This window comes from Cetorhinus maximus, chromosome 12 (genome assembly GCF_964194155.1).
Source record: "Cetorhinus maximus chromosome 12, sCetMax3.hap1.1, whole genome shotgun sequence".
In the NCBI taxonomy this organism is placed as follows: domain Eukaryota; kingdom Metazoa; phylum Chordata; class Chondrichthyes; order Lamniformes; family Cetorhinidae; genus Cetorhinus; species Cetorhinus maximus.
The window spans coordinates 107,499,340-107,787,697 of record NC_135890.1 but is presented as its reverse complement, the minus strand read 5'-3'; the positions used below and the strand labels follow the sequence as shown (position 1 = coordinate 107,787,697).

The 288,358-nt window shown below is 43.9% G+C and overlaps 3 protein-coding genes and 1 long non-coding RNA gene across 10 annotated transcripts in view; 3 read left to right on the top strand and 1 right to left on the bottom strand.

The window, feature by feature from the left end:
* Positions 1–127,108, top strand: part of smtnb (smoothelin b) — a 413,005-nt gene extending 285,897 nt beyond the window's left edge. The window contains exons 11-20 of one of the 4 annotated variants that reach the window (XM_078554315.1): positions 51,895–52,065; positions 55,292–55,367; positions 58,341–58,514; positions 71,669–71,731; positions 80,454–80,523; positions 87,978–88,142; positions 91,853–91,976; positions 93,117–93,268; positions 106,400–106,565; positions 126,472–127,108. In XM_078554315.1, coding sequence (XP_078410441.1) covers positions 51,895–52,065; positions 55,292–55,367; positions 58,341–58,514; positions 71,669–71,731; positions 80,454–80,523; positions 87,978–88,142; positions 91,853–91,976; positions 93,117–93,268; positions 106,400–106,547 — 1,143 coding nt within the window. In that variant the 3' untranslated portion in view covers positions 106,548–106,565; positions 126,472–127,108. The remainder of the gene's footprint in view (positions 1–51,894; positions 52,066–55,291; positions 55,368–58,340; positions 58,515–71,668; positions 71,732–80,453; positions 80,524–87,977; positions 88,143–91,852; positions 91,977–93,116; positions 93,269–106,399; positions 106,566–126,471) is intronic. The other 3 variants (XM_078554317.1, XM_078554316.1, XM_078554318.1) reach the window with 3 other exon arrangements.
* Positions 1–134,291, top strand: part of LOC144687829 (uncharacterized) — a 701,476-nt gene extending 567,185 nt beyond the window's left edge. Inside the window, exon 2 of the long non-coding RNA XR_013578217.1 lies at positions 129,618–134,291. This is a non-coding gene — a long non-coding RNA (uncharacterized LOC144687829). The remainder of the gene's footprint in view (positions 1–129,617) is intronic.
* Positions 134,292–164,128: 29,837 nt separating this feature from the next.
* Positions 164,129–176,040, bottom strand: selenom (selenoprotein M). Its single transcript, XM_078554313.1, has 5 exons — positions 175,835–176,040; positions 175,626–175,661; positions 169,964–169,998; positions 169,196–169,274; positions 164,129–165,580 (listed from the first exon to the last, which is right to left on the bottom strand). Exons 1-5 carry the CDS (start codon positions 175,931–175,933, stop codon positions 165,359–165,361), a joined length of 471 nt encoding a protein of 156 aa, XP_078410439.1. The 5' UTR covers positions 175,934–176,040; the 3' UTR covers positions 164,129–165,358.
* A 22,910-nt stretch (positions 176,041–198,950) lies between these two features.
* Positions 198,951–286,471, top strand: inpp5jb (inositol polyphosphate-5-phosphatase Jb). 4 transcript variants are annotated; one of them, XM_078554309.1, is made up of 13 exons: positions 198,951–199,489; positions 199,602–199,703; positions 223,698–223,805; positions 251,822–251,930; positions 257,825–257,941; positions 261,948–262,123; positions 262,755–262,866; positions 269,429–269,538; positions 271,993–272,209; positions 276,550–276,687; positions 278,603–278,686; positions 281,233–281,337; positions 282,918–286,471. In XM_078554309.1, the coding sequence occupies exons 2-13, from the start codon at positions 199,612–199,614 to the stop codon at positions 283,575–283,577; spliced, it is 2,028 nt and encodes a 675-aa protein (XP_078410435.1). In that variant the 5' UTR covers positions 198,951–199,489; positions 199,602–199,611; the 3' UTR covers positions 283,578–286,471. The 4 variants fall into 4 exon arrangements, with proteins under 4 accessions (XP_078410435.1, XP_078410436.1, XP_078410438.1 ...); XM_078554310.1 differs by lacking the exon at positions 223,698–223,805; XM_078554312.1 differs by lacking the exons at positions 198,951–199,489; positions 199,602–199,703; positions 223,698–223,805 and adding an exon at positions 239,021–239,622.
* The last annotated feature ends 1,887 nt before the right edge of the window (positions 286,472–288,358 follow it).

Here is a 288,358-nt window from a genome sequence, read left to right as displayed (position 1 = left end):
TAGTGGGGTACCGCAGGGATCGGTGGATTATATATAAATGATTTAGATGAGGGAATTAAATGTAATATCTCCAAATTTGCAGATGAGACAAAGCTGGGTGGGAGGGTGAGCTGTAAGGAGGATGCAGAGATGCTTCACTGTGATTTGGACAAGCTAAGTGAGTGGGCAAATGCATGGCAGACGCAGTATAAAGTGGATAAATGTGAGGTTATCCATTTTGGTAGCAAAAACAGGAAGGCAGATTATTATCTGAATGGCTATAAATTGAGAGAGGGGAATGTGCAACGAGACCTGGGTGTCCTTGTACACCAGTCGCTGAAGGTAAGCATACAGATGCAGCAGGTGGTAAAGAAGGCAAATGCTATGTTGGCCTTCATAGCCAGAGGATTCGAGTACAGGAACAGGGATGTCTTGCTGCAATTGTACAGGGCCTTGGTGAGACCACACCTGGAAAATTGTGTTCAGTTTTGGTCTCCTTATCTGAGGAAGAATGTACTTGCTATAGAGGGAGTGCAGCGAAGGTTTACCCGACTGATTCCTGGGATGGCAGGACTGACATATGAGGAGAGATTGAGTTGATTCGGATTATTTTCGCTGGAGTTCTGAAGAATGAGAGGGGATCTCAGAAACCTATAAAATTCTAACAGGACTAGACAGGGTCGATGCAGGAAGGATGTTCCCGATGGTGGGGGAGTCCAGAACCAGGGGTCACAGCCTGAGGATATGGGGTAGACCATTTAGGACTGAGATGAGGAGAAATTTCTTCACCCAGAGAGTGGTGAGCCTGTGGAATTTGTTACCACAAAGTAGTTGAGACCAAAACATTGTCTGCTTTCAAAAAGGAGTTTGATATAGCTCTTGGGGCAAAAGGGATCAAAGGGTATGGGGAAGAAAGCGGGAGCAGGCTATTAAGTTGGATGATCAGCCATGAGCGGAGCAGGCTCAAAGGGCCAAATGGCCTACTCCTGCTCCTAGTTTCTATGTTTCTATTAACACTCCCTTTGCCTCATGTCCATGACATCTTTGTCAATCTCTCCTTAGCTCCCACCTATCCTTGACCTTCTATCCTGCTTCCCCTGTTCCACCTCCTCTTAACCAGTATAAAATCCATCACATTTCTACTTCTCTTTAGCTCTGAAGAGTCATACGGATTCGAAACGTTAACTCTGTTTCTCTCTCCACAGATGCTGACAGACCTGCTGAGTTTTTCCAGCATTTTATGGTTTTTATTTTAGAAAGTGCTATATAATTAATTCACTAAAACATTGCAAACCTGTGAGCTAAGTGTTCCCCAGAACTGCACTTTAGAGATGAGGGTTTGACGAGAGATTGAGGCCCAATTTTATTCCTGGATCATGTGCGCAGAGCCAGATGAATTCTAGGCTTTAAAAATGGTTAAAGCCTTTAAAAATGGCTGCCCTTAGATTTTTGGTCTGGGGCGGGGAATGCATGTTAGAATGGGAGTTGGGGCGGGCGACCAGGGAAGAAGGGAGGAGACTGCCAGGTGCAGAGGCAGGCTAGACGGGAGGACTGCCTCTGGGCTCTGGCACTTTATTAAAAATGATTAAAACAAAAACACATCTCTCCAGCCCTCACTCCCACACAGTCCCCATGAACCTATGTTGTTTCATGCTCCTTCCCCACAGCCATCCCCCATGTCACATCATACCCCCTATGCCTCCCCATTTATCTCAGTGGCCCCTTATATTACTTATACCAACCCATGCCCCCACTCAACATCATGTCTCTTTGTAGCCCCTGTGCCAACTTTGTGCCAACCCATGACCCCAACCAACACCATTTGCCCTGACCCTTTCCATGCCAGCTCACCCAGTATCCATCATGGGCAAACCTCAGGAATCGTGCTGGCATAAAGCAAAGTTATGTGCCTATTGATGACCCCACTGTTTAAAAAAAACACTCTTATTTAAAAAAAACATTCAATACATTGAAATTTCTTCAACTAATCTCTTATGAAAATAAACATTTCTACTCTATAACCACTAGGGTCTGTTAATCAAACTGCTCACTGAACAGGCACCGCACTGTGATAATGTTAGGCTGTAAAATCAGTCATTGCAGCACAAATCCTATAATGAAAGCCCTCAGAATGAAATATCAAGCTCGGATTTTTTTTTTTAACTCCACACTTTATTTTAATTATTTTAAATTTAAAGCCCAGCAGTGTTAAGTCCCTTAAGCTTTGACAATGAGTGTTGACGGTTCTTTGCCAGCTTTGACAGTTCTTTGCCAGCTTTGACAGTTCCAATGAGTTCATTTACTTTTTACACACAATCTTGTCTATTTTTAACAATCTCAAAGGGTGCTTTACTTCCCCCAAAGGTGTCCCAGAACCATATCCAAAGCGATACCTTATGCCTCCAAATAAATCCACCAAGTTCAGACCAGCTGTTATATGGTCTAATTTACACATGTCGGGTTTAACATAGCTGACCTACCAAAATACCATTTCAGTGAAGGCGACTGATGATTTAAATAGCCAGCTGCCTACATAAACCACGCATGTGTGAATCCTGTTCAGATTCCATTCCCCCCAAACCTCAGAAATAGTAAAAAGGGTGGGAGTTGCGAATATTTATGATTTTTGGCCATTTCTGCTATTTTCACCACAAGGGAGAACTTCTCCATTGTGACGAAATCCAGGCTTGAATGGTGAAGCTTTTTTTTAAATAACAGCAGTAAAACTGCAAATATTCCTCCCATTGTCATAATTTCTGCCTGAGTAATATCACAGATAATTATGATGCACGTTAAAGGTAAATAGGTTTTAAGTTCTGTAGGTGCTTGTAGTCCAAAATCTGGCTCTTAAGGCTGCTATAAGTTTAATTTTAGTTCAAATTTGAGCCAGTCCTTCTTGCACTCAATCTCTAGTAGATGCTACTGTTGTTTCTTTTACTTTGCAAAAGTGCTTTGCTCCCTTAACTCTGCTCCCACTTTCTCAAGACCAAGACATAGAAATGTGCGTTCAGAAATGGATGAAATTGAATTAAAAGCAGCGGGCAAATTTTCTGCACCCATTGGCGGTGGGTGTGTTTGGCGCTGTGAGCGGACAATATTGCGAGAAGGCCAAAAACCGGTTTCACACTGTCGTGAAATGATCACGCCGGAATCATCCCCCCACGTTGGATCATTCAAACGCGCCAACATGTTTCACACTGTACATACATGCGACGTATACCTGGCGAGCTGCACTTCACTCGGGTCTTTGAGGTTTGTTTACCTACTTTCCTTCAGGCAGCACTTGCATTCATTGAATCATTGAGGCGATGAAGGCCCCTACTCCCATTTCATCTCTTCCTACTAGATGTCAATTCTTCCCATTACTGCTTTTTTATATCTACTTAAGTAGATAGACAGGATCTCATTTTATTGTCTCACCTGAAATGCTGCACCTTTGACAATACAGCACTCTTTCAGTACAGCACTGGATGTCAGCCTAGTAGTCCTGGCGTGTTGCTCAAAACTCACATTCTTCTGACTTAATGGTGAGAGAATGGCCAAGCAAGCCATGTTGATTTTTGTTTCATTTTGTGGGATGTGGATATCGCTACCAAGGCCATCATTTGTTGCCCATCCTTATCCGCCCTTGAAAAGATGGTCATGAACCACTTCCTTGAAGCGTTAAGAGTCCATCTGGTGCAAGTACACCCACAGTGCTTTTAGGAAGGGAGTTCAAAGGTTTTGATACAGCGATATAGTCCCAAGTCAGAATGGTGTGTACCTTGGAGGGGAACTTGCAGGTCATGGTGTTCCCATGCATTTGCTGCCCTTGTCCTTCTAGGCGGGTAGAAGTCAGTGGCTTGGAAGGTGCTGTTGAAGGAGACTTGGCAAGTTTTTGCAGCGCACCTTATATATGGTACACACCGCTGTCACTGTGCTTTGATGGTGGAAGGAGTGAATATTTAAGGTGATGGATGAGCGCTGATCAAGCGGGTTGCTTTGTCCTGAATGATGTTGAGCTTCTTGAGTGTTGTTTGAGCTGTTGCTGTTGTCGTGACCACAACATTGAGGCACAGTCTAGGCTATTTTTGTTTCACTTAAAAGGACTCGAGCAATACCTGGTAGTAGATAAGAAAGAAGCAACAGGCACTTATTTGGGAAATGAAATAAGGATGAAGCAGTACTGAGTATAGTGTCCAAGAGATCAACATTGCAACTCCTGTTGTTTCTAATGTGCACTAAATTCAGAAGCCAAATGCAAGTGGTCAAATTTAGAAATGGTAGCCAAACTAGGAATGAAACCTAGGAACTATAAAATGAATTCGCTAATTTCTGTAAGTGAATGTATCGATGGCAGATGAAATGCAATCATACAACTGTAAAGAATTGCCAATAGAAGAAAAATGATTGGCATAACTTTCCATTAATAGTGTTCCAGTAAGGAAGGTTGAAGTTGAAAGAGATCTTAGAGTATTAATAGTATTGGCGGTCAACATGTCAAATCACTATGGAGCAGCAATCAACAAAGTAAATAGAATGTTTGAGAGCTAAAGGATAATTTTCCAATTGCATTAATCACTACACAGAATAAAAGAACTTTAAATATTGTATTTTCACAGTTACAAATAAAACTCTACCTCTCCTGTGCTGATTATAGGTAACCTCAATTGGGGGGTACTTCAATTGACATTAGTGATTTACCCCCCATCCGCCCCTCCCTCAACAACCTCATAAGGCTTAGAGCCATGCCACACTATCCATCAAGTTACTGAGAGAAGGAACCCTTCTGACTAATGCTGAGATCAGGTTTTCTTATCTAAAATTCAAAACATAGTTGTGAACCAAGAATGTTTTCAGGGCTAAGAAAATGGAAATCTGCCAAGATTCATGTTTTTGATAGCAACTCAGTCCCAGTTTGAAGTGCATATATGTGGTCATGCATTCAGGATAGGATGTTTCATTTATGATGGCTTCCACAGTAAATTAGCTCATCTATTCTCACTGGCAATCTTACTTATGAAAGACATGCACATTGCCTCTGAAACTGGAGCTCAGCATGAATCACCTGTTCTACAAAGGAAGGGGAGAAAAATGGAGGGGAAAAACATTTCAATTTGTTGGATATTAACAGCGTTTGGTAGAATATTTTGCAGTATTGATGAGGTGCAGAAAATTTTCACCTTTTAACTCTGCAGTTCATAGGTGAGAATTTTCTGCACATCATCAGTATATTTAAACGTGATTTTTCTCAAATTAGCAAATAAATATGACACCATTTCTGAACCAGCAGCCGCCTCCCACCCTCAACACACTTTAATTCACATCTACCTAAATATTGGATGATCAGTGGTCAAGTTTGACACTGATGAGTTATTCTGGCAAAGAATGTTGACCTTGTTCTAAACTTTAAATCCCCACCTGTTTGCCTTGTAATTAATAAAATGTTTTGCAGCACCGGTTTCCTGGGGAGTGAAGTAAGGCAGGTGGAAATGTTGAAAGATGCGGGACATTCTGTGATTTCATGCTGAGACACTCACACAGTGACAGGCTGGAAGCCTGGTTTGTCACATTGCACAAGCTGACATTAAAATGTAATCCACAGTCTTTATTACTAGAGAGAACTTCAGCAACCTGAGATCACTTAAACTTCTGACTATACAAAGGTATTGTGGATTTTTTTCTGATTTGTTAGTTTATGGATATAGTTTTGCAGAAATCCTGATTTCTTCTTGTTCATCTAAACTTTGAGTAACGTATTTGTTCAAAATAGCATCGTAAAGTGACAAGTGATTGTCAACACAAAATATTTTTTCCACAACATCACTAAGATGATATTATGTTAAACTGATGTAATATATATATATTACATCAATTTAATATGTATATTTTGATGTAATGTGATTAGGAATTCTTCACTCATTTGTTCAGGTTGGGAATGTTATCAGTAGACTAATATTTGTTGCATTGTGCACTGTTTTGGAACTGAGAAAGTAGGCATCTCATGCAAGAATAATGCATAGGTTTGCATCTCAGATCCCCGAGGTTGTCAGATTTCTGCGTTGCTATCATTAGATTTCTGAATTCTTGTGCATTTTGCTGGGAAGTTCCTCCACTTCCCTTGCTCCACCAGCTTAACTTCGGCTAAGGTTTAGTGTAAGCAAGGTTTCTGTCAAAGATATGGCAGGAGAAGCCCCAAGGAAATTCCTGGGCAAGCTATTCTAAACTCCATTGACTTCAGTGGGAACATAAAATCCCGCTGCCGTAAAATTCTGCCCCGGTATTCGGTTGCTTAGTGGTGCATTATTCCTGTAGATCTGATAATATTTTCTGCACTGATTTCCTTTTAGTAGCTGGCAATGTCTTGTGGAAATTGTGCCAAAGATTTTTGGGAGCTTTTCAGTATTTATAAGGGGTTGATCCCCCGAAGTATTTTAATATATTTAAGTTGATGTAAATGCTACTACCAATAAGCAGGTACTTATTCACAGGACTTGACCTACAGTTTATTTGATGGTAAAAGCAAAACATATGAAGGGATTTTTATTAAATCTCAACCAAGTCAGATCCATAGTAATTTAACCATCAACACTCCCAGTAACCTCCCTTGCTGCTCTGTCAATCTGCAGAGTTCTGTCATTGATTTTGTGTTTGAGGAGGATTTTCCATTATTCAATCACAGATATAATTACACACTGGGAGCTTTTCTTGGCTAATTGGGATTATTAGAATGCAGTGGTACAATGTACTAAAAAAAATGCAATTTTATAATATGACTGCTACAATAAACAGCATACCACTTTTTGATTTTTTTAATGTTAAGTGGATACTTTGTAAGCTGCCTTAGTAACAATAATGAAATAAATCGAAGGAACTGAATTGCATAGATGCACTTTTTTTGCACTAATCTCCCTGAAGTCAATGACTCCATGCTGGGTACATTTCACTCAAATGACCATTATTTGTTTTGAGATTAGATACTAAATTTTACAGGTAATCAACCATGTGCATCATAACCTCCACAATCTTCATCTGAGAGCCAAAATTCAAACTTCTAGTAGGGGATCACAGCATAGGGATCAGGAGCAAAGTTTTTTACTCGATAACCCAGTTTAGATTAACTGTAGTACCCTTCTTGCCTCTTCAGCTGAGATCAGCTAGCTGAGTACAGACTGAACATTGAACTAGATACCTTTCTGTTGCATGGCTCAACTGCTCATTTCTTTAATCAACTGAGCTTTAAGTCCATAATGAAAATGGTGTGTGATGTTTTGAATGCTGCAGAGTACTAGATTCCCAGGGAGGGACATAGGGCTGATTTCTCCTGGTCCCGCAGAGACGGGTTTGGAGGCAGGACTGGGAGGAAAGTTAGAGATTGCCGCATTGGAGTGACACGCCCAGTAGCAGTGGGCAGCTTATTGGGCACAATTAAGTCCGCATTTGGGGTCAAATTGGTGCTGCTGCCGGATCTTCCTGACAGCTAATGGACCCCCTTCTGAGGCTGAAGCTTGACTGTTGATCTGGAGATGACCTCCTGATGGTAGGCCAGAGGGCCAGCGAGTTTTCCTTTAAATCTTTCCCACCCCTACCAGAGCTATGGGTGCTATAGGGCCACAACTGCAGCCGCAGGCTATCCTGTGGAGGGTTTCCTGCTGCAAGTTGATGGCTTGGCACCTTGGCAAAACTCTTTTGTAACATTTACATAACTCCTCAGAAATGTCTGCACATTCTCCTACCTACATCAGCACAGCCCATCATTTTTTGGTGTGGCTGCTATTGGGCCTGCTGGTTCCCTGGTCTGCCCACCATCCTCAATTGGATGGGTCAACCAGAGGTGGCCAGTTAAGATATTGTCTCCAGGAAGATCGTGACCGATGTTCCACCACGGTCAGTTCTGGGTTCCTGACCCAGAATTGAGACTGATGTCGGAGTCCCAGCAATCTCTACCAAATTCAGCCCATAAGTTCTGTCCTCCAACATGTCACATTAACTTGGAAAAACTCAGCAGGTCTGGCAGCATCTGTGGAGAGGAGCACAGTTAACGTTTCGAGTCCGCATAACTCTTCAACAGAACTGTTCTGTTCTGTTGAAGAGTCATGCGGACTCGAAACGTTAACTGTGCTCCTCTCCACAGATGCTGCCAGACCTGCTGAGTTTTTCCAGGTATTTTTGTTTTTGTTTTGGATTTCCAGTATCTGCAGTTTTTTGCTTTTGTCACATTAATCTGTTACAGCAGAGTTAGAGTGGGGGAGATGTATTCCCTGAGAAGAGGTTAGGCTAAATTCAAGTCTGGTGAAGCATATAACATGTTGAGCAATATTTTTCTGGATTATATGTAATATGATAAAATAATAGCACAGGTGACTTTTGCAGAAAGTTGGTGTGTTACAAGGAGGGAGGGGAGTCACATTGGCGGTTTCCCAAATGATGAATTACTCAGCCTAGATTTACTGTCATGAGGAGGCATTGATGAGGAGCTTGAAGAATCAGCTACTCCTGTTCAGTCATACTTTATCATGGAAAGTTATACAGGCATATGAACAAGGAACAGGAGTAGGCCATTCAGCCCCTCGAGCCTGCTCCACCACTTAATAAGATCATGGCTGATCTGAAAGTAACCTGAAATCTGCATCCCACCTACCCCCAATAACCTTGCTTACAAAGAATCTATCCACCTCTACCTTAAAAATATTCGAAGACTCTGCTTCCACCACCTTTTCAGGAAAAGAGTTCTAAAGACTCTGGAGTGAAAACATTTCACCTCATCTCTGTTTTAAATGGATGACCCCTTATTTTTAAACAGTGACCCCTAGTTCTAGATTCTCCCACAAGAGGAAACATCCTCTCTGTCAAGACCCTCAGGATTTTGTTTCAATCAAGTCAAGTTATGGAGCGGCTGTTCGAAGCAATCTGCATGCCACCTGATCACTCTCTTGGTAATGGAAATAATGCTAATACCTGTTTAAAAAGTTGCTGAAATTACACTCTGATGGCACAATTGGTAAGTATACTACCTAATGTGGAACATAGCTGCACAGACCAGGAAGATTTCAGATTGGGTGTGCTGTCTGCACTCTTAATTGGTTTCAGTTAGCATGGTGATAAGTGTGCTACAATAGGTCTAGGATGGGACAGGGTAAAAATCAGCCACGTTATGGAGAACCATACAGTAATCCCTGCTGGAATGTTTGTATGTGTGGCTGCTGGGTGAGAACAGGATGGAGCTGAATCATGATATTGCCCATGGAGGAATTGCTTGCCAATACTTACTGCAATGAAGTATAGCCCATTTGCTGAAATATTGCAGCTACATTCATTCCTTCTAAGAAAGGAAGGAATGAAAGCTGATCTCTTCCTGATTGAATATGGAGGGATATCATCACTTGTAGATTAAAATGTGATTTTTATGTGGTGGTTAGTTTACATTCTCGAGCCAAAGTTATACAGCCATTAAAAGCTTCAAGTCTATTGTAATGCGTTAATGTAAGTCCTGCTCAAACAGTTCAATGTTTTGTATCCAGTTAGAATGGTGATGCAGATAACCAAATGTAATTAAGAGGTTATGATTAGCAATGAACAGTCATTATTAATGAATTAGCAATTAGCAGCAGCCCCACAAGTGGCTGAAGGCAGCGGTACAGTATAAAACCTGCAACATAAAGAACAAATGGTGGTCAAAAGGAGTGCGGGAGATCCAACAACTCGCAGACACCAACAACATGTACGGTTTCTTCAGCGCTGTCGAGATGATCTATGGCCCAAGCACTGAAGGCAGCACAGACATGGGGCGGAATCATCCCAGATTTGCACTAAGTTTTACCCGCTGGCCACGATGGCGGGTTTTCGTGCCATATCCTCCCAAACTCGCCACGTTATTTATGCATTCCCAGGAACCATGCCATTTCGATGGCGGGTGGGCTGTCATTCATCTGCCTGCAATCACCTTGCCGCTTCATCACTCCTGGCGCCATGTGTAAAGTGCAGCCACGTACATCACATCTCAGTGCTTCCAGTCCACCACTGCTGCAGGGAAGATGTCCACGAAAGGCAAGAAGACTGCAGCCCCCAGATTTAGTGAATCATCACTGCAACGCCTTTTGGATGCCGTGAAGGTCTTTTACCCTGCTCTGGCCGCAGGATGGGCAGCGGTGTGACCAACCAGGCTTGGGAGATGGTGACAGTGGTGATCAGTGCCATTGCTGCACAGAAGAGGTTGGCCATCCAATGCAGATTGAGGATGAATGATCTCATCTGTGCAGCCAGGGTATGGCAACCATCTCATCATTCTCAAGCCCATCTCTCACACTCAAGCCCATCACACATTCACTGGCATCTCACTCACTGCAAGCTCAAGGGACATCACCACCCATTCTCACACACATACTTTCGCATGTCTATCTGGATTCATCTCCTCTGGAGGCTGCCTCCTCAGCCCTCACCATCTAGAGGCTGCCTCCTCAGCCCTCACCATCTGGAGGCCACTTGCGCAGATCAGCATGTACCCCCATATACACCCTGCTTCCCCAGCACAGCCCTTGTCCTGCAGCCTCTTCCCTTGCCCGAGGCCACTTCTCTCCCTTCCCCAAGCAAGCCCTAGCCCTGTAGCCATTGAAAAACCACCCACATATGGCTGATCCGGTAGGTAGAGACCTGCCGCGAGCCCCCTTAAAAGTGATGTGGTGCTGTATGTGAAGCCTGAGAGTGCTGACCGAAGCAAGATAGGCAAACAAACCTTGAAGTCAAATGAAGTGCTGTCCCCCAGATGCATGTCGCTTATGTGCTGTTGTGAAACATGTCGGCTGTTTTTCCCGCTGGCGTGGGCGAATGATCCAGCACGTTGGGGGGTGGGGTGACAATTCCAGTGGGCTGGCCTAATAATGATATGCTGATGTATTACAATGAGGTTCCCGATGTCCAGTGCGGGAAACGCAGGGGCTGAGCGGACAATTGCAAACTGGTTTCACACTCGTGAAACCAATCATGCCATACTATCCACTCATACCACCGAACACACCTGACGCCAGCGGGCACAGAAAATCCCGGCCATGATCTTCACTGCACAGCAAATTCAAGAAGAGTGCAAAGAACAACATCAGCCGCACGCCTTTTTGACCTCACAAAAGTCTTTGACTGTCACTGTGAAGACTTGGAGCATCATCTTCAAATTTGACTGCCCTTAGAAATTCTCCCTACTACACAATGACATGCAAGCAGTGATCCTCACCATTGGAACCACCATAAACCCTATCTCAGTGAAGACTGGGGTCAAATAAAGCTGTCATTGCACCAGCTTTCTTCTCCATTTTCCTCCACAATACTGGACCTTGTCTCCAACAAATTACCTCCAGCAAATTACCCACAAGCATGGTTATAATTTACAGAACAGATGGGAAACTCTTCAACTCATGCCACCTTCAATCCAAAATCAAAACAGTTCCAACCTCAATCATAGAGCTTCAGTATATAGATGACACTTGTGTGTACGTTCACTCAGAAACTGAGCTCCATGTCATTCCATGTCATTGTCAACGACTCCTCTGAAGCATATGAGAAAATGGGTCTTTTGCTAAACACCAGAAGACTAAGGTCCTTTTCCAACCAGCTCCTACAGAACAACACCTCAATTAAGACCAACTGTGAGACCCTGGAAAATGTGGACAATTTTCCATATCTTGGGAGCCTTTTCTCGATGAAAGCAGACATAGACGACAAAACGCGTTCCTCCTATGTGCCAGCTCAGCCTTTGGCTGACTTGAGGAAAAATGTATTTGAGGAATAGGATCTCAAACCTGTAACTATGGTCATGGTTTACTGGGCAACAATGATTCCCATGCTCCTATATGCTTCGGAGACGTGGACAACCTACAGCAGGCACCTCAAAGCACTGAAGAAGTATTACCAACAGTGCCTTCCCAAGATCCTCCAAATCTGGTGACAAGAAAAGCAATCCAGCAGCAGTGTCCACTCACAAGCCTATTTGCCTAGCATCAAAGTGCTAATTATTCAAAACCAGCTCTGCTGGGCAGGACATATACCTGACACCAAACTTCAGAAGCAACTGCTCTACTCGGAATTCCGTTGCAGGAGACTCCCAGAAGTACAGTGGAAACATTTTAAGGATGTCCTCAAAGCATCACTAAAGAGGTCCAACATCTCTGCCAACTCATGGGAGTCTTTGGCTTGTGTCTGATCAAAATGGAGAAGGCTCATCTGAGGAGGTACCGAACATATCAGGAGGCTTTGGGAATGGGCAGAGGCAAAGTCAGGCATTGGAGGGAGCACACCTGCCCAACCCTTCAAACAGCACCTGCCCTGCATGTGGCAGAGTCTGCAGATCACAAATTGGACTTGTCAACCATCTCAGGACCCAGTGAACAGGAATGGAAGCAAGCTATCCTCTATCGTGAGGGACTGGCTAAGAAGAGTAGGCTGCTTAATACAAGTGTTTAATTTCAAATGTTACACTTTTCTAAATTCGTCTCATGGAAATCAGGCTGATGATACTGAATTTAAATTTCATCGGAGCAGATAGAATAGCAGGGACTAATGCAAGAGATTGCATGCATTTAGAATGTACAGAACTTGGCATTTCTACAGCCAGTAAAGTGAGGTTGGGGCAAGATTTAAATAAAAAAACTCTCATCCTTTAATTAACTACGAATACAATTCAGGTCAGCTATTGCTACATATTCAGTTGCGATTAAATACTGGAACCTCTCAAGGTGATTATCTTTCCAGCTGGCCAGCTATTAAATTTCATTGCTCCTACACAGTGCAGCTGAAAATTGCCATGCAAGAATAACTATGCTTGCCAGGTAAAATGGGTTTGACTTTAATAAAAGGAGTGCTATTCTTTAACATTCATTTGTTTTAGCTTCTTTAACAAAGTTGTGACTCAGCTAGTAAGATAAAAGCAGTGGTAAAGTTGTGATATTTGTCAGTGTTGAACAGGCAACCTGCCATTCAGGGCCAGGTTACAGTCAGTTCTGCCAGCATACAATGAAGATACCAACCTTAGCTAGGTGGCAGGAATACTGCTCTGCACGAGCAGATATAGCAGACTGTTCATACTGTAATCATGATATTTGCAATTCCAATATTTAAAATGATTCTTAATTGATAAAACATTACATGTACAGAAAATATTGGAAATGCACAACAGCCTGTCAATATCTCAAAAGTAAAAACCAGATGGGAACCTCCACAAAGCTGGCATAGTTAGAAGCACTGAATTGTTTTCTTTCCTTTATCTTTCATCGGTCCCAAAATAGCCTCTTCTGCCAACAGTGCTTAACATATGGCCAAGGTGTATTCTGCCAGTCTGTTTAATTGGAGCTGTGGAACCATATCAGAATGCTGCAGAGCTTCAGTTGAAGAGAACCCAATCCATTACTACATCTGGCATGTCCCAAGATCCAGCCTTACTGTTGCATACTATATAAAAGATCACCTCACGTTTGAATCAGATTCAGCACATTGTCTTTTGGGCCTCCCCCTATTATTCCCCAGTTGCAATCCCAGGTTCTTGGATTTCATCCCAACCATAGCCCGATTGTGTGTCCATGAGGTGACAGTTAAAGGCCCCCTCCCCATCTCTTGTTTAACAGAGTACAGACTCTGGAAACAGCCCAGTCTGAGAAAATAAAATAGTCCCTGAAGCTGAATCAGAATTGTTTTGATATCTGGCTCTGATTCCAGCACGTGAAGATTATTCCCTGCAATTAGCCTCATGCTCCTCATAGTCTTTTACAATCTGACCAATATTCCACACTTAGGCCTGAATTTTACTTTGGCGAGGCCTGAATTTTACTTTGGTGAAGCCTGAAATTTATTTTGATGGGCACGCGCAATCAGCGGGCCTGGGAGTGGTCGGGAAACGGGCCCCCGACCGCGATTTCACACTGGCTGGCCAATTAACGGCCAGCTAGTGTTAAATGCGCACTGAAAATCTCAGCGCTGCTGGGGTGGGGGCGGGGGATGACGTTTCTGTGGCATGGGTGAGCGAGGACTGAAGGCGGACAGCTGCCTCAGAGCTGCAAACCTGAAAAACCTAAAATAAAGGTTTAAAAAGATGTCCATGCATCACAATCAATCACCTGAAAATATAGCTGATAAAAATACTGTCCACAGAAATTTATTTTTATTTTATTTCATAACAGAAATTTCATCCTGTCCTTGGATGAGGTTTGATGAAAAATGCAAAGGCAGCCTGGCTGATTTGCCCGTCTACCAACCATGAGGTTGGATGGGCCACGAAAAATTGGAGACAATTGTGCTGTTAATGGGCTTAATTTCCCTTTTAATTGTCAGTGGGCGCGCTTCCAACTTTTGTGCGCGCCCGCTGAGCAAAATATCGTGCGAGTGCACGATGACTTTGGGACACTCACCCGACATCATCTTGCGTGATTTTACGCTCAATCGGGTCAGGCGCACGCCTGCCCGCGGGACATAATATTCAGCCCTTCAACATATATTACAATATTAGGATCACTAATGGTGCAGCAGAGAATTGTTTCCTTTGAGATCGTATACAGCCTTTTCTTTGGCAAAGTTTTTCTGCTTTCTCTGTCTGATTTTTTCATGTGATGCATTTAAGTGATGACAGTGTGCAGGAGGCGATAAATGCCACGGGCACATTGTGTGAAAGGTACACTATTGCCTCCCTGATCAACGTGTCATCATTTTTAATCTACAGGATTTGCTTCTCTGGTTCTATTTGTGTTTTTTTTTGTCGTCTTAGCTGCAGCACTCTTCATATTAATGGTGTGTTTGTTCTTGGGTGCACAATAGAGTGGACTGCAGCAAAGATAAAGAGAAAAAGACATACACTGCATATTTTTTAACCACAGCAAATGCATCTTTTATTAAAAATTGTGATGTCACCAGTATCTTATGAATTGGCTCAGCAGTCCACTCAGCCTACATGTTGTCGATCTCAGTCACAAAGTCCTTCAAAACTCTGGGTGGGATTCCACTGGGATTGTCTGGTTCCGCCGAAAGTCAATGGGCTTTTGGCTGGGCCGCCAAATCTCCCATGGCAGGTCCCGCCATGACAGGGCTGGAAAATCCCGTCCTCTGTCGCTTTCACGAGGAATTTCAGCTCCTTTTCTCCTAGGATTTAGCCTAATCCACAGCCTAGAGGAGTGCACAACCAATCCAAGTTTCACAGGCATGGTCTTCATCAAAAATGGCATGCATCTACAGATCCCCCTCAACTTGGCCTGGATGCCACAGATCCACCAATGTTATCATCAAGTGACAACAACAACTATATTCTTGCTTATTCTCAGCTTCTGTATCTAGCCCCTGTTGCCTTCAGCTTGCTTGAACTGCACCAGAGGACACATCAACTTCTACCGAGTCCTGATACCTGTGTCCTTTTTTAAATGCTTTCAACCAGGTTCAGTCTCCACAGAAGTTTTGGTTTCCAATCTCAGTTTCAGTCTTATTTTCCTTAGCAACTGGAAGGGTCAGTGTCCCCCTTTTTTTCCTGTCTCCCTTTTTTCAGTTAGGGTCTGTCTCAAAAAATACAAACTCAGAAACCAAAGATTTGTTCACAGCAGGAGTAGACCATACAGCTCTGCCATCCACTATGATCGTGGCTGATCTTGGGCTTCAACTCCACTTTACCACTCAATCCCCATATCCCTTGTTTCATAAGCTTGACAATTTTAATGGATACAGTTTGATGTGTTGCTCTTGCCTTACTAAGTGCATTAATGGCAACATTTTTTAATTCTAAAGAGACGATATTTAAAACTGTCTGAAATGCCTTGAGCAATAGAGAACAGGGGGGGATTGACAGACCAAAAATTTATCTCTTCCAGCCTTAAGTATATTCAATGATGGAGCATTCACAACTCTCTGGGATTGAAAATTCCAAATATCCACATTAATTTAAGTGGAGAAATTTCTCCTCAACACAGTCCTAAATGATCATTTCCTTATATTGGGAGTGTGCCCCTTTATTTTGGATTCCCCAGCCAGCAGAAGCAACCTCTGTGTCTATCTTTTCAAGCCCCTTTAGCATTTTCTCTGTTTTTTTGACATGACAAGTACCTCTTGAAGGAGTTTATTATCCTTCAGCCACTTTTTAAATGTGTTACCAGGGTTTATCCTGAATCCTTTGAGTTTGACTAGTGGCTTTTCATGTGGAACTTTGTCAAATGTCACTTGGATGTCTGGGTACACTATGTCATAAAGCCTCCCATACTCCAATTGGGATGTCAGTTTCTGAAAGAAGTGGAGGACATTGGTTAGGCATAATCTTTCCCTTCCAATTCCTATTGTTTACTATGTTACTATAATATAGATTCTCAAGTTTACCACCTGTGGCTCATCAATGTAAAAGACCAGAGATGGAGAAAGTTTTATTTAAGAAAGCATTTGGATACCCTAATTTTGCAGTAGTATACTATTAATGTATTTTATTAGAAACCATTTTTAAAATGCTTTAGAGCTCCTGTATTGGCAAAGATAGTGTACAACTATGCAATGCAGACTATAGGTTCTAGGTTTATTCTTGAATTTATAATGAGTTTGCTGATTTCAGCCAGGGCAGCAATAGCATCTCAACAATTGGCCCCAATATCCCTGGGCTCCTGAGGGTATAATCATCAGGGTTCTTGCTCATGATTGTTATTGTTGCCTAGTGGAATCTGTGTGCAAGTCTGGTGTCGTCAAAATCATACGTGATAACGCCATACATGTTTACTGTCATAAGTTCCCAAGTGAAAAAAGACAACGTGGGCAAGTTGCCAGGCTGTGCTGGCAACCATGAAGCAGTATCCTCACAATAATCAGTACTTTCAGCAAGAAAGGTAGAAAATTTGAGGGAGAATCTTCTACGTGTTTATCATTTTAGATGAAAATTTTAGGGCATAACCAAAGTAATGGGTGGTGGGTGGTATAAGATTATATCAGGGAATTAATAAAAAATATTTATATGTAAAATCCTAAGATCCTTGTGTTCTCGTGAAAAGCTTTGTGTTTGTCGTAAGAATGCACTGTACAAAATAAAAATACTGAGCATTAGGAAAATGTTACTGTGCAATGATTAACTTTCTCACATGTCACCTGTCCGCTGTCAATTATTTGATTGCTACTTTGCTTCCTGTATGTTTGGAAATACAACAGCTGCTAAATTTGAAAACACTTCTGGGAAATTCTATTTGAGATCTGTGTTGCCTGGGGAGTCAACATGTAAATTGCTTGCCAACAGGGACAAAGCATCATGGATAGGAGAAGGTTATGGAAATAGATATGGGCAACTAAAGACAATGCAATGGAGGAATATACTTGCTTTTATATTGCTGTACCTTATCTTAGAGTAATGACTTATTTTAATAGTGCCTCAACACTCTAAACTATAATGAAGTGTACATGTTCACATTTTGTTAACGTAATCCAACAAATAATGTCTGTCAGATGTTTAAAAGCTATGTAATGCTGGCCCTCCAGTTATCTTTACAAACTTATTTCATATTATAAACATTGATACTCTTGTTGGGCAGGATTTTCCCGTTGGGGAGGGGGGGCGCCCACTCACTGACGCATAAAATACGCGCGGTGACGTTGGGTGGAACTCTCGACTTCACTGCGCCCCATTTAAATTTTCCGGTAGGCGGTGGTGCAGCAAAATCAGCTGTGCACCTGCCGACCTGTCAATGACCAATTGAGGCCATTGACAGAGTCATTTAGCTAATTAATGGGCCTGCCTGTTCAACCGTAAGGTTGGCGGGCAGGCCAGGAGACCCGGCGGAAATTAGAAAAAGCATGAAACCTCATCCATGGATGGGATGAGATTTCTTGTAGGTTTTTAAAAATTTTATCAAAGTTTTAAAAAAAAAATTATGGACATGTACCAACTCATGTGACAGTGTCACATGAGGAGACATGTCAGGATTTTTTTTTTTCTCTATTGTTAATATTTGTGACAGAACAGCCAATCTCCCTGAGGCAGCTCTTAGCCTCAGGGAGATGAGTGCACTCTTTCGTGCACATGCACGAAAGAGCGCACTCTTGGGTTTAGGGATTCTCTCTCTCTCTCTCTCTCTCTCTCTCTCTCTCTCTCTCTCTCTTCCCCCATCCCCCCCCCACTGCCTGCACAGGGAGCGCATAGTGCTTCTGAGCGGACGTTGCGCTGGGCAGGCCTTAATTGGCCCGCAATCGTAAAATGGCACCGCGCCCCCAATTGGGGGTGCCAATTGGAGGCGCGCCTGTGCGCGCCCACAATTCAACTTCGCCTCCGATGGGGGGTAAATCCTGCCCCTTTTTTATACTCTTGTAAAAGTTGAGTTTTTGAGACCAAATTTTTAGGTAAAAGTAGGGGATCAACTTATACACGAGTAATATTTTCAAGGGGTTGAAATCCTTGCATGTTCTTGGGTGCGATGACTGACACACTTAGCTTCGGGGCTTTCACTTTAGCGTTGTTTCACACTGGGGCCAACAGAGTGTGCGTGACCATGTAGGTGCCGTTTTGGTGTGGGCTCTCTTACTCCCCAAGACTCTCTCCCACTTATCACTTCCCTGCCTGACTCACTGCAAACTGCTTCCCTGCCCAACTCACTGCAAGCCACTTTCCTGCGCGACTTGCACCATTCGCCGCTTCCCTGCCTGACTCACACCACCTGCAACTCCTTTTGCTCACTCCCCCACCCTCGCCAACCCTCTCACCACCCCTCTCCTCAGCCCTCGCTCGCAGCGAGGGTTCAGGAGAGAAAGCAGTGAGTGAGAGAGTCAGGCAGGGACGCAGTGGCGAGTGGGTGTTAAGTAGAAGGTTAGGATTTTTTGGCCAAAAGTCAGGGGTCGACCTGTACACGAGATCGACTATTACTTGAGTATATGCAATAATTAAGGATGCAAAGGAGTGAAATACTTGTTTTATCCATTGTGTTCTAATTATTTGCTCTTTCCCATCCCAAATTGTTTCTCCTTTCTTCATGGTGCTTTCTCGGTTGCAGTTCCATGAGTGCTACTTTTCGCTATCGCATTGAAGTGGCCATTCTTCATGGAAAGATGTTCTAATGTTTCATTACAAAAAATTTGTGTGTTAGAATTTCCCTCCTTGCTGAAGGCAATGAATCATACTAATAAACCTCTAATAGACCTCCAACAATTCACCGTGGCATTTTTCCCAGTTTGATCCCCCATTTCTCTTGACAATGCTGGCTCATGCTGGGACACAATTTCTTGAGCACTGGCAGCCCCTTGGTACCTGACCTAAACTAGATATTCTTTGTATGGAAAGCTGGAGTTCCATACGAATATGAGAAACAGAAGCCAGAGTAGGCAATACAACTCCTCAAGCCTGCACCACTATTTAATAACATTGTGGCTGATCCTCAACCTCAACTCCACTTTCCCACCAATCTCCATATCTCTTGATTCCCTTAGAGTCCAAAATCTATTATTGTCAGCCTTGAATATACTCCTTGACTGAGCATCCTCAGCCCTCTGGGGCAGAGAATTCCAAAGATTTACAACCCTCAGAGTGAAGAAATTCTTCCTTCTGTCATTTCAAAATGGCTCTCCTCTTGCCCTGAGGCTATGCCCCTTAGTTTCATACTCTCCAGCCAGGGAAGATAGCTTTTCAAAATCTACCCCCTCAATCTTTCTCAGAATCTTTTATATTTAAATAAGATCATCTCTCATTCATCTAAACTCCAGAAAATATAGGCCTATTCTACTCAAGTTCTCCTCCTGGGACAACCTTCTCATCCCAACAATCAATCTAATGAACCATTGTTGAATCCCTCTAAGGTAAGTATATCCTTCCTTAGGTACTGTACACTTTACCCCAGGTGTGGTCTTATCAAAATCTTGTTCAATCACAGCAAGACTTCCCTGCTCTAGTAGTCCAACTCCCTTGCAATAAAGATCACCATAACCATTTGCCTTTATAATTGCCTGTTGTACCTCCAGGTTAACTTTGGGCTGAATTTTCCCCCCTTCCGGGGGGGTTTGTGTGGGGGCGGGTGGGAGCAAACCTGAACCCAATCGGCGCCCCGATTGGGTCCGCGCTGCCATTTTACGTGGGTGGACCAATTTAGACCCAGTGACACTTGCCTGGAAGCGCTGAGTGCTCCCTGTGCGGGCAGGGAGGAAGTTCCCTGAGTCCGGCCTGCGCTCTTTCGCGAAAGAACACAGAAATCTCCCTGAGGCACAGAGATGCCTCAGGGAGATTTGTTTAACTTTTAAACATCTGAATAAAGTAATTTAAAACTTTTAAAACATGTCTCCTCATATGACAGTGTCACATGAGCTGGGACATGTCAATGAATTTTAAAAATAATTTCTATTGAATTTTTAAACACTTCATGAAACCTCAACCCGCCTGTGGATGAGGTTTCATGAAAAATGCAAAGGCCGCCTGGACATTTCACCTGCCTACCAGCCTTAAGATTGGACGGGCAGCTCATTTAACTATTTTAATTAGTATTTAACAGGCCATAATAGGCCTTTGACAGTTCGGCGGGCGCGCAGCCAAGTCGGCTGCACGCCTGCTGAACTGAAAATCTAACTGATACGCGGTGACATAGGGACACTCGCCCGATGTCACTGCATGTCATTTTACGTGTTGACGAGTGGGCCCCTCCCTTGCTCACCGACCAGAAAATTCTTCCCTTTCTTTCTTGCTTAAGGATCCTGAATACCAGCATTTAATTGTTTCACTCCGTTAAAAAAAAATGTTTTTCTATCTTTCCTAGCAACATGAATAACTACACATTTCCCCATATGATATTCCATCTGCCAGCTTCTTGCCCACTCATGTAACCTGTCTATATTCCTTTAAAGACACTCTATGATCTTCTCACAGATTACTTTCCTATCTAACTTTGGTTCACCAAAAAACTTGGATGTTGTACTCAATCCCTTCATCTAAACCATTAATATAGATTGTAAATAGATGAGGCCTGAACACTGCTCCTTGCCATACCCAACTAATACAGCCTGTCAAACTAAAAATCACCTATTTATACCTACTGTTTTCTGTCCTTTAACCAATCCTCTACTATGCTAATATATTACCCCTAACCCCATGAACCCTTATTTTGCACCAGTTGGCTATTCTGCTGTAGAAGCAGCTTGATCATGTTCTTGCCCTTTGTCCACAGGTGTACTTTGCAGTATGATTCACTGGATAGTGATCACGAACAGAAACCTATGCTAAATTTTTCTTCTCTCTGTTGCTTGGAGTTGTGGAAACCAATTGTAGTGTCTGATTATTGCCAACTTCACTGCAATCACATGACCTGCACAGTCTGTCACAGACTAATAGAGTAATCAAATTTTGAACACTAGTTAATACAGGGCTGGTTGTGTCAATTAGTGAAAAGAAAGTAAACTACCAAGTGCAACAATGGCAGTAAGTAATTTTTGAATAATATTCCCAACATAAGTTGAAATGTTTCAAGTTACTTATTAAAATTGTTCATTGAACTCCTGCATGTGTAAATCGAGCTTGGCACCTGAATGGTTAATATCTGGGTTTGTAGTGGGTTGTAGTTTTTCAATCTGTTATAGATTGAGACTTTTATCAAACTGTCCTGACGTGTCCTTAAGCTAGGTCAGTCACTCCAGCTGTCAGTTTTTTTGTGTCTGCTGATGCTTCAGATACTAATTGGCTTCCAAGGTTGGCAAGCCAGCCAATAGCATTTGTTTGTCCTGCAGAGACCTAAAATTAGACAACTTTCTGTCAAGACAATGTATTTAAATATAGACCTAGCTGGTGGGTTTGTTGCAAAAGTGACCTTAGGAGCCTTTGTGTGCATCCAGACCATGCAGTTGGATTGCTACTGAAACTGAACATTGTTACTTAAGCGGATGTACATAAGTTTAGAGAAGATTAGTGACCGTATCTGGTATTGCATGTCTGGTGTGAACAGAACACGTGTCCACCCTTGTACATAAAGAGAAGCTTAGAAGCTACTCTACATCTGTCAGCATGCCTGGTGTCAACATTGAGAACTTAAAGAACGAAAACCTTCACACCCTCACCACTGTGGTTGGGGACTTCGAAGATACGCTGCGCAATGCAGTGAAGGAGATCCACATTGATCTGCAAGTTTTCAGGAAAGTGGTAAATGGACAGGTGGAAGAAGCCACCAACCAGATTCTGCCTCTGGCCACCACTGTGAATGACTTACGAGAGGAGAATCTGCAGCTCAGAGTGGAACAGCAGAGGTTGGCACAGCAGATCAAGGCACTAACTAAGTTCCTAGGGCTGGAAAAAAATGAAGATTTGGTGGCGCATCCTCCAACTTTTGCAAGCACCCGGAGGTTGTCCTCCTCAGGAACAGTTCATCTCTCCAGAAGCAACAGTTTGGTTAGTATGAAAGCAAATTTCTGTAGTATGATGAGGAAAAGCTCAGCCATTCTTGATGCTGATGTCAAGTACTATCTAGACAATAGAAATTATTATTTTTCACCACAAGATAGAAAGAGCAAAGAAATAAGATAGTAATAAATGTATTTTTGTCAAAAAAATCAAAACCATAATGTATATCCAACCAATGGGGGCAGAAAAGTTTCCATGAAATTGCACTATAAAAAATGCATTGGTATAGCAATAAGCTGAAACTCCACTCCAGGGAAATGAAGGGGAAAAAGTGAATCTAACAACTCTAAATAATTCTCTCAAATATATTTAGTTTCTGGTTTACCTATTTCAAACAACTAGTTCAATGTATGCAGTGGAATCTACTAGTTGCTTCTATCTCAGGAGAATGCATTATGACCAGCCTCCGATTTCCTGAAACAATAGTAAATAAAGTATCCTTACCAGTAAGGTGCCATTTGACCCCATGATCTGTACTGAAATTACGGATCACAGCCTTGATGGTTCAATTGTCATTAGGCTTCCTGAGCTAGGGGAGGGATAAAGTAAGTCTTTGCTTCTACTGCTGATCATTTAATGACACTTGCAGGAAGGCACACATACATGGACATGGTTGAAAATTGGCTTAGGATTGGCTGTGATGTTCCCACTTTTTGAAAAACCCATCCGCATACATTATTGGGTTCACAAATAGTGAATGGGTTTTGGAGGTTGGTAGCACTTGTGAACTGTACCAGAATGAGTTCCATGCCTTCAGGAGGAAAAAGGGTTAAAACTGGAAATAAAAATGTGACTTCATATGGAATGTTGTGGCATTGCACTGATAAATTCTACTTTTCTATATTTTCATTGAAACTTATTGGTTTGATTAAAAACTATGAAGTCAATGGGTGAACAAACCATTGGGAAACTGTTTGATCATTGTGCATATATTATACTTAATGTACAATATAATTTGATCTCATTTCTTGATGATAAGACACCCTTTGAATAATTATTGTTAAGCTCCTGCTTGTCTAAACACTGAGCATTGCTCATGCCTTTATTAGTTAAGCTCTTAACTTTCTTCTTTGCAATATAACAGTTATTTTTCAGGCCACGTACAGATAATCTTTAGTTTCCTCTCAGGAGATTTGGATCAGCACAGTGAGGTACCACAATAGTCAATATATAGACATGTTAGGTCCCTTAGGTCCTTATAAATCACAGTAATGCAAGATTTTTTCTTCCTTAAAAGTTAGTTTAAGAACCAATGTACGTTAGTGTGTACTTATCTAAAAGTTCAGTTGTCATTAGGTAGATAAGAAGGTTTGATTTTTGATCTGGGCACTTCACCACTTAAATAATCCATTTAAGGCTGAGATGAGGAGAAATTTCTTCACTTAAGGGTTGTGAGTCTTTGGAATTCTCTACCTCAGATAGCTGTAGATGCTTAGTCATTGAGATATTAAGATAGAGGTGGATAGATTTTTGGGAATTAGGGACATGAGGATTATGTGGGTAAATTAAGTAGAGTTAGAAGCTCAACTGTGGTCTGGTTGAACTGTAGAACAGACTCAGAGCCAAATGGCCTACTCCAACTCCCATTTCTTTAGGTTCTTATTAGAATATGACTGGGATGCAACAACTGATTTCAACATTTTCTGGGTGAATGAGGAGCACAACCAGACAGAAATTCTACTCTTAAAAACTGTCCAGTGACTCTTGCTGGAATGTTCATGTTTTCAGTGTTGGGAAGAATAAGATCGAACTCAGCTGGCATGTTTCTTCAGTTAAATAGCCTACTGATGCTCACTGTGTAGGTCATACTCATGTGGAGAATGTTTATTTTAGTGAGTTAGCAGTAGCTTTTACTGCTGCTGTAATGCTACATAGTTCCACAAGTAAATCATCATTTCTTCACAACACCATGAAACCATTGTCGATTGTCATAAAAACCCATCTGGTTCACTAATGTGGTTTAGGAAAGGAAAATCTGCCATCCTTATCTGATCTGACCTACATGTGACTCCAGACCCACAGACATGTGGTTGACTCTTAATATGCACTCTAAACAAGGGCAATTAGGGATGGGAAATAAATGCTGGCCTAGCCAGTGACACCCAAATCCCATGAAAGAATTTTTAAAAAATGAGTGAGGGAATTGAAGCTGATTTCAGCATCCCAAATACGGAAAGGAGAAACATCCCTCTTTCCATTCCTAGCTACCATGAGGTAAACTCAGATTGGGAAGTGTATGGATGCCATGACAACAGGCTAGGCTCAATTCTGATTGGGATGATTCCACCCATAGTCTATATTTGAAAGTCAGATTTGCACTAAGTGGGGTAGTGGGTGGGAAAAAGGGTGTTTTACCTGCCGGCCACAATGGCGGCTTCTCACACTGTATTGTCCCAAACCTGCGCATTAATTATGCATTCCTGGGAAACACGCTGTTTCCTTGCCATGTGGGCTGTCATTCGCCCGCCACGCTATCACCTTGCCACTTCATCAGGTTGGGTGTCATATTTAAAGTGCAGCCGCACACACACCTCTCAGTGCTCCCAGCCCAGGACTGCTGCTCAGAAGGCAGGATGACCCTAAAAGGCGAAAAGACTGCAGCCCCCTGGCTTAGTGACATGTCCCTTGAGCACCTTTTGGACGTAGTGGAGGCCCGCCGTGATGTCCTCTACCCCCACTCTGGCCACAGGATGGACAGCTGCATCACCAATCTGGCATGGGAGGCGGTGGGAGCAGTGGTCCACCAGTGCCCTGCAAAAGAGGATAGCCACCCAGTGCCACTATGAATGGTCTCATCCATTCTGCCTGGGTAACTCGCTCTTCTCATCACTCTCAACTCTCGCACTCTCAAACCCATCACACATCCACAGGGATCTCACACCGAGGGACAACACCACTAAATCTCTCACATGCCCTCACATCTCCATCGGGCTCATATTCTCTCGAGCTCGTGTCCTCATCCTGTCCATGGCTCAGCTCACCACACGCACATTCCACGCAGTGCCATGTGTCCTGCTCACACTATTTCTATCTTTTTCCACGCAGGAGAATCCTGCTCAAATCAGCAGGGATAAGTCCCAGACCAGGGGTGGAGTGGTCCACATTAGACCCCTCACTCACTTTGAGGAGTGTGCCATCGCACTGCCTGGTGAGGACATGGACTGTGTCAGCGACAAACACCCTGGTGAGGACCCTGCACCATATCATCCCCCTCTCAACACAGTTGTGAGTGCTGTCTCTCCTGCTGCCATGCACTAATTATCTCTACTTTGGTTCACGGGGAGATCTGCCAAACGACCGACATCCTCAGCCAGTCAGTCCCTTGGCTCCACCCACACCCTCACTTCCAGTCTAGAGGACACCTCCATTGAATAGCTGGAAATAAGCAGCCTGGCAAACCTGCCACAGCACTTACCCACACCCTCCACCTGTGCAGGGACACACAATTCGGTGAGACCAAGATCTAGCACAGGCTCGTGTTCACAATCTGGTGGCCTCCGCAGCAGGAGGAGGCAGGTTGAGCCGAGCTCCCTGGCATCTGAGGACTGCTCGGGAAGAGGCATTTGTGAGGTCAGAGACAGATGATGAGCCTTTGGATTTGGTCTTCCAATTCATCCTGGAGAGTCAGCAGAAGGAGTCACGCACAGCTGTTGGAAGCTCTCGGAGTGGCACTCAATCGGAGGAGTGCGTCTGCTTGCACTCTGATGAAGTGGTGCCCACATGTGCGTGTATGGAGGTCTCCTTGGGGAGGATGGCAGACGCCATGGAGACCCTGGTCCACCAGACAGCAGAGATGAGTGCAGACCTGCACTCCATCACGAGCCATGGGTAAGTTCCTGCAGTGGCAACGCGAGAGGGGAATGGGGCACCTCAATGTCCCTCCAGTGCTCCTTCCCCTCAACAATTCAGGGGCCCCCAGGCACCCAAAGGGAGGAGGAGTGGCAGCTGGATCCAGTAGGTATTTTCAGAGGCTGTCCTCTCCCTCCGATTCCTGTGCGCCCCTCAACCTTGTCCTCTGTCAACCGCAGAGGGAGCAGCTGGCCAACGAGTGGTTCTGGAAGGAGAGGTGTGTGTGTGTAGCAGGGCCTTTCGGAGCCTCGTGCAAGCACTCTCCTACGCATATGGATCCTTCCTGTATCACACTCATCTCACTGTCCTGAGCATTTTGAATGCTGCCCGCTGGGGTTCGCTTTCAGTTGTCCATCTGAGCTGACCTGCATTTCCGCCCACCCAATGATCATACTCCCATGCAGCACCTGCTCTCATCCACCATGGCTCTCGTTCCACTTTCGATTTAGACAGCATAGTCATGATTCAGCTTTTTGTGCGCTCCCCCATCTTTTCTTTCTCCCATCACTGTTGACCCCCCACCCCAGCATCACCTTCCACCTCCCACTGTGATTAACCAGCCACAACCCTTTTCCTTTGGGGATATCCAGGTGAATATGCACGTTCCCTTCCTTCCTGAAAACCCCACCCCCATCCACATTAACCTCCCCGACCACCACCTTCCCACCCCAAGGGTCCGTGTCTGCCTCCGAGTTCCCACCAACCACCCCTGCCGTCCCTTCTACTGCTACAATCGAACCCTCACCCTCCCACCTTACCGCCTCGCTCTGCCTTCAATCATTCTCACCATCCCCTCGTTCCACACCCACCCTCAGTTCGCTCCCCAGGAGGCAGTCATGGACTCAGAGCCCTCCCTTCAACGTTCATCTGGACATTCCCCCAACCCCTTCCCCCTCCTTGGAACTCCTTCCCCCACTTGGTCCTCCCCACACCACTCCACCTCTGCTTAGTCCTTCCCCTTCCTGACTCCTTCAGACACCCTTACTTCTTCCCCCAGCCTTACTCTCCTCTCCGCACTCCTTCCTTCCCCTGGATCCCCCCCCAACCACCACCCCCCCACCCCCATCCCAACCTCACCCCATCTTCCTCTCCTACCCCCTCAACCATTATTCCCTCTGAGCAGACCCTCAACGGTGACTTTCCAACTTCAGTATTCGCAGCAGAGCCATATCTATGAGAATCCACCCAGCATGCCAATGGACGTTGCTGCACTGTGTCGTTGCTGCTGGGCTCCAGCATCTTCTGCTCCTCAGATGCCCACAATGTGAGCAAGGTCCCGGTGGTAAGTCCCAACTTCTGCACATCACATTTGCAAGAGGTGGTCTGCACCGACATGTAATCATGCCGACATGGGCGGATGATCCGGGGGTGGGGGATGATTCCAGTGGGCTGGCCTTATGATGATATGTAGATATATTACAATGAGGTTCCCGATATCCGATGGCAGGGAACACTGCCTATGTTTAGTGATATCTATTATTTTATGTTGTTGGGAGGGGAGTAGAGAAATGTTTAATTCTCTATTTTACATTGTTCACTGGTCATTTAAATGCCTTAAGTAAGCAATTTTTGGGTTTTACATAGGAATTTTCTAGGATTCCCTGTCATTGACCATTCAAATTTTCTAGAACCTTTTACTGCCCAATATTTAGGTAAATGATAATGAGCCCCAAAGATCTTAAGAGAATTATCACTCTACACTGGGCACGACTGAAAATGTCACATTCCACCACTTGACTCTCCTTTCTTTGAAAAATCACCTAAATATGCACACTTACTACATTTAGAGTGAGGCTTTGAGTGAACAAATTATTTTGTTTTTGTAAGGCATTTAAATGAACAGTACACAGTGTAAAACACTGAATTATACATCTATTTATTCTTCTCCAAACAACATAAAATAATGAAGATACCTCTTCACTACAAACATCGATTTCTGAAATATTCCGCATTATCTAACTGGCCAAGCGCCTTTGCTTGTTAACACAACTAAACAGACTTTTTTGGCTAGAAAGCTAAAGACTGATTGTTGACTGCCTTTCTCAGGCAAACTTATTCACAAAAATAAGACACATTCATTTTGAAGTCATAATGAAAAAAGGCAATAAAACAACTGTATCTATCATAATACATTAAATCAGCAGATTTTGCTTCAATATGAAAATGGAAATCCAACCTTTTGATTGTAGCAAGGATGCTTGTGATTGAAAGTGATGTTTCTCGTCAGTTAACACCTTAGACAACCCATTGTGCTTTTTAATGATATATAACCAGTGAGTTGACAACTTTTCTGCTGAGAAATATCCTTTATACCTATGAGATTTGTCCCTTGCATTGATTCTAGCCCCTGAAGAATGCAAATTGAAAAGTGCAGTTTTGCTGCCAGTTTCCACAGTCAAATAGCTGATGTACACTTACCCTCTGAGTTACTATAAGGAAAAGCTAGATTCAGAAGTCAAGAAACTCTTATTTCCACTTTAAGGAGAGGAAGAAAATTAGACCAAAAATTGGGGGAACATAAAATAGCAGGACATAAATTAACAACTTAATAAATAAACTTCTGTTGCAAAAAGCAAAATAATGCAAATGGCTGCTAAATGCATTGCTTTTTGACATATTTATTTTGCTCCCTTCCCTCCAACCCTTTACATTAATGTATTTTTTTCCAATTGCTTGCATATACGGAGTGATACCACTCCTAGTATCGCCATATTATTGACATACACTTGGAGGACCCTATGTCCTAAATACTGGAAAATGGCATTCGTTACCTAAATAAAACATCATGATCATTGCAGAAATTATTTTTATGGTAGGTCAGCATTGAAAAAACATGGAGTACAGAATTCTCAAGATGCTGTATTGTTAAAAATATGCCCTAAAACTGAGAACTTAATGACCTTGGGATCTACTAATAATTCACTCTATCTTTCTTGTTTCTCTGTGTTTGTTCATTTCTCATTCTGATTCTTTTTTATTCCTAAATTCTTGGGCTGAATTTTATGTACTTTTATGTACTTGTGTAAATTGATTGTGTCAGCTGTGGCTTTGATGGTAGTACACTCACCTCTTAAGGCTCTAGGCTGATACTTTAGGTTGATACTTCAGTGTACTACTGATAAAACCTCAAACAGCTTGCAAAATGGATGAAAATGTGTTCCTGAGACATAATGGAGCGAAAATTTTGCTCCCCTCTCTTGTTTTTCTCACTACACCTGTTTTTTCAGTGTCTGTCACTCGGAATTCTTCTTGCCTTTTCTTCCTCCATGATTTGAGGTGAAATAATGACCTTGGACACCCTTGGATAGCTTTTGTGGACCCAAAGATTTGCACACCCCTGTTTGAAAGCAAGCTTTAGTCTCCTTTTTCCTTTCCACCCTGCTACAAATGATACCCTTGATTTTACTGCAATTTTTTTTCAATGACAAGAAATTCAAAACCAAATGTATTTCAGCAGCAATGTTTTTGGAAACCCACAATCAGGATTTCAAATGAAATATTAAAAATATTTCTTTTTTTAAAAAGAGCCTAAACTTTTACCTAGCCTCTCATTCAAACTTAATGAAAATAATAAAAAGTAGGGGGATCTGTTTACTAACTGTAGAGAGAAACTTATGTATACAAAGTAGGATTCAAATTCCGTGTTCATCTTTGTTCTCCAATAACTTAGCACTTCATTGAAATTTGCTTGTGGCACATTAGTTGAATGTTGATGGGGAGTTATGACTAACATGTCAGAGTTTTGCTGTATTCAGAGTGCTTAGGAGTTTCTTGGTGTACACCTGACATGTATTGGTTGTACTGTTGTATGGCTGGAGGGAGGTGAGCAATGTCTGATTTTTAAACCCTAACCAGAAAGATAACATCAATCAGTAAGTACAAGAACATAGATGTTTACCACATTCTACCATTGTAGTTTTTGTGCATCATTAATGATAATTGCTACATAAGCATTTCTTTTATCTTAATTAGATGGTAGGAAAGTGAGATTTGAGTTTTGACTTTCCATGCATTTATCCATACTGAAGAGTTGTCACTGGGTGAAGCTACAAGTGGTTGTTTGGCATTTGTTAACTTGGGACGAATGATGTTCTATTCCCTGAGTTATGTATGATATGAGTAATTCAAGAGGTGTATTATTATAATGAAGGCCAGCCAGACAGTAGTTATTTTGAAATTGGGTTACAGTGAACTGAGTATATTGACCTTGAGCATATTTTTTGCTTAGTAAAGCTGGTTCCAAAATAATTTACAGATTTTAATTAGTTTTTATATATTTCTTAATAATTTGAGTTTTAGATAATGTAGCAAAATTGTTGTTTGATGCTAATGTTTGTGTTTTTAATTAAGAAAGGTGCAAATTGGGATGCAACAGCTTTGCAGAGGTTAGTGCTGTCAAAGTAAAACCATTTTTATTCTGAATTATTATCACCATTAATAATACATTACAAATGTCGGCTTTTCATATTTCAGTTAAAAATCATGCTTCTATTTATCTCTAAAGCATGACTGCACAATTTATATTAATATGGATACAAAAATTTGATATAACTTTTTCTTTCTCCTCTAATCAGAGGCCATGCCTCAAGAGAAGTAGAATTCCACCATTGTCAGTAGGAATCCCATACCTCAGTAAAGTGAGGTGTTTTCTTATGTGACCCTTAGAATTTCAGCTGAAATTTTTCAGAAGAGCTGCAGAAATCCAGAATACTATTTTCCACTGATTTCATGGCTTCTCTGTCAAAGTCCCAGTGAATGTGAGCAGGTTATTCAACTTTGGGTGGCATTAGAACAGAGCTCAATCCTGCCACAGCAAACACCCGTACACGTGTATTTTGCAGCAAAGTTTTCTGTGAAGTGGCAAGAAGATAAACCATAAGTTGCTTTTTCTCCCTCCTAAATCCAGCAATAGGAACCAATTGTGACATCCTCACTGCTGCAAAGGCAGAGATCATCTAATTCAGAACATACTAGAGATCAAACCTGGTACTTTTTTTGGTATGTGGCTTATTGTTGCTGCCTTTCTTAGCCTTTATTGTGTGGTTAATATCTACACAGGATCATACTGATCACTTTGGAAGTTTTCTGCATGATAGTGTGGGTGTGGTTTGTTTTGTGAGTTGAAGTTGTTAATTTTCTATAACTTAGACTTTCTAAGCCTGAGGGTGGAATCGTCCAGCCCCATTGGCGGTGGGCATCATGGCGGGCCGGGGGTGGGGGGGGAGGGGGCTAATTTGGTATGAGGGTCAGAAATCAGTTTCATGCTGCCGTGAAATCACAGCGGGATTATCCTATGGTGTCCGCCATGACAGAACGCGAATCCTGCTGGAGGCTGGCATGAAATTGAATTTCATCCTGGTAATGGGATGGAAAGTGAGGCCCAACTGGAATCATCGCCCTATGCTCAATTTACTGTGACACCGGCAGGAAAACACGCCGGCCCAGAACACGTCTGGATAAGCGAGACGTGCAGAAGTCGGGACTCACCTTTAGGGCCTTGCTCAGATCGTGGACATCTGAAGAGAAGATGATGCTGGAGCCCTACAGCTACTGGATACGTACAGGAACACATGCATCGCATGCTGGGTAGATTCTCATGGACATGGCTGCGCTATGAAGCAGCTTTCGGAAAGTGGGAGGTCTCCGTTGATGCTTTGGGTCTGTTTCGGAACTTCACGGTCTTGGCCATAGGCTGCAATGGATGTTTAGTGAAGAGGGGAGGGTGGGGGGGTGGGGGGGTGGGGGGGGAGGTGGAAGAAGTGCGAGGAAGAGGAAGGTCTAGCTGTGAGTGGGAGAGGAAGGTGTACTGGGGGGGGGGTGGTAACAGTGGTGGTAGAGGAAGGTCTAGGTGTGAGTGAGAGGAAGGTGCTCTGAGGGGTGTGGGGTTGGGACAGGGGGATGGGGGACAAAGGTGTTGGGTGGGCTAGGTTGGAATGGGGAGGAGGGTTTATGGGGGAGGAGGTTGTAACGGGAGAATACTGCAAGTGGGGAGGTAGGTGCAAGGGAGGGAGTTCAGAAAGGGGAGGGGAAGGTGTCCGGGGGAGGAGGGAGTTCGAAGGAGGGAAGGTGTCCGGATGCGGGGACGGGGCGGGGGGTGGGGGGGTGCCCAGGCGAACGTGCAAGGGAGGGGTCTGTGGAGTCAATGACTGCCTCCTAGGGAGTGAACTGAGGGTGGGTGTGGTAGGAGGGAATGGTGAGTGTGAGAGGGTTCAGAGGGAGGCAGTAGGGTGGGAGGGTGAGGGCGAGTCAGTAACAGTAGAAGGGACAACAAGGGTGGTTGGTGGGGACTCTGGCACGGACCCTGGGGGTGGGAAGCAGGAGGTCGGGGAGGTCAATGTGGATAGGGGTGGGATTCTCAGGAAGGTAGGGAACATGCACGTTCACCTGGACATCCTGGAATGACACAGGTTTTGGTTGGTAGGTGATGGTGAGGAGTTGTAAGGTAATGCCAGGGGTTCAGAGTGATGTGGGAAAGGACATGGATGACTGGGGGAGGGAAGTACGGGGGAGCTGACGCGATACTTGACCACGACCATGATTGTCAAAATTGAATGTAAGCAGAGCCTTGTGTCAGATGGGCAGAGGTGCTGCATGGGAGTGCGATCAGTGGGTGGGCGGAGATGCAGGTCAGCTCAGATGGACAACTGAAAGAGAACCCCAGCAGGCAGCATTGAAAATGCTCGGGACAGTAAGATGAGTGTGATGGATGAAGGCTCCCCGTGCATGGGAGAGTGCTTGCATGAGGCTCCGAAGGGCCCTGCCACATACATACCTCTCCCTCCAGAATCATCTGTGGTCCAGCTGCGTGCAGTTGAACTGCTGGTAGGGTGGATGCAGTGGGAGGATTTGTAAAACCTGTCAATGAAGCTGAAAGACAACATTACACATATGTTCAGATTGTAAAGTGACATAACATGTTCACCCATACAACTACTTGCGATCAGAATTTCTTAACTTTTCTCAGCCTACCACTTTTTCTAGGTGCTGCCCTGACATCTGCAGCAGGGGTGGAGACAGCCTGTGAAATAGTTAGCTCTGTTGCCTCTGATGAATTTGGCGTGCGTCCTCTAGAGAGCCAAGGCCTTGAGGGCCTCGGCTTGCTTTGGCTGTCCTCATCTGAGCCAGCTGCTCCATCTGTGGTGACGGGAGGAGGTTGAGGGAGTCACAGGCAAAGGGGACTTGGAGGTAGTGCACAGCCTCTTAGATTCTTAAGTAGATGATCCAGAGGTGTCCAACTGCTGCTGCTCCTCCCTCCTGGTGCCTCAGGGCCCAGCCTGACTTCCTGATGGGAAGGAACACCTGGACGGACGTCAAAGTGCCCGTTTCCCTCTTGCGTTGCCACTGCAAGAACTCACCTATGACTGCTGTGATAGAGTACACGTCGGTGCACATCTCCCCATTCTGGTCCTGGTCCAGGATCTCTATGGTGTCAATACATGTACATATGGGCACCTCTTCATCAGAGAGCAGGCAGACGCATTCCTCCAACTCACATGCCACTCTGTTGGGGTCTTCCATCTGCTCTGTGTGGTGATCCTTCGCCTTCTGTTGACTCTAAACAATGAGTTGGAAGGCCAAATCTAGAGGCTCATCATCTGACTCAGACCTGTGCTTATTTCTAGCTCTTCGGTGGAGGCAGTGTCCTCTTGGCTGGAGGTTAGGGACTGACTGGCTGAGGGTGTCGGTCGCTTGGCAAAGCTCTGTGAACCTAAGTAGACATAATTAGTGCATGGCAGCAGAGAACACAGAGAGAGAGCATTCAGTTTTGTTGAGAGAGGGATGATGTGGTACAGGATCCTCACGTGGATGTTTGCCACCGACCTCTCTGTTGCCGTAGGCACGGTCCATGTCCTTACCAGTCAGCACGAAGGCAGAGTGGCCTAATGTGGGCCACTCCAACCCCAGTCTGGGACCTCTCCCTGCTGTTGTGAGCCAGCTTCTCCTGCATGCAAACAGATGGAGAGACTGTGAGCAGGACACATGGCACTGCGTGGAATGTTTGTGTGGTGAGCGGAGCCATGGATGGGATGAGGACGCGAGCTCCACAGGATACGAGTCTGATGGAGATGTGAGGGTGTGTGTGAGTTAGTGGCATTGTCTCTTTGAGATGTGAGATCCCTGTGGATGTGTGATGGGTTTGTGAGTGTGAAAGTTGAAAGTAATGAGATGGTTGGCTTACCCTGGCGGAGCGGATGAGAGCATTCACCCTCTTCCTGCACCGGATGGCTGATCTCCTCTCTGTACTCCGGTGGCACTGACTGTCACTGCCACCACCTCACAGGCTGGATTGGTGACTCTGGTGGAGCTCCTGTGGCCAGAGCGGGGATAGCGGACATCACAGTGGCCTTCCTCTGCACCCCGCAGGTGCCCCAGAGAGGCATCACTAAATTTGGGGGCTGCCGTTTTCTTTGCTTTCAGGGCCATCTCTCACCTAGAGCAGTCCTGGTCTGTAGACATGAAGTCGGCTGCACTCTGGTGTGCTTTAAATATGGGGCCTGGAGCAAAGAAGCGCTGAGGTCACGTCCTGGCCTGACCACCAGTGATCTGGAATGTTTCTCGTAAATGCATTACTAATGAGGGGGGATGCACAGGGAAGGGGACGATACAGTGCGAAAATCTGCCGTGGCGGTCGGTGGGTAAAATGTCGTTTTCCACGCCTGTTGCCACACTTAGTGAAAATCTGGGACGATTCACCCTTAGACCTTTCAGAGAGGTATAGACCTTCTGGAAAATGTTTGTTTGGTATGTCTTAAACACGGAAAATGCTTTTCTATGTCTAAATTTAACAATTTCTTAAATAAATTTTGTTAAATTTTATTTTATAAGAAACCTTATTTTCGTAGCCAGCATTTCAGATAGGAGAGTCCAAGTTGGTGGCTAAAATTGTTTTCTAAAAATGTTTTGAGCAATTTGATTGGTTTGCCTTTCGGTCATTGGAGATTGTTTGGTAGCCATTAACTTTTTTGATTCATCATTTTATCAGCTTAATATTTGATCATGTTCATGCTGACTTATACATTGCCTACTAGTTTAGTTTTCATTGTTTTGTGTATATAAAACCTGAATTAATTGGGTGAAAATGTGACACAGGTTTCTTTAAGCGTAATGGATAAATTGGATCCAAGAGATATTGGAGTTGATTTTAGTTTCAATTGCTTCCCAGAAATAGATGCAGGCACAGCATAAAGGAGGATAAAATGGAACTGAAGAGTTTATGGCCTTGACTGTTTTATAGTTATCCAGTAGTCTGCTCCCACACAAACTTCTGGTTGGAATGATTAATTGCTGGAGCTGACACACATGATGAGTGTTTTTTTTTAGTGCAGTGTCACAACTGTATTACCCAGATACCCTGCTGAAATAACCAGAGATACGTGACACAGCATAAAGGCCCAAGCATCCATGTTACGTGCTCACTGATGCCTTGAGTTGAAGTGTCAGTATCAACATAGAGGTTGATACTGAAACCCTGCAGCTATTCACCAGCTTCATTTCCTTCTTATGTTGGGGGTACAGTTAGGAAGAAAAAAATGCACACCATACATTTTAACTAAGGAGAAACACCTGGATAAAGCACTTTGCCCTTGCATTGTTTTGTGCAGTTGTGTTCAAATAAAATTTGGGTTGACTAATATTGTGGGGGCGAAAATTAACCTTGCTGGGGCACAAAATGGGTATTGGCAGATACAGGTTGCCTTGTAAGAGTCAACAACTTGGAGAAGAGGAGAGGAATGAGATGTATAGTAACATTTCTGTTATCTGGCACTCTACCAACTGGAATTCTCTAACTGGAATTCTGGGGTTGGACCTGCTTTATGATTGGATATATCAAACTCACTGGTAATAGTTATCGACGGCCTGTCCTCACTCAGGTCTCAGCCTTCCACTACCCTGTAGCACCATTCCCCCTTGGCACCGCTCGCTCGATTTGTGTGTTCCTGCATCCCTCGAAACGTCAACACCTACTTGATCATGCTGAAGCTTTCTCGTTGGATGAAAACAGGGAACCCACCCCATATTTCAGCTAACTGGCATATTTGATTAACTGGCACCTCCCATTTCTGGAGCATGCTGAATAACAGAGATGTTCCTGTATTATTTCCCAACATCTGAATAGGAAAGAAGGAATAAAAGAGGAAATTTAATGCCTGTGGCATATTTTTGAATTAAAACAGTGACTAAGATGTACAAGACTATGGGCGCAATCTTCCTAGATTTGTGCAGTAGTGGGTGGGAAAAAAGTTATTTTACCCGCTGGCCGCAATGATGGGTTTTCGCGCTGTATCATCCCATTCCTTCCTCATTAATTATGCAGCCATAGAAGCACATTGTCTTGTTGTTAGGCGGCCTCCAATTTGCCCACCACGCCATTACCTCGCCGCTTCCTCATGCAGGGCACCATATTTAAACTGCAGCCGTGCGCACACTTCTCAATGCTTGCAGCCCAGGACTGCTCCGGTGAAGACATGGCCCCAAAAACCAAAAAGAATGCAGCCCCCTGATTCAGTGATGAATCCCCTGGAACGCCTTCTGGATGCCATGGAGGCCCACTGCAATGTCCTCAACCCCCGCTCTGGCCTCAGGAGGCCCATCAGTCTCCAGCTTGGGAGGTGGTGGCGGAGGTGGTCAGTGCCAATGCTGCACACAAGTGGTCGGCTATCCAGTGCAGAAAATGGATGATTGATCTCATTTGTACTGCCAGGATAAGGCGACCATCTTATCACTCTAAACTCTCACACTCATAAGGCCATCACACATTCACTGGCACCCCACTCACTGCCACCTCAAAGGACATCACCACACACTCGCACACACCCTCACATCTCCAGCTGGCCTCATCTCCTCTGGAGACTGCCTCCTCAGCACTCACCATCTTGAGGCACTTGCACAGATCAACATGTGCCCCCAAACACATCCTGGGATACCCCCTTCCCCAGTACAGCCCTCACCCTGCAGCATCTTCCCTCATCTGAGGCCACTTCTCACCCTTCCCCAAGCAAGCCCTAGCCCTGCAACCATTGAAAAGCCCCCTCCTCACAGCTAGTCTGGTAGATAGAGACCTGCCCGTGAGTTCCCCCTAAAAGTGATATGGTGCTGTCTGCAAACTCTGGTATTGATGACCACAGGTGCTGCCAAAGCAAGTTAGGCAAACAAACTTCAGAGTCCCAAGTGAAGTGCAGCTTGCCAGGTGCACATCGCTTATGTGCAGTTGTGAAATAGACGTACCCGATAATCCAGGGTGGGGTGCTGATTCCAGTGAGCAGGGCTTATAATGAGATGCTAAAGCATTGAAATTAGGTTCCCAAAGTGCGGCGGGCAGGTAACGCGGCCCACCATTGGAGGGTGGAGCGGACGATCGCAAACTGGTTTCACAACGGTATTAAACTGATTTTTGGCCATCTTGCCATAGGGTGTGCCCACCCCTTCCACCCGCCATGATGCCCGATGCCAAAGGGGCCGGAAGATTCTGGCCTATGGATGGAATTTTTCACTCCCACCATCAATGGGAATCATAGCGGGCACTTAATTTGGCAGGAAGAAAATACCTGTTTCCCAACAGCGGAATAAACTGTTGGAATTTTGTTCTCATGACTTTTAAAGGCGGCTCCAGCTTCCTGACAAACAATGTAGGGAACTCCACTTGCATTCATTAGCATCTCACGCATGCTCGTTAAAAGGCCACCTCACCAGAATTAAGTTCCCCATCAGCAAATTCAGAACATTCAATTTTACATCAGCAACATTCAAATGATCTCAAGCTACAAGAATGAGTTTCATTCATTTCATTAACCTGAATTCTGAGAATTTGATCATTCTTAGCTTTTCTGACTACACGTTATTTGTGCATGTAATAATTTTTGCTTGACAGTAGTGCGCTCTTACATTGTGTAAGTAATTTTAGGGTATGGTTCACTGTCTTGCACAAATTAAAATTTATTTTTAATAATTTCCACCAGTAGGACATAATGCATTTCACCTTCTATTGTCATCTGAAAAGATATTCCATGCTGACTTCAGCGCATTCAGCAATCCATTTCCAGAAAATAGTTTTGTTTTTCAGTTTTGTTTATGACTTTGCTTCCAGCCATTTCTGCAGCAAAATAAACCAGACCAAAAATATAATTCACATTTCTCAATTGTACCTGGGGTCGGGATACAATTTTAAACTATTCATTATGATAAAGCTTTATACAAAGACGTAGCTTCCTGTAACCATTTTGAAATTCCTTCTGAAACAGAGGCAGTTCAAAACATCCGATTTGGAAGTACAGTACTAAGCATGGCTGATTGGTGGTTGAATCAGTGCATCTACACATCGTACAACATTGGATGGGCATTCACTATAATGGTCAAAATGGCAGCTGTTGGAAGTGTGACTTTTAACTTCTTGCTTCACAGTTGCCATGCTTAGTGTATAAATGTGCAGTTTGTGCTTCCGGTGATCTCACACCAGTTGTACATTTTTGGAATGATAGCCCTTGCGTTTTATATACATTAGGGCCTGCTACCATGGAGCCTGTATAGCCACATGGGTGCAGTCTATTGCACCCTCCACTCTTGGGAAGCCTGAGATGGCGGCAAAGCCGGTGAATCTCGCAGCTTGGCTATCTCTGTCCAGACCAAATCTGACATAATGATGGGCCTTCCTGTAAAAAGCATTTGTGACCTCCTTTATGCATCGATGTGTTGCGGACTGAGAGATGCCACACAGGTCCCCTTTGATGCTTGGAAAGAACCGGAGGCCAAGAAATTGAGTGCTGCGGTCACCTTCAAAGCCACTGGCAGGGGATACCCCCCAACTCATGGCCAGGTCTTCATGAAGAATGTGGCATATACGATGTACCAGAGCCCGGGACAAGCACAAATGTGCATGGCATTGCCTCTCACTCATTTGTAAATAGGAGACTCTTCTATGATAAGCCCTAGGTCTAGCAAGTCGTGCCCGTTGTCTGGGGGTTTCCTCCCGACCCTCCTTTCATGCTCTGCCTCCACTTGACCATATCCCTCCTGCTGGAGCTGCATGCAGAGTCACTTCTCCCTTCTGCGACAGCTGAGAGTTGCTTATATCTGAGAACAGCAAATGTCAGCTTTTGCCCTTGACAATTAGAAATAAACTTAAATTAAGGGCATTGTTTTAAACAGAAAATTAAAACTGGTTGCTATTGATGCTTTCTGTAATCAGTTGGTTGAAAACGTAACCACTGTGTATGCTAAATATGTCAAGGTTCAGAATGTAGACTATATGTGGAATTTCTAAAGAGGTTTGTGCAGAACTATCTTCTTGTCCAGGGAAAAGTTATACTGACCTGAGTTGAATGAAGTGGTGTTGAAGAAAATTAAAAATATAAGCATGAGTTACGCAAGGCTGTGAAAACCAAACTGCTTAAGAATATGATTGATCAGCTTACAAAACCTTGGACATATCTATCAATTTCAGAGTCATGCTTTTATTGGAAATATTGGGCAGAATCGGCCTAGATTTGCCCTTAAGTGCAGTCGTTGGCAGGTAAAACAACGTATCATCCCAAACCCGCTGCATTAATTATGCATTCCTGGGATACACGCTGTTTTCATGGCGGGCAGGCTCCAATTCACCTGCCTTGCTGCTTCATCACACCAGGAACCACATTTAAACTATAGCCACACTCAGCGTTTCCAGCCCAGGACTGTAGCAAAGAAGACATGGCTCCAAAAGGCAAGAAGACGGCAGCCCTTGAGCACCTTTTGGATCCTACAATCGATTTTTGGCCTTCTCGCCATATTGTCTGCTCATGCCACTGAATATGCCTGATGCTGGTGGGCATGGAAGATTCCGGCCATTGAGTGCAAAAATGAACTCTGCGATCCAGATGCAGCATCATTGAGGTGTAATGAAATATTTCATTATTCTAGAGTACTTTATCTTTCACACTTTAGAATGGAAGAATAATGAACAGAAAAAAAAGTGCATAGGTTATTGTCATGTGACACTAGTGACTTGTTGAAAGTGAGAGTAATGTTGAGGTGCTGTAAAATGGCAGTGAAAATTTGCATCTGCTATATTCCACAATCTGAAATTCTGAGGGCACAAAATTTCAATTGCGTAGCGCCTATACTTTCAGCGCTATGGATGCTGTTTTGGTTGCAAAATGGAGTCCACACCACATGCACACCCTCCAACATGAGATGCCATTTTGGTGAGGATATTGGCAGAGTCGTTAGGAGCGTTTGCCCAAAGCATGCAGAATAGGCAGATTGTGACGTCAGTCAGCGTGCAACAGTGATTTGATGCCAGTGCTGCAAATTTTGAGTCAAATTCAAGCTAACACCTTTTAACTTCACAAAGCTTAACATGTGTTCAACAACAGGAAGAATCCCCCTCCCCACGCTCCACTAATGCTTTTTAACTACTTTCAGATTAGATTCTGATCGATTTCTACTTCCTCTGTCTGAGTTTGTAGAAGGACTATGAATTTTCTACTAATATTTCAATTTGGTGAAGTCAACAGGGGATAGCATTTCATGCGGTGAAGACCTTGGTTCTGACTTAAAGGATCCTGGTCAGACTACTTGCTCCAGTCATGGGTGCTGTAGTTAGCATCTCCCTTGGCCTGCAGCATAACATGCAAATTGGGCAGAGGTATCACAGAGGAGGACAAGCTGCTTGCAGAGGGAGGAGGATAGAGACCTTATCCACCTAGGGTTTTCCTGGAATACATCTCTTAACCTCGATCACACAGAGGAACAGTGTACATGATGTCTCTGTTTTCCGACGAAGATGCTCATTGAAATTTGCCACCTCCTGCAAACATATCTGCAGCCTAAGAGCAGGGCATGGACATCGCTGCCAGTGGCTGTGAAAGTGACTTTACCCATGAACTTCTTTGCATCAAGATCCTTCCAGGCTGGAGCAGGTGACATTTAAAAAAAATTATTTTGTGGGATCTGTGTGTCGCTGGCAAGCCTGGTATTCGTTGCCCATCCCTAAATGCCCTTGAGAAGAAAAAAAATCCTAGCTTGCAGTCCATTGGAGGTGAGGTGAAGGGAGGTGGCCGACACTTTTTATACCAGTTGAGAGGAATACATTGCTTGCTTCTCTCTAGTCAGAGAAAACATTGAGCCAGCATATATCTTTGCCAGGATAGTAGGCTTCCCCATGCTGCAGGATGCCGCTGACTGTACACGTCAGGAATTGTGGATTCTGTATCTAAATCCAGAGATGTACTGCAACTGCAAAGGGTTCCACTCCCTGAATGCTTATTGGGTCTGCAACCATACTCAGCACGTCATGCAGGCAAATGCATGGTATCCTGGCAGCAGTTATAATGCCTTTATTCTGTACCAATCTACTTCACCATCAGTATTTGAACCACCATGTCAAATTAGATGGTGACTGCTAAGTGGAGAGGGCTACCTGCTGACCACCTGGTTCATGACTCTGGTGTGCAACCCAACCATATGTGGACAGCATGCACATGATTGCCATGCTGCCTGGCTCGCACTGGAGGCACCCTGCAGTACTTGCTAGAGTGTGCCATGATTCGTCATGGACTTCTGTATTGTGCACAAACCTTTTATCATGAGGGCACAGCCTTTGCCATCAGGTATGGCAAGCAGTTGAGGGGGAGGAGCAACAGGAGAAGGTAAGGGAAGAAGCAACAACCGCTTTCCAGCCAACCAACTCATATGACTGCAATACCAGGAAACATAATCCCAATTCCCCCTTCTGCTGTAACTTACCTTGCCTCAGTCACAGATACAGCATGTTCTTAGGCACCACAAAACGTCCATTCCAAATGATTTACATCAAACAAACCATCCAATATCCATAAAAAGTTTTCTAATCACCAATATGCATCCCCTTAGTGCCTATTTTGTGGATGCCTTTGGCTGGCATGGAGTGATTGCAGATGGCCTTAGAGGATGACCTTGACCAGCTCTGGTCCTAGAAGGCTCAGGTTTGGACTGTACACCTTGGCTGGGTTTACTGGTTGGCTACAGCAGGGGTGTTGGTGAAATGACAGTGATACAATACTGTCGTTTTGAGGATGATGAATAGTTTAATTTTGTGCCCCATGGAGACACTGCCACTCCCTGTGGCCTCACACCTCAGCAATCCTAGTGACCTGTTGGAGGTAAGATTGCTGTACTGCTGTGAGACCCTGTAGGCCCACTTTTGGACCCTGGTATCCACAGCCATGATGGCAGCTACCTGAATCTGCATGGCAACATTTTGTGATTACATCACAAGAGTCTGAGCTGCCACTGCAGCATTCAGACATTAGATGGTTTCTGCTTATGCTACAGTGGAGCTGAGACATTGGCCATCAGATGCTGCACCATGTCTGCAAATATTCTCATTTAAGTTGCCCACCACTTCCATGCTGGATAGGATGAGCTCCAAACTCTGCACAAGCCCTGTGCCAAGTACGTCCTGGAATCCTCCATCTTTCTTGGTAATGATTATTGTGATATGATGACATGCACCTTTTAAGGGGGCTAACCTAATCTGTCATTACACACCTTGCGGGATGTGTTGTGTTAGTCCCATGACTTGTAGTCAGTCTGCAAAAAGCCAGAGTAGACAGATGTACTGTACGTAGTCTCCCAGTTAACTCTATCTGCATATAATCTTATCTTCAAATAAAGAACTGTTACGGACCATGATAGTTAATTCGAGCCCCACTTCTCCACAGGTGGTAACAATAGTTTAAATGTTTAATACACCCACAAAGCTGGCCAATTGTTACCTTTGATACAGTTATTCCCAACATAAAAACGCCTCAAGCCAGGCTTCTTTCAGCAAACACAGAGAAATAATTGGTTTATTATAAAACAACTACTTTTTAAAAAACAAGTTAATAAACTGGTTAACATACAAGTTATAGTTTAGAAGTGTAACGATTTTCCCCTTTTTTACAAAAAAACAGATATTCAAACCCCCATACACACTCACACAACACAAAACAGGACAAAACAAACACAGTCCCCTGCAGAGGTTGGAATATGGGAAATTTTCTTTTAAAGGGATAAATTCAAAGAGATCTCTATGTTGTTGATCTAACAAAACCCTGGTCACAATAGGTCTGGAAGTTCCTACAAATGGATTTTTTGGTAAAACTGTCCTTGATCATAACTTTGCAGACTTTAAAAAAAATGTTATTCTGATCAGACGTTTCTGAGGAAGGAGAAATACAAAGGTGGGGCAGAGAGGGGGAAGAGTCTTTTTATTGCAGCCTGCTTCTAAGGCACAATCAATGATTGAGAGTTTTAAAGACTAAGATGTTCAAAGAATTCTTCTGTTAGGCCAGGGGTTTTTAACCAATCTGCAAGAGTCTTTAGCCTGGCAACAGTAGTTCTTTGTTAACTTAGGTATACAAAGTGGGCGAATTGTCTGTGTACGCTGGCATCGGGTGTGCTCGACGGCTTGAGTGGTCAATATGGTGAGAAGGCCAAAAATCAGTTTCACGACGTTATGAAACCAGTATGTGGTCGTCCACTTGATGACAGGCTGCGTTCCCCACCAACGGATGTTGGGAACCTCATTGTAATACATCTGCATATCATTATAAGGCCAGCCCACCAGACTCATTTTCCCCCCACCCGCCGCACGTCCCCCTCCTCCCACTGGATCATCTGTCCACATCAGTGTGATTACAAGACAGTGCAGAACATGTCTTGACAACTGTGAAATGCAGAAGTAGGGACTTACCGCCAGGGCCTTGCTCACACCGCCGACATCCGAGGAGCAGAAGATGCTGCAGCCTGACACCAATGGCACACTGGAGGAACGTCCATGGCATGCTGAGTTCATTCTCATGGACATGGCTCTGCTGCAAAGCAGCCCATGGAAGTTGGAAAGTCCAGGTCTGCTCACAACGGATGATGGTTGAGGGGGTGGAGAGGAAGGTCCAGCTGTGTTTGGGAGAGGAGGATGTACTTGGGGGTGAGAGAGGAAGATCTAGGATCAACTAGGAGAGGAAGAGGTATCAGAGTGGGTTGAGGTTGGGAGAGGGGCAATGAGGGTGTCAGGATGTGGTGAAGTTGGTGGAGGGGCAGTGAAGGTGTGAGGGTGGGGGGAATGAAGGTGTCAGGATTGGAGGTAATGGGGAGAAGACGGCAACTGCAGAGGTAAGTGTAAGGGAGATGTAAGGTGTAAGGGAAGGAGTCCGTGGGAAGGAAGGAGTGCAGAGAGGGGAAGGGAGTAATAAGGCTGGAGGAAGGAGTCAGGAAGGGGGAAGGGCCAACGGTGGAGGAAGGAGTCGGGAAGGATCGGTGGGGGGGGACACGACATCCATGTGAACGTGAAAATTAGGGCTCTGGTGAATTCATGACTGCCTCGGTCCACACCTACCCTCTGTTTGCTCCCTAGGAGGCAATGGTGAGAATGACTGAGGGCAGAGTGAGGCAGTAAGGTGGGAGGGTGAGGGTTCGATGGTAGCAATAGAAGGAACGGCAAGTTTTGTTGGTGGGGACTCGGAGGCAGAGACAGACCCTGGGGGGTGGTCAGGGAGGTGAATGGAGATGGGATTTTCGGGAAGGAAGGGAATGTGCACGTTCACCTGGACAGCCTTGAAGGAAATGGGTTGTGGCTGGCAGGTCACAGGGGAAGTGGAAGATGATGCCAGCAGTGATGGGGGAAAGGAAATGGGTGACTGGGGGAGGGGAAAAGACTGGGGAGCTGATGAAAAAGTGAATCCAGACCATGCTGTCTGGGTGCATTCTCATGGACATGGCTCTGCTACAAAGCTTCCCCTGCTGGATTGGAGATGCACTTGCCCATCCTGCGGCCAGAGCAGGGGTAGAGGACATCACGACGGGCCTCCACTGCTTTCAAAAGGTGCTCGAGGGAAGCACCACTGAAGTGGGGGGCCTGCAGTCTTTTTGCCTTTCGGGGCCATCCTGTCTTCCGTGCCGCAGTCCTAGGCTGGAAGCACAGAGGTGTGTGTGCGGCTGCACTTTAAATGTGGCGCCTGCAGTGATAAAGTGGTGAGGTGATGGTGTGGCGGGTGAATGAGAGCCCGCCTGCATGGAAACGGCGGGAATGCATAATTAATGTGGTGGGTTTGGGACGATATGGTGTGAAAGGCTGCCATTGCGGCCAGCAGGTAAATACCAGCCTACTACACACAGTGCAAATTTGGGACGATTCCACCCAGTATCTCTTCCCTCACGAGGTATTCTCCACTGGACATGTATCTTGCCCCGTGGTTCCTTGACGAATGGCATATTCACAGCCCCGAATTAATGTTGCAAACTTTTAAAAATAACTCAGGAGTAAGAATGTCCAAAACTCAATGTCCTCCAAATTTTTCAAAAAACAGATTCCTCACAGAACCCACTTTATTGTTTTGCCAATCCTTCTGCATAATTAGTATGCTTACATCGAAGATAAGAAGAACATAATGGTGACAGCAGACTTTCTGGCAGACATCAAGCTTTTCATTGCGCATGTCCATCAGCCTTTTCTTGTACGGCGCCCCATCTAAGTCCTCATCTGAGTTCTCTGTAGCAGAACTTGTCTGTGACCTTGTCCTCCAGAGTACTGGCATTTATGCTGTCCTTTCCCAGTTCCCTGGCTGCAGGCCAGTCCTACCCATGTGCAGATCCCTCCTCTATGTTACCCTCTAAAGTATGTGCCGGTATCTAAGCTGGTGGCTGTCAGGAAGATACAATCATTTTCATAATATTATTGGAATTTATTGTAGAGTAATAATGGGGCCTGTGTCTATGTGTGTATGGGGCTTAATTGAATTAAAGGCAGCTGGTCTGAAGGCTTTGATCTAACAGAAGATACGCTAGGTTTGAAATGTTGGGCAGGACTCCCTCCCATCGGGGGCAAAGTTGTAGGACGGGGGCGCACAGGCGCAGTTCCGATCACTCCTTCCCAATCGGGGGCATGGCGCCATTTTATGTGGGCGTAATTGGTCATTGACAGTTCGGCGGGCGGACAGCTGATTTCGCTGTCCGCCTGCCTTCCTCAATATTTAAGTGGACCAGGATGATGTCGGGGGTTCCTCCCGACGTCATCCCGCGTCATTTTCCCATCGGCGAGTGGGCCCCACCCTCAAATTGCCAACGGAAAAATTCAGGCCAGTGTATTTATTTTTCCCAAAGGTGACTGGTAAAATTGGTACTTGGATGTATTTTTATTATTAGAGAAGAAAAAGTGCAAAGACTTAGTGAAATAATGAGAATTTGCATTCAAAGGGGAAAATATGTATAAGGGAGAGAAGGCTGTGTGCAAGGGAAAGAATTATAAGATCTGACAAGTGTGAAAAGCCTCCAGCATCTAAACCTCAAGCTGCTATCTACAGGGAACTGAGGCTAAGAAAAACTCACTTTGAATTCAACTGTTCAGGGTTTGTGTGTTACTTTGCCTGGGTCTTTTAAAAACCTATGGGTAGAATCTTCTGTTCAGCAAGCAGGGGCAGGGCCTGCTCGCCAACGCATAAAATGATGTGGGGTGACGTTGGGCGTGCGTCATTTACATTCTTAGGTCGGCAGGTACGCAACCATGTCGGCTGCGCGTCCGCTGACCTGTCAACGGCCTATTAAGGCCATTAAAAAACCAAATGAAACCATTAATGGACCTGCCCGTCCAACCTTAAGGTTGGCGGGCAGGCCGAGAGCCCTGTTGGGCTTCTGGAAAAGCATGAAACTTCTTCCGTGGGTGGGATGAGGTTTCGTGAGGGATTTTAAAATTTCAGTGTGTGTTAAAATAAAAGTTATGGGCATGCCCCAACTCATGTGACAGTGTCACATGAGGGGACATTGGAGCAAAATTTTTTTCCTCATCTTTATTTAAAGTTTGAAGTCTGAGCCGATCTCCCTGAGGCAGCACTTTGCCTCAGGGATCTGTGTGCTCTTTTGTGCTCATGTGTGAAAGAGCACGCTCCCGACTCAGGGAATCCCCCCACCCGCACAGGGAGCGCATAGCGCTTCGTGGCACACATCACATTGGGCAGGCCTTAATTGGCCCACCCACATAAAATGGTGGCGTGCCCCAAACTGGGGGCACCGATCAGGAACCCCCGCTTCCACACATCCCTCCCCCCCCAACGGGGAGAAAATGTTGCCCTATGTGTCTCAGTGTTGCATCAACGGAGGTGTAACTGAGGATTGAGATTAATTAGGGGATTTAGAAGTTATCATAGTAGTAATTTGTAGATCTATGCATGTGCTTAAAATCATTTCTTCTATTAATAAAGGTTTAATTTAGTTTTGTAAGAAACCTATAAGACTTGGTGGCCTTTTTACTGAATTCAAAGCCTGCATCTCGAAATAGGTACAAATTGCAAAAACTTGCAGCAGCTGCTTCAAGTTTCCCTCTGGGATTTGGGCAGCTTGGCATTTATCATCCACCTGCCATAACAGCGGCTGTGAGTGTAAGATCGAGTAATAATATTTTATCATCAGCATCTTGCTCCTCTTGCCCTTCATGCTTCTGCACTTCTACTGGCTAGGTGGGAGTTCTTGGGTGTCTGAAAGGAGAATGGTACAAGGGTAGTAGTGCAGTGAAGAAAGGCGGGACGAGTAAGAGGTTCATGCTTATATCATCTGCAGCTTGTTAATCGGAAGAGATTGAGAGGAAAGTGGGCTGTGATAAAGAGAATTACGTAGGAGCATACAGTTATCTTCACTGGTTTCAACCTGTTCGCTGGTGGTTAGGTGCTGCTGCCTGTAGTTATGCATCACCTTGTCCTGCAAGAGCAAGGGAAGTGTGTCTGTAGTGGTGCAATCTGTTTGGGTAATGTAACTGGCAGTGTGTGCAAGCTGTGAGATGTAGACATGAGGCTTACAGCAGTGTTAAGTATGTAAGGATGAGGTGATGGAATGAATACGAAATGAGTTGTGGTTGATAAGATTGTTGTTAGTGAGTGAAGGTGGAAGGGTGTGAATTGAACAGTGTGAGGTTCCATTGTAAGCATTTGGTGATGTACTCACTGATTGATCACTTGTGTTAAATTCCTTGTTCAATGGATACTCCATCTAGGTATTCGGGCAGGGGGTGGATGAGGGTGGTAGTACGCTGCTGTAGTTCACCACGATGGCTATCTGCTCCCACTGACTGTGCAATATCTATTCTGAGGGCCTCCTGGTTCACTGTGGATAGATAATCTCTCTCTTCCTGACCACCAAAAATAGAGTAGAATTTATTTGGAAGAACAGTAAAATATTCTCACCTGTTTGAAGAGCTTGTTATCTATGTTGGAATGTCATCTGGGAAAAGAGAAACAGTTGCCTCAAGAATCCAGGCTATATCGGGATTCAGTTGATGGATGGGTTTTTATGAAATTTAGAAAACAGTAGATTCAGTTAGAGTAAACAGTCAGCTCAACTTGACTTTGATTCAGAGACCAATTGGAAACCTCTAAACCAAAGAAGGTGCTGTGTTCCTTGCCACTTCGATCTGGTGCCTGACGTGAAACTGTGATATATTTAAGAAGGATTGGGATTGTGAGACTGACTGACTGGTTTTCCTGTAGCAAAATTCAAATTAATGCATTTGATAAAAATGTAATTGCAAGAATATGTGGAAAACAAACAGATGACGATTAAAGACATTTACCGAAGCTACCAGTTTCCATAGATGATTAAGGTACATTCTGTTGCTCCTTATGGGTTCAATAATGAGCCCTTAGATTTTCATTGTAAATTGGTCGTAATTTTATTTCAATAGGATTCAATTCAATTCTGTTTGGTAATTAAATTGGATACTTGGTTTTTCTTTTAGTCTATAAGTAAAGTGGCCCACAATCCAAATTGAGAACATATTGAATAATTGACAACTTGAATTTTTGGGGTTCCTGTATACATCAATAGTGAAGTAACCTATATGCATCTGCTGTTGTCTCCTGGTTGCTAAATGTGTATGATATATCAATCTAGTATATACTTATGAAGTAGATCTGTTATGTTCTGACCAGATAAGAACAATGTCGGTAATGAACAACAATTATATGAGAGAGCACAGGTGATGTGATATTGAAAACAATCACTTTTTCTTCTAAAATCAAATGCATTTAAGGTATGTCTTTTCTTCAGCTCCTTTTCTCATGAGTTTTTTTCTACCTGCCGCCTATTCTGAAGGTGTTGACTATTTCTCTAATAGAGTTCTACAGGCATTGAATGTTTCTAGAATGTTCGGCAAATGGTTTTCTCCATGTTTGTGCCAAGACAATGAATGTGAGAAAGGTATTTTATCACAGGGCTTCAGTGTTCAGCTTAATCTTCTCATCTGAGGTCCATACACAACTCTTTCCAACAGAGGTTGTTGCATAGCAATCTTGAATAAAGAGCCGAGTTATCTAGCTTTTCCTAACCTAGGGATATAAGGACCAATATGTGATGTCCCTACCATAGCTCATGCAAAGCTCAGCTAATTTAGCAAAGACGCATTGCACATTCTGGTAAATGTAGCACAGTTTATTTCAGAAAATGGTGGAAGTTTAAGAAATTTGTCTGTAAAGAGAATAATGGAATACAGCCTTCTAATCAAGTATCTAACTGACTGTTTTAAATTTTGTCATAAACTGAATAGTGGTTTTTAACTTTGATGCTATGATAATTATACTGTTTCAAAATCATGGTAGGTTATTATACAATAATAATTATCTTGTGAAGCCCAATGAGGGATAGTCCTGGTAGAAGTTGACAGCCGGTGTACTCCTTGAGGTTGCTGTAAGACAACACTTTCACTGAAGGATGGGCAATTGTGATGAAACTACTACAAGTATATCTGGTGTAATTACTGAGAAATAATGCTGGTGTTATGAGTTAGTATGGTATTTTTGGTGCCAGTGTTGACACAGATGTGATGTAGAGCAAAGCAGCTGCCTGCATTGCTACAGTGAACTTAAGCCAAAAAAAAGTTCCAGTTTACTAAAAAAAAGTGGTCCTTGTTTTTTGTTGTCTATTTTTAATACTGGCAGCAAGGCTGACAAGCATTGCTAAAGGGTCATGCTGATATTTAAGTGCTCGGATGGGCATAGACTCAAAAGATGCTTTCTGCAGTACTATTATATTAAATATTAAACTTTTAAAATAAGTGTTCTTCTAATGTATAGGTAAAGAATGATAATCAAGTTATCAGTGATTGGATAAAAAGTAAAAATCAAGGGCAGGATCTTCCGGTTGGCAAGCGGGGGCGGGGTCTGCTCACCGCCGCGGGATGACGTCAGGTGGAACTCTCGACGTCACCCAACGTCATTTCCATTTTCAGGTCGGCGGGGGCACAGCCAAGTCAGCTGCGCGCCCGCAGGCCTGTCAATGGCCTATTGGGGCCACTGAAAAAGTAATTAAAATCATTAGTGGACCTGCCTGTCCAACCTTAAGGTTGGCGGGCAGGCCGGGAGCCCTGGCAGGCTTCAGAAAAAACATGAAACCTCATCCACGGGCGGGATGAGGTTTCATGAAGGTATTTAAATTTTTAATAAAGGTTTCAGTTAAAGTTATGGATATGTCCCAACTCATGTGACAGTGTCACATGAGGGAACATGTCAGGGAAATTCTTCTATCATTTTTATTGCAAATTTTAATTCGGAGCTGATCTCCCTGAGGCAGCACTTAGCACTCCTAGCTGAGGGAATCCCCGCCACCCCCCCCCCAACCCGCACAGGGAGCGCATAGTGCTTCCTGGCGGACGTCACGCTGGGCGAGCCTCAATGGCCCACCCATGTAAAATGGCGGCACACCCCCGATTGGAGGCGCACCTGCTCCCGCACTTCCCCGCTGACGGGGGGAAAATTTTTCCCCAAGTGTTCTATAACCAGTCCAAAAAGACCATTTGGATATACTTTAATACGACTATTTCTAATTCTGTACTCATTGGGCATGCTTGCCATTAACTTCAACTTAAAATTAATATTTTTCATTTGTGCTGAGATCAATAAATATAAGTTCCCTGTCAATTTGGCTGAGCATTGCTGCTATATCTTTTTAGAGTGATTATAATGCAATTGGAAATAGTATTTTGAGTTGGAGTAATTGTGGAAATGGAGAGAAAATACAAATTTTAATTTGACCCTGAAGTTTTTATAACTCATGGTGGTTTCACACAGCCCTTATTTTTGACTTGGATATTATTTCCCTGGTAGACATACCCACTTTCACTAACTAAGTTAGCTTTCAGCAATGTGAGAAGATTTGAGCAGGAAATTTCTGTGAGCAATAATATACAAACCAGTTCATATCTAATTTGTCTGTCTGCTATTTCATCTGAAGTATTAACCCACTTAAAGTAATAGGATTAAAGCCTTGTTAACATGACATGAGGGGATTTGATGCAAATGCATTAAGCATTACTATAACATCACTCATAGAAGTGACTTCCAGGCTTTAAGGTTTCATTTATTAACATTACCATGGTTATTGCTGTGATTTGAAAATAAATCTTTTAATTTGCTTCTTATTCATCATGCCAACTAACCCCATAAGAGAATTATAATTCACTAAACATTTTTATACTCCTAATTCTGTTTGGTTTTATTATAATGTTTGATGTGCAAATACTGAATAATTTGCTGTGGGAGTAGGTTGGAATTTTACTGTATACTAACAAAAATCAACAGAAATAAATAAAAGAAACAATGGTTATTAATGATTATTATAATTCTTTGTCAATGCTTGGTTTTCCCAGGGAATTCTGATGATGGAGCTCTCTGTGGAAGGGCCATTTTTTATCCAGGCCATTGAATTTGAAATAAACCAACCTTTAGACCAGACAAATAAAGTAAATGAAACCTGTTTATTTGTCTTTGCAGATGGACACTGAGCCAGTGATGACCGAAGCAGCCCAATCACTACAGCAGTTTGAGGCTATTTTACCCAACAGTGTGGAGGAGAAGGAAAAGGAGAATGTGAAAGAGAAAAAAAACAAATCCAATTTGGAGGATTTGAGTGCTATTGAAGATGAAGAGGTCCTGGATAAAATGGTATGTGTTCATTATAGAAACCAAGGACAGAATTTTATGGTCCCCTGCCAGCAGGGTTACAGGTGGGGACGGCCTGTAAAATTCATCAGGTGGTCTTCCTGTTGCTGTCCACTCATCCTGGAACTATCCGCAATTTTAAGGGGGGCAGGCCAGGTCTATGTGGCCTGCCCACTCTCACCCCATTTAAGGCTCTTAAGAGCTACTTCCCACCGGGCTCAATTTTAAGGCTGATTGAGGGAGCTTGGGGCAGGGGAAACCTGGTAGGTCAGGTCCTGGGCGGGATGATGAAGGGACAACTCCCACAAGGGCCTCCTTTACAGATCAGGTGCCCCCCACCCCTGGCCCCAACACCGCCAAGGCTCTGCCCTCCTGCCCCTGTCCTCTCCATCAGCACTCCCAATGTCTTCTCCACACCTGCCCTGGGCCTTATTTCCCCTCCCTGCTGTGAGCAACCCCCCCCCCCTCCCCCCCCCCCAACCTGATCCTGGACTCTGGGACTCAGAATCTGGGGATTGCTTGTAGTCCTAGTCCTGGCCACTACTGCCACTGGTGCTGCTGGGACTACAGAGCTGCTGGAGAATCTGATTGGTTGGCAACTCACTTGAGGTGGAATCTCCACCCAAGTAAGGGGCTGGAAGCCCCATCTCCAGCCAGTTAATGCTCTCAGTGGAAATTGGCTGCGGGGTTGCTGTGATCGGTGGGCATGCGAGAAACTCCCCCGTCCGAATAATCTTGTCCCATGATGGACAGCACGGAAAAGTTAGGAGTAATTGATTTTAGTTGGTTAATTATATTTTTACCACTGATAGAATAGTCTGAGTGATTTGTTCATAAGTGACCCGCCAGTGAACCAATTCTTTAAGTACACTAAGTAGAAGGAAACAGCTGAAGATCTATCCCTGTGACCTAAAGCAAAATGCTAACCTAAACTTTGGCTTCAGAACCAAACCATTGAGCAAAAAGACTAATATCCCAAATTATTCAAATATTTTTTCAATATTTACCCTTTGAAAAGTTCTACTATACATTTAAAATCTTGAGAGTGATGATTCTGGTGGAAAATTAATTGCTTTGTGGTTTTCTAAGTATATAACTATTTGGGATTATATCGCACAGGAAAACACAATCCTGAGTTGATTTTTTGCTGGAATGTTGCATTCCATTGTGAAATTATTGTTTGACCTACTGATTATTTATATTTTTTTCATTAAAGTTATCAAAAGTTTTTTATGCATTTAAATATGCTTGATCTTGTTTGGCCCTAAAAATGCAGTCGTGTCCCACATTGTACAAGGCATTTGGGACTTTGGTCATATGAAACTTACAGTAAGATCAGGAGAAAACAAAACATAATCTAGTGAGGGTTTTACTGACTTAGTAACCAAATGGTATTGCCAGTCTTTAACAAGCTACAAAACAACTGATACCGGAGTATATGGTGAACAAGGAGAAACTCCAGCTGAAGTTTCTATATTTAATTTTTATTAACCCAGGAAGTGTCAATCACAGTCTTTTAGCTTTTTTTCCACGTTTATTCCCCTTTTATTCCTGCAAATATAATCCCCTTTTCTGTTCCTGAAAGTGTTGGTTCCTTGCTTGGAAATGGTTCCATGGACATTGATCTACTACCTCACCCAAATGTCTATTCTTCACATGTTAGCTGTTTTTTTTATCCATTCATGGGATGTGGGCATCGCTGGCTAGGCCAGCATTTGTTGCCCATCCCTAGTTGCCCTTGAGGTGGCGAGCTGCCTTCTTGAACCGCTGCAGCCCATGTAGTGTAGGTACACCCACAGTGCTGTTAGGGAGAGAGTTCCAGGATTTTGTTCCAGCGACAGTGAAGGAACGGCGATATATTTCCAAGTCCAGATGGTGAGTGGCTTAGAGAGGAACTTACAGGTGGTGGTGTTCCCATGTGTCTGCTGCCCTTGTCCTTCTAGATGGCAGTGGTTATGGGTTTGGAAGGTGCTGTCTGAGGAGCATTAGTGAGTTCTTGCAGTGCATCTTGTAGATGGTACACACTGCTGCCACTGTGCGTCTTTGGTGGAGGGAGTGAATATTTGTGGATGGTGTGCCTATCAAGTGGGCTGCTTTGTCCTGGATGGCATCGAGCTTCTTGAGTATTGTTGGATCTGCACTCATCCAAGCATGTGGGAGAGTATTCCGTTACACTCCTGATTTGTGCCTTGTAGATGGTGGACAGATTGTGAGAAGTCAGAAGTGAGTTACTTGCCACAGGATTCCTAGCCCCTGACCTACTCTTATAGCCACAGTATTTATATGGCTAGTCCAGTTCAGTTCCCCCTGAATGTTGATAGTGGGGGATTCTGCAATGGTAACTCCATTGAATGTCAAGGGGCGATGGTTAGATTCTCTCTCGCTGGAGATGGTCATTGCCTGGCAATTGTGTGGCGAATGTAACTTGCCATTTGTCAGCCCAACCCTGAATATTGTCCAGGTCTTGCTGCCTTTGGACATGGACTGCTTCAGTATCTGAGGAGTTGTGAATGGCCTGAACATTGTGCAGTCATTAGCGAACATTCCCACTTCTGACCTTATGATGAAAGGAAGATAATGATGAAGCAGCTGAAGATGGTTGGGCCAAGGACGCTATCCTGAGGAACTCCTGCAGTGATGTCCTGGAACTGAGATGATTGACCTCCAACAACCACAACCATCTTCCTTCGTGCTAGGTACGACTCCAACCAGTGGAGAGTTTCCCCTCTGATTCCCATTGACTCCAGTTTTGCTAGGGCTCCTTGATGCTGCACTCGGTCAAATGCTACCTTGATACCAAGGGCAATCACTCTAACCTCACCTCTGAGATTATTTAGCAGACATCAGCAAACCTTTTGACTGTGGTGAACATCACAGCCAAGACCTGTTCTTTGAATACCGTGTATCCATATGCATGCATTTCCAGGGTGGTTGCTGAACAGTGATGGCGAGAATGGGAACCTCAACCAATTTTTTTTTTTCCCTGGCCAATTTTCGCTGAAGTCAATTGGAGAACCAGTACTGCCAGCTGGTTGAAATCAACTAACTCAGCACAGGTTGAAAATCAAGCCTATGATTTTCCTTGTTGAGGTAGCACATCGACTTACTGCCATAACCAGTACTATGAGAGTCTAAATCTTGTAGTTTTAGCAGAACAGAAGAACAACAGATCTATTTACAAAAAATATTACAATGTTATAATACTGTTTTCTTCACCTATATTCTAAAGCTTGATGTAACAACAGATTTTGAAAAAAGGAAGATGATTCGAGCTGCAATGAGGGAGCTCCGGAAAAAGAAAAGAGGTAGGTGGCTTAAACAAGAAGGCAGCGTAGCACAACACAACTGATTAGGTATTATTCCTGTGATCTTGCAAATGGGGAGTCACTGGTCTTGGACATTCCACAGTGGGGAAATCCCAAATGGAAGCCAGACAATGTACATTGAAGGATAGTGTAAGACTCCAAATTTCTACTTGTCTCTGATGGACAGGGCAAGAGTTTCATTTGTAAATAAGTAGAGTCCTTACTGGAATGTGAACAGGTAGTCTGAATTAATTTCTCAATGGATATTAGCAACCCAATGTGAAACCCATTTCTTAGTGCAGTTCCCTTTTAAATCTTTGTACAGATGCACACAAGCATTATTTATCCCACAACAAGGCTTGTGCAGTATTTGTCAGGCTGCTGTGTGGCCGCACACCCTCGTAGCTTGGTGAGAACATTGGATGTTAATCCACAGCACATATTTATTTTCACAGTTGGTAAGGCAGTGGAAGGTGGTGACATTCCTTCATACTCAAGATTGTAATCTTGTTTTGAAGAGAACTGGTCATAAGTCTGCTTTTGACTATTAAGGCCAATATGAGAGAGACATATTGATTGTTTTATTAACCTAAACAACCTGAATGGTTTGACAGCTTGCCGTTGTACATGTTTGCATTTTTACTGCTCCTCTTTCAGCAGATCTACATTCTGATGATCCTACCAGTTGACACCACCCTGAATTGCACACCACGAGTTTATTTAGTCAACAGTAAGGTTTTCCCAGCTAACAGCATGGTATTGCATAGCATGATCATCCTTGCATTGGTTTTGCTGCTCATCTGCATCTGCCTGCCTTGTTACAGCTTACAGTACAGAACCTTTTTGGCATTCTTAAATCTTCCATATAGCCAACAGGCCCTGAGTCAGCAGGTCTGGCAACATCTGCGGAGAGAGAAACAGAGTTAATGTTTTGAGTCCGTACGACTCTTCTTCAGAGCTAAAGACAGGTCGAAATGTGATGGATTTTATACTGTTTTCATCACATTTCTATCTCTCTTTAGCCCAGAAGAACAGTCATATGGACTTGGAACATTGACTCTGTTTCTCTGTCCACAAATGCTGCCAGACCTGCTGAGTTTTTCCAGAATTTTCTGTTTTTATTTCAGATTTCCAGCATCTGCAGCATTTTGTTTTATGCCTTGAGTCAGCATAGCTGTGGTCTTACCAATATGACCTCAATACTGATGGAACAAAAACAAAACTTGCTGGAAAAACTCAGCAGGTCTGACAGCATCTGTGGAGAGGAAGACAGAGTCAACGTTTCATGTCTGTATGGCTCTTCGTCAGAACTTTTTTTTTCTCTTTAGTTCTGATGAAGAGTCATACGGACTTGAAACGTTGACTCTGTCTTCCTCTCCACAGATGCTGTCAGACCTGCTGAGTTTTTCCAGCAATTTTTGTTTTTGTTTCAGATTTCCAGCATTCGCAGTATTTTGCTTTTATCTCAATACTGATGGTCTTGGTGTGATCAAAGATCATGCTGTTAGTAACTTTGTCTTGCCACATGATGTATATGATGGACCTCAAGTGTTGTGGTGGATCTTGTCAAACTACTGAACATGATAAGAAGGAAGTAACATGCAATAATGTAATGCCTTTCATGCCCTAAGGATCTTCATGCCCACAGGGTGTTCCTGATACTCTACACTGTCAAGGAATTACTTTTATTGCTGCTAATAAAAGTGCCACAAGATTGTTTATGCCCTTCTGAAAAAGTAGAAAGAGCCTATATTTAGCAAGTTGCCTGAAATATGGCACGTCTGACAATGCTGTGCACTCCTTCAGTACCCTGGCACATGCATGATGGGCTGAATGGCCTCCTTTGGTGCTGAATCATTCTATGTTTCTATGTACTAAAGTGGCAATCTGGATTATGTGCTCATGCCCTGCAGCGGCGACATGTTCAGGATTCCCATCCATTTAGAAGGGTGATTATTGCTGCAGCCCTGTATTCTTTTATCTTTATTATGAGGTTAACCCCTTGCTGTAACAAGTCATTTTATTTTCGCTCAATCATAAAACTGCTTTCTCTGTTACATGAGAGCACTTCATATCTATCAGTATATCATTTGTCAACACACAACCCAAATAAGTGAACTAATAGGTGCAAATGATCTCACTGGATTAGAAATGGCGTTGAACTAGCAAACAGAATAATTTTTTATGTACGCTTTTCTTGTTTCTTGATATCATGCCATCATAGATGCTCTTTTGAATGGGGAGCTTACAAGTGACAAAGAAGGTATGGCTATAGGTGTAAGGGGTCTGATCATTTTCATTTATCCACTAAATTAGACAACTATCCCGTACAATATTCATTATCTGTCAATTCAGGTAGAGTCTGTAAACCATATCACTCTGCACATTCTGAAAGTAAAAACTTTATATTCAGAAAGTTAAAAAAAACATTTTTTTAATAGCCACACAGAAGATTTGAATAAAACATTTTAATTTAGATGAATCATTTTTTTTCTGACAGAGTTAGAATAGGAAAAAACTGAGTTAATTGGCAAGGGTCGTAATCATGAGAGTGGAAGGATTCCTCTGGGAGGGAGAGATACAGGTTATTACTCAAAACCCATGTTAATTTTCAGCTTTTGAAATGTTTATTTTTGAGGAAAGTAAGATTTTATTATGTTACTAAGGTAAAAGATGATAATTATTAACAGCAATAGGATAAGTATGTTGTTCACCTTTTATTGGCAATCTTCATTGCCTTTTTTAGGTTTATGCAGCAGTGTAGAGTATTATGGAGAGCAGAAGTAAGAAGTTCAGCAGAATTTGTTCAGAATTGCAACCAAGGATTAGTGCAGGATGTCAGCAGTAGATGCACCCATGAACTAATCTTTAGACTTGTGCCTAAATGTCCAGCTTTCAATTAGATATTGGGCATTGTCTCTGCGTGCAGTGGTGCTTCAACTCCTTACAATTGTTATGTTTTATTCTCTTCAGATGAGAGAGAGAGAGAGCGTGAAATGAGACTACAGGAACTGAAACAGAAAGCTGAAGAAGAGAAGAAAGCAAAATCTTTAAATGCTTCTGAAATGACTCTATCTAAAACACAAAAATCTGCTGATGGGAAGACTGTCACTTCCATCTCAAAGACTGAGAAAATCACCCAGTCAGGTAATAAATAATGCAAAGTGAAGTTATAGAAGGTAACAGTGATCAATGGTTCATTGAAGAATATGCATTTTATCATGGCTTTGAGCGACTTGTGAAATTTGGCCAAAAGCTACTGCAATTGCAGCCCATGCTAATACTTTTTGACAGAAGGTGTGAAGTTGAAGTCTCTAAGCTGGCAGTCGTGCGTTAGCAAAGTTAACTAAATCGTCATAGAGTCTTCTTTATTTAGCTGAAGACTTTGGATTCAAAAGTTAAGAAGAATTCTAAAGTAGGATGTTGTCCAGAGGGTATAATAAAGAATAACTAAATTGACACTTGGATTAGATACCTCATCCAGGGCAGAGTTTCTACAAAGTAGGAATATTTATGCTAAAGAAAATAAGGCCCAATGAAGATCTCATTGAGACTTCTAAGATTTAAAGAGTATTGATAAACTGAATTAATACCTTTCTTTGTTCACAAACTCTACAAAAATGGGTATATGTAGAAACTTAGGAGAAAGAAAGCAAAATCTTTAGCTTTAACTACTTTACACTGAGGGATTGGCATGTATGGAAGAAAATGCCTTGAGGAGCATTTAGGGTGGACAATATTGGCAAATTCAAGGGGGAATAAGATCTGTATTGCTGAAAAAGTGATTGATGCATATTACAGCCACAGTAGTATAAGATATTTAGGGTTGGCTAGTCGACCAGTCCTATGCATTCCTATGTTCTTGCTGTGCACTAGACTGCCAACTAGACTGAAAAATTCTATGCTACCATTCATCAGTTAGAAAGGGGTTTACTTTCTACATTGCTAAGTACATTATTAACTTGTGTATATATAATGGTTTTACTGTAACAAAACATCCCAAGGATTTTCAGAGGAACATTATAAAGCAAAATTTGACATTTGAGTCCTACCAGGCTATATTATGGCAGTTGGCATAAGCTTGATCAAAGAGGTAGCTATTAAGGAGCTTCTTACAGGAGGAAAGAGAGGTAAAAAGGAATAGGAAGGGAATTCATGAGTTTAGGGGCTAGGCATCTGAAGGCACAGCAACCAATGATGGAGCTATTAAAATCAGGGATGCTCAAGAGGTTATAATTAGATAAGTGCAGATATTTGGAGTGTTTTGGAGCTGGAGGATTTTGCACTGAATGGGACAGGAGAGACTGTAGAGGGATTTAAAAACAAGGGTGAGAATACTAAAATCAAGGCTTGACTGGAAGCCAATGTAGGACAGTGAGCAAGGCGTGGTGGGTGAACAGGACTTGGTGCAAGTAAGGACACAGGCAGCAGAGTTTTGGATGACAGGCAGAGTCAGGAGATGTTACAGAGATGGAAATAGACGGTCTTAGTGATCAGTTTGTAGCTAGGGGAAAGAGCATGTGGTGAGGACAAGATAACAGCTTCGGTCTTCCCAATCTTTAATTGGAGGAAATTTCTGCTCATTCAGTACTGGAAGGCGGACAAGTGGTTTGACAATTGAACAATACTGGACAAGTGAATAGAGGTAGTGGTGAAGTAGAGTATTGTCAGCGTACATGTGAACATAATGCTATGCTTTTGGATGATGTCATTGAGTGCCAGTTTGTGGATGAGAATTACAAGGAGACCAAGGATAGCTCCTTGGGAACACTGGAGGTAATAGTGTGGGACCGAGAAGAGAAGTCATTGTAGGACACATATTCATGTTTTGTTTTTTGTGACCTGCCTGCTGAATTTATACATTGAGGAAAATAAGACAAAGATTCTAATAGTTAGTGTATCTGTGGGTATCCTTCATATTAAGGATAATTGGCCCATCAGAAGTTTCTTAGGTCTTCCAGAGGATCTGGTGAGCCCCAACCCAAAACCACTGATGGCCATGTATTAGCCTTAGTTTAGGATGGTCTGGTTCGAGTCAATTGGAAGCTGGTTGTGGTTTTGGTGTTTCCTCATGTTTCTGGGATTTAATGCTAGGTTAGAGGGGACTGCACACTTGGAGAAGGCAGCTAGGTGTTACTGGGAAACCAACTTTGCACCTCTCAGTGACAACTGAAGATCAATGCAGACAAATGCGTGTTATTAAATACATGAATTAATAATAGCATAAATGTGTATTGCATTGGTGGAACAGAACTCACCAAGGGACATATCAAATGAGACCTAGAGGATTTACTTGACTCTTTGGGGGTAATTTTAAGATAGGTGAGTGCAGGAGTTTGGGTGTGAGTGCGAGCAGTTACGTCATGGAAAAATGGAAGTAGGTCAGGAACTACTTCCAACCACACACACACACACACATACATTTACTTGCATTTCTTTCAATTCATTATATATTTATCACTCATGATGCTCTACACTGGGGCAACCAAATGCGGACCGGGTGATTGCTCAGCAGAACACCTCCATTCAGTCTGCAAGCACAATCCTGCGTTTCTGGTTATCTGGCTTTTTAATTCCTGCTCCACTTCAACTCTGACATCTCTGTCCTCAATCTGCTCTACTGTTGCCACAGAGTTCATTTAAAAATGAGCTGGGAGAGTGGAGAGATTTCATTTAAAGAGAGTGGGGAGTCTTCATTTTAAATAAAAAGCAGGGAGAGTTCATTTATAAAAAGCGGGGAGACTTCAGTGAGACCAGCAGCGGAGTGATGTCACGAACCACAACGTGACGCGAGTGCAAGTAAAGCAGCTGATTGGTGAGTAGGATTGGTGAGTATTTCTAGTCTTTAAAGTAAAAGTAAGGTCTTTAGTTTGTGTTTAGGTCTCTAGTCTTTTTTATCTCTCTCTTTCGTAAAAGTAGCTCATTCAGTATAAGATCGATACTGGTGTGTTAAAATAAAATTACAATGAAGTATAAAGAGAGGTGGACTCTTCAATTGTAAAGAGCAGGGATACTAGAGTAATTAATTAATAAATTAAATTAAATATAATAGTGATGGCAGGACAGGTGACGTGTTGCTGCTGCAGCATGTGGAAGCTGCTGGACACCAAGGTGATCTGTAGTAAGTGTTTGCAGCTAGAGGAACTTCGGATCCAAGTTGAGGAGTTAGAGTCCGAGCTGCAGACATTGCGTCACATCAGGGAGGGGGAAAGTTACCTGGACAATTTGCTCCAGGAGGTAGTCACGCCCCTCAGATTAGGTAATTACAATTTTGTCTGTGATCCGGGACAGGAGGGTGTGACTGCAGGTGAGGTAGGTATGGGGAACCGGGGGTAGAGTTCAAGGAGCCTCGGCCCCTGCAATTGTCCAACAGTTACGAGGTTCTTGGAAGCTGTGTGGATGAGAGTGGGGACTGCAGGGAGGATGAGCAAACTGACCATGGCGCAAGGAGACATTCAAGTGGGGGGAGGAAATAGGAATGTAGTAGGGGAGAGTATAATTCGGGGATAGATGCTGTTCTCTGCAGCTGTGAGCGTGAGTCCTGAAGGCTGTGTTTCCCGCCCAGTGCCAAAGCTAAGGACATTTCCTCAGGGCTGGAGAGGAACTTGAGAGTGGGAGGCAAGGGATCAAGTTGTCGTTGTCCACGTTGGTACCAATGACATTGATAGGACTAGAAAGGAGGTTCTGCTGAAAGAATTTGAACAGCTAGGAGCTAAATTAAAAAGCAGAACCCCAAGGTAATAATCTTAGGATTGCTACCTGAGCCATGGGCAAACTGGCATATGGTAAACAAATTCAAGGAGTTAAATGTGTGTTTCAAAGATTGGTGTTGGAGGAATGGGTTTCAGTTCATTGGGCACTGGCACCAGTACTGGGTTAGAAGGGAGCTATTCCAGTAGGACGGCTTCACTTGAATCATGCTGGGACCAGTGTCTAGGCGAATCAAACAACTAGGGCTGTAGAGAGGGCTTCAAACTAAATAGAGTGGGGGGAGGGTTCTGGAGAGGGGATATGTAGGCTTACAAAGCAAAATGATATGGCAGCATTGCAGGGCAGCTATTTAGGTAATGATACCCAGAGTGTGACAGGAAGGGACAAAGTTTACAAACATAAAAAAAGCAGCAAATACAGTCAAAGGGGGAAAAAATGGTATAAAAAGGCAAAATTAATGGCTCTTTACTTAGAACAAAATAAATGAATTAACGGCACAAATAAAGGTTAATGGGTGTAATCTTATAACCATTACGGAGATATGGTTACAAGGAGATCAAAGCTGGGAACTAAATATTCAGGGATACGTGACTTTTCGAAAAGACAGGCAGGAGGGAAAGGGTGGTGGGGTAGCTTTGTTAGTACGAGGTGGAATAAGTATGATAGCAAGAAATGATCTTGGATTGGAAGATGTAGAACCCATAAGGGTGGAGGTAAGAAACAACAAGGGGAAGATGAAACTGATGGGAGTAGCCTATAGGCCCCCTATCAGTAGCTATACTGTAGGACAGAGAATAAATCAGGAGATAATGAGGGAATCCTGGGATGGTAGGACTGACATATGAGGAGAGATTGAGTCAGTTAGGATTATATTTGCTAGAGTTCAGAAGAATGAGGGGGGGATCTCATTGGGTAGATGCAGGAAGAATGTTTTCGATGGTAGGGGAGTCCAGAACCAGGGGTCACAGTCTGAGGATACAGGGTAGACCATTTAAGACTGAGATGAGCAGAAATTTCTTCACTAAGAGAGTGGTGAGCTTGTGGAATTCGCTACCACAGAAAGTAGTTGAGACCAAAACATTGTATGTTTTCAAGAAGGCGTTAGATATATCTCTTCTGGTGAAAGGGATCAAAGGATATGGAGAGAAAGTGGGAGCAGGCTATTGAGTTGGATGATCAGCCATGATCATAAAGAATGGTGGAGCATGCTCGAAAGGCCGAATGGCCTACTCCTCTTTTCTATGTTTCAATGTAAGAAAAGGCAGTACATTAATCACAGGTGACTTTAATCTTCATGTAGATTGGGAAAATCAAATTGGCAGAGGTAGCCACGAGTGAGAATTAAGAGTGTATTTGGGACAGTTTTCTAGAATTATGTGCTGTGGATCCAACCAGGGGGTCAAGCTATTTTGGATCTGGTAATGTGTAATGAGGCAGGTTTAATAAATGATTTCAGAGTAAAAGATCCCCTAGGAAACAGTGACCATAACATGGTAGAATTTAGCAATCAGATTGAGAGTGGGAAGCTTGGGTTGGAAACAACTGTGTTAAACTTAAATAAGGGTAATTACAAAGGAATGAGGGCAAAGTTGGCTGGAATGGATTGGGAAAGGAGTTTAACAGAAAAGATGGCTGATGAACAATGGCAAACGTTTAAGAAAATAGTTCACAACTCACAAAAAAAAATCCCAGTGAGGAAGAAGGATTGTAGGATGGGAATAAACCAACCATGGTTAACCAAGGAAGTGAAGGGTAGTATTAAATTGAAAGAAAAAAGATACAATGTGGCAAAGATTAGTGGTAAGCCAGAGGATTGGGAAAGTTTTAAAAAACAACAAAAGATGACCAAAAGAAATAAAGAGGGAGAAAATAAACTTTGAGGGTAAATTAGCAAGTAATATTAAAGCAGATAGTAAGAGCTTCTTTAAATATATAAAAAGGAAGAGAGAGGCCAAAGTGAACATAGGCCCTTAGAGAATGAGGCTGGGGAAATAATAATGTGGAACCAGGAAATGGCAGAGGGGTTCAATAAATACCTTCCACCTTAGAAGACACTAATAGCATTCCAAAAATACTAAATAATCAAGGGGCAAAAAGGGTGGAGGAAATAAATACAATAACTATCACTAGAGAAAAAGTACTAGGGAAACTAATGGGGCTAAAGGTATCCTAGGATATTAAAAGAAGTAGCTACAGAGTTAGTGGATGTGCTGGTAGTAATCTTCCAAGAACCCTTAGATTCTGGAAAAGTCCCAGAGGATTGGAAAACTGCCAACGTAACACCCTTATTCAAAAAGGGAGGGAAACAAAAAACATAACTATAGGCCAGTTAGCCTAACATCCATCATTGGTGAAATGTTAGAGTCGATTATAAATGATGTAATAGCAGAGCATTTAGAAATGCATAATATAATCAAGCAGAGTCAGCATGGCTTCATGAAGGGGAAATCATGCCTGATAAATTTATTAGAATTCTTTGAGGAGGTAACAAGCTGGATAGATGAAGGGGAACCAGTAGATGTAATATATTTGGATCTCCAAAACGCATTCAATAAGGTACCGCACATAAGTCTACTTAATAAGGTAAGAGCCCATGGTGTTTGGGTAATATATTAGCATGGATAGAGGATTGGCTAACTAATAGAAGACAGAGAATTGGGATGATGGGGGATCTGTAACTATTGGACTGCCACAGGGATCAGTGCTGGGGCCACAATAATTTACAATATATATTAATGACCTGGATGAGGGAAGTGAATGTACTATCACCAAGTTTGTGGATGACACAAAAAATAGGTGGGAAGTCAAGTGGTAAGGATGACATAGTCTGCAGAGGGATATAGACAGATTAAGTGAGTGGGCAATTACTTGGCAGATGGAATATAATGTGAGGAAATGTGAGGTTATGCACTTTGCGAGGAAGAATAGAGGAGCTGAATACTTGAAAAAGACTGCAGAAAGCTGCAGCACAGAGGGATTTGGGGGTCCTCGTGCATGAATCACAAAAAGCTAGCATACAAGTTCAGCAGGTAATAGAGAAGGCAAATGGAATGTTGGCCTTTGTTTCAAAGGGAATGGAGCATAAAAATAGGAAGTCTTGCCAAAACTATACAAGGCAATAGATGCCACCTAGATTACTGTGAACAGTTTAGGTCCCCTTATCTAAAGAAAGATATATCGGCATTGGAGGCAGTCCAGAGAAGGTTCACTAGGTTGATCCCGGGCATGGAGGGATTTTCTTATGAAGAGTGGTTGAGTAGGTTGGGCCTGTACTCATTGGAGTTTAGAAGAATGAAAGACGACCTTATTGAAACATATAATGTTCTTAGAGGGCTTGACAGGGTAGGTGCTGAGAGGTTGTTTCCCCTTGTGGGAGAGTCTAGTACCAGAAAGTATAATCTCAGAGTAAAGGGTTGCCCATTTAAGACAGAGATGAGGAGGAATTTCTTCTCTGAGGGTAGTGAATCTGTGTAATTCTTTACTGCAGTGGGCTGTAGAGGCTGGATCTTTAAATATATTCAAGGCTGAGATAGACAGATTTTTAATCAGTAAGGGAATCAAGGGTTATGGGGAAAATGCAGGAAAGTGGCTTTGAGAATTATCAGATCAGCCATGATCTCATTGATTGGTGGAGCAGACTCGATGGGCCGAATCTTCTGTTCTGTTCCTATGTCTTATGGTCTAACTAAACATAATCTTGATGAACAGCACTTTGCCTTTCAATTGGGCATTTTACAACCTTACTGACTTAACATTGAATTCAACAATTTCATAACCACTGCTCTCATTTTTTCGGAAGACAGCTGTTCCAAACTGTTATGCCATCCCCATTTACACTTCATCTTTTGTTTTTTAAATTATCCCATTACTCTGTCCTTTTCCTTGCACCGTCATCCCTTTTGTCATTTAATCTCTCCTGCCTTCCCTCTTCTCACCTACTTACCCTTTTATTCTTTCCTCTCCTTCCTCCCTTTTCTCTGTCTCTGTGCTTCTTAAAACTTTTACAGCTCTAACTTTTTCTTCTAGTTTAGCTGGATCCCCCAGTTTCCTGGGTTTCCTGGATCTTGACAGTGAAAACAAGGCAAGAACACAGCAGCAATTGAGGGTGCAAAAGACACTGGGGAAATATGCCAATAAGTGCTGGTACCACATAGCTGCTCTCTTGCCTGTTTGTGTGTAAAGCTTTGTTTACAGTACTTGTGCCGAACGGTTACTTTCATAATTTTAGAGGTTACTTTTACAACTTCAGAGGTGTTATCTGGACTTTGCAGGTTTGTATGTCTGACCTCCACTTTGGAGCTTTGATCTATCAGCTTATGCTTGTGTTTCCTTGGACCTCAGATGAGGACCAAGGTGACCAGCAGGAACAACACTGCCAGGAGCAGCAACAGCCTGCTACCAGAGACCTAAAGCTCCACAGGAGAGAGAGGTCAGTGGAGAGATGCAGCTCTAAGGAAGCCATACTCACGACACAGGATCTGTAGGCAGAAAAAAAACTTCCTCAGAATACCAATGTTTCATGAAGCTTAGTGTGTCACGTCTGATGGTAGCAGATGTTTGCAGCCTGCTGGAACAGGACCTGCCAAGTGGACCTGGTAACATGCTTTACCAGTGGCTGTTGAAGTCACTACCGCCTTCAACTTCTTTTCCTCTGGCTCTTTCCAGGATTGTCTTTGCAGGATATTTCAGTTGGCATGGCCCAAATGCACTAGACTGATGTCTTGTTTGCCAGGGCCAGCAATTATATATTATATTTTCCAGCCAAGATGCTCATCAGAATGAGCAGGCACTTGGAGCCTATGGCTCTGGCTATCTTCCCATAGGTGCAGAATATCATTGATTGCATCTTTGAGGCATTTAAAACATCCTCGGATGACCCAGAAGTATTTATCAACTGCAAGAACTTACACACCATTTACGTGCAACTGGTGCACAACCACAGAGAGGTTTATGTTCAAGATTCCTGGACAACTACCATGATGCTTTTGGCCTACAGCAGTTCACACTCCTTGATCTCTTTGCAATTCGAAGCAGACGTATTGTCTGGCTGCTTAGAGGCAAGGGATACCCACGTAAAATGTTGCTGATAGTACCCATGAAGAACCCAACCAATGAGGCCCAGGAGCATTACAATGACAACGATACAACAACCAGATGTATCATTGAACAAAACACCATCAGGTTGAACAGTGCTTTCGGTGCCTGAACAAATCTGGAGGTACTCTTCAGTATGCACCGACCAAGGTCTCTAGAATGGTCTTGATGTGTTGCATTGTGTACATCATTGCATAGCAGCAAGGTTTAGATGTGCAGGAGGAACAAGACGCAGTACACACAGCCACTTCAGATGATTCCAAGGAGGAAGCGGAATATGATGTGACCAGTTAATGTCCTCATTATTGGTGGTCCACTTAGACTCCACTGGTCCATTTAGGCTTCACTAGTCTACTCATCCGAAAACCACATGCAAAAGCTACTTCCCCATCAACCGCATATCCTCCCAATTATACCAACACAAAGCAGTCCTGCAAACAGCCAAGCCTCCCCTATTGTACATAAAAACAGAAAATGTTGGATAAACTCAGTTGCTTTGGCAGCATCTGTGGAGAGAGAAACAGAATAATGTTTTAATTCCATATGACTCCTTTTCAGAGCGTCCCCTATTGCTCAGCTTCAATTCAAGTCTTACCATTCATCAGTAAAAGACCACTTTCACCAACCAGCAACCAAAAAAGGCAAGACAGGAAAGTGGTGAAAATAAATAATATTACATGGCTCAAAAAGAAAACAAACTTAACATTCTAACATTGTGGAACACACCTATGTGTACATGCAACTACAACTCCTCTTTCTAGCACTTCTACATGGTGGCTTCAATGGAAGTAGGCTGTGCAAATCACTGCTCTAACTGATGAGATGCTCTTGGCTGATGGCCTCTGGGTTTTGGAGCTTGTGAGGGACCTCCCAAGACAGGCTCCACCTGCCCCTGTGCAAGGGGATACTCACCTGTTATGACACATGGCAGAATACAGGGGACTGATTGAGGAATGTAGAAGGCAATGGGTGAGAAGTGCAAAGTTAAAAATACACATGCCTACATAGACATGATCTATGATTAGCGGAGCAACAAGGGTGGGAGGAAACCTGTGAATGGAGGAGTTGGAGCTGGTATCCTGGACAATGAGTCTAACCCGTTCGAACTTCGACATCCTCTGGGAAATTTAGGCGAAGCAGAAAATGATGATGGAGGAGGTGGATAGAAACCCAGTAATGAGGCCAGGATTAGTCTTGGAGGAGCCACCTGTTCCAGGAATGTCTTCAAAGGCAGCAGCCAGCCTAGAGAAGATCCGTCCCACTTAAATTTCCCTGTAATCCTGTAGAGATGGAGTTCCTCTGAGAATTTGAATGGATTGATTGGACTCCATTTTGAAAGTAATACTTCATTCCTTAAAGATGATTTAATAGCTCTCCAATGTTTTTCTGTCACATCTCATAGGTTTTGTTTTTCAAAATAATCTTCTTATAATGGAACTCCTTTTTATTTTGTTTTCCCTGATGAAATGAGTTCTTTATCAGTCACATTTTGGATCCTCCAATAGTTCTGGTGATACCAGTAAATGTATTTCCCAATCTGGTTATTTGTGTCGCGTTGGATGAATGTCATATGACATAATATCAAGCCACAAAGACCACAACAGTCCTAAACTTGATCTCCGTTTCATGCTGGGGTAGCTGATTTCAGTTGAGGTGTTGGCAGGGGATGGTAGAATTATGCTTTGTATCCCTTGGCTAGTGAGACGGAAAAAATCAGCCATGATTCCTACTCCTGTCATTGCCTTGCAAATCGCAGTGGTAAATTTAGGTATTTAATATCTGAGATTGTGAGGCTCACCATTGGAAACTCGAGTAAAGGAAGAGAAGTTACAATCAAGACAGTAAAGACTGTAACAAAATTGTACAGCTGTGTTGTCCCTCTGCATCTCCTCCATTGAGAATGAACTATTGAAGTAAGTGTAGCTGATGCAGGCTGGGGTGGTTGATGTGTCTGTAGACCCCAACATCAAAAAGCTCTCAACAAAATTAAGCTATGCAGTTTTCTCCTCAAAAAGACCCATCAAAAGAAAATTATTTTGACCCCTGGAGAAGTGGAAACGCTTTGAGCTGAGCCCCACTTCCATGTTCTGTTTCACCATGATTTCTCTCATGGTGTACCCACACCACATGGTAGCAATGAGCTGGAGAATGCTTTGCTGTAGATCAGCGGGGCAATGAAAGGCAAAAGCTAGGGTATTGTTCCTCCTATTTAAATTGGCATTCATAGTTTATAAGCCATTAGTGAAAACTTCTATGCATACTTTTTGCAACATTTCAAACTCCATGCAGGCGACCCCTCTTTTCATGGAAGAAGACAGTATTGCAAAGGACTGTGGCATCATGTCAGTTATGCTCGTGATTAACTCTTCCAATCTCTGCAAGCTGGAATGCCTGCCAGAAGGCTGCACATTCTTTGCTACTACTCCAGAGGTAGCCTATTTATTGATGGCCCTGTTGTATAGCATCTGCAGTCAGTAGAGCAGAGCTTGAAGTGTCCTGTGATGTCCGTGGAGTCCCCACCATCTGCTCTTGCTCACTTGAGTCACCAGATGGAAACACAACTATCTGCCCCACTGCTCTCACTAAGTGTGAATATGTGAGCTGGTGCATGGTCTGCATGAGTCCTGTGATGATATACCCTTAGAGGGAGTGACCTCCTGATAAACCATTGCCTCCTTGACCACCTCCTGCAGAACGTTTGAATGCCCAGTGGAAGGTTAGTGACATAAAGTAGAACTGTCAAGGTAAGAATGGTTTAAGTGATCATTATTTGCATTATCATATTTCACTCACTGCTGAAATCATGCTTAATGCAGCATGAGTGTTTTATGCCATGTAGCTATCTGATATTGAACTCTGTCACTAGGTTGCTGGAAAACCCTATTTCTGATGACCAAGCATGCCAAAAATCCACCGATGTCCAGCACCACCTCCTCTGCAGCTGTCAATTGCAAAATGGCTGAGGGGCCACCTCTGTTCTCTGCCTCTCCTTTGGATTCTGTCCTCTCTCCTGCAAGGAGAGAAAGTGACCTATGAGTGAGATTAATGGCAAATGTTAAACAGATGGATGACTATGAGGGTGAGACATAATATTGCATACGAATCAGGGTGAGTGACTGTAGTGGGTGGAGAACAGGGGATGTGAGGAAGTACATAGACAGAGAAGATAAGATATGTTAGTCTAAAGATTGATGTGCTGGATTGGGCTTGAGAAGGGGATTGAAGTAACACGTATATCAGGATGTAGTTGAATTTGCCACTACACTTAGCTTTCCTACCCTGCTTATGTCATTAAATCATTTTTGGCTTTCAATCCATGAGCGTGCCAGCACGCTTCTGCCGTTGACATCGTGAGAAACCTCCAACTGTGCCTTTTCTGTTTCACTTTCTCCTGTCAGCAGGGTAGAGTATCCCCTCGAAGGCCCCCAAAGACTTCACAGGATATCCAGGGAGATCTCATTAAAACAAGGCCCAGCGTTTGAATATCTGAACTCCATAATGCCAATTTCTCTATTATGCTCCCAATTGCAAACTCCAACAAGTTGCATATTTGGAGTGTCCCTTTTAAATACTAGAGTTGAAATCATCCCCACCTTTCCAACATTCCAAGCACATTGCAAAGTTAAAATACAACTCAATGTAAGGTGGAGGAAATGTTACAATGCGAAATTAGTTAAGTTGAATGCCGTGAAGTTAGTATGTAGCTCCTTAATATCCTAGTCAATCTGCACCTGAAGTATTGTGTATAGCTCTGGTCTTTGGAACGTAGGGAATATAAGGACAGTTTATAGGAGAACATTACTGTCTGACAGATTAGCTGTGAGGCAGAAAGGACTCTAGAACATTGAAAAGAAACATTTTATAAGGGAACATGAGGGAAGATGAGGTTCATAATAAGATAGTGAAAGTAAACCCGAAAATATTGTCAGATAGACCAGGGTGAGATTCCAGAATGTGAAGTGCAAATGTAATTTAAACAGAGGATGATTCACAGCTGGAATGAATTGTCAGAACAAATGATTCAGACCATTGGACTCATTTCAGAAGCAGCTAGGCATTGTAATGTATAGAATGTGGAATTTTTCTTCCAGAAGGAGGAAATCAAATGGGCTGACAGATCTTCATCCCCACCTAACAAAAGAAATTTCAACCATTTCTCTTTCCTATCTCTTTACAATATTGGAATCAAAGACTCTGCACTCCATCTCATCTAACACCTTCTTTCTCAATATCTAAAAACGATGGAATGATTTACCTTGTCTTCTGTTCCTCTTACAGGCTGGAGGCTTTTAAAACTGGAACTTGATGTCACCTCACCATCTCTTTAATTATTTTGTCTTCTCTCTTCCTCTTTTTCAAGTTTGATGCACTTTGGACTAGAGCCCTTTATCTACATTACTCAGTTTAAAAAATCTATGCTCAATTATGGTGGTATTGGATCAATACTGATTCCCTTGTAATATTCAGAATTATTGAAAATTATTCTTGTCTTTCAGATGGTGGCAATAGAACTTTACGAACTACCACTGTGGAGTCCAGCATTGTAAAGAAAACTGACGGTAAGGGGAATCAGTTGGACTAATAAAAATTCTTGAATCATGTTCAATTCTGCTATATCTGAAATAGCAGGGTCTTTGAATAGGACATCGCATTCAAATAGAATAAAGTTCTCCCATATCTTAGTTGGTAAGAGATCTGCCTAATATAGTATTCAGTTTCTCAAACAAGGAAGATCCCAGGTTTGATGTTCACTTTCAGTAAAAGCAACTGTTGTGATGCTGCAGTTGACCTCAGAGCCCTTGGTTTGAAGGTGGAAAAATAGCCAGAGTTCTGCCCAGAATGTGCAATTCAATGACCCCTGCTTAAATGTGCTTATGTGAAAGGTGAAGACGTGATCAGGCTTGGCTATGATGCGCACCACAAACGAACGGCCTGACAATCCTCACTGCTTTCAGATTATGTCACTGAAGGTCAGCATGTAGTTCAGAAGTAAGTGGTGGCCAAGGATAGATTTTTGGGGAACACCAGAGGTACAAGTGTGGGAGCATGAAGAGAAGCCATTGCAAGTGATTCTTTGCATACGATTAGATAGATAAGAATGGAATCAGGTAAGAGCAGTCCTACTCAGCTGGATGACAGTAGAGAGACGTTGGAGGAGGATGGCATGGTCAACCTTTCCAATGGCTGCAGACAGGTTGGGAAGTACAAAGGGGGAAAGGTTACCTTTGTGTGAGGGACTAAGACCTCACCCAGCTGGAATGAATTTATCAATTTCTTGGTAAAATATATATAAAGAAATGCTCATTGCTATCTCAAACTTTCAAACTGGACAAAGACCTAAAATGGCTGAATCTATGGGCGGGATTTTCCACTCCCAATTGCGGCTGGTGTCATAGCGGGTGCAAGAGCTAAATCTCACGAGAAGGCCCAAAACTAGTTTTCTGACTGCATAACATGAGGAAGCAATTGTGCACTTCAGCCATCGATGGCGGGCTGTGTTTCCTGCTGCCAAACGTCATTAACATAAATCAGATCTCATTATGACGTCTCCTCACTGGAATCATCCCTTCACACTGGATTAAGAGCCCACATCGGCGTGCAACTATCGATGTATTTCACAAGAAGATTTAAACGACGTGCAGCTGACGACCTGCACTTCACTCAAGACTCCGAGGTTAATTCACATACCTTGCATTGCGCAGCACTCATGGGGGTCAGCACCAGGTTTCACAGGCTGCACCACATCGGTTTCAGGGGGGTCTCACAGGCAAGTCTCTACAGCTACCACACCAGGGCTAAGGTGGAAGTGGCTTTTACTGTGCTGCAGGGCAATGGCTCCATTGGAGAAGAGGCCAGACAGTACTAAGGGAAGAGAAGGGGCTGCAAGGCAATGGCTGCACTGGGGGCAATGAGTGGGGAAGGTTGCACTGAGACACATGACTGTTGGGTGGAGGAGGTGGAGGCACTAAAGGGCCACCCAAATGAAATGTTAGTTCCAGAATGAGGACAGAGGCATAGCTGAGACAGATTAGCAGCTGTTCAATTGACATGTAGGGAGTCAGGAAAGTGAAGCAATAAGGCCCATTAATGCAACACCAATTCCTCAAAGTAGCAATGATTGTTCCCCTAGTTTTAACCCTTTGTTCACAGCCTTCAATCTTTCAGGGGAGCTGCCAGAGGACTGGAGAATTGCAAACATTTACCCTTGCTGACCAGCCAGTTTAACTTTGGTGGTGGGGAAGCTTCTAGAAACAGTTATTCAGGATAGAGTTAATAGTCACATGGAAAAATGTGGGTTGGTTAGGACGAGCCAGCATGGATTTCTTAAAGAATACCTCAATTGAACCTGCCTCCGCCACAGTTCCAGGCAGGGCATGCTGGAGATATTTGAAGAGGTAACAGGGTAATGCTATTGATTTTTAAAAATATATTCATTCATGGGATGGGGGCATTGCTGGCTAAGCCAACCTTTATTGGCCATCCCTAATTTCCCTTGAGGACTGAGTAGCTTGCTAGGCCATTTCAGAAGACATTTAAGGGTCAATCACATTGCTGTGGGTCTGCAGTCACGTGTAGGCCAGACCAGGTAAGGACATTTCCTTCCCTAAAGGGCATTAGTGAACCAGATGGGTTTTTTACAACAATTGACAATGGTTTCATGGTCATCATTAGACTTTTAATTCCAGATTTTTTATTGAATGCAAATTTCACCATCTGCCATGGTGGTGAATCATCACCATCTCCCAGGTTCACAGAATCAGAGTGCAGAAGAGGCCCTTCAGCCCATCGAGTCTGCACCGACACGCAAGAAACACTTCACCTACCTATCTAATCCCATTTACCAGCACTTGGCCCATAGCCTTGAATGTTATGATGTGCCAAGTGCTCATCCAGGTATTTTTTAAAGGATGTGAGGCAAACTGCCTCCACCACTCTCCCAGGCAGCGCATTCAAGACCCTCACCACCCTCTGGGTAAAAAGTTTTTCCTCACACCCCCCCCTAAACCTCCTGCCCCTCACCTTGAACTTATGTCCCCTCGTGACTGACCCTTCAACTAAGGGGAACAGCTGCTCCCTATCCACCCTGTCCATGCCCCTCATCATCTTGTACACCTCAATCAGGTCACCCCTCAGTCTTCTCTGCTTCAAGGAAAACAACCCAAGTCTATCCAACCTCTCTTCATAACTTAAATGTTTCACCCCAGGCAACATCCTGGTGAATCTCCTCTGCACCCCCTCCAGTGCAATCACATCCTTCCTATAATGTGGCAACCAGAACTGCACACAGTACTCCAGCTGTGGCCTCACTAAGGTTCTATACAACTCCAACATGACCTCCCTACTTTTGTAATCTATGCCTCGATTGATAAAGGCAAGTGTCCCGTATGCCTTTTTCACCACCCCACTAACATGCCCCTCTGCCTTCAGAGATCTATGGACACACACGCCAAGGTGCCTTTGTTCCTCCGAACTTCCTAGTGTCATGCTGTTCATTGAATCCTTCCTTGTCAAATTACTCCTTCCAAAGTGTATCACCTCACACTTTTCAGGGTTAAATTCCATCTGTCACTTATCTGCCCATTTGACCATCCCGTCTATATCTTCCTGTAGCCCAAGACACTCAACCTCACTGTTAACTACCTGGCCAATCTTTGTGTCATCCGCAAACTGACTAATCCTACCCCCCACATAGCCATCTATATCGTTTATATAAATGACGAATAATAAGGGACCCAGCACAGATCCCTGTGGTATGCCTCTAGACACTGGATTCTAGTCACTAAAGCATCCTTCTGTCATCACCCTCTGTCTCCTACAACAAAGCCAATTTTGAATCCACCTTATCAAGTTACCCTGTATCCCATGTGCATTTGCCTTCTCCCATGTGGGATCTTGTCAAAGGCTTTGCTGAAATCCATATAAACTACATTAACTGCACTACCCTCATATACACACCTGGTCACCTCCTCAAAAAATTCAATCAAGTTTGTTAGGCATGACCTCCCTCTGACATGATAGCCATGCTGACTATCCCTGATCAAACCTTGCCTCTCCAAGTGGAGATAGATTCTCTCCTTCAGAATTTTCTCCAATAGTTTCCCTACCACTGACGTGAGACTCACTGGCCTGTAGTTCCCTGGCTTATTTCTACAACCCTTCTTAAATAGCGGAACCACATTAGCTGTTCTCCAGTCCTCTGGCACCTCCCCCCTGGCCAGAGAGGAATTAAAAACTTGGGTCAGAGCCCCTGCGATCTCCTCCCTTGCCTCCCTCAGCAGCCTGGGACACAAATCATCCGGACCTGGAGATTTGTCCACTTTTAAGCTTGCCAACACCTCCAATACCTTGTCACTCCCTATATTAATTTGCTCAAGAACCTCGCAGTCTTTCTCCCCGAGTTCAATACTTTCATCCTCATTCTTTTGGGTGAGGACGGATGTGAAATATTCGTTCAACACTCTACCGATGTCCTCTGGCTCCACCCATAGATTGCCCCCTTGGTCCCTAATGGGCCCTACTCTTCCCATTGATATACTTACAGAATATCTTGGGATTTTCCCTACTTTTACCAGCCAGAGCTTTCTCATATCCCCTCTTTGCTCTCCTAATTGCTTTCTTAAGCTCCACCCTGCACTCTCTGTACTCCACTAATGCCTCCGCTGATTTGCTTCCCTTGTACCTGCTAAAGCCTCTCTTTTCCTTCTCATCATATCCTGAATATCTCTGGTCATCCATGGTTCTCTGGGCTTGTTACTCATTCCTATCACCCTAGAGGGAACATGTTGAGCCTGTACTCTCCCCATTTCCTTTTTGAACACCCCCCACTGCTCCTCTGTCGATTTCCCTACAAATCCTGTGTTATTTTACTATAATCCTCTCTCTCCCCAATCCAAAACATTTTTTTGCAACTTGTCTATTTCTTTGTCCATAACAAGCTTAAATTGTACCATGTTGTGGTTGCTATCACTAAAATGCTCCCCCACCACCACCTCAGCCACCTGTCTGGCTTCATTCCCCAGAACTAGGTCCAGCACGACGCTGTCCCTTGTTGGACCCTCTACATATTGACCTAAAAAGTTCTCCTGTACACATTTCAAGAAATCCACTCCATCCAGGCCCTTAACACTATGTCTATCCCAATTAATGTTGGGAAAGTTGAAATCACCTCATATAATTACCCTATTGTTGTTTTTACACACCTCCGCAAATTGTGCACGTATTTGCTCCTCATTTTCCCGCTGACTATCTGGGGCCTATAATAAACACCTAACAATGTGGCTGCCCCTTTTTTATTCCTAAGCTCTACCCACAAAGCTTCATTTGATGCCCCCTCCAAGATATCATCTCTCCTTACTGCAATAACTGACTCCTTAACTAATAATGCAATGCCTCCTCCTCTTTTACCCCCTCCTCTGTCTTGCCTGAAGATTCTATATCCTGGAATGTTGAGCTGCCAATCCTGCCCCTCCTTCAACCATGTCTCAGTGATGGCTACTATATCACAATTCCACGAGTCAATCCTCACCCTTAAGTCATCTGTTTTACTTGCAATACTCCTGGCATTAAAGGAGAGGCCATCCAGCCTTGCCTTACTCCCTTGAAACTTAATGCAGCTGTACTCCCCCTGACTTGATTGTTTTACTGTATTCTGTTAACCTATCCCTATTCTGTTAACATTCTATGTCCCTTCCCCCTGCCGAATTAGTCCTGGGAGACCCTGGGTCTCTGGATTAATAGTCCAGTGCCTTCGCCACCGCCTTCCCCAATGTGGTGCACATGGATTTCCAAAAGGCATTCGATACACTGCCACACAACAGATTTGTGAGAAAAGTTATAGATCATGGAATAAAAAAAGGACAGTAGAAATGTGGACACAAAATTGGCTGAGTAAGAGGAAACAGTAAGTAATGGTTAATAGATACTTTTCGGGCTGGAGGAAGGTTTATAGTGGAGTTCCCCATGTGTTGGTATTAGGACCTTTGTTTTTTCTGATATATATTTATGATCTAGATCTTGGTGTGCAGGGGATAATTTCAAAGTTTGCGGATGATACAAAATTTGGAAGCATTGTAAACTATGTGGAGGACAGTGTAGAACTTCAAAAAGACATAGACAAGTTGGTGGAGTGGGCAGATAGGTGGCAGATGAAGTTCAGTGCAGAGAATGTTCAATGTGAGCTAATTCATTTTGGTAGGTAGAGCGTGGAGAGACAATATAAAATAAGGAGTACAACTATAAAGGGTGTGCAGGAGCAGAGGGACCTGGGTGTATATGTGCATAAGTAATTAAAGGTGGCAGGACAGGTGGAGAGAACAGTTAATAAAGCATACAGTATCCTAGGCTTTATTAATAGGGGCACAGAGTACAAGAGCAAGGAGGTTTTAGCTGAACTTGTATAGGACAGTAGTTGTTTTGTACTAGAGAAGTGGTACTGAGTAAATTGTTGGAGCTGCAGGCTGACAATTGCCTGGGTCCTGAAGGACTTCACCCTAGGGTCTTAAAAGAAGTGGCTAGTGAGATAGTTGATGCGTTTTTTTAAATTTTCCGAAACTCCCTAGATTCAAGGACGGTTCCATTAGATTGGAAGATAGCAAATGTAATTCCATTATTCAAAAAGGGAAGGAGACAGAAAGAAAGGAACTACAGACCAGTTAGATTAACTTCTGTTGTAGGGAAAATGTTAGAAGCTATTAAGGCAATCAGGCAGAGTCAACATGGTTTGGTGAAAGGGGAATCGTGTTTAGCCAACTTATTGGAGCTCTTTGAGGAAGTAACATGTCCTGTGGATGAAGGGGAGCCAGTGAATGTACTATACTTCGATTTCCAGAAAGCATTTGATAAAGTGCCACATAAAAAGTTATTGTGGAAAATAAAAGCTCATGGTGTAGGGAGTAACATATTGGCATGGACAGAAGATTGGTTAGCTAACAGAAAGCAGAGAATTGGTAAAAATGGGTTTTTTTCTGGTTGGCAGGATGTCACAAGTGGTGTGCCACAGGGATCAGTGCTGGGGCCTCAACTTTTTACAATTTACTTACATGACTTGGATGAAGGGACCGAAGGAATAGTGGCTAAATTTGCTGACGACACAAACAAATAGGAAAGTAAATTGTGAAGAGGATGTAAGGAGGCTACAAAGTGACATAGGTTAAGTGAGTGGGCAAAGATCTGGCAAATAGAGTGTAATGTGGGCAGGAAGTATAAGAAGGAAACTTATTATCTAAGTGGTGAGAGATTGCAGAGCTATGAGATTTAGGGAGATCTGGGTATCCTAGTGCATGAATCACAAAAGGTTAGTATGCAGGTACAGCAGGTAATTAGGCAAGCTAATAGAATGTTATCATTTATTGTGAAGGAAATTGATTACAAAAGTAGGGAGGTTATGCTTCAGTTATACTGGGTACTGGTGAGACCACATCTGGAGAACTGTGCACAGTACTGGTCTCCTATTTAAAGAAAGATGTAAATGCTTTGGAAACAGTTCAGAGAAGGTTACCAGACTAATACCTGGAATGGGAGGGTTGCCTTATGACGAAAGGTTGGGCAGGCCTGGCTTGTATCTGCTGGAGTTTAGAAGAGTAAAAGGTGATTTGATTGAAACATATAAGATCCTGAGGGGTCTTGACAGGGTGGATGTGGAGAAGATCTGTTTCCTCTTGTTGGAAAATCTAGAACTAGAGGTCACTGCTTAAAAATAAAGGGTCGCTCATTTAAGACAGAGATGAGGAGAATTTTTTTCTGAGGGTTGAGAGTCTTTGGAACATTCCTTCCACCGCCTTTTGAGGAAGAGAGTCTTTTAATATTTTTAGGGCAGAGGTAGATAGATTCTTGATTAACAAGTGGGTGAAAGGTTATCAGGGGTAGGCAAGAATGTGGGGTTGAGGTATTCAGATCAGCCATGATCTTATTGAATAGCAGAGCAAGCTTGAGGGGCTGAGTGGCCTACTCCTGATCCTAATTTGTATGTTTAGTACAGTGGTAGTGTCACACCGCACGAGAGAGGGTATCCTCAATGTGAAGTCAGGACTTCATCTCCAGAAGGACTGTGAGGTGGTTACTCCTACCAGTACGGTCATGGATAGATGCACCAGTGACAGGTGGATTGGTGAGGATGAGGTCAAGTAGGCTTTTCCCTCTTGTTGGCTCTCTCATCACCTACCGCAGGTCCAGTCAACAGCTATGTCCTATAGGGCTCAGCCGGCTCAGTCAGTCGTGGTGCTACCGAGCCACTCTTGGTGATGGACATTGAAGACACCCATCCAGAGTACATTCTGTGCCCTTGCTACTCTCTGTGCTTCCTCCAATTGGTGTTCAACACAGGATGTGGGCTTCGCTGGCTGGGCCAGCCCATCCCTAGTTGCCCTTGAGAAGGTAGTGGTGAGCTGCCTTCTTGAACCGCTACAGTCCATGTGGTGTAGGTACACCCACAGTGCTGTTAGGAAGGGAGTTCCAAGATGATTCCATGAGTATGACTCTGTCAGGCTGTTGTTTGACTCGTCTGCGGGACAGCTCTCCCAATTTTGGCACAAGCCCCCAGATGTTAGTGAGGAGGACTTTGCAGGGTTAACAGGACTGGGTGTGCTGCTGTTGTTTCCATTGCCTAGGTCAGTTCTGGGTGGACCATCCAGTTTCATTCCTTTTAGGCTTTGTAGCAGTTTGATGCAACTATTTCAGAGGGCAGTTAAGGGTCAATCACATTGATCAGGTAAGGACAGCAGATTTCCTTCCCTAAAGGGCATTAGTGAATCAGATGGTTTTTAACAACAATCGACAATGGTTTCGTGGTCATCATTGGACAGCTTTTAATTCTACCAGCTGCCGCAGAGGAATTTGAACCCTTGTCCCCAGAGCATTAGCCTGGGCCTCTGGTTTACCAGTCTAGTGACATTGCCACTACGCCACCACCTTCCCCCCTTAGTTTTGATTTCGTATTGATTGATTAAAAGCATTGATACTGTAATTTTGCACACCACAAGTTCCATATTTCATCCAGATTGCCAGGGATCTGGCAAACAGAAGAAAATGTCAGACCAGGCACCACAGAGTGTTATCATGTACCCTGTAGCAACTGGCTATCTAGTCACAGGGAAAAAAAACTAAGGATCAACTAATCATGTAATCATGAGTGTTAATGTGAGATTTTGAATTTCATTTCCTGACTCAGACAGCAACAACAAATTGCATTTATATACTGTGTTTAACTTAAAAATCATCCCAAGGCATTTCACATGAAAATCATCAGACAAAATTTGGCATCTTTAATTTTTTCTATCTTAACAGGTGGAACATCTGTTGTCCAGACCAAGTCCTCCTTCAGTTCCAGTCACACTTCATCCAAAAAAGTTGGCAGGTGAGAAGTGACTTTTTATCTTCAGAATGTAGCAGTAAATAAATTGAAACTTTTTGGTCTGTGAAGGAGAGGATCAAGATTGTGCCTCTAAATTGCTACAGGGCAAGCCATGTGCTTCTTTTGATAACCAGTTCAAACTTGGCACTGGCAGATGTCATCCTCGCTTAGCATCCTCAAACACAGAGGGCAGAATTTTGCCGTCGGCGAGCAGGGGGCGGTAGTAGGGCTTTAAAAAGTTTAATAAACTTATTATGTAAATTATGAACATGTCCCATCGCATGTGAGGGGGACATGTTAGGGGATTTCTTTTTCTATTTTTAATCTTTTTCAAAGTGTAAACAATCTCCCTGAGGCTGCACTTAGCCTCAGAGAGATGTGCGCTCTTTTGTGCACATGCGCGAAAGAGCGCACTCTCGCTTTAAAGGAATCCCCCCGCCCGCACAGGGAGCGCATAGCGCTTCCCGCCGGACGTCACGCTGGGCAGGCCTTAATTGGCCCACCTGCAGCGGGGCCCACTTCTCCGGCGGGGGTCAGCTCCCCGCCCGCTGGAGATTGGGTCGGGCCCAACAGGCAGAAAATTCTGCCCAGAGGGCAGAATTTTCCAGTCCTGCCAGCAGTGGGTTTTGTGCAAGGCGGGAGCAGAAAATTCAGAGAGAGGCAAAAAATCAAATTTCCTCCAGCAGAAACCAGTTTGGTATTTTCCCCTCACCACTTTCAAGGCAGGCTGATGGGAGGTGGGGATTCCCACTAATCTATGTCAGGAACGATATTTGCATACATTACCATGTCATGAATGCTCATTAAAAATGCTAATCGCTGGAATCACGATCCATCTCCCAACCTTGCGCCACGCCAACGGGAAATTAGACCATCTAAATCATGTTGTAAATGAATGGTGTGCAGCTGCTCGCCCTCACTTTGCTTGTGGCTTTGAGGTGAGTGCAACATTCAAAACCTATCTGTAACAGCACTGCTCCAGGTTCTCGCCAATGCCAGTGAGACATCACAATGGTGGGGTGTAGGTTTGGTCTGCTCACTGGCTTCCTCTGTACTCCAGAAGGGTGTGTTCTGCAGGTCTCAGGCAGGGCTGCACGCTGAAACAGAGACCAGCACTGTGGTGCTGAGGAGTGGAGGGGGGGTGGGGAAGGAGGACGGAGACATGTGGGAAGATGGGCTATGGTGGGGTTGGGGGTTAAGGAGGATGGAGACATGGGAGACAATGGGCTATGGTGGGGGGAAGGAGAGCAGAGACATGGGGAGCAATGGGCTTTGGTGGGGTTGGAGAAGGGGAAGAAGGGAGGAGACACGGGGTCAATGGGCTATGGTAGGGTTGGGGTGGGGAGGATTATGGCATGCAGAGGGCAGACTGAGGAAGGGGAAACTAGGGCCCGACATGGAAGACCAGAACGCAGACACAGAAGGGGGTTGATGGGAATTGAACTGTATGAATGGGAGGGGATGCACACAGACTCCGGAATATGAGGAAGAGGTGGGAGTTCTGTTAGTGTGGCACAAGAGGGATAGGTTGCACAGAGACTCATGGAATGGGTGTGGGGTGTGGAGGGAGACTGTGTTGTCATCAGTAAAGAAGAAACGGGAAAGCTCATTGAACGACAGTCTGAGGCCAGTGTGAGAGATTAAGGGCAGTCCTGGGGCTTTGTGGGCCAAGCTACAGGGCTATGCATGGCACACAAATCAATGTCCCATTCCAGGGAAGGGGCAAGGCCTGTGTGCTCAATTGTAATAAGGCACAGCTTGGTGTGCAGGGCATCGTCATGGACTTAGAGTCGGTGGCCATGGGGTTGTCTGGCTCGATACTGGACTGCAGATGGGACGGTCATAGTTAGGGAAGACATTTGCAGCCTGTAACTGGGGAAACCATAACAATGAGGCGGGTATTCGAAGCTCTCCTTGGGGACCCTCCTCTGTATGTGACCATGCACACGGCCTTGTGATGGGGAAAGGTGAGATCAACATGGGGCATGGGAACAGTGATGGCTTCGGTGGGGGAGGCTGCAATGTTCGCCACAATTACAATATGATCCATGGTTACTGGGGGAGGCTGGAGAATAACTAGAGGGAGCTCTACTTGCACACCGTGAAGTTCCAGGAAGATTGGAGGGACCTGAGCACTGACAGGGGGAGAGTTGAAGCTGGTCTCAAAATAAAAATGCAGCACCACTATCTTGAAACCCTGAAGTTATTGCGCAGTTTGAAATCTGCATGGGTGGGGTCTGAGGCAGTATGAGAGGAGCCCACAGCCGGACTAAGGGCTCATTTCAGGAGCACCCTCAAACTGCTTAGAGAGACAGCATTGAAATAGAGTCAGAGCTGAGAGAAAAGAAGGAGGCTTTCTTGAGAAGGTACAATTGAAGCCATTGCCTTTTGGTACGCTTTAACGAGAGACTGCAGGAGTCATTAGCTTCACAATACAGTTGCTCCATTTGAGCTTTAACAGAGATAAGTGAGAATGGAAAATACAGGCAACCGTTAAGGAAGCACAGCTGTTGCATACCTGCCAGATCATCAATGAAAGCCTTTAAAGTGCTTTCTCCAATTGGCGTGAATAGCGAGCCAAAGGGCATCCAATCATTTCTGAAGTGCAAGTTGAGATTGATCAGTATACCTGATCAAAGATTACACCTTTGGTAAGGTGGCACATTTCATGAATGTGTCCAAACCTCTCCAACCTGTGGGATTGAGATGTCAAGTATCAGGGTTGGCACCTTGGTCACCTAGATTTGTGAGTGTGTGCCTCAGCTGCAAGGCTGTATCAGCAAAAAGCTAGTAGCGCAGACACAGCTCTAGGGCATGACGTTGGCTTTCTGTTTGCGAGTGGGAGGTCTACTATATTAGCCCAGTGTTCATTAATCTGTTGCATCTATCAGTCCACAGAGAGAAGCCTGCGCTCAGTGCTGCCGCCTTGATGGTAGTGATCTAATTGGGGAGGAGAAGGCCTTGGCGCGACCAAGTAGTGTAGTTTCGAACTGAGACATGGCCTGAGGTGCATGGTCCAGGTGAGCCCCAGCAACATTCAGAGGATGAAGAGGTTAGACCCGTCCCACGGAGGCAACTCGCACAACCAAGGGTCTACCGAAGAAGACTTTCCTATCTGGAGATGAGCAAAGGACAATGCCAGGCACGTCTGCACTTGTCAAGCAATGTGGTGGGTCAAAATGCCATATTCTGTGGAATGATCTAACGTCCCATGGACTGAGAAGGTCACTGCCACACTCACTCTTTTGCCTGTGGATCGTTCCAGAGATCCACAAGGGACCTATGCAGCATCTCGCAATCTTGAGCACATAAATGTATCAAGGAGGTGACACACGCCCTCAAGGTTCATCATTATGTGAAGTTCACACTCACTGAAGCTAGCCAGGCTGCTAGATTTCTGAGGTTTGCAGCTATCTCAGGATTCCCTAGAGTACAGGGTACAATCAATTGCACACATGTGGCTTTGAGCCATGAGAGCAGCCTCTGATGTTCATTAACAGGAAAGGGTTCCGCTCCCTGAACATTCAACTGATGTGCGATCATCAGAAGCACATCATGCACATTTGTGCCAGATACCCTGGGAGTTCCCATGATTCATACATCCTGAGTTACTCCCAGGTGCTTTACATATTCGAAGGGCCTCAGCGATTACAGGGATGGCTGCTTGGGGATAAGGGGAACCCACTTAGACGATGGTTCATGACATCCGTGCGTTGTCCTCAAAGTATCTCGGAGGAGAGATGTAATGTGGCGCATAGGTCAACACGATCCATCATCTAGAAGACCATTGGCATCCTGAAGATACACTTCCGATGTGTGGACCATTCAGGTGGGGCTCTGCAGTACTCTCCACAGAGGGTGTTCTGTATATCTGTGGTTGGCTGCGCCCTTCACAACCTGGTGCTTCAAACGAGAGATCCCTTGATAGAGGGAGACATGGAGGGGGCTGAGAGCTCCTCGGACAATGAAGAGCAGGAAGGGCAGGAATGTGAAGAGGGAGATGAGGGTCAGCTTCCACATGAGGGTGCCATCGAAGAAGCACGATGTGTAAGTTGTGGCCCCTGCCACACTGATAGCCACAAGATTCCAGGAGGAGGAAGGTGTAGGCAATGAAACACATTCCTTCTGTCCTTTAGTGCCATGCCAATGCACTGAAAGGCCTTTACGACCAGTTACATCGAGAGCAAGTTCAGCATTCGGACTTGCACCTTCAACCCTCGTGATTCACCAGGCACTAATCTTTGGAAAGGTCAGCAACAAACCCTGTATCCGTTCGCTCCGGGAAATGAAATCTGCACAACAGCGCAAACACTGCATCAAAGGACTTGATGCAATCATCGCCACCTTAATGAGAATCTTTTAAACAATCATTTGGTAGTACAGAACTTGAGTATTGCTGAAGAAGATTTTGTTGAAGCTTTTCATCTTGCATTCATCAGGACAATCACAAGAATACCAACGTCAGGGGAACCAACAACTTTATACTGTATGAGATGAGACTGCTGATTGGTTGTCAAGTGGACTCTGATTGGTAGAGGCATTGCCATGGAGAATGCACCATTTAATGGTGACTGACAGTTAACTGCCAAGCATGGTTTGAAATTTTAAACTAGGCAGCTTGACTCTGGTTAAGGCAGTGCCCTGAGGAATGAATCAGCAAATGGCTATCACTTATTTTGTTTAGCTGCAGATAGAGTCCACTTGCCAACCAATCAGCACTCTCTTCTCATACAGTATAAATTTGTTGCTTCCCCTGACATTGTTATTCTTGCAATTGCCCTGAAGAGTGCAAGATGAAAAGCTTTGACAAAAGTCTTTTTCCAGCACATGGCTGGAGAGACCATCATGGCTGCAGGTCTTGTGCTTTGGTACTTTAAATGAAGGCAGCCTTCTCATTTTGAGAAACAATTACAGCTATCCCTCCAAGGCTATTGAGCACACCTAACTCCATGTTGTCTTGTAAGGAGTATAGGTTGCTAACACATTTTGCAGACACTTCCAGTAAAGAGTTTGACACGCCTCCCTGACATAACAAAAGGATCCACTAACTATCATGACTCAGCTACACATTACAAGAATGTGAGGCTCACAAAGGGAGGCAATCAATGAGTGATAGCATGGATCACCTTTGCAATAAGAGGGCACATAGATACATTTGCATGACACTTTCAAATGATGAGACCATTCTCATGAACAGCAAATGTATTTACAAAGGTGTCTGACATGAACATGGGTGATTGAACACCCATGACCCAGAAGTGATGTCAAAGTTTCTTAATTTTCCTAACGCTATCGACATCCAGCGTAGAGATGGAGGCAGCCTGCTGACTGCTACACCCTGTTGTTTTTGATGACTTTGGCAGGTGTCCTTTAGAGGGCCAAGACCTAGAACGCCCTGACCTGCTTTGGGTGTCCTGCTGTGGGGCAGGTGCACTCTCCTCAACCTGTACAGCTGTAGTTGATGGGATCAAAGGTAGAGGGGATTGGGATCGGCTGAACACTCTCGGAGTCACCTGGGTGGATGGCTCTGGGGTCTCCAGCTGCTGGTCCTCTTCCTTGTGGATGCTTGAGGGCCCCTGTCTGACTCTGAGGTGAAACCCCCCCCCCCCCACCTCTTGCCTAGCCCCTGATGGATTCCATCAATGCTTATAGCGATGGAGTGCAAGTCTGACTGCAAATCCAGCAGAATCTGTTGGACCAAGGTCTCCATGGCAGCTGCCACCCTTCCCATGGAAACCTCGAGGTGCTTGCATGTTGGAGTCACAACATTAGACAGCACGTGAACAGACTCATCAATCCTTTGCTCCAGTCTGTTGACTGCCTCTCACAACTCTACCTTATTTTCCACCACCTTTCAATGCATTTCTAGCAGGTGTGAGATGCCTGTTTCCAGGCGCTCAATATCTGACTCTGACTCATCAGATGCATGATCTCCAGCAACCCTTCGAGTACCAGAGACCTGGGATGTTACTGCCTCTGACTGCTGTGGAGACATATCTTTGAAGTGTTCGCCAAAATGTTACCCTGAACCTAATATAGAACTATGATCCACCAAGGTGTATGTCTCTGTGCTGGTGGAGGGTGCAGGTGACCACAATCATGTGTGTTCCTCAAATAAATCCTCTTCATCCTCCTCTGAGTTGGGCTGGGGCTTATGTTGGCTGTGCTTGTTGGTGTCTGAACCTGCTGCTGCCTGTGAGGGAGAGAAGATGGATTCAGTTCATAAACAGGCTGAATACAACATTGCATGTCAGTCACTGAGAATGTCAGAATGTGATCAACTCATGGAGGGCTCATCCGTACTGGCTTGCTGGAAGATGCCACCCTAACCTTCCCCAGGGGCGATCTCTGTCCTCCCCTGGCAACTTGGCGTCACCCTCCTCGAATTTGGAGAACTCCTGTATGTCGGCCGTCCCTCCTTCATTCTGGGATTTTTCCCTCTTGTGGGCAAACATGGTCTGCATGAAGACAAATGGATGGAATGTGATGAGAAGGGATGGAGCAGAGGTTGGGAAGCATGCTTGCCTACTGTGCGTACTGAGCCCTCCACAGTAATGGCTGAGGCTGGGGTTTGTGCAGCAAGTTGGTGAGATGCTGGTGATGTTAAAGTGTCTGTGAGATGATCAGTGCTGATGTTGTGTGAGATCCCTGAGCAGTGTAACCCTTTGAGTGCATTATGCCATTATGAGAGTGAGAGATTGGAGTGAGCTAAAGGTTGACCTACCCTGGGGAAACAGATGAGATCATTCATCCTCTTCCTGCACTGGATGTTGTTTCTCGGGCGGGTGCCCAATGAACTGACCTTCCTTGTAGCTACCACCCAGGCTGAAGAGGTGATACTGGTGGGCCTCCTGGAGCCATCCCTCGGGTAGTGGACATCCCAGTGCTGTTGGAGTCCACGGATGAGGGCCTCAAGGGAGTCACTGCTAAACCTTGGTGCAGCTTCTTTCTTGAGCGCAGCCATATTGAAACGTTTCCTCCACATAGCTGGACAGGAGAGAGTGAATGTGTGTTCAGGTGGTGTTTAAATATGGCACCCAGACTTTTGATCCCATTAGGTAATGGCAGGGCAAACAAATCAGTTCCTGCCCCACCATGTTTTATGGAGAGTTACTCGCCAATACATAACTAATGACCTTCGAGCGTGAAATTTGGCATGACCATGCCGCTCAGCAGGCAATGCGCCGTGAAACCTGCCCACCACCACACTTAGTCTCCAAAATAGAAAATTCCTCCCATAGTTCCAGCAGGAAGGTCTGAATTATGATCAGATATAAGAACCTGCCCAGTTTTCCATTCTCTTGCCCTAGTGTACGGACACCAATCATTATCAGTCTGACCAAGATAATTTAAATGAGGAATCGGACCAAGGAAATACTATATAATTAATTTACTCTCTGGGATAATTTGCTGAATCATCTGCATTTGGGAATTCTTTAATTTTATGGCTTCTCCAGTATTTTTGACAGAGAAGATGATGCACGGTCTAGCAGTGTGTCAGCACTTGAGAGGAAACAGGCTGAGAAGCGGAAAGAGGTGATGAGGTCACAAACACTGCCACGCACTTCAGGAACACAGGCACGGAAGGCATTGATTGAGAAATTAGAAAAAGAAGGTGGAAGGTAGGACTCTCAGCAAGAAGTCTTTAAAATAGATTTTTGCTGTATTTAATGTATAATGTTTGTAAAATCAAGGTACTGAAAATCTCGTATCTCGTGCATTTTTATATTCAACACATCATTGCAGTATTATCTGAGAAAATTGCATTAATTTTGGTGCAGAATTGATTTAATGGAGTATACTTTTTAAAATTTGTTTATGGGATGTGGGAATTGCTGGCAAGGCCAGCATTTATTGTTCATCCCTAATTGTCCTTTTGAAGATGGTGGTGAGCTACCCTCTTGAACCACTGCCATCCATCCATAAGTACACCCACAATGCTATTAGTGAGAGAATTCCAGGATTTTGACACAGTGCTGATGAAGGAACGGCAAGATATTTCCAAGTCAGGATGGTTTTTGGCTTGGGGGAACCTTGTAGGTGGCGATGTACCTGGGCATCTGTTGTCCTTGTTTTTCTAGTTGGTCGAGGTCATGGGCTTGGAAGGTGGTGTCAAAAGAACCTGTTGAAGGCAAATTGTTGCAATGCATCATGTAGATGGTACATACTGCTGCCGCCACTTCCAGGTGCTGAAGCAAAAATTCTGATCTAATATAAGGAATAGTTGGTTGGTTATGGGACTATAGATGCTAAGTGGATGAGCTGAAGTGGTTGTAATTCTCTTCAGTTGTCATCTATTTTCCAAACGGTTCAACCATTGTTCTTAATGCTGTGATTTTTTTTTCTCTGTTTTATAGCAATTAATCATGCAAGTTCCATCTCCTGGGGCAGGGCTTTTTGGATGGCAGGGTTTCCCACCCGCCACCCGAGGAGCCAGCGGGGAACGTATACATTTAACAAGGAGCATTCCGAGGTTGGAGGGGTGGGGGTGGCAGTGGATGCAGATGTAGGATGGAGGCAGGCCTGCCCCGTGCGCTTGGATGTGGATCAGAAGCGGCCAGAGGGGCTGCAAAGTACCAAGGCGGGCTGTTTAAAAGGCTTGTCTCAGTTCTCTGGGTCTCCATCCCAGTTGTTTTGTTAAATATTAGGTCCTCTATCCCTCACTGTCACTCCCCATCCCCACCCATGCCAACTCATGCCCCAGCCACCCACATGGCTCTTTATAGCCCCCTGCCAACTATGCCAATCCATTTTCCCTTGCATCCTCGTCCCTTACACCCTCTGTGCCAAATAAAATAAAGATCTAAATATCTTTAACAGCCACTACTATAATAAAAAACACTCACATTCATGGAAGCTCATTCAAAACATTTAAATTACCTTAAGCACTGAATCCCTGATAGAAACAAACAGACTTGTGTTCATTACCCCACATCAAAGAAAGCTGATCCTTTAATAACCTCTTTGAGCTGTCCATCAAACTGTGAACTTGGGATCCTTTTCTGAGATAAAGATAGGCTGTGGAAAGCAGCTGAGCATTAATAGTGACATAATGGTAGCTCTTGGGATAATGTCAACAAACAGCTATGGTAACTGCTAGAACATATTTTATTCCAAGTCTCACTGACACAACTATTTTTAAATCTTTTTTAAAGGGCTGGGGATTTAAATGACTTCACATCTTGACAGTTCTGCAGGCTCTTACCTCCCCTTCAAGAGCATTTACGACCACTCTAAAAATTTGTAATTCCCACACCGTGGCTTAAGGCCCTTGCTACAGTGAAAATGGGGTCTGTTTGTACTCAGCACTGAACTCAAATGGCCCTGCTGAATTTGCATTTCCCTCATGTGTGAATCATGCCATCCCCCTTTTCCCTACCAATACAAAGTTTGACAAGGCAGACAAGGGCAGTTGAGATAGGAATAAATCAGTTCTGGGACAGGAAAAGGCTGAGATGATGGATTCAGCTGGTTTCTTGCATTTGCGCCATACCCCTGATACCCTTGTCTAACAAAACCAACTATCTCAGTCTTGAAAACTCAAATTGTCCTAGCAAAAACAACTTTTTGGGCAAGAAAGTTCCAGATTTCTATGACTCTTTGTATGAAAAAGTGCTTTCTGATTTTGTTTCTGAATAGCCTAGTTTTAATTTTAAGATTGCATTCCCTTATTCTTGATTTGCGCACCAGAGGATTTGGTCCTCCATATCTATCCTGCCAAATTCTTTGCCAACCCCTCAATTTCCTATACTGAAGGAAATAAACAACAAGCTTATGCAACCTTACCTCATAATTTAACCCTCTAAGCTCCGGTATTATTATAGTGAGTCTGTGCTAGACCCCTGCCCATATCCAATGTATCCTTCCTGCAGCTCAATGCCCAGAACTGAATGCAGTACCCCAGATGGGGTGTGATTAAGGCTCTGTACTCCTGAAACATAAATTCCGCCCCTTTGTTTTCTGGCCTCCTTGAGATAACATTAGCCTTTTTGTTTGCCTTTTGTATCTGTTTATTGGCTTTTACTGATTTGTGTACTTGGACTCCCAAACCTTTTTGTTCCTCTAGTACCTAGTTTCTCACCATTTAAAAAATACACTGATTTATCATTCTGGGCTCAAAGTGAATGATATCACACTTGCTTACATTGAACTCTATTTGCCATAGTTTTACCCACTCAGTTACTCTGTCTTTGTCCCTTTGCAATTTCTTGCTCCCATCTGCACTACTTCGTCCTTCTTAGTGTCATCTGCAAACTTGGCTGTACAGCTCTCTATTCCTTCATCTCTGTCATTAGTAAATATGCTGAAAGGTTGAGGACCCAGTTTAGATCCACGGGGAACATTACTTTCCAGATTCAGATACAAATTTGGAATCCAATTTTTCAAATCCCCAAATTTTAACCAATTAAAGTTTATTCTTTCCGGGCTACAAATGAGGAGAGAATTTTCCCTGGTCACTATTGACCTGGTTTGTTTTCGGCCTATTTCAAGATAGTTGCAGGATACGAGAGACCATAAAATGCAGCAGGGAAGAATTCAGCATCTAGTTTTTCTTTATTTTGGATGTATTTCCTCGCATTAATGCGAAATACATTTGTGTGAAATACATTTGATAAAGCAGCAGAAAGACTATTTAAAAAATAATGGGCTATTTGCCTACTGCATTTAGTTACCCATGGAAAAGAAAGGGTGTTTTTTTCCTGCAACCAACATCGTCATTACCCCCACCACCACCACCACCCCCCAACACATGAACATACAAGCGCCAAGAGCTTGCTGTCAACCAAAGAAGATCCATTGATCAGAGTGAGGGATAGGAGATGGAAGTCCTGCACTTCTGACAGAATTCCTGATACAAAGAGAAATCCACACTTATGTATTGATACATTGTAAAGAATTGTAGGATGATGTCCTCTAGTCAGTATTTTTCAGCACATTCATGATCTCACAAGAAAAGTCAGCCAGAGAAAATTGCTTACACTGCTATGTTACATAGCAAATAGAGTAAATCATCCCAACAGGACTTTTGATAAAAGCAAAATACTGCGGATGCTGGAAATCTGAAACAAAAACAGAAAATGCTGGAAAGATTCAGCAGGCCTAACAGCATCTGTAGAGAGAAAAACAAAGTTAACATATGACTCCTCTCCAGAGCTTTTGATCTTTGTTTTAGCGGCTACATCTAAAGTCTGGACCAACCTGTGTGAGTGTGTTGAATCACAGAATCTTTGTGGATGCAATTTTCCTCCAGAAACTGTCTGGGGGAATATCAATTATGTAATTGTTTTAGTCATTTATAACAACCAAATTCATCTCTATTTATATACTTCAGTCCTGGAAATCCAGCCATTGCCAGGGTGAAGGTGCAGAGGTCCTCAAGTTGTGGTGTGCCAAATGCTAACAGTATTAAGCAGATGCTACTTGACTGGTGTAGAGCCAAGACACGTGGTTATGAGGTGAGCGCGCACACATTCTATCTTATCAGGGAAAGAAAATGTAGAAAATATTTTCATGAAAGTGGGAGAGAAATAATTCAATTTCGCCCCTATCAGGAAAGAGATTTTTTTAAATGTATGGGATTACAGGAGTTGGTCATTCAACTCTTCTTGCTTGTTAACAGTGAATCATTTAGATCATGGCTGATCTGCTCCATTTATCCGCTTTAGTCCCATTTCCATTAATACTTTACTTGATCTATCAATCTCTGTCTTCCTATTTTATTCCTAAATTACCTTTCCCTAATTTTACGATTGTGGCCTCTTGTTCTGTATTCCCCCACCAAAGAAAATAGTTCCTCTGTGTCTACTCTATCAGTTCCTTTTATCATTTTGTTTGATTGAAATTGCACGATTCAATGCCAGTAACAAGCTCATTATCTGTTGCTTTAACCTGTCTGAGTTAACATCTTCATTAAAACAGCAAAGGTATGCCATATAAACTCACTAATCCCCAATTACAGAACAAGAGTTTGAAGGTGACACATGTAGTTAATATTTTCAATATTGAATATCTTTTGCACCTTTTTAAAATAGGTAATGACACCAGGTATTTCCTTTATTTTTAATACTAAATATAATGGTGCAGACAGAGAACTGTATTCTTTGATGTTCTTTAGTTCATAACAAGACAGCCTTACTGTTGGTAACACAAATGATAATTCAAAAAAGTATTTGTTACTTTGTATGGTATTTTGTTTAAACGATGAATATTGAGAACGCCTTTGGAGGAAGAGGCTAAGGGGTGGTTTAAAAATCATTGATCTGTGATTTTTCAATAGTTTTATTATTTCAATTTTGTTTTATATAGTTTTCTTTCTTTCAGTCCTTCCCAGCCATTTTGTGTGATTATGTTAATTAGATTTGCTGGATAAGTTATTTTAAAAGAAAATATGAGGGAAAATTTGCTGACGTTTATGTTACCTGTAAGTTGTAACAATTTGATTTTAAAAAGAGCCAAATGGCAAAACTATCTCCTTGAAGGACAATTGCGTTTCTTTGTCAGCTTTGAAAGTGTTACACCATATTACATTATATTATGCATCTCGAAACAACTAACCCTCTGTTCACCTCGCTCTAATGTTTTGCTTTGTCCATCAGCATGTGACCATCCAGAACTTCTCCTCCAGCTGGAGTGATGGAATGGCATTCTGTGCCCTGGTGCATAACTTCTTCCCTGAGGCCTTTGATTACTCAGAACTGAATCCCAGCAACCGCAGGCATAACTTCGAGGTGGCATTTAGAATGGCTGAGTAGGTACCATTTCTAGATCTTTGTGTGCATTGTATTAGCTAAGCATTTATAGAATGGTGCCTCAATCAGCAATTATTGAGCATTTCATTACAGAGTGTTACATTTTAAAAATGTGATAGCAGCATACCTACTCATAAAATAATAAACCACATTGCATTTTGGTTTCTAAAACGTAACTCAACTGGAAAGAAGAGTAATTATTGTGCTTTCCTGAAATAAAGGGTTAACAAAATGCACTGTAAAATGTTAATGTGTGAGGAAATTGCTAATAAATGGACTGTGGAATCAAGAAACTGGGTAATCACCTTCCTGTGCAATATATGTAATCATCTTATTCATTTTAGGAGATGTACAATTCTCAAATATCATTGTCCATATGGTAATACTACAGTGTTTTTATTGTAGAGTGTGGAACAAGCCTTGCAGAGGTCCAATGGACTTTAGGTGTTGGTATCTTAGATATTTAAAAAATGCTTTAAGCTAGAGTCACCTAAAAACTGAAATAAATTTCCTATGAAACTAAGTAACATCTGTCTATATAGCTGCATCCTCATTTACACCTAGGAAAAAGAAGCACCAATGTATAATTTGTTGATTTCTGACCAGTTGATACTCATTACGTGTTCTGTACTCAAGAGTTACCAGCTGTAAAAGAAATTAATAACTGGTATTGGTGTCGATGCAAGCCTGGGCCTGGATTTTCAACCCAGGTCGGGTGTGCAGAGAAATAGGAGGCGGGGCAAATGACCCCAGAGGTGGTGAGGGTTCAGAGGTGGGCCTGGCGCATGTGGGGGACTTGGGCGCATATAAAAAGTGTGTGTTTTTGGAGAGGCCTTGGAGTGTGAGTCCTGGTTAATGCAGCACATGCAGAGCCTTGGAAGAGACGTTGTGGAGTGGTCAGGTGAGTGTAAATGTTGTCCAACTGTCCTAGAATGGATTGCTCATCATGGGCTTTCCCTATGGAAGAACTGCCAGTGATGTTTCCCAGTGAAACATGTGGTGAACTAAACTAATGATTGGATTCCCAAGACACAGCCATAGAGATGGTATTGTCTTGTCACAGCAACTTAATGCAGATAATATGTAGTGATTTAGTAACCTGGTGGCGTAGTGTGGTATTGTCACTGAATTGATAATCCACAGACCCAGGGTAATGCTCTGGGGACCTGGGTTCAAATCCCACCAGATGGTGGAATTTGAATTCAATAAAAATAAAAATTAAACATTAAACCATTGTCGATTGTCGCAAAAATCCATCTGGTTCACTAATATCCTTTAGGGAAGGAAATCTGCTGTCCTCACCTGGTCTGACCTACATGTGACTCCAGATCCACAGTAGTGGTTGACTCTTAAATACCCTCTCAAATTGCCTAACAAGCCACTCAGTTGTATCAAACCACTAAAAAGTTAATAAAAAGGAATGAAACCAGGTGGACCACCCAGCATCAACCTAGGCATGGAAAATGACAACGGCAAACCCCACCCTGTGGACCCTGCAGAGTCCTCCTTACTAACATCTGGGGGCCTGTGCCAAAATTGGGAGAGCTGTTTCACAGACTAGTCAAGCAACAGCCTAACATACTCATACTCATGGAATCATACCTTACAGATCATGTCCCAGACACCACCATCACCATCCCTGGGTATGTCATGTCCCACCGGCAGCACAGACCAAGCAGAGGTGGCGGTGCAGTTGGGAGGGAGTTGCCCTGGGAGTCCTCAACATCAACTTCAGCCCTCATGAAGTCTCATGGCATCAGGTCAAACATGGGCAAGGAAACATCCTGCTGATTACCACTTATGCACCCCCAGCACATCAGGACAAAAGATAAGGCTGAAGCATTCGCAACAATCTTCAGCCAGATGTGCCAAGTGGATCATCCATCTCGGATCTCAAGACTAGCATTTACCCAGCAATGTGGAAAATTGCCCAGGCTATCCTGTACACAAAAAGCAGGACAAATCAAACCCAGCCAATTATCATCCCACAAGTCTACTCTTGATCATCAGTAAAGTAATGGAAGAGGTCATTCACAGTGCTATCAAGTGGCACTTGCTTAGCAATAACCTGCACACTGATGCTCAGTTTGGGTTCTGCCAGACTCATTCAGCATCTGACCTCATTACCGCTTTGGTTCAAACATGGACAAAAAAGCTGAACTCCCGAGGTGATGTGAGGGTGACTGCCCTTGACATCAAGGCCACATTTGACTGAGTGTGGCATTAAGAAGCCCTAGCAAAACTAGAGTCAATGGGAATCAGGGGCAAACTCCCCACCAGTTGGATTCATACCTAGCACAAAGGAAGATGGTTGTGGTTGTTGGAGGTCAATCATCTCAGTTCCAGGACATCATTGAAGGAGTTCCTCAGGGTGGTGTCCTTGGCCCAACCATCTTTAACTGCTTCATCAATGACATTCCTTCCATCATAAGGGCAGAAATGGGGATGTTCACAGATTGTGCAATGTTCAGCACCATTTGCGACCCATCAGACAATACAAACAGTCCATGCCCAAATACAGCAAGACCTGGATAATATCAGGTTTGGGCTAACAAGTGGCAAGTAACATTCGTGCCACACAAGCACCAGGCAATGACTATCTCCAACAAGAGATAATCTAACCATCATTCCTTGATACTCAATGGCATTACCATAGCTGAATCCCTGGCTATCAACATCCTGGGAGTTACCATTGACCAGAAACTGAACAGGACTAGCCACATAAATACTGTAATTACAAGAGCAGGTCAGAGGTTAGGAATCCTGTGGCAAGTAACTCATCTCCTGACTCCCTCAAAGCCTTTCAACCATCTATAAGGCACAAGTCAGGAATCTGATGGACTACTCTCCACTTACCTGGATGAATTCAGCTCCAACAACACTCAAGAAGCTTGACACCATCCAGGCCAAAGCAGCCCACTGTTTGATTCCACAAACATTCACTCCTTCCACCACAGACGAACAGTGACAGCAGTGTGTACCATCTACAAGATGCATTGCAGAAACTCACCAAGGCTTCTCAGGCAGCGCCATTCAAACCTACGACTGCTACCGTATAGAAGGACAAGGGCAGCAGATACATGGGAACACCATCACCTGGAAGTTCCCCTCCAAGCCACCCATGATCCTGACTTGAAAATACTTCATTGTTCCTTCAATGTTGCTGGGTCACAATCCTGGAACTTTGTCTCTAATAGCACTGTAGGTGTACGTACACCACAGGGACTGCAGCTGTTCAAGTAGGCAGTTCACCACCACCTTTCAAGGGCAATTAGGGATGGGCAATAAATGCTGGCCTAGCCAGCGAAGCCCACATCCTTTAAATAAATAAAAATAATTATCCCATCCACATGCCCTATTGTCACTCGTCTCTCTCGATGTGCCCACACTGTGGACCCTTGACCACGTCCCTCACATTTGCAGTGTAGTGGTATAACAGTCTGAATAAGACTGAGTAAGCCTGTTGGTCTATCAGTTGTCCTTGAGCACAGCATGTCACCTTGGTGTGACAGCTGCAACATACCTGGCACCAAGTGTATGTGCAGAACCCTTCTCTCAACCACACCATTAAGGGTATTCATTGTTGAGATGATGTGCGTGGTTAGTGCACGTAAGCACCGAAACGTGAATTAGAGAAATGTATTTTGAGTTGCTCATGACCTTTCACACCTTACATTTACTAAGTCATAGAATGTCGCACAGCATCTCAAGGGATGGGACCAGCTACCCCATATTTTTCCAACCAGGTCCTGATGGAAGAGTTGCAAAGGGTTGCATTTACCCAGTTGGCCGTTGGAAACTGCCTACCATGAGCAAGAAGGCATGGGTGCAGACTGTGGCGGCAGTGAGAGCCGCCAGCAACCACAGAGGATTGTGGAAAGGTAACCCTTTGCGTTCTGGCAAGTTGAGTAGCTTGGCTTATAGACACACAGGTCCAAGGGAAGGTTCACGTCTGTATACTGCAGAAAAGGTGTGAGACATGTTCAATGTTGAAGCAGAGGATTGTATAAGCAGCTCATTTAGCTGTGCGCAAAACAGATGTGTATAGGCAGTATGATGCACAGTCACAGTGAAGAGCAATATCTTAGCAATTGCTATATATATGAGAGTGACATAACTTTTCTATGGTTCTATGGTACGTATTGTATTTGCAGAAGAACAGGGTGGAGAACGTGAGGGAGAGGCCCAGACTTGTTTCCCCTAACTGACGGGTCAATTACCAGGGGACATAGATTTAAGGTGATTGGTAGAAGGATCAGAGGGGACATGAGGAAAAGCTTTTTCACCCAGAGGGTGAATTCTACTGCCTAAGTTGGTGGTTGAGGCTGAAACAATCAACTCATTTAAAAAGTACCTAGATCTGCATCTGAAGTGCAGTAATCTGCAAGGCTATGGACCAGGTGCTGGAAAGCGGGATTAAAATGAGCAGCTAGTTCCTTTTTTCTCTCTCTGTCCGGCGCCAACATGATGGGCTGGATGGCCTCTTTCTGCACCGTAACTTTTCAGTGGTTCTATGGTTCATATTGTATTTACAGCACAACAGGATGTAGACTGTGAGGGAGAGACCCAGATTGGGTGTAGGAGACCCTACCTGAGGCCCATGCGCTCTGTGGAGCAAAAGGCCCTGGAGATCGCCAGGGTGGTGGAGCTGTTGGTGATGGTGAATCTCCAGTAGCAGGTGATAAAGGAGGTGTTGAGATTGCCTTGGCACATGGTGGTAATGTGGAGGCCATGTTCTTTCCTCAATGAGCACAATGGGACTTTGCTGCACTCCCTCTCATGTCAGTGAGGTTAAGTCATGTGGACATGCATCTGAGCGTGCTTTCACTTTGAGAAGGGCTATAGCTAAATATCTAATTTTGTATCTCACACAGGCCCCAGCTCTGCTGGATCTCCACCTCTTCCCGCTCTACACCCCCCCCCCCCCCCACAAACCCCCAGTTCCATAGTTCCATATCATCCCTCAGGCATCAGGAGGAGGAAGAGATGTCCAAGGAAGCAACGTCACATCACACTAGCCCACACCCCACCAATTCAGATACAGGCACTTTGGATTTGGATGGATGTAGCATGCATTTAGAGTCAGCAGCACAGGGTGAAAGTCACCACGCCAGCATGCAGGAGAAGGTGTCAGAATCAGAGACATCTGCGCACAGTCCCCCTTGGAGGAGGGTGGAAAGTCATGATGATGCTCCAGTGGACAGGTACATCGAACCGTGGAAGTCAGCTTTTGGGGCACAATAGTTGGCTAATCAGGAGCAGATGTGTGGTCGTCTGGCAGAGTTCCCTGAGGCAGTGGGAGCTCTTGAATTGCAAATGGAGGAGACCATTGCCATTATGGGCTCCATGTTGTCCCTGGGGCTCAGCTGCATGATTCTGACAATGAGTGATTGGCCAGTCTCATGGAGACACATACAGCAACACTTGGAGTGGATGCAAGAGCAGTGTCTTGGCCAGGGAAGGGTGCAAGCCTTCCTCAGTAGTCTAGAGCAGTGCGCTCAGAGCATGAGCGCTGACGTCCATGGAATACACGAGGAGCTGCATACCCTTAACAGGATGATCGCATTGTTGGCCCAGTGATTGCTAGATTGGATGACTGTTGTGTGCCAGTAGCCAGCCCATCAACCCCACCTGAAAGCCAAACCAGGGCTATGGAGGTAACTGAGGAGGATGAAGTGCTGAGAGCATCTCAGCACCCTCTTACTCTACCAACTCACTGGCCCCTTTGCCCCAGAGTCCTTGTCTGCTCCACATATGCTGCCCATGCAGAGATACAGAGGCCACAGTCTGAAGGAGGTCTCCAACAGGTGCCTGTATGGCAAGGCACGCCACCACGTTCCTCATTGCCTTTTAGACAGATATGTGAGCAGCCTGTGTCCAGCACATCCAAGGCAACACAGGGGACACTTTGTAGAAGTGTGCACAACTGCAGGGTGCCATCCCGCCTAGAGCAATAATGGGTTCACTCTGGTTGCTGTATTCACATTGTATATAGCACATTTGAACCCTTGTTCAATATATTTTTTTTCATTCCCACATGACTCTGTGTTTGTGTGTGTACAATAGAGAGCCCAAAGGAATGATAAAAATGTGAGTTAGCTTCTTACCAGTAATATTGAGCATGGCATGCTGAGTTGCATATCGTCGTGCCTTCACCAGGAGCAATAATGTGGCCTGACTGAGGCATATGAGAACTCATTCCATCTCTGTTGCATCACATAAAGGTCCAGAGGTCAAAGACTCGAGCACGAAGATACTCTTTGTATCTTTCAGTTTCCATCTAAGCGTGACTGAGAGGCTTAATGAACCAACTCCATGATCAGATGCTGGTCAGCAAGTGCATCTGAAGCATGAGTGCTAGGTGCTATACATTCATCCGCACTGTAGTGTTGCACTTGGTGTGAGCAGCGCAACTCAGTAGGCCATGTATTGTCCAGTTATTATGGGTTGTGTACAGTCACTAGTACAGTGGCTTCATTGTCATTTCTGGTGTCACAGGGTGTGGTTTGTGCGGTTTGCAAAGGTATATTTAAGCCAGGACTGATGGTGCCCAGTGCTTAACTAGGACCATTGGCTGGAATGGATGTAGCAGAAATTATTTCAATGATCTGTCATGGCACAGTTGTCTAATCATCACCCAGGAGATGCCATATCTGCATGTATGATGCAACATACACTCGTGTCAGGATGTATAGGGTTTAATGGATTAATTTGTGTCATTATCTGCATTGTGTGGGTATGGCTTGATGATGGTCCATTTGGCAGCATGAGTGCATCATTCATGGTCAATGGCATTTGTGTGAGGGGATCAGGATGAATGGGACTTATTATCATGTGTGTTTGAAAGATGCTCACAACATCATGTTTATGATGGAGAGGATAGCTGCAGTTTGAATGTGACAGAATCTAACTCACTGATGTTGCTTTGCTTCTTCGTGAGGGATGGGCAGTCCCTTGAGAGACTGTCGCGTCAAGGTACAAGGACCTTTATGTGGAGGTATGTCACCAGGGACGGTCTGTTGGTATTTGTTATTTTGGAGTAGCTTATGAAAATCTATTCTGGACAAGGACCAGCCTGGTAAGGACCCCCTCTTGCATGGAAATAACCTTGGATGCATGTCCTTGCCTCCCTGCTGCTCTGCCATTGGTAGGCTCATCATCCTCATCAGTTTCAGAATGACCTGAATATACAAGTGCTTCCTCCTCCTAATCCACACCTCTTCCTCATCTTCTTCCCCAGATGTTGGGCTTTGTCCACATCCTCATTGTTATCAAATTGGAGGTTCCTCCGCTGTGCAGTGTTGTGCAGCATGCAGCATACAACACCTATTCTTGAAACCTGAGCGGTCAAGGCATCGGAATCTCATTTTTAAAATGCCAGCTGTCTGCTCAATGTTGCTCCTGGTGATGACATGGCTCATATTATAGTTTTGCTCTGCCTCCGATTTTGGGTGCCTAAAGGGGGTCATTAAACATGTTCTTATCCCCTGGGAGCCATTCCCAGATTTGCATGGGTGGATGAAATAGATTGGGGAGTTGCAAATTCCTTAGTATGAAGGAATCGTGGCAGCTTCCTGGGAATTTTACACACACTTGAAGAAACAGCTTATTGTGGTCACAAACCACTTGCTCATTGATGGAGTGAAATGACTTGCAGTTCACCAAGATGTCTACATGCTGAGTTGGGGCCTTAATTGCAACATGAATGCAGTCAATGATGCCCTGCACTTGAGGGAAGCCTGTAATTTCAGCAAAGGCCATAGCTTCCTGAGCCTGGGACTCAAGATCCATGGGGAATCTAATGTACTCCCCCACATGAGCAAACAGGGTATTGGTCACTTCCTTAATGCATCTGTTTGCTGCTGACTGGGATATATCATCCAGATTTCCTGCTGAACCCCGGAAAGAGCCTGAGGCATAGAAGTTCAGTGTCACGGCTATCTTCACAGCCACTGGGAGGGCATGGGGGTCGATTGTTTGTGGCCCCAGTTGGCTGCTACACCATGCGATGAATGTCTGTCATAACATCACCACTCAACCTGAATCATCTTTGGCACTGGTTTTCCGTCATGTTGAGGTATGATGTCCCCTGTCTGTACGCCCTGGTTGTCCTCCCCCTGCTCCTCCTCCTGCTCCTTCCTGGTGCTCGTGCCGCTGCCTCTACCTCATGATCTTCGGTCCTCTTTTTGGTCTCCAGCTGCTCACTTTGACTGACTTCTATTGCCTCTATGTGAGAGGGTACCATGCCCATCCTCTATGCTTCTTTGGAAAAAGCACTATGTGTACTTCTGAAGCACTAATTTCTTCCTTGCAAGATTCGGTGGGAACAACAAAAAATTGCCTTGGCAGACCAGCAGCCCTGCCCTCCCACTTCCTTGGGTCACAAGAGGACAGTGGAAGTTAAGTTCCCGGCACTTCGGGGCACTAACTGAAAACTTCAGTATAACTTTACAACGGTACCTCACCTCTTCTAGGGGGTACCCTGGCTCTCCAAAGCAAATGCGCAGAACACAGACCTCCTCTGACCTGGTCTGCTCTGCATACTTCGGAATTCATGCAGTTGGGTAAAAATCAGCATGGGTGATTTAAAAGGCCAGTTGTCACCACGAATCACGCATTAGCAAACCCCAGCCTTGCTCCAGTCCTGCCCCTGTGAAGGTGGGAAATGCCAGGTTCAGCGGCGGGGCTTAGAAACTTCAGCCATTTCCAGGATTTTTACCATGATGGAGAACCTTTCCGTTGTGACAAACACCTGGGCCCTGGTGTTGGTGTATGCTAATACAAGCATGATATCTGTCTTCCAGGTGGTGCCACTTGTCTGGTTTTGGGGTGAATGGCCAATAATTTTTGTATATGTAAACCAGACAGTAAAAGTTTACCTTTCATTTAAAAAGAAGTTGTGCACTGTGTGGACAAGTCAGCCTGCAGCTCTAAGTTTACAAGTGAAGTCAGTCCAAAACCCCTACTCCTTGTCTGGTTGTGGGTTGACAAGAGATAACCCTTATGTCAATACAGGTTTGATTTTGGTACTACCTGCTTTTGATGCAGGCTTTGTGCTCGTTTAGATTAGTTTTAGTATTGGCCTGTTGTGTACAGTCTAATATTGCTGCATGCCTGATATTTGTAGGAGGTTAGTTTGGTACAAACGCGGCTTCAGTACAAGGCCTAGCTTCAGTATAGATATCATTCATGTCTTCCATTAAGGTTTATCCCCTATTTTCTTTTCCCCTTCTGGAATCTTTAGTGGTGTTACTACAGTACATTTTTAAAGAATGTTTAAGTCTAATTATTATTGGAAGTGATAAATCAGGCTTGAAGATTTTCTGGGGTTGTGATATACTAAGCACATCCTATTTATTGCATGTATAATGTTTATGATATTTCTGAACTTTATGATAAGCACACCATGAACATTTGACAGGTTAGTTGGAGCTCTCTGTTTATTGCATATGTTCTAAGCAATGCCTTCATGACTGTCTGCCAACTTGTGGGGTTGTGATGATTTTAGCAATCAATTTTTCATTCAAACTTTTATACTAAATTTTAAATGACATGATCAATAATCTCAGAAAATGTAATGTTAAATAAATTGTTGCAGTTGGGTTCATGTTGTTTTAATTCTTGACTGGGAATCTGTGGCTTCTAATACTGGATGTAGAGAAATGGATTACTGCACCACTCGGTATGCTATTGAATCATATAAACCAGGAAGATGACGTGTGAACTTCTAAACTGTACTATATTTGCTCATCGCATCTGGGTGGCAGTGATAGGAATAATGTAGATAATGTAATGTAAATATTTTTTAGTGATTTCAAGGTTATAAATCTTTAAGACAGAATGGGAACATTACTTCTTATCTAGATTTTTTTTTCAAAGCTGCCTTACTCTTCTCCTCTACCCTTCTTTATTTCTACTTACAATTTTTTCTCTGGTATTTTCATCCATCGCTTCCTTAGGGCACTGACTGCTTATTACGGTATGGTTTCTTGGATGCCAGGTATCTTCCAGTACCTTGCTCAAGTGACTTTCCCTCCAGCCTTCGAGTGTTATTAAAATGAGTGATTTTCCCATATTTAAGTCTTACCACACTGTGCACCATGTCCCAGCTAAGAGGGCAAGCAGGAGACCTGCATCTTGGTGCTTCACATGGTCCAGATGCACTTAATCCAACTGCTGAAAGATGCACAAATATGGCATGGGGTGACTCTTTCCCTCTTTGCAGAGAAGTGCCTGGCATGCATTCAGGAATTTGACAGCCTTTCTGAGATTGGAAACTTATCCTGTGGAGAATTGTGGATGTGGACTCAAATCCTATTAGTATGCTGGAGCCATCACTACTTTTGCCCAATGTTTAAGTGGAGGTTGTTTTTGTTTCATCAAGCCATGCTATTACTGTGTGTATGTATGTGTTCAAAACTCCAAGAATGTATTATTCTTCAATGGTTGGATTTAGATGGTTAAAGGTTTTAGGAAAATGAAAGAAGGCAGAAAATAAATTAATATGTTTAATTAATTTAATTTGGGATGGAAAAGAAAAAGCATAAATGGTCCTCATGATTAAGAAAAATGTGATCCTGAATAAAACTCTTATCTTTCTTTATTGTGCTAGGGAAGTTATATGCATTTCTTGTATTCAATATAGTAGCAGATTAAATTGAATAACATGGATCACTCAGTCCTTCATCAACAGTGTAATTATTATTTGTTGTTTCAAGAATTGTTCATTTTAGACTAAAAGCTACAGAAGAATCTATTTGTTTTTAAAATAGATGCCATTCATTATCTGAAGCTGGTTGCAATCCCAAATAAACATATCAAAGATATTTCTGAAGGGAAGTAACTTTTAAGATGCTCAAAATAAATAATAAAGACAAATATTAGCCTCAGAAATTATTACTTCTAACTTTTTTAGTCGAACTACAATGCAACAATGCAAGCACAGGTTTACTTGAGGGCTACACTCAGGAAAGCTGGAACATGCAATATCATCGAGCTGCATCTTGAATTCAATTCTGTTGATACTGAAAATTGGCAAACTGCTCTTTGTGTGCTATGAATACTGATACACTCCATTCTTAATGGAGCTAGAGAGCAAAATAGTGGGAAGGGGTTATGAATGTCACAAGTCTACATAATAGATGGGCTGGAATGCCCATCATTGCTATCGCCCAACATGTATTATCTAAGAAAATTTCTGGAGTGAGTTCAATAATTGACTCCTCGGGCAGAATTTAATGCCCTCCTCCGTGGCAAGTTTGGTGGTGGGGGAGCATTTAATAAGGTGGGTGAGTGGCAGATGGGGACCCCATCGCCTTCCCACTTTCACCCTGATTAAGTCCGTGGCAGGATGGTTCATGGACAATCTGCTGCCAATTGGGCCCTTAAGTGCGTAATTAATGCCCACTTAAGGGTCTCAACCTGCCATCACTGGGATTCACCCAGTGATGGGCAGAGGGCTTGCCATACAGAGAGCACAACACAAAAACCCATGCGTGGTTTCTTGCAGGCTTCTGGGGGTGAGGTGGGGGTGTCCCTTGTTCAAAGACACAATGTCTGATCAAGGGTTCCAGCAGCGAGAAGGTGAAGGGGGGGGGCCCCTTGCTGCCGACCCTCCCTCACCACCACCTTCCCCTCGACTCCCCTCCCGCTATCACTCACCTGTGGCCTGTGATCTGGTGATGATAGTAAGCCTCTGGTGGGTGTTGTACTGGCAGCAGCCACCGCCATCCTGGTGGCACTGCTATTCAATCAAGCTACCAGCCTCTGATTGGCCAGCAGCTCTCAGTGGATGGAACTTCCATACCCAGGGTCCCTGATCCTGGGAAGGCCCGCCACTGTCCAGTTAAGTGTGTGAGTGATACTTAATGTACTGGGCCTTACCGAAAGGCCCGGTATAAAGTTTCACACAGGGCTCTCCACCAGGTGGGCAAGACCCATCTTGCCTCCATTAAATACTGCTCCTCAACATTCCAAAACTTTTATTTTAAAATTATGACAGTGACAATTGAATGTGAGGTAAAAGATATTCATCTAAAATTGTATCTTTTGAGAAATACTCTTTGAATTTTTAACCCAGCCACCTGCCACTCCCCAAAATGATTGTCACAGGATAACCTGCTTTAAACTCTCTGCCTTAACTGAGAAACTTGCCTTTCCATCAAATTTTAGTGTCCTACAGGGGAGACTCTTAGAAGGACTATCTTCCCTCTGGGAAAGATTTGACTCTACAGTTAATGCTTGTGGAGGAGGGTGTATTAGAGGTTTCCAGATGCTAAATTATCTCTTCTTTCTGTCTTGCTCTTGTTTGCTCCCTATATCTCTCTCTTTTTAAATGAGGTTTTGCTTATTTCTCATTGAGAAGATCAAATGTGCAGTTACATTTGCCTATCTGCATTGCAAACTAAAAAGCATGTTGCTCAACCCAATTCTGATCAATCACACTTGAACAATTATTTATCTGCTAGAACAGTGAGCTTCATTAATTTATTTTTTAAAATGAGAATGAGTTAACCCCGGCAACTGACTCAGATATAGTATAATGAAGTGAATCATTAGGTTATAGCGACATGTTGATACAGGCTGTTTTTAGCCCCTGAGGGTATTTTTTTATTAGATACCGCTTTGCTACAATCTTTGCCTTTTGTGCAAAGGGAAAGGTGGAACTGTTATTGTTGGATTAGATTTCATACTGTTTTTTGCTGAGATTTTTTTTTTGCTTTTTTTTTCATAGAATGCTCTTTAGTTCTCAAAACTTTTAATTTGTTTACTTAACTTTCTGTGTTGGTCTTTTGTGTGCAATCATCGCTAATACACTCATAATTGTTATATATGTTCTTCCAACAGTTACACATTTCCCCATTTTTCACTGGAACCATTGCTTTTAATGTAGTTATTGTATTCATGTCATGTGCTGCATTCCATGTTCAATGGATGCATATTGAGCACAATGTTATTGATGTTCTGTATCATGAAGCATGATTTTTCTTTTCGTTCATTGTATGTCACTGAAGAATGTAATTTATGTTTTTTGTTTTTTTTTTTCTTGCTTTTTTTTTTCTCCCTCTTTCCTTCTGTTCCCTGTTGTGTCCCGTCTCCTCTCTTGTTTGACCCTCTCTCTGGCCCCATAGGAAGCATGCTGACTGCCCACAGCTACTGGATGTGGAAGATATGGTGCGGATGAAGGAACCCGACTGGAAATGTGTTTACACTTACATTCAGGAATATTATCGCTGTCTGGTGCAGAAGGGTCTGGTTAAAACCAAAACCTCCTCCTAGGGATTAACGGAGTGAAGGGTGAGACCTTATCTGATTTAGAAATTTTAGGCCTTAGCAGACTTTGGTAAAAGTAAGTTCTTTATTTTTCTGCCCTATCCAAATTTTTCTTATCAACTTTAACTATTCTTTGAACTTCTCCCTGTTTGCTGCTGTACTGCTCCTGAGTTTTGGTTTTTAAGGATACAATTGTTCTCTCTCTTCCATTATTTTGGGAGTGGTATAAAGGAACTTTAGAAAGGCAATAAATGCTTGGCCCTCTTTAATTATTTGTCTCTCTATATCTGTTTATATTTCTCTGAATCTAGCTCATGCAGCTTCTCAGAATGTGATGTTTTATTTTTATGATGAAAATATACTTGTTTCATTGCATTTCTACTATATTCATGTTTCACTGGGCTGGATTTAGTGTTCCCCGCTGATGAGTTTGAAGGCGGGGGGCATGTTAAATACAGAGGAGAACCTGCCTGCATGGGCTGGTGGGGATGTCCTCCTTAACGGGCCCCTTGGATCCATCAGAGGGCCAAACCCCCGCCCCAAGGTTGTCCTTTCACCATGGTCTCTCAAACCCCAGCTCCCTGCCCCCCTCACCTTGACCTGTCAGCTTGGTACCTGGCAAGACACCCAAACACTGACCCAAATCTTGATCCAACGCCGCAAGCCTCTGTCCTCAAGTACTGGAGAGATGCTGGCTTCTAATTGACTGACAGCTCTCTGAGGCGGGTCTTTCCAGTCCAGAAGGACAGCAATCCTGCCTCCAGCCTATTAATGGCTAGCTGGCAGTTATTTGGCTGCAGAATAGCCGGTGTTCTCCTCAGTGGGCTCCCTTCTGACTTTTTAGCTGGGGGAGTGGGTGAGAAATTTAGTACCTTGAATAATTCAACCCACTGTCTCACGCTCTCCCTAATTCTTGACAGAATTTCAATAAAACAGTTTGATTCTGAATGTTATTTAAAGTTTTCCCACATGTTACTTATTCATTGTTTTGCTCCTGATCTCAGCTGAGGTATTGGTGCCTTTTCAAGTAGCTGAGCTGTGTTATTGAGAAGGAGGGGTCTGGCAGCTCAATCAGTGGCATGTCTCCTTATAGAATGGGGCAAAAAGATCTATCACAGCTTCAATTAGGCTTGCCTTAAAAATAGCAAGACACGTTGACCTTCACTTTTTGTCCTCCTCTGTCTCAGTTCTTTCAAATTACATTTTTTGTGAGGGAACAGTTGCAAATCGGGCTCATTAATTGTAACTCATATTTAAGAACATAACATATTTAAGAACATAACCTATGATAAAAGCAGGAGGAATTTCCATGGTGTGGCAGTGGAATAAAGGAAAAAATAAGTATGGGAAAAATGTTGATGCAAACTCACACACGTGTTTTTGCGCCTAATAAGTCATTTGTCCTTGAATACCATCTGTATGTGAAGCCCATTGAATATTAGTTTGTATGGAATTTCAAATAATGAAAAAAGCAGGAAATATATTTCTGCTACTGAAATATTTCAAGATTGGATTGAAAAAAATCTGCAACTTACTTGCCCTTTTGAAATTCTTGTTGTTTTAATCCACACTATTAATCCATACTGTACTTTAAGGTAATTTTAATTTGTCTTTTTGAAAATAAGTTCATGCTTTAGATGGGGATTAAACTTTGTTATTAAGTAACAGTTCATGATCTAGGACCTAATTTTTAAATAATTTACCTTGAGATCCCTGTTTATATTTGTACCAGAATATAAGGATGCAGTTACTTCTGTGTACTGACTAATTGCTATCAGCAAAGGGCACACCTTTGTTTAAAATAACTCAATTATATTCACACTACTCATTATACCATCTTCTCTGGCATATGAGAACATAAGAAAAAGGAGGAGTATGTCATGTGGCCCCTCAAACCTGCTCTGCCATTCAAAAAGATCATGGCTGATTTGGTTGTGGCCTTAACTTCACTTTCCTGCCTCCCCACCACCCCCATAATCCTCGACTCCCTTGTAGATCAAAAATCTGAATCTAGATAGGCTGAGTTAGGTAATCATAAAAAACAACCATTTGGGCAAATATCAGATGGCTGCCAACACTCATGAAAGTGTGCCAGCATGAAACAAGATCAGAAGGTAATGAAGGGAAAAAAAAACAGAAGCAAAGAATTTCCACCATGTCGTTATGAAAATACTGGTTAAATTACATAATTTCATTTCAATTTAGGCTACTTTATGGAAAAATACATGGCTCTTAAGTTTACTGTATCAAGTTGGTACTCTGGTTAGGATCTCATTCTAGTCTATATACATGCAAATACTTTATAAACCTTTATGCTACAAATTCATTTAATGATTTGTTCAGTGATTCAATAGGTATAAAAGCACCTAAAAAAAAATCAAAGAATTTTTAAAAAGCAGGAACTAAACTAAGGATGCAGATGTAAACTGTACCATAATGGTGAAAATTTACTAATTTATACATTCCGTTATACTTTTCAGTATAGCATTATTATACACATAAATGTATAACAGTTTAGCTTTGTGAACTAATGCCAGTTTAAAGAAAAGAATATTTCCCTCCCCCTGACTTGTTATCCCTCCTCTCTTGTGTCCTTTTGCTTTCCAATTGGAAAGCTACTGGGAAAACCACTCATTTCCACAAGTAGTTTCTAAAGAGTCAATGATTTAATTGATTACCGATCCCTTCAACATAATTTCTGGCACATTGTGTGTAGAACGTTTGAAATGCAAATGTATACCTATCACTTGGGTCTATTGCACTAAAAGAAAAGCCAAATCATCGGTAGAGGGCATAATACAAACAGTTTCAGAAAGCATTTAATAAGGTTCCTCACAGGTGGCTTGTTACAAAGATTTAAACTTCTGTAGTAGAATGAATAGAAGGTTGGTTGACAGGCAATAAATAATCGATTAGATTTAATGAGTTTTGCCTGCACTGTGGAAAAGATGGAAGTGGAGTAACCCAGGCATCAATACTGGGCCCACTTTTGTTCCAGATGGATGGATAGATAGATAGTTGATTTGACTTGGGTATAAGGAGTGCAAGATTAAAGTTTGCCGATATAATAATGGAGTCTGTGAAAGACTTCAGGGGGGCACAGGTTGAATTAATATGCTGACTGGTGGCAAATGCGATTTAATGCAGAGAAGCTTGAGATAATGGGCGGAATCGTCCCAGATTTGCACCAAGTGCAGTAGCAGGTGGGAAAAAGGACGTTTTACCCGCCAGCTGCAATGGTGGCTTTTCATGCTGTATCAACCAATCCCACCTCATTAAAATGCATTCCCGGGAAACATGCCATTTTGATGGCAGGCAGGCTCCCATTCACCCGCCATGCTATCACCTCACCACTTCATCACACCGGGTGTCATATTTAAAGTGTAGCTGCGCGAACACCTCTCAGTGCTCCCAGACAAGAACTGCTGCAAAGAAGACATGGCCCCGAAATGCAAGAAGACTGCAGCACCCCCATGGTTTAACGACACGTCCCTCGAGCGCCTTTTGGATGTAGTGGAGGCCTGCCGTGATGTCCTCTACCCCCATTCTGGCTGCAGGGGGGGCAGCAACATCACCAATCCAGCAGGGGAGGTGGTGGCAGTGGTGGTCAGTGCCAAGTCCTGCAAAAGAGGACAGTCACCCAGTGCAGAAAGAGAATGAATGATGATCCCCATTCCGCGAGGATAAGTCACTCTTCTCATCACTCTCAATTCACACACTCTCACACCCATCACACATCCACTGGGCCCTCACTCACTGCCAGTTCAAGGGTCATCACCATGCACTCTCTCATACACTCCTTCATTGTCCTCATCCCGTCCATGCGACCACTCACCACCCACACATGAGACCGACTGAGAATGTAGGAGTTGTGGACATTCCCTGGGACTCGTGCGCAGACCTAAGGGATGCATTTGTGGTGGTCGCACTACAGCTGAACATTCAGCGAATGGAAGGCCTTTAGTTGACATAGTTGACGGCTTGTTGCGACGGAGATCTGAGCGCCACGTGAGTGCAGCCAATGGCACCCTGCCCCTGTGGGAAACCTAAGATCTGGGCAAATCCCATCACTCTTGCATCCTGGCTTTCCTGGTCCTGGGAAAAATGCACAAAATTGTGTGCCTTCGTGAAGATGGCATCCATGACCTCATGGATGCATTTGTGGATGGAGGCTTGCGATATCCCACAGAGGTCACCTGTGGAACCCTGAAAGGAGCCACTGGCATAAAAATGAGTGCCGCAATCACCTTTATGGCTGTGGGCAGTGGGGGGCAGTGGGTGTCTTCCATGTCCCCACGGCGCTGAATCCTGCAGCAGCTGGCAGATGTCACTGACCAGTTCCCTGGGCAATCGCAGTCTTCAGCGGCACTGGTTCTTGGTCATCTGCAGGAATGAAAGGCAGCGTCTATAGACCCTGGGTCTAGCTAGGTGCTGAACAGTGACTGCTCGCTGTGGCACTTCAGCGGTGTGTGCAGGAGCCCCAGCCACCCCTTCTTCCTGAGGCTGCTGCTCTTCCCTCTGCCCAGCCAGTGGCCTCGGTCGCTCTCTTCTCCTTCATCTCCTTCCCTGTACGCCATGAGCCATACAGCTAGGTTATCAGGTTCCATTCTCCTGATGATGTGCTCCTGATGTTGCACTCCTGCTGGATGAAAGAAAGGGATGCATGGGTTAGCTTGGGTGTTCTAAGAACCCCTCTTGGTGAAGTCTGAAGGCCCCTTAGTGCTTCCCAAAGAGTGTTGGCCACCACTTGGATGGCCAGAATTTAGTGCGCTGCATGTCTACACAAGACCCCACCCACCTCTGCCCTGCTCCACCTGACCAGTTGGCGGTAGCTTTACCCACTGGACTGCATGCTGTGCTCTCAGCTCTGGCACAGGCATTCTCCCAACCTGCACTGCAAGGCTGCACTGTTAGCTTCAACCATAGGAGAGACTGGTCCAAACCTGAATGATGACATTGCAAGGGGCTGTGAGCACCTCCACCAGTGATTGCTCCATGGCCGGCTTTAACAAGGAAACTGTTACAACGTGCCCACTCGTCCAACTGTTCTGCAGTCCACTAAAACTCTCATAACTCTGCTCAAGGGGTGAAAAGTTCAGGAGCATTTGGTGGCAATTTTATGCCTCTGTGTTTCTTGAGTGGGCAGATAAACCAGAGGCCCAACTCCAAGCATGTCAATGTGGCTTTGTCTGAACTGTCTCAGCTGTGGAGGAATGATTACTTTATACAAGGTTTCCTTAATACGGGGCCGCTTCACTTCCCCCAACCCAGCAGGTGCTTGTGCACTACCATCAGCCGCAGCGCATCCCTTGCCCCCCCACTCCAGTCACCTCCACAGCAGTGCAGCCCTTGCCACCCCCAAGTCACCTCAACCGCAGTGCAGCCCTTGCATGCAATCGATGTACTCAGATGATCCAGCGTGGGGGATGCTTCTGGCGAGCTGGGCTTATAATGATATGCAGATATATTTCAATGTGGTTCCCGATGTCCGACGGTGGGAAACGTGGCCCGCCATTGGAAGGCGGAGCGGACGATTGCAAACTGGTTTCATGACGTTGTGAAACTGATTTTTGGCCTTCTTGTCATATTGTCCGCTCATACTGTCAAACACGCCCAAAGCCAGTGGGCACGGAAAATTCTGCCCAATGTATTTTGGGAAGAAAAGCAATGAACTCAAGTAATAAGCTAAAAAGAACGATGCAGAAGGGATAGATAATGGAATGACCTAGGGAGCCAAATACATAATTCCATGAAAGCATGAGTACAGATTGATAAAACCATAAATAAGCTATTAGCATTTTGGGTTTTAGAAATAGCAGCAAGAGTAATTAGGTAATGATTAGTTTCTACAGACATTGGCAGAGCCCTATTTATAATACTGTATGCATTTTAGGGTACCCTACTATAAAAAGGACATTAAGTCTAGAAAATATATGGTGTGGACTGATACCAGGAAGGAGAGAATATCATTGAGTAGAGAGGTCTTACAAAAGGTTTAGGTTTTTGATAGTTCTTCCCCATTTATTCTATGTTGTACAAGTTGTTTCTCTTTACTAAGGGAGTCAGTAATGAGATCAATTGAAAGTTATTACTAAGAGAATAGAGAGGGCAGAGCTTTGGAATTAGTTTTGGATTGCTCTAGCGAAGTACAGCAGAAACTGGCTGGTATGCCTCTTGCTGTGCTGTAGGGCTCTTTGAGTGCTCCTTTTAAAGTCAACTCTCTATTCTGTGTGCATTATATAAATTATGTTTTACTGCATTTTTTTTACAATATGTTTTTGTTAATTATCACAATTTGGATAAGTCATATCATCCAGTGATGAGAGTTTGCTTGTCAAACAATGCAGGCAGTCAATGATGCGTTAGCCTTAAGCTAGGTTACATCATATTTTGGCTTGAATTTGAAAATAACAATGGGGGAAGGGTTGAGCTAAGGCTTACATTAATATAGCAGTCTGTTTGTGAAGCAGCATGCGTCTCCTTGGCTACTAAACAGTGTACAAAACTGAAGCCACTTTATTGAAAAGATTTTCCACAGCCCCTGACATCTTGTTATTGCTGCAATCAATGATTGTGTATGTTTTATGTTTAAAAAAATTACAAGTTAAGTTTTTCTGTCAAGAAAATTAACAGGCATCTGTGAACTATTCCAACCTTTGAAGGTCACTGCCTTTGTGTGCTGTAAACATTGACTTTATATGGTGTTTCTTCTATGAGGCAATGATCACAATATGCCTTTGAGTCCTGCACATTATGACTTTAAAAGGAAGGTTGTAGTTATATTAATGAATTTGTTTCCTGCCAAAAATAAATTAGAAGGATTTATTTTTTAAGTGCCATGCTACTTTCTTAGTCTCTTATTTGTAAAACTACCCTTATCAAATTCCAATGCCTGTTTTTACGAAAGGAAAATATAGGGCATAGTTCCAGCTGCCCTGATGGCTCAGTTGATGGGGTGGAAATATGTATCAGCCTGTTTTGGACCCAAACTTGGTGCTGTGCTGACAGCATACACCTAATCACGTGGCTGAACTAGGAAATCAAATTTGTCAGAGCCCCTCATTATCACGAAATTGGTGGGCTACCGCCCGCACTGTTCATTCGCAGTTCATCTTATTGGAGGCTTGAGTATTTCTGACCTCATTTAAAGGCAACAGGAAACTTTTAAAGGTATACTTTGGCTGCAGGCAACTGGAAGACATGTTTTCAACATGGCAGGTCAAGGGTACACTGCTTCTCAGGTGCAGCATTCATTGCAGCATACAGCACTTGACCTTATATGTTCCATTGCCATACTCTGTATCTCCTACTATCCTCACCATCATTGCTTTTACCTCCTTCTCTCTACTAACCTTCAAACACAAGCACCGATATTTGGACTTGCTATGTACACCCACGAAGTATCTTACTAGACCACGACCAGCGCTCTCCCTTATTTCTTGCAGGCCAAGCTGGTGAACAATAACAGAGTTGTTGAGAGCAGGAGGAAGGAGAGCATCCCATTTAGGTGCTCTCTGCAGTCGAGAAGGACCTTTTGGATTTGACAAGTGGTGAGGCTTGAGGATGTATCTTGCAGAGCACTTGTCCATCTTGCACTCTTTCTCTTCTCATATTCAGAAACTTATGCCTGAAAGAATGCAGCTGCTTTCAGAAGCCACTTACCGACCTCTGCTTATACTTGACACTGAAGGATAATCCTTGTTCTTCTCTTCACTTTCAGGTGAAGCAAATGCAGCATACCCAGAGGCTGAGGTAATTGAAGCGGGCAGCACTCATGATGACCATGGCGTCACTCAACAATCTTTGTAATTACCATCTCAAAAACTGGCAATATGGGTGGAATCTTAGCACCTTAGGCCCTGCCAGAACTGTGGGACCATTTCGGGTCTGGAACCTGACTCTCTGATTGGAGTGGCCAGTGGTTGCTCTTTACAGAATAAACTAATTGTGACCCCACTTCCAGGTTCCAGACCAGTTAGGGAGGGTGGGCAGGATGATGCCTCCATTCTGTCAAAGAAAGGTCTTCCAATTAAAGGGACCATGGCAGAGGTAAGAAAAGCTTACCAGCACTTGGAGCCTGCAGCAACCACATGAATGGAGAGGAGACTTGGATGCTCCCCAGACCCCTCACTCTTGCCTGGTAGTCCTTCTGTAGTATCTGAGGGACGACAGTGAGATGAGCTCTACCAAGGACAGGAGGAAGAGGAGAACCTCTCTGACCAAGCAGGTGTGGTGGAAGTGAACATCAGTATGTGGTCCCTCCAACCTGGAAAAAGTCCAGCAAGAGGATCTAGGACCTCAGGAGAGCATGACAGATGAGCAACATAACACTTTCAGGTGTCAAGCCCCACACTCTAACTTGCCCAGCATTCTCCTGCAGAGCATTCCTCAGATCAACACACCATGCAGCTCCACTCATTCCTCTATCCCCAGGTACTTCACACAGCCATCTGAGCTGCTCACACTCATCCTCCGCCTATTGCCCTCTCGGATTCATATCTCACAGCAATCCTTGACAAATGATGCCCGTCCGTCCACTCAAGCCATTATAACGACTCGCACCTCTTTGCCTTTTCTACTTGCAGGAAAGAGCACAAAACTTGGTGAGAGGAAGAGATCTGGGTGGGTGCATGCCATGCCCTCTGGTGTCAGGCCCTTTGCAGACCTTTGCCAATTCATGCCCACCTGCTCCACTGGGAAGGAAGCCTTCTTCCAGGAGGCTGTAGATGTCCGCAGTGGCCTGCCATGACAGCCTGAGTCTCTGAGACAATGGGACAAGTTATGTTGATAGAGATGATGTTCTGCCTTTAAACCCTGTGTTGGGAGTCTCACCTCCTAGCTGGATCTTGGTGTCGATCCCATCTGCTCTGTGGAGGGACATGTGGCTGAGGAGAAGGCAGCTGATGTTGGTGATCCTGCTGCTGCTGGAATAGCTGGCAGTGGTGTGGCCTCTGTTCTTGACCCTCAGCAAAGGTGAAAGGTGGAGCTGCTTAAATTGAAGGTTGGGAGCGCATTACTGCAGCTGAAGGTAAGTGAAGCGCCACACAGATGAAATTACTTCCTATCAGTCAGTGTAGGCACTCTTTGAGAGAAGAAGTGCTTTGAACAGTAGTCTTGCAATGGCCATGGCTGGAGCTGTTCAGTTTTTTAAAATTTCACTGAAGAACTTTTTTTCCACTGTGGACTCACCTCAGTGAACCTGGCAAGTTGATGACAGGTCGGGATGGAAAATCCAGGATCCAGGACTCAAGCAGCTCATAATTGGCTTCCTAACAATCGCAACTTCTTTATTACTTACCCAACAGTTCCAAGGAGGTACCTTGCTCACCTTCAGAGCCACCCCAGGAAAGGCCAAAAAGGACAGGATCACCAGGATTTTGATCCGTTGTCAATTTCTGGAACTATCCCATCCCACTTGCCCCTGAACCCACCTCAACGACCTGGGACCTGGAAAAATGCTGTCTTATTTGTATTTTTAAAGGTGAAGTCTGCTCTTAAAAGCATCACTGGTACACAGGGTCATAGGCAGGGGAATGGAATAGCCCAGGAAGCAGCGTGATGGAGGGAGAGCTTTCATCCTAGCCCTGGTGCGAGGACAAAGATGAAGATGTCAAGGGTACAGCCTACAGTGAAGGACTAATTTCTATACAGTAGGGTCTTTTGAGTGCAGTGGGCAGTCTACCAGCAAACTTGATCTCCGTGGCATAGTGGTGTGCTGAGTTGTCGAGCAGGACTTTGAAAAAACTGTAGAACAGGTTGGTAGTTCTGTGAACACTGCAGTGAAGTCCACAATGATGGAGCCTCTGGTGACAGCTGTGACAGTTTCACTGAAAGTTTAGACTGTTGCATCATAGCTCTGGGATATAGCATCTCCTCAGATTTTCAAACCGTGAAAGAAAACATGGATTAGAATGTGGAGAGCTTCCAAAGGATCACTACACTCCTTCACTCTTCTCATATAAGTCATGAGAGTCTTCAGGCACAACCTTATGACATTGGCATTGACGTCATAGGAGATCCTTCTGCTGTCCTCCCTCAGGACAACAGGACGTCTGGTTCCCTGCCAGCTTCTGACCCAGGAACTTTGTTGGTTCCACATGGCCAGCTATCTCAGACTTTGCGAGCTGATGTTGAGGAGTAGCAATCTGCAGCTGGGTCCTCAAAAGTTAGAGCTCTTTGAGATTGCCCAGTACTTTAATGGAAGTGGGGCTCCCTTTAAATAGCACTGTTCTAGCCTGATCCCTGAGCATTTGTGTCATGTTTTCCTGCTTAAGAATGAGTCAATAAGAAGTCTCCAAACATAGTTTCCTGGAAGAGTTTTAATTAAAGCACAAGACCTCTGCTTAAGTATTTTAATGAGCCCAGTGTTTATTTCAGGTGGCTGTCAGGGCTGTCCAAGAGGTACTTTAACCAACATGATTGTGGTTACATTTTGTGCACACCTCTGGTGAAAGACCATGAAATTGGTCTGCAGAATACCAATTTAGCACCTGAAAACTCTGAAATGCAAACAAATTTCTGCCCTAATAGATTTACTGAATTGTGTGAAACTGACATATACATCACTGGTATGATCCTCTGCCCAAATAGCTGATCTTTGCCAGGATGGCAGATGAGGTGCTACAATTAGTGTCCCCGGTGTAGAAGGGGAAAGTTAGTGAGATTTGGTGTTCCTCGTAGTTATCTAGTGACCCCTATGCAAAAGTGTCCACATGGGCACATTGGGTGGGCATGAGTTTGGGTAACCTCAATGGAACTTGCGCATGAAGAATAGTTATTCGGGTGAGGAATGACAGGCTGGTCAGTGCCTGTGGAACCGTATGCCAGCACAGGTCAGCATCTTCAGGAGTGATGAGAAGTTGACCCCCTTGGAGGTCTTGTGGCGCAGTGGGTATTACCCTTGCCTTTGAGCCAGAAGCTCTGGGTTCAACTCCACTCCAGGACCTCATGGCCAAGGAAGGTGCATGGCCAAACAGGTTGATATCAACTTCTTCCAACATATGCCAATGGCAGGCAGTAAGAAGGGGAGAGATTCCTGGTCAGCCATGTGATGGAAAGAAAATTAGAGCCTCTGCCATCACTAATCATAGCTCCAGACTACAACATCCATGTAAAAGTGCGTGTTGCCACAGCAACTTGGGCTCCTTGGGGGGAATGGTTGGCTGGATGGCCGGTGTGGATCAGACTAGTGTCTTCAGCACAGGATTTGATCCTCGTTCTGACTGGGGTGGATTTGGGACCTCCCTCCTTGCCTTACCTGTGGTAGAGGCCGTGGCGCTGTAGGTAGTACCTGCCTTCGGGCAGAGACCTGAAGAAGAAGAAGGTGATCCTCTGTAGTGTTTTTGAGAATTCTAGCATTTAGGACATGATTATAATGCTTAGCTGCTAAGATGAAGCTTTGGCGTGTTCATGTAGACCAGCACTTGGATATTCCCTATAGTGATTTGTTCTAAATGTGCATGTGCTAAGACCAACTGGAGGCTGAAGGACTTTTCTGTATATTGGCAACTCCGCAGTCCCTTTGCTCAGGGAAAAGCAGAACACCAGCAGGAATTAATTAACTCTCTTTTTATATCTGTACCAATTTGTAACATGTGCACTGGAAATTAGATTTCTTTATAGAAATACTGAAATACTGTTATGACCTCATAGAGACCTGTAACATTTTTTTTGTTTGAAAATCCAAAAATCTAGGTATTTACTAAAAGAATGAACCAACAATATTCACAGTTTAACTCAAAAGAATTTTATAAAACAAAAATTGAAGAACATGAATACTGATAACAACACTCAATCTTAAATAGTCAGCTACGTTAAAGATATTAAAGTACCTTGAATGCAGTTGTTTATTCTCTAAACTGAAATTCTTAACTCGTATTTCCTTCTACACCCATTTGACTTTCACCCCCAAAACTTATCAAAAATTGGAAGATTAACCACTAGGTCTAAGTACTGCATCAAAGATTTGTATAAGAGTTGAGATTTCCTGAGCCTTCTCATTACTTCCACTCTGGCTCAGGAGGCAGAGGCAGTAGAGATCAGTGCCAACAATGCACAAAGAAGGTCGGCCATCCAGTGCTGCATCACTCTAAACTCACATGCTTGCAAGCCCATCACACATTCACTGGCATCTCACTCACCGCGAGCTCAAGGGACATCACCACTCACTCTCTCACACACACCCTCACATCTCCATCTGCCTTCATCTCCTCTGGAGACTGCCTGCTCATCTTGTCCATGACTTCACTCAGCACACATGCACGTCTGGCACCTTTCTCATTTGGCCTGGCATGTGCCTTGCACAAACTCTCCCCATCTCTCTCCATCTGTCTTTATGCAAGACAAGATCACGCACAATCAACAGGAGAGGTCCCAGACTGGACATCAGGTTCCTCACCCTGTTAGAGAGTTGTGCTTTACAGCTGGCCAGAGAGGACGTCGACCATTCCTGCGGTGATGGTGAGGTCAGTGCCAGGTATCCACATGAGTATCCTGCACCAGATCATCCCTCTGTCAAAGCTACTCTGAGTCCAATGTTCTGTGTGTAACCCGGCTGCCAAGAAGTAATAATCTCTACTTTCTCTCCTAGGCATATCAACCACGTTGACCTCGGGCAACCTTGACCCCGACTCCAGCGCTGAGAGCACCTCAGATGACCCTGAGGGCAGCACCTTCGAAGACCTGTCACAGTGCTGACCCACACCCTCCGCCAGCTAGGTTGGTGGGACCTAGGTGTAGAGCAGCCTTGGGATCACAACCTGGTGTGTGCAGCACACAATCTGTTCTACAGCAGTTGGAGACAGGGATATCCGAGGTCTCCGGCACTCAGATGACCCCTGGAGGCAAGGAATCTGCTGAGTCCAAGTCAGATGATGAGCCTCTGGACTTGGTCCTCAATCTGTTTTTGCTCTAAAAACTATCATGGGAGCATCAGGGAGAGATGTCTGATGCACTCCTCAGATTGCAAGGGACGATGGAGGAGTCCGTCTGCCTTCAGTCTGAGGTGATAGCGCCACCATGCTGATCCACCAAGCTCAACACTGGCATGATGGTGGCCACCATGGAGACCTTGGTCCAGGACATCAGTCCTGCACTGCTGCTTAGGCTGAACTCCATTGCTGATGCCATAATTGGCCTCCAACAGTGTCAACGTGATGGAGCTCAATCTCACTCCAGCTTCCCCTTCTCCTCAAGGAGTCAGCCAGGGGCTTCGGTCACCCATAGGGAGGAGGACAAGCAGCTCGACACTCAGGGGCCATCCACCCAGGACATTCCCACCCATCGGGGAATGTCCGGCTGATCCAGATCCCCTTTTTCTGTGAGCCCATCACCTCCAGCTCAACAGGCCGAGGAGGATGCACCTGGCCCACAGCAGGATACTCAAAGCTGGCCGGGGCCCTCCAGGTTTCGACCCTCCAGAGGACACCTGCCAAAGTCATCACGGACAGCAGGGCGTAGCAGTCAGCAGGCTGCCTCCACCTTCACTCTGGATGTCGGGGAGCACCAAGATGTAGTGACAGGGTTAGGAAGGTTAAGAAGATGTAACTCTTTTCGAGTCAAAACAATAAACTAAATTAACACAATAACAAGGGAGAAATCAAGCACAGCCCCTAAGTCAGGTCAGCTGTAAAATCAAGGAAAAACTTTAAAGGAACCTTACAAACATCAAACTAAGATGTGATTAAAGGGGTCAACAAAACACCCCAGTCCCCGCGGTGCCCACCGGGCACGGAAGGCCTCGATGGTGCCGGCAGACACCGCGTGCTCCCTTTCCAGGGACATCCGGCCGCGAACGTAGCCGCAGAAGAGGGACAAACAATCGGGCGGGACTCCCCCCTCGATCGCCCGCTGCCTGGACTTGTTAATGGCCAACCTGGCCAAGCCCAGGAGCAGGTTCACGAGGAGGTCCTCCTCCTTCCCGACCCCCTTCCCACCGGGTGTCCATAGATCAGGAGCGTGGGACTGAAGTGCAACCAAAACAGTAAAAAAAGGTTTTTTAAATAAATAAAAAGGGAGTGCAACCTACAACACCCTATATACACGTGGTCCACGGACTCCACAAGACCGCAAAAAGAGCAGGTGTCTTGGGAGTCGGTGAACCTACACATTTTACGATTATAGGGGACTGCTGCATGCAACACTCTCCAACCCAGGTCCCCGATAGGTTAAGAAGATGTAATTGCATTGCGTGGCCACAGGTATTAATCACTTGTACATAACGTTCACTATTTTAAAAAAACTCCCAATAATGTCTCCTTGTCTATGGCTCTGTTATGATGAGCAGTGTTCGTGTCATTCACTTGTGAAACCTTGGTTCCTACACAAGGTAAAGGCAAGTGGCTCAGTCCAGGGCCTCTTCCCTATGCAGTGTTGTAACCTTCAGAGCAAAGTGATGGTCCGGCTTCACGCTCACTGGACATATCAGTGATGACTGCAGCTCGATGGTGCTTGTCATTGCTGCCATAATATCGTGGGCAAGCGTCACCAAGTTCCATCATTTTCTGTGTGCTCTCAGCACCTTTGCGGTGGGGCTGGCCCCCCGTCCCTTCAGCATCTGCAACTGATGACGGTGTGGTCTTGAACGGGGGAGGTGATGAAGGCTGCCAAACAATCAGGTGCACTTAAAGTTTCGCAGCTGCGATCCAGGATATGACCCTCATCACAGAACGCAAGCGAGCTGCCTTCAGCCAAACAGGAGTCGCATTCGTAGATCTTCACGTCGCCTCTGTGGAGTGTACTCACTGCTTGTAGTCATCATCCCCCTAGAATCTTGCAACTATTAGGGCTTCCACTGTGTCTCCATGACATGAGCCTGAGCACTGAGGATATGTGAGTTGCCGTCAGCCACACAGGAGTCACAAATGCACGGTGAGGATGTCAGGACTGTCCTCACTAGATCTCGTCATCATCTTTCACGAAACCTGTGGTTATTAGGGCCTCATGAGTGCGCCTGCCTCATCTGACCAGTGTGATGGCCTCATTGCCGGAATCCTCACCTTCGAGGACCTCATCACCATCATCCCCTTTGATGTCCTCCTTATCAGAGGAGATGTGCAGTTCTTCCGACTCCTACTCAGCCAGGTCCTCCCCCCATTGCAGCGCCAGGTTGTGTAGCGCAGTAAGTTCAATGATGCACAACGCCCTCTGGGAACTGTATTGCAGTGCCTGTCTAGGCACGGAACCTTATTTCAATATGTCTATTGTTTTGTCTGGGGCCCAGCATGACTGTCGTTATACCATCTCTCTGCTGCAGCCTGAGGCTGCCACATGGGCCTCATCAGCCACATCCTCTGTGGGTAGCCCTTGTCTCCAAGGAGCCAACCCTGCAGCCTCTGTGGACCCTGGAAGATGTCAGGGGTCTGACACCTTCTGAGGATGTAAGAGCCATGGAAGCTCCCTAGGAATCATGTGCAGACCTTTAGGATGCGTTTGTGGTGGTCGCAGACCATCTGAACATTCAGCGAGTAGAAGTCCTTGTGGTTGACTTAGTTGACTACTTGCTGCCATGGAGATCTAAACACCATGTGAGTGCAGTCGATGGCACCCTGCATCTGTGAAAAACCAGAGATCGGTGCAAATCCCAGAGCTCTTGCTTCCTGGCTTGCCTGATACCGGTCGAAATGCACAAAGTTCTGTGCCTTCGCAAAAATGACCTCCGTGAACTTCTAGATGCACTTGTGCGTGGAGACTTGCGAGATCCCACACAGGTCACCTGTTGAGCTCTGGAAGGAGCCACTGACATAAAAGTTGAGCACCATGGCCACTTTCACGGCCACTGGCAGTGGATGCTCTCCATGTCCCCATGGCGCCAAATTCTGCAGCAGGTGACATATGTGACTGACCAGTTCTCTAGACATGTGTAGTCTTCAGCGACGCTGGTTCTCAGTCACCTGCAGGAATGACGTGCATCGTCTATAGACCCTGGGCCTAGCGAAACACCCTCGAGTGATGGCTTGCTGTGGATCCTCAGCTGCGTGCGCAGGAGGCCCTGCTGCACCTTCATTTTGAGGGTGGCGTTCCTCCCATTGGCAAGTCAAGTGACTCCGTTGCATTCTTCTTCTCCTCCTCTGCTCCCTGTAAGCTTTGAGGCATACCGTTAGATCACCAGGCTCCATGATCCTGATGTTGCCCTCCTGCAGGATCAAAGAGAGAGACATGTGGGTTAGCACATGTGTCCTAAGGGCCTCTCCCGGTTAAGCCTCAAGGCCCTTTCACCCATGCCGGAGAGTGCTGGACACCACTTGGATGGCCAGTGTGTAGTGTGCTTCATGGCTATCCAAAATCCCACCCACCTACACCCCACTTCACTTGACCGATTGGCAGCAGCTTCAGCCACTCGACTATATGCTGTGCTCTCAGCTAATGCACAGGCGTTCTCCTAACACGTACTGCAAGGATGCGCTGTTAGCTTGAACCATGAGAGATACTGGTCCAAAATGGATTGAAGACATTGCAAGGGGCTCTGAGTACCTCCATCAATGACTGCACCATGGCCATCTTTCACAAGAAGATTGTACAACTTGCCTAGTCGTCGAATTGTTCTGCAGCCCCCTAAAAGGCACATTAATTTGCAGTTCTGTGCCCGAGGGGTGGAAAGTTTATATTTTTAAGTTGCTTGAGTGAACAGAAATGCTTCAGAGACCCGGCTCCAAACATGTCAATGGAGCTGCTGCTGAACGGTCTCAGCTGCGGAAGAATGCTCACTTTTGACAAGCTTTTCCAAGTGCATGGCTGCTTCTCTCACCCTCCACACTCCCCTACCAACTCCCCAGCATGTCCCTGTGTACTTCTTTCAGTCTGTGCTGCCTTGCCACCCCCCCACCAGCCCCACCCACACTGGAGCCCTTGCCCCAACACCGCACTGAAAGCCAGCCAGGAAAAAGCGACTTGCCTGTACCTCCCCGCCGAATACACAGTGCCTCTTCCATGATGTCCTATGGGCGATCCCCGTGAGCGCTGGGTAATGTTGTGTACACTCACCTCCGAGTCCCCCTCAAAGTTCAGCCCGCCAGGTGCACACCTTTTAAAGGCAGTCGTAAGTCACGCCGACATGGGAGATAAATTTGATGTGAAGGGATAATTCCTGTCAGGCGTTACTTTGCATCCCATTAGCAGGATGCAAATCAGGTTTACGTTGGCCTCCAGCAGGATTCACAATCTGGCATGGCGGACACCATCTAATGATCCCACTGTGATTTGTCGCTGGCATGAAACCGATTTCTGCCCCTCCTGCTGAGTTCTCTCCCACCCCACCCCACCCGCCATGAAGCCCACCACCAATGGGAGCAGAAAATTCCAGTCAAAGACCTGCACGTCTTCTGTGAGGATCAGGAATCCAAACTAAAATGGTGATAGTATGAAAACAATAAACACTGAATCTTGCAAGGAAAAGCACCCGCTTTTCATCCTTTTCAGTTATGGCAGGGTAACCAGTGAAATGGCCACAGATTTCATTAGAGCATTCCCCACTTATTATTCAGCATCAGGAAAACTGAATGCACTAAAAGTGGTGTATGTTGGACAGAAATATCCATTGGTCTGGCATTTCTTTACTTAAATTGACTTTGTTTGCTGGAATTGTAAATGTAAATAAATTTGCCACAAGGTTTTGTATGTGGAATCAATTTTCCTTTTATGGTGCTAATGAATGGTAGACATTAATTATTCTGGATTTTGAGCTCCTAACTTGAGTCTTTTGCCAGTAATCTGTCATTTATGCACTAGCAGTTAATGAAATATTTCACATAAAATACTACTTAGCGAACACACTGTTGGTGGCTGTCCCTTTAGTGATCTAGACCCTAATATCAGCTCCTTTGGCTAAGCTTCCATTTTTGTTTGATTTACACCTCTATGAGGTGCCTTGTGACATTTCTCTACTTTCTCTGCTTCATTAAACCAATTTTTTTTCATTCTGAGTCCCAAATATCTAGTTTCTCCCCCTAACTAAAGCAATGTCCCTGGTTGTTGGTGGTGTCTCGGAATCGAGGATGCCGCCCATCAGGCTTGGTGAGACTTCAGATGACTGAGGAGCCCAATTCTGGATCCACACGTTCTTCTGCAGTGGGAGCATTTGTTGTGCAAGGGTGTGGAAATCACAGCCCCAGATTGGCTTCCTCCTGCTCCCTCTAATGCCACCGTTCCACCTCGCTGTCAAGTCGCTGAGCCTCAATGTGGCTTGTGTCTTGATGGACCATGGTGGTGCCATGCCGAGCGATCGACAGCATTCTCCTTCCAGTCAGTAGTGTTAATGTTTCCGTGCTTTAAGGTGACCTTGAGTGTATCCTTATACCTTTCCCTTTGGCCAATCTCTGAGCATTGGCCAACAGAGAGCCATGAGAAGAGAACCAGCCAAGGGAAGCAGTTTTCAGGCATCCGACAACCGCAGAGATGATGATCCTGCTGGATGCGGTTTCCCAGCCTGGAGAAATGGGACAGCCTATTTTTGGGGCACCTTTTCTAGCCCCCTCCCCATTCAGGGTATCATGAAGAGGACTGCTCAGATGCACTGCCTACAGGCACCCCTATCCCGACACAGGTGCCTGACGACTGTCACACATCCACTGCCTGTGTGCAGAATCTTGGCTGGGGGCCTCCAGTTATCACAGCCTGCCCCTGTCGCCGACCCTCCATCGCCACAGGGCTTTTTGCCTGACGGAGGCCTGCGCGTGGTGTAGTTTAGCGTGGGGACTCCAGTATGTAGCCGGGTTCCACACAGTGTTGATAGTTGGTGGCTGGATTCACTGGCGTGGTGGACTATGACGACTGGGGCCACTTGCTCTTTGCAGCCGTTGGGGCCACAGCCCTACTCTGCATGCGCTACCATTGAGGATTTCTTGGATCGTTCTTTGTCTGGAACTTCCCCCTCAACCTTACCACCATGGGACACTCTACCAGGAGTGTAAGACCATAAGACATAGGAGCCGAAATTAGGCCATTCGGTCCATCGAGTCTGCTCCGCCATTCAATCATGGCTAATAAGTTTCTTAACCCCATTCTCCCGCCTTCTCCCCGTAACCTTTGATCCCCTTACCAATCAAGAACCTATCTATCTCGGTCTTAAATACACTCAATGAGCTGGCCTCCACAGCCTTCTGTGACAATGAATTCCATAGATTCACCACTCTCTGGATAAAGAAGTTTCTCCTCACCTCTGTTCTAAAAGGTCTTCCCTTTACCCTTAGGCTGTGCCCTCGGGTCGTAGTCTTTCCTACTAATGGAAACATCTTCTCCACATCCACTCTATCCAGGCCTTTCAGTATTCTGTAAGTTTCAATCAGATCCCCCCTCATCCTTCTAAACTCGATTGAGTATAGACCCAGAGTCCTCAAACGTTCCTCATATGTTAAGCCTTTCATTCTTGGGATCGTTCTCGTGAACCTCCTCTGGACCCTCTCCAGGGCCAGAACATCCTTTCTGAGATACGGGGCCCAAAATTGCTCACAATATTCTAAATGTGGTCTGACCAGAGCCTTATAAAGCCTCAGCAGCACATCCCTGCTTTTATATTTTAGTCCTCTCGAAATAAATAAGCTTCAGACGGCACTGCTCTTGGGTTCATTGGCGCATGCAAGCCTCTCCACCACAGCAAGGTGACAATCCTCGGAAAGATTATAGTGAACTGAGATTTTAAAATATATTTTGTCTTGCTCCAGTGATTTCTACCAGGTCAGTGTCTATATCTTTTCTCCTTCCTCTATTATTAAGAATAACAAAGTGGATGAGGATTCTCCGAGAGCATCATTGCTCTCCATTTAATACTCTAACATTCCGACATTGGTAAAGGTCCACCCACCAAATGGGATGAAAGATAGTGTATGGCACAAGAGAGAATAAAGAAAATTATTTTTTAAGTATTAATTTCACAGCATTTTATAGTTCAAAGCGTTATTTTGACGTAATCTGCTTTATCTATATTTTCTCATTGCAGACAGATAGCTTCCTGTGATCCCCTGATTGAGGTAGAGGATATGATGATAATGGGCAAAAGACCTGATCCCAAGTGCGTCTTCACTTATGTACAGTCCCTGTATAATCATCTGCGGAGGTACGAGTAACCAGACTTGGGAGATGGAAGCCAAAATGTCTTGTCTTTCTGTTTTAAACAAAAATCAATCCACAGCATGCTTGTGTTTTGAGACAGTTGTCAGAAAACATATATATATGTGAGTCACTGTGGGCTGCATTTGCGCTTTGGGAGTTTGATTTTCTTTATGCATCAAGACAGGATGGAGATGTCAGGGTAATGAATTGTCTACTTAGTGTATATTGTAGAATCATAGTACATGACCATTTCTATTTCCAAATCAGTAAAAAATCAGCTTATAAATATACTGAGAGCCTTTTATATTATATATTTATCCACATACATATTTGCAAAGAGATAGGCATATTACAGCACTGAGTTAAGGTCCTGAGGCCACACAACAACTTTTAAAATAAGGGAAAGAAAACTTGGGCATAATCAAGCAAATCTAATGATTGTAGATCTTGATTTGGAATTTTGATGCAACACACCAGTATTTTTCTCTCCCTCTCTCTCGCCCCCCTCTCTCTTGTCCCCTCTCTCACTCTCTCTTGCCCCCTCTCTTGCTCTCTCTCTCGCCCCTCTCTCACTCTCTCTCTCTCGCGCTCTCTCTCTCTCTTGCCTCCCCGCTCTCGCCCTCCCCTCTATCTCTCGCACCCCCCCCTCTTTCTCCCCCCTCTCTCTCTCGCCCCCCTCGCCCCCTTTCTGGCCTCTCCTCCCTCTCCCGCCTCTCCCTCTCCCTCCCCCTCTCTATCTCTACTCCCCCTGCCCCCTCTCTCTGCTCCCCCTCCCCCTCTCTCCCTGCTCCCCCTCCCCCTCTCTCTGCTCCCCTTCCCCCCCTCTGTCTCTCCTCCCCCTCTCTCCCTCCTCCCCCTCCCCCTCTTGCTCTCCCCCGCCCTTCACCTCCCCTGGTCCAGATTCGGGTAGCATGCCATAGAATCTGGTCGATTTGTTGTCGGGGTTATTTCTAAATTGTACAATTGGAATTTGTTTTCAGGTTATATTTTTTATGGTTCACATCTACGAAAACAAATTGTGCATTGGTGAGACCAAAGGAAGTATGTGCATCATTTAGTTGTAATAAAAAGAGATGGCATTCCTTGTAGCAATCAAAATAATGGTTAATTTTAATAGATATTCTAATAATATAGCTGTCCTCATGCCTGGGTCTCTGAGAGAATATAAAATATACAGACACCAGGGTACGGATGCTGGCTTGCTGCAAAGCGTAAAAGAACAGCTTTCTGTACATTCAAGCAAAGTGTAACAAGTGTGTGTCCATCTATGGAATTTATTGATCCAGAGAGCCAGTCACATTCTTTCACTATGTGATTCATATTCTTAAGTTATTGGCCTCAATCATATTAAGCAGTGCTGCTTTGGAACTATCAGTATACAATTTAGTTTTCTGTGTATTCTGAGTTAGCTAATTACAGCTGGAGCTTCAGTTGGGAGTGCTACAGTTGGTTTTAGCATCCCAGGCTAAAGATGAGGAAAGTCAGGCTGTGTTGCCGTTCCTGATGACTAGCTAATGACTGCTGTTGGAAAACTTTCAAGTGTGGGGATGGAAAGAATTACACTTTGCTGTAGTGGTTACTTGGCATGAGTGTTGGCAGTTTCTTTCATCAAGAAGTGTCACTAGGGGAGGTAGATGAGTGCTGCCAGTGACCATGGAATTGTACCCCAATAAGTCTCTACCTTCAGAAGAAGAGAAGAATAGAGGGAAGCTTTTTTTCAAATAAAATACATACTTATGCATCTTAGTTCCAAACCTTGCAACTATAAGTTTTCTCAAAACATTGAATGTGACCTACATTGACCTGTCCATAAGATGTGGTAGAGTGTGCTGAAAGCTGAGAATTTCCTTCTCAATTGCTACACTTAAAGCAGAATAGTAAAGTGTTATCAGTTGTGAAGAATGGTGAGGTAAATGTATCATGTTGTACTCAATGACAGCAATCACTGTGATTCATATATTACTGCTGTGTTCAGCAAGGGACAATAAGAAATGGAGAAGAGAAGTCTTTTTCAGGCTTCAAGTAAAGTAGAACAGGTGTCAGGCAGGAGGATTCTATAGAACTGCACACAGTTACAAGTTGGGTCATCACTTGTACCCACACCAAATCTTCCAAACCCAAAAGTGTTGGAATTCCTAGCCAATTTGCTTCACAGGGAGGAAATTCTTGATCTCCCACCATAACTTTGGTTGAAACACCAGAGAAACAATATTAACAACCAATTACACCATTTCTTGGGGATTCCTGATGGTCTGCCACATTTACAGTAAAAGATCAAGAAAAATTCTCAAATTCCACTCCTAATAAATTTTTTCACTGTCTTTCTGGCTCTATTCCTGAATTATGTGCTTTTTCCCTTTCCACATTACTATCCTATTGATTTGATGGAAGTTGCAGATCAGCTCTTAGCAACTTGTTGACAGACACCACTACTAAGATAGTGATGTTTATGAACTGGCAGCAAGAAAATACTTCCAGTGCATATTGAAAAATACAAAGGTTTACAACTCATTTCTCAAGGTAATACATTGAAGGTTAGTGCTTGAGGTGGGAGACTGGTGTGTTGTAGAACAAGCAAATTTGCTGATTTTGATGGCTTGGGAGTCCTGCACTTTGCTGCTGCTGTTTAACACCCAGAGCATCTTGACTAGTGCAGGACAACTAAAAGATGTCTCAACAATCCTGCAATGCTGTTTAGAAATGTTTGAGAACTACCAGGTGCGATCATGCAAATTATTTTGGAAAATACATCAATAAATCCCCTATCAGACCGGATCATTAGTTAATATTAAATTATATAAGTGAGCAGGGTATTTTGGTTGAGAGTCTTTTCAAGTTTCTGTTATAAAGAAGGAAGAGTACATTGATTTGAAGAAATATATTTTCTTCAAAAGATAAAGAACTGCAAATACTTCAAAATGGAAATAAAAACACAAAGCACTGACTGTGCAGCAGTCAATGCCTCAAAGAGTTCTGACAAAGGCGACATCCAAAACATTAATACGTAATAAAAACAGAAAATGCTGGAAACAGGTCTGGCAACATCTGTGGAAAGAGAAACAGAGTTAACGTTTCAGATCAATGACCTTTCATCAGAATTCAAAACATTAATCTCTAAATTTGTATGAAACATATTTTGTGCTTTCCCAAAGAGACAGATGGAGAAAATTTATGATGTCCACTGTAGCCATAATAACTGATGTTAGAAATGTATATGCTTGAAGATACAACAAGCATTTTATGTTGTTACTCAGTCACTTAGGTTGTTATACACTGATGCTTTTTAGAACATGAGTATATTTCCCTCGGTTTGCCAATGCTGCCATGAAAGTGGGGGTATGTACAAAGTGCTTTATACTCAAAGTAACTTTTTCAATTACATTACATTAACAAAAAGAGAAAATTATACCCTGTGGTATGCTCATTATTCATGGCATTTAACTAACCAGAGAACAACATCACATCATAACTAAATAAATATACTCGTACACATCACATATCTAGTTAAGATTTCTGGTGCACCGTTGCAGTGGGTTCACATCTCTAGCACTATTAATACAAGCACAAACTGCACAGGCTCTTCATTTAAAATTACTTGAAAACTGTTCAGTGTGTTACTCCCTGCCAAGGATATTGTGTGTGTGTGTGTTTTTGAATAGTCTATGCAGGGCAAACTGACCACATGCATAATTACTGTATTAGTATAGCACTTAGTGACACATTTCAAGAAAAAGTGCAATGTTTCTAAATGTAACCTGTATGAAGAAAACTGCCACTCGTGCATGTGTGTATCTGTATATATTATTCTAGTGTTCACTTATTAAAGTTAGCATTAAACTTGCCACAATTTTTTAAAATTAGTTTTAACAATTGTTTTTGGAAATGTGGATTCTCTATCCTCCTTGTACTCGAGATGGTGAAATTCTTGGCTCAGAAACCAGTTGTTATATACAGACTTTGGGGTTGGGAGGAAGAGCTGTTAGCTTTGACCAACTTCATCTCATCTGACATCTGCTAACCATCCTGCAGTAATGAGCACAATTTAATGTAGGCGACAGGGGTCCCGCCCACTGGCAAGAGCTCTGCATCACCTGTTTTCAGGAAGGCCCGCCGCATTAAGTGCCTCTTGGGCATTTGTCTGGGCAGCAGTAAACCTTCCCTGGGACCAAGGACCCTGGAGCTGGGGCGCCTGCACACTGAGAGTTGCCAGCTTATCAGAGGCTGACAGCTTTTCATTGCTCGCCACCACCACTGGTGGAGCGGAGGCTGCTGTTGGTAATGCACCCATCTGAGGCCCAGGATCACTGAGGGACCCAGGCCACAGGTGGGTGTTGGCAGGAGGGGGATCACAGGTTGGGGGGTCATGGGGGAGGGGGGAAAGGAGGCAGGCAACAAGGGCAGCCAGGTGGCTCTGAGCGGCCTTTCTCTTTCTGCCACCCTCACCACCCCACCACCTTCCCAAGGCCGGCTCCCTCGATTTGGGGACCCCCCCCCACCCACAGAAGGCCACGAGCAACCCAGACAAGGTTTGTTTTTCAGGCTTCCCACATGACAAGTTCCCCAGCAGCGCTGGGTGAATACAAGCAATTGTGGGATGAGGCCGTTAAGTGGGCAGAGGCAGGAAGGTGGCGGAGACCCCACCTGCCACCCTCATACCTGATTAAATGCTCCCTTGCCACCAAACTTGCCAAAGTCGAGGGTATTAAATTCTGCCCAATAGTTTCATCCATTACTCTATCACAACGTACTTTTACAGGCACATGGCTCTCCTGTAAGCATTTTAGATCCAAATTGCCTAGAGTTCTGTGGATTTTGTAACCCACCATCAGAGCAAATTGCATCTATTTTAGCATGCTAAGAGGACATTGTGATACAACCACACAAGAGGACAGCCCAGCTGCTTCTCACTTTCAGGATGCTGCTAATTAAAATAGTATTTAAATTGATGTATGACACCCGCCTGCAGGGTTCAATCCTTAGGGAAATTAAGAAAGTTGGCTTAGAAAGGCATGAAAACCATAGACTTCACCTATCACCTATTTTATAGAAGGTGAGTGACACGCATGGGACTGAATTTTTCCAGCCCCAGGATGGTGGGCTTGATGGTAGAAGAAAATATGGGGGAGCTGTGTGGGGATGGCTCCCAGAAACATTCCCACCACCAGGGAACTTTGCCAGGGACAGGTTGGAAATCAGTCCTGTTGCTACTCCACCAAGGCAGGCAGCCAATCACACTTGTTCAGGCCCCAATTAGGGGTGGTTTTGCAACCTTGCCAGCATTTTGCTGCTGGTGGAGTGGCCCCTCATCTTGTGCAGAGGTTGCCAGCACAATGGAAATGGCTTCCCTGTGGCAGGCTGGGATTCATTGTAGCCAGAGCCCCATTGAAGTGGCAGTGAGCATTAAAGGCCGCAATGGCGGACACATCCAAACCAGCAGATGGTTTTGCCCTCTATCCCTATACACCTGCCACGCTAGATTTTGTTTACTTCTGCACTGTTGTAGAGCCCAGCGAGGTGCCCTTGCAGTCACCGACCTACCTCAGCAGGGTGCTGCTGTCACAAGGTCCCAAATTTTACTCTAAAAATGTCTTTAATGTTTGGCTTAACTCCGGCTGAAAGCCACCTCTTTTAAGGGAGTTTTTGACAGGCTGCTTTGAAGTAAAAGTAGTAATGCTAGAAAAATACAAGTTGATTGACATCTCAAAAACAGAACTGAGAAAATTTTGGGTGTATTTTTCAACGGTTCAGATGTGACCATTCTGTTTTTTGTTTTTTTCAGATGCTAACTGGTCCGTTGTGCATTTTCTGTTTGTATTTCAGATTTATAAATCTTATAGTTCTTCATTTTTCCTCTCCTAGTTTAAAAATAGTTTTGTAGCTGCTATATTAGTTTTTGGGAACTTTTGCAATTCAGCAAGAACTTGGACCCTACAATTTCTTTTATAATTGCACCAGATGCATAACCTTGCTAATGCCTTTTCAGTGGTAGCCATGTGCATTTAACATCTAGACAGTGACACCTACATTCTGTTGATGGTGCTGAACAGGTTAGAAGAGGAGCCTGGTACCAACCCTGGGATTAAATAGAAATTTGGAAATTTAGAATATAAGTTTTGAAGGTTACTCTGTCATTGGTGTCAGATGAGTTTTGGCTGATTGTTCAATTACATCTGTGCCACTGTTAATGACACTGATGCAATTTAAAGGTACTCCTTTTTGAAACCATGGATTTTAGCTCATCGGTACATGGAGGATAGTCATTGATGTAAGGAGGAAGACGACCTTGTCAGAAGTCACTAACGTATCTGAAGTGCGTGAAGGAGAAAGTGTTCTAGGCCCTGACTTTCTGGAAGCAGCATGTAAATTCATGGCGCAGAGTTGCATATTCACAAACTGGCTGCAAATTTACACACTGTGTTCTGAAAAAAGGGTACAATACCTGCTCTACTGCATGACTAATTTTAGAACTTGTTCCAATAGTTCTTCATTAGTTTGTTTTTTAAAAAACCCTAAGGGTTTTTGAAATGTACAAGAAACATTTGCACTGCCCCATTACTACATAATTACTTTCAGTGTACCCTGATATTCAATGTTCTTGGATCATGGACCCATTCCATTTTGTAATGCTGGTTAACATTTGCTTGAAAGTTGTTCACTAACCTAATGTTCTCAGAAATTGTTTAGCTGCTGAAATGTCTAACTTACAGGCAAGCCTGTATACTGACTACACTAATCTCACCCATTCACTTCAGGCAGGGATTTAGTTAGTCATTCTACTCCTGTAACTTTTAAGGTAATAATAATATCCCATTATTTCTGGCTGCCCCAACATACAATACAAACTGAACAAATGAAAAAGTAATACAAAAGCAATGAAACTTTATTTAATGAATATAGGTTATAGGAAATTTTCTTTGGAACTGCATCAGTGGTGTGTTTGGCCATCCCTGACAAACCACCAACAGGAAGATAATTTTGATTTTTTTTTTGTTACTTTTAAATACCTCTTGCTCATCAATGCGAGGAAATGCTAGAGTTGGAGGTGGTCATATTCCATTTTTTTGCAACTGGTCCAAACCTTATCACATGAAGTATAACATGGGTTAGATACTGATACATTATTACCCACTGCATTCTCCCATATTGAATCAGTGCTTATGATCCGGACAAACAAATTTATATGAAGATTCAATTTCAGACCATTTCTGTTCACTTACTTATGATAGTTGGTCATCAGTGACAAAACCCAGGCTTGCACTACTTCAGAAGAGCTGATTTACTAAATGATGGTGATAAGCTCAATTTAAGGCCTCACTTGTGTCCCTGCAGTGCACATGCAGACATAATGACACAAACACACATTGCTTTAGACAAAACTTGAAGTCAGGTTCCTATGTAATTTGTGGAGCAGGTGCACATAACTCTTTCCTCTTTTTTGAGTTTTCCTTAACTTAAATGTAAATTATGTTAGCTTTTTTTATTTTAAAGAGTTCACAACATGACTGTATTCCTGCTTGCACTACGTTGAGCTATGTGTCCAATAGGCCTGGCTTTACCTTCAGTGTTGTGTATTATGTCTTTTTCAGCCCTTTACACCATTGTAATACAGTCAATATATTTCAGTATGCATTTTGTAACTTGTCTATTTTACACAGTATATACAGATATACGCTAAAACACAAAATAAAATTATATTTACAAACAAAATTGTCTTGGTTTTGCTGAATTACCATTTCAAGTTGTTTCATTTTCCTTCATCTTTAGATGCCTTTGTTAATGTTCCTCCATAGCTGACCTCTCCTAACTACCTACTTTAATGATACAAACATTAGGGGAAAAAAACCTTGCAGTTAAATAACACCTTATATCCTTGGGCCAATTCTAATGTATTTTATGAATTGTTTTTGAAAACATGTCACTTATAGAGGCAAACACAGCAGCCAGTTTGCACACAATAAGTTTCCATAAGCAGCAGCTAAATGAGCTGATAGCCTTTTTTAATGACAGTGGTCAAAAGGAAAAAGTTGCCAGGACACCAGGAACCCATCCTGCTACTCAAACAATGTCAATGTCATCTTTTACATCCAGTTTAATGTTTCATTCTCTTGAGATTGTAACAGCCTCGGAATACTAGATTATATTCTCAAATCTGCAGTGGATATTGAACCCACAACATTCTGACTCAGGAGTCCTACTACCTGTGCTAAGATGGCACCTGTCTTGGAATTATGGTCTTGATATGTGACCTACCATTATGTGTACAAATCATCCTTTTTTTATTTCAAGAGTGCAACAATAATTTACACATTTCACCCTTCCTCCCCACCAGACCCTATTTGAATCCCTTCATTCTGGTCTCTAACTGCAAATACATCTATGTCAATTATGCTGATAAGACCCAAACCTGAAAATGGTTCAGGCTTCCTAATGCTAGGTTAAAGCCAATGGTGTGGCTCTTCCACCAGCTTCATACCCACAACTGCAAAATCAAAACCATCTTGATATCTTACATGACTAAAACGGCACAACTCTCCAGTTCTCCTTACCTTTTCTATGGCCTTCAACGCTGGTGACACTCTATTCTTCCCATCTCTCCTCTCTGTGAACCATCTTCTTGGCACCACTCTGTCTTAATCCTGTTTTCCCAGCAAAGTGATGGTTTCTCCTCCTCTGCCCACCTTCATCACTGCCATGTCAAAATTACATCCTCATTCCCCTCCTTTTCCTGCCCTTCAGCAGCAATATTGGGCAGAAGATTGCCCTCATTGGCCAGGCCAGGCCCGGGAGCAGTCGCAAAGCCAACTGCTGCCCACAATCGGGCCCCAACCGCAATTTCACGCTGGCTGGCCAATTAATGTTAATTGGCCAACCAGATGAAATGTGCACTGCAGCACTCAGCGCTGCCGGGGTGGGGGCTGAAGGAGCATGAGCGCTGAAGTTTGCGACTGAGCACAGTAAAAGCTCCCTGCCTCAGGGAACTGAAGATTTTTAACCATAAAAATAAAGATATTTAAAATCATGAGAACATGTGCCCTCATGACTCTGTCACATGAGCAGGGACATGTTAAATAGGAGTGTAAAAGTTTTTTTTAAATCACTGGTCAAAGCCCCATCCTGCCCATTGATGAGGTTTTGCCAAAAATGCAAAGGTTGCTTGGCCTTTTCATCCGCTGCCAAACAAACGGTTGGTTGGGCAGCGAAAAATTCTACTCAATTAATTGATTAAAGGCTTTAGTAGGTCACTTAATTATCGGCAGGCACACTGCTGACTCCCGCGCATGCCCATTGACCAAAATATCACGCAAATGCGCGATGATGTCGGGACACTCGCCTGACATCGCGTGTCATTTTACGCTTGTTCGGTTCAGGCACGTGCCCGCCCGATGAGAGAAAACTTTTGCCCATCATCTGTAAAATGAGATCAAATTTCACTTTAATACCGATGACCAAAAGCTTCACCTTGACATAACTATTGACTCCACAGTTGACCTTCAACTCCATAACCATCACTTTGTTATCTGACTGTCTGATGGTCAGTCCTGGAGGAACCAAAATTATGTTCAGCTCAACACTAGCAAGACACCAATCACTCTTCCCATTCCTTCATCCCAACCTGAAAATCATAAGTACTGGAAGTAAAAGTACTGTGGGTTCTGAGGTTCAGGTACAGGAAAAACTAGTGCTCTGAACAAATAACAAAGAAAAGTAAAGCACAGGAACAGGCCCTTCGGCCCTCCAAGCCTGTGCCAATCACATTGCCCGTCAACTAAAACATTTTGCACTTCCGGGGTCCGTATCCCTCTATTCCCGTCCTATTCATATATTTGTCAAGCTGCCTCTTAAACACCACTATCGTACCTGCTTCCACCACCTCCTCTGGCAGCGAATTCCAGACATTCACTACCCTCTGCATAAAAAACTTGCCCCTCACATCTCCTTTATAGTTTTCTCCTCTCACCTTAAATCTATGTCCCCTAGTAATTGACTCTTCCACCCTGGGAAAAAGCTTCTGACTATCTACTCTGTCCATGCCACTCATAATTTTGTAAACTTCTATCAAGTCGCCCCTCAATCTCCGTCGCTCTAGTGAGAACAATCCGAGTTTCTCCAACCTCTCATAGCTAATAACCTCCAGACCAGGCAGCATCCTGGTAACCTCCTCTGCACCCTCTCCAAACCTCCATATCCTTCTGGTAATGTGGTGACCAGAATTGCACGCAATATCCCAAGTGTGGCCTAACCAAGGTTCTATACAGCTGTAGCGTGACTTCCCAGCTTTTATACTCAATATCCCTGCCAATGAAGGCAAGCATGCCATATGTCTTCCTGACTACCTTATCCACCTGCGTTGCCACTTTCAGTGACCTGTGGACCTATACACCCAGATCCCTCTGCCCGTCAAATTCACAATTTACCCAAGAGAATTCAGAGGAGCAGGTTCCAGAAATGTTTAGAGATTTTGTATGTGAAGGGAAAGTCTTTCCATGTGTACAGGGTGGAATAGGTAAAAATGTTAAAAATTTAAGAGATACAGGGCCTAGTCAATCCTTAATGTTGTGGGTTAGTGACATTTGTTGTCCAGAGGGAGTATTGTAGGAACAGGTGATAATAAGTGCAGTTCATGGAGATGCTAAAGCTATAGCATCCTGAAAGGTAAATTTAAAGAGTAAGTAGAAAACAGACGAAATTACTGTTGGGGTGGTGGAAAAATTGACCATTGCAGGAGTTCAATTTATTCTGGGCAATGATATAGCTGGATCACAAATGTGGGTGATGCCTATGGTATTTGAGCAGCCTGTAGAGGTGTCTTCAACAGAAGTGTTACAGAGAGAGCATCCTGGATTGTTTCCAGATTGTGTGATAATGAGATCACAGGCTCATAGGTTGAAACAGGAAGGACAGGCAGTTCAAAGGCAGGAAGAAGTTGTTGAAATCCAATTAGCTGACATTGTGTTTGATAACATTGTTCAGGAAGAAAGACTAAAGAACAATTCAGCCGAAGTGCTTAACTCAAGGAGGTTAGTGGAGCTGCAGAAAAAAAGATTTGCAAATGCAACATTTGTATCAGACAGCTTACTCAGAAACAGAGGCAACATGTATTCCAGAATGTTATTACCTTAAGGGTAATATTTTAATGAGAAAATGGAGGCCGTAGCATGTTTCAGCAAATGAAAGCTGGATGGGGTACATCAGATTGTTATCCCATTAGGGTAGAGATTCTGAGGATAGCTCATGAAATTCCAATGGGGGGACATTTAGGAATCAGAAAGACACAGATGAAGATACAAAAACACTTTTATTGGCCTGGATTGCATAGGGATGTTACACATGTTAGGTGATAGGGAAACCACAAGCAGTGATTAAGCCAGCACCTTTAGTTCCAATTCCAGCATTTGAAGAGCCTTCTACTAGGGTCATGATTGATTGTGTAGGACCCCTCCCTAAGACTAAAAGTGGAAATCAGTATTTACTGACAATAATGGATGTGTCTACCAGATTTCCTGAAGCAATACCTTTGAGAAACATTACAACAAAGAAAATTATGGAAGAGTTAACTAATTTTTTTTTTTACAAGATATGGGTCAGAGTTTTCCGGTTGGCGTGCAGGGGCGGGCCCGACACACCGCATTGTAAAATGACATGCGATGATGTCGGGTGTGCATCCCGACGTCATCACGCCCCATTCGCGATATTTCGTTCGGCTGAAATGTAAACGGCCTATTAAGGCCATTAAGAAATTAATTAAAGCATTTAAGAATGCTGCCCATCCAAACTTAAGGTTGGCAGGCAGGCAAAAAGCCCAAGCAGCCTTTGCGTTTTTCAGGAAACCTCATCCATGGGCAGGATGAGGTTTCCTGAGCCTTGTATTAAATAAATAAATACATTTTCACAAATTTAAAAACATGTCCCAACTCATGTGACACAGTCACATGAGGGGACATGTTTAAATAAAATTTTAAGTCATTTATTCAATCCTTTTAATATCCATTCAGCTCCGTGCCTCAGGGAGATTGCTGCGCTCTTTCGCGCACTTGCTGGGCAGGCCTTAATTGGCCCACCTGCGTAAAATGGTGGCGCATAGCCGATCGCGGGCGGCGATCAGTTCCGTGCCCATTCCTGCCCAGCCCGCATGCCATAGGAAAAATCCTGACAATCGGATCAGGATTCAAATTTTACGTCACAGCTGTTTAAGGAAGCAATGAACAGTTTGGGGATAAAACAATTTAAGAAGTCAACAGCTTAGCATCCTAAGTCACAAGGGGCTTTGGAAAGATGGCAACAAACTTCAAAAACTATGATGAGAGGGTACAGTCAGGATTATCCACAGGATTGTGATGGAGGAATTCCATTCTTGTTATTTGCTATTATGGACGCTCCTAATGCATTGACTGGTTTTAGTCCTTTCAAACTAGTCTATGGTCATGAGGTAAGGGGACCACTGAAATTGATTTATGAAAAATTGGTAGGTCAAAATTCAGAAACTACTGTCCTGGATTATGTATCAACCTTCAGAGAGAGGTTAGACAGAGCATGTGAGTTGGCTAGGGAACTTTTAAAGATATCACAGCAAGTGATGAAAGTGAAGGCAGATAAGAAAGCTAAAGCTTGCAGTTTTATTGCTTGAGAGAAAGTGCTAGATCTGTTACTGGTACTGAGTGACTCATTAAAGGCAAGGTTTAGTGGGCCTTACAGGATTGAAAAGAATCTGAGTAAAGTAAATTATTTAATAAATACTCCTGATAGAAGAAAGAAGCAGAGGGTGTGTCAAGTAAATATGCTTAAAAGTAATTTGACAGGGAAGAGGACCAAAAGGAGGTGTTAGTAGTAGTAGATAAAGAGAAAGAAGTAGAAATGCGGGATTCTGAAATTTATTTTCCTTTAATCAAATTGGATAGTGATGGGGTACTTGAAAATTTAAATGTAATATTGAGTTACCTTCCAGACAAGTGTCAAAGTGATTTTGAAAAGCTATTGCAGGCACACAAAGCTATTTGTTGGGGAGGACGGATTTAGCTATGTATGATGTGTCTGTAGAAATTGAATCTTCAGTAAGACAACATCCTTATAGATTAAATCCGGCAAAGTTATCACAAGTACAGCCCGCCTGCCATCGGAAAAATCCAGGCCAGTGTATTTATTTTTCCCAAAGATTACTGGTAAAACTTTGTGCTATGAGAGGGCTTTATTATCAGGGAGATAAAATCCAAAGACATAGTGAAACATTAGATATTTGCATTCATAGAGGAATATATGTATGAAGGAGAGAAGACTGTTTATAGGTGAAGGCATTTTTAAGATCTTACAAGTTTGTGAAAAGCCTTCAATATCTATGCCTCAAGCTGCTGTCCTCAAAGGACTGAAGTTAAGAAAAACCACTTGGAATTCGACTTGTTCAGGGAATCATGTTTCTTTACCTGGGTCTTTTAAAGTCTTTTAAATGTATCTTACTGTTGCCTTAACGAAAGTGTAACTGGGAGTTAGATTGATTAGGGGATTTGAAAGTTTTCATAGTAGTAATTTGTAGATCTATATATTTAAAATAATTTTTCTTAACCTATAAGACTTGGTGGTCTTATTACTACTGAATTCAAGGCACGCATTTCAAAATTTATACAAATTGAAAATTAGTTGTGACAGTTATTTTAAGTTTCCCTCTGGGATTTGAGCAGCTCAGCATTTATCATCGGCTGTGTCAAAACAGCCAGCATATGCAAATTGGGATCCTGTGCTCCTTCTGGCTCCACAACATACTACAGCCCACTGTTGGTCATTTGGATGCCTGCCTGCCCCCACTTCCCCCCTCCCAATTTTTACCAATCACTTTCAGTTCAACTCTCTCCCCGGGATGCTGATTTCTTGCCCCAGCATTGTGAGCTACCTGCTATCGCTTATTAAGTGTTGATCGGTTTGTCTGAATTATGCTGATGAAAGCCAAACCTGAAAATGGTTTGGGCCTTCTGACAGTAGCTTCAGCCGCATGGTGCAACACTCCTTGGCTATTTCATGCCAGTCCTGAGCAGGTTAGAAATTGACACCATGGGCATAGGTGGAGGCTGTGTAATGTCCTGGGCCAGTTTATGACTTACTGAAAATGAATGATTTAATATTCAGACCACCTGAACAATCTATGCTTTTTAAAGAAAATTGGAGATCTTTCCCATTGTTGGTAAGGCTGCCATTTTGGAATTTAGACCTCAAACACCATTCAGCATAATAATAACTATATAATGTTATTTGTAAAATGATATAACTTGTAGAAGTTTTTAACAGTTGATTCTCTATTGAGTGTTTTAACAAGTTGTATTGTTCAGGAGGTTTCAGACTCCAACTTGCAGGAAAGACTCAATTAGTGTACAATAGAACCAAATTATTCCCAGTGGTATAGTGGCTAAGTGTGCCACCTGGTGTGCTACAGAGCAACACATAACTACTGGATCTCAGATTCAATTCTTAATCAGCTGATTAAACTGTGTTCCTCAAGTAAGAAAGGGACAAGATCAGAAAAGGATTTCTGCCCATGATCCAGTGACCTTTGCTAAAAGGTATATCATGTGGATGTCAAGTACAGATAGGATGGAGCTCAAATTAGATGTGCCAAATGTCAAATAAATTGTTAGTACTCAATGTCCAGGTTTACCATAACCAAGGCTTGTGGAACAATATCAGCATGAATTAGCACCATTAGTGCAGAAGGGGAGAAAATTGGGAAAAAATGAAAATTATGTTTTCTCTTCACAGATATACATGCCAGTGCAGTAAAATAAATTTTTCATAGTAAGAAACTTGCTGTCAAAGAAATTAAAACAGTACATAAACCTGAAAAAGTAACAACTCCCAGACTTTATTAAGAGTCTTAAACCTCACCACTTCCCCTCTGTGATAAAGTGAAATAATGATTTCTGACCAAGAATACCTACCCAAAATCTTAAACCGTGTTTTCTCTTTTCAGTTCCAGACAAACATTTCCAATATTTTCTATTTTTATTTAATATTTTCAAAATTCGCAGTTTTTAAAATAGATATCATCTTGACCCCAGAATGCATTACAGCAGATACCTATTCTGCTGCATTTTCTAATTGGTGCTATAAATAGTATTACCATGCTCTACGTATGCAAATTTAATATTATAAGTCCATTTAACAATGCGCATAAAAAACATAAACAGCTGCAGATGTGCCAGTTGAACACCTTTGTTTAGTTCACTTTTCATTTCTAGCTTGAAACAGTTATTTTTGTCCAAGTGGGCTAATGTCCTGCTTTTTTGGGGTTCTGTGGTGTTCCAACATAAACATTTGAACTATTCATGGTGAAATTAAGGTCACACTATTACTGCCCATACGTGTTTGAACTCTGTATGTCAACCTTGGTGAGCTCCTCGGTTTAGGTGAGTGAAACATTGACTCCTCTAAAGCCTCAATGCACTAAAATGTAAAATATTTATTCTGGTCGTTTAGTGCCCCTTAGTGGTGACTATTTGCAAAGCACCACCGCAATTCAATACAGCAGTGGTGGTTCTCAAACTTTTATGTCTGTGGACCACTTAGGTGAGCTAAAAAAAAAGTGCCACTGACCACCTACCAGTCCTCCTCCACCTGCTCTCACTTGCCACCACAAAATGCTCATCAGAACTAATGGGAAGAATGGCACTGATGAGGCACCAACGAGGTGATGTTTGATTCTAAGTTTGAGAGCTTCAGTCTCATGTTGGGCTCCACATTCAATTGGTTCTTTTTCTTGGTTTTCAGCCCCACAAGTGTTGAAAATCGGATCTCTCAACCCACTCCACCCTCTGTTGGGGCCTGCACTACTGCACTCCCCCCAAGTGGAGCACCAAGTCCTGGAAATTCATGTCCCAGGTTATACCATGAGCTTCTGGAAAAGTGAGGCTGGGACCTCGTCTGAGCAATGTGTCTGCATATTACTTGTAACCTTCCACAACATCGAGCTGGATTCTGAAGGCTGAAACCTGTTAAGGTCCAGCCTGTCAGTGCCATCCTAACTCTTGGACCTTTTCTCTTACCTCCAGGTTCTTTTCAGCAGCAAGAACCTCCTGAAGAAGATACCTCTGAGGAGGCCAATTCTCCTGAGAATGAACAATCAGGTGCTCCTTCTCACCCAGCCACCAGCATAGACATTGGCATTTCATGTGGGTTAGATGGCGAGATAAAGTGGTCTGCATGTGGTGAAATGCCCAGGACATGTGAGTGGCTGAAAGTAAAGGTTGCAGGGACAGTCCAAGAGAGAGCTCAGTAGGAGAGCAGGAAGTTCAGGACAAAATTCAGAGGCCCAACCAAGAATATAAAATTTTTTGTCCCTCACAAACAGTTATATTAAGTGTTGGAAGACCTGCGAAGGTGTTTCAGCACTATGATTAGAAATGTAGAGGAGTTCACTTCCAGCCTGTGTAATGTCATCCAGCATGGCATCAGCATTCTGCCTTGAGGCACTCCAGCTGAGCCCTCACAAAAAGAGTCAATGTCACCAGCCCAGCGTTTGTGGCTTTGGTGCAAGCTCCAACAGCTGCAATGTAGGCTCTATACTCCACCTTGGAGAGACAGGTGAATAGAAAGAGGATAACAAGGGTTCACTTATGTTCAGCAATTTGCTCCCTGCAGATCAGTGGAAGCGATGACGCCTAACCATACAGGAGTGGCAGTGGTGCAATGGAAGCATTTTGCGTTGTACTCTCTGAAGATGTCTAGCCCTTTGCCAGTCCCTGAACCAATGGTGCTAGTAGATTGCCCTGGCAGCAGATGAGGTGCAGCAGTTAGGCTCATGAATCCAAAAATTACCAGCCAACAGCATATCAAAGGTCCCAAAAGCAGTATTCTACTGTCTCCTATCACAGTTGTCCTTGGTCTAAAATGTAGTTTGATATCAGCTTCTGAGGCTGCATGTCATTGATATTGAAATTGGCTGAATGGTTTGAATATTCTTTAAAGCAGGATTAAGGGATAGAGAAGGATGTGATAAGGATTTGTCAATGCAGAGGGACTTTGTGTAAGTTTTCAAGGCAGGGGAGCAGGTTAGACCATATAAGAATTAAACATTTTGAAACGCAGCCACATTGGGCCTTTTCCCTTGGTTATTAACCAGGCCAGTACCAGGGTTAGGGGTTTGGACAATAACCCCCACAGCCCCACCACTCTGTAAGTGAACAGAAACTGGATTTTCCAGTGGAATAAATCTGACAGGCGCCAGTGATGAGGCTGAAGGAGTACTATAGTTCCAAGCTCCCTCCCATTGCTCCCACAGACCTCAGCAGGGACAGTGCTGTAGGGTAAAGTTAGGTCAGCCTTGGTGAAAACAGGATCCAAGCAAACCAGGCTGTGAAGATTTTTTTATTTGTTCATGGGATGTGAATAGGGTTTTTCAACCCTCCAGGATTGGCTGGAGTCTCCAGGAATTGAAGATCAATCTCCAAAACACTGCTGTTCGCACATCATAGGGATATTAAAAAAGATTGGGTTTTTTTGTAATTTTCTTTGAACATTTCTCTTTACCAGATATAAAAATATTGAAAATGGGAGAAAAAGACTGTTTGGTTGACAGTCAAACATCATGCAATTAGTTAATGAATCTTATTGCTTTCCAACTGGAGTGAGAAGGCTGTGAGTCACAAGAATGGGTGTGTTGGCTGATTAACGTATGGAACACGGAGGGGCAAGTTGTGTGATGAAACTTCCAGGAATGCATTTAATCACAGTTGTCAACCCTAGATGTGAACATCACTTTTAAGGCCAGCATGAATTGCCCATCCTTAACTGCCCTTGAGAAGGCCAAAAAAGGACTCCACCAGAGCATGTGGAGGTCCATTGCCAGACCTGATCAAATGTAGAGTCCAGGGACCTAGCCAGATCACAAAAGGCCCTGCAAAATTCAAAAAAGGAAAAAAGGCATAAGAATAATCCACTGTGCAGATGAAAAGCCAGATCTGAATGAACATAGAGTGTTCTTGAGTGTGTGACTTGAGGTCCGCAGTAATGTGGTTGACTCTTAGATAGCAAACTGCTAAAAAGCCAATAAAAAGGAATGAAACTGGACAGACCATCCGGACCTAGGCACTGAAAATGACAATGGCAAACCCAGCCGTCTCGACCCTTCAATGTCCTCCTTACTAACATATGGGGGCTTGTGCCAAAATTGGGAGAGCTGTCTGATAGACTAATCAAGCAACAGCCTGACATAGTCAAAAAAAACCAAAAACAGAAACAGAAATACCTGGAAAAACTCAGCAGGTCTGGCAGCATTGGCGGAGAAGAGCACAGTTGACGTTTTGAGCCCTCATGACCCTTCAAAAAACTAAGTAAAACTAGGAGAGGGGTGAAATATAAGCTGGTTTAAGGGGGGGGTTGGGGGGGGGGGGGTGCGGGTTTGTTGGGACAAGCAGCCAGTGATAGGAGGAGATAACCAAAAGATGTCACAGACAAAAGTACAAAGAGGTGTTGAAGGTGGTGATATTATCTCAAGGAATGTGCTAATTAAGAGTAGAGAGCAGGACAAGCAAGGTACAGATAGCTCTAGTGGGGGTGGGGTGAAATAATACTAAAAGGGCATAAAATGTATAGATAAACAATGGGTAGAAATACATTTAAAAATAATGGAAATAGGTGGGAAAAGAAAAATCTATATAAATTATTGGAAAAAACAAAAAGAAGGGGGAAGAAACGGAAAGGGGGTGGGGATGGAGGAGAGTGTTCAAGATCTAAAATTGTTGAACTCAATATTCAGTCCGGAAGGCCGTAAAGTGCCTAGTCAGAAGATGAGGTGCTGTTCCTCCAGTTTGCGTTGAGCTTCACTGGAACAATGCAGCAAGCCAAGGACAGACATGTGGGCATGAGAGCAGGGTGGAGTGTTGAAATGGCAAGCGACAGGGAGGTCTGGGTAATGCTTGCGGACAGACTGAAGGTGTTCTGCAAAGCGGTCACACAGTCTGCGTTTGGTCTCTCCAATGTAGAGGAAACTGCATTGGGAGCAACGAATGCAGTAGACTAAGTTGAGGGAAGTGCAAATGAAATGCTGCTTCACTTGAAAGGAATGTTTGGGCCCTTGACGGTGAGGAGAGAGGAAGTGAAGGGGCAGGTGTTGCATCTTCTGCGTTTGCATGGGGAGATGCCGTGGGAGGGGGTTGAGGAGTAGGGGGTGATGGAGGAGTGGACCAGGGTGTCACGGAGGGAACGATCCCTACGGAATGCCGCCAGGAGGGGTGAAGGGAAGATGTGTTTGGTGGTGGCATCATGCTGGAGTTGGCGGAAATGGCGGAGGATGATCCTTTGAATGCGGAGGCTGGTGGGGTGATAAGTGAGGACAAGGGGGACCCTTTCATTTTTCTGGGATGGAGGAGAAGGCGTGAGGGCGGATGCGCGGGAGATGGGCCGGACACGATTGAGGGCCCTGTCAACTACCGTGGGTGGAAAACCTCGGTTAAGGAAGAAGGAGGACATGTCAGAGGAATTGTTTTTGGAAGTAGCATCATCAGAACAGATGCGACAGAGGCGAAGGAACTGAGAGAATGGGATGGAGTCCTTACAGGAAGCGGGGTGTGAGGAGCTGTAGTCGAGGTAGCTGTGGGAGTCGGTAGGCTTGTAATGGATATTGGTGGACAGTCTATCACCAGAAATTGAGACAGAGAGGTCAAGGAAGGGAAGGGAAGTGTCAGAGATGGACCATGTGAAAATGATAGAGGGGTGGAGATTGGAAGCAAAATTAATAAATTTTTCCAGGTCCCGATGAGTGCATGAAGCAGCACCGAAGTAATCATCGATGTACCAGAGAAAGAGTTGTGGGAGGGGGCCGGAGTAGGACTGGAACAAGGAATGTTCCACATACCCCATAAAGAGACAGGCATAGCTGGGGCCCATGCGGGTACCCACAGCCACACCTTTTATTTGGAGGAAGTGAGAGGAGTTAAAGGAGAAATTGTTCAGTGTGAGAACAAGTTCAGCCAGATGGAGGAGAGTAGTGGTGGATGGGGATTGTTGGGGCCTCTGTTCGAGGAAGAAGCAGAGAGTCATCAGACCATCCCGGTGGGGGGATGGAGGTGTAGAGGGATTGGACGTCCATGGTGAAGAGGAGGCGGTTGGGGCCAGGGAACTGGAAATTGTTGATGTAACGTAAGGTGTCAGAGGAATCATGGATGTAGGTGGGAAGGGACTGGACAAGGGGAGAGAGAAGGGAGTCAAGATAGCGAGAAATGAGTTCCGTGGGGCAGGAACGGGCCGACACGATCGGTCTGCCGGGACAGTCCTGTTTGTGGATTTTGGGTAGGAGGTAGAAGCGGACCGTCCGAGTTTAATTGACTATCAGGTTGGAAGCTGTGGAAGGAAGATCTCCAGAGGAGATGAGGTCAGTGACAGTCCTGGAAACAATGGCTTGATGTTCAGTGGTGGGGTCATGGTCCAGGGAGAGGTAGGAGGAAGTGTCTGCGAGTTGACGCTCAGCCTCTGCGAGGTAGAGATCAGCTGAACTTGTTCTCACACTGAACAATTTCTCCTTTAACTCCTCTCACTTCCTCTAAATAAAAGGTGTGGCTATGAGTACCCGCATGGGCCCCAGCTATGCCTGTCTCTTTATGGGGTATGTGGAACATTCCTTGTTCCAGTCCTACTCCGGCCTCCTCCCACAACTCTTTCTCCGGTACAGCGATGATTACTTCGGTGTTGCTTCATGCTCTCGTCGGGACCTGGAAAAATTTATTAATTTTGCTTCCAATATTCACCCCGCCATCATTTTCACATGGTCCATCTCTGACACTTCCCTTCCCTTCCTTGACCTCTCTGTCTCAATTTCTGATGATAGACTGTCCACCAATATCCATTACAAGCCTACCGACTCCCACAGCTACCTCGACTACAGCTCCTCACACCCCGCTTCCTGTAAGGACTCCATCCCATTCTCTCAGTTCCTTTGCCTCTGTCGCATCTGTTCTGATGATGCTACTTTCAAAAACAGTTCCTCTGACATGTTCTCCTTCTTCCTTAACCGAGGTTTTCCACCCACGGTAGTTGACAGGGCCCTCAGCCGTGTCTGGCCCAACTCCCGCGCATCCGCCCTCACGCCTTCTCCTCCCTCCCAGAAACATGAAAGGGTCCCCCTTGTCCTCACTTATCACCCCACCAGCCTCCGCATTCAAAGGATCATCCTCCGCCATTTCCGCCAACTCCAGCATGATGCCACCACGAAACACATCTTTCCTTCACCCCCCCTGGCGGCATTCCGTAGGGATCGTTCCCTCCGTGACACCCTGGTCCACTCCTCCATCACCCCCTACTCCTCAACCCCCTCCCACGGCACCTCCCCATGCAAACGCAGAAGATGCAATACCTGCCCCTTCACTTCCTCTCTCCTCACCATCCAAGGGCCCAAACACTCCTTTCAAGTGAAGCAGCATTTCACTTGCACTTCCCTCAACTTAGTCTACTGCATTCGTTGCTCCCAATGCAGTTTCCTCTACATTGGAGAGACCAAATGCAGACTGTGTGACCCCTTTGCAGAACACCTTCGGTCTGTCCGCAAGCATTACCCAGACCTCCCTGTCGCTTGCCATTTCAACACTCCACCCTGCTCTCGTGCCCACATGTCTGTCCTTGGCTTGCTGCATTGTTCCAGTGAAGCTCAATGCAAACTGGAGGAACAGCACCTCATCTTCCGACTAGGCACTTTACTGCTTTCCGGACTGAATATTGAGTTCAACAATTTTAGATCTTGAACACTCTCCTCCATCCCCACCCCCTTTCCGTTTCTTCCCCCTCCTTTTTGTTTTTTCCAATAATTTATATAGATTTTTCTTTTCCCACCTATTTCCATTATTTTTAAATGTATTTCCACCCATTATTTATCTATACCTTTTATGCCCTTTTAGTACTATTTCACCCCACCCCCACTAGAGCTATCTGTACCTTGCTTGTCCTGCTCTCTACTCTTAATTAGCACATTCCTTGAGATAATATCACCACCTTCAACACCTCTTTGTACTTTTGTCTGTGACATCTTTTGGTTATCTCCTCCTATCACTGGCTGCTTGTCCCAACAAACCCCTCCCCCCTTAAACCAGCTTATATTTCACCCCTCTCCTAGTTTTACTTAGTTTTTTGAAGGGTCATGAGGACTCGAAACGTCAACTGTGCTCTTCTCCACCGATGCTGCCAGACCTGCTGAGTTTTTCCAGGTATTTTTGTTTCTGTTTTTGTTTTGGATTTCCAGCATCCACAGTTTTTTGTTTTTATGCCTGACATAGTCATACTCACGGAATCATATCTTATCAGCACCATCATTATCACTGGCGGCACAGTGATATACAGTCGGGAAGGAATTGCCCTGGGAGTCCTCAACATCGACTCCGGTCATGTTTGACCTGATGCCAGTCCCATGGCATCAGGTCAAACATGAGCAAGGAAATAAATTCTGGCCTAGTGGGCAAAGCCCACAACCTGTAAATGAATTTTAAAAATGTGAACGTCACTGGCTAGGCCAGCATTTATTGCCCATCCTTAATTGCCCTTGAGAAGGCGGTGGTGAGTAGCCTTCTGGAACCGCTGAAGTCCATGTGGTGTAGGTATACCCACAGTGCTGTTAGGAATGAAGTTCCAGGATTTTGACACAGTGACAGTGAAGGAATGCCTATATATTTCCAAGTCAGGATGGTGAGTGACTTGGAGGGGAACTCCCAGGTGGTGGTGTTCCCACGTGCCTGCAACCCTTGTCCTTCTAGATGATAGAGGTCGTGGGGTCTGAAAAGTGCTGTATAAGGAGGCTTGGTGAGTTCCTGCAGTGCATCTTATATAAGGTACACATTGTTGCTACTGTGCATTGGTGATGGAGGGATTGAATGTTTGCAGACGGGGTGCTAATCAAGTGGGCTGCTTTGTCCTGGACGTTGTCAAAGCTTCTTGAGTGTTGTTGGAGTTGCACTCATCCAGGCAAGTGGAAAGTATTCCATCACACTTCTGACTTGTGCCTTGTAGATGGATGACAGGATTTAGGTAGGGAGGAGGTGAGTTACTCACCTCAGGATTCCTAACCTCTGACCTGCTCTTGTAGCCACAGTATTTATATGGCTAGTCTAGTTCAGTTTCTGGTCAATGGTAACCCCCAAGATGTTGATAATGGGGCATTCAGCAATGGTAATGCCATTGAATGCCAAGGGGTGATGGTTAGATTCTGTCTTGTTGGAGATGGTCATTGCCTGGCAATTGTGTCACATGAATGTTATTTGCCACTTGTCAACCCAAGGCTGGATATTCTCCAGGTCTTGCTGCATTTGAACATGGACTGCTTCAGAATCTGAGGAGCCATGAATGGTGCTGACCATTGTGCAATCATCAGTGAACCTCCCAACTTCTGACCTTATGATGGAAGGAAGGTCATTGATGAAGCAGCTGAAGATGATTGGGCCCAGGACACTACCTTGAGGAACTCCTGCAGTGATGTCCTGGAGCTGAGATGACTGACCTCCAACAACCACAACCATCTTCCATTGTGCTAGGTATGACTCCAACCAGTGGAGTTTTCCCTCTGATTTCCACTGACTCCAGTTTTGCTAGGGCTGCTTGCTGCCACACTCAGTGAAATGCTGTTTTGATGTCAAGGGCAGTCACACTCACCTCACCTTACCTCGGGAGCTCAGCTCTTTTGTCCATGTTTGAACCAAGGCTGTAATGAGGTCAGGGGCTGAGTGGCCCTGGTAGAACCCAAACTGAGCATCAATGAGCAGGCTGTTGCTAAGCAAGCGCCGCTTGATAGCCACATTGATGACCCCTTCCATTACTTTACTGAGTGTGTGAGTTTAGAATGATGAGATGGTTGCCTTACCCTGGTGGCACAGATGAGATCAGTCATCCTCTTTTTGCACTTTTCTGTGCAGCATTGGCACTGACCACCACTGCCACCGCCTACCAAGCTGGAGTGGAGAGATTGCTAGACCTCCTGCAGTCAGAGCGGGGGTGTATGACATTACAGCCAGCCTCCAAAAGGCATTCTAGGGATGGGTCACTGAACTGTTCTTATCTTTCAGGGCCATGTCTTCACTGGAGCAGTCCTGGGCTGCAAGCATTGAGAACTGTGACTGTAGTTTAGATATTGCATCCAGAGTGAAGAAACGGTGAGCTAACGGCATGGCGGGTAATTCAGAGGCCACCTGCCAATGATACGGCGTGTTTCCTGTGGCTGCATAATTAAAGAGGTGGGAATCGTACGATACCACTCAAAAACCCACCCTTGTGGCTGGTGGGAAAAACATCGTTTTTCACACCTGCCACCGCACTTTGTGCAATTCAGAGAAAATTCCACCTAATGAATTTTCTGCTATTGCCTGACATGTGCGCTAAGCTAGATGAATCTTTAAAAAATGTCCGTGTTTGTTTTTCCTCACTTTTTCACAGCTCAGTGTCTGGTCCTGGACTTCTGTCAGTGCTGTTCTTAAAATAGCCACTAGATGGTGGACAGGAACAGCATAAGGTCTCATCCCACGTTACTCCTTCCTCTCTCCACAGAAACACATTATCAGACTGGAAACTCCCCAATGAGGGTTTGAGGCTGTAATCCATTGTACCGATCTAGAATGGTCAATCAAAAATGGAATATATAGATGCGGACTAGGTTCTGCATTACAATATCTACTGAAGTAAAGACCAACATTGTATGCAGTGCAAAAAAAAAATCAGCGCTGAGCAATTTCATCCCCTGCACCGTCCCCAGAACCTCAGTGGATACACGCACCAGCCAGTGCAGTGCAGAGCAGTACAGACTAGCAATGCACTGGGTTTAATCTCTGGATTATGCTGAGCAAGTTGGGGAACCATAGTTAGCTTTGGCATTCCTGAGTTATCAACTTGGGGTGTTGCAACTGGTGTGGAAAGTGTGCACATGGGGATGTGAGTGACGTCTGATTCAGGCTTAGTTGTGATTGTGTATTGCACTGAGTTAGACTAACTGCAGGCAGCCATTATTGAACTAACTTTATTTTACATCTCCCCAGCATAGAGGACAAGTATAGCAAAATGCTCAGCTCTTACAATATACTGCACTTACTTCCCACTTTAAAAAAAGCATATATTAAAATGTAAAATGGTAAATGTATATAAATTCCCAGGATACAATATGACTAAACCAACATCAACAATACCTGAAAATCTAGCAGGTTGGATTGCATATTTACTTTAACTGTAATCACAACTAAAACATACATGACAGACACAAGAGTAATTTACATGTTAAAAAAGTTTTTTTTTTCTTAATGTGAGTATGTTTTTAGCAAAAGCATCATCATTTTACAAGAAATATTGAAAGGAACAACTTAATTCTTCTTCTTTCCTACATACTGTATTTTCAATTAATCTGTCTGGCTTATTTCTCTTTCTGCCTGGCATCCCCTTCCATTTCCATTAGCTTGACTTTACTTTTTCAAATCTCTCACTGTGTCAAACCTGAACTTTGACAATGACTATTAACTCTAGTTGGGACTGTGACATTGATTGATTTATCTTAATCAAAGACCCAGACTTACTTTGCTCTGCTGATGGATTCTGTAATACTGGCAAACTTTCAGTTCCTTTGTGGCTTCTGTTTTCTTCCTGACTTTCACTTTGGGCTTGCTTTTCTCTTACTTTCCTATCAACGTCAGGTATAAGCAAACTAAACCTTATCCTAGGAGTGTGTTTAAACACTAACTCGTAAGGTGAGCAACCAGTGGGATTATTCTGTAAGAGAACAGAAAATTGTCTAGCCTGTGTCCAAGTGAAAGTTGGAAATTACTACCTAGCTTGTCACCTAGTAAATGCTTCTGGAAAAGGGGAGGAGATGGCATAGTGGTATTGTTGCTGGACTGCTCTGGGCACCCTGGTTTGCATCCCACCATGGCAGATGGTGGAATTTGAATTCAATAAAAATCTGGAATTAAAAGTCTAATGATGACTATGAAACCATTGTCAATTGTTGTAAAACCCATCTGGTTCCCTAATGTCCCTTAGGGAAGTAAATCTGTTGTCCTTACCTGATCTGGCCTACATGTGACTCTAGACCCGCAGTAATGTGGTTGACTCTTAAATGCCCTCAAATGGCCTAGCAAGCCACTCAGTTGTATGAAACCGGTCAGACCACCCAGCATCGATCTAGGCACCGGAAACGACAACGGCAAACTCAGCCCTGTCGACCCTGCAAAGTCTTCCTGTCTCACAGACAAATCAAGCAACGTTTTGGCATAGTCATCCTCATGGAATCTACCCTACAGATAATGTCCCAGACACCATCATCACCAGCAGATGTGATGGCACAGTGGAATACAGTGAGGAGGGAGTTGCCCTGGATTCCATGTCTCATGGCATCAGGGCAAACATGGGCACTGCCCTCCCTCAGCTGATGTATCAGTGCTCCTCCATGTTGAACATCACTTGGAGGAAGCACTGAGGGTGACAAGGGCACAGAATGTACTCTGGGTGGCTGACTTCAATGTCCATCACCAAGAGTGGCCCGGTAGCACCACTACTGGCTGAGTCCTAAAGGACATAGCTGCTAGGCTAAGTCTGTGGCAGGTGGTGAGGGAACCAACAAGAGGGAAGAACATACTGGACTTCATCGTTATTGTCATGAAGCTATTAATGTATATAATATTATTGGAAAATATTTTTCTTTTAAAATAGAGATTTAGTCTGTGGGTGTGCCTTAATTGGATTAAAGCCAGTTGGTCTGGGTGCTTTGATGTGTCCTAGTTTTGATCTGTAAGAGAGATAGAGTGCAGTTGCATTTGTTTGAACAGAGCATTCAAGAAGTGGGGTGAAAACTGACACCTGTCTAGCAGATACCAAGCAATATGTTTATATTAATAATAAAATTGGTGAAAGGGGTTTTATTGTTCGAGAGGTTTAGTTCAGAGGTTGGTGATACAATGAGAATTTATATTCAATGGGCTGTGCTAGGTATAACTTCAGCAGTGTTGTGTGTGTAGAGCAGAGGCAATGTGAGGTCGAATGCAGCTGTAAGCCTCCAACTGTCTCCACAGGAACCAAAATGAAAAGAACCTCATTTTGAATTCGTAAGGTCAAAATGCTTTGCCTGGTGTTTGGTTAAGTCTAGGGGTTGCTGTTGCCTTAATGGAGATTAGTTTGGGAATTTGTTAAAAGTTATGATAGTAGTAATTTGTAGCCATGCGTATATATGTTTTAACTTGTGTAAATTAATAAAATATTTCATTTAGTTTAATGTAAAACTTCGAGAACTGGTGGTCTGATTCCTGAATTTACAGTCACATCTCAAACGTAACACTGAAAATTTTAGGTTATGACAGTTGTTTAAAGTTTCCCTCTGGGATTTTTAAGTAACTCAGCTGTACCAACTGCTCAGTCATAACACTCACAAACCTGCCTGCCACAGATGCATCTGTCCATGACAGTGCCGGTCGGAGTGACCACCATACAGTCCTTGTGGAGACGAAGTCCTGTCTTCACATTGAGGATACTCTCCATCGTGTTGTGTGGCACTACCACCGTGCTAAATGGGATAGATTTCGAACAGATCTAGCAACTCAAGACTGAGCATCCATGAGGCGCTGTGGGCCATCAGCAGCAGCAGAATTGTACTTGAACACAACTGTAATCTCATGGCCCAGCTTATCCCCCACTCTACCATTACCATCAAGCCAAGGAATTAACCCTGATTCAATGAAGAGTGCTGGAGGGCATGGCAGGAGCTGCACCAGGCATACCTAAAAATGAGGTGTCAACCTGGTGAAGCTATGACACAGGACTACTTGTATGCCAAACACCATAAGCAGCAAGTGATGGACAGAGCTAAGCAATCCCACAACCAATGGATCAGATCTAAGTTCTGCAGTCCTGCCACATCCAGTCGTGAATGGTGGTGGACAATTGAACAACTCACTGGAGGAGGAAGCTCCACAAATATCCCCATCCTCAATGATGGAGGAGCCCAGCACATTAGTGCAAAATATAAGGCTGAAGCACTTGCGACAACCTGCAGCCAGAAGTGCCGAGTGGATGATCCATCTCGGCCTCCTCCGGAGGTCCCCAGCATCACAGATGTCAGTCTCCAGGCAATTCGATTCACTCCACGGGATATCAAGAAACGGCTGAAGGCACTGGATACTGCAAAGGCTATGGGCCATGACGCTATCCCAGCAATAGTACTGAAGAGTTGTGCCCCGGAACTTGCCGTGCCCCTCACCCAGCTGTTCCAGTACAGCTACAACACTGACATCCACCTGGCTATGTGGAAAATTGCCCAGGTATATCCTGTACACAAAAAGCGGGACAAATCTAACCCGGTCAATTACTGCCCCATCAGTCTACTCTCCATCACTGGAGGAGGAGGCTCCACATATATCCCTATTCTCAATGATGGGGGAGCCCAGCACATCAGGGCAAAAGATAAGGCTGAAGCATTCGCAATCTTCAGCCAGAAGGACCAAGTGGATGATCCATCTTGGCCTCCTCCAGAGGTCCCCAGCATAAGAGATGCCTGTCTTCAGCCAATTGGATTCACTCTACGTGATATCAAGATGTGGCTGAAGGCACTAAAAAGGCTATGGGTTCTGACAACATTCCGGCAATAGTACTGAAGACTTGTGTTCAAGAACTAGCTGTGCCCCTAGCCAAGCTTTTCCAGTAGAGCTACTACACTGGCATCTACCCAGCAATGTGGAAAATTGTCCAGGCATGTCCTGTACACAAAAAGCAGGACAAATCCAACCTGGCCAATTACCATCCCATCAGTCTACTCTTGATCATCAGTAAAGTAATGGAAGGGGTCATCAACAGTGCAATTAAGTGGCACTTGCTTAGCAATAACCTGTGCACTGATGCTCAGTTTGGGTTCCGCCAGACTCATTCAGCTTCTGACCTCATTACAGCTTTGGTTCAAATATGGACAAAGAGCTGAACTCCTGAGGTGAGGTGAGAGTGACTGCCCTTGATATCAATGCAGCATTTGACCGAATGTGGCATCAAGGAGCCCTAGCAAAACTGGAGTCAATGGGAATCGGGGGAAAACTCACCATTGGTTGGAGTCATACCTAGCACAAAGGAAGATAGTTGTGGTTGTTAGAGGTCAGTCATCTCAGCTCCAGGACATCACTGCAGGAGTTCCTCAGGGTAGTGTCCTTGGCCCAACCATCTTCAGCTGCTTCATCAATGACCTTCCCTCCATCATGTCAGAAGTAGGGATGTTCGCTGATGATTGCACAATGTTCAACATAATTTGTGACTCCTCAGATACTGAAGCAGTCCTTGACCAAATGCAGCAAGACCTTGCCAACATCCAGGCTTGGGCTGACAAGTGGCAAGTAACATTCATGCCACACAAGTGCCAGGCAATGACCATCTCCAACAAGAGAGAATCTAACCATTGCTCCCTGATGTTCAATTGCATTACTATCACTGAATCCCCCACTATCAATATCCTTGGGGTTACCATTGACCAGAAACTGAACTGGACTAGCCATATAAATACTGTGGCTACAAGAGCAGGTCAGAGGTTAGGAATCCTATGGCAAGTAACTTACTTCCAGACTCCCCAAAGCTTGTCCACCACCTTCTCAAGGGCAACTAGGGATGGGCAATAAATGCTGGCCCAGCCAGCAAAACCCACATCCCATGAATGAATTAAAAAAACCAGACCTCTTCATTATCTGTGGGTGATATGTTGGTATTAGAGTATGTTTGACTCAATTCCTACTCAGAAATATGTCAAACTCTTCTGACATAAACCGTGGACCATTATCTGACACCAACACCTCTGGCAACCCATAAATTGCAAACCAACTTCTCAAACCTCAATAGTTTTGGCACTTGTGGTATTGGGCATAGACTCAATATTCATCCGCTTGATATACCGCTTCCACTTCAAAGAAATCAAGATGTACTTGTTCCTACAGTTTTCTTTTGTTTGACCATGGAATGAAAGGAACATTGTTTGGATCATTTTTCATTCTGAGACACACTTCACAACTTTTCACCAATTCTTCAACATCTCTATCTAACCTTTGAAAACCAAAAGTAGCTTCTTGCTGCTGCTTTCATATGGACTATCCCTATGTGCTCTTGATGAAGTTCCTCTAACAATTTATTTCTAAACTTTGGTGGAATAATGACCCTTAAATCCCATAGGAGACAACCTTGATCTGCACTCAGCCTTGATCTGCACTCAGTTAATTTCTATGCGTAAAATGCTCCTGCAATTTCTCATCATCATTACTCTATTTAGCCACTCATGACATGATTGAGCACTTTACTGAGCACCACACCCTTGAGAGTCCCTTCACTAATTTCTCTGGCAGAGACTGATATGCAATTTCCCTATGTAAAGAAATTCACAGGTAATTCAGAAGCTAAAAATGAATCATTCATCACTGGAAATCTCAAAAGAACACCCACATTTGCATGACCTGTTGACTTAACATTGTTGTGATGGCTAATTCAATCATTTGGCCCTCCTTGTTCAAAGACCATTTTGTGCTTTTTTAGCACTTCCTCAATGTCAACATATTCTTACTGACCCTACTGTAAATAATGGCCCAGTTTTACCTTATCTTCTTAAGTCCATCAAAGAGACTTTGTTCCCTCCTACTAGCATTGCCAGTAATAGGATGCATCATCATATTCCACCCTAACACTGATTTACACTGGAATATCTTTATTGGAATAGGTAGTCAGTTTCAGACCAGTTCTGCATCAGGAAATGTGACTCTGAGACTTCTTGTACTGTCCTTCTGAGATAATAGACATTACTGCAGTAGTATCAACGATGAAAGTGAATTGTGAATCTCTGAATTCAATTTCATTTATGGGCACTGGAATTTTATCTTTAGCCCTGATCTTCCATATGGTGTTTTTCTTGCCCTCTGATTGAGTACAACTCTTGATCCTCCCGCTCAATAACAGCAACATCATACCTGTCATATGGGCCTTTGAGGATTTCCAGGCTCCTGAACTAGCTTTAGATCTACCACAACCTTGACCTGGTGCATGGCTGTGACCTGGAATTTTACCATGATCTGGAACATTACTGTTTCCTCTATTCCTGCATGCCTCTGGATATGACTGACTTTCCCACAGGCATAGCACTTTGACTGGAAATAGAGGCATTTAAATGGGAGCTCCTGGTGAAACCACAAAACTAGGCCCCCGCAACACTCCACATGTACTTTGCTTACAGTCTGCCTCCTTGGCCCCCTAGGCACTCCACGCTGCTCCTCACTGCACACACACACACACACACACACACATATACACACACATCTCCCCAACCCACCTCCCCCACTCAGCAGCTCCTCTTTCCAACTCCCCTTCCCCACCCGCCCAGTCAGCAGCCCCTCTTCCCAACTCCTCTTCCCCATTCACTCACTCAGCAGCCCCTCTTTCCAACCCCCTCCCCCTACTCACTTAACAACCACCCCCCCACCCCACCCCACCCCACCTCTGAATCTCCCCTCCTCCAAGACTCGGGCTGTGCTACTCTGCTTGCCCCCCCCGCCCTCCAACCCTGCTCCCCTGGGCCTGCCAAACTCCACAGAGACTCGGGCTATACTGCTACTCCCCCAGCACCCTCCCCCTGGCCCAGGACTCATCCCAGACCCGCCTCCCCCCGCCACCTCCCCACAAGGTTCGGGCTGTGGCGCTACTCCCCCAGGCACCCCTACCACACCAGGCCTGCCAGACCCAGACACCCACCTTAACCTTCTTTCCGTGAGTCCTCCTTGGCTCCAGTCCTGACCTCCTCATGAGTCGTGGTCACGTGGGCTGACAGCAATGCATGCACAAGCACCAAAAATACAAGCGCAGCGGTAAGAGAAGATTCTTCAGCAGTCTCCCAGCCGCTGCTCAAGAAATATGGGACAAATGGCATTCTTGGAAGCCAACGTACAGCACGCAGGACAAAACTCAAAATTATGGGATGATCCTGTATAAGATGGGATGGTTGGTCAGCTTTTGGACCAAGCACCTAACTGTTCCCCAGCAAACAGCACTTTCAGTAAGGTGAAGCGGGATGGGAGATCTGTACATACAAACCCAATGCAGGTTTCAAAATCCAGCGTTTTATTTTGAATTAGAATAGAAATACTTTGCATGAATTACTGGATTCCTTGCAAAGTAAAGCATTCTGGATCCAAATATGTAACCCAGCAAGTGTATTTGAGATGGTTTTAAAATTTAAAGATTGATTGAGAAAAATAAATCTCTCACTTTAAGATATAAACATCGTGCGTGATACTGCTGAGTGTTCCAGTCCTATCTCCCTCTGTATATTGCTTGCTTCCCTCTCACTCTATGTTGTCTGCATCTCTCTGTGTAGCACCTGCCTCTCTCTTTGTATAGTACCTGTCTATGTATATAGCCTGCCTCTCTCTCTCCCTGTGTATATGAAGGGTATTATCAATGTGTGGGACACAGTGATTTTTAATATAGCCGGCAATTTCCAATTAAAGTCGTTTTTAAACATTTTTAGAACACATCCCACACATTATATTATGCTCGTGACTGTGCTTAACTTTTTCAGAACTTTCTTAAATGGGTAATGAACTAAAGGCTTTTAACTCAATATAAAATAAGCACAATTAGTTAATCCTGTGGAAATTTCAGGCAACATTTTTTTCATTTTCTCGCTCCCTAAACGAATGGGCCAGTTGCTCTTGACCTGTCCTCGTGGATTTGTAAGTTGCAGTTCCATACATGCCAGTGTGACCTCAACCAAGTCACTGCGCTTCCTTTTTCAGTTTAGGCGCTGAGTGTTGCTAGGCTATTTGACCGTGGGGTCAAACCTCTGCATGCGTGCAATGTGATATTCCCGCTTATTTCCACACTGTAGTGTGACATTCCCACACTATAATGTGACATTTAGATTCACACTTTCCAGGAGGGCTTATCAGGTAACAATCAGAACTTGGGCACTTCTTTCCCTTTCTAGCTTAGGGTACAGTGCTAATCTTTGCCAACACTCCTACTGCTATCAGTTACACAGACTGGGGATGCTTTTGCTTATTCATTCATGCCCACATCCCATGAATGAATAAAAAATAAATCAAACCTGTAGTGTTTAATAGCTCGATTGATCTGTGTTTGATTGTTGGCCTGTTCATGGGTCTATGTTCACTGTGATCAATTGCTTAAGCCTGTGGATGGAGCTGGAGAGTTTATGTAAAGTACATCAATCGGAAGGTTCGACTCCTGCCAGGCATACTCCTGCTCCTCATTTGTATGTTCGTATACGTATGTTCTGAAATCTGGACTGGGAGCATGTGTGTAGAAATCCTGTAATTGCTATATATTTTAAAGTACTGGATATAAACCTGTTGTAGGCTTAGAACTAGTGTCATCATCTGCATTTCTCTGACATGAATCAAATATAACAGCAAACCAGCAAATAAATAACATGCACACTGAACCAGCAGGGAGAACCTGCCCACAGGTTCCCCCAAGCCTTTATCAAAGAGAGGGCTGGCAAGCAGAGGACTGAGAGAGGACTCAAAGAGGGAGGACTGGCAAAGGGCTAATTAATAATCTTGTTGTAAAAGAACTTTTATGGATGAGTGACCACAATATGGTAGAATTTTACTTTCAGTTTGAAAGTGAGGTAGTTCACTCTGAAGCAAGGGTGTTAAAGTTGAATAAAGGAAATTATGAAGACACGAGGGACAAATTGGCTGAGGTGGATTGGGAAAATGCATTAAAAGGTATGAATGTACATAGGCATTGGATAGTCTTCAAAGAACTATTACATAGCTTACAGCACCTATACATTCCTTTAAGGTGCAAAAGCCCAAAAAATGTCAGTCAACCTTGGCTGACAAAGGAAGTTAAGGATTATATAAGATTAAAAGAAAAGGCTTATAAAGTTGCCAGAAGCCATAGTAAACCTGAGGATTGGGAAGTTTTTAGAATACGGCAAAAGAAGACCAAGAAACCAGTAAAGAAAGGGAGAATAGAATATGAATGCAATCTAGCAAAAACAAAAATGGACTGTAAAAGCTTCTATATGTATGTAAAAAGAAAGCGTTTGGCTATGCGGGTCCATTACAGGCAGTCAGGAAAAATCATAATGGGGATTAGAGAAATTGCAGAGAAGCTAAATGATTTACTTTGTGTCTGTTTTCACTGAGGAAGATACAGGAAATCTCCCAGATTTAGAGATCCAAGGGACTAGGGAGAATGAGGAATTAGTATAAGTAAGAAGGTTATATTGGAGAAATTAATGGGAATGAAAGTTGACAAGTCCCCGGGACCTGATATTCTGTATCCCAGAGTGTTGAAAGCGGTTGCTATAGAGATAGTGGACGCATTGGTAATCATTTTCCAAAATTCTATAGGTTCTGGAATGGTTCCTGAAAATTGGAATGTAGTCAATGTCACCCCACTATTTAAGAAGGGAGGGAGAGAGAAAACAGGGAACTACAGACCTGTTAGCCTTACATCAGTGGTAGGGAAAATGCTAGAATCTATTATAAAGGATGTGATAAATGGATACCCGGATAATCATGATCTAGTTGGGCATAGTCAGCATGGATTTGCGAATGGGAAATCATGTTTGACGAACTTGGAGTTTTTTGAGGATGTTACTAAAAAATTGATAAAGGAGAGTTGATGGATGTAGTGTACTTGGATTTTCAGAAGGCTTCTGATAAAGTCCCCCACAGGAGGTTAATAGCAAAATAAAAGCACATGGGATAGGAGGCAATATACTTGCATGGATTAAGGATTGGCTAACAGGCGAGAAAACAGAGAGTAGGAATAAAGGGTCATTTTCACATTGACAGGTTGGGTACCGCAAGGATCAGTACTTGGGCCCCAGCTGTTCACAACATACATCAATGATTTGGACATGGGGACCAAATGTAATATTTCGAAGTTTGCGGGTGATACAAAGCTGGGTGGGAATGTGTGTTGTGAGGAAGATGTAAAGTGGCTACAGGAGGATTTGGACAGACTTAGTGAGTGGGCAAGAACCTGGCAGATGGAACATAAAATGGAAAAACGTGAGGTTATTCACTTTGGTAGAAGGAATAGATGTGCAGAGTATTTCCTAAATGGTAAGAGATTTTGTATGTACAAAGGGACCTGGGTGTCCTTGTCCATAAATCACTGAAAGCTAACATGCAGGCAATTACAAAAGCTAATGGAATCGCAAGAGATTTGAGTACAGGAGTAGTGAAGTCTTCAAGAAGTACTGTGTGCAGTTTTTTTTTATTTGTCCATGGTAAGTGGGCATCTAGCCAGCATTTATTACTTATCCCTAATTGCCCTCATTCAGGCATTTAAGAGTCAACCACATTGACCACAATGGCCTGGCGTCACATGTAGGCCAGACCAGGTAAAGACAGCAGATTTCCTCCCTTAAAGGGTATTAGTGAACCAGCTAGCTAGCTGGGTTTATATAACAATCAACAATGGTTTCATGGTCATCGTCATCACACTTTTAATTCCAGATTTTTTTAAAATTCAAATTTCAAATCTGCCATGGTGCGATTCAAACTTGGGTCCCCAGAGCATTATTCTGGATCTGCTGGAATATTAGTCCAGTGACCATACCACTACGTCACTGCCTCCCCTAGGGTCCCCTTACCTCAGAAAGGATATTATTGCCATAGAGGGAATGCAACGAAGGTTCACCAGACTTATTCTGGGGACGGCAGGACTGTCTCCTGAAGAGAGATTGGGGAAACTGGGCCTGTATTCTCTAGAGTTTCAAAGAATGAGAGGTGATCTCATTGAAACCTACAAAATACTTAAAGGAATAGACAGGGTAGGTGGGGGTAAGATGCTGGTTGGGGAATCTAGAACCAGGGGACACAATTTTAAAATAAGGGGGAAGCCACTTTGGACCGAGATGAGGAGAAATTTCTTTGCTCAGAGGGTTGTGAATCTTTGGAATTCTCTACCCCAGAGGGCCATGGAAGCTCGGTCATGTTTAAGGTAGGGATTGATAGATTTCTGATTAACAACAATGTAAAGGATTATGGGGATGGTGTGGGTAAAAGGCATTGAAGTGTTCGATCAGCCATGATTGTATTGAATGGCAGAGCAGGTTCGATGGGCTGAATGGCCTTCTCCTGTTCTTCTGTTCCTTCTAATTGGAGGATGTTAAGTCAGTTCTGAGAGATGGGACACCAGGCATATCACACAGAGCTGTATCTCAGTGTTTTCCCACACCCTCCCTACCCAAAAAATCACATAGCAATCACTAACCCAGCTCCTCCATTCTGAGGTGAACTCACACAAACTGCTGATGCATTATTAACTGTTGAATTTTATTGTAATCCAGGAGATGAAAACAACATCAAACAACAATGAGACTAGCAGGTTCTTCCAGCACAAGTGCCCTCTGCCTCCAGGAATGTTTCACCTCCGCTCTCAGCCTGGTCACCTTTCAGCTGAGTGCTTCATTTGAATTCCTGCCGAGGCTCGAGATGCTCATGTGCAAAAATCACCTGCCCAGCCTGAGATGCTCATCGGCTTTAATTTTCTTGATCTGGGCAGCTTCAGAGTGAACTCCGAAGCTCTGAACATGTTGCATTTGATTCCAAAATGCTTCCATTTATGACGGTACAAATACTAAAAATTAATTGTACTAATTTTTCCCAAAATACATAATGATGGATATGTGCAGTGAGAATGTTTGGAATGGCAGATGCCGAAGTCAGCCGACAGCAACATGCAACATGGTGGCTCTGTTACCTCTTGATAGCATTTCAGCAAGAGGCATTGAGCTAAATTTGATAACACGAGGTTACTGTTTTTTTAAAAACTTTCCCATTTCCCTCCCCATAAAGGAAGTTCAAAACCCAGCAGCAGAGCCAGCACGACCACACAAGCTGCTTTCCATCACTGCCTCTGGTATAAAAGCAAGTGTGCCAACAGTGGAGGTAATATAAAACATGCCTGCTGGCCTGGTGAGTAATTGAAACGATGCCACACTCCTGTGTTCAGTGTGGCCCACCCACCTCAATAGTCACTGGGAACAAAGAGATGTGCAGTAGACACATCTCCAGTAAGTTTATCAATAGCCAGAGATGATCTAATTTTTAAATGCACTTTGCTTCCAGCAGAGATGAGTGCAGATGTCAGTCAGTCACTAAGCCTGCTGACAGCCCAATTCTTCTACATTCACGGCTGAGGAACTGCTGGGGTCGTGGTGTGTGTGTGTGTGTGTGTGTGTGGTGGTGTGTGTGTGTGTTTGTGGTGGTGTGTGTGTGTGTTTGTGGTGGTGTGTGTGTGTGTTTGTGGTGGTGTGTGTGTGGTGTGTGTGTGTGTGTGTGTGTGGTGGTGGGTGTGTGTGTGTGTGTGTGTGTGTGGTGGTGGGGGTGTGTGTGTGTGTGGTGGTGGGGGTGTGTGTGTGGTGGTGTGTGTGTGTGTGTGTGTGTGGTGGGGGTGTGTGTGTGTGTGGTGGTGTGTGTGTGTGTGTGTGTGTTTGTGGTGGTGTGTGTGTGTGTGTTTGTGGTGGTGTGTGTGTGGTGTGTGTGTGTGTGTGTGTGTGGTGGTGGAGGTGTGTGTGTGTGTGTGTGGTGGTGGGTGTGTGTGTGTGGTGGTGGGTGTGTGTGTGTGTGTGGTGGTGGGGGTGTGTGTGTGGGTAGGAAGAGGCCATAAGGAACAAATATCTGATGACAAAAAAAATCAGTTTCCATCACACCCTGTGCTGACTGCATGTAGAGAAATAGCTGCTGGCATTAGGCCTGGTATATGGGGAAAAACGCTTGAACAGAAGTGGAAAATAGAATCAAACATCTCACAAAAAGAAAGTAAACCTTTACATTACTGTGTAGGTCTAATCGACAAACCCTTATTAAGGTATCCAGGCTTTAATTTTTCTAGCCAAGCTTTCTCCCCACCTTTTCCCGGAGCCACTCACTTTTGCTGAGGTATAGTTTGATTATCTGTCCCCCACCCATCCCCAGTGGCCATTCTTCATGTGTGAGCTTAGTCAGTAAGTATTTAGTGATTATTCAACCAAGCAGTGCATCACAATCTGATGCTTTCCTGTCCTAACCTGATGGACAGACATGAAGATATACCAGGATAGTGGTCAGGATCAGGAAGCCAAACTAAACCAGAGACACTGAGGCTACTAACCACTCTACCCTGCCTGCCACCAGCAAAGTCAGACCAGGGATGGAACTTGGTAACTTGCTGGTCTGTATGACTCAGCACTGCACTGAGTAACACATTTACCAATTGAGCCACCAGTTTGAACCACTGTGTGGCTTTTAATTGTCAATAACTGGGCCCAAGACCCAATCACGTGGTGCATGGAGTCCTTCAACTGGATCTCTTTGGACCAATCAGCTCTCCCTCTTGTGATGATGCTGTTGATGTCAGCTGACCTCAGTTCCTTTTCTGACCTGCTCTAGCTAGACCAGTTCTGTTTATCATCAACACACCTTTCATTTTTGAACATATCTCATCCAAGAGACAGTAGGAGGCAATTTGTGAGATTCAGGTTACAACAGACCCAATGGGCCTCAGATGTAAACCATATAGTGGACTTGTTAGTCAGGGAGATCTTATTTCTATTACTCCCACACCCACCTGCCAACAGACCCCATCTATTTGTTCACTAGTCAGTCAATAGCGTTTTGCCCTCACAGTTACCAGGGAGTTAAATTAAAAAAAATGATGTTGATAATTAACAGATGGATGGTTAACGAGCAGCAATGTAATTACAGGGAAATCCAGGCTTAAAACTGAGACAAAACCAGTCAGGTTTACAATGCATTTATGGGTTATTTCCTTCCTCTTCAATTAGGGGCCATAGAGATTACACTTCAACCATTTGTCTACAGATCTTGCTTCAACTCGTCTGACTCCGCCAAATCTTCAGCCTCGGCCTGAACAGGTTTTCCTGCAGGGGAGTCGAACTGCCTCACGGGTCTGCCTATCATCGGTGCATAGTAGAAATCAGTTGGCACTTGGGCATCTGGGCTTTCCTTCTTGTAAAATCCCAATTTCAATAGTAACTCATTGATCTCTTTCCTGGTCATTGGCATAAGGTCAACTCGCTGTGCAGACAAGAAGTGAAAGATTAGACTTGCAAATAAAATTGAGGATTGACAGAGTCGTGATATCAAGGAATAAACTTCAAATGCAATGGGTAGCTGTACAGCCAGTGTGAAGGTGAGCCATACAAACCCAGGTGGTCCCAGATATAATCTCTGGCCTTTACTGAGTTAGCTGATTGCTGCTATAGCAGGTATAGGGCACCACAATGAACCTCAGCATTCTTGAACTTTGATGAGGGGGAAGAGAAGACAACCAACCTGGATTACCACAGCTGTTTACTATCACGCGCGCGCGCACGTGTGTGTGTCTGTGCGTGTATACGTACACATGTGTGTGTACATGTGTGTGTGTCTGTGTGTGTATACGTACACGTGTGTGTGTACATGTGTGTGTGTCTGTGTGTGTAAGCTGATGAGGAAGGAGAACATTTAGCTGTGACGTCCCCATAATCAAGTAGCCTTCTAAAACTCAGCGATGGGCTCACATATAAACAGTGGACACTTGGGTCCAAAACAGAAAACAACTGTATTCTAGCTCCATACCCCAGAGTGATTTGCTATCTTTAAGAGAGGAGCAAAATGGAGGAAGAAAAAGACTTTAAGCATAAATCTTTTAAATAGTTATCAATGCAACATTTGATTCTGTAAAATACCAAGGTGCCCTATCAACAATGAGTTCAATGCAGGCCAAGGAATAGCCTGTTATTCCTGACACACAGCGAGATGGACATGGTTTTTTGGAGGTCATGCATTGCAGGCTCAGGATGTTGTTGCCAGAATTCTTCAAAGCAACTTCCTGGACACAACCATCTTCAGGCAACTTTACCAATGATCTGGCCTCCCTCACAGGCTCAAGGGAGGGACTGTGTGATGATTATTTTGGTGCCCCAGTAATAAAACAGCCTGCACCAGGCTGCACGTAGATAATATAAAAACAGAATTACCTGGAAACCCCCAGTTTCATTTTATTCTTCGCCTCATCCGTCTCCAGGTAATTCTGTTTTTATTTTATTTTATTTTATTTTATTTTATTTTGTTTTGGATTTCCAGCATCCGCAGTAGCTTTTAGCTTTTTGTTTTTATGCACGTAGATAATATCTGGGCTGGTAATATTCATACCGCAAGTGCAGACAGGAAAAATCCCCAACAACCTTCCCCAACCTTCAACAATACCTCCATTGTCAAGTCCCCCCACTATCAACATCAGAGGGGGTCACCTCTGACCAGAGCCTTAACCAGATCTACCTATACCTAACAAAGCACCTACAAGAGCAGTGCTGAGCTTCAGCACTCTGCAAGAAGAGGTACTTTTTCTGAGCCCACAAAGTGTCTCCTACCTCTGCAAGGCTCAACTCAAGATTATAATGGAAACTCACCATTCATCTGGATAGGCACAGCTGCAGCAAAACTCTAGAAACTCAACACCATCCAGAAAGATCTGTTTGATTGGTGCCCACCACTGGAATTGGTATCTACAGTGCACTGCAGCAACTTAATAAGCTTACAGCACCTCCTACCCTTGTAACCTTCACCACCAAGAACAGCAAGATGATGGGAACACCATCCCTCCAAGTCACACACCATCCTGGTAAACAGATATCACTGTTCCTTTACTGTTGCTAGGTCAAAATCCTGGAATTTCCTACCCAACACAGAGAGAGTGTTGAGGGAGAACATAAACAGAAGAAATACGGTTCCCAGAGAAGGTAAGCCTCCAATTTTCCAAGGCAATTAGGGATGGGCAATAGATACAACTTTGCCACAACCTGAGAAAAGCATTTGAAAAGGAATGGATCTAACATGGTCAATTAAATGCCACTGCGTAACACTCCACCCAATGAGGAGGGTTCTGGCAATTCTGAATGTCACCATAATAAAACAGACAGGTCCTGAAACTACACAGGGGTTCTCTCTATCTACTGTATAACTTTAACAAGTAATTAGGGGAACACTCCCCCCACCCAGAGAAACATCTGAAGTTACAGCAAGAGATTAGAATTTCCAGACTATTATTGTGGCAGGTTTAATGCGTTCTGAAGACTGTTTCGCCAATTGACCTCTCTTGTCATGATGAGCCTGATCAGGTCATTCTGCCCCATGGACAGCATACTACACAAACAACTTTCACATCCAAGACATAAGACTGACACTGCCTATGTCACACAGGATTCAGGCTCAGGTCTGGCTGAACAGGAAACAGTACTGACCAGCTCCCATCAGCCTACACTCTGGTTAGAGCAGGAGAGACATCTCATTATGGAAAAGGCTTAAGAAAATTACAAGGTAAAATAAAATTTAAAAAAGAAAATAGCTATGGGGTGGTGCAGAGTGATACACTGCCCTTTCACCTTCAAGATTCGGGTTTAATTTAGAGGATAACAGTTTCCTATCTGTTGGTTCAATGGATCCCACATGAAACATGTTTGTGGAGAGTCAGTAAAATTCCAAGTGAGCCCACAGTACAAAAGTGCCCCAAGTTGGCACCAAATTGTCAATCTCACTGGTGCAGTACAGGCCCCTACAATGAGGCGAGAAAGAGTTAATGTTTCGAGTCCAGATGACTCTTCTGCAGAACTAGAACTTCAGTTCTGGAGAAGAGCCACCTGGACTCGAAACGTTAACTGTGTCTTCCTCTCCACAGATGTTGTCAGACCTGCTGAGTTTTTCCAGCAATTTTTGTTTTTGTTTCAGATCTCCAGCATCCGCAGCATTTTGCTTTTACCCCTATAATGACGTTTGGTTTACGGTATCCAGTTGTAACAGAGTATAAGGGGCTTTACTTCTCACATCCAGTGTTGTACCTCGTGTGTGTGCAAGATACTGAATTGGGTTGCAAAAGTCAAAATATATTTCATTCCCCAGCATGCACATGCACATGCACATGCTGTCACTCTTTTAAATGAGTGCAAAAGGAATTATATTAAAAAAAATAATCGATGTCTTACAGCTAGCTCCTGGTAAGCGTAGTTCATGAGGACGAGTTCAGGATCCACTCCTGGGAAGTAGGTCAATGCCAGGTTATGAATTTAGTAGCTGGTCAAGAAATATCACTCAGACCCATAGGTACTGTCAGCAGGGAGATCCACCCCTTATGTCCTGGACTGACTTTCATCTGGCAGCTGCCTCTGGCTATTGGATGATTCTTATCTCCTCCTCACCATGGGGAAGGTCAACCTTTAACACTGACAGCTTTCCCTCTCCCTCTCTCTCCTTCCCTCTCCTCACCCAGAATCAGGGTCACAATCCTAATCCTTCACAGCACTTGTACATTAACTGATACTTATGGTCAGCCATTACAAGTTGGACTCCCCAGTGGATTAGCCATTAAACTGAGTAATTTTATTCAGAGAGGCACAGAGCTATGTGGACCAGGGAGGACCTTGTTTTGACTGTGATTTAGTTGTAAATCAGCAAACTTACTCAGAGACACCAAAGGATAGGAAATTGAGAAGGGTTCTTGTCTGTGGTTGGGGGCTGTATTGGGCAAAGTAGATGGAGCTTTACCTTTCATCTAATACACTGTACCTGATCTGAGTGTTTTTGATGCTAACATATCTTATCTATACCTGTCATATATTAAAAAAACAACAATATAACATTTTAAAATGATCTTACATTCAGCTCTTCAAAATTGTAGTTCATGAGGAGCAGTTCAGGAGTTGCTCCTGGAATGTACTTCAACACCAGGTTGTGGCTTTTGCAGCAGATCAGGAAAGCTTGAACCAAGAAGGGTCACCGAAACAGGTACTGCAGCTAGAAAGGTGCAGCAGACACACTTGGTTTATATCTGAACTCTACCCCTCCACTGGATTCCTCCCTCCCCGCCTTATTTCTTTCTGATGGTGTGGAGGGGCTGGGGGGGGGGGGGGGGGGGGGGACACACACACAAGTTTCTTGCTCCCTACCATCATTATCTTGGGTTTCTGCCCAAACAGCCAAAGATAGTTATCCAGAAAAAAACAGATTGGTGGACATGTAAATGTACAGCCTGATTGGCTGAGTTTACAGACTAGCGAGGCCCCGGGTTCCATCCCTAGTCTATGTGGAGTTATTTAATCTCAGCTATGGCAGTGGCAAGGCTACTACAATTGCTGCAGTTCCCCTTCAGCTGAGGAGAAGCTTTCTCTTAAATCCACAGCCAGTGCCTTTCTCTTCTCTCAGAGGATGAGCAAGCTGCTCCTCGCACTGATGTTGCTCAGACAGAGCTGGTTACAATGGGTTGCTGGCATTAGATATAGGTCTGGGGAGGGGCTGGGGAATGGAATTTGGGATCTGAGTAACAACGTTCTCTTCCTGGAACCCAATACAACCCCAGCATATCTCTAATCTATAAAACCTTTCTATTATGAACCTGACATGTATTCCAAGGTTCTCAAAGGATACTAAAGAGGCAGGTCTTCCTCAACAAAAGCCTTTACCTGTGAATCAGAGAAGCAAAATCAAATAGAAACTGTTAGCTTCAGGCAAGATTAAATCATCTTATACAACAAAAAAAAATTACAAATGCTTTCCACAAGAGCACTTCATTCAGAAAATAACATTTTTCCTTCCTTTTTTCCCCTCTCTTTCCTGAAGGTAACAAATCTCCCTATTGTAAAGTTCCTTGGGCAATCAGCACCTCTCGCAAGTCATTTTTGATCATGGACGGTGAGTGTTAGCTATCCAACTGTGGAAGGATTCACAGCCAAGCTGAAGCTCTTGCTCTTGACATACACACATCAGGGCTGAGTTTCTTTTTAAAAATCAGCCAAAATACAGCCTGTATTTGTTACCTACCATCGACCTCTTTGAACCTCAAACTAATGTACTGGTTACAGCCCCAGCTCAGCCAATCAGTAAATGCCACTGGCACCTGATTGGCTGACAGCAGCGTTTGCAGCTAAGTGGAGCCATCAGTCACTCATGTTGTTGTCCCAGGTTCTCAACATTTAATTAGTTTCTGCAAAAAAAGGGGCAGGGAATGATTGAACACCAGAGTTTGTGTCTGAACAGTATAAATTTGCTCTTTAGATTGTAACCTCAGTCCCCAATTTGTTTCCTTTTTTAAAACTAGTTTTGTTTTTTCTCTCTTGTTTTTCGCTCATTTAACATTTATTTTGCTATCAGACAGCAGCTGTTCATCATTCTGCCTTCCACACTTCCTCCAGACCTACTCTAAAAAAAATTATTGTATACACATCTTTTGTTTCTTTACTGTCCCATTACCATGTCCCTCTGGCCTAGCACCACAAAGTCTTATCTCATTTAATCACTCCTGTCTTGCAGCCTATCACAGATCTTCCCTTTTTTACTTTCCCCCACCCATCTTCCTCTTTCCCTTCCTTAAAACCAGTTCTGATGAAAGGTCACAGACCTGAATCATTAGCTCTGGGCAGGGGGCTGGGGACCATAATGCCAGCCTGTTTACCAGTGCTGCACTTTTACCCATAGCTAGTGAGATGGTGGGTGGCCGCCCACTCCTGGGCCGATTGAAGCCCTTACGTAGTGAATTAATGGCCATGTAAGGGCCTCTTCCTGCTCCTGTTGGACCCACGACAAGTGCGAAGCCTGGCAGCTGCCACTGCTCGAGCTGGTGGCAGGCGCTGGGCCCAATGAAGCCCCTCTCCCCCAAGGTATCCCCCCCACCATGTTTCCACATTCCCATCCTGCCTACTCTGGCCCCCACCTGCCGTTCGCCCCCCTCGCTGGGGCCTGCCAGCCTGGCCCCAGCGATATACCTACCTCCAACTTACTTTCACACTCAGCTCTGGTGGTGATCTTTGTTGGGGGTCTGTAGGCAGTCCCAGCAATAGCCACCGCTCCTGGTGGTGCCGCTGGTACCAGAGAGCTGCCGGCTATCTGATTGGTCAGCAGCTCTCTGAGTCCCTCCCTGATTGGAAGTCTTGCCTGAAGCCAATTAATGGCTCAATGATCGTTAAATGGCTGCAGGGAAACCAAACAAAAGGGGGTGGTCTCACCCCCGACATTTACACAGAGGGGGCGGGGACCCCAGCCCAGTGTAAAATCCCAGCCTCTGTTTCTCTCTCCATATGTGCTGCCCGACCTGCTGAGTATTTCCAGCATTTTCTTTTTTATTTTATATTAGTATTACTCATTTTTCTCTACTTTTGCAATCATCATTGTGACGGAATGTTGCCCTCCTGGATTTGTCAATGTTTTTCTACCTGATTTCAAAGCAGGCAAGGCACAAATTGGGCAAATGCTCTATCCCCACCCTTACAAACAGTGATTACACTTTAATGTGGAACTGATGTGGTCTGTAGTGCCTCATTCAAACAAATAACTGACAGATTGAAGTTTCATTAATACTGCTATGATGGTAAATGTTGGATTTCCTGATTTTTGAGTTATCCAACGCTGAGAATTGTCCACATTTAAAAAGAGCACCAGTCACTGGTGCCAATTTATCTATGAAACTTTAAACTGTTATGGCTTTGCTTTACAACATTTCCATAGTAATTTTTGTCCCCTCTCCACCACAGAATCTAGTTTCAATGTCCACCTCCCATATTTTAAAAAGCAGGCAAGTAGATTTCCATTGAGAATATTCCTTTACTTCTTGGAGAAAAAATAGATATGAGAGAGAGAGCAAGAAGACAGATTCATCAGACATTATGCCTGCCTTCTATTCATAATTTAAAAATTTTAACTTACCGTAGATCGAGGTGTATAAGTCGACCCAGTGTATAAGACAATCCTATTTTTCTTGGCCCCAAATATTGTGATTTTGCATACACTTGGTGTACAAGTTGACCCCCACTTTTCAGCCATGACATGCTATACTTGTGTTAGTAGCCAGCCTCAATTTTCTGCCACAAATGCATGTTTTACTTATCTTATAATTGGGTACAAGGGATCGAGCAGACGATATGGGGTGTGTTGTGAAGATGCATAGGAGTTTAAGACACGCCTACACAGAGCAGGGGCAAACAACGAAGAGAACTGAGTCTTCCAACAAAAAAAATGAAGTGTAAAGCTGGTTTCAAGCAAAGTCATAACATTTGCTATCTCATCAAATAACTGTGCTGCAGCGAAGGAATTTGGTGCTCATGAAAAACTGGTGCAAGAATGGACAAAGAATGAACCCATCTTGAAGAAGATGCCCAAGACCAAATGCACCATGAGAACAGGACCAGCCACCGACCTGATCTTGAGAAAATGATTAGAATGATGATTCTAATGTCACCAGAAATGCAATGTGTATTATATGCACTTAAGCAGGCCCAAACCAAACCCCAAGTCCAGCAAAAATCTCAGAGCGACAGCTAGTTGGTGTAGCCACGTTATGGAGCAAAAATGCCTAGTGTTGAGGCAAAAAACCAAAATCGCTCAGAAACTACCAAAAGACACAAATATCAAATTCACCTAGTTTCCAGCAATTCATCATCAGACAGCAGCAAAACACAAGTACCCATTATGCCGTTTGGCAACATGGATGAAACACCCATGAATTTCAATATGCCCAGAAACCGAACAGTGAAGTGGAAAGGTTCAAACACAGTTCTAGTAAAAACCACAGGACATGAGAAGACACGATTCATGGTGGTACTAGCCTGGATGGCCAACGGAACCAAATTAAAGCCTATGGTAATTTTCAAACATGAAACCATGCTAAAAATCAATCTCTGTAGGAGATTTTGCTCATGTTCATGACAACACTGGATGGATGAGGGTGCAGTGAAGTTATGGATCGATAATAGGCCTACATAAAGAATGCAGCTTATTAGTGTGGGACATGTTCAGATCCCACATAACCGAGAAAAGCAAGACGTGTCTGCAAAGAAATAACACTCACATTGCAGATATACCAGGGGTTCTAACGCCCATAGTTCAACCTTTGGATGTGTGCCTTATCAAGCAAGGATTATGTTTGCGCCAAATGGATGGATGATTGATGTAGAAAAAAGCCTTCACTAAAGGGTGGAAATGTGTGCTGTGCCCTGATTGATGTTTTCTGTGGTTTCGTCATCAAATCGTGGGATGCGATTCGTGCACAAACACAGATTGGTCAAAAAATGTGGAATATCCAATTCAATGGAGAGGAAGATGATTTTTTGTGAAGGGATGATTCTCAGAGTGAAAGCATCTGATCCAGAGTGGGATCCTTACAATGAAGTCATAGCCAAAGTGTCTCAGAATGAATTTGATGAACCCTTTGCATCACAGCTGAAGACAATGAATTTTATGAGTTTTAAAATGCTTCCATTGTGGTTGAAGGTATCTTGGTACAATTATTTTATTCAATAAACTGTGCCACATTCATTTAATATGAATTACCGGCGTTATTTTTCACATTTCAAAATGACAACCCCACCCCCCATACCCACACTGGCGGTTCACATTTTATACTTGTCAACCCCTGATTGTGGAATGAGCTTTGGAGGTTTCAAGGGTTGACTTATACACCCCAACATCTTTGGTAAGTGAAAAGTGCTAGAGTATAAAATAGTAAATGCGTAACACTGAACTTCACAGACTAACCGTCTGACTTTGCACAGACTTTGCAAGTAAGGCAAGATCTGCAATTTATGTGTGCTCATGATTGACTTGAACCCACATAACTGTATTTTTATTTAATTGCTCTTCCCTATGGACAAGTATGTGAAGTCATTAGACAGGGTGCAGAAAAGATTCACAAGAATGTTTCCAGCTACATGGATGGATTGGAGAATGTGGGACTGTTCTCCTTGGAGAAGAGAAGATTAAGAGGAGATTTGGTAGAGTTTTCAAAATCATGAGAGGTCTGGATGGAGTAGATAGGGAGAAACTGTTCCCACTGGTGGAAGGGTCAAGAAGCAGAGGACGCTGATTTAAAGTGATTGACCAAAGGAGCACCAGCAACATGAGAAAAAATGGTTTTATGCAGCAAGTGGTTAGGATCTGGAATAGACTGCCTGAGAGTGTGGCAGAGGCAGATCTAATCAAAGCCTTCAAAAGGGAATTGGATAATTATCTGAAGCAAAAAAATTTGCAGTGCTATGGGGCAAAGGCAGGGAAATAGGCCCATGTAAATTGTTCTTCCAGAGAGCAGGCACAGATACAATGGGCAAATGGCCTCCTTATGTGCTGTAAGCATTCTATGATTCTAGAAGCCTTGTTACAAGTGTGGATTTGCCATACGTAGTTTCAATAATTCAGTGGCATCAGGCGCTTTTATAAGTGTTGCCTCGTGTTTGTGGGAGTTGGCTCATGCTGCTGATCTCGACCTGCAAAATGTTAACCCAGGAGTTTAACATAATTAACCTATTGTTACCTGGACCTCACTCCGTGCCTTTAGCCTGTGTACTTCTTCAATCAATTTGAAGGCGAGTTCAGCAAACAGTACGTTAGACGAAGTTTGATACACATCATTAAGCTGCTTTATTTCACAATGTGTGAACATAGAACAATCAATCAGTAGCAGTTCTCCTTGTATAATACAAAAGTGCAAACACGCAATGCTGTCCCACATTAGATCACCTGGTTAATTTTTAATATCAATCTGCATTATTTCCCACCCACAACCTTTCTTTGAGATTTCACAGATTTCTAATTCAAAATCTTACCTGTTTATGCAGGGTCTTGTTTTTTTGTCTCTGCCTCTTTCTGTTTTATCACTTGCTGCCCACAACCAGAGAAATAAAGACTTTCTAATGAGCACCCAGGACAACTCACCCCCAACCCAGTGGGTATGATTGTTCAACCGATTGCGGAGTTTGAGCTAATGCATTGCTTATTATTTGCAATCTTTGAAAAAACGGCATCAAACCCTCTCATTAACATCTTTATTGTCTCCCTTTTTAAAAAAAAACACACGTATTAAGACACGCATTTTAAAACTACCATTTCCAGATTCTTTCCGTACAGAAGTAGCCAAAAGATGCTGAACTGACACTCCTTATTTCCCCACTGCTGGCAGTGTTTATAACTGAAGCACACATTCAACTGTCATGTTCAAAAACAAAAACAGGTTTCCTTTATTTATCGATTTCATAAACATCTCAAAGCATGGGCATGTTTATCTCGAAAAGTGGAAAAAAAGAGGAACGTAGGGAGAATCCCTTACCTCTGTCAGGACAGATAACTGTCATCCTCCGCAGGTCTGGAAAAGGGAGAACATCAATCACAATGTTGGAACATTCAAAAGTTGAGACTTTCGAAGCTGAAATCGTTCCGACTAAGTAAGAGCCCAGAAAGTGACACGGGAGAATGACCCTCCCGTTCCTCCGGGTTGCATCTTATCCCGTGTTATCACTCCATGGACACTGGCTTTACCTCCACTCTGCCTCGGGCCAGTCCTGGCGGCTTCTCCAAGTTGATCTTGTAGCAGGACGCCTCCTGAAACAGCCCCAGAATGGCCAGGAGCAGCAGCATGGTGCAAAGGGTCACTGAGCACTTTCTCCAGGGGTTCAGCTCCACTGAACAACTCCGTTTTCTGCCCTTCTATAAATCCTGTTTGCCACGTCAGTTACTCCACCACGGCAGATGGGGGAGGTCGAGGTCTGGGCTGGAGGCGGGGTCTGAGATTGAAACTGGAGACCAGTTCTGTGCATCTGATTGTACTGTAGCCATCGCCAAGAAGCAACAAGTGAGGTAGAGACAGTTCGTTTCCATGTGGCTCTGAATAGCCACCTATCCCGCTTCTCCCACCTCTCTCATCTATTAGCAGATGTGGGCAGCAAATAGAGAGAGTCTCCTTGCCAAAGGATTATTTGGGCACTAAGCAAAAATCTGCAAAACTCAAGAAAATAAGAGCCTTTAAAACGGCCCAATTAAACTAAAAACCTTAGCTCAAGTGGAAACAATTTGTGTCAATGAGAAATCACACTACCATTCCTTAACTACCATTCCTTAACCTTCAGATAAACAACTTATTAGGAATAAAAAATAGATTTCTCAATGCCTCAGATATACAGTTTTTCATGTTAGGAAATTTCCAACCTCAATCCGCAGTCTGAGTCAGGTAATCTAAGGGGGACAAGGCAGAATGCTTCCATTGGTCACCAGGCCCATGGGAAATTGGTGAGGATTCCACCTCCTTATTCTATAGTACCAGAAGTTCAGGTATGTGGATACTTAGTGATGAAGCGATAGGACTTGGCTGTGATACAATGTCAATGCCACATGTGAAGAATGGGCAATTGGATGACGTACCAGAGGATGTGGATTGCCCATGGAACAGAAGCAGAGGAAATCGAAGAGAAGAAAAATTGCCAGTGCCTTGGAGATACTGCATCAAAAGATTTGAATTTACATTTTAAAATGCTTTAAATGGTACTAGCGAGTAAAGAAAGACTTGTATTTATATAGTGCCTTTCACATCCTCTGAACATCCCAAAGTAATTGACAGCCAATCATGATTACAATATACCAATGATGTGATAATGACCAGATGATCTTTAGTATTATAGCTATAGATATTGGCTAGGACACTATCAAAAAGGCACAATCTAGTGTACTATCTGGTGTAGAATGCCAAGATATCAGATTTGCTCCCTGGTCTGTACTAAAATAGCTGAATTCAGCTGGAGGGTCAATATGGGGGCTGTAAGTAGTCTCAGCTCCTTGGGCAAGACAGGGGATAAAGCAACTGGAGTTCAAGCTGATGATTGTTACCTGATGAGTGGGCAAGATCCAAAGGGCTGGTAATTCCTGTGAACCTCAGCAAAACATCAGTGCCTTGGTGCAAGTGTTAAAAGAAAGTCCAATCTGAACAACATGTTCAGTTCTGTTTAGTGATGAAATTACATTTTGTGCAAGTACTAAGGCAATGTGCAACAATGCAACAATGGGGAAGGAGGGTGAAAGAGGAGGAGTGGAGGTCACAGATATGAAGCTACTGCAGCTCCTCTGGTTAAAAATAAGTATTAAGCTAGCAGTGGGCAAAAACTCGGCCGTGTGTTGTGCAGTCATATAGTGCAGAAAGGTACCAGGCTCATTTCATGGTTTGTACTGAGGCAGCAGGTCTCAGTTAGTACACCACTGGGCATTCTACCGTTGACCTCAGTGCCAATGGCTTAAACATGAGAGGATCAGGGTTCCTTTCTGCTCCTGATCTGTGTTTAGTAACTCCTGCTGGAAGTGTGTGAATGTGCACATCAGCTGGGGAGAGAGTCAATCTCGGCTGTGATGCCTCCATGTTTGAATAGCCTGTTGAAACACATCCACAAACACTTGTCACTGGGTGAGGCAGCAGAAGATGGAGCCCAAATCTCAGCAAGGGCCAATGCCCTTAAAGAGGGGATTGTAGTATAAGGGTCTGACACATATAGTGTTAATGTGAGACTGAGTACAGTACCGCCCGCACAATGATGCAAGAGAGTACACGACCCATATCCAGGGTCAATCTAGTGTTGGCAGAGCTGTGTGTACCAGCAAGCATGGAGACAACTCCTAGCCTAGGGTCAATAAAGGCTTACAGTTGACCTACATAAGACCACGAAGACTTCTTCAGACCTACCAAACTGTAAGCAACACCCTACAACAGAGAGAAGATGAGGTTTTCATAGTAGAGAGGTCACCTTGCCTTCTCTCATGGAACTTAGCTGTGCCACTGGAGTAAGGCAATTGGATGAGTGACTGAGTATAGCACATGTGCTTTGTGATAAATCATAAGGGAGGCAAAATCAATGGACCAATGCCCGCTTATAATCTTCTATAAAACTTGGGAGATTCCAAATTTTGAGGATTTTAATGAAGGAAATAGAGAAGAGCGATTTTCATGGGTGAGTGGATCAGCAACTAGAGGCTTAAATAGAAAATTGTCACCAAAAGAATGAAGAAAGAGGTAGAGGAATTGCATGGAGTGTAGTATTGGGTTCCTACAACATGAAAAGAAATCCAACACTGTTATGTTCAAAACTTTATTCTTATTGCTATTTTGTAAAATGAATTTCCTGCAGAACCAAAAAGGATGGCTGCTACAAGTCACATGGCCACAGGGTTGGACCTTTGCTCTGGGAACTACCACCAGGAGTTACAAGAACAAAAGAATCCCTCACTCAGCCTGTGGGATCTCACACCTTATTGGACAGATCCCTTATAATCAACGAAAGCAGAGGAAGTGCAGACGAACTGGCTCCCCCAACTGGAATGATCACAGAAGAGAGAGATCAAAACTCATTATACCAGAAGAGATGCTAATAACTACTTTGTGTCTCTCCTAAGGAGGAACAATGGAATTCTGGCTAGAAGCACAGCTATCTACTGAGCCACAAGACCTCCCAGAATCAGAATTCATAGCAGTTTTTAAAAGCGAAGTGGATGAAGATTTAAAAATAAATATTTAACAGAATCCTGTGATATGGTGAAGGGGGAGAAGAATAGAACAAAATGGCTCTTATAGACAGCACAGGTGAGATAGGTTCAATGGCCTTTTTCTGTGCTGTAAAAGAAAAAGGACTGATGCCATTGAAGTGTCAATGATTGGTCAATGGTGCGGCTGGGGCTACCTGAGGAGAGGGCAGGTAAAATCATCAGCTAATTCCAAAGGAATAAAATGACTTTGAGAGTAAAATACAACAACAACTTATATGTATATCGTGCATTTAACATTGAAAAACATCCCAAGGCACTTCACAGTAGCTTTAAAAAGCAAAATTTGACACTGAAACAGGTAAGACAATGGCCCGTAACTTCTGCACTCCCTAGTGTCGGATTTAGAGGGTACCCCAAAGATGCACTGGGGAATCCCTCTGGCAAGTTCCCAGACAAGGGCTTGCATGGCAATTTCCCAGAATTGCTAACTTCCTCTGGACAATTGCGCTGCACTGGGAACCATCCGAAAATGCAATTTAAATCGCAAACTTTGGACGGTTCCACCGAGGTTATACCAATAGTTACCCAGAAAAAGTTAGAAGAATTGAAACCTTTTCTAACTTCTGGGTAACTATTGTAACTGACCCCATGGGATTCCCCCCAACCCCCGCACCTCCTACCACCCAACCCCACGGGACTCCTCCCAACCCCCGTGCCTCCCCCACCCCCACCCAACCCCAAGGGACTCCTCCCAACCCCCGTGCCTCCCCCACCCCCACCCAACCCCACGGGACTCCTCCCAACCCCCGTGCCTCCCCCACCCCCACCCAACCCCACGGGACTCCTCCCAACCCCCGCACCTCCCCCCACCCAACCCCACGGGAGGAAATTCCAGAGTTTAGGGCCTTGGCAGCTGAAGGCACAATCGCCAATGGTGAGTAATTAAAATCGGGATGTTTATGAGGTCAGAATTAGAGGAGTGCAAATACCTTGGAGGTTTGTGGGGCTGGAGGAGATTACAGAGATAGAGAGGGGCGAGGCCTTGGAGAGATTTGAAAACAAAGATAAAAATTTTAATATTGTGGCTTAACAGTTACTTAGCTGGGAGCCAATCTAGATTAGTAAATACAGGGGTGATGGATGAGAGGGACTTTGTACAAGATATGGCATGGCAGCAGAGTCTTGGATAACCTCAAGATTACAGAGGGTAGGATGTGGGAGGTAAGCTTTGGAAAAGCCAAGCCTAGAGAGAACCAAAACATGAATGAGGATTTCAAGCAGCAGATGAGCTGAGGCAGGAGTAGAGTCGGGCAATGTTATGGAGGTGGAAATAGGCAGCCTTAGGATGATATGGATATGCGGTCGGAAGTTCATCTCAGGACCAAATATAGCACCAAGGTTATGAACAGATGGGCTGAAACTTAAACAGATGCCAGGCAGAAGAGTGGAGTTGGTAGTTAATGAACAGGAATTTGTCATGGGGACAAGCAATTTGACAATTTAGAGATAGTGAGAGGTGGTGATGAGGTAGAGCTGGGTATCATTAATGTACAGGTGGAAATTGATGCTGTGTTTTTGGATCATGTTGCCAAGGGGAAGAATGTAGATGGGAAATAGCATGTGGCCAAGGATAGATCCTTGGAGAATACCAGAGGTAATGGTGCAGCAGTGGGAAAAGAAACCATTGCAAGTGTTAGTCTGGATACAAAAAGATAGATAAAAACGGAACCAGGTAAGAGCAGCACCACCCAACTGGCCACAATGGAGAGGCATTGGAGGAGGATGGTGTGGTCAAAATCATCAAAAGTAGCAGACAGTTCAAGAAATACAAGGAATGAAGATTTACCTTTGTCACTATCACATGGGATGTCATTTGTGACTTTGATAAAAGCCATTTTTGTACTGTGGGAGGGATGGAAATCTGACTGGAAAGGGACAAACATGGAGTTCTGTGAAGGATGGCATGGATTTGGGAGGTGGCAACATGTTCAAAGATTTTGGAAAAGAGAGGGAGGTTGGAGATTGGGTGGTAGTTTGCTAAAACAGAGGGATCAAGTTGTTCGTTTTGAGAACATACACCCATAATTAGTGACATAACAAAATGCAGCAATGAAAAGTTAACTTTATTTAACCAGTTATTAGTCTTTTTGTTTTAACTCTAATTGATCTTGCTATGGTCATGTAAAAACGATAAATGTACAGCTGTATCTCATTTGCTGCAAGTTTCAAATTTATGTAGTATTTATCATTATCACTAGAGGGCAGTCATTTACAACCTTGGCTGATTGTTGCTGTTTGGATTACAATCACTCAATGTGGTGTTCCAGCCTGGGTTTGGTTTACATTCACCCATTCCAATTCTGTGGCCTGGATTTTCAATCGCTGCAGTCTTAAACCTGGGTCTGGGATGCATTGAACCAGCTCAATTTTACACAGACCCAATCTGGGTTACAGTATAATTCAGCCATATTGTCACCCTGACACTTGCCTGAGGAAGAATAAATAAAAGCAAAATACTGTGGATGCTGGAAATCTGAAACAAAAACAAAAATAGCTGGAAAAACTCAGCAGGCCTGACAGCATCTGTGGAGAGGAACACAGTTAACGTTTCGAGTCCGTATGACTCTTCATCAGAAGGTTGGAGGAGTTGCAAACAGTGAAGAGGATTGTCAAAGGATACAACGGGATATAGATCGGTTGGAGACTTGGGGGAGAAATGGCAGATGGAGTTTAATCCAGACAAATGCGAGGTAATGCATTTTGGAAGGTCCAATACAGGCAGGAATTATACAGTAAATGGCAGAACCCTTAAGTGCATTGACAGGCAGAGGGATCTGGGTGTACAGGTCCATAGGTCACTGAAAGTGGCAACGCAGGTGGATAAGGTAGTCTGGAAGGCATATGGCATGCTTGCCTTCATTGGCAGGGGTATTGAGTATAAAAGCTGGGAAGTCATGCTGCAGCTGTATAGAGCCTTGGTTAGGCCACACTTGGAATATTGCGTGCAATTCTGGTCACCACATACCAGAAGGATATGGAGGCATTGGAGAGGGTGCAGAGGAGGTTTACCAGGATGCTGCCTGGTCTGGAGGTTATTAACTGTGAGGAGAGGTTGGAGAAACTCGGATTGTTCTCACTAGAGCGACGGAGATTGAGGGGCGACTTGATAGAAGTTTACAAAATTATGAGTGGCATGGACAGAGTAGATAGTCAGAAGCTTTTTCCCAGGGTGGAAGAGTCAATTACTAGGGGACATAGATTTAAGGTGAGAGGAGAAAACTATAGAGGAGATGTGCGGGGAAAGTTTTTTACGCAGAGGGTAGTGAGTGTCTGGAATTCGCTGCCAGAGGAGGTGGTGGAAGCAGGTACGATAGTGGTGTTTAAGAGGCAGCTTGACAAATACATGAATAGGATGGGAATAGAGGGATATGGACCCCGGAAGTGCAAAATGTTTTAGTTGATGGGCAATATGATAGGCGCAGGCTTGGAGGGCCGAAGGGCCCGTTCTTGTGCTGTACTTTTCTTTGTTCTTTGTTCTAACTAAAGAAATATAGAAATGAGGTGAAATATAAGCTGGTAGAGGGGGGTGGGACAGGTAGAGCTGGATAGAGGGCCAGTGATAGGTGGAGGCAAAGAAGAGATTGCCAAAGATGTCGTAGACAAAAGGACAAAGGGGTGTTGGCGGTGGTGATATTATCTAAGGAATATGCTAATGGTGACATTAAGGGTAGAAAGCAGGACAAACAAGTGGCAGTGGGTTAGGGGGAAGGGATCGAAATGGGCTAAAAGGTGGAGATAAACTGATAGATTTAAAAATAGGTGGGAAAAGAAAAATATATTAAAAATATATAAATTATTGGAAAAAGGGGGATCGGAAAGTGGGTGGGGATGGAGGAGAGAGTTCATGATCTGAAGTTGTTGAACTCAATGTTAAGTCCGGAAGGCTGTAAAGTGCTTCATCAGAAGATGAGGTGCTGTTCCTCCAGTTTGTGTTGAGCTTCACTGGAACATTGCAGCAGGCCAAGGACGGACATGAGAGCAGGGTGGTGTGTTGAAATGGCAAGCGACAGGGAGGTCTGGGTCATGCTTATGGACAGACCGAGCTTGTACTTACGTAGCACCTTTCATGACCCCTGGACACCCCAGAGTGCTTTAAAGCCAGTGAAGTGCTTTTTGAAGTGTAGTCACTGTTGTAATGTTAGAAACACGAGAACAAATTTGCATATACAGTAAACTCCTGCAAACAGCAATGACAAGATAATTGGTTTTTTTGTGATGTTGATTGAAGGATAAATATTGGCCTGGACACCAGGGATAACTCCCTGCTCTTCCTCGAAATAGTGTCATGGGATCTTTTACATCCACTCTAGAGGTGCACTATACTGCGCTGGAGTGTCAGCCTAGATTGTTACAGTCCAGTCCTGATTCAGGAGTAAGAGTGCTACCAACTGAGCCATGGTTGACATTATAGATTTATTGTAAGAACTATGTGAGCTAGTTTCCGGTCTAAGGAACCTACCCCTGACTTGAATGATCCATTGAAGATACTGACAAGGGGCTTACAGAGCGCCTGTCCCATCTCTAATCACCTTTGGTTAGGTATCATCCAGACTTGGGGCCCTACCAACTTTGAGCTTTACTAATCTACCCAAGGTGACAGAATTATTTATTTCAATTTTAATAAATCTATTCAATACCAAGCACTTCCCATCTGAATTATCTTCAGTGTTACAACTCAGATAGCTGGGCAGTGATGGCTGAATTGGAACCGAGTCTTTATACACTTACAAACTTTCATTTACAGATACACAAAAAATTTATCGTTCACTTCCAATTCAAATACCACAGCTTCAGTCAGCTTCTATATATAAGAGCACAGGTAAAACCCCAGTTAATGCCTACCACAATTAAACATCCAGTTACTATGTAATTCACGTACAGAAGTATAGTCATTTAACAACTCTGCCATAATATGAGAATCAGTTTGAATCTGTCCTACAATATCCTTCTTGACCCAATGCAGTCCTTAATGGTCTTCTGACCAATAAGCATTTGCTATTATGACTACAATTACACATCTCAGGCAGAATTTTTCTCTGAATGGGCGGGAGTGGTGCCCGTCTGACCCGTTCGAGTGTAAAATAACGCATGATGACTTCGGGTGAGTGTCCTGATGTCATCGCGCACTCGTGCGATATTTTGGTTGGCAGGCGTGAGCGGGAGCTGGAGCCACGCCCGCCATTAATTAAGAGGCCTGTTAAGGCCATTAAAAAGGCAATTGTTGCTGATTTTACCTTGCCCGTGCAATTTTGCGCTCGTCGCATGGACAAATCGGGCAGGCGGCTAGGCGACAATTTGCAAAACCTCATCCACGGGCGGGATAAAAAGGGTCAGCAGCATTGCCATTGTGAGTAGTGAGGAGTTTGGTGGATAGTTTGCTGCTGGTGGCTTATTAGTACTTGGCAGCTTCACCTCTGTTCAGGGTTTCATTCTTAGCATTTCCAGGCTTCATTTTGGGACTTGTTGGTGTCTCCAAGGACCCCGGAGGATTCAGATCGTGTGGACCCTTCCAGGTATCAGACAGTCTTCCTGGTAATGGGGATTATGGCCTCCACCGGAGGCACATCCTATGAGGAGGAAGAGGCAGAAGGGGGAGGAGGCCAGGTGTCCCAATGCAGCTTACAGGGGAGCGACCTGTGGGAGGAGAAGTGCAGGCACAGAGGGCAAAGGGCCAGCAGGTAGTCCAAGGCAGAAGGGGCCACAGAAGAAACCGCTTTCCCGCTGCCAGGCAATCTAGCTACCTCAATGTGTCTGAGGTGCAGTGCCGAAGGAGGCTCCGCCTCTGAAGGGACACTGTGACCTCCATTTGACAGGTGATTGGGCCTGAGATCAGCTCCGACTGTGTGGGGGGACACCCCATGCCAGTGGTTCTGAAGATCACAGTGGCCCTTAACTTCTATGCATCCGGCTCTTTCCAGTGGTCAGTCGGGGATCTGTGTGGAGTCTCCCAATCAGCTGTCCATAGTTGCATAAAGTTGGTGACAGAAGCTCTGTTCAGGCGGGTATTGATCTTCATTCATTCCTGTACGGACGAGACCAGCCAGGCAGAGTGAGCCAGAGGCTTCGCAGTGATTGCTGGGTTCCCCCACATCTAGGGTGCCATCAACTGCACACATGTGGCCATCAAGGCGCCAGAGGGTCAGCCGGGTGCTTTTGTCAACAGGAAGGGATTCCACTCCAAAACATGCAGATAGCGTGTGACCACAGGATGCATATTCTGCAAGTCTGTGCAAGGTACTCTGGTAGCTCCCATGATGCCTACATCCTGAGACACTCCCAGGTGCCGAGGCTCTTCAGTGCTCCAGCCTGGCTGGATGGATGGCTGCTGGGTGACAAGGGCTATCCGTTGAAAAGGTGGCTTATGACGCCTCTCCGCCATCCAAGAATGGAGGCAGAGCAGCGGTACAACAGGAGGCAGGGCACCACAAGGGCAGTGATAGAGAGAACCATAGGTCTTCTGAAGGTTTGCTTCCGATGCCTGGAGCATTCAGGGGGAGCACTACAATACCCCCCAGAGTGGGTGTCACTGATATTGGTTGCATGCTGTGCTCTCCACAAATCTGACACTGGCAAGGGGGGACCCACTGGAGGAAAAGGATTTTGATGCAGCTGCACAGGCCACACAGAATGAACCCAGTAGTGAGTCAGAAGAGGAGCATGGTGAAGAGAACGCTGAGGGCTTGGAGGCAGACCTCTGCAACCCGCAGGGAGACAGGGACACCAGGGACGCCTTGATCCAATGCTCCTTCAGCTAGGCTGCCAAATAAGAACTACCACCTCACCCGAGGGCTGCCGCCTCCATCCCGATCTCTGAAATGACCCTTTCCTTTGACCCCAAAGTCCACTCAGTACCTACGCAATAAAGTTTAGAGCCACCCACGTCCAGCATTACATACTGGCATATCCTGCACCACATTAAATAAAAACTGTGAAGCATACTCAGGCCATTACGACAAAAGAAAATTTATCTCATTTTAAAGGCCCAAACAAATTAACAGAACACTCTCTGGTTTTCAACCCCAGACCAATTAAAATAAACAAAACATTGCACAACAGAAGATCACCCATGAACTATCCCTCTTGTGCTCATGGTGCCTTAAACTTACATTTGCGAGTGCTATGTCTTGGTGCTTCCCCCCTCGCTGGCAGCAACATTGGAGACAGCCTGCTGACTCTGCTGTCCTGTTTATCTTGATGACCTTGGCAGTTGTCCGCTGGCCAGTGGAGCCTGTGCTGGCCCCGTCTGGGACTGAGTGGCCAGTCTCACGGCTGGCATCTCCCCAGTTGCCACAGACTCATCAGATGCCATGGTCACTGGCAGAGGGGCAGAGGAGCTGCTGCCGTCATCCAGAACATCCTGAGAGGATCCCGCAAAGATGACAAGCATCACATGCGCCAACGTGAGGTCGCTCTGGACCTCCCTGCTCACCATTGATAGATGGGCACCTAGCTGGGATACTGGGTGCCTCATCCACCTCCCACACTGTCACTGACCACCTGAGGTCAGTGCCTGTGTGAGGGTTTGCTGGTCCGAGCGCAACCCCAGGAACCCCTGATTCTGTTCCTGGAGCTGCCTCTCTGTGATAGTGGCCACTCTCTCAATGGAGGAGTCAGTGCGCTCGGCCATGACGGTCGACACAGTGCTCACACTCTGCATGGACTCCTCCATAATGGAAACCATGGCACGCATACCTTCATGGATCTCTGCCACATCCTCCTGCACATCCCATTGGACATCCAGCATCTGCTGCCTAATGGATGACTCCAGAGGCTCATCATCTGCCTTCGACTCAGCATCATCCTGGTCTCCAGCAGTCCTCCGACTGCCGGCACCCTGGGAACTCTCTGCCTCCGCCTGCACCTCAAGCAAGTGTGAAGTGCCCTCACCGCTGTGCACCAACATTCTAGCCGACGATCTAATGCACATCGAGGTGTTGGTGTCTGCGCTGGTGACTGCTTCAGAGAGCAGGTGTGATATAGGTGCATTTGGAGAATGGCGGTCCTCTGGCATCAGGGGTGGCTCTTTGGGGTCCTGAAATTAGGTGCATGGAGGCAAATCTAAGGGAGAACAACAACATGTCATTAGTTTAAGTCATCACACTGTCACTGTGCATGCCAGGCACCCTGGTGAGACAATGGAGATCTGCATCATGGTGCCATTGCCTTTCAATAATCAATGGGGAATCCAGTTTTGAGACTCCCATCAATGATGAGACGATACAAGAATGTTTGCACCATCCAAAACTCTCACCTCAGTGCACTGAACACTTACGTTCGTCTGACACCCCAGCCTCTGCGCAGCTGGTTGACCGAGCTCTCCATCTCCAAGATGCCCTGCTCGTACCTCATGAGGATCAGGAGGTTTTGGGGGCCTCCGCTGGTCCACGACCTTTCAAGTTGTTATAAGCCGTCTTCTCCTGAAAGGACAGGAGAGCATTTGGTTTGTCCACTCTCTACCTGCAGCGCCAATGCAGCCTGTCCAACCCCACCTGAGGAACACCTTGCAGGGCACGTCCTAGTCGTGGCCCTTGAGGTGCAAGGCACTCAGTCCAAGCAGCCAGGGCTCACCCCTTGGCCAGCTCTGGCGTCATTGACAGTTGGCACTTGGACTCCCCTGAGCTCCACGGCGGAGGGGGGGGAGGGGGGTAAGGGAGGGGCAGCAGGGGGATGGTCAGACCTTCAACGCACTGATCCATGCCAACACGGTACTCACCCTTCCTGAGTGCAGCAGGTTGTTAAACCTCTTGCAGCACTGGACCCAAGTGCGCCGCACAACATCATGGCTGCTGACCACCTCCTCCCAAGCTCTTTTTGTGAGGTACAGTGGCCTCCACCTTCCATCCCTGGGGACAAGGCTGTCCTTCCTGGCAGCCACCTCCTCCAGGAGGATGGCGAGGTACTCATCAGAAAACCTGGGGGGCCGAGTGCCCATCTGACATGCCCTCCCGCCTGCCGTCTGCAGCCACACTGGAAGCTATAATTCCCTGTTGACAACACCGAAGATGTCTTCTTCACTGGCAACCTTCTAGAGGCTGCCTGAGTCATTTTTAAACCGGCCGCCGGGTCACCATTGGACCCTGCGGCAGATAGGCCCCCGCTCAGCCCTTCCCGACTCTCGAGGAGCCGCGTTTCACGCTGTGAGGGCTTTAATTGGCCTGCCAGTGTGAAATCGCGATCGGGGGGGCAATCGTGGGCGGCGGCCTGTTTCCAGGCCGCTTCCCGGGCCCACCGACCACGCCCGCCCACCGAACTCAAAATTCTGCCTCTTGTTGTTTTCCAGAGGTTTCTTGGTAGCTTTCTTTTTGGCCATTTTCATCTTCCTCAGCTGCACGTGATCATTTTCCATATTCTCCTGCGTTAAACAGACGCATTATTACATGGACGGCGCTATTCAAAAAGGAGCAGAGGGTTCACCTGGTGCCCAACGAACAACTCTCCCTCAGCTACTAAAAACAGATCACCTGGCCATTCAGTCATGTGCTGTTTGTGGGAGATTACTGTGTGCAAATTGACTGCTGCGTTTGTTTACAGAACAACAGTGAATATACTTCAAAAATCATTCCTTGGGCATAAAACTTTGGGTTTGTCTGAGGACAAGAAAAGTGTTACAAAATTACAAGTTTGTTCTTTTGACAGTCACTTATTGCCGTGTTACATTGAGACATGCGGTTTAGTATTATAAAGAGAACACATACTGTGCTAATACATAGAGGGCATTTTAATAGAATTGATAGATTCTGTATTATATATATTCAGTATTAACCCAGCGGGGGTGGGCCTGTTACCATATGGGGAGAAAAACAGGCAAATCTGTGTGGGTTGCTTGTGGTCTCCCAAGAGGGTCCCTTGTTCAAAAGCATTCAGAGCTTGATTGAGGGACCCGGCAGGGGGAAGGGAGTTCTGCTGAGAACCAACCCCCCCTGCCCTGGCTGCCGACCCTCCTACACCCCCACCCCTGTGACCACCCCCCCACCCCCACTCACCCTGCAAAACCCCTCCTGCCACCATTTACCTATGGCCTGGGTTGCTCTGCAATCCTGGGCATCTTGTGGGTGTCGCTTTGGCAACAGCCACTGCCTCCCCAGTGGCGCTGCTGAGCAAAAGAGCTGCTGGACTCTGATTAGCCGGCAGCTCTCGGGCAGAACCTCCCACCCTCGGAGTCCTGATCCAGTGAATGGCCTGCCGGTGACCTCTCAACTGCTTGATTGGCTCACAATACAGTGGGCTTTTCCAGGACGAGGCAGCGTGGGTCTCTCGCTGGCTCCCCAATGGCGGCCGAGGCCATCGCCTCCATAAAATCCCCTCCATTATTGTCTCTGATTTGTGACGCTGATTGTCTGACATCCAGTGCTGGATTAGCAGAAATTTCCTCCAAGTAAATATTGGGAAGAGCGAAGCCATTGTCTTCGATCCCCACCTAACTCCGTTCCCAGCCACAAACTCCGTCCCACTCTCTGCCCACTCTGTTTGAGGCTTAATCAGATTTTTCGAAACCTTGGTTCTCTATTTGACCCCAAAATGAGCTTCCAATCACACATCTGTGCCATCACTAAGACCCACCTACTTTCATCTCCATAATATCATCTGTCACCAACCCTGTCTCACTTCATCTGCTGTTGAAACCCTCATCCATATCTTTGTTACCATTAGACTTGTCTTTTCTAAGACACTCCTGGCTGGTGTCCCACGTTCCACCTTCCATAAGAATAGCTCATCCAAAACTCTGCTGCCATATCGTAACTCACACCAAGTCCTGCTCACCCATCGTCCCTGGGCTTGCTGACCTAGATTCATTTCTGATTCAGTAACACCTCAATTTGAAAATTCTCATCATTGTTTTCAGATCCCTCCATGGCCTCTCCCCCCACTACCTCTGCAATCTCCTCCAGTCCTACACCCCACTGAAATCTCTCTGCTCCTCCAAATCTGGCTCTCGAGCATCCCCAATTTTTATCATCCCATCATTGGTGGTTGTGCCTCCAGCTGCCTCTGCCTAAACCCTCCCTAAACCTCTTCGCTTCACTACCTCTATTTCCAGCTTTAAGATATTTCGTAAAACTTACATCTTTGACCAAGCTTTCAGCCATCTGCCCTAATATCTCCTATGTAACTCAATGCCAAATTTTGGCTGATTTTTGAAGCCTCTTGGGACTTTTTACTGTATTAAAGGCGTTGTATAAATGGAGGATGTTGTTAAGTAGGTAGAGAATGCACTGTTGTATGTAAAGGATACATTACCTTATAAATATAATACATATAGAGAGAGAGGTTACAAATTTCAAAATATATAGATTCAACACCATTATATATGAAAACATAATAAAAATATATGAAGAATACACATCATAAATATAGGGAATTAACATTGTATTTTATATCATATACACAGTATTATATATAGAGGGTATGTACTAAATTATTGTAACAAATTCAGATCTGCCCTTTCCATGGTTCCAGTCACTTCTATACGCAATAAGATGCTCAACTTTATTTCTGTGATGGAATGACAACATAGTTCCAAGGCAGATGGTCTGTGACTTGGAGAGGAACTTGGAGATGGTGGTGTTTCCCGGAGTCTGCTGCCCTTGTTCTTCTGGGTGGTAGAGGTTGTGGGTTTGGAAGGTGCTGTTGAAGAAGCCTTGGCGAGTTGCTGCAGTGCATCTTATAGATAGTACACACTGCTGCCACATTGTCCCAGCATCTTGCAAAGCAAAGGAAATTTGACTCTATGTATAGATGGTGTCAGCCTGGCTCAGTGATAACACCCTTACCTCTAAGATCATGGTTTAAGATCTACCCCAGGTACTTGCACATATAATCTAGATTGCTACAACAGTGCAGTACTGTGTGTCGAGAATGAAAGAGAGGCAGGATGAGAGGAAATGACAAGAATATATAAAATGGGAGAGAGGGATGGCATAAAGAGGACAGGAATAGAGTGTATAAGATGCAACAGAAGTGATGTAAGGAGAGAAGAAGAATGAAAAACAGAATAAAAGGCAATGGCATATGCTTCAGGCAAATAGTTGGAAAAAAAGCATGCAACAATTGGAAGATTTTTATTTTTATTTTTACCTCCTGGCCATTAAGCATCGCCTGGGCTAAATACAGAAAGAAAGGTGTATTGGGGAAGATTGCATGCCCCTTACAGAACCTGATGGATTAGCCTTTCACTATTGGAAGGATCATTTGACGGGTTCTGTTACTGGCTTCAGATTCTCCCTGACAGATTTTTCATTCTGCGCTGTGACCAGATGATGCTTAATGACCAGGCAATGAAGATGAAATCTACCCCTACATACTAATGTGTACCTATTGTATACAATAGTGTGGATACACTATATATAATGATTTGCATTGATAATATATAATCATGTATATCTAATATAGCATATATCCTCTATATATACTAAAGAAGAAAGAAAAATATGTTATACCTAATATGATGCACATCTTCAATAAATAACAGTCACTTTTTTTGGAATTTTTAACCCTTCTTTTCTACAGAAAGGATTTAGAAAAAAAGTTACTTTTGATGTTTGGTTCTTTTCAAAGCATCAAGTCTTCATGTAAATTAAATAAAGCATCTGAAATGATCGGTAATAAACAACTTTGAGCTTGTTTTCTCATAGACATAAATAATAAGAAATTCATTCACTTGCCTCAGTAGGGGGAGGTGATGGTGTAATGGTATTGTTGCTGGATTAGTAATCCAGAGACTCAGGGTGATATTCTGAGGACCCCAGGTTCAAATCCCACCACCAGAAAAAATCTGGAATTAAAAGTCTAATGATGGCCATGAAACCATTGTTGATTGTTGTAAGAACCCATTAATGCCCTTTAGCAATTGCCTAGCAAACCACTCTGTTGTATCAAACCACTACAAAGCCTCCAAAAAGGAATGAAACCAGATGGACCACCTGGCATTGACCTAGGCTCCAGAAATGACAATGGCAAACTCAACCCTGTCAACCCTGCAAAGTCCTCCTTACCATCAGCTGGGGGCTAGTGCCAAAATTGGGAGAGCTGCCTCACAGGCATAGTTATCCTCACAGAATCATATCTTGCAGATAATGTCCCAGACACCACCATCACCATCTCTGAGTATGTCCTGTCCCACCAGCAGGGCAGAGGTGGCAGAACAGTAATATACAATTGAGAGAGAGTTTCCCTGGCAGTCCTCAACATTCACTGTGCAGATTACCATATACCGCCCTCCCTCAGCTGATGAATCAGTGCTCCACTATGTTGAACACCACTTGGAGGAAGCACTGAGGGTGGCAAAGGCGTAGAATGTACTCTCGATGGGGGACTTCAATGGCCATCAAACCTAGCCAATTCCAATTACCACCCCATCAGTCTACTCTTGACATCAGTGAAGTAATGGAAGGGGCTATCAAACGACACTTGCTAAGTAATAGACCTGTTCACTGACACCAAGTTTGGGTTCCACCATGACCACTCAGCTCCTGATCTCATTACAGTCTTGGTCCAAACATGGACAAAAGAGCTGATCTCCTGAGGTGAGGTGAGACTGACTGTCCTTGACATCAAGGCTGCATTTGACTGAGTGTAGCATCAAAGAGCCCTAGCAAAATGGGAACCAGGGGGAAAGCTCTCCACTGGTTGGAGTTATACCTAGCACAAAGGAGGATGGTTGTGGTTGTTGGAGGTCAGTTATCTCAGCTGCAGGAGTTCCTCCGGGTAGTATCTTCAGCTGCTTCATCAATGACTTCCTTCCGTCATAAGGTCAGAAGTGGGGATGTTTGCTGATGATTGCACAATGTTCAGCACCATTCGTGACTCCTCAGATACTGAAGCAGTTCATGTCCAAATGCAGCAAGACCTGGACAATATTCAGGCTTGGGCTGACAAGTGGCAAGTAACGTTCACGCCGTACAAGTGTCAGGCAATGACCATCTCCCATAAGAGAGAATCTATCACCCCTTGATATTCAATGGCATTATCATCACTGAATCCCCCATTATCAATATCCTGGGGGTTACCATTGACCAGAAAATGAACTGGACCAGCCATATAAATACTGTGGCTAAAACAGCAGATCAGAGGCTAGGAATCCTGCAATGAGTAACTCACCTCCTGATTCAAAGCAGCCCTCTTGATTGGCACCCCATCCACAAACATTCATTCCCTCCACCACTGATGCACAGTGCTAGTAGTGTGTATCATCTACAAGATGCACTACAGGAATTCACCAAGGCTCCTTAGACAGCACCTTCCAAACCCATGACTAATACCATCTAGAAGGACAAAGGCAGCAAATAGATGGGAACACCACCACCTGGAAGTTCCCCTCCAAGTCACTCACCATCCTGACTTGGAAATATATTGCCGTTCCTTCACTGTCACTGGGTCAAAATCCTGAAACTCTCCCTTAACAGCACTGTGGTTGTACCTACACCACATATACTGCAGCGATTCAAGAGAGTTGCTCACTACCACCTTCTCAAGGGTATTTAGGGATGGGCAATAAATGCAGGTCCAGCCAGTGATTCCTACATCCCATGAATGAATTTTTAAAAATGAATTAAGCATGTGCAGATAGCAGAACGACCACCGTTTTTATTATATATAGGCCACACACTGTGTACATTATACATGGACAAGAAACACTTTTTGATGAAGAAATTTCCCCTTTAAGAGATAGGCCAAATGGAATGGATTGAATATGAACCAATGTCTGATTGCTGCACTATCCCTCCGGTATCTATAAAGCTAAAATATATTCCTGTTAAATAGAAGCACTTTTGCTGATGAGCAATTTTCTGGATTAACAGCAATGGATCCCGATGAGTTGAGTTGTCATCAACCATTCATTTTCTGTGGCTGGCTCCACTATCGGCTGATTCATGAACCTACACAGCCTGATAAAAGAAGGTTATGGATTAATGTTGTTCCTGTAGGGTTTATGAGCACTGCTATTTGTATGAAAACTGCAAGAGGGTTAGGCTGAACCCAATAAGTGCAGAGATCAGAAATTACTATAGTTTCCATTCAAACAGTTTGTAATATATTCATTGTGTTAATATAACATAAATGATTCATTCAGATTAAACAGTTCCTGTGTTATACTTGCACATCACGTGTATCTACACAAATTTATTGTGGCTGTTTAGAGCTCATAAAACAGAAACAAACAAATAATCCAGCAATAGGTTTTCCTCTTTTATTATTTATTTTATTTTTATTATCAGTTTTCTACTCATTAAGGAGAGGCATACCTTTGCTTTGGAAAGAATACTTTCATCCCCGAGACATCATGAAACACCTCAAGTCAGGTCCACAGCAAACACAGATGCAAAGAACTCCTGCATTTAGTAATGGCTCAGCTCCATCCTCAGATGAACATCACTCTTCTGCATATTTGTTGCCCCACTGAGAAAAACTTCTTGCCTTATCTTAGAGCACCTCACTAGCCTCCCTACAGCTCTTACACACAGGTGTGGGTTAAAATCTGAATGCCAATTTTGGATGTGAACATCGCTAGCAAGACCAGCATTTATCGCCCATTCCTAATTGCCCTTGAGAAGGTCATAGTGATCTGCCTTCTTGGACCACTGAAGCAATCAGGTGTAGGTACACCCACAATGCTGTTATGGGGGGAATTCCATGGTTTTGACCCACCGAAAGTGAAGGAACGGTGATATAGTTCCAAGTTAGGATGGTGTGTTGCTTGGAGGAGAGCTTGCAAGTGGTGCTGTTCCCATGTGTCTGCTGCCCTCGTCCTTCAAGAGATCACAGGTTTGGAAGGTATTGTCAAAGGAAGATTGGCAAGTTGCTGCAGTGCATCTTGAAAATGGTACACGCTGCTTCCACTGTGCGTCAGTGGTGGAGGGATTGAATGTTTAAGGTGGTGGATGGGGTGCCAATCAAGCGGGCTGTTTTGTCCTGGATGGTATCAAGCTTCTTCAGTGTTGTTGGACCTGCACTCATCCAGAAACATAGACTGTTTTCCATCACATTCCTGACTTGCAGATAGTGGAAAGGCACTGGGGAGTTAGGAAACAAGTTATTTGCTGCAGACTTCCCAGCCTATAAATTTCGGGCTCGGCACGATGCTGAACTCTTCTTCCGCTGTCTTCATCTCCGTGCTCACTTCTTTGGGCAGGAGTCCTCTCCCCGTTCAACGGATCCTTTCACCCACCTCCAATATTCTCCCTCCACCTGGATCCCTCCCTCTGGATTCTTACCTTCTCTTGATCTTTTCATTGAGAACTGTCGGCGTGACATTAGTCGTCTCAATTTCTCTGCTCCTCTCACCCATTCTAATCTGTCTCTCTCTGAACTTACTGCACTCCGTTCTCTCAGGTCCAACCCCAACATTGTCATCAAACCCGCTGACAAGGGTGGTGCTGTTGTTGTCTGGCGCACTGACCTCTACCTCACGGAGACTGAGCATCAACTCGCAGACACTTCCTCCTACCTCTCCCTGGACCATGACCCCACCACTGAACATCAAGCCATTGTTTCCTGGACTGTCACTGACCTCATCTCCTCTGGAGATCTTCCTCCCACAGCTTCCAACCTAATAGTCGCCCAACCTCGGACGGCCCACTTCTACCTCCTACCCAAAATCCACAAACAGAACTGTCCCGGCAGACCGATCGTGTCAGCCTGTTCCTGCCCCACGGAACTCATTTCTCGTTATCTTGACTCCCTTCTCTCTCCCCTTGTCCAGTCCCTTCCCACCTACATCCGTGATTCCTCTGACACCTTACGTCACATCAACAATTTCCAGTTCCCTGGCCCCAACCGCTTCCCCTTCACCATGGACGTCCAATCCCTCTACACCTCCATCCCCCACAAGGATGGTCTGAGGGCCCTTAGCTTCTTCCTTGAACAGAGGCCTAAACAATCCCCATCCACCACTACTCTCCTCCGTCTGGCTGAACTTGTTCTCACGCTGAACAATTTCTCCTTTAACTCCTCTCACTTCCTCCAAATAAAAGGTGTGGCTATGGGTACCCGCATGGGCCCCAGCTATGCCTGTCTCTTTATGGGGTACGTGGAACATTACTTGTTCCAGTCCTACTCCGGCCTCCTCCCACAACTCTTTCTCCGGTTCATCGATGATTACTTCGGTGCTGCTTCATGCTCTCGTCGGGACCTGGAAAAATTTATTAATTTTGCTTCCAATCTCCACCCCTTCATCATTTTCACATGGTCCATCTCTGACACTTCCCTTCCCTTCCTTGACCTCTCTGTCTCAATTTCTGATGATAGACTGTCCACCAATATCCATTACAAGCCTACCGACTCCCACAGTTACCTCGACTACAGCTCCTCACACCCCACTTCCTGTAAGGACTCCATCCCATTCTCTCAGTTCCTTCGCCTCCATCGCATCCGTTCTGATGACGCTACCTTCAAAAACAGTTCCTCTGACATGTCCTCCTTCTTCCTTAACCGAGGTTTTCCACCCACGGTCGTTGACAGGGCCCTCAACCGTGTCCGGCCCATCTCCCGCGCATCCGCCCTCACGCCTTCTCCTCCCTCCCAGAAAAATGATAGGGTCCCCCTTGTCCTCACTTATCACCCCACCAGCCTCCGCATTCAAAGGATCATCCTCCGCCATTTCCGCCAACTCCAGCATGATGCCACCACGAAACACATCTTCCCTTCACCCCCCCTGGCGGCATTCCGTAGGGATCATTCCCTCCGGGTCACCCTGGTCCACTCCTCCATCACCCCCTACTCCTCAACCCCCACCTATGGCACCTCCCCATGCCCACGCAGAAGATGCAACACCTGCCCCTTCACTTCCTCTCTCCTCACCGTCCAAGGGCCCAAACACTCCTTTCAAGTGAAGCAGCATTTCACTTGCATTTCCCCTAACTTAGTCTACTGCATTCGTTGCTCCCAATGCGGTCTCCTCTACATTGGAGAGACCAAACGCAAACTGGGCAACCGCTTTGCAGAACACCTGCGGTCTGTCCGCAAGAAAGACCCAAACCTCCCTGTCGCTTGCCATTTTAACACGCCACCCTGCTCTCTTGCCCACATGTCTGTCCTTGGCTTGCTGCATTGTTCCAGTGAAGCCCAATGCAAACTGGAGGAACAGCACCTCATCTTCCGACTAGGCACTTTACAGCCTTTCGGGCTGAATATTGAATTCAACAACTTTAGATCTTAAACACCTCCCCCCATCCCCACCCCGTTTCTTCCCCCTCCCTTTTGTTTTTTTCAATAATTTATATAGATTTTTCTTTTCCCACCTATTTCCATTATTTTTAAATCTACAACTAATACCTTGTCATTCTTTCCACCCCATCCCCACTAGAGCTGTACCTTGAGTGTCCTGCCATCCATTCTTAATTAGCACATTTTCTTAGATAATATCACCACCTTCAACACCTCTTTGATCCTTTTGTCTGTGACATCTTTTGATTATCTGCTCCTATCACTGCTTGCTTGTCCCTACAACCATCCTCCCCCCCCGTCAACTTCTCTCTCCCCCCCCCCACCTTAAACCAGCTTACATTTCACCCCTCTCCTAACTATACTCAGTTCTGTTGAAGGGTCGTGAGGACTCGAAACGTCAACTATTTTCTTCTCCGCCGATGCTGCCAGACCTGCTGAGTTTTTCCAGGTAATTTTGTTTTTTTTTTGGATTTCCAGCATCCGCAGTAGTTTTTTGTTTTTATAAACTACTCTTGTTGTTACAGTACTTATAAGGCTGGTCCAGTTCAGTTTCTGGTCAATGGTAACCCCCAGAATGTTGAAAGTGAGGGATTCAGCAATGGTAATGCTGTTGAACCTCAATGGAAGATAGTTAGATTCTCTCTTGTAGGAGATGGACATTGCCTGGTACTTGTGCAGCGTGAATGTTATTTGCCACCTATCAGCCCAAGCTGAATGTTGCCCAGGTCTTGCTGCATGTGGTCACAGACTTGCTTTTATTAGAGGGTCTCAAAGTCTGGCAGAACCTCTACTGATGACAGGACCTGTGGTCTTAAAATGTGGAGTTAATGGGAACCAAATGGGAAATGGAACTGCTTAATTTTAACTGCTCCCCTCCTCCTTTCCTTCCGGAAACACCAAATTGCCCTTGAAATTTCAGCTAAAGATTACTCTGTGAAATTGAAGCTCAGGATTGTAATAATAGTGAGAGTTAAGCATGAGCATCTACAATAATCATTAATGCTCCCAAAATGATGAGAAGGAATAAAAGATAGGCGAGGATATGCTACTCTTTTCAGAGGAGAGAGAAATTCAGATGTAAAATAAGAATAAATGATCAAGATTACAAACTAAACCAATATGTCTTTGCATTAATTAAGACAAAATGACTCAATTAGTCAAATTTAAGTTCTGCCCAGCTGGATTCTTGGTAATATTAGTATCACAGAACCACAGAGTTAAATGGAGCTCAGACAACATTTTCCAGAATAACAATTTTTATTTATGCTGTACCTTTAATGAAGTAAAACATCCCAAGGCACTTCACAGGAGCAATTATCGAACAATATTTGACAGAAGACAAGAGGTAGGTTTTGAAGAGTGTCTTCAAAGAGGAAAACCAGGTGGAGAGGGGGTGGCTTGGGGCCCAGCCAGCTGAAGGCATGGTCACCAATGGTGGAACGGTTAAAATGAGGAGTGCACCAGAGGTCAGAACTGGAGGAGTTCAGGTATCTCAGAGGGTTATGGGCTGGAGATTACAGAGATAGAGAGCGGCGCTGTCATGGAGGGATTTGAAAACAAGGATAAGAATTTTAAAATTGAGGCTTTGCACAATCAGGAGCAAATGTAGATCAGTGAGCACAGGGTGAGGATGGTTTGGGACCTGGTTGCCATTTGGGCTGCGGCATTTTGGATCAGTTAAAGTTTCGAGTTGTGAAGATGAACTAGGCCGCAGGCCTTGTGCAGTTCACACTAACACAAACTCTAAAAATATTCAAATAATCTCATACCCCACATTTTACAACGGGGTGAGCGGAGAGGGGGAGTCACCCAACATTTCTGTTCCTGATCGCTATTCAATGACCCTTATCGGAAAATGTGTGTGGCGTGTGTACACTAAAGTGCAGTGCTCAAATGTGATGACCCCCTTGGCCGAATAGTCTCACTGACTCGGCTCATTTGGGTGAAGTGCGTGGGGGTTGAGGGGTTCCCCCCGGTAGTCAGTGTTTGCAGGAGAGGGGAAAGGGAAGAGTAGTGGTAGCCGCTCCCCACCAATGTAAACAAGAGGCAGTGTTTTTTGCTTTGGGAGCCTGTTGGTCGGTGTTGTTTTAACCTTGTCTCCCTGGGTCCTGAACCCCCGGGTCTGTCCGTGTTTCCCCTTTAAATGGTATTGCAATGACGTCAGGACCAGGAACAGGCTCCGGAGACGGCGGGGAAGAGCGATCCGCCCGGAGCCTTTGCAGCGAATCGACTCGGTAAAGCAGCAGCAAGCCCGGCACTGCGGGCAAAGACAGCCAGGGTCAGGCTGGAAGCAGCGGGATCGAGGCGACCTCTGATTCAGGATCCGGAGCTGCTCTGATCCTCATTTATATTATCAGGAGTCAGCAGCACAGAGCGATCCAACCTCAAGACAGACAGCGTGTGACCTTCCCGGATACAATATTACATTCTCTTTGATAGACGCTGCACAGTGTACGCTTCCACTGCATACTTTCCCTTTCCTTGAATATATTGATAGTTAATATGCGTGCCTGTCTGTCTCCTGAATATCTCTTACAATCTGTTATCTCTTGCTTCCCCGCAGCTCCTGCAGGATGAACACTGCTCTGATCCAGGATCAATCAGCGGTGAGTTTTGGCTCCCTGTCTGTACCAGACACCGACGATGCTGGAGACGACGGGCTCAGGTGAGAATCGGTTGTGTCCCTGCCTCAAACCATTTCATTTAAACACTCACATGATCACTTATACATCTGATAACTTGGCAAAATTGGAGCTGTTTTTTCTTTTAAAATGTCTCCCATTTTTTGTTTCAGTTCCCTCAGTCCCATTTCCACCCTGACCAATGCACTTGGTTAGAGTCACATGCATGTGACAGTGTTGCCGAATTGTATATGGTTACCAAATCCATCTTGTTCTACTGTCTCTCACCCATGGTTATCCTCCATGGGTCTGCCTTCATTTGGTTACACTGCCAGCTGTCCCAATGCAGCCAGCTCACCTGTAGCAATGGCTTTTTTTTTTCTGGGCTTTGCAAGGTCATTCCAGGAGTACATCCTCGTGCGCCACTTTTCCTCACTCACATAGCTCCCCACAGGCATTAACTGTGGCCCCCTGTTCAGCTTCCACACGCATGTTGATGACACCAAACTTGAATCCTCCATCACCTTCATTGCACCATCCCTGCACCGTCAGACTGTGTGGCTAACGTCAAGTCAGGGATCAAGTAGAACTTCCTGCAATTGAATACTGGCAGAACTGAAACCACCTGTTTGGCTTTGGCAAAAAGATTTGCAGCCTTGCCACAACTCCATTCCTGACCTTGTTGCTTGTGGGGACTGATCAAAATGTTTTACAGTTCAGATATCCTCTTTGACACTGAACTGTGTCACCAGTTCAGTGCCATATACTATCCATCACCAAGAACTTCACAAGGGAAAATACTATGGATGCTGGAAATCTGAAATATTGACAGAAAATGCTGGAAATGCTCAGCAGGTCAAGCAGTATCTGCTTATTATCTTCCAATTCTGCAGCAGAACTAGCCTCACCCATTAGTAACCCTCATTGCAGTTTATATCCTTATTTATGTTTCTCTTACCCCAGAATTGACTTCTCCAATAGCAACCCCATTGGCTTCCTGGCCTCCATCCTACATAAACTCCAATTCATTCAAATCTCCACCATCATGAGTTTTCTCAGACCAATCCTGCTATGTTTGCCAAGCTCTCCTGACTCTCCCCCATCCCCAATATATTAAACTCTAAATCTTCCTCCTCATTTACAAATCCCTCCTCAGGCTCATTCTACTTTACCTTTGTTTGCTTGGCTCATATGGTCATATTCTTGTCCCTGAGTCAGAATATTCTTGTGACAGGAGTTTGTGATTGGGAGGTAGGAGTTGGGACAATGGGTTTGTTCTCTAATTGCACAGTGACATGTGGTGTACCCCAGGGATCACCATATGTATTAATGACTTGGTTGAAAGAATAGAAAGGCATATATCCAAATTTTTAGATGACACTGTTAGGAGACACATGTAAAATGTGGAGCTGGGAGCAGGAAGTTACAAATGGATCCAGACAGACTAAGTGGATAAGGGAGTTCAATGTGAGGAAGTGTGAGGCCATCCACTTTGGATCTGAGAAAGACAAATCTAAATATTTTCCAAATGGTGAGGGATGGAGAACTGTGAAGGAGCAAAGGAATTACTTAAAACTAATACCAGGGTGGGGGCCGGTTAACTCAGTTGGTTAGATGGCTAGCGTGTGGATCAGATTAATGCCAACAGAACAGGTTTGATCCTCATTTCAGCTGAAGTAGACTTGGGGCCTGTCTCCTTGCCCTACCATGGCACCTTCCCTGGTTAGCTGAATAATTGCCAACGACCTGCCTTCAGGCAGAGAACTGAAGAGGAATACCCAAATACAAAAAAAGTAATCACAGTGGAATTGTGGCCTTTATCTCATAAAAAGGTCATGGGAGGTCAGATTGATCTATTGTCTGATCTGACTTTGATTTCCTTTGGGTTCGCTTCTTTGACTAACTGTATACAACTTGCTTCAAGCTTTGCTGTACCATAATAAATCGTCTTATGCCATTTTTTTTCCTGTCACAACTATTGTGTTCCCATCTGTCAGTTGAGGTTTCCTGCTCTTTTAGATTGCTCTTCAGGCAGCAACTCTTACACCTTTTGAACTGACCATCACAAGAGCATTTCCCAGGCTTCACTCACCGTAGAATATCTTGTTGGGTAGTTTTGGATAGTCCAGTATCAGGCATTCGAAGTAGGTGACCAGCCCATCTTAGCTTTGCCTTTAATATCAAAGTCCCCATCCCTGGCATATTTGCCATTATGAGGGCTTTAGTGTCTGGGATCTTGTGTTGTGGTGAAACAGTCTAGAAGTGAATATACACTCCCTTATCAAAACTCCTTAAGGTATAAGGAAGCATAGAAGCAAACAAAATACTAATCAAGCTAAGAGCTAGACCATTAACCCGCCTGACACTGTTGAAGACCTCACCATCTTCCATGACTCTAGCGATCATGAAACTGGCTTCTGGATAAACATTTTGGGATAACCAATTTTTTTCAGTAGTTTCTAGTGATTGTATCAAAGGTCTTTATGTGATCAACAAAGTTGTAACACAGTAAAGGTCCATGTTTATTCTCAAAACTTTACTGAACTGTTTGGCAGTAAAGACCATATCAATACAGTCCTGTATTAAAGCAAGCTGAATGATAAGTAGAATATGTTCAGATAACAATCTGAATAAAATGCAGTATTTGTTGAAAACCATGGAACATTTGGCTAACCAGAGACCAAAAAATAATGCCAACATTCAGATGTATCTCTAATATGACTTCATTTTCCTAATTCTAGGTATACAAAAATGGCAAGCTTTTCAAATCATCGCAAATAATAACAATTACATCAGCGTTAACAATTTATACCAGCACAGCATTAGCGGGGTTCAAATCAATGCAGCATAATTCAGTTTAGCATGATAGCAATTCAACCATTAACTTGATTCAACTTCATATAACATCTCTCTGTTCGGCATTCTTTCTCAAAGATTATAGATAGGGTGACCACGAGGTCTTTAAATATGAGAAAGACGGGCTCAAGTGGAATAAATAACAGCTTCAAAATAAATGAATGGAAAGAGAGTAGAGTAATAGTCAGAAATTGTGCTTTAGGCACTACGGACAAGGGGAAACCCAATAGATGCAAAGTAATTAAACCAGGAGAGGGAAATAAGAAATGTATGAATAAAACATTAGAACAGTTGAATAGTGTTTTTCATTTATTCTTTCATGGGATGTGGTGATTTTATTGCCCATCTCTAATTGCCCTTGAGAAGGTGGTGGTGAGCTGTCTTTTTGAACTGCTGCAGTCCATGTGGTGTAGGTACACCCACAGAGTTGTTAGGAAGGGAATTCCAGGATTTTGACTCAGTGACAGTGAAGAGACAGCAATATAGTTCCAAGTCAGGATGGTCTGTGACTTGGCGGGGAACTTGAAGGTGGTGGCGTTCCCATCTGCTGCCCTTGTCCTTCTATGTGGTAGAGATCAGGGGTTTGGAAGGTGCTGTTGAAGGGGCCTTGGTCAGTTGCTGCAGTGTATCTTGTAGATGGTACACACGGCTGTCAATATGTTGGTAATGGAGGGACTGAAGGTTTAAGGTGGTGGATGGGGTGCCAGTCATTAGACTTTTAATTCCAGATTTTTTATTGAATTCAAATTTCACCATCTGCTGTGGTGGCATTCAAACATGGGTCCCCATAGCATTACCCTGGGTCTCTGGATTACTAGCCCAGTGACAATACCATTATGGCACCGTCTCCCCCTATTGAGCTTCTTGATTGTTGTTGGAGCTGCACTTACCCAAGCAAGTGGAGAGTATTCCATCACAGTCCTGACTTGTGCCTTGTAGATGGTGGACAGGCTTTGGGGAATCAGGAGGTGAGTTGCTCTCTGCAGAATTCCCAGCCTCTGACTTGCTTTTCTGACCACAGTATTTATATGGACAGTCCAGCTCAGTTTCTGGTCAATGGTAACCCCAGAATGTTGGTAGTGGGGAATTGAGCAATGGTGCTATCATTGGATATGAAGGGGAGATGGGTAGATTCTCTCTTGTTGGAGATGGTCATTGTCTGGCACTTGTGTAACACGTGAATGTTGCTTGCCACTCATCAGCTCAAGCCTGAATATTGTCCAGGTCTTTCTGCATATGGACATGGATTGCTTCAGTACCTAAGGAGTCACAGATGGTGCTGAACATTGTGCAATCATCAGTGAACATCCCCACTTCTGACCTTCTGATTGAAGGAAGATCATTGATGAAGCAGCTGAAAGTGGTTCGACCTGGGACACTGCCCTCAGGCTGTGTTGTTCAAATAAATATTCCTTATACAAATGCATGGAGTTTAAGGAACAAACTGAATGAATTGCAGATTCAAATTCAACTTGGGAGAGTATGGCTTGGTAGCCCGTTACTGATACAAGACTGCAAGACAGTCTGGACCAGGAACTTAATATACCAGGTTATGAGGTCTACAGGAAAGATAGGGGAAATAGTAGAAGGGGAGGAGTAGCTTTAGTGATTAAGGATTAAATCAAATCACTTCAGTGACAGTGAGAGATAAACAGGCATGGAGACTTCATGGGTAGAATGAAGAAAGAGAAAAGGAATTAGGACTGTGGTGGGAATTGTGTGTAGGGCCCTGTTAGCAGTGTGAAGTGGTAGAATGTGTAAGTGCAGAGATTGGTCAAGGATGTAGCAAGTCAGAGTGGTTTTAAGTTATAATATAGATTGTGATAAGCAGACCTAGCTCATACCAGAAAGGCAGTGATTTTCTTGAGTTTGTTCATGACAGTTTTCTGCAACAATATGTCCTAGACCTAACAAAGGGGTGGGCCATTATTAGATTTAGGAATGAATAATGAACCAGATTTAGTTAGCAACCTAACAGTGCAATAATACTTATCTAATAGTGGTGTGGCGTTTGAAAGGGAGAAATGCGAAAGAGTTACTAAGATTCTAGATTTAGGTAAGGCTGACTTTTTAATATGATAAAACAGGGTCTGTCCAAAGTAAACTGGGCAAACCTGCTGCTGGGTAAAAAGACAGATCAGTGGGAGGTGTACAAAAAAAAAATAACCTGATACAGAACCAGTTTATACCTGTAAGGAATAAGAGCTCGACATGCTAAAAAAATCAGCCATGGATGGTTAAAGAGATAAGCGACAACATAAAACTAAATGAAAAGCCATACAAAAATGCAAAAACTAGCACAGACCTTGGCAACTGAGAAACACAGAAAAACCAACAAAAGGTGACAAAACAGATAGTAAGAGCTGCAGAAAGGGAGCATAAAAAGAAACTTGTCAGGAATATCAAACTCAACACAGAATTTTAATGGCACGGAAGGAGGCAATTCAGCCCATCGTGTCTGCAGCGGCTCTCCAAATGAGCATAGTGACCTAGTGCCATTGCCCTGCCTTTTCCCCATACCCCTGCACATTGTTTCTATTCAAATAATCATCTAATGTCCTCTTGAATGCCTCAATTGAACCTGCCTCCATCGCGCTTCCAAGCAATGCATTCCAGATCTGAAACACTTGTTGTGTAAATAAGTTTTTTCTCACATCATATCTGCTTCTTTTGCAAATCACTTTAAATCTGTGCCCTCTCGTTCTTGTTCCCTTTACGAGTGGGAACAGCTTCTCCCTATCTACTCTGTCCAGCCCCCTCGTGATTTTGAACATCTCTATCAAATCCCCTCTTAACCTTCTTCTCTCCAAAGAGAACAGTCCCAACCTCTCCAATGTGTCCTCATAGCTGAAGTTTTTCATCCCTAGAACCATCCTTGTAAACCTCTTCTGCACTCTCTCCAGTGCGTTCCCATTCTTCCTATGGTGTGGCACCCAGAACTGTACACAACACTCCAGCTGAGGTCTAACGAGTGTCTTATATAAATTCAGCATAACCTCCTTGCTCTTGTGCTCTATGCCCCTATTAATAAAGCCCAGGATACTATATGTTTTATTGACTGCTCTCTCCACCTGTCCTGCCACCTTCAATGATCTATGCACATATACACCCAGGTCTTTCTGCTCCTGCACCCCCTTCAAAATTTCACCCCCTATTTTATATTGTTTGTTCATGCCCTTCCTACCAAAATGCATCACCTCACACTTCTCCACATTGAACTTCATCTGCCATCTATCTGCCCACTCCACCAACTTGTCTATGTCTTTTTGAAGTTCTACACTGCCCTCCTCACAGTTTACAACACTCCCAAGCTTCGTATCATCCACAAACTTTGAAATTGTCCATTGCACACCAAGATCTAGATCACCGATATATATCAGGAAAAGCAAGGGTCCCAATACCAACCCCTGGGGGACTCCACTACAAACCTTCCTCTAGCCTGAAAAATATCCATTGACCATTACTCTCTCCTTTCTATTTTTCAGCTAATTTTGTATCCACGTTCCTACTGTCTCTTTTATTCCATGAGCAATAACTTTTCTCACAAGTCTGTTGTGTGGCACTGTATCAAATGCCTTTTGAAAGTCCATGTACAACATATAACAGCATCACTCTCATTGACCTTTTATATTACCTCTTCAAAAAACTCCAGCAAGTTAGTTAAACACGATTTCCCCTTTAGAAATCCATGCTGGCTCTTCCTTATCAACCCATATTTTTCCATGAGACTACTAATTCTAATTCCGAATAATTGTTTCTAGAATCTTGCCCACCACTGAGGTTAAACTGACTGTCTGTAACTGCTGGGCTTATCCTTACAATCTTTTTTGAACAAGGGCGTAATGTTTGCAATTCTCCAATCCTCTGGCACCTTCCTGAGCCTAGGGAAGACTGAAAAATTATGCCCAGTGCCCCTGCAATTTCTACTCTCACTTCCTTCAATATTCTTGGATGCATCTTGTCCAGTCCTGCTGCCTTGTTAACTTTAAGTAGCGACAATCTATTTAACACTTCCTCCTTATCAATGTTCACAAAAATTTTTACAATTATATTAGAAAAAAGAGGGGGTCGAGAACAATGTGGGTATTTGACAACTGATAACGATAAAATTATAAACTAACAGAAGAAAATGACGGACATGTTACTTGGCAGCAGTATTTACAGTAGATGAAGAGGACAACATGCTGGATATCTCAAGGAAACGAATCTTGAATTAGGGATAGGAATTCACAAAGATTGACATAAGCAAAATAACATAAGGTAGAGAACAATGGCACTCAAGAATGGCAAATCCTCAGGACAAAATGGTTTCCATCCTAGGGTTTTAAAGGAAGTATGTAGAACAGAGTAATGTCTGAATATTGAAAAGCTAGAAACAGTGGAGGTCCAAAGAGACTTGAGGATCCATGTAGACAGATCGTTAAAATGTATTGAAGAGGTACAGAAAATAATCAAGCTAAAAGAATGCTGGCCTTTATATCTAGAGGACTAGAATACAAGGGGGTAGAGGTTGGGCAGAATCTTGTGCCCTCCCCCATGGCGAGTTTGTTGGCGGGTGACATTTAATCATGAGGGAGGATGTTGGGTGAGGACTTTGCTTGTGGATGGCTTTCCCACCCTGCTACCAATTAATGATCACCTAAGGGTCTCATCCCATCCCCTGGTATTAACCCAGCGGCGGGTGGGGGCTCACTATGCTGGGAACACAACAAGCAAACTTTGTCAGGGTTCCTTGCGGGTTTACAGGGTGGGAGTGGTGGTGCCTCGTTCAAAGGCACTCAGTGCCTTATCAAGGGTCCTGGCATTGGGAAAGGGGTGTCCTTGCTGCTGACCCCATCCTCCCCCATCCCTCTCCCTCTCCCCCGCTCACCCCCCACCCCTCCCCCCCCACCCCACCCCTCTCCCTCCCTCTCCCTCCACTACTCATCTCTGACCTGGGATCCATTGATGGTCTTTGGCCTCGGGTGGGTGTTGTACCAACAGCAGCCACTGCCTGCCCGGTGGTGCTGCCGTTCAATAGAGCTGCTGGCCTCTGATTAGCTGGCAGCTCTCGGCGGATGGGATTTGATCCTGGGAAAAGGCCCACCACTGGCCTGTCAAATGCCTGAGTGGAACAAGATGTAGTGAGCCTACCCGAAAAGAGGCGATGCAGGGCTCCTGCCTGCTCCAAAGCCGGAGGATGAGGCCCCCAACACCTCCACAACATTCTGCTTGCTACATCGCAAAATAAGGTTATATTCCTTGGTATATAGAAGGTTAAGGGGTTATTTGATCAATGTTTTCAAGTTAATAAGAGGAACAGATAGAGTAGATAGAGAGAAACTATTTCTGTTGCTTGTGGAGTCTGGGATTGGAGGCATAGTCTAAACACTAGAGCCAGATCTTTCAGGAGTAACGGTAAGTATGGTAGAAGTTCAGAAATCTCTTTTGCAAATGACAAACAACGCTGGGCCAATTATTAATTTTAAATCTGAGGTTGATAGATTTTTGTTAACAGAAGGTTTTCAGGGATATGGGACGAAGATGGAGTTAGGTCACAGATCAGCCATGATCCCATTGAATGGAGAAACAGGCTTGTGGGAGCTAAATGGCCCACTCCTGTCTCTGTTTTTAGGTGGCCTTGTGTCGCAGCACAACTGTAATTGTTACAATTGAAAGCAATTGTATCATCTCTGTTTAAGCCAATGGTACTAATAGAAGGTTTACAATCATTTGCTTTGGAAGTGGTTGCACTGTCGGTCCAAAGTTGAATGCTGTGCAGTGAGCTGGTTCTGTCTCCCTTATATAATATACTTGTTATGGCAAGTTACAGCTTCAGCACATTCACAGTGACTGTCTCACATCCCTGGTTCATCAGGTGGCTGTTTCCTTGCTTATTCTGTTCACTCTATACTCTAGGCACTACTGTTGATAATAATACAAGGAAATAATTGATTAACCAATTTGTATTACATCCCCATGCCAGCTTTGTTAATGGATCCATTATTTAAGGGCTTAATGCTTCCATTAGACTGCAGACAGTGGGACTTGTATGAATGCATGAAGTGCTCTGCTGCTAATGTTGGCAATATGATTTCTAGGCTTCTATTCCTTTTACTTGGAGAACTTACCTTACAGAAATAACAGGTTACAATATCTTCTATCTTGGTCTCTGAACTGACTTTATTTTGACCTTTCTTTGCATCTTCTGCACAAACTTCTTTCTGTTTCTGAAATGATTTCTTCCTTAGTTTTGTCTTCTAGTCTTGACAGTCTCTTTTTCCCTCTCTCACCTCTGGAAAACTGGGATAAAGCTATCTCTCTTTTACTTGAGCATTCAAGGGCATTTTAGGCATCACAATCTGCCAAACCATTTCTTCATCAAGACTCCATCGCTTTTGCTTTAACTGATCTAAACCCATCTGTCAAAACACTAAAAGTCCTGGGTTTTGATAAGTGTTGACTCCAAGCTCCACAACATTTGACAACCATCATGAAAAGCCCTTTTTGCTACTTCAGCATATCTCTAAGTTTCTTAATCATGAATTGACATAGTAAGTATTTTTTTTGCAGTTCGCACGTACAATTTAGTGCTTTAGTACCTTAATGTGAACAGAGAATTATCAACTCAATTATTAGTGTATGTGTATCATGTGCAGTTGAAATTAAAATCTCTGGCACTTGTCATTCAGAACCTTCCTCATGTTCATCAATATTATCATAAACATTGAGAAAAAATCCTTTATCAGTTTGGGACCTATCATTTGTCTATCTTAGCTATCCTTAGTCATTTGATTACCATCAGGTAAGTATCTTTTAAAACCACAGATATGTGCTGTAACCTGCTTCTTTAAAGAATCCACAAATATTAAACAAAATGGACTATAAACCTTATCTTATTCACCCCTTGTTTTTTTTGGCCTCCTCCAGACTTGAGACTATTCTAATGGTCTCCATGCTGGTCTCCTATTCCCTACTTTCCATAAACTCCAAACTTCTGCTCTACCCATTCTGTGTTGCAGGGAATCTTCTATATCATTATCTCTAGCACACACTGGCTGTCAGACCCCAACACATTATATTTGAAATCCTTACCCTCAGCTAAAGCTCCTCCCAGCAAATCTTCCCGCTGTCTACCTCCCCCTGAGTGCTTCATTCCTTGGACTCCATCTATCTGCATTTCCGTCACTGGGAAAACTTTCAGCCGTCTCAATCCCACACTTTGGAACACCCTCTCCACTCCTCACTCTCGACCTATAAAAAGCTTCTCAAAACTCATCTCTTTGACCAAGCTTTCAGTCAACCCCACGTTTCCCTTCTGATCAATGTGCATTTTCCTTATACCAACATTATGACTATGTGCCTTAGAACATTTCTTATATTGAAGGTGCTACATAAACACAAATTGTAATTATTTTTCTACACTAGGTAAAACATTCTTGTATAAAGAAAGAAATGGAAAGAACCTACATTTCTACAGTGTCCTTTGCATTCTCAGGATATCCCAAAGCCCCTTATAACCAACAAAGTGCTTTTTATTTGTAGTTATTTTGTGATTGTGGGAAATGCAGCAACCAATTTCTGCACAGCAAGCTCCCACAAACAGCAATGTGATGATGACAAGATAATACGCTTTATGTGTTGGTTGTAAATCACACTGCATTACTAGATGTAAGACCACAATGCGTATTATGACACACTGTTCCTAATCAGTATAAAAAATATTTTGAATATTTTATAGAACTTGCTGTGCAATAAATTAAGATTATTGGATATCATGCATGTAACATTTTAAAATTGTCAGTACAAAATCTCAGATTTCCTTGTAACCAATCAAAAAGCAGCTGATCAGGATTCACTTATCCAGATCAGCTTTCTTCAACCTCATTATATCTGCCCTGGTAAATTTGTTCAAACCTGGGAATGAAATTTGATCCTTCTGACCCTGTATGGTTCAGTACCACATGGGTACACTCACACACTGCAACATCAGAGGAAGTAGATGATTTAAAATTAAGTTTATTTTTTATTTTCTCATTGCACTGCCATTTTCAGTCTCTGTTACCGTGACAGTATAAATTCCTCTGAAACATATCAAATTACATGCAGCTTTTGGTTTCTGACTCCCTCACCTTTTTTAAGTTTCACTCTGCCTCATTGATCCTAAGCCTGTCTCAATTATTTAACACAAAAACAAAAATACCTGGAAAAACTCAGCAGGTCTGGCAGCATCTGTGGAGAGGAGCACAGTCAATGTTTCGAGTCCGCATGACTCTTCATGCGGACTTGGAACGTTGACTGTGCTCCTCTCCACAGATGCTGCCAGACCTGCTGAGTTCTTCCAGGTATTTTTGTTTTTGTTTTGGATTTCCAACATCCGCAGTTTTTTGCTTTTATCAATTATTTAACAGTTGGTCAGATTGCAGGATCCAATTAATTTAAACCCTTGGCGATAATTTTTAAAAATTCTTTCAAGAGATGTGGGCGTCACTGGCAAGGCCAACATTTATTGCCCATCCCTAATTACCCTTGAGATGGTGGTGATGAGCCGCCTTCTTGAGCTGCTGCAGTCCATGTGGTGTAAATACATCCACATTGCTTTTAGGGAGGGAGTTCCACGACTCTGATGAAAGAACAGTGATATTTTTCTAAATCACGTTGGTGCGTAAGGAACTTGCAGGTGGTGGCATTCCCATCCACCTGCAGCCCTTATCCTTCTCGGTGGTAGAGGCCACATGTTTAGGGGGTTCTGCTGAAGAAGTGTATCTTGAACACGTTACACACTGCTGCCACTGTGCACCAGTAATAGAGGGAGTGAATGTTTAAGGTTGCTTTGTCCTGAATGGTGTTTAGCTTCTTGGGACTGCACTCATCCAGGCAAGTGGAAGATATTCCATCAAACTCCTGACCTGTGTCATGTTGATGATGGACAGGCTTTGGAGAGACAGGAAGTGAATTACTCACTTCTGACCTGCCCTTGTATTCTAATCCTCTAGATATAAAGTTTTATTTATTCATCCATGGGATATGTGGGCGTCGCTGGCTAGGCCAGCATTTATTACCAATCCATAATTGCCCTTGTTCAGAGGGTATTTAAGAGTCAACCACATTGCTGTGGGCCTGGAGTCACATGTAGGCCAGGTAAGGACGGCAGGTTTCCTTCCCTAAGGGGCATTAGTGAAACCAGATGGGTTTTTACAATAATCGGCAATGGTTTCGTGGTCATCATCAGACTTTTAATTCCAGATTTTTATTGAGTTCAAATTCCACCATCTGTCGTGGTGGGATTCAAACCCGGGTCCCCAGAGCATTGTTGTGAGGGTCTCTGGGTTACTAGTCCAGTGACAATACCACTGTGCCACCGCCTCCCCAGGATGTTGATGTTGGGGGATTAAATAAATTGATATTGGATTGCCTGCCTGCTATACACCTTTTCCAATACTTTTATTTCAAGAACTGAAGATCAGGAGAGAGGTATGTGGGCAGGCGATCTGATTTTGAATCATTTAAGTTCGCACCAAAAGTTCACATTAACCCCACTGAATGTGGAGAATTTTGTGAAGCAAAAGCAGAACAGAATCCAGCTGCAGGCATCTTGCTAGTCTAGTGTCCTCAGAACTAAAGATTTTTATACAGGACACACAGATTTGGGTCAAGCAGTGATGACATTGCGTTCAACAAATACACTGTAAGACAGTGATCCAAGAGGAATATTCTAGAATCAGTTCCTATCAGCTCCTTGCATTGAAAGTGAATCCAAAATATTTTTTTCCTTCGATATTTAATTTAAAAATGACTTTGGGGTGAAAATAATTCTGAAATTTATATGGCTGTGCAAATGTGTATGTTGAGGAGCTGTCAGCCTGGCATTTCTGAGGCTTTAAAATCTTGACGATAAATCTTTATGGATTGGGTTACTGTGGGTCTGTCATTGGACTTTAACTTTAATCTTGCTGACTCTGATTTTTAAAAAAAATCTATATTTCTTATTTTGTCATTATGGAAAATAGTAAAACCCAGTGTTTGTACTGTTGAGATCTCAGCTGTACAGCAGGAGAGCATAAACAAAGTGTCAGCTGGGAACATGCCCTGGACCAGTATTGACAGTGTCTTATTGCTTTGCTAGCTAAGCATGATCTTAATCAGCAGTTTGATCAATGCTGGAACCATCAGTGGCAATACCCTGTTTGATCTGAATCTGTTGTGTGTATCTTTATGTGGATACGATATGTGTGTCAGTTCACCTTAGTTGGTAGTATTCTCACCTCTGATTAAGATAAGTGTGGGTTCTAAACCATATTCCACGACTTGAGCAAATAGTCTCGGCTGACATTTCAGTGCAGTACTGCGGGAGTGCTGCAGCATATGGCAGATGTGCCGTTTTCTAAGTGAGATGTTAATTCGTCATCATCTGCCTTTTCAGGGGAACAGAAGAGATCCCAGATTCTATTCCGAGAGGAGTAGTGAGTTTTTGTGCTGGTCCGACTAGTATTCTTTCCTTAACCAAAAAGAAAAGTTCATTCCAAATTCATTCATTTGCTGTTATGAGACCTTGCTGTGTTCTTGTTGGGTGCCCTATTTGCTTACGTAACAATTTCAAAAAGTAATTCATTGGTTGGAGAGCACTTTTTTGGGGCATGATAAATGCAAGCTTTTTATTTTTGATTTGCAACTCTGATCCTTTCTGGGAAATATATTCCGACCACCAAGAGCTCTTTCCAACAGTTAAATAATACAGATGCTGGAAATCTGAAATAGAAACACAAACTGCTGACAATACTCAGTGGGTCAGACAGCATCAGCAGAGGGAAAAACAGAGTCAATGCTCTAATCAGTGGTCATCGACCTGAAATATTAACTCTGTTTCTTCCTCCACAGTTGCTGCCTGACCTGCTGGGTATTTCTAACAACAATTGGATTGTTCATCTAGGCTAGGACCAGTTTATTCAACAGACCAGTGATCAATGCTGGGATGTCCCTGCTATGTAAGGCTCTAAGCTAATCACGGCCTTAACCATCTCATCCGAAGTGAAGCCTTTGTTTGTAATTCCAGAGTTACTAATGTTGGAGAAAGAATCAGGCTTGCCTGTTATACCTCCCATTGTGGAATAGCCACTGGTGCTCATTGCCTGGTCTCATAGATGAGGAATCATCACTTTGGCGAATTATCAGGGGGGCTGTTGGAATGGGACTCTGCATGCCATCAAGAATCAGAAGCTTCAGATGAGAAAGGTGGGGGGGGGGGGCTGCTTTTAATGAAGCTTGACCTACTTTCATCATTGTCAATTATCCTCAACCTACCCCATCCTACTGTCATTGTTTGTGAGAAAGGAGAATTTAATGCAATAAATAATTCAAATACCATCTGGCATTGCACTGTATCAATAACCATCTGAGCATCTCAGTGTAACAGGGGACAGGGCGTATATGAGAGGCCTTGCTATTTTTCAGAAATGTGCACCTTTAGTCTAGGACAAACCCAAGACCCTCCTGTTGCCTGTCACGACTACCTTAATTACAGAGAGGAAGCCAAACCTTTCCAAGGAGATGGTGTTTTCCATCCTAACTGCAGTTTTGGAATCGGCAGCTCTGTATTTAGCCCTGTCAGCCACACGTTCTGACTGCTCTCCTGAGGTGGAATGTCTGATAAGCTGGAAGCTAAGAATAGTCCCACTGTGTCTAATGAGATAGGACAGAGGAAGCTGCAGCTGAATCAGCAGCAGAGTGCTGAGGAGAGGGAGGCAGGCACTTGCTGCTTTTAGACTGTACACATCTTGGGCCTGAGATCAGCTGTGGATCATATTTCTCACCCAGGCTTCCTTTGGCATCTGCTCCTATCACTGCTTGCTTGTCCCCACAACCACCCCACCCTCAACTTCTCTCTCCCCCCGCCCCCCACCTTAAACCAGCTTATATTTCGCCTCTCTCCTAACTATACTTCAGTTCTGTTGAAGGGTCATGTGGACCTGAAACGTCAACTCTTTTCTTCTCCACCGATGCTGCCAGACCTGCTGAGTTTTTCCAGGTAATTCTGTTTTTGTTCCTTTGACCTGGAACTGACTCTAGTTCAAATGGGTTTACCCGTGCCAGCTTGGTCCTGAAATTGGGTCTGATCAGATGGGAGCTGTGTGTTGCTACTCTTTAAGCACACAGGCTGGATAATAAAAAAAAAAAATTGTTTACTCATTGTGCAGTTCAGCCATTCATGAAGGAGGCACTTAAGTAATTCTGTCATTAGGAGGTGCTCTTTATTTATTGGCTCTTTGTTTCCTGATGCAGCCAAAACTGTAGCTTGAGGGCAGCACCTGTCAGCCAGGTACTGTAGTGTTCAGCAGCGAATCTCTGTGCTCGAGGCTATGAGGTTGGTACTTTGCACTTTGCTTTATGGTGAGACAGTGCCATGACCTGTAACAGAGGTGTAATATAAGAAACAGTGCTAGTGACACACCTTAGCACTTCAGGTGATGTTTTTTCTCTTACAGCCCACACATGCAAGCCTTCAGGGTGGTTCTCACCCAGAAATTGAAAGCTGCAATCACAATTTTGAACCAACTGCCATTTGTAAGTGCACACAGACACCACTCTTCACCTGGGTCTGCCATTGGCAGCTGTGCCTTCAGCTGCCTAGGCCCCAAGCTTTGAAATCTCTGAAAAATGTCTGTCAGCTGTGGTTTACTTGGTAACACTGCTGAGCTTGAAGGTTGTGGATTCAAGTCCCAATCTAGGACTTAAGCATAAGAATGAAGGCTGCTACTCCAGTACAGTACTGAGGGAGTGTTGCACTGTTGAGGGTGTGGTCTTTTTACTGGGCGATGTTCCCCTGCCATGAAGAGATATTAATGTCTATAATGTTATTGGAAATTATTTTTAAATTGGAATTGTAGTAGGGTCTGTGTCTATGTGTGTGTCTGTGTGTGGCTTAATTGGATTAAAGCTAGCTAGTCTGGGTGCTTTGATGTATAGTAGTTTTGAGATGTTAATTAGATAAATGTAAGGTGGAGAAGGTAAAGTGTAAATTTGCATTTGTTGAATAAACATTCAAAAGAATGGGTGAAATCTGGCACCTAGCTGGGCGCTGCCAAGCTATGTGTTTATATTACTAATAAAATTAGTGGGATGAAAACGTTATTGTTAGAAGGCGTGATGTTAAAAGCCTGGATATCATGGAAAATTTAAATTCAAAGGAAAAGCTAGGTATAAACAGAAAGGTGTTTACGTGTGTAAGTCAGAGGCATTTAAGATCTAAGCAGCCTGTAAGCCTATGACTGTGTCTGCAAAGGAACCATATTGAGAAGTACCTCATTTTGAATTTGTAAGGTCAAATGTGCTTTGCCTGGTGGCTGTTTAAAGCCTATGGGTTATTGTTGCCTTGGTGAAGATTTACCTGGGAATGATTAATTTGGGGATTTCTTTAAGAGTGATGCTGGTAGTAATTTGTAGACATGCATGTGTGTTTAATTTGTGTTTAAATTAATAAGTGTTTAATTTAGTTTGTATAAAAAATCTCTTGAGGCTCGGTGGTTTTATTCCTGAATTCAGAGCTGCATCTCAAACACACCAATTGAAAATATAGGTTATGACCGTTGTTCAAGTCTCCCTCTGGGATTTAAACAACTCGGCCTTTACCAACTGCTGTGTTATAACATATCCCCAGGGTCCTGGCCAATATTTATCCTTCAATCAACATCACACAAAACAGATTATCTGGCCGTTATCATATTGCTGTTTGTGGGAATCTGCTGAATAGTGACTGCACTTCGGAAGGCACTTCTTTGGGCTGTAAAACACTTTGAGACCTGTCTGGTGGTTGTGAAAAGTGCTATATAAATGCAAGTCTTTCTTTTCTTTCTGATAGCTAAGTACAAAATGACACTAAACATCACCATAGGAGGCTTTTTATAGGACAATGTGATAAAAGAGGTATAAGCAAACAGAAAATATTTTCTATGTGTTATTGGCCATAATCAGAAAGAAGTTATTTAGCATTCTGAGATTTCTTTGTATTTCTCCAGTGTGATATGGAAACATAGGAATCCTTAGGCACAGGAAATGGTCACTTGGTAAAGCAAGCCTGTCCTTTTTAACTTCCTCAGCCTCATCTTCTCATCATATTCTTTAATCACTCTCTCTCCAGAAATAACAAAATATATATGTAAGAAGAATAATGATGGTTGAAATCTAATATGAGCAAGTGTAAAGATCCCCAAATAGTCAGTGAAAATGGATGACAGTTGTACTGGATGAATGGTGTTGCAATAGTTCATTAGGAAGAAATTCTTTGGCATTCTTAGAGGTGTTTTTAATTTGATTCTTAAAATGTCCAACCTTCGAGGATCAGCAATCAGCAATGTAAATATGTAACTATGTGGTCAAACAGTCAAAAACAAGTTAGAGATTATCAAAGTCCAACTCTACTGTGTTGTAGTCAGAACACACCTTGAGTAGTTTCCAGTTCTGGTCTCAGAGATACAGGGAGACAATCAAGCAGTGGAGATATCAAGCACAAAGCTGTTCCCCATTGTTAGTGCCTTGTGTGATTGGGGTCAAAACGTGGGTTTTGGGTATTGTCTGTTCTCCCAAAGTAGGCTGCTCGAGTCTGTAGTTTCTCAAAACCATTACTCTTTAGTTAAAGCCAGTATTTACACATTTGGACCCCTACCTGCATTTGGAGCGTCTCCTCCTTCTAGATCCTTATTTCTTTTCAGTCATGTGATCTGACATCATTATTACATCAGCATCATGTAGGCTTCTGATGTCAACCCTTTACTCTACATCTCCCACCAAATCTTTCTCCTTATCATATTTATATCCTCTTATATCTACCTCCAAAGTTTCAGAGTTGACAGGGTTAGTCTCTGAGGTGCCTTGTCCAATCTCTGATCTTGCTCTGATCTTTTTTTTGAGGTCAAGGATATTCCAAACTCTCTGTTGGTGTGATTGTTCTTCTCCTTGATGGCTGTGGAGCTTGGAATGAGTCTTTCTTCTTCTTCCTCAGGATCTGAGTAGTAAGCCCAAGTTTCTATTGGCTTTCTCTCTGAGGATATTAAGACGTTATGGTTTCTCCTTATGATACCTTGGTCTGTCTCGATCTTAGTTTTGGAGTTTTTTCAATGATTGTGCCTTCTCCCTGTTGGTCTCAGACCCATACTCTGCATCCAGGCTTTAGCACTGGTAACTCACATGCTTTATGCCTGTGATTAAAGTTTTGAGCCTGGCTGCTTCTCTGTTCTTCCTCACGCTGCTTTATCCTCCCATGGCCAATTGTGGTGATATTGAGATTGAGTTTTTGTTCTAGAAATGAAAGCTGAATTCCCAATTTCCTATCCATTATAACTCTGATAGTGAGAAACCATTTTGTAGTGGTGAGGCTTAGTAGCTCAGAAGGGCTAGATTAAGTCTTTGTTTTACTTCAATAAATCTTTGACGGTTCATATCCCTCTCTCAGCTTCTCCATTCTCTTGAGGACAGTGAAATGAACTGGTGACATGAACAAAGGCATATTCATTTGGGAAATTGTGGAGTAACCCATTACCAAATTGCGGCCCAATGTCAGACACTACGATGTATTGCATACATTCTCTTGAGGGATTGGATGATTGTTTCTGCCTTAATATTCACAACCAACGGATCAGATCTAAGCTCTGCAGTCCTGCCACATGTAGTCATGAATGGCGGTGGACAATTAAACAACTCACAGGATAATTTATTAACATGGATTGAGGATATGTTAATGGACAGAAAACAGAGTAGAAATAAATGGGTCATTTTCAGGTTGGCAGGCTATAATTATAAGGATCAGTGCTTCAGCCTCAGCTATTTACAATCCATATCAATCACCTTAATGAGGGGACCAAGTGTAACATAGAATCATAGAAAGTTTGCAGCACAGAAAGAGGCTACTTGGTCTGTCGTGTCTGAGTCAGCTGAAAAATGAGCCACCCAGCCTAATCCCATTTTCCAGCATTTGGTCAGTAGCCCTGCAGGTTACGGCGCTTCATGTGCATATCTAGACACCTTTTAAATGGGTTGAGGGTTTCTGCCTCGACAACCCTTTCAGACAGTGAGTTCCAGACCCCACAACACTCTTGGTGAAAAGGTTTTCCTCATCTGTGCTCTAACCTTTCTACCAATCACTTTAAATCTATGTCCCCTAGTCACTGGCCTCTCTGCTAAAGTAAATAGGCCCTTTCCATCCACTCTATCCAGGCCCCTTACCATTTTGTACATCTCAATCAAATCTCCCCTTAGCCTCCTCTGCTCCAAGGAGAACAACCCCAGCCTATCTAATCTTTTTTCATAGCTGCAATTTTCCAGTCCTGGTAACATCCTCGTATATCTCCTCTGTACCCTCTCTAACGCAGTTCCTGCAATGAGGTGACCAGAACTGCACACAGTACTCAAGTTGTGCCCAGACTAGTGATTTATTTAATTCCAGCAAAATTTCCCTGCTCTTGTATTCTATGCCTCAGCTAATAAATGAAAGGATTCCATATGCCTTCAAGTTTCCTGACGGTACAAAGCCAGGTGGGAAAGTAAACTGTAGGGAGCTTGCAATGAGGCTGCGAATGGATTCAGGCAGGCTAAGTGAACGGGAAAGATTATGACAGATGGAATAAAATCTGGGGAAGTCTGAAGTTATCTACCTTGGAAGAAAAAATAAGAAAGCAGAATACTTTTTAAATAGTGAGAGACTGTGAAATGAGGAACCTGGGTGTGTCCTCGTGCACAAATCACAGGAAGTTGACATGCCTGTACAGCAAGCCATTAGGAAAGCAAATAGTATGTTAATCTTTATTATGAGGGATTGGAGTATAAGAATAAAGAAGCCTGTACAATTATATGAGCCTTGCTGAGACCAGACTCGGAGCACACTCTACTCAGGTAGAGAGAGCTCTCCCTACCTAAATAAAGATATACCTGCCTTGGTGGGGTAATGAACATTCACTCGACTGATTCCTAGGATGATAGGATTGCTCTCTTAGGAGTAATTGAGTAGACCTATAGTCCCTGGAATTTGGAACAATGAGAGATATTGGAATTGAAACATAAAATTCTTAAGGAGCTTAATAGGGTAGGTGTTGAGAAAATTTTTCCCCTAGCTGGGGAATCTAGAACTAAAGGCCTCAACCTTGAGAACAAGGGATTAGCCATTTAGGACTGAAATGAGGAGAAATATCTTCACACAAAGGATTGTGAACATTTGGAATTCTCTACCCCAGAGAGCTGAGTGCTCAGTCATTGGGCAGAGTTTTCTGTTCCCGCGGGTGTGTGCCCAACCGGAATGGGAGTGAAGTAGTGCGCGATGACATCGACTGAGTGTCCTGTCGTCATCGCGTACTCTCGCAATCTTTCGGTTGGCAGGTACGCACAAGAGGCAGCAGTGCGTCCGCTGAGAATGAAGAGGCCTATTAAGGCCTTTAAGCAATTAATTAAGTTGCATTTTTCGCTGCCCACTCAACCATTCAGTTGGCAGGCAGCGAATAGGCTAGGCGGCCTTTGCATTTTTCACAAAACCTCAACCATGGGCGGGATGAGGCTTCCAATGGTTACTAAAAAAAAACAGCAAAAAATTTTTGATATCCTTTTTCACATGTCCCTTTTCATGTGACTGAGTCACATGTGGGGACATGTTTATAACATTTGTAAAAAGTTTATTTTTGTATTTAAAATTCTTCAGCTCCCTGAGGCAGATTTGTGCCTTCAGGGAGCTTTCAGTGCGTGCTGCCCCGTGCATGCGCACACTTCAGCGCTCGCGCTCCTCCTGCCCCCCCCACTCCAGCAGCACTGAGGTTCTTAGTGCACATTTTACGCTGACTGCCCGTTAATTGGCCAGCCAGCGTGAAATCATGGTTGGAGCCCGATTGCGGGCGACGGTCAGTCTCGTGGCTATTCCCAGGCCTGCCCGCCATGCCTGCCCGACGAGGGGAAAATCCTACCCATTGAGTTTATTCAAGACAAAGATCAGTAGATTTTTGGATTCTAAGGGGACTAAGGGATTTGGGAATTGGACAGGAGGTCGAAGTCGAGGTGAAAGATTATATTGAATGGCGAAGCAGGCTCGAAGGGCCAAATGGTCGAATCCTACTTCTGTTTCTTATGTTCATATGTCTCCTGCTGCTATTTGTTATCCAGTGACCCCTGTTGAAAAGTGTGCATGTGTTAGGATGAAGTGAAGGTAGGAGTACACATGACTGTGGTGGCCCAGTGGTTGGAAAACTTTCTAATACTTTGCTGTCTAAACTCAAATGCAACCTGGCCGAGATACTGTGGGTTGGCCAGAATGGTAAAGCTGTACTTCAACAAACGTTAATGTCTTCAGGAGAGGAGCGGAAGAAAAAAGCTGAGCTGTAATCGTTGGAACATTACCTTCAGTTGCACCTTTGACCTAACCAGATTCAAATTAACCAGCTTCTGATATCAGATCATACATGAAAAGCAAAAATTATGCAAATTGTTTTCCCTTGATGTACAATGAGCTGTGTGTTCCAGTACAAAGAAGGGGGTTAGAGCTGTTGAAATGTATTATTGGCAACCATTCCTAATCTTTAACTGAGTATTAAAAGCAGATCGAAACTTGATATTATGTAATCTGAATACCAATGATACGCACCTAATAACGAAAACGGAAGCAACTGTTAATTGTTGGTCACCTGGAATGAATGAGAGAATGGTCATCTCTCAGCTCCATGAAGGGGCTGTGGAGAGGCTTCCGGCGGTGATTGTTTAACAAAAGGTGAACTGCATGTCGGTTGCAACATGTTGTGTTGCAGATATTGTCTTTGAGACATTACAAGGCCTGCTCAGCTGCTGGATGTGTCTCTCCTTGCCTGTGTCTTCAGCTTTACAAGTCCCAGTGATAGCACTGGTTCTTTCAAAATGGGAGAACTGCCCTGTTGACGACCCTCCATCTGAGCTTTTAATTCTGCAGAGTCCCAACAGCATTAATGCAGAGAGCTAATTGAGGAGGAGGAGGTGGTGGCAGCTTGAGAACAGTTTGAGAGAATTATTGACGTCATCTGAATTGCAGCCTCCTACTCAATGTGCTCCTTTTATATAACTTGCTGTGTCCGGAAACAACAGTGCGAATAAAATTATGTTAATTGACGTCATGGAGAGGTGATAAAAGGGTAACTAAGAAATAATTAATGTTTAGTTCAGGAACTTATTACATTGTAATTTCTCCTAATCTTGTTTAATCAAAATTTCTCATCCACTAGAGGAATTTTATATATAACAGGCTGCAGGTAACTGTTGGCATTTCAGTAGTAGATTAACAACTGTTTTTTATGCACCTTCCTTCCTTATATTGACCCCACAGAATCTCTATTATCCCACCTTGTTCTGTGTACTGCTCCCAGGTTTATTTTCTTCTGTGGACAAGATTTCAGCAGTTAGATTTCCACCAGTGAAGGTATGGCTACCTTGGTAATGACCTTCAGTCTGAGGTTTTGTTTCTCATCTGCCGAAGGTGATGACTCCTGTGATGGTATAGTTCCACATGCCGGGGGAACCCTCCTGTACCTCATCCAAATAGAAAGAAAGACTTGCATTCACATAGCTCAGAATGCCTCAAAGCACTTGAGTGTAAACACTCAATGGCTCTTTTTAACATGGGAGTAAACATTGGCAGATTATTTTAACATGGAGACCATCGCAAACTAATATTCTCTCTTCTGATATCCATTTTCTAGTATAAGGTAAGAAGCAGCAAACAGGATCCTAACTAACTCTAATTAGGAAAGCTAAGACCAATTATAGCACCTTTACCGCCACTCTGACTGAGATCAACAAGTGTTACGGTTAAGATAACCAGGCAGTGATGGATTGAACTGGAGCCAAGTCCTTACACACTGATAAATATTTAATTACAGAGACACACATTACAAACATGCACCTCCAAACCCAACACAGTTTCAGCCTGCTTCTATATACTCTTTTGAGTTATCAACAGTCACAGATTGCAACTCTTTTGAGTACAATCACAGTTCTTGGTTTCCGGGAGTGGGACATGAACCCACAACCCTCTGATTCAAAGGTGAGGGTGCTATGAACTGAGCCACAGCTGATACCTCCCTGCTTTTATATATAGAAGCACAAGTGAATTCCCAGTTAATGCCCACTGCCTGAATACAATTAAACCCCCAATTAATGTTGAGACCCATCAGTTCCCAGCTTGAATGAGCTGAGTGGAATGAAAAGTGCTCCCATTATTCTGAGGAGAGTTGCACTCAACTGCATAGCCTGATTATTTCTCATTCTGTCCTGGAAACTTAAATAAGAAGTTGCAAATGAGGTAATTTTTTAGAATAAAAAAGAGACTTTCTAATTAAAACATATTGAGTAGGACACCCATTTCGAACAGGTGGATTCACCAAGATGAGGAGCTTTTGTCATGAGGAGAGACTTGAGATATTGAGATCATTTTCACTTGAACAGAGAAAGCTAAGAGGTTCAATTGATGTTTTTAAAGGGTTTGACAGTGAATCTACTTGTTCCAAATGTGTTTCCTGTTTACTTCAATATGTTTTATTTAGAAAGTCTTTTTTTATAAAGAAAGTTACTTTATTTGTAATTTTGTATTCAAGCGTTTCCAAAACAGAATGAAGTAACACTGAGAAACAGGAACATTGAGTGCATGCAGTAGAATGTGTGACAAAAAGTGCCTCTGATATTAAAATTAAAAAAATGTATATTGAAGTGTGATAAAACAAGCAGGCTGAGAGAGTCATTGCAAAACCTGAACCCCCTGAAAATGAAGTGATTTTAAGAAAGAAATATGAAGTAGAAGAGGGACATGTGACCTATCAAGTGCTTTCCTTCCATGCACCATATACCTTGTCATGGCTTTTATCCACTGTTTAATCTTGAGAGAAAGTTCTGCACAAGTGCCCCCTGATACCAAAAGGTTTTGAAGCAAGACTCCTGTGTACTGATCCATGCCCACAACACCAGTACTCAACCCTTCCTTACCTGCTGTCTCACACACAATATTCCTTGCCCCCCCTCCATCTCCCCACCCTTCCAAATAGAGCTAAACCCACTTTATCTCTTAGAGTGTTTGGGCCTCTCAGTTGGCATCGATCCCTGTCAGCTCCAATCCCACCTGTTCAGCAACACAAAGAAAGAAACTGGACCCTGTCAACGTGTTCTGCTTCTTCAATGTTCTGTTTCCTCCTTTTAAAATTTATTTTTTATTTTGACAGTATGCAAATAGTCACATGGAATGTTGGCACTGCTGTCCCACCTGATGATGTCACTTCTCTTTTGGGCCTGAATTCAGTTGATACAAGAATTGACATGTACGTCATTGGGTAAGTGAAGGCTTTTCTTTCTTTTGGGAATTGAGAATGCTGTACTTATCGAGTGGATGAGTGAAATTAGTGGCAAAAAGTAGAATATCTTTTCACTTATCCAATTTGCGTTGAGTTAGCAAATGTATCAATGGCAAGAGCTTTGAGTCTGTATGGTTCATGGATCATCTCTCCCATTGCACGCTGTAGTGTCTTAATTCAGGTCCCAGGTTTAATTCACAGTTTGTGCTAAGTGATTTCATGTCAGCTGTGGTTAAAGATGCATGTTACAGTTGGTCTTAGTATCCATCAGTAAGGAGGAAAAATACTTGTACGAGTTCCTGTTGGCTCGTTCGTTGAATATACTTAAGGCTGGGATAGACAGATTTTTGGTCTCTTGGGGAATTAAGGGATATGGGGAGCAGGCTGGAAAATGGAGTTGAAGCCCAAGATCGGCCATGATTGTATTTAATGTTGGAGCAGACTCGACGGGCCATATCACAGAATCACAGTGCAGAAGAGGCCCTTCGGCCCATCAAATCTGCACCGACACGTGAGAAACACCTGACCTACCTACCTAATCCTATTTACCAGCCCTTGGCCCATAACCTTGAATGTTATGACGTACCAAGTGCTCATCCAGGTATTTTTTAAAGGATGTGAGGCAACCCACCTCCATCACCCTCCCAGGCAGTGCATTCCAGACCGTCACCACTCTCTGGGTAAAAAAGTTTTTCCTCACATCCCCCCTAAACCTCCTGCCCCTCACCTTGAACTTATGCCCCCTTGTGACTGACCCTTCAACTAAGGGGAACAGCTGCTCCCTATTCACCCTGTCCATGCCCCTCATAATCCAGGTTGCCCCTCAGTCTTCTGTACTCCAATGAAAACAACCCAAGTCTATCCAACCTCTCTTCATAGCTTTAATGTTTCATCCCAGGCAACATCCTGGTGAATCTCCTCTGCACCCCCTCCAGTGCAATCACATCCTTCCTATAATGTGGTGACCAGAACTGCCCACAGTACTCCAGCTGTGGCCTCACCAAGGTTCTATACAACTCTAACATGACCTCCCTACTTTTGTAATCTATGTCTCGATTGATAAAGGCAAGTGTCCCATATGCCTTTTTCACCACCCCACTAACATGCCCCTATGCCTTCAGAGATCTTTGGACACACACGCCAAGGTCCCTTTGTTCCTTAGAACTTCCTAGTGTCATGCCGTTCATTGAATACTTCCTTGTCAAATCACTCCTTCCATATGGTCTACTGCTCCTATTCCTTGTGTCCTTGTGCTATGCAGTGGCTCCTGCTTGAAAATACAGATGCAGATTTTAGGTGAGAGCAAGATTGGGCTGATTGTGGCGCTGCCATTAATGAATAGTCTGTTGACCCTGGCTGTCTTAAGTTCACATATAGAGTAGCAAGTCAGATGGTGACCATGGACCTGCACTGTAGTAACCACAGGAGAAGAGAGGAAATGGAAGACATTGAGAGGAAGTGCACTTCCAGTTCACATTAGGTGTAAGTGATTTCCTTGAGCGAGAGAAGGAGAGAAATGAGCTAGTGAGGTTGAAGTTGTATTTATGGAGTCTGTAACTTTAGAAAAGACCAGTGGTTGTCATCTTCAACTCTTGGAGAGTATCAGCAGAGTGGTGAAAGACTAGCGTTTGGTTTTAAAAAGAATTGTAGACTGTTACTATGTACTGTGCAGTGAATGATCATGCTTCAACCCTTGCCCAGGTGCTGATCAGATCTGGTTTCATAATTCACAAGCCTTTTAACCCAAAACAGACTGACTGCAGAACATTTTTAACTTGAGAAACTTAATTGAAAGGACAATGTGCACCATCCGGATTGAAAGGGGATGAAGTCAAAGAGGAATAGTGATTAAATAGAATCATATGCTGGTTGCAGCCCAGAAGGAGATCATTCAGTCTATTATGTCCAGGTCAGTTCTGTGCAAGAGCAGCAGAGCTGGCCCCACTCCCTTGCCTTTTTCTCTCGACCCTCCAATTTTTTTCTGCTCAGGCCCTTATCCAATCCTCTTTTGAAAGCCATCATTGAATCTGCCTTCGCCACATTCTCAGACTGTGCATTCAGATCCTAACCGCTCACTGTGTAAATACGTTTTTCCTCAGGTCACCTTTGGTTCTTTTACCAAACACCTTAAACTGGTGTCCCTGGTTTTCAATCCTTCCTCTGACGGGGGCAGTTTCTCCCTATCTGACCTCTGTCCTGACCCGCCATGTTTTTAATACCTCTACCAAATCTCCTCTCAAACTTTCCTGCTGTGAGGAGACAGCCCCAGCTTCTCCAATCTGTCCTCGTCACTGAAGTCCCTCATCCCAGGAACCATTCTTGTAAATCTTTTCTGCACCCTCTTTAATGCCTTCACATCCTTCCTAAAGTGTGGTGTCCAGTATTGGGCACAATACTCCAGTTGAGGCCAAACCTGAGCTTTATAAATGTTCATCATAACTTATTTATTTCTGTAATCTAAGCCTCTGTATTTAAAGCCCGGGATGTTGTATGCCTTTCTCAACCTGCCCTGCCACCAACGATTTGTGCACGCATAGCTTCAGGTGCCTCTGCATCCTCTTTGGAATTGTATCCTTTAGTTTATATTGCCTCTTCTTGTTCTTCCTACCAAAATGTGTCACTTCACACTTCACTGCATTAAATTTCATCTGCCAATGATGCCAAGCTTGTCTTTAAAAGCCTTCAGATTGTAAAGGAAGAAAAGACTGAGGGAGATTGGAGTTCCACTGCTTTGAGGTCCTGCAAAGTTAGGGTGATGTACCTCAATAGCAATAGATTAATTGATCATTCATCTAATTTGCTGTTTGAGGGCCCTTACTGTATACAATGTAGGTTTTTGTTTACATAACAAGTTACTGCTTTTCAAAAATAGTATATTTGACTTACATGCTAAATAAAGGCAAGTTTTTCTTTCGAACTACCACAGTGAGGATATAGGGAAAAACAAAAACCGTTGGATTGATGTCTTTAGAGGGAACTAATCCCTTTCCTGGATTTGTGTGTGGTTTAGATTACAAGCATCAGCATAACAACAAGTTATATTCTTAATAATGCCCATTAGGATACTAGAATGAACAGCTTTTACTAGCCTAGGATGTGTATAGTGTAGTCTGGTCAAAGGGATCAATACCTGAAATCTTTGCTAATACTTTTATGGTTACCAAGACATCTGTAGATTCTATACTGATCTACCAAGGAATTAAATCTGTTGTGCATCCATTCACAATTTCAGCCCTCCTTTCCTAAGTACCTGCTGGAATAATGTTCTGCTATCTGATCATGACATCCGTACACAATTACTTTTCAATGCCTAGGGATCAGGAGCTGGGATGTCGATCCCTTTTCCCCCCCTAAGCCCAGGGAAACGTCAGCTGAAATTATCCAGTTGAGATTTGCTAGCTCAACACTGACCAGCAGATGAACCCTGGATCCTCCTGCTCTGTTAACATTTGCTTTAAGATGTAAGGTTCCTCATGAGCCTCTACAGGCGTGCACTAGATTCAATCTTATGGGCAAGTAGAATATTCTACTTTCATTTCTGTGTGAACTTACTTTTAAAATAAATGCAATTGTTTAGTCAGCGAGGAAGCCAGCAAGAGGCAGGAATTGTTCCTGTGCCTGAGCACAGAAAATGAGCCAGTGACAGGGAGAGGGAATCTGTCCAAACATTCCGTCCATCAAATTTGTTGGCAAGGCGGAGGTGTAAAAATACCAGAAAGAGTCAGCAGCTCGATTGGTGCCTGCATTAATTATTGATCTGGGTTCATTACACTTGTTACCGGCAGGAAGCAGGAGGACAGGGGTGTTAGGGTTGAGCACAGCATGAATTACAGACTTCTTCAAAAACCTTTTCACAATACTCTAAATATGTTTTACAGTGCTGAATCTCTCTGATATGTGTTGAAGGAGTGAGCTGGTTCCAGCCTGTGTGTTGGAATGAAATAAACTCCTATTGTATCAAAATGTTTGGAACACATCAAGACCCAAGATTCTTCATGTATGTTAATATGGGGACAGAGAGCTGATGAAGGTACAAGATCCATTCGGTCACTCTCCATCCCAATGTGAATCTTATGCTAATAAAAGCAGAGCACTGCCAATACTGGAAATCTGAAACAAGAACAGAAAATGCTAGAAAAACTCAGCAAGTCTGGCAGCATCTGCGTAGAGAGAAAAACAGAGTTAATGTTTCGAGTCCATATGACTCTTCTGAACCATATGGACTCGAAATGTTAACTCTGTTTTCTCTCTCCACTCATGCTGCCAGACCTACTGAGTTTTTCCAGCATTTTCTGAACCTTATGTTGTTAACAGGTTGGCCTGTACCCAAGTAGGCTGTTTGTATTATGCACTGAAAATTACTAACATTAGTGACCACAGGAAGAGGGATTTTTACTGAAGTGTTTCTCTCTGTATTGCAAAGGCTAATTAAAACTCACCAAAATGCATCAAAATATGCCCATATTCTGACCTGACATCAAAGAACTTGAATCACCACCAAACTGTAACACTGTAAAAGCACGTCAGGCCCAATGGGGCTGATTTTGATCTTGTATGGGGAGCCCGCACTATATTCCTCCCAATGGACAAGGTTGGGAATCAAAACTGGGAGAGATGTAAAATGGACTGCCAATTTATCATCACCTGTTGGTTTGGCAGCCTTGCCGTCAGCAGTCTAGACCCTAAGCTCTGGAATTGGCTCCCTAACCCTCTCCACCTCTCTCTGCTCCTTTAAAACATTCTTTAAAATCTGCTTCCTTGATCAAACTTGTCCTGATATCTCCTGTCGAATTCTGTTGGATAACACTCCGGTGAAGCAAAGGTTGAAGGTGCTTTCTAATTGCAAGTTGTTGTTACACTATTACACAAAGCCAAAATCTACCCTGGTGAATCTTGATCTTGAGTGGTCCCTCAGTGACATTGTTCATCACCTTGTAAAGAAAATATCATTTTTTCCAATATTACTGTGGGATACAGTGAAGCAGGCTTGTGGGGGCTGTGTGTACGTTTGTGTGTGGTTGCAACTGATTTAATTAAACTGAAGACAGTCAGGCTGCAAGGTTTAAATCATCAAAGGGTTAGGTGTAAAGCAGGCATCTTTGAAGTGGAAATCGGCAAGCTAAGATGGGAGACCAGTAGATACAATATGAATAGGAATCTCCATTAGGAGATAAATGAGGAGTGACTTTTTAGTTATTGAATTTCAAAGAGGACAAAATAACTTTTATAACTGGCAAAGATCATAAATAAATAAAGCAAAGTTATTAAGTTTATTTTTCTTGAAAAAGACAACATGAAAGGTAAAATAGGAAGGGTAGCTTTCAAAAGAAAGTTAAGAAGGTTCCACGAATAAGGCAGTTATATCAGATAGCTTATTCGGAGACAGAGGCAGAATATATTCCAGAATGCTATTACATTAAAGATAATGTGTTAATGAGGAAATGGAGACCTCCTCATGTTCCGGCAGATGAGAAGTGGGCGGTAGTATATCAAATAATTATACCATCTGGATACAGAAATGAAATATTAAGAGTGGCTCATGGAATTCCAATAGCTGGACATTTAGGAATTAGGAAAATTCAGGATAAAATGCAAAACCATTTCTATTGGCCTGGTCTGCAAAAGATGTAGTCAAATTCTGTCGAACATGTCACACATGTCGGGTAATAAGGAAACCTCAAACAGTGGTTAAACCTTCCACCTTTAATTCCAATTCCAGAATTTGAGGAACCTTTCACCAGGGTCCTGGTTGATTGTGTAGGGTCCCTAAGACCAAAAGTGGAAATCAGTACTTGCTGATAATCATGGATGTGTCCACTAGATTTCCGGAAACTATATCTTTACAAAATATTACAGCAAAGAGGGTTGTAGAGGAGTTGACCAAATTCTTTACAAGATAAGGGTTACCAAAAGAGATACAGTGGGATCAGGGTTTGAATTTCATGTCACAGCTGCTTAAAGGAAGTAATGAACATTCTGGGAATAAAGCAGTTTAAGTCCTCAGTTTAGCACCCTAAATCATAAGGTGCTTTAGAGAGATGGCATCAAACTTTAAAAGCTATGATGAGGGCATATAGTCAAGACTACTCACAAGACTGGGATTGAGGAATTCCATTCTTGTGTTTTGCTATTAGGGATGCCCTAAGGAGTTAGTCTATGGTCATGAAGTAAGGGGACCACTTAATTTGGTTCAGGAGAAATTAGTGGGTCAAAGTTTGGAAACTAGTCTCCTGGATTATGTGACAACATTTAGAGAAAGATTGAACTGAGCACGTGAGGTAACTAAGGAACATTTAAAGAAAGCGAGTGATGAAGACAAGTGCAGGTAAGTAGGGTAAAAGCTCGCAATTTTGTTGCTGGAGAAAAGGTGTTAGTCTTGTTGCTAGTGTCAGGTGAACCATTAAAGACAAGTTTTAGTAGACCTTACTGTATTGAAAGTAGACTAAATGAATTAAATTATTTAATAAAAATCCCACATAGAAGAAAGAACCAGAGGGTGTGCCATGTAAATATGCTTAAAAAGTAGTTAACAGGAAGGCAACCAAAAGGAAGCATTGGGAGTAGAAGATAAGGAAAAGGAGGTAGAAATGAAGGATTCTGAAATTGACTTTCCTCTAATTAAATTGGACAATGAGGGAATGCTTAAAAATTTAAAATGTGATACTGAATTACCTTTTAGACAAGTGCCAAAGTGATTTGGAAAAGCTATTGCATTCACACAAAACTATTTGTGGGAATAAGCTGGAGAAAACAAATTTGGCTAAGCATGATGTAGATGTGTGGGATTCAGTTTCAATAAGGCATCATCCTTACAGATTAAATTCAGTAAGATTAGCTCAAGTGCAAAAAGAAATTTAATTCACGCTTCAGAATGACATCAATGAGTCTAGTTGCAGTAACTGGAGTTCACCCATTGTGATGGTACCGAAACCGAATGGAACACAATGACTTTGTGTGGATTATCGAAAAGTGAACGCAGTGACGAAGGCACATTCATACCCTATTCCATGGTTGGAAGGTTGTATTGAGAAAGTGAGGCAATCAGAGTTTATCACAAAGATTGACTTGCTGCGAGGATATTGGCAAGTTCCCTTATCGGAAAGAGCAAAAGAGATATCAGATTTTGTAACGTCAGATGGACTATATCAGTTCAAAGTTATGCCATTTGGTATGAAGAATGCACCAACAACATTTCAAAGACTGACAAACAAAGTAATTGCAGGACTGAGACATTGTGCTATTTATATTTGTGCTATTTGATAGTTTTCAGTCAAACGTGGGAGTCAAGTGTGCTATCTGATCGACTGCAAGAAGCTAACTTGGTGGTGAACTTGGCTAAGAGTGAATTTGCGAAAATGCAAGTTACATATTTAGGCCAAACCGTTGAACATGGTCAGGTGACCCCACAAAATGTGAAAGTAAAAGCCATCCTGAATTTCCCAGTGCCTTGAACATATTGGGAAGTTTTGAGATTTCTAGGCATGAGTGGATTTTATCGGAAGTTTGTACCAAATTTTAGCAGTGTGGTTGTTCCATTGACTGAACTACTAAAAATGAACAAGAAATTTCAATGGACACAGAAGTGTCAGAAGGCATTTAACAGTTTAAAAACTGCATTGACTACTACACCAGTTTTGGCAGCACCTAATTACGCTAAGCAGTTTAAGCTGGCAATTGATTCAAGTGATATGGGTATTGGTGCTGTGTTGTTAAAAGAAGATTAAACAGGATTGAAAAGCCGGTAGGATATTTTTCACAGAAGTTGAATGTACATCAGATAAGATATTTAATCGTTGAAAAAGAGACTCTAGGTCTAGGGTTAGTGTTGCAGTATTTCGAGGTTTATGTTGCAAGCAGGTCTTCAGAAACAATTATTTATACTGACCACAATCCTTTAAAATTTCTGGAAAAATTTCAAAACTGGAATGCCAGACTGTTCAGATGGAGTTTATTGCTGCCAACCATTTAATTTACAGATTATACATGTGGCTGGATGATAAAATTTAAGTGCAGTTGCATCATCAAGAGTTTAAAGTTCAACGGAAATTGAAGTTTTGAAACATGGATGATGGACTGAAATGACCTCTATTGACACAAAGGACTTGTGTATATTGTCATGTTAATGCATGTACCTGGTAGTGTAATAATTTTGTGTATATAGAGAAGTTTAGTAAGTAATGTGAAATGGGTTGAGAAAATGAAACCGTCTTTTAGAATTATGACTGTTCATTTTTTCATAAGGACGGAGGTGTAAAGAAAATTTCATTTTTTCCAATATTACTGTGGGATACCATGAAGCAGGCTTGTGGGAGCTGTGTGCATGTTTGTGTGTGTCTGTGACTGATTTAATTTAACTGAAGACAGTCAGGCTGCAAGGTTTAAATGATGAAATGAAAATGGACAAGCTAAGATGGAATACCAGTAGACAGAACATGAATAGGAATTTGCATTAGCAGATAAATAAGGAGTAAATTTTTCGCTATTGAATTTCAAAGAGAGAAAAGAAGCTTTACAATGGCAAAGACCATGAATAAATAAAGCAAAGTTATTAAGTTTATTTTTCCTGAAAGTAGTGGCCATAAAGACAACATGAAAGATTTTTAGGTTCTGGGAAAGGTAAATGTAATAATTATGGTTTTATTTGGTGTGTAATGTACCTTTAAGAATAATACTTGTTAGGGAAGATCGCATGATCTGTAGTAACCAATAGGAGAGTAGCGCAGGCAACCTCTGCAGTCAGTGTAGGGATAGTGTTGGAGTTGAAAGTACATGTGTAGTTGCTGCTGAGTATATTGTAAATAAACTTAAGGTAAATAAACTCAAGAAGTGTCTGCAGTTCAACTCTATTACAAATAGGCAACTCGGCCACCCTACAACAGTAACTTTCAAAAGAACTTTAAGAACAATGGGTAAAGATGAAAAGGAAGAAATATATTTAAGGAAAGATTGAAAGCTATATGAGGTGTGTGTGTGGCCATGTGATTTTGAAGAGGGTGCTGTGTGAGCACAGTCTTGCGAAGGAAACAGCTTCTAGCCACCCCAGAGAAGTGTCTGGTTTTTCTAGAAAGCAAGGTTTTGTTACAAGCCTTGGATTTCCATTGTTGAGTGAGAGGGAGAGAGAAGATAGTGAAATGCCTCCCTTATAGCAACAGTGGGTGCCTTGTAGTAATATTACTGAATGTTTTTATAGATTAAGAATCTATAGGGATTGTTGCGTAGAAGAGGGTGTTTATTTGTGAGTCTAGCTAAGTAGAAATCTTTTGGGAAATGTTATAAGACTAAATATAACCGTAATCTTGTGTGATTAAATTTTCTTTTCTTTTGTTAATAAATGTTTTAATTTCATATTTAAAACCTTGAAAAGTGGTAGTGGGATTTTTACTTCTGACTTCAGTACTCATACCTTCTCATAATAAAAATAAAAAATGCAAATCGCTGTGATAGCTTGGCTAAGTTCCTCTTTGGGATTTGGTCAGCCCGGCAATTACCACCTGCCATATCATAACATCCTCCCTTTAGAAGTTGTTCTTCTGTTCCTGACCTACACTCTGTATCTCTGGTCACACGCTCCTTCTGTCCCTCTGTTACTGACCTTTACATAAACTATATGGAATGTACAGCAGAAAAACAGGCCATTCGCCCCAACTGGTCCATCTGATGTTGGGATTCACATGAGCTTTCTTCCATCATTTGTCCACATCTATTCTTCATGTTCCTTCTATTCTTTTCTCCCTCGTATTTTTATCTATCTTCCTCTTAAATGGATATTTGATTCCTCTTTTTCTATGGCTCCATGTATCAGTCTTTGCCAATATTTTCATGTTGGGTGCGATACAAAGTTCAGAGCAGCTGTTTGTACTCTTCATCCTTCCGGTGCTACTTGCTGGTAATGATTTAAACATTCAGGCATTTACAAACAAATGGGGAAAAGTTTACCAGGCATTTTTTCCACAATGACAATGCCCCTTTAAGATGCCTATCACTGGTACGTGCCACTTGAATTCAGGTCTCTTGACTCTTCACTCATGAGTGAATTTTAAATGAAGCAGTCACAGGTTTGTTGCAGCAGCTTAAATTACTGGAAACTTCTAAACAAGCATTGTGAAAATGATGATTTATACAATAAAGATTTTGTTTTCCCCTCTCCTTGGCAACAGATGTACCCAAGTCTGTAAAAAGTCAGAGTACAATATTGGATAAAGATGTTTTGATTATTTATTAATGTTTTTAAGAATCCAAATCAATCTTTTAGCCGCAGGGGAAATAATGGGATCGTTTGTGTTGTCTGAACAAACGGCACCTTAGCTTGTCTGGAGGCCATGGTGATTCTTAAAAGTGTTTTGTGTTGTTCAAAAAAAGCAACTTAATTGCATCTATTCTGTCCCTTCTCCCACGCCTACCTGGGTAGCTCACAGATAATTTAAGTCATTTTGTTCTGCTGTCGTTGGCAAAGCTAAACTCATCAGATTTTTTAATAACTGCTGTTCAGTAGCCGTCTTCCTGACTCCCATAGGAACCTCTTTCTGAGCCCAGTCACTGTTTCATCAATAGCTCGGCTCTGTGGTGTCATCAGGTTGCAGGCATGTAGATGTGTATTGCAATTTATTGACGTGAAATCATAGTATTTTGTGCATGTGCGCTGGCCAAACTGTCATGTGCACACTCTATGCCTGTGCCAGCCCATGCTGTGCCCAGTGTGCCTTATGAGCATGAATGATGGGAAGAGTACACTAAGGTAGGTCTCCCAAGGGCCAACTTAAGAGAAAGCAAAAATGGACAGAGAGAATCTCCAAAGTATGGACATGTGCAATTGGACTGTATTTTGCAGGGAATGTGCAGAGCCACATTTTAAATGCCTGTTCTCCCATGCCTCTATCATCTGTCCTGTTTTGAGCAGGGTATAACATTGCCATCTTTTCATGTCTAGTAGAATTAAGCAAATAAATAGGGTAGGATACAGACTTGGGGGCAGAACAAGAACAGTTCAGGGTGAGATCATGGTTTGAGTTCAGAGGGCTGATTTGCTGATGATGATAATTCAGTGAAAACGTCAATAATACTAATAATTACTCAATAACATGAATCATTAATTGATGCCTCCACATTTTGGGATAGAGAAGCAAGCACAATAAGAACAAAGAACAAAGAAAAGTACAGCACAGGAACAGGCCCTTCGGCCCTCCAAGCCTGCGCCGATCATATTGCCTGTCAAACTAAAATATTTTGCACTTCCGGGGTCCGTATCCCTCTATTCCCATCTATTCATGTATTTGTCAAGCTGCCTCTTAAACATCACTATTGTACCTGCTTCCACCACCTCCTCTGGCAGTGAATTCCAGACATTCACTACCCTCTGCGTAAAAAACTTGCCCTGCACACCTCCTCTAAAGTTTTCTCCTCTCACCTTAAATCTATGTCCCCTAGTAATTGACTCTTCCACCCTGGGAAAAAGCTTCTGACTATCTACTCTGTCCATGCCATTCATAATTTTGTAAACTTCTATCAAGTCGCCCCTCAATCTCCGTCGCTCTAGTGAGAACAATCTGAGTTTCTCCAACCTCTCCTCATAGCTAATAACCTCCAGACCAGGCAGCATCCTGGTAAACCTCCTCTGCACCCTCTCCAATGCCTCCATATCCTTCTGGTAATGTGGCGACCAGAATTGCATGCAATATTCTAAGTGTGGCCTAACCAACGTACCTCACATTAGCACTGCAGTTTGTCACTTCTGTGTTTCACACCAAAATCAGCTGGTTTGAGACTTGAAGCAAGTGTCAAGCTGTTAATCACTCCGCCCTCCACCCTAGAGAAACTGGGAGCAATACAACCTGTACAGTTTTCAGAATGGGCAGCACCAATAGTCCCCGTACTTAAACCTGACCGAAGTGATCGAATTTGTGGAGAATACAAATTGACTGTTAATAAAGTGGCTAAGTTGGACAGACACCCTATACCAAAAATTGAAGGCCTGTCTGCCAAGCTGGCAGTTGGAACTGCCTACACGAAGCTTGATATGAGTCATGCTTATCAACAATTGGAGTTAGAGAAAGCCTTCTGGAAATTTGTCACAATTAATACACACCAAGGGCTGTACCAATATACCTGTTTGCCTTTTGGTGTATCCTCAGCTTGTGCCATATTCCAGAGATCAATGGAAGGTTTACTGTAGGAACTGCCCCATGTTGTAGTTTATTTAGATGATGTACCCGTGACAGGACTCAACGAAAAAGAATATTTGGCAAACTTGGAAGAAGTTTTGAAACGTTTCTCACAGGTGGGAGTGCATTTAAAAAAAGATAAGTGCACGTTCTAAGCGAAAGAGGTAATTTATTTAGGTCACAGGGTAGAATCACAGGGCCTCCACCCGGTTGAGGAAAAAGTGAGAGCCATTAGAAAGGCACCAACGCCAAAGAATACATCCAAGCTCAGATTATTCTTGGGGATGATCAATTACTATGGGTGCTTCTTGTCGACAGAACTGGCACCACTGTATCACCTATTCAAGAAACACCAACGTTGGTCTTGGCAAACACCACAGAAAGAAGCCTTCACAAAGGTGAAACAATTGCTCCAATCATCCACCCTGTTAGTACATTTTGACCCGAGAAAAGAGTTAGTGTTGACATGTGACGCACCTCCCTGTGGAGTGGGAGCAGTGCTCTCCCATTGAATGGATGATGGCTCAGAACAGCCTATTGGATACGTGTCAAGAACGCTCAACACAGCAGAAAAGGGGTACTCACAGATAGAAAAAGAAGGCCTGTCAATCATCTTTGGTGTCAAGAAATTTCACCAGTGTGTACACAGTCGTCATTTACTTTCGTATCGGACCACAAGCCATTGCTGGGATTGTTCAGCGAGGACAAGGCTATACCACCCATAGCCTCAGCAAGAATACAGAGATGGGCATTGATTCTGGCAGAGTATGAGTATATTTTCATCCAAAGGCCTGGAACTCAAACTGCAAACACTGATGCACTTAGTCGTTTGCCCTAGCAAGAAAACAATGAGGAGGTAAAACAATCAAGTCAGAGGGAGAACAGCCACATTAAGTTTCAAGGGAGTAAGGCAAGGCTGGATGGCCTCTACTTTAATGCCAGGAATATTACAGGTAAAACGGATGAGTTAAGGGTGAGGATTGACACGTGGAATTGTGATATAGTAGCCATCACTGGGACATGGTTGAGGGAAGGGCAGGATTGGCAGCTCAACATTCTGGGATATAGAATCTTCAGGCGAGACAGAGGAGGGGGTAGGAGAGGAGGAGGCATTGCATTATTAGTTAAGGAGTTAGTTACTGCAGTAAGGAGAGATGATGTCTTGGAGGGGGCATCAAATGAAGTTTTCTGGGTAGAGTTTAGGAATAAAAAAAGGGCAGCCACATTTTTAGGTGTTTATTATGGACCCCCAGATAGTTAGCAGGAAATTGAGGAGCAAATATGTGCACAATTTGTAGAGGTGTGTAAAAACAAAAACAATAGGGTAATTATATTAGGTGATTTCAACTTTCCCAACATTAATTGGGATAGACATAGTGTTGAGGGCTTGGATGGAGTGGATTTCTTGAAATGTGTACAGGAGAACTTTTTAGGTCAATATGTAGAGGGCCCAACAAGGGATGGTGCAGTGTTGGACCTAATTCTGGGGAATGAAGCCGGACGGGTGGCTGAGGTGGTGGTGGGCAAGCATTTTAGAGATAGCGACCACAACATGGTATGGTTTAAGTTTGTAATGGACAAAGAAATCGACAAACTGCAAAAAAATGCTTTGGATTGGGGGAGAGTGGATTTTAGTAAAATAAGGCAGGATCTGGCCAAGGTAGACTGGGAACAGTTACTTGTGAGGAAATCTACAGAGGAGCAGTGAGGGGTGTTCAAAAAGGAAATGGGGAGGGTAAAGGCTCAACTTGTTCCCTCTAGGGTGATAGGAAGGAGTAACAAGCCTAGAGAACCATGGATGCCCAGAGATATTCAGGTTACGATGAGAAGGAAAAGGAGGCTTTTAGCAGGTACAAGGGAAGCAAATCAGCAGAGGCATTAGTGGAGTACAGAAAGTGCAGGGTGGGGCTTAAGAAAGCAATTAGGAGAGCAAAGAGAGGATTTGAGAAAGCTCTGGCTGGTAAAAGTAGGGAAAATCCCAAGATATTCTGTAAGTATATCAATGGGAAGAGGATAACCAGGGAAAGAGTAGGGGCCATAAGGGACCAAGGGGGCAATCTATGGGTGGAACCAGAGCACATCGCTAGATGTAGATGTAGATCGCTAGAGCACAAAGCTGGCATGAAGAAATTAAGTGGAGATTCCATAGCAACCAAGCTAGCACATTTTCTTTTCCATTATAGGAGCACCCCTCACACAACACCTGCGGAATTGATGATGAAACGCCTTCTCAGGATGAGATTGAGTTTAATAATGCCAAATTTAGGGAAGAAGGTGGAAAGGAGTCAGGGAAGTTAGAAAACTGGACATGACTGGCATAGTCATGACAGGAAGTTTACTGTAGGTGAGATAGTATATGTGAAGAATTTTGGAGAAGTACCCAAGTGGTTACCAGGTGAAATAAGCGCAGTGACTGGACCTCTTTCTTACCAATTGAAAGTGGAAGACTGAGTCATACGGAGACATGTGGATAATATCAGACGAGAGAAACAAAGTACCAAGAAATGATTCCTCCAGTGTTCATGACTGCGTCAGCATATCCTGTTGAAAGAACTTAACTGAGTACAGATATGTGTGAAGGTTACAGTGTACCTGCAAGAGTTGAGGAAACAGATTTGCAGGTACCCACCAAAGAACCTGATGTTCAGATAACTCCAGAAAAGGAGGTTCCTGACAAAACATCTGAAGCTGTAGAGCTGAGACATTCTACATGTATAAGGAAACACCCAGAAAAACTGAATGTGTAAAATACTTATCAGTGTAAATAATATGATATGTTGAGAAAAATTGTACTTGTAACTGTAAAATGTATTTCTGAGTAAAGGGGGAGGGATGTGGTAATTTGGTGTGTAATATAACTTTAAGAAGAATGGTATAAGGGAAGATCACATGATCATCGTATTCAATAGCAGAGTAGTGCGGGCTACCTCAGTATTCAGTAGTCTATAGTTAGACTCTAATGTAGAGACAGGGTTTGAGTTGTAAGCACACAAGTGTAGCTGTTGAGTTCCTTTGTAAATAAATAGAATGTGTTCTACCTGAGAACTGTCTGCTGATCTACTCTGTCTCTGGTACCAACTCGGCCATCCCGAAACAAGCATGTAACCGGATCCATTAGTCCAACTAAACTAGTGACCAGGATCCAACACTTGGTGAGACCACACTTGGGGTATTGTTTACAGTTTTGACCTCTTTACCTAAGGAAGGATATACTGACCATAGAGGGAGTGCAACAGAGGTTCACCAGGCTAATCCCTGGGATGGCGGGATTGTTTTATGAGGGAGAATTGAGTAAACTGGGCCTGTATTCTCTGGAGTTTCGAAGAATGAGAGGTGATCCCATTGGAACTTACAAAATTCTTACAGGGCTTGACAGGGTGGATGTAGTTAGGATGTTTCCCGTGGCTGGTGAGTGGAGAACCAGGAGACACAGTTTCAGAATAAGGGGTAGGCAATTTAAGACTGAAATGAGGAGGAATTTCTTCACTCAGATCGTGATGAGTCTTTGCAATTCGCTACCCCAGAGGGCTGAGGAAGCTCAATCATTGAACATGTTCAAGAAGAAATTGATAGATTGCTGGCTACTAATGACATCAAGAGATGAGGATATGAGGATAGTGGGGAAGAAAGGCGTTGAGGTAGATGATCAACCATGATCTGTTTAAATGGCAGAGCAGGCTCAATGGACTGAATGGTCTATTCCTGCTCCTATTTCCATCATCTGCAACGTTTTGCTTTTCTAAATGTTATGACTTCTTTTACGCGTTTAATGGTTTAGTTTTGAGAGAGGTTAGAATCCTCTTTGTCACTGTCTGTTAATCAGCAAATGTTAGCATTACAAATAAGTTGTTGCAGTGACTAAGTAATTCTTCCATAATTAATTCTGGACAAAGTTTGATGTAACAAGGAAATCATACAGGATAGACCCTCTCCCTTAAAATCCAAAGACGTGGTCTGAATTCACCTGCCGCTTAAGTATACTACCCACCGGGTAAAATATTTAGCTTGGCGGGTGAACTGAACGTAAAATGACGCGCAATGACGTTAGGCATGCGTCCCAACGTCATCGTGCACTCGTGCGATATTTCGGTTGGCGGGCGCGCACTGGAGTTGGCAGCACGTCCACCGACAATTAAAAGGCCTATTGGGGCCTATAAGTTAACAATTGTCCTAAGTTTTTCACTGCCCGTTCAACCTAATAGTTGATGAGCAGGCGAAAAGGCCAAGTGGCCTTTGCACTTTTTTGGAAGCCTCATCCATGGGCGGGATGAGGTTTCCAAAAGCAAATAAAAATAAAATAAGAACTTTCATTTTTCATTAATAACATGTCCCTGCTCATATTACAGAGTCACATGAGGGGGCATGTTTGGTAACATTTTTAAAAAATTATTTATTTATTTATTTTCATATATCTTCATCTCCCTGAGGCCGCTCTGGGAGCTGCGCGAAGTTCGTGCTTGCCCGGCTCACCCTCCTTCCCCCGCCCGCACAGGCAGTGCTCAACGCTGCAGCTCGCGTTTAACGCTGGGCGGGCCTTAATTGGCCTGCTAGCGTGAAATTGCCTTCCACGCCCGATTGCGGGAGGCAAGCCCACATGCCAAGGGCAAAATTCTGCCCACCATTGCTACAAAATAAAGTGATTCTCTCAGAGCTACAGCTGGGGCTACTTATAAACTGACATCAGATTAAATAAAATCCATAAGTCTCCCTATGTGTCACAGCGGCCCCCAATCTGTTTTTGAAATATCATTACTCTGGAGTATATCTAGCTCAGGCACGCCTGAGTGTGGATCTTCTAGGATAGTTATTCTTTCTCCTTGCAGTCCTGTTGCTAAGTACTATATGATCAGCTCTTTGTGATAGTGAAGGGGGTGAATTCCTCTTCTCAGCTCTTGGGATGTGAGCGCAAATTTAATCAGCAATGATCTGTGTGGCTGATACTGTGAGTAATTGAATACATGGGAAAGGGAAATATTCTCATTACAGTTAACTGGATTTGCAGCTGAATTAAATTCAGCAGCTGGCTATATGCCTGTGCTTTCAGTCAGAACGTGTTGAGTGAGAAGCCAGTATCATAATGTAGTGAACTGTGGCTATGACATAAAGCACTCCTGTAACAAATCCCTGCCTGTAGTGAGCAATTTGAAAGGTGCATTGCACAGTAGCAGCAGTGTGTATCATCTACAAGATGCAGTGCAAGAATTCACCAAGGCTCCTTAGACAGCATCTTCGAAACCCACGACCCCTATCATCTAGAAGGACAAGGGCAGCAGATAAATGGGAACACCACCACCTGGAAGTTCCCATCCAAGTCATTCACCATCCTTTCTTGGAAATATATTACCGTTCCTTCACTGTCACTGAGTCAAAATCCTGGAACTTCCTTCCTAACACCACATGGACTGCAGCAGTTCAAGAAGGCAGTTCACCACCGCCTTCTCAAGGGCAACTAGGGATGAGCAATAAATGCTGGCCTAGCCAGCAAAGCCCACATCCTGTGAATGAATAAAAAAAACGGCTTAGTAACAGCACTTACATATAACATAGATTACCCATCTTTTAATCACCCACCTTTTAACAATGTGGTTTAGAAAATTTATGCTGCATTTTCAGTTAGAGATCCTGGCTATTGGGGGAAAAGGTAGATGCATAGATTCTGAGAGTGTGAGCATGACAAGCAATACTGAGTAATTTATAGCTCCAAGCCCAAACATCAAGGCACTGGGTAATTAACAATCCTGTGCACAAATGACTGGGCACTGGGAGATTGATAAAAAGCAAGATAGTTGGCTGCCAGAAGAGTGACAGCCCAGAACAAGAGATATTTTGAGGAGTGCTGTCCTTATTGGAATACATGATGCCATTGACAGGTAACCTTATGCATTAAAACAAAGAATAGAATGAAGCAGTTCGAATGGAATGCCCAGTCTCAGCATTGAAGGAAGACCCTGAACTCGTCATGAGTGGCACAAGTACACAGGTCCCTGAAGGCACAGTTCAAGTAGACAAGGTTGTAAAGAAGGCATATGGAATGCTCTCCTTCACTGGCAGAGGTATAGAATATAAAAGTAAGGATATAATGTTGGAATTGTATAAAACACTGGTGAGGCCACAACTGGAGTACTGTGTGCAGTCACCACATTACAGGAAGGACGTAATAGCTCTGGATAGAGTGCAGAGGAGGTTTACAAGAATGTTGCCAGGGTTAGAAAACTGTAGCTATGAGGAGAGATTGGATAGGTTGGGGTTATTTTCCTGAGAACAAAGAAGGTTGAGAGGCGACTTGATTGAGGTGTACAAAATTATGAGGGGAATAGATATTGGACAGGATAAAATTGTTTCCCTTGGTGGAGAATTCTAGAACCAGGGGACATAAAATCAAGATAAGTGGCAGAAGGTGTAGGGGGGACATGAGGAAGAACTTTTTTATGCAGAGGGTAGTGGGTGTCTGGAATTCGCTGCCCAAGTTGGTGGTAGAGGCAGAAACTCTAAACTCTTTAAAAAGTACCTAGATCTGTACCTAAAGTGCTGTAAGCTGCAGGGCTATGGGCCGGATGCAGGAAGGTGGGATTAGAAAGGGCACCTGGGTGCCCTTGGGCTGGCATGGACAAGATGGGCCGAATGGCCTCTTTCTGTGCTGTAACTTTTCTATGGTTCTAATGCACGAAAATCAGCCATCATAGTGACTCACTCTGCTATTTCTTTGTACCAAATCATGGAGAAAAGAAGGACCCATTGAAACCCATTCCTTTGCGGAATTAGCTCATCCGAGTTGCAGCAATAGTTTCTACAATATGTCCCAGCACTGAGAGTGGGGAGTGGCGAGGGGGTGACATTCCTGCCACGTTTTTGTTCCTGATCACTGTTTAGTGACTGCTGCTCTCTAGGTTGTGTAGATTCGCTGCGTCCACTAAGATCTTGCCAAGCATTTCCTGCAAGCATTGATGCACCTACTAGGCAGCAGTGGTGGGGAAGCTGTCTTCAAAAGCTCTGACTTAGCAGATATGGGGCTGCTTCATCACTTCTCTGAAGGCTCATATCAGAACTTTGGTTTCCTTTCTTTTCAATTTTCCCTGTCACTCGGTACTCTTTCCCCCTTTCAGCATTAGTAAAGGATGTCAATAAATCCTGATGCCTCTTGAGATTTGCACTGTTGTTATTGTGGCATTCCCCACGAGCTATCACTCGATTCACACACAAATTTCCACTGCTGCTGTTAACATATTCTTTGCGCGGGTCCAAATTAACACCTGCAGATAGGCTTTATTGCAAAATTAAGTGGAAATTGCATCCCCCATTTATGTTGGTGCAAAATCTACTTCTTCCTTGAACAGAGGCCTAACCAGCCCATAACCTCTTTCTCTGCCTGGCTGAATCTGTTCTTCAATTGAATAGCTTCTCCTTTGACTCCACTAACCCCCCCAAATAAAAAGTGTTGCTATAGGAACCAGTATGGATCTTAGCTATGCCTACTTCCTCATGGGATGCGTGGAACATCTACTCGGGTCCCCTCTGTCACCTCCTTCTAGGTACATTGATGACAATATTGATGCCGTTTCCTGCTCCTGCCCAAAACTGGAAATTTCCATCAACTTTGTTCCCTCGCCTACACATGGTCCATGTCCGACTCTTCCCTTCCTCAATTCCTCTATCTCCATTTCTGGGAACAGACAATATCTACAATAAGCCTGCCAACAGCTACCTTGGTTACAGTTCCATTCTATTTTCTACACTTCAGCTTTTACCCAGAAGGACAGTAGAGTTCCCCTTATCCTCACCTTCCACCTCACCAGCCCCCACATTCAATGAATCATCCCCCACCATTTCCACCACCCCCAACGTGGTGTCACCACCAAACACATCTCCCCCCCGACTCCCCTTTCAGCATTCCAAAAAGACCATTCCTTCCGTTACACCCTGGTCCATTCTTCAATCACCCTTACCCTTCCCTCACACCTTCTCATGCAAGCACAGTCGATGCAACACTGGCCTTCACTGCTCAGGGCCCCAAACACTCCTTCCAGGTGAAACGCCAATTTGTTTGTAGTTTCTTCAATTTAATATACTGTATTCACTGCTCACGATGCTCTTCACTGGGGAGGCCAAACACGGATTGTGTGATCACTTTACACAATGCCTCCATTCAATCTACAAGTGACCCCGAACCTCTGGTGCCCTATCTTCTTAATTCTCCCCACTGCTCCCAAACTGACCCTCTCGGCCTCCTACAATGTTCTAATGAAGCTCAACAGAAACTCAAGGAACAGCACCTCTTTCGATTAGGTACTTTACAACTTTCTGTACTCAGCACTGAGTTGAGAAATTTCGGATCATAATCACTGCTCCCATTTTTCAGAAGGTAGCTGTTGGAAATGATTATGTTTTTCCCATTTACACCTCCTCTAGACGCATCTTTTCTTTCTTTACTACCACCATCTGCTTTTGCCTTGCACCATCGCCCCATTTGCCACTTAATTGCTCCTGCATTCCATCCTATTCTAGACCTTCCCTTGTGTTCTTTCATCCCTTCTTGTCTTTCCTTGCCCTTATTCTTGCTTAAAACCTGCCACACCTCTAACTTTTTCCAGTTCTGTTGAAAGATCATTAACCAGAAACGGGTTAATCTGTTTCTCTCCACGGATGCTGCCTGACCTGCTGAGTATTTCCAGTATCTTCTGTTTTTAGTTTACATTTCAGCTTTTGCAGTATTTTACCTTTGTATCTGCTTCTAATCATTTGATGTAAACTGCAAATATATTAGAAAATTTAGTTTTCACCATCTTAGCTCATGCCTAAGAGTCAAAAGTTCATGATAATTAAGTGATCCTGTACCCCACAAGCTTTATCAAAACTCTCGTAAACATTTCAAAATGCTTCACATAGAATGAATGACTCTGTAGAGCAGTGACTGTTTTGTAGACACGTGTCAGTCATTTTGCACATAGATTCTACAAAGGACAATGAGGTGAATGACTAGTTCATCAGAAATACGTGGAAAAACTCAGCAAGTCCGACAGCATCTGTGGAGAGGAACTCAGCCAATGCCCCAAGTCCGCATGACTCCCCACCAGAACCGTTCCCTCGGACTCGAGGCGTCGGCTATGTTCCTCTCCGCTGATGCTGTCAGACCTGCTGAGCTTTTCCAGGTATTTTTGTTTTTGTTTCGGATTTCCAGCATCCGCAGTGTTTTGCTTTTAATTAGTTAATCAGGTTTTTTTTGCTGATGTTAGATGAAGGGGGAATTTTTGCTTGTCCACCAGAAGTGTTTTCTGCTCTTGTTTGAATAGCACTATAGGTGCCTTTGGAGCATTGATTCCAAGTGAAAATTGACATCTCATAGACAAATGCAGTCCTTTCCATACTGTACTATTGTGCCAGCGTGGATTGTGCTTAGGCCCCTGACCTTCTGGCCTAGGGACAAGTGTGTTACAAACATTGGAACGTGGGCAATGCAGCTGGTTAAAATCGACAAATAGCCAACCAACAGCAACCAATTTCAAAATAAATTCAGCTCTGGGCTTTGCACAAACAGCGAGTTGCTTTAAACTCTGTTTGTCACTTGTGCAAGGATCAGCAGACAGATTTTAGAATTTTAGAAAATTCAATTAAATACTGGCTGAAAATGACAGTGAAGATGTCAGTTCCAAACAATTTGATTCAAGTTGTACTGTCATTGAGGTTCTTTAATCTCTCAACATCTGAATATGCATTTTTAGTGTTGAGGATTTTCAGAAAGTTACGTCCTGTTGCTAATAAATATGCATCAATGATTCTTGTACCAAATGTTATCAAAGAATGTGGACGTGAAAAGGAAATGCCTTTGTGCCAATCATCTCAGTTTAAGCCTTTAATATGGGTACAAGTGAAGTATCATTTCTGTTTATAACACAAAATCAGTTGGCTAAAATTTCAACATCAACTGCATTTAGTTTCCGATTGTTTTCTGAAGGTTTGTTGTTCTTCTCTAAAGGTGCTGACTCCTTGTTGGGTGACATCTTACATTTTACATCTGTCCTCAACTCTTGCCCTTCATCTCCCATTCTATTACTTTGTCCATTCTTCTTTGCAGTGAGTGTCAGTCTCAGAAATGTGCTAATCCTGTCCTCACACATGCACTTTTCTTCAGGGGTAACTTGGTAAAGAATCGTGGCTGATCCATCCTCCATAGCCCAAAGACACTGAGGTTAATTAGAACCATAGAACCACAGAAAAGTTATGGTGCAGAAAGAGGCCATTCACCCCATCATGTCCTCGCTGGCCAAAAACAGAAAAAAAGAAACTAGCTGCTCATTTTTAATCTCACTTTCCAGCGCCTGGTCCATAGCCTTGCAGGTTACAGCACTTCAGGTACAGATCTGGACACCTTTTAAATGAGTTGAATGTTTCAGCCTCAGCCACCAATTTAGGCAGAGAATTCCAGATGCCCAACACCCTCTGGGTGAAAAAGTTTTTCCTCATGTTCCCTCTAATCCTTCTACCAATCACCTTAAATCTATGCCCCCTGGTAATTAACCCCTCAGCTAGGGGAAATAGGTCTTTCCTGTCTATCCTATCTAGATCCCTCATAAATTATTACACCTCAACTAGGTTACCCCTCAGCCTCCTCTGTTCTAAGAAAAACAACTCTAGCCTTTCCAATCTTTCCTCATAGCTGCAATTTTCAAGCCCTGGTAACATTCTTGTAAATCTCCTCTGTACTCTCTCCAGAACAGTTGTGTCCTTCTTGTAATGTGGTGACCAGAACTGTACACGAAATTCCAGCTGTAGCCTAACCAGCGTCTTATACAGTTCCAGCATTACATCCATTAATTATAATGTCCTGGGCAACACCTCATCTGAGCCTGAAACTGTCCTCACCAATAGTTGCTATTGACTCTGCTTCCACCACTTTTCAGGCAATGAATTCTAGATCAGAGCAACTCATTGCATAAAAAAATCTGCTTATGTCATCTCTGGTTTGTTTGTCAATTATCTTAAATCTATGTTTTCTGGTTACCAACCTGCTGCCATACTTCACAGGTGCAGGACAAGGCCTTGGATCAGTAGACCTATTGTATGAAAACAAGTTGCAATGTTCCATCGATTCATTTTAATAATGGAAAATCATAGGCGATGTGTCAATATCTCCTGCAACTTGCTTCCCACTGGGAGTGCAGAATTGGCCCTGTAAGGAATTGCTTTGAAGTGCAGTCACTGTGTTTGTGTCATCAAACAAAGCACTCAGCAATATGGCCCTACCAGTCAATATTTTTTATGGTGCTGGTTCAGGGAAGAATGTTGGCTAATGACATCAGGAAAATTCCCTACTTTCCTTCAAGTAGTGCCAAGGAACCTTTAACATCCACTTACACAGATTTAACATCTCATTTGAAGGCGGAACCTCTGCCAATGCGGTATTGTCCTAGAATGTCAACCTAAATATGTGCTCAAGTCCTGAAGTAGGGTTTGAACACATTACCCACAGGCTCAGAGGCAAGAGTGGCGTCAGTCAGTGTCTTCAGGAGAGAAAGGGAAGGATGTTTGTTTCAAAAAATGATTAAGCAAAAAGCAGATGCAGTAAAGCAGTAAATCTAAAACAAAAACATGAAAGTGCTGGAAACACTCAGTCGGTGTGAAGAACGCTTAAGTTATTGTTTCGGGGATGAGCCCTTCATCTAAGCTGATCAGACAAAATATTCACACTTGAAGTGTTAACTGGTCTGTTGTCTGTACAGATGCTGACTGAGCTGCTGAGTGTTTCCAGCATTTTCTGTTTTTGTTTTATTTAAAGGAATGTCAAGAATAGAATTCACTGGTTACTCATGGTTCTTTGAGGTATTTCTGACTGTGTCTGATGCCAACAGATCCCGCCACTGTTATTTTCAGACCCCAGCAAACTGTTTTCACGCAGAGGTTGATTTACCACTTCTGATTTTTATGCACTTTCTGATGTTTGGTTTGTGCACATTTAAATTACGTTAAAAACTGCTGCTGCACACTTGGACTGAATACAACATGACACCAGAGGCATTTCAGTTGGAGTGATACTGGAATGGAGGCTTGGTCCTGGTCCAAACGAAACAGTAGAATATTGCTGACATATTTGTAACTTGAATATTATCCAAATATCATAATCTAGATGTTCCCAGTCCGTACTGTTTACTCTTGGGATATTTACTTTCTGGTGAAAGGCATAGAGGCTCAGTTTCCTCTATGATGTACTCCTGTTGCTGCTAGTGCAGGCAGATGACAAAACTCTGCCTGTGGTCCCTTTGGCTGATCACCACAAGGCATGTGACAACAGCACAATGCCACATATTACCTACTCTCCATCGATAACCACATCTTCACTCCTGGAGCAGAGTGGATTGGCGGAGGTTAAGAGCTTGTTGTTTGATGCCACCTGCTTAACCAGTGGTGCCCCTCTGCAACATATTTCCAATCCTTTGTTGTTGGCGGGGAGCGAAAGGAAAGATTCTGAGAAGGAAGCAAAGGGTTTTTCTTTTTTACAACATCCACCCTGGCAGCACATCTTGTACCTGTCACCTGCAGACACACAATAATTATGGGCAGATTCATCCCAGATTTGCACTAAGTGTGGTAGCGGGCAGGTAAAATGACACTTTACCCGCCGGACGCGATGGAAGGTTTTCATGCTGCATCGCCCCAAATCCGCCACATTATTCATGCATTCCCGGGAAACACATCGTTTCCTTGCTGGGCGGGCTCTCATTCACCCGCCCGCCATCACCTCGCTGCTTCATCACGCCAGGAGCCATATTTAAAGTCCAGCCACGCGCACACATCTCAGTGTTTCCAGCCCACGACTACTGCAGGGAGGATGTCCACAAGAGGCAAAAAGACTGCAGCCCCCAGGTTTAATGAGGTGTCACTAGAATGCCATTTGGACACCATGGAGGCCCGCCGTGATGTCCTCTACCCCCACTCTGGCCGCAGAACGAGCGGCGGCATCGGAAATCCAGCATGGCAGGCGGTGGCAGTGGTGGTCAGTGCCAATGCTGCACAGAAGAGTCTGGCCATCCAATGCAGATAGAGGATGAATGATCTCATATGTGCAGCCAGGGTAAGGCAACCATCTCATCACTCTAAACTCACACACTCAAGCCCATCACACGTTCACTGGCATCTCACTCACTGCCAGCTCAAGGGACATCACCACCCATTCTCACACACACACCCTCGCCTGTCCATCTGGCGTCATCTCCTCTGGAGACTGCCTCCTCAACCCTCACCATCTTGAGGCCTCTTTCACAGATCAACATGTGTCCCCACAGACACCCTGGGATAACCTCCTTCTCCAGTACAGCTCTAGTCCTGCAGCCTCTTCCCTTGCCTGAGGCCACTTCTCCCCCTTCCCCCATCAAGACCCTGCCCTGCAGCCATTGAAAAGCCACCCACATATGGCTGAACTGGTAAGTAGAGACCTACCCGTGAGCCCCTCTAAAAATGAGGTGGTGCTGTCTGTGAAGCCTGGTGCTGATGACTGCGAGTGCTGACCGAAGCAAGGTGGGCAAACAAACCTTAAAGTCCCAAGCGAAGTGCAACCAGCCAAGTGCATGTCGCTTATGTGCTGTTGTGAAACACGGTGGCGTGTTTTCCAGCCAATGTGGGCGAATGATCCAGCTGGGTGGAGGGGGGGGGATGGTGAGTCCAGCCTTATCATGATATGCTGTTGTATCACAATGAGGTCCCGACATCCGATGGTGGGAAATGCAGCCTGCCATCGGCGGGCGGAGCGGACGATCGCAAACTGGCTTGGCAACGTCATGAAACCGATTTTCGGCCTTCTTACCATATTGTCCGCTCATGCCACTGCACACACCCGACGTCGGTGGGCATGGAAAATCCTGGCCTATGGCTTCGTTAGCATTATGTTTGGAAATCATGAAATCATACAGATCAGAAGATGGCCATTCGGCCCATCACACCTGTCCCAGCTCTTTGAAAGAGCTATTCAATTAGTCCCTCTCCCCTGTTCTTTTCCTGTAACCTGCTCATGTTTCTATTTAAGTACATATCCACTTCTCTTCTGAAATTTATTACTGACTGCTTCTGGCACTCTTTCAGGCAGTCCATTCCAGATCCTAACAACTTTCTGAGTAAAAATCCTTCTCCTCATCTCCCCCTGGATTTTTTTTTTTGTTGCTAATTATTTTAAAATGCCAATCACTATACTTTGTTGGAGAGATAGAAGATCCACCCCTACTCATGCTTTGTGAATCTCATTTTTCCCTGAGTATAAGATTGAGGGAGTGCTGCACAGTGGAGGTTAGTTGTTAAACAAGGCCCATCTGCTCTTTCAGGTGGAGAGTTCTCCCGGTGTTCTGCCAATATTTATACCTCAAGCAACACCTAAAAAAAAATCCAGCTCATTACCACATTGTGGTTTGTTGGAGCTTGCTGTGTGCAAAATGGCTGCTGCATTTCCTACATTATAACAGTGTTTACATTTCAAAACTATTTCATTGGTTATAAACTGCTTTGGCACGTTCTGAGGTCATGAATGGTACTATTTAATTACAACTCTTTTTTTCCCCTTTTTCTTGTTGGAAGTATTTGTGAGGGTGCGTGAGAGTGACATTGAGGGTGAAACCTAGAGCTGTGTCTTACTCCAGAGTCTGTTGCATGGTATTGTCAGCATCATTCTCTTCCTCACCATCATCCTTTGCTTCCTTGTCGCTGTGATGGATCTGCAGATAGGATGACACAAACTAAGAATATTTGAGGAGAACCCCTTGAGGTAGATTCTGATTATCTACTGCTTCACAAAGATGCCTTGGCAATTGATTGGGTCTGCTCTATTCCTCCAATCCGATCAAGTCCCATAGCTAGAGTCTCTCCACTAGCCTACTAGCCTGTCCTCATAGGGAGTCAGCTCTCCAATCTCCTGTAAGCCTCCTCTGGAACCCTACTTTTTATTGCCATTATGTGCAAGTGGCCCCTGTAACAAGATTCTCAAAATTAGTTGAAGCCTGGCATTTGAGGGATCTCTCCTAGGGGATCCTGTTGGCAGATGTAATGGATCTCTTGGTGACACCCCATTACTGTGGAAAAAAGGTTTTTCAGCTCCTCCATGCAAGTAATTCCTGTTAGGGAAGTTGACAACAGATATTGTCCAGTACAGTGTGAGTAAACCTCTGAACTGGGCGCAGGCTGAAAGGTTGTTTCTATGGCTATTCATTTTAGAAAGTGAACAGTGTGATAGTTTCCAGGGTACCGATAGAAGGGGGACAGTGGCCTGTCTGTTATCTTGCCTGCCTTCACCCGAGAGGTTGAGAGAGCTGACATTCAGTGCTCGTGCTTTCTCTCTGCATGTGGCATGTGAGACACTTTTCTTCGATCTTGCCATGGATACCAAAAGCTTTTGCCTCCTTTGTTACTGTTCATCCAGGAGTGTCAAAAAGTTGGTCTCTAAAATTTTGGATTCTTCTTTTCTCCTTCCACTGTCCTGATGCCTTCTCCGCCTGTGTCTGCCTGATCAAGAGAGACAGAGCTAGCAACCGTATAGGTGAGGAGTAGAATCCCAAACCAGCCTATTCCTGTCTCATCCAACATTCACATTTTCCAGCAAGAGTCACGGATAGTGATTAAGGTGGGGTACTCTGGCTGATTTGACTTCCTGTTCCTGGCTGAGTGGACGTTAGGGAGGCACAAATAATGTCCATCCAAAATCAAACAACCCACATGTGGAGAAAAGTCAGCAGTAAGAGGTAGCAGAAGGCTGAGATTACCTATACACTGTAGCAGAGGGACCACTTTCAGGAGAGGAAGATAGAGAATTGGGAAAGCAATTAACTCCTTTGAAAAAACTCTGTAACAATCTTTTTGTGTTTGAAGTTTGCAGGAAGTGAACTCAATGATAAATAAAAGACTGAAGGATGCCATCTTCACTGACCAATGGAGTGAGCTCTTTATGGACACACTTAGCCCTTTTGGTTATGTGCTGGTAAGTTTATAAGGATATAAGCCCTGATCATTCCCTTTAGATGTGGACATTGTTGACAAGCTTGACATTTATTGCCCATCACCCGAGGCTACCAGAGGGCAGTTTGGGACTGGAGTCACGTGTATGGCCAGACTGGGTAAGGGAGACAGATTTCCTTCCCTATAGGATATTAGTGAACCATTTGGGGATTGTTGACAATCCAGTAGCTTCGTGATCACTGACCAACTTTGTATTCAAGATTTCATCCAAACTGAATTCAAATTTTCAGACTGCCATGGTTCAATTTGAAATCATTATCTCTGGGCTCTTAGCCTAAACCTCTATATTAGTAATCTAGTAATATATCCATTACACTACCTTACCTGTAAATACTGAAACACAAAGCTCTTTACTTGCTGCACCTTCTGTCCTGTGTTACAAATAAGAAGTTTATAAGTTTGCTATGTTTTGGTACTGTCTGTTTAATTTAAGGTAAAATTGAGCAGTGGAGTGTGTCATGTGACCTGCTCCGAATCCTGCTTGACAACAAGCCTAGGTGGCTTTGTTGCTATGGGGACAGCGTGGCCCAGATTGATTTACTGGGAAGAAAGTGTAAGACGTTCAGACCTGTAAACAATGACTAGAGCAGCTGCGCTGATGGTGGATAGGCTGTTAGTCTCCAAGTGTCATAGGGAGGTGTTAGTAATGTCATATTTTATAATCAGTCACACTTGAAACTGTCTATTTAATTCCAGGATAGAATGGAGTTGGGGGTTCTTAGGATAGCTATTTAGCACTATTACTTGGATACTCGTGATTCACGTTGCCAAGGGGATGGGCTTTAGGAAGGAAGAGTACCTGGCAAGCCATTGTAGTGTCGGCTTAGAGGGTTTTCCTAAGATATTCCTGAACCTCACAGACATGGTCAGTCTGCAAGAATCTGAGTGAGAGAAAGTGAACGCATCGAGGCAGCCAGTCTCTATTGTTCAGTATGCAAAATGCATGTGGGAGCTCACACTTGGATTGAAGAGATTAAGTTTGTGAGAATGTAAACGGGGCTGGAAAATTCGCCTAGCTTTGGCTGAAGGGAGGAATCTTCGGCGTAACCCTCACTGTACAAGTCAGTTCAGGGACTAGAAGTTATCTGGCTGGAAAAGCAGGAGCTGAAAATAGCTTTGGACTGGTTCTTGGAGAAGGAAGTGTCATTTAAGAGACAGAGTAAAGTATAACTGTGGAGAGGATTTTCAGTTGTTTTAAAAACTAAATGGGGAAACTTTTCTGTAGTTTCAGGTATAAGTTGCCTACTGATGAAGTAGTGTTTAGCCATTGTTGCTTCTGGTTTGTTTGTCACAGTAAAAGTCTTAAAACTTGAAATCCTGTCATGGGATCTTTCCAGTCAGTCACTGGAAATTCAAATATCTTTCTAAAAGTTATCAGTCTCTGTCAGGATTGTAACACCTGTCAGACTGCTTGTCCGACATCTAGGGCGGAATTGTCCCAGATTTGCACTAAGTGTGATAATGGGTGTGAAAAATGTTGTTTTATTTGCTGGCTGCAATGGCGGGTTTTCACACCATATCGTCTCATTCCCGGCGCATTCCCAACCTCATTATCAATGCATTCATGGGAAACATTCCAGATCGCTGATTTTCCCGCCATGTCATGGCCTCAGCGCTTCTCACTCTGGGCGCCATATTTAAAGTGCACAGAGCGCAGCCCACTTCAGGTCTTCAGACCAGGACTGCTCCAGGCAAGAGATGACCCCAAAAGCAAAGAAGATAGCGGCCCCAAATTTAGTGACGCCTCTCCGGGCGCCTGCTGGATGCAGGAAGGCCGCTGAGATGTCCTCTACCCCCGCTTGGCCACAGGAGGTCCACCAGAGTCACCAATCTGGCCTGGAAGGTGGTGGTAGAGGTGGTCAGTGCCACCAGAGCACAGAGGAGGTCAGCCATCCAGTGCAGGAAAGGGACGAATACTTTCATCAGTTCTGCCAGAGTAAGTCAACCAACTCATCACTCTCAACTCACACACTCAAACCCATCACACATCCACAGGGATCTCACACCTCAAGGGAAAGCACCACTAACTCTCACATGCACCCTCACGTCTCCATCAGGCTCATATCCTCTGGAGCTCGCGTCCTCATCCCATCCATAGCTCCGCTCACCACACAAACATTCCATGCAGTGCCATGTCTCTTGCTCACACTCTCTCCACTTGTTTTCGTGCAGAAGAAGCTGGCTCACAATAGCAGAGAGAGGTCCCAGGCTGGGGGTGGAGTGGCCCACATTAGTCCCCTCACTCACTTTGAGGAGCGTTCCATTGTGCTGACTGGTGAGGACGTGGACTGTGCCTGCGGCAACAGTGAGGTCAACAGTGAACGCCCACATGAGAATCCTGCAGCGCATCATCCCTCCCTCAATGCAAATCTGAGTGCTCTCTCTCCTGCTTTTGACTGTGCTGCCATGCACTACTCATCTCTACTTTAGTTCACAGGGAGCTCTGCCAAGCGACCGACACCCTCAGCCAGCCAGTCCCTCAGCTCCATCCAAGTCCTCACCTCCAACCAAAAGGACACCTCCTCCATTGAAGAACTGGAAATAAGCAGCCTGGACGACATGTCAGAGCACTTACCCGCACCCTCCACCAGCACCGATACACCTCGATGGCACCTAGATCTAGAGCAGGCTCGGGTTCACAATCTGGTGGTCACCACATGGACACATGCCTGCAGCAGGAGGGGGCAGGTTCAGCCGAGCTCCCCGGCACTCGGAGGACTGCTGGGGAAGAGGCATCTGTGAGGTCCGAGTCTGAATTTGGCCTTCCAGCTCATCCTGGAGAGTCAGCAGAAGGCGGAGGAACATCACAGAACTGTTGGAAGCACTCAACAGAGAGGCACGCGAGTCAGAGGAGTGCATCTGCCTGCTCCCTGAAGAAGTGGTGCCCATATGTGCACGTATGGAGGTCTCCATGGGAAGGATGCCGGATGCCATAGACACCCTGGTCCAACAGAATGGGAGATGTGCGCAGGCCTGCACGCCATTGCAGTAGCCATGGGCGAGTTCCTGCAGTGGCAACACGAGAGGGAAACAGGGCACCTCAATGTCCCTGAGGGTGTTCCTTCCCCTCAAGGAGCCAGGCTGGGGCCCTCAGGCACCCGAAGGGAGAAGGAGCGGCAGGTGGACACCCCTGGGTCACCCACTCAGGAATCTCAGAGGCTGTCCATTCCCTCCAAGTCCCCTTTTCCTGTGACAACTCTCAACCTCATCCTCTGTCACCAGAGGGAGCAGAGACCCACAGGAGGACAGCCAGAGTAAGCCAGGCCTCAAGGCCTCAGCTCTCCAGAGGACGCAGGCCGATGTCATCAGAGAGAACAGGGCCAACCATTGCACAGGCTGTCTCTACCCCTGCTGCAGATACCAGGGCAGCAGCCAGAAAAAGTGTTAGGCCTAGAAAAGTTATGAAATTCTGATCGCAGGTGGTTGCATGGGTGAACACATTTTGTCACTTTATAATCTGAAAATATACCCACTTTCACTGAATAATATGTAATGTTGTCTTTCAGCTTCATTGACAGGTTTCGCAAGTTCTCCCACTGCATCCCACTCCCCACCACCAGCAGTTCAGCTGCACACAGCCAGACCACAGGTGATTCTGGAGGGAGAAGTATGTGTGTGACAGGGCCTGTCGGAGTCTCATGTAAGCGCACTCTCCCACGCACGCGAATCCTTCCTCCATCACACCCATCTCACTGTCCTGAGCATTTTCAATGCTGCCTGCTGGGGTTCTCTTTCAGTTGTCCATCTGAGCTGACCTGTATCTCCGCCCACCCACTGATCACACTCCCACGCAGCACCTCTGCCCATCCGACACAAGACTCCACTCACTTTTGATTTCGATAATCATGGTCGTGGTCAAGTACATTGTCAGCTCCCCTGTCCTTTCCCCTCCCCCAGTCACCCATGTCCTTTCCCCCATCTCTGTCGGCCCCCCTGGCATCACCTTCCACCTCCCCACTGTCACCTGCCAACCCGAACCCTTGTCTTTCCAGGATGTCCAGGTGAACGTGTACGTTCCCTACCTTCCTGAGAATCCCACCCCTATCCACATTGACTTCCTCCTTCCCACCCTCAGGGTCCGTGTCTGCCTCCGAGTCCCCACCAACCACCCTCGACGTCCCTTCAACGCTACCGACGCACCCTCCCACCCCACTGGCTCCCTCTGCCCACTCTCATACTCACCATTCCCTCCTACCGCACATACCCTCAGTACTGTCTCCAGGGGGCAGCCATTGACTCCACAGACCCCTCCCTTGCACGTTCATCTGGACATCTCCCCCCACTTACTCCCTTCTGCCCCCCTGAACATCATCCCCCCCACCACTCCAAACTCCCTCCTCCCCCAAGACACCATCTCCTCTCTGAACTCCCTCCCTTACACCTTCCTCCCCTCATACACCTACCTCCCCGCTTGCTGCATTCTCCCCTGTTACACTCTCGTCCCCCATGTAGTCCCTCCTCCCCCCTGCCAACCTCCCCCACCCACCCACCCACCCACCCACCCCGAGACTTTCGTTCCCCCACTCCCAGCCTCATCCCGCCCTGGTACACCTTCCTCTTCCACTCAAACCTAGACCTTCCTCTCCCACTCACAGCTGGACCTCCCTCTCCCCCCTCGCCAAACATCTGTAGCAGCCCAGGGCCAAGACTGTGATGTTCCGAAGCAGACCTTAAGCATCAACGGAGACCTCCCACCTTCCGTGAGCTGCTTTGCGGCAGAGCCATGCCTATGAGAATCCATCCAGCATTCGATGCATGTGTTCCTCCCGCGTCCAGTAGCTGTAGGGCTCCAGCATCTTCTTCTCCTCCAAAGCCCGTGAGCTGAGCAAGGCCCCGGTGGTAAGTCCCGACTTCTGCACATCACAGTTGTCCAGACGTGTTCTGGCCTGGCGTGTTTTCCCGCCGGCATAACGGTAAGTCGGGCGTGGTGGGGGGACGATTCTGGTTGGGCCTTACTTTGCATCCCATTACCGGGATGCAAATCGGGTTCATGACAGCCTCCAGCAGGATTTGCATTCCCCCATGGCGGGCACCGTGGATGATCCCGCTGTGCTTTCGGTGAAACTGGTTTCTGCCCTCGCGCTGAATCGTCCCTCCTGCCGCCACCATTACGCCTGATGCCCACCGGACCAGACGGTTCCGCCATTAGTGTTTGGTGAGCTTTAGTATTCTCCAGTTAAAAATTGGTAAAATTGATAACCATTGTCTTGGGCTCCCACATAAACTCCTTACTCTTACCACTGATTCCATCCTTCTCCTTGTCTATTGTCTCAGGCTGAGTCAGACTTTTCACAACTTCAGTGTCCTGATCAAAGCGAAGCTGAATTTCTGACCTACATATTCCCTCCATCACAAAAATTACCTCTGTAACATCTCCTGATTCTGGTCCTGCCTATGGTCACCTGGTGCTGAAACCTCATCCTTCATCTGTGCCCCTTTCCATCTTCAGACTCCAATCCTCACCTTACCAACCTGCTATCCTTGACCCTTTGTAAACTTCAGCTCAACAGAAATGGTACTCCCTACCTCTGTGACCTCCGCTCTCTGTATCACTGACTCTGCTCTCTTGATCTCTCTGTCTTCCCCCACCACTGACAGCTTTGCCTTCTGCCGCCTAGGCCCCACAGCCTCGAATTTCTTCCCTAAACTCCTGCACCTCCCCACCTCCTTTTAGACCTTCCTTGAAAATGATTCATTTCACCAGCTACACTTTCCGTTTCTGTCTGGATCACTCAGCTATGAAGTAGCTTAGGTAATATCTCTATGTTAAACAGAAGACATTGTGTGTTTTGTAATGTAATATTGAGTAGATATATCTGTGTTTAAAGGCAGTGACAGTCTGTCTTCCTGGTCTAGGTGACCTCTGAGAGGATGCAGGGGCAGCTGCTCCTAGTGTTTGCCAAGTACTATCTCCTTCCTAACCTGCAGGACATCCAAACCGACTGCACCAGAACCGGGCTTGGTGGATACTGGGTAAGCCTCAAAGTCCTGACGGGTAGCAACCTTAGATTGGGAGGAATTATCTGATCTTTCCCCACCGCAAATCACAAACCTCATCTTCTAAAAATGAGCAGTCAGGTCAAAGATGGTGTGATGATCAGCCTATACAGTCACTCTCTGCCTCATATTTATCCTCTTGCCCCTGGGGGCGCTGAGATACAGCTTCACTGGTGTCAACGTTCTTTCAGTACCTTGAACCTGACTCAGGGTGAGCAAGCAATTCTACTCTGAGAGTATCACAGCCAAGCTCGCCTTCAGCTGATATGGGGAAGAGGTTTCTGGGGAGAATAGGACCACTATTAACCTCTACAGAACCAATTGGTCCTGAGGCCAACACTATCACCATCAATTAAGTCAGCATAGGCTAGTAATTAAGCCTTGACCTTTCTAGTATATCTCAGTAACATATGGGCACACTGACCAACTGAACTGGGAGGTAAGCTTTCAAAAACGGAATTTAATACTAGTACTGAATCTATTATTAACGAGTAACCAAATGCTGTTTATCAGCTAATAAACCTGTTTTGATTACATCACACTCATTATTCGTGCATGGTTTCAGCATGAACCCCAATCATCACCACCAACTCCCCAGAAAATAATCCCGGCCCCTGGTAAAAAAAATAAAACCACAACAAAAATCAGAACCACTTTCATTTTGCAATTAGTGCAGACAGGGATTAAAGGTATTGCAGCAACTCAAGGTTGCTTCAGAACTTCTCATTGAGATTACTGCTCTGTAATTACCCCAGCTCAGTTATATAACCATTCATAGCATTTTCTAGTGCAGCTCATTGTGCTGCTCATTCATATCCTGCCCACATTGTTCTAATGTCCTTTGATATCAGAATCAGCTCATTATTCTGGGCCCATGAACATGAACCTATTCTCTAATTACTGTCTGTAGATGATTAATCTATTCTCTGATGCAGACTGATTACATTGTGCTGTTTACACGGCCCTTGCTGAGAGGGAAGTGACAGGGAGACAGCAGGTGTGGCTGCGCATGTTCAACAGTGTATATATAGGTGTGTGTTTGTAGACCTCAATTTTATTCTGAGATTGACTTGGTACAAGAGGTTAAATGTTACCCTTCACTCCATGACAGACTGTCTATCATTCTGTGACTTACTGTCCATCACTGCGGGATTCACTGTCCATCACTCCATGGCTCACTGTCCATCACTCCATGGTTCACTGTCCATCACTTCATGGTTCACTGTCCATCATCTAATGGTTCACTGTCCATCATTCCGTGGTTCACTGTCCGTCACAACTTGGTTCACTGTCCGTTACACTGTGGTTCACTGTCCGTTACACTGTGGTTCACTGTCCATCACTCTGTGGTTCACTGTCCATCACTCTGTGGTTCACTGTCCGCCACAACTTGGTTCACTGTCCATTACTCTGTGGTTCTCTGCCCATCATTCAATGATTCACTGTCCATCACTGTGTAGATCGCTGTCTGTAATTCTGTGGTTCACTGTCCATCACCCTGTGGTTCACTGTCCATCACTCCATGGTTCACTGTCCATTCCTCCATGGTTCACTGTCCATCTCTCCATGGTTCACTGTCCATCTCTCCATGGTTCACTGTCCATTCCTCCATGGTTCACTGTCCATCACTCTGTGGTTCACTGTCCATCTCTCCGTGGTTCACTGTCCATCTCTCCGTGGTTCACTGTCCATCTCTCCGTGGTTCACTGTCCATCTCTCCATGGTTCACTGTCCATCACTCCATGGTTCACTGTCCATCACTCTGTGGTTCACTGTCCATCACTCCATGGTTCACTGTCCATCACTCCATGGTTCACTGTCCATCACTCTGTGGTTCACTGTCTGTCACAACTTGGTTCACTGTCCATTACCCTGTGGTTCACTGTCTGTCACAACTTGGTTCACTGTCAATTACTCTGTGGTTCACTGTCTGTCACAACTTGGTTCACTGTCAATTACTCTGTGGTTCACTGTCAATTACTCTGTGGTTCACTGTCCATCACTCTGTGGTTCACTGTCCATCACTCCATGGTTCACTGTCCATCACTCCATGGTTCACTGTCCATCACTCCATGGTTCACTGTCCATCTCTCCATGGTTCACTGTCCATCTCTCCATGGTTCACTGTCCGTCACTCTGTGGTTCACTGTCCGTCACTCCAGGGTTCACTGTCCATCTCTCCATGGTTCACTGTCCATCACTCTGTGGTTCACTGTCCGTCACAACTTGGTTCACTGTCCATCATTCCATGGTTCACTGTCCATCACTCTTTTGTTCACTGTCCATCACTTTGTGGTTCACTGTCCATCACTCCGTGGATCGCTGTCCATCACTCCGTGGTTCGCTGTCCATCATTCCGTGGTTCGCTGTCCATCATTCCGTGGTTCACTGTCCATCACTCCGTGGTTCACTGTCCATCACTGTGTGGTTCACTGTCCATCACTCCATGGTTCACTGTCCATCTCTCCATGGTTCACTGTCCATCTCTCCATGGTTCACTGTCCGTCACTCTGTGGTTCACTGTCCGTCACTCCAGGGTTCACTGTCCATCTCTCCATGGTTCACTGTCCATCACTCTGTGGTTCACTGTCCGTCACAACTTGGTTCACTGTCCATCATTCCATGGTTCACTGTCCATCACTCTTTTGTTCACTGTCCATCACTTTGTGGTTCACTGTCCATCACTCCGTGGATCGCTGTCCATCACTCCGTGGTTCGCTGTCCATCATTCCGTGGTTCGCTGTCCATCATTCCGTGGTTCACTGTCCATCACTCCGTGGTTCACTGTCCATCACTGTGTGGTTCACTGTCCATCATTCCATTGTTCACTGTCCATCACTTTATTGTTCACTGTCCATCACTGTGTGGATCACTGTCCATCATTCCATGGTTCACTGTCCATAACTGTGGTTCACTGTCCATAACTCTGTGGTTCACTGTCCATAACTCTGTGGTTCACTGTCCATCACTCTGTGGTTCACTGTCCATAACTCTGTGGTACACTGCCCATCACTCCGTGGTTCACTGTCCATCACTCCATGGATCACTGTCCATCACTTTATTGTTCACTGTCCATCACTGTGTGGATCACTGTCCATCATTCCATGGTTCACTATCCATCACTCTGTGGTTCACTGTCCATCACTCCGTGGTTCACTGTCCATCACCCCATTGTTCACTGTCCATCACGGTGTGGATCACTGCCCATCATTCTATAGTTCACTGTCCATAACTCCATCATTCACTGTGCATCATTCAATTTTTCACTATCCATCGCTCTGTGACTCAATGTCCTCCATTGTGTGGATCACTGTCCGTCTCACTCTGACTCACTGTCCATCACTGTGGATCACTGTGGGTGGTTGGTTCAACTGTATAGGAACATATTTTGAGATGGAACCCCATTTTACAGAACATTGGCAATGGCAGTTAAGGGGACAGTGTGGGGTATTCCTTCTGCCCTCACACCTCTAAGTCTGTATCTAGTTCTTGGGGTCTGTCTGAGGGAGGTTCCCAGTTGACCCAGGAATTCTACCGCAGTACATGACATGGCAGGACCATTGCAGCCACACTTGCTGAGAGCTGGCATTGGTTCCATACTGGATCTTCTGAAATCCCCAAACACTTCAGAGGTCAAAGGTTATCAATCTGAGCTTGGTGGAGGGGGTGGGGGGGAGGGTGGTGGGGTGGTCACTTATACCAGAAAGGCAGAAGATAGTAAGATTTATATTAGGATTAATATTCAGCCTGTTAGGGGCCTCTGGCTGCCTATCCCTAATGTCACCCTCTGATTTGGGATGGGGCCCGCATGTTGAGCAATCAGTGATCAGAAATTCCATCCCACTGCACTTCCGATGGAAAAGAAGGTCCCATCATTTTCAGACCATTTGTCCACACTCAGTGAATGGCCCTGTGCAGTGGGGCAGCAGTGACACAAGGGCCACGTGAATGACCAACTTTATTGTTCATTGTATTGTCACAGGGGAACAAGGGAGGGGTCAGTGCCAGACTCTCTCTGTGTGGTCACATGATTTGTTTCCTCAACTGCCATTTGCCGGCTCACATGGAAAACTCTGAACAGAGAATGGACAACTTTGAGAGCATCCTGCAGCTGCAGCAGTTCAACGGGCCTGTTGCCAGTGGGGTCCTCGACCATGAGTAAGTGTCAACTTTACCCTTCATAATAAATCCTTTATCTATTGCCCTTTGGGAGGAGAGTAGGGGGCATTCACTGCAGACTTTAATAGAAGAGGCAGTTTTAAGCAGGGTTGGAGACAAGGACTGACTTACTGGGCCAAATGGCATATTTCTGTGATAAAAACAAAAAGCTAAAAGCTACTGCGGATGCTGGAAATCCAAAACAAAAACAGAATTACCTGGAAAAACTCAGCAGGTCTGGCAGCATCGATGGAGAAGAAATCAGTTAACGTTTCGAGCCTTCACGGCCCTTCTGTGATGTCTGTCCTCTGACGCTATGTTAGCAAGGTGAAGGGTCTGGGTGAGAATTCTAGACTGGAGGGGAATTCTAGACTAGAGGCTGGAAGTTCTGCTACTGGTTGAGCACAGGAAAAGGCTGTTTAGTAGGGACATGTACAGTAACACAGGCTTAGGAGTGCCAAGAATGTGAGCAGGATGTAGCAACAGAGATAAGGTGGGGTAAAGGCTGTGGACAACAAGGACAAGAATTTTGAAAGTCTGAAGAGTCTAGGAGGAAAGGAAGATTTGATTTAGGGGAAGGGAGTGGGGAGCTCCGATGAATCATAATAGCTGTTGTTGTGTTTTGGTACAGTGTTGTGTTCTGGTTTGGTGACCTGAACTTCCGAGTCGAACAATACGATATCCGTTTTGTGAAAAATGCCATCGAGAAGAACAAGTTGGGCATTCTGTGGGAGAAAGACCAGGTAAGATCAATGAGACAAACACTCTTCCCAGGAGCCTCAAGCCCAGCATCATTGTCTAAGCTCTCGAAATAAAGAACCTTATAAAATCAGACATGAGGAGTGCGTCCCAGTGAGTTATTGTATTGTGTGTTCAGGAAGCAAGTGGCCCAGTCCCCAGGGAGACAGTGGGCCAGTAATTCAGTGAGTTTGACTAATGCTCTGGAGACATGAGTTCAAATCCAATACTGGCACCTGGGGAATAAAATTTCAGTTTCATTAATAATGATCATGAAACTACTGGAATGTCGCTAAAACCTAGCTGGTTCACTAATGCCCTGATGGGAAGGAAATCTCCTGTCTTTAACCAGTCTGGCCACAACAATGTGGTTGACTCTTAGCTGCCCCCTGAAATGGCCTAGCAATCCACTGAGTTGTAGGTTGCACACCACCACCTGTTCAAGGGCAATAAGGATGGGTAATAAATGCTGGCTTTGCCACTGACGCTCACATCCCAAGAACAAATAAGAAAAAAATCATGCTGCTGACCTTTCACCTCGAGGTCCTAGATTTCTCTGCAGCCCATGCTAATGGGATACAAGGCTCTCTATTTGCCACACTTAGGACCAATCTCAATCCAGTTACCAGTGGACAATGAGCCAAATACACAAGCTCACCAGTTGGTTCTCATTGGCAATCTCATTGAGAGAAACCAGCCAATCAGTAAATGCCATGCTGCTGAGTAGGAGCTGAATACATTGGGTCGAGTGGTAAGTGGGAGTTTTATTCTCTATTAAATCCTGGTTGTGGGTGAGTCTGACAAAGAATGACATAGAAATAAAATGAAAAAATGGTTCATCTCTTACCAAAATTAACATGAAATCCACCAGAATTTAAAAAACAACATGCCCAGGATCTACTCAGTAGCCCAATGGGTGTGGTAATGGTTGTCACTAGAGACTTAGGTCACCTTTTTTGGCCTGTACAAGCAAATGAGCATCTTTGCGTCTTGTTTATAAGGTGCAAGCTTCACAAGTATGTCAGCATGCCAGCAGTCGCTCATTACAGTAGCTACAATGGGACCTCAAGACTCCCAAAAGGGAAATGGTAGTGACCACTGTGATGGACAAAGAGTTAATACTAGCTCTGCACAGTCTGTCCTCTCTGTGCTCTTGATCTATCTTTGCCTCACTGGAATCTATCATGGACACAGAGCTGCCCATTTTGTCATTGCCCAAGGAAATAGAGCCTGAAAAGTAAACATGTTGTCAGGACAACGAGTCCATTTTGGGAATTGTGAAAATAGAAAATTTAAGAGTCTCCTGGCTAAACCTGAAGCTTTTGTGCCTGACTGAAAAAAAACAGACTGAAAGAGAAAGGAAATCACTGCAAAAGCACAGAGGCACTGAAGGCAGCTTAGGTGTAGAACCTTCATTACAATCCAGGCTTAGTTTTCTGATTTGCTCCAGGAGCAGCTAAGATTTAATATTGAATTCAACAACTTTAGATCTTAAACTCCCCCTCCCCCCATCCCCACCCCATTTCTTCCCCCCTCCCCTTTTTTTTCAATAATTTATATAGATTCTTCTTTCCCCACCTATTTCCATTATTTTTAAATCTAAAACTAAAACCTTGTTAGTCTTTCCACCCCACCCCCACTAGAGCTGTACCTTGAGTGTCCTGTCTTCCATTCTTAATTAGCACTTTTCTTAGACAAATATCACCACCTTCAACACCTCTTTGATCCTTTTGTCTGTGACATCTTTTGATTATCTGCTCCTATCACTGCTTATCTCCACAATCACCACACCCTCAACTTCTCTCTCCCCCCGCCCCCCCACCTTAAACCAGCTTATATTTCTCCTTTCTCCTAACTATGCTTCAGTTCTGCCGAAGGGTCGTGAAGGCTCGAAACGTTAACTGATTTCTTCTCCACCGATGCTGCCAGACCTGCTGAGTTTTTCCAGGTAATTCTGTTTTTGTTTAAGATTTAATTCTTTTAACATTATCTTTCCCTCCAGTTTTTTTTTCCTTTTCTCCCCCCATCTGAAGGTGCTGATTCACCCTGGGGTGAATATTGTTCTACAAGTTGCCCTCACCCTGTAGAACAAGAAAGCAGCAGTCTTTCTTCATGTGTTTTTAAAGGGAGATGGTGGCATAGTGGTAACGTTCACATGGGCTGGTAATCCAGCGACCCAGACTAATGCTCTAGCCAGTGGAGAGGATGTTTCCTCTTGTGGGAGAATCCACAACTAGAGGTCACTATTTAAAAATAAGGGGTCGCTCATTTAAGACAGAGATACGGAAACATTTTTTCTCTCAGGGTCGTGAGTCTTTGGAACTCTCTTCCCCAAAAGGTGGTGGGAGCAGAGACTTTGTATATTTTTATGGCAGAGCTAGATAGATTCTTGATTAACAAGGGGGTGAAAGGTTATCGGGGGTTGGCAGGAATGTGGGATTGAGGTTACAATCAGATCAGCCATGGTCTTTTTGAATGGTGGAGCTGGCACAAGGGGCCAAGTGGCCTACTCCTGCTCTTAATTTGTATGTTCGTAGGGAGGAACATGAGTTCAAATCCCACCATGGCAGCTGGTGGAATTTAAATTTAAATTCAATTAATATATCTGGAATATAAAGCTAGTCTCAGTAATGGTGACCATGAAACTATCATTGATTGTTGTTAAAACCCATCTAGTTCACTGTCATTTAGGGAAGGAAATATGCCATCCTTACCTGGTCTGACCTACATGTGACTCCAGATCCAAAACAGTGTGGTTGACTCTTAACTGCCCTCTGAAATGACCTATCAAGGCATTCAGTACAAGGGCAATTAGGGTTGGGTGACAAATGCTGGCCTTGCCAGTGACACCCACATACCATGAAAAATAATGTGTCAGCACAGCAGGAAAGTTCTATGGTGGATAGCAGAGCCATTGAATGATATCTCATCCCTAACTGACTGATCCACAGAAACTTTCCACTATCTTCCTCCTATTTGGCATCCGGGAGTCCCGACCAATCCTTTGGCGCTTGGGTGAGAGCCGTACACCCTAGGTCAGCATTTGGTGCGATTAAAGACAGAAAATCCTGGAACCATTCAGCAGGTCATGTAGCATCTGTGGAGAGAGAGAAACAGAATTAGCATTTCAGAGTTAACATTTTCAGTTTTTATTTCAGATTTCCAGCATCCTCAGTATTTCGCTTTTGCATCTGTATTCAGTGAGGGCTGGGCAATCTTCACCAATGCTGAATTGCTACTACAATGGCTGGGCTACCCCCACTGCTCTGAAGAAGAGTCACGCGGACTTGAAACGTTAGCTCTGTTTCTCTCTCCACAGATGCTGCCAGACCTGCTGAGTTTTTCTAGCATTTTCTGTTTTTATTTCAGATTTCCAGTATCTGCAGTATTTTGCTTTTACCCCCAGTCGGAACTGTGAGCACTGGGCGCTCTTCATTAGTGATGTGAAGAATGTCAATACTATGGCATCTACATATCCTGTGTCCAGCACTGTGAAGACTGGATGGCAGTACTGTAAGGACTTGATGTCTCCTATCAGAAGATAGACTTTGGGCAAATAAAAAGGGAAAATGCTGGAACTACTCAGCAGATCTGGCAACATTTAGATTGGCTCTGGGAACCCTTTGTTAGGATCATGAAGGGTGGGGTTGCACAGTGAAGTCTGGCTCTGCTTTCTCAGCTCTCTGCGGTCTGCATGGCCTCTGTTGGCATTGTTACGCCTGAACACCATCTGCCATTTTGTGAGATCTGAACGCCCTCTATAGGTATTGTGTGTTCCTGCGGACCTGATCCAGTGTTTGTTGATTGACATTCATGAGGCTAAGAATGAATAGATCATAAACCCGAGTTTCTCATTTATTCAACCAGAACTGTTGCTATTTCTTATTTCAATATTTTTAGCTCTATTTTAACCACACTGGATTTGAACAAACTATACACCCAATGCAATCCCCCCATCCTAAATGCCATAATGTAACAGGAAAACACAAATCATTCACCTTCATTAACCAATGTTATGACACACTTCACAATGCTTTAGATATAGGCATCAATGATAGGTAATTGTATGTACTGTAATATGAACAGGCTCTTTAATTGAAGGGCCCTTGACATCAGCTCCACTTTATATTGAATCATTATTAAAATCCATAATAAATTGATGTTTATCAAATTTAGGGATGTGAGTGCTGGGAATTGAGCATTCTCCCATCTTTGTGCTGTGCCAAATGAATAAAGCTCACTCAACATTCCCTCAACATTATGTCTCAGGACCATCCTCAGGAGTGCTTGAGTGTGATATTTTTCCATTACCCCAGCTGTCCTGAGGGAGATTGCCAATTTAGTGCTTGATTAGAGGCAGTCTTATGGTGTGGACCCATTTTTTTTATGCATTCACAGGTTGTGGGCTTTGCTGGCTGGGCCAGCATTTATTGCCTATCCCTAGTTGCCCTTGAGAAGGTGGTTGTGAGCTGCCTTCTTGATCCACTGCAGTCCATGTGGTGTAGATACACCCACAGTGCTGTTAGGAAGGGAGTTCCAGGATTTTGACCCAGCGACAGTGAAGAAACGGCGATATATTTCCAAGTCAGGATGATGAGTGACTTGGAGGGGAATTTCTAGATGGTAATATTCCCATCTATCTGCTGCCTTTGTCCTTCTAGATGGCAGTGGTCGTGGGTTTGGAAGGTGTTGTTTAAGGAGCCTTGGTGAATCCCTGCAGTACATCTTGTAGATGGAACACACTGCTGCTACTGTGCGGCGGTTGTGGAGGGAGTGAATGTTTGTGGATGTAGTGCCAATCAAGCGGACTGCTTTGTCCTGGACGGTGTCCAGCTTCTTGAGCTTTGTGAGAGCTGCACTCATCCAGGCAAGTGGAGAGTATTCTATCACACTCCTGACTTGTGCCTTGTAGATGATAGACAGGCTTTGGGGAGCCAGGAGGTGATTTACTCGTCGCACGATTCCTAGCCTCTGACCTGCTTTTGTAGCCACAGTATTTTTATGGCTAGCCTAGTTCAGTTTCTGGTCAATGATAACCCCCAGGATGTTGATAGTGGGGGATTCAGTGATGGTAATGTCGTCACTAATGATGATGAGCATCAAGGGACGATGGTTGGATTCTCTCTTGTTGGAGATGATCATTGCCTGACACTTGTGTGGAGTGAATATTACTTGCCACTTGTCAGCCCAAACCTGGATATTATCCAGGTCTTGCTGCATTTGGACATGGACTGCTTCAGTATCTGAGGAGTTTCGAATGGCGTTGAACATTGTGCGATCATCAGCGAACATCCCCACTTCTGACCTTATGATGGAAGGAAGGTCATTGATGAAGCAGCTGAAGATGGTTGGGCCTAGGACATTACCCTGAGGAACTCCTGCAGTGATGTCCGGGAGCTGAGATGACTGACCTCCAACAACCACAGCCATCTTCCTTTGTGCTAGGTATGACTCCAACCACTGGAGAGTTTTCCCCCTGATTCCCATTGACTCCAGTTTTGCTAGGGCTCCTTGATGCCACACTCGGTCAAATGTGGCCTTGATATCAAGGGCAGTCACTCTCACCTCATCTTGGGAGTTCAGCTCTTTTGTCCATGTTTGAACCAAGGCTGTAATGAGGTCAGGAACTGAGTGGCCCTGGCCAATAGGTATTAGGTTGTGATGACCCCAAATTGATTCCACTCAGGATCCTTACAGACAACAGACAGAGGAAACCATCATCACATTCATTTGGGCTGTGACTGAGAAGGACAGTATAACTCAATCCAACCCCTCTCGCCACTGCTATTATAAAGTGATCACTAATGACGAAAGAACTTAAATTTACATAGAAAACAAAAACAAAAATACCTGGAAAAACTCAGCAGGTCTGGCAGCATCTGTGGAAGGGAGCACAGTTAACGTTTCGAGTCCACATGACTCTTCAACAGAACTTCATATTAATAAATTTATAATAATAAATTTACATAGAGCCTGAAGATGTGAAAGGTGCTGGCAAAACACTTCACTGACAATGAAGTGGTTTTGAATAATAGACACTGTTGTACTGTAGGGAAATGTGTTAGCTAATTTACATAGATTACATTCAGTGTTCAGTATAGAAAGAAGCCATTTGGCCCAACTGCTCAACACCAGCCTTCTTCCACTAACTTCATCTAACTCTTATCACCTTATCCTCTTAATTTATAAATGGCAAGATCCCAAAAGCAACACTTAAATAAGTGATCTGGTTACCTGTATTTGGTAATCTTACTTGAGGAATCAATGTTGGCAGCTCACCAGCAGAATCTCCTGTTCTTTTTCAAGTATGGTCACAGGCTCCTGTGAGGTGACTGGGGCCTTGTCTTAACGTCTCATTTGAAAGTCCAGCACTACTAACAGTGCAGCACTCTCTCATCACTGCACTGAAGTATCACCCTAGATTATGTGCTCAAATTTTAGAACCCACAATCTTTTGACTCGAGGTGAGAATGCTGCTAAGGCTGACGCCTATCGGTTGATGTTAAATGAATTTGTGTGCTGTAGTTTCTGCGCTACTTGTTAACACTGTTGCTTGTCTCTCGACAGTTGAATATTGCAAAGGCGATTGAGCCAGCACTGAATGGATTTCAGGAAGGTCCTCTCAACTTCAGGCCAACGTACAAATATGACGTGGGCACAAACACATTTGACACCAGGTAAGGCAGCTTAGGCCTCTGGGACCTCTCAGTTTGTTCTGTATACAAAACACTTCTAGTAACAGGGAACACTCAGCAAAGTTCCTGGACTTGGATTGTATGTATAAAAACAGACTAATACATTGTGTACACCCACTGGAAAAGGAATTTAATCTGCATTACCTGGTATATTTCAAAGGGAATTCTCAGTCTTTTGTCACAGTTTTGATGGGAAATTATTGGAAAATGCTTTGAATCTATATTTGAAAGATATTTTTATCTTTTTGTTCTCAGTGCTGGTGAGAAGATCATGGTGAAAAACCACCGAGGTGATAAGGGCTTTACAGCCTTTCCCCATTGAACCTTTGCAGCGTCTGCCCCAATGTTGGTGCGTCCCTCCGCATGTAGTCCAGGATAATGTCAGCAACACTCGGTTGTGGACAGCTCCTTACACAGGAAGGTCAAGTTTCGGGCAGGCCAGGTACTTCTTACCGTCAGGCCGGGCCACCTAGGAACTGATCCAGTGTAGGGAGCTGTTCAGGTGTATTCCCATTTCCTGCCTCCTCCCATTTCCCTTGCATTGACTAAGGGTGCCCAGTTCAGTAACCTGGTTGTAGAGACTGATAGGACCAGGGTAGGCTTGGAAAATGTGCCAGGCTAAGATCTTTGGATAAAAGAACTGATTTGCTTGCTCCACATTCACCTCCTGCCTTTCAACGTTGTGCACTTTGCTTTATGTATGCTGGGCTGGAATCCTGCTCCTGTGGCTCTGCCAGGGCCTGTAGAGATAAGTGTCTGGAGAGGGCCCAAGCACTGAATGGATTTCAGAAAGGCATCTCAGTACCCCTCTGATAACACCCTGGTGTGGGAGTATCCATACACTGTTACAGGGCGATGGGGATGTGGCTTTGATTCCCTCATTCTGCACGCTCACATTATCACTGCCTGGATGCTTATCCACACTGCAAAAGATACATCAGAGAAAGTGCCTTCTCCAGTTCCTTATGTGCATGGCTAATTCTGAGCAATGTTGACAGAGCCTCGAGTCTGTCAGGTAACTGCCTGTAAGTTGTATGTGTGTGTTTGTAGCTTGGCAAAACAGCATGGCAATGAGAGCAAGGCACCACTTAGCTCAATGGTAGCACTCTCACTTCTGTGTCAGAAGGTTGAGAGTCCATGTCCAACTCTAGAGACCTGAGCAGAATATCCAGGATGACATTCCAGTGCTGCACTGCACTGCCCGAGGTGCCGTCTTTCAGATGTGATGTTAAAGATCTCATTCGAAGAAAAGCAGGGGAGTTCTCCCTAGTGTCTTGGTCAATATTTAGCTCTCAATCAGCATTCATAAACAGATTATGTGATCATTAGCACATTGTGTTTGTGGGACCTTGCTGTGCACAAATTTGCTACCAATATTCCTACATTACAACAGTGACTACACTTCAAAATGTACTTAATTGGTTTTGAGATTGGTTTTGGGATGTCTTGAGGTCATGGAAGAGCTATATAAATGCAGGTTCTGACTGTCAAGTTTGCAGTTTGCAGTAAAAAGAGAATATCGGGTCAGATTTTGCCTTGAGCGTTGACTTGCACTTCCCCATAGATTTTCCATGCGGGTTTGCACAGAAAGTTGCTGTCAACAGGACATCCAAACATCACAGTGTCTTCTACAGGGCATCTGGGAACAGGGCAAGATACAGTGTATCACCTTAACCAATCAGATTGAAGAATCATTGAAGAATCTGAACCAGGAAGTGTCAGTTACAATATTGAATTCAAGGTCAAATTGGATTCAGAAAGTGAAATAGAGAGGGAAATAATAATTGGATCAAGAGAGAAATGAGAGACAGAAAGAATAAAAATAAATAAAATTTATTTCAAATTTCTAATAAAATCCCCCAACAATAATGTAGCATATTGCAAGATCGGAGCATTTTGTCATGTTACCCTCTCTGTTTGGGAGGTGACAATGAAGTTAGTTCAATCATGGCTGTCTGCAGCTGAGCGTGTGTTGCACAACAAATAATTAAAAGCTGAAGAAATGACACTCCACACATATAAATGTTCATTTTCAGCGTCAGAGAGCTTGTCTGGCAGTAATTAAGACCACACCACATAAAGGGTGTCTAGACTGTAAAGGACAAGTCCTAACTTTTCATGATGAGTTTAGCCCACATCCACAATGTCAGTACAGGAACCTTAATACGGTCGATATATTTGAATGGGGGAAGCAGGGTCAGACGATGAGATATGGTTTTTGTGCAGCTTGTGGAGGAGCTCAGTATCGCAGACAGTAAATTCCTAATTTTCATGTTTAACTGCGTATCTCACCAGTTGGAAGTTGGCACCGGACTTGCCCATGAATGACAATGTGTGCTGCTGGCCTCATCACAACTTTCGCAGCAAAGGCTGGACAGATGTGTTTTTTTCTTAATTTGAAAGCACAGGCTGTTCCAATTATCCAATGTTTCCTAGTTCTAAGAAACGCAAACCTGCTTGGACAGATCGAATTCTCTGGAGGGTGAAAATGTCTGATTGCTACGACCTTTCGGCGAACACCACATTATTGGCGAGGAGCAAATCCCCAGATGGCAAAAACAGCCACATTCAAGTGTTACAGCATGTTTATCGTAGTCACATGGAGTACCTCATCAGCGACCACAAACCCGTCACTGCCATCTTCTCCCTGAAGGTGGGTCAATAATAGCTCTAAATTGCAGAAGGTAATAAAAGCAGTCACTGCGCTGTGTGGGAAGAGAGGGTTGCAATATATAGACTGTGTGTAGAAAACTTTCTCTCTCTGTCTTTTTTGTGCCAACTAATGGGTTAATCGATTAACTAATTGATGTTAGTTCCTGCACAGTATTTAACCAACTGTTCCTGTTGCTGCCTGCAGAGTTGGGTGAACAATCGGGAATGCAGTGTCCATTTCCCCCTGCAACCCTTACTGTGCTGCCTGCTCCTGTCCTAGTGTAGGTAGAGAGAAATTATTCCTGCTAGTTGGGGAGTATAGGATCAGGGGAGATAGAAAATTAGACCAGGCCTTTCAGCAGTGAAGTTGGGAAACGCTTCTACACGCAAAGGGAGATAGAGGTTTGGAACTCTCTTCCACTAATGGCAATAGATGTTGGGTCAAGTGTTAATTTTAAATTTGAGATGGGTAAATTTTTGTTAACAGAAGATATTAAGGGATATGGGGCAAAGGCGGGTATATGGACCCTAGTGAAGGGATAATTAATCTTTTCAAACCGTGAAATCAGCTCATTTGGATTTTACGCACCTTGGTGAGCCCTGCAGGGTGACTGATGAGGCAGCGCACTGGAGCACAGGGGACTGAATCGGTGTTTGTGGTATGATTAGGGTGTTGTTATTTATTCCAGTTACAGTAATCATGGTGTAGAACAGGTTTCATGGAGCAACTGTCTATCAGTTTTGTATTTCCATATTTCCTGGAGTTAGGCTTGCAAAGTTTCAAAGTTAGAGCCAACAGTGACTCTGTGTGTTTGCAAAAAGACATCTTTGACTGCATAAAATGGGTTAAATAGACCACACAGAATTTACAAATAATTGCATTGAATTTCAAGCACAGAAAAAGACTAATCATCACAGCTGATTTATACTGTTTATGCTCCACATGGGACTCTATCTATTTAATCTAATGCCAACCTTACTCCTCCCTTTCTTTCCTCTCCCGCGTATTTATCTAGCTTCCCCTCAAATGAATCACTGCTATTTGCCTCAACCTCTCCATTGAGTAGCGGCTTCCTGTGATCACTCCGCCATTGTAGAAAGCTATTCAAATAACTTCACGCAGTCCATTCTGGAATCTTCCAGGCTGCAGAACCAGCTTGAAGATGCCAGGGGGGTCACACTTTCGAATCGGAATGGTAGAATACAGTTTATGCTACTGGACTAGTAATCCAGAGGCCTGGACAAATGGTCTGGACACACAAGTTCAAATCCCACCAAGGCCAACGGGGAAATTTAAATACAGTTAATTAAATAAACCTGGAATGAAAACTAGAATCAGTAATGATGGCCATGTCAGATTGTTATAAAAATTCACAAATGTCCTTAGAGAAGGAAATCTACTGTCTTTAAATAAAAGCAAAATACTGCGGATGCTGGAAATCTGAAATAAAAACAGAAAATGCTGGAAAAACTCAGCAGGTCTGACAGCATCTGTGGAGAGAGAAACAGAGTTAACGTTTCGAGTCTGTATGACCCTTCTTCAGAGCTGACCAGGTCCTTCTGCTGCCCTTACCTGGTCTGGCCTACATTTGACTCCAGACCCACAGCAATGTGGTTGGCTCCCAAGTGCCCTCTGAAATGGCCTAACAAGCCATTCAGTTATGGCAAACTGCTACAACAAGGTATAATATCTCCATCTCTATAATGACTTGAAAACTGGGCTCCCTCTGAGTGGAAATGACCCAGAACCCAAAAGAATTCCAGATGGCAATTCCTAACACCACCTGTGATATCGGCCACATTTGGCATCTACAGATATCCACCCATCCCAGGCTCCACGGAAATCATGCTGGATGATCTTGTGGCTGGAGGTGTTTCCAGGTCTCGCGCAATTTGCTATCCCTACCAGGTCTGTTACTTCCCATTCCCCACCACATCACACTTGAGGCACCATTCAGGTTTGGGTTGCCTTGGGGGGAGGCTATGGAAAGTAGGAAGCCTTGGGAGTGATGAAGCTATGGCTGGAGTAGCAGTCTTGGTTCTCAGCCTGTGGTGGAAGGGTCTTGGGGTTGGGTTTGGGCCTGACCTGAGGCAGTTAGTAAGAATGTGAAACCAGTTGAGTTTTACTATAAGATTGAAAGCCTAGAGGGTAGATCAAACTATAAACCCACAAGTGTGGTAGTTTATGGGGATCTTGAGTGTGATATTGTGTGAACATCAAGCACTGTCAGGTCATAGTTTGAATAGATGTAAATAAAGCTCTTTCCCAAACTCAGAAGACTGCCCATTAAACCAGCACGCAGGCCATCCTATGACCTTTCTGAGTGAGATTATCACTTTAAGGATGATTTGTATTGAATAAAGAATAGCTTTTCACTCGAGGCCTGTAGTCACTGGAAAAGAAAGGGGAAAGAGAATATGAATGTAGGCTAGTGAGAAGCATAAAGGTGGACTGTAAAAGCTTCTTTAGGTATGCGAAAAGGAAAAGATTAGCAAGGACAAATGTGGGCCCATTACAGGTGGAGACTGGAGAATTCATAATAGAGAACAGGGAAATGGCGGAGAAACTAAACAATCACCTTGTGTCTGTCTTCACGGAAGAAGATACAGAAAATCTCCCAGAAACACTCAGGAACCAAGGGGAAAATGAGGAACTGAAAGAAATTAATATCAATGAAGAAGTAGTACTCGAAAAGTTAATTGGATTGAAGGTTAATAAATCCCCTGGACCTAATGATCTACATCCCTGAGTGTTAAAGGAGGTGGCTATAGAGATAGTGGATGCCTTGGTGATTATCTTTCAAAATTCTGTGGATCCTGGAAGGATTCTTGCAGAATGGAAAGTCTCAAATGTAACCCCACTATTTAAGAAGCGAGAGAGAGAAAACTGAGAACTGCAGACCTGATGGTTTGACGTCAGTAGCAGGGGAAATGTTAGAATCTATTATAAAGTGTGTGGTAAATAGACACTTGGAAGTAATGATGTGATTGGGCAGAGTCAACATGGATTTATGAAAGGGAAATTATGTTTGACAAACCAGTTGGACTTTTTTGAGGATGTTACTTGTAGCATAGATAAAGGAGAACCAATGGATATGGTGTATTTGGATTTTCAGAAGGTTTTTGATAAGGTCCCACACAGGAGATTAGTAAATAAAATTAGAGCACATGGGATTGGGGGTAATATACTGGTATGGATTGAGAATTAGTAAACAGAGAGTAAATAGGTTGTTCTCGGGTGGCAGGCTATTACTAGTAAGGTAACAGGATTAGTACTTGGGCCCCAGCTGTTTACAACCTCTGTAAATGATTTTGGATGCGAGGACCAAATGTGATGTTTCCAAATTTGCTGATGACACAACATGAGGTGGGAATGCAAGTTGTGAGGAGGATACAGGAAGGATTCCAGGGGAGTTGGGACAGGCCAAGTGAGTGGGCAAGAACATGGCAGATGCAATATAATGTGAATTAGTGTGAATCAATCCACTCTGGTGAGAAAAACAGAAAGGCAGAGTATTTCTTAAATGGTGAGAGGTTGGGAAGTGCTGATGTCCAAAGCAACCTGGGTGTCCTTGTTCATGAGTCACTAAAAGTTAGCATGCAGGTGTTGCCAGCAATGAGGGAGGCAAATGATATGTTGGCCTTCATTGTAAGGGGAATTTAGTACAGGAGTAAAGATGCCTTGCTGCAATTGTATCGAAACTTGGTGAGACCGCATCTGGAGTATTACGTACAGTTTTGTTCTCCTTTCCTAAGGAAGGATATACTTGCCTTAGAGGGAGTACAACGAAGGTTCACCAGACTAATCCCTGGGATGGCGGGATTGTCTTATGAGGAGGGATTGAGAAAACTGGGCCTGTATTTGCAAGAGTTTTGAAGAATGAGAGGTGATTTTGAGTTTTGAAACCTACAAAATTCTTACAGGGTGTGACAGGGTAGATCTGGATAAGATGTTTCCCCTGGCTGGTGAGTCTAGAACCAGAGGGCAGAGTCTCAAAATAAGGGGCAGGCCATTTCGGGCTGAGATGAGGAGAAATTTCTTCATTCAGAGGGCGGTGAGTCTTTGGAGTTCCCTACCCCAGAGGGCCGTGGAAATGCAGTCATTGCATGTTCAAGGCAGAAATCGATAGATTTCTGGATACAAATGACATCAAGGGATATGGGGATAGTGTGCGAAAGTGGCGTTAAGGTAGATGATCAGCCAGGAACTAATTGAATGGTGGAACAGGCTTGACAGTCCGAATGGCCTCCTCTTGCTTTTATGTTCCTATGGGAGTAGGTTGCTATTTGTTGGAACTTATTTCACTGAAAGCTGTGTGTTTTTCTGATTTGTTTTTGTAGTTTTCCCATAAAATGCAGATCCCTTTGATTCAGCTCCAGGTGGAGGACGAATGGAGCAAACCATCGGACGCTGTGGTCAGATACAGGATGGCGAGCTCCTTCGCCAAGAGCTCGTGGGACTGGCTTGGTTTGTACAGGGTAAGCTATTTACCGCCCGATTCTGGGATGGCCCAGAAAGGCCGGCATGGCCAGAAATCAAAAGTCATCAACAGGCTTGAGTGTGAATGTTATATCTCATAGGAATTCAAATCTACAGGGACTCCTGTATCTTCATGGATGGGAGGGAAGATAGCAACACAGAATCATTGACATTTTACACATCTGTCATCTTACAAAATGGATGCTTCATGTTTCTAGAATCCAGAATCTTACATAAGAGCAGTAGATTGAGCATGGGGACATTGGGAATGGACAGATTCTCAAAACATGACATTTTGAGATCTGCCATTCTAAATGTGCCTCCAGTTCCAATGTGGCTGACCCTTAAGTGCCCTGTGAAGTGGCCTAACAAGTCATTCAGTTGTATCAAACAGCGCAGCGGTTTGAGAATAAGGCCCACCTTTACCTTTTCAGCGCAACTAGGGATGGGCAATAAATTCCAGCTAGTGACATCCTTAGAACGAATACAACAAAATATTTGTGTTGGTGTACATCATTTTATTTAGAGATCAGTTCATTCTGATTGGAGGAGAGAGTGGTTCAATTCCTCTGTGGTCTGATGATGTGTCAAATGCTACATTTAACTTGTACTTCTCCTAGGGGAGGCAGTGGTATTGTCACTGATTAATATTCCAGAGACCCAGGGTCTGGGGACGCGGGTTCAATGGTGAAATTTTAATTCAATAAAGTCTGGAATTAAAAGTCTGATGATGACCATGAAACCATTGCTGATTGTCGTAAAAACCCAAGACTAATGTCCTTTAGGGAAGGAAATCTGCTGTCCTTACCTGGTCTGGCCTACATGTGACGCCAGACACACAGCATTGTGGTTGACTTCTAAATGCCCTCTGAAGAAGGGCAATTAGGGATGGGCAATAAATGCTGGCCCAGCCAGCAATGCCCACATCCTGTGAACAAATAAAAAAAAGATGCCCTGGCTTTGGTAGTTTGGCAATCCACATGAGGAAGTGTTACTGTTGCTATGACTCCAATACCCATTGTGAATGTTAAGTTCTATAGGTAGCTCTGGACAAATGTTATTGTGTCAAAGGGAAAAGCCACCATCTTATGGGGTCACCCTTCCTGTAAAGGTTACAATGAGCTTTCTCACTCTCTAATTTGTACAGATGTGCCTGGGATGTGGCTAAGGTAACAGAGCTGTGAATTCAGTGTCAAAATGAGAAGGAGATCTGTATTCTAAACATGTTAGACACACTGAAAACGATTTTCCTTTGCTCCCTTGCTGTGCAAATAGGAATGGAAAGTAAGCTGGCTGTTCAGAGACTGGAAACAGCTTCAGTTTTCAAACAGCCCAGACTCCCCCAGTAGCCCCTTCTAATAAATTTCCAGCAGTTCCTATTTTAAAGCCAATTAAACAGTAAAAAAATTATAACCCTTTTGAAGCCCAAGGTTATTTCTGACACAAGCCATATTTCACAATCATAAATCTTATTTCCTATTCCTGCAGGAAGCAGAATATAGTATGGGGCCAATCTTCTGGGGTCTTGGTGCTAAGTCTGTTCTCAAAGGGTTGATGAACTGCCTGACATCAATTCCTTCTTCTCCTTCCATTTTTTCTCTGAATTTTCCAGCTAACCTTTCCAGTGCTAAAGACAGTGACTCACATCAATGCCATCTGCATCTGCGTCACCTGCCACAATCTGGTGCATTGCTGGATGTGCAGTGATAAAACCTCTCTGTCACTTCAAAGGAATTCCGTGTCAGCAGTGCTGGGTTCTGCACGTCTAGGCAAAGGCCAGTCCTAGGACTAGGCTTCAGGCAGTAGCGCAGGCCTTGCCCTTGATCAGACTGATAAAAGAATAGACTTATAGCTTCAAACAAAAAAATCTTACAGACCCCTTTTGCTTTTCTTTCCTATCCATACCTACTTTAGGTTGGCTTTAAACATCACAAGGACTACGTAACATATGTCTGGGCAAAGCATGATGAAGCCGATGCTATGAAACAATGCTATCAGGTAATTACTGCCACATAGTCGTTCCCTGATGACACTGGAAATAAACTCATTGTACTCCGGGGGAGGGGTGGCTACTGGGTGATGTGGTGTGATATGGTGATATGGTGGGTTAGATATAGACCTCTCTCCTGCTTTATGGATTCAAATCCAATTCAAAAGCCAGATTGCTTAGGCAGGAGAGACTTTGTGATAGAAGAGTTGTGAAGTGTGGATTTGCTTAAAAGGGTTAGTGGTCGAGGCAGAAACTATGTCAACATTCAAGATTACATTGGATTAAGTATAAGGGAATATAGGATACAAACGATTAGGAATATTTGCTCACCTGGAAGATGAACGCTGAGAGGACTGGTTTGACTGAATGGCCAGTTTCCATGTTGTAATTTATGTTTAGATGTAGGTTACTGCTTTCTAATGGCTGTAAGAGCTCTATCCTAAAGCAGTTTGGGCAATCGCAATCCAATTTAAATTGGTGTGAACTTGCTGCACAAAATTGCACTGCACAAAATAATTTGACATTAAATTGGCTATTTTGTACAGTCCAATGAGGCTGCTCTTCTAGCTTTGTTCAGACAGTGTAGAATCTAATGTGTGCTACTCCTGACTTTCCTCACTTTGATGGACACCAAAAAGTTGATTTGAACATCTCCATCTTTTAATTCTAGGTTGCCGTTATTTCAATATTTCAATCATTTATTAAAGTTATGGCTACTTATAACTTGTGATGAGAAAAACACAAGAGCAAAGATCACTGTGAACCACCCACTTACTCCAACATGTAACCCATCCTTTCTCTCTGGCCAACACTGACTCATGCTGGGTACAGGTCTCAGTGTCCTCTGCTATGTACTAGTAGGAGGGGGTGTTTCAATGATCAAGAACAAGAATCCAAGCAGATATTCCCCCTCTAGTGACAATGGTGTCAATCTCACAATGCAATTGGAACATATGAACAGGATTAAGCCTTTAGCCCCTCTTATTGAAACATATAAGGTTCTGCAGGGGCTTGACAGGGTAGATGCTGAGAACAGAAACAGAATTACCTGGAAAAACTCAGCAGGTCTGGCAGCATCAGTGGAGAAGAAATCAGTTAACGCCTCGAGCCTTCATGGCCCTTCGGCAGAACTGAACCCAGTTCTGCCGAAGTGCCATGAAGGCTCGAGGCGTTAACTGATTTCTTCTCCGCCGATGCTGCCAGACCTGCTGAGTTTTTCCAGGTAATTCTGTTTTTGTTTTGTATTTCCAGCATCCGCAGTAGCTTTTAGCTTTTTGTTTTTATAGATGCTGAGAACATCTTTCCTATTGTGGGGGAATCTGGAACCAGGGGGCACAGCATAAAAGTAAGGGGTCTCCCATTTAAGATGGAGATGAGGAGGAATTTCTTCTCTGAGTGTCATTAGTCTTTGGAATTCTCTTCCACAGAGAGCAGCGAAGGCTGGGTCATTAAATAAATTCAAGGCTGAGTGTTAGACAGATTTTTGATTGACAAGGGACTTGAGTTATGGGGACAGGCAGGAATATGCATCAGTGTGATCTGATTGACAGAACAGGCTCGATGGGCTGAATGGCCTACTCCTCCTATTTCTTATGATCTTACGCTCCCTCGAGTTCCATTCAGCGAGATCATGGCTGATCTGCAACCTAACCCCATGTACCTGCCTTTCCTTCATATCCCTTAATAAGCCAGTTAACAAAAACCTATCAAGCTCAGGTTTAAAATGAACAATTGATCTAGCATCAGTTGCCTTTTGTGGAAGAGAGTTCAACTTCTACCTCCTTTAGTGTGTAGAAGTTTTTCTAGTTTCACTCCTGAAAGATCTGAACTCTACGTTTTAGACCATGCTGCCTGGTCCTAGACTCCTCAACCTGCAAAAATAGTTTCTCTGGATGTAATCTATGCTATCTGTTCCCCTTAGAGTCTTGAAAGCTTTGACCAAATCACCTGTAGCCTTCTAAACTCCAGGGATCACAGCCCTAACTTGTGTAATCTCACCTCATAACTTAACCTTTGGAGTCCAGGTGTCATTCTGGCTACCCTGAGATCAGCTAGCTCACTACAGACCATGAACTGATCATCTTGCTCTGTGCTGCTCCATTCCACCCCAGATGGTGCATTCAGATACTGAAATGCCAGAGGTACACAGTTCATTTCTAAATGAAAGTGAAACATCTCCCGCCTTAAATATTTTGACTGATTAGGAACAACCCAGGCAGCAGCAGCACCAGTTTCCCTTCACCCTGTGCTATAAGAGGTAAAAACCCAACCACACAATCCACTGACTCCATTAGATGTGGCCATTGAGTTGGTCTAGGACCAGGCTCATCTATGATGCCCTCCATAGTGAATAGCCTGATGACACTCCACTTAGCTCCACTCCACTTCAAAATGGCGACTGGTGAGGTGCAGTAAGGTGACTGGCACCCAACCAGAGTCAACTTCTTCAGGGAAATAGAGAATGGAGAGAAAATTCAGCGGAGGCCTTAAGCAAGCTGCACTCTATCAGTTCCATGCTATTATCTGTTGTGGAATTTCTTCCATCTCTCTGCAGGTCATGTTCAATGAGGAATCCATGCCAAAGGGCAGTGGGGAGTACATCCTATGCTACTACAGCAACAATTTCAACACCATTGTGGGAGTGACTGAGCCTTTCCAGGTCAGAAGATGCAGCCCAAGAACAACCCTTGATGCATTCCACTTGTCTCTGCTGCATGTGTTTGTGTTTCTATATGCTAGGGTGTATTTCACAGTTTGGTATCACTGTGCATGTAAGTGAATGCAATAGTGTCCAGGTTTGGTGGCCCATGAAATGCCGTGCCTAGTGTCAGTCTACCAGTAATTAAGTTGGCAGTTTGGCGACAACTCTTTCTGTGCCATAAAGAGACTGGAGTTGGGCATGTGCTCAGTGATTCCATTCACACTCGGCTATGTAAAGATTTGCTTGGTTCTTTGTGTCAGTAGTGACATGCTGGTAAATAGCTTGAATCATCACCAGAAACCTGGGCACAGGCTGCTAACGACAAGGAAAACTGCTTTGCAACATTGAATTTTCTCCCATCCTCTCCTGAAGTTCCTGACTCTGGCGCCAGAATTCTCTGATACCTCAATCAATTGGCCAGCCTTTAAGCTGTAAGTCTTGTCAATGACTCCCACAGCAGCTCAGTGAATTTATCTAATGTGTAACTGAGTCAAACAGACCAGGAAGATCCATATCCTTTGAAAAGGCCTAGGTGGCACATGAGCTTAGTCTATCAAAAACAAAACTGCACTGGAGTTCATGATGAGTGACAGGGGCGTGTCAGTGTGGAGAAGGGGAGTTGCATGGCCAGCTTTCAATTTCTGCCAACATTGCTTCTTGAGACACCATTTGAAGGAATGTAACAATCACCTGGAGACATTTTATTCCCCCAATGTCACAAAGAAAGACTTGCAGTTATATCAGACCTTTCACAAGCTCAGGGTATCGCAAAGAGCATTCCAGACGATGAGGTCTTTTTGAAGTGTAGTCACTGTTGTAATGTAGGAAATGTAACAGCCAATTTTTACGTGACAAGCTCCCACAAACAGCAATGTGATAACAATCTGATAATCTGTTCTTAGGTGTTGGTTACAGGATAAATATTGGTCAGGACACTGGGGAGAATTCTCCTGATCCTCTTTGAAACAGCCGGGGTCTTTTACCTGACCCGAGAGGGCAGACGGGAGTGTCGGTTTAATGTGTTAATCAAAACATGTCTCCTCTAATAGTGCAGCGTTCCCTCAGTACTGCACTCGCCTGTCAACCTAGACTAGTGGGACTTGAATCCAGAACCTTTTGATTCAGAGCTGAGAGTGCTACAACAGTGCAGTTTGCAAAGGGCAGGAAGTCAGAATTACTTCTGACCACCCTGCGTTGCACACCATAAGCTCTGATATTAAAATTATAATTTAACATTTTAAACAAGGAACATTAAAGAAAGTTGAATGTGTCATATGGGCACTCCTGCCCTCCCCCAAATGATTGATGGAATTATTTGGAGAGGCAGCTCTGCATTGCAGACAGAAGGTACATCGTGTGATGAGCAGTCTCCAGTGGGGTGTGTGACACTTCAGCCTTGTTATGAATCATTCCCAACTGTCTTAGTATGTTGTTGCAGCAATCAGTCAGACACAAACCCAGTTTCTTCCTGCCTTATTCAAACGTGTGAGGATAACATGCAGACACATTCAAAGTAAATTTCCTATTTTTCCCTCTAGATAATTCTGCCCTCCACAAGTTCCAACTCCAGCAAATCTGACAGCTCTGATTCCAGCTCTGACGGAGAGGAGATGAGCACCCTGAAGCTGATACGGCCCAAATCCCGCAGCCCCAGCCCGGGCAAAACAAAAAGGAGGAACAGCCGGAGTCGGAGTAAGAGCCCGGCTGCACCAATAACGAGATCCCTGCAGGGTCTCAACCTCACCGTAAGCTCCAAGCACAAAAGCAAGAGCCGCAGCCCCTCACCCAGGGGAGCCCAGGTCTCGACCTCCAGGCAACTCCAAGTGCCAGGAGGCAAAACCACTGCAGGCGACGGCCAGAACTCAGCGAGCAGCCTGAGGGACACACCTTCACCTTCGGCCCCAGCTACTTTGAAAAACCCAGCAGCCCGGGGGAAAGATCAGACCATTCCTGATGCGGGAGCCGCCATCATAGGGAGGCCGAGTGGCCAGGCTCAGGAACTCATGGTACAGGCCCGTGACATGCAGCAAAGGGACAGTGCTCAGCCTCCACGCTCATCTCCAAAACCCTTCCAATCACCTCGTCAAGATGGAGCGGTCGCTTTGAAGTTCAGTGAAGCAAATCAGCTCTCCACTGGCAAGACGCATCAAAGTGTCCAAGTGCCGGTGTCCGAGTCACTACCGCCGATATGGCAATAGGAGGCCAAGGCAATGCAATATCTTCAGAGAGAAACACTGGCATGAAGAGTACCATGGTCGCTGGAAAAGGCAAAGTAACAAGAAATCAAAGGTCTCTTGTTGCCGTGACTGGTCAACAAAGCACAGAGAGACTGGACAGACATTAATTGTTACTCATAGTGGGAAGATATGTGGGACAATCAGCCTGCAAGGGTTATCCTGATTTTTAATGTGATATGAGCTACTCCAAGAGGCTTAATAACTTTTACAGCCTCTGGAGTTGATGTGTGAATGCAATCATTGTGCAATTATTTAATTAGTTACCTAATTTACACTGTAAATAATACCATTACCATACCATTGTGTGATTGGAATTCAGTGTGTGCACACACCAGCGAACCTGCTCCTTGTCTTCATTTCTATCTTCTGTTGCCTTTCTCTTTCCCTCTTTCAGTGTCCTTTGTGCTCTATCCTTTTCTATCTGTGACCCTGTGTCTGTCCTTGTTTTACCTGCTGTCTTCTTTAATCCATGACTCTTTTTAATTGCCTATCACTCTATATTTGCCTTGCTGCATTTTAGTTCTGTAACAGGATGATTCTGAAAACCTGTGCCGTCATAGAGGAAGCTACACTCTCAAGCAGCATAGGTGGAGACATGAATACAACATTGTATTCTTTACCTTAAAGCTCCATTCATTCCCCCGAGCGTGGCTTTTTGCTGGGAGCATGAGATTAAAGAATCGCCTTATATCTGTCTTTCTCAATGTTTATCTGTTATCTGTCACTGGCCACCTCTATTGTCTGAACTTTACTGTAACAAATAGGCACTTGACAGTACAGAACTTGAATATTGCTAAAAAAATGAGACATTCTTGGTCATAGCTTTTCGTCTTCCACCAGTTGACTGGTGCATACTCCATGGCAATGCCTCCAACAATCAGAGTCCACTTGCCAACCAATCAGCACTCTCTTCTCATATAGTATAAATTGCTGTTCCCTTTACATTTGGTATTCTTGTGAATTGTCCTGATGAGTGCACAAACAAAAAAATGTCTCTTTTTACTGTAACAGTGAGTGTCATTTTATTCATGTGGGCAGCAGGAACTTAGGAAATGTGGGACAATACATCATACTCTGCTGCAGAAAACAGATCCCAGGTATTTAAACTCCTGAACATGCTGTTAGTTTACTTCTCACCTGAGCAGGAAGGACGTGAGGAGTGCAGCTTCTGGAAAATTAGCTGGTTCTTGGCTGTCCACCAGCACCCAGATAACTGTAGGGTGGGTTGCTTACAGAGTGTGGCCCCAGACTTTCTTTCCCATTGAAGCTGCAGATTGCTGGGCTGGAAGTGAGCAGCTTTCTTCTCAATCCTCCAAGGACTTGCTGCACTATCCATCTTGCATTGATGGGTTACTCTGCAACCAGTCTGTAAGGTGGCACATGGGATCCAAGCTGAATCACCTGCTGATTGACTCTCTCACTCCCAGGAACAGGGAGGTGGGGTACCTGGCCTTTGTTTTAATCTCCCCTCATAGTTGCTAATTCATCCAGTACTGATGTAGAAGTACAGTAATTGTGAACATGGGTGAACATCAGGCTTTGCTCAATGTGAATAAAAAACTAAATTATGCTGTTGAATGTATATAATTACATAAGCTTCTTGAATAAATTATTTTAATTTATTTTCCTTCTCCTTCCGCTCGAATCAATTTTCTTCTCTCCTGAATATACTGGATTTAGCTGATGCACAATTCTAGAGGCATTGGATGTCTTCTAGTACCCAGTCATGCTGGCCATGGTTCATCTATAAAGTTAGTCAGTATTGGTGAAAATGATAATCAGAAAATAATATGGTGAACTCTTCAGTATAAACATGGACTGTTCAGTGTAGATGAGAACTCTTTAGTAAAGATGGGGCTCTTCAGTATGGATGAGGGCTCTTCATTTAAGATGTGGACTATTCATTAGAGACAAGGACTCTTTAGTATAAGGCCAAGACTCTTCAGTATAGATGAGGATTCTTCATTTAAGATGCAAACTCTTAGTAGAGATGAGGACACTTCAGTATAGACAAGGATGCTTCAGAAGAGAGGACTGTTCATTATAGATGAGAGCTCCTTAGTATAAGTCATGGATTCTTCAGTGTTGGTATTGTAGCATAATGGCTATGTTAGAGGCCTGACTGATGATCCAGTGACGAGAGTTCAAATCCCACACAGCAGCTAAGAAATTTAAATACTGTTAAATAAATGAATCTTTTTTAAACCTAGTATCCGTAATGGTGACCATGAAACTTCTAGATTATTACAAAAACCCATTTGGTTCACTACTGTCCTTTAGGAAAGGAAATCTGCTGTCCTTATCCAATCTGGCCTACATGTGACTCCAGACCTGCAGAAATATGGTTGATTTGTAACTGCCCTCTGAAATGGCCTAGCAAGCAATTCCGTTGTATCAGAAGTGTTACAATATTCACCACATGGACTGCAGCATTTCAAGAAGGTGGCTTGCCACCACCCTCTCAGGGGCAATTAAGAATGGGCAGTAAATGCTAGCCTTGCCAGTGACACCCACATCCTGTGAATGAATACAAAATAAAATCTTCAGTATGGATGAAGAGATTTCATTTAAGATGTTGACTCTTCAGTAGGGACAACGATTCTTTGTAAGAGACAAAGACTTTTCAGTATAGACAAGCACTTTTTAGTATATAAACCAGGACTCCAGTGTAGTCGTGGAGTTTTCAGTATGGGCAAAGATTCTTCAGTATAGACATGGACTCTTTGTAATAAGACCTGGACTTACCCATATAAGATGTGAACTCTTAGTAAAGACATGGATTCTTTAGTATAGATCAGAACTCTTCAGTAAAGATGTGACCTCTTCTGTATAGATGAAAACTCTCCAATATAAATTAGGACTCTTCAGTAAACTTGTGGACTTCAGTATAAATGAAGGATTTTCAGGATAGGCTAGGCCTCTTCAGTAAGAACTTTTCAATGTAGACCAGCACACTTCAGTAAAGATGTTAATTCTCCTGTGTCGACTAAGACTATTCAATATAAGGACCCTTCACTGTAAACCAGGAATCTTCAGTAAAAATGTGATTCTTCAATATAGACAACAGTGCTTCAGTATAGACCAGGATTCTTCAGTAAAGATGTGAACTCTTCAGCGTGGATGAGGACGTTTCAGTATGAGGTTTCCTCAGTATAAAGACTCTTTAGTGTACATATGGATTCTTCAGTATAAGGACTCTTCAGTGTAGACAAGGACTCTTCAGTATAAGACAACGATTCTCCAGTATACATGTGAATTCTTCAGTAAAGACATGTCACATTTCAGTATAGACATGGCCTGGGGTCTGGGAAGAGCAGTGTCAGGTCACAAAACATTATGGCTTGCAATGAGAAAGCAAGAAAAATACTGAGAGATCAGAGGTGAAATAAAGAGCAAGGCATTAATACCCTGTTGTTCAGTGTTGTTGAACCTGTACAGTTATTGCTGAGTGCAGTATTCCAGCAGTAATTTTACAATTTACAAAACCTCTCTAAGTTTGTGGAAATTGTTAACAAGTTCTATCTAGTATGGCTTTTGAGACAAAGCTTAGAGCCAACATTTTGGCTTTTAGAGCCAAACTTTACGACCAGAAACATTTCAATAGAATTTCAAATTAGGATAGAATTTTCTTTCCCCATAATCAGGGGCACGATGACATCACAGCTAAAAGCTTCTTCACTTTCTAAATGTGAAACCTTTGTAATGCACTGAAATATTCTGCAGCCTAAATATGAGGAAATCTCAACATTTACTGCATTCACTTTCGCTGCAGGATTCGTACTGTAGTCAAGCACAGTTTGAGCTGGAGGCATTGGCCGGCTGTAATTGCTGTGTGTGTGTGTTGTGTGTGTGAGATTCCTGTCTTCCACTGATTAAGGTCAGCTGTAAAACATGACATGCTTTGCGGATGGAATAAATTTCACTGTGTTTAAACAATGATGCACAATAAAGTTTATTGAGTGTAATCTTGAGCTTGGTGTTTATTTTGGAGATGTTTGGTGCAAGGTTTTGCATTATGGGTTGTTATTCTGAACGGTTAGAAACAGGAGCCTGTCAAGATAGGTCATTTATCTGGGTGGTGCAGGAGACATTTAAAATTTAAGTCCATTTAAAAGCCCAGGCAATCAAACACTGAGCAATGAAATTTAGATGTTTGAGCAATCATTTTCAGAGGTTTGAGGGCTACATTGTAAAAAAATATATAGTATTTTTTTATCCCAGCAAAACTGGGGCTAAAGCTATCAAAGGTCTGTGCAGTCAATGTGTGTGCCTATTCTAGGCAGATGCACAATGAAGGGCAAAATGATGGAAATGACTGACAACTGGAAATGGACTTGGGTCAGGAGTGCATCTTTGTGGCAAGTGTTCACATTTCACAATAAATATATGGAGAGTAGAGTTATCCCTCTGGGTACAAAAAAATGAACCAGGCACAAATAGCACTTGATTTGAGAAATGCTTTTTCTCAAGTTGTTGCTTAAGCTCATTTGCATTTCATCAAATGTAAAATCCACCATGAATAGGTGCAGTGGAACTTTTAATTTTAAAAAATTACTTCAGAAAATACTCCTTGATATATTTAAGAATGGTAGCTTGGTGTAGTTTGGTTAGTACACCAGAGAACGGGGTTATCACAAAAAATAATCACTTCCAATCACTGTAACCTATCACCTGTGGGTAAACTCATTTTTAAGAATTGAAAATGAATTTAAAAATGCAGAAATACTTGGTGTGTTGGTCAG

Coding starts and splice junctions, on each gene's coding strand:
- inpp5jb (XM_078554309.1), top strand. CDS start 199,612: ATGAACACTGCTCTGATCCAGGATCAATCAGCGGTGAGTTTTGGCTCC. Junction 199,704..223,697: donor GCTGGAGACGACGGGCTCAG/GTGAGAATCGGT, acceptor TTATTTTGACAG/TATGCAAATAGTCACATGGA. Junction 251,931..257,824: donor GCCCTTTTGGTTATGTGCTG/GTAAGTTTATAA, acceptor TTCCTGGTCTAG/GTGACCTCTGAGAGGATGCA.